At 33.6% G+C, this 251,523-nt stretch overlaps 16 protein-coding genes across 32 annotated transcripts; 10 read left to right on the top strand and 6 right to left on the bottom strand.

Moving 5' to 3' along the window:
• Positions 1-15,201: 15,201 nt before the first annotated feature.
• LOC106664900 (5-aminolevulinate synthase, erythroid-specific, mitochondrial-like) lies at positions 15,202-19,826 on the top strand. Its single transcript, XM_014390970.2, is given in 3 exon segments — positions 15,202-15,324; positions 17,716-19,167; positions 19,169-19,826. Coding segments are annotated over 2 exon segments (1,242 nt in total). The 5' UTR covers positions 15,202-15,324; positions 17,716-18,037; the 3' UTR covers positions 19,281-19,826.
• Positions 19,827-32,084: 12,258 nt separating this feature from the next.
• LOC106664891 (RUS1 family protein C16orf58 homolog) lies at positions 32,085-39,200 on the bottom strand. Its single transcript, XM_014390954.2, has 11 exons — positions 39,135-39,200; positions 37,281-37,402; positions 37,096-37,199; positions 34,175-34,329; positions 33,955-34,115; positions 33,701-33,896; positions 33,531-33,646; positions 33,245-33,444; positions 32,757-33,013; positions 32,481-32,691; positions 32,085-32,211 (listed from the first exon to the last, which is right to left on the bottom strand). Exons 3-11 carry the CDS (start codon positions 37,172-37,174, stop codon positions 32,117-32,119), a joined length of 1,470 nt encoding a protein of 489 aa, XP_014246440.1. The 5' UTR covers positions 37,175-37,199; positions 37,281-37,402; positions 39,135-39,200; the 3' UTR covers positions 32,085-32,116.
• LOC106664893 lies at positions 37,493-38,823 on the top strand. The gene is made up of 2 exons (XM_014390958.2): positions 37,493-37,756; positions 38,230-38,823. Exons 1-2 carry the CDS (start codon positions 37,665-37,667, stop codon positions 38,690-38,692), a joined length of 555 nt encoding a protein of 184 aa, XP_014246444.1. The 5' UTR covers positions 37,493-37,664; the 3' UTR covers positions 38,693-38,823.
• Positions 39,201-39,240: 40 nt separating the features above from the next.
• On the top strand, positions 39,241-44,567 carry LOC106664892 (COP9 signalosome complex subunit 5). 3 transcript variants are annotated; one of them, XM_014390955.2, is made up of 6 exons: positions 39,241-39,416; positions 41,922-42,091; positions 42,157-42,391; positions 42,727-42,921; positions 44,030-44,300; positions 44,380-44,567. In XM_014390955.2, the coding sequence occupies exons 1-6, from the start codon at positions 39,336-39,338 to the stop codon at positions 44,556-44,558; spliced, it is 1,131 nt and encodes a 376-aa protein (XP_014246441.1). In that variant the 5' UTR covers positions 39,241-39,335; the 3' UTR covers positions 44,559-44,567. The 3 variants fall into 3 exon arrangements, with proteins under 3 accessions (XP_014246441.1, XP_014246442.1, XP_014246443.1); XM_014390956.2 differs by having other exon boundaries at positions 39,243-39,416; positions 44,030-44,297; XM_014390957.2 differs by lacking the exon at positions 39,241-39,416 and adding an exon at positions 41,831-41,848.
• Positions 44,568-45,946: 1,379 nt separating this feature from the next.
• Positions 45,947-64,657, top strand: LOC106664866 (AP-1 complex subunit gamma-1). Of its 9 annotated transcripts, XM_014390902.2 has the most exons (20): positions 46,433-46,694; positions 46,756-46,815; positions 52,784-52,845; positions 54,383-54,444; positions 54,509-54,692; positions 54,756-54,902; positions 54,963-55,201; positions 55,866-55,942; positions 58,632-58,727; positions 58,792-58,971; positions 59,033-59,179; positions 59,239-59,457; positions 59,522-59,725; positions 61,484-61,614; positions 61,688-61,919; positions 61,989-62,088; positions 62,171-62,344; positions 62,405-62,559; positions 62,627-62,719; positions 62,778-64,657. In XM_014390902.2, exons 3-20 carry the CDS (start codon positions 52,826-52,828, stop codon positions 62,877-62,879), a joined length of 2,562 nt encoding a protein of 853 aa, XP_014246388.1. In that variant the 5' UTR covers positions 46,433-46,694; positions 46,756-46,815; positions 52,784-52,825; the 3' UTR covers positions 62,880-64,657. The 9 variants fall into 9 exon arrangements, with proteins under 9 accessions (XP_014246387.1, XP_014246390.1, XP_014246388.1 ...); XM_014390904.2 differs by lacking the exons at positions 46,433-46,694; positions 46,756-46,815 and adding an exon at positions 45,948-46,121; XM_014390903.2 differs by lacking the exon at positions 46,756-46,815.
• LOC106664869 (ADP-ribosylation factor-related protein 1) lies at positions 63,971-68,941 on the bottom strand. The gene is made up of 5 exons (XM_014390912.2): positions 68,643-68,941; positions 68,401-68,571; positions 67,930-68,011; positions 65,071-65,242; positions 63,971-65,005 (listed from the first exon to the last, which is right to left on the bottom strand). Exons 1-5 carry the CDS (start codon positions 68,733-68,735, stop codon positions 64,915-64,917), a joined length of 609 nt encoding a protein of 202 aa, XP_014246398.1. The 5' UTR covers positions 68,736-68,941; the 3' UTR covers positions 63,971-64,914.
• LOC106664868 (DNA repair protein RAD51 homolog 4) lies at positions 68,934-74,508 on the top strand. Of its 3 annotated transcripts, none has more exons than XM_014390911.2 (5): positions 68,934-69,008; positions 73,097-73,322; positions 73,526-73,849; positions 73,904-74,081; positions 74,159-74,508. In XM_014390911.2, the coding sequence occupies exons 2-5, from the start codon at positions 73,191-73,193 to the stop codon at positions 74,449-74,451; spliced, it is 927 nt and encodes a 308-aa protein (XP_014246397.1). In that variant the 5' UTR covers positions 68,934-69,008; positions 73,097-73,190; the 3' UTR covers positions 74,452-74,508. The 3 variants fall into 3 exon arrangements, with proteins under 3 accessions (XP_014246397.1, XP_014246396.1, XP_024081564.1); XM_014390910.2 differs by having other exon boundaries at positions 68,965-69,048; XM_024225796.1 differs by lacking the exon at positions 68,934-69,008 and adding an exon at positions 71,874-72,732.
• A 3,517-nt stretch (positions 74,509-78,025) lies between these two features.
• LOC106664898 (ovarian-specific serine/threonine-protein kinase Lok) lies at positions 78,026-89,464 on the bottom strand. Its single transcript, XM_014390965.2, has 8 exons — positions 89,056-89,464; positions 83,501-83,770; positions 83,310-83,437; positions 83,148-83,246; positions 82,877-83,080; positions 78,480-78,712; positions 78,235-78,424; positions 78,026-78,177 (listed from the first exon to the last, which is right to left on the bottom strand). Exons 1-8 carry the CDS (start codon positions 89,198-89,200, stop codon positions 78,046-78,048), a joined length of 1,401 nt encoding a protein of 466 aa, XP_014246451.1. The 5' UTR covers positions 89,201-89,464; the 3' UTR covers positions 78,026-78,045.
• Positions 79,797-102,764, top strand: LOC106664899 (calcium release-activated calcium channel protein 1). 3 transcript variants are annotated; one of them, XM_014390966.2, is made up of 4 exons: positions 79,797-79,980; positions 96,176-96,324; positions 99,427-99,552; positions 100,994-102,764. In XM_014390966.2, exons 1-4 carry the CDS (start codon positions 79,929-79,931, stop codon positions 101,519-101,521), a joined length of 855 nt encoding a protein of 284 aa, XP_014246452.1. In that variant the 5' UTR covers positions 79,797-79,928; the 3' UTR covers positions 101,522-102,764. The 3 variants fall into 3 exon arrangements, with proteins under 3 accessions (XP_014246452.1, XP_014246453.1, XP_014246454.1); XM_014390967.2 differs by lacking the exon at positions 79,797-79,980 and adding an exon at positions 92,075-92,202; XM_014390968.2 differs by lacking the exon at positions 79,797-79,980 and adding an exon at positions 95,838-96,035.
• Positions 102,765-110,820: 8,056 nt separating this feature from the next.
• LOC106664881 (acyl-CoA synthetase family member 2, mitochondrial) lies at positions 110,821-119,348 on the top strand. The gene is made up of 13 exons (XM_014390936.2): positions 110,821-110,963; positions 114,253-114,409; positions 114,575-114,703; positions 114,838-115,061; positions 116,009-116,120; positions 116,178-116,273; positions 116,359-116,507; positions 116,574-116,763; positions 116,823-116,930; positions 118,236-118,384; positions 118,446-118,587; positions 118,646-118,756; positions 118,836-119,348. Exons 1-13 carry the CDS (start codon positions 110,836-110,838, stop codon positions 118,968-118,970), a joined length of 1,830 nt encoding a protein of 609 aa, XP_014246422.2. The 5' UTR covers positions 110,821-110,835; the 3' UTR covers positions 118,971-119,348.
• A 162-nt stretch (positions 119,349-119,510) lies between these two features.
• On the bottom strand, positions 119,511-136,525 carry LOC106664880 (ubiquitin conjugation factor E4 A). The gene is made up of 15 exons (XM_014390935.2): positions 135,790-136,525; positions 131,071-131,509; positions 130,612-130,842; positions 130,404-130,547; positions 130,018-130,338; positions 129,631-129,944; positions 129,207-129,398; positions 128,775-129,069; positions 128,570-128,715; positions 125,620-125,769; positions 125,429-125,512; positions 125,211-125,370; positions 122,523-122,685; positions 122,252-122,456; positions 119,511-119,751 (listed from the first exon to the last, which is right to left on the bottom strand). Exons 1-15 carry the CDS (start codon positions 135,918-135,920, stop codon positions 119,583-119,585), a joined length of 3,144 nt encoding a protein of 1,047 aa, XP_014246421.1. The 5' UTR covers positions 135,921-136,525; the 3' UTR covers positions 119,511-119,582.
• Positions 136,526-140,200: 3,675 nt separating this feature from the next.
• Positions 140,201-152,825, bottom strand: LOC106664914 (LMBR1 domain-containing protein 2 homolog). Its single transcript, XM_014390996.2, has 12 exons — positions 152,749-152,825; positions 148,055-148,535; positions 147,845-147,993; positions 145,215-145,382; positions 144,767-145,157; positions 144,460-144,622; positions 144,221-144,402; positions 144,034-144,167; positions 141,395-141,500; positions 141,136-141,337; positions 140,940-141,044; positions 140,201-140,875 (listed from the first exon to the last, which is right to left on the bottom strand). The coding sequence occupies exons 2-12, from the start codon at positions 148,226-148,228 to the stop codon at positions 140,727-140,729; spliced, it is 1,923 nt and encodes a 640-aa protein (XP_014246482.1). The 5' UTR covers positions 148,229-148,535; positions 152,749-152,825; the 3' UTR covers positions 140,201-140,726.
• A 489-nt stretch (positions 152,826-153,314) lies between these two features.
• On the top strand, positions 153,315-160,620 carry LOC106664942 (nucleoporin GLE1). The gene is made up of 13 exons (XM_014391048.2): positions 153,315-153,505; positions 156,034-156,366; positions 156,443-156,691; positions 156,969-157,108; positions 157,175-157,265; positions 157,323-157,413; positions 157,645-157,758; positions 157,831-157,940; positions 157,997-158,182; positions 158,241-158,431; positions 159,309-159,496; positions 159,563-159,702; positions 160,462-160,620. Exons 1-13 carry the CDS (start codon positions 153,485-153,487, stop codon positions 160,576-160,578), a joined length of 1,971 nt encoding a protein of 656 aa, XP_014246534.1. The 5' UTR covers positions 153,315-153,484; the 3' UTR covers positions 160,579-160,620.
• Positions 160,621-160,960: 340 nt separating this feature from the next.
• On the top strand, positions 160,961-169,111 carry LOC106664935 (mitochondrial inner membrane protease ATP23 homolog). Of its 2 annotated transcripts, XM_024225790.1 has the most exons (8): positions 160,968-161,131; positions 162,157-162,260; positions 162,401-162,427; positions 162,523-162,720; positions 162,787-162,832; positions 164,984-165,065; positions 168,570-168,794; positions 168,855-169,111. In XM_024225790.1, exons 4-8 carry the CDS (start codon positions 162,528-162,530, stop codon positions 169,047-169,049), a joined length of 741 nt encoding a protein of 246 aa, XP_024081558.1. In that variant the 5' UTR covers positions 160,968-161,131; positions 162,157-162,260; positions 162,401-162,427; positions 162,523-162,527; the 3' UTR covers positions 169,050-169,111. The 2 variants fall into 2 exon arrangements, with proteins under 2 accessions (XP_014246513.1, XP_024081558.1); XM_014391027.2 differs by lacking the exons at positions 162,157-162,260; positions 162,401-162,427 and having other exon boundaries at positions 160,961-161,131.
• Positions 169,112-173,732: 4,621 nt separating this feature from the next.
• LOC106664961 (glycine receptor subunit alpha-2-like) lies at positions 173,733-250,857 on the bottom strand. Of its 2 annotated transcripts, XM_014391073.2 has the most exons (10): positions 250,820-250,855; positions 233,316-233,402; positions 230,517-230,587; positions 188,005-188,072; positions 180,006-180,235; positions 177,126-177,208; positions 176,905-177,060; positions 176,592-176,790; positions 175,018-175,306; positions 173,733-174,543 (listed from the first exon to the last, which is right to left on the bottom strand). In XM_014391073.2, exons 1-10 carry the CDS (start codon positions 250,852-250,854, stop codon positions 174,316-174,318), a joined length of 1,446 nt encoding a protein of 481 aa, XP_014246559.1. In that variant the 5' UTR covers position 250,855; the 3' UTR covers positions 173,733-174,315. The 2 variants fall into 2 exon arrangements, with proteins under 2 accessions (XP_014246559.1, XP_024081563.1); XM_024225795.1 differs by lacking the exon at positions 233,316-233,402 and having other exon boundaries at positions 176,896-177,060; positions 250,820-250,857.
• LOC106664962 lies at positions 208,149-209,260 on the top strand. Its single transcript, XM_014391074.2, has one exon. The coding sequence runs from the start codon at positions 208,247-208,249 to the stop codon at positions 209,204-209,206; it is 960 nt and encodes a 319-aa protein (XP_014246560.1). The 5' UTR covers positions 208,149-208,246; the 3' UTR covers positions 209,207-209,260.
• Positions 250,858-251,523: the final 666 nt, after the last annotated feature.

The following is a 251,523-nucleotide window of genomic DNA, read 5'->3' as shown; positions in this document are numbered from 1 at the left end:
CGGACCATGGACAATATGAACTTTTTTGTTCATTTTAGGGTGAAGAATCTACTGGAGAAGTTTGTAGCACGAGTAGCAATTCACCCTGTATATATATGCATATTTTGTTTTAAACTGCAGCCATTTGGACGTCTCGATCTGGTTACTGACTCTCTGATTTCCGATATATACTACGTTGATATTCTAAAATGCTAGTCTCTCGTTTGTACCTCAGGTTGTCAAACACAGCATTTCCGGAGATATATTCATTCAAAAATTGGGGAGTATTTTGTACTTTCAACGTTGCAAACAATATTAAAATTGAGGAAGTTAATTGATTATGTTAGAAGGAAAATTAATACCTAAAATGCTTACTGTTCATTATAATTATAATAACGTTATACAAATTCCAATTTATCATTTTCCTTTATCTGCCTTTTTCTTTATTATATTAAAGACGCTTTTAAGAAATTGTGTAATATAAGTCATTGGTAATATTTTTTATCAAATTATTAGTAAATCTATTTATTGAAAATGTATCGAAACTTTGTAGGTCTTGAAATAACGTCGCATTGAAATAGGGACATCCTATGTACTAAAATACATAGTTCAAATATGGTACATAGTTGAAGGAGAACATAGGTTAAGTGGTTAATTCGACATGATCGAAAAGTAAGGCATTTAATTTAGTTAGAAAAGGGTAGAATAAGCAATAATTCTATAATTATGTTCTATGTATATGGAAAAATTATTTAAACTAAAATTCGAAGATAACAGTTTTTAAGAAAGATATCAACCAAGAAGTGTTGGGAATACCTTCAATGTTAATTTACAGATTTTACAGAGATGTATTTTATAACCGCATTTAATTATAAACCGGGAAATTTTTTAAATGAATATTGTTCTACAAACCAACATAATTTTCTATATATCACTATTGTTGGACAATTAACGTAAAAGGAATATGATTTATATTTGCATTTTGACAGTAAACAGCAAGCTAAATGAGGTAGAAATCTGGTCGAATTATCCGTCGGAGGTGGATTAAAATGACATCACAAAAAAACTTTGCTAATGAAAAATTACGGAGCAAATATTAACAACATTAGATTACTGAGCTAAGTTTATTTTCCAGGATTTTCAAATTTATACAATCCGTCGTGAGCGAGTTGAATATATAAAATCGAAAAACGTTGTAAGAGTTCAATTGGCGGTAATAAAATAGACATTTTATATACGGTAATAAAAAAAATTATCGTAAATTCGGACAAAGGATGATCTATCGAATGATATTATCTTTCCATTCGACCCATTAATTGTGATTGGTCAAAGAAGTAAGGCTTTCAATATCAGACCCATCAGGCCTCTATCATTTTATGTGCTCTCAGTTATCGGGTTTGTGGTCACGATTAACAGCAAGGTTTTGTTTTATTTCCAATCTTTCCACAGTATATTAAGTCGTTCTCACAAAAACTATTAACAATACAGTGATTCAAGAAGAAATAGACATTTTTCGTTTCAGTTTTACAAAAATTATGTCTTAAGTTTAAAATATTTCCGAACATACGAAAATCACTCTACAAGTAACAAAACAAACATCAATCTTATTCTTATGAATAATACCAATAATAAAACCTTTAGAAAATATATGTTCACCCATATTGTGATATCCGGTCTAGTTAATGATATTTTAGCATTAGGTCCTACTTTCCTTGTGATAAAAATGATACACCCATAATGGATATAATTACGGATGTAGAAGTGATAAGAGGTTTTATAGCTAATGAATCTAGAAAAAATAAGTTGAGAGCAGAAGAATACCTCATACATTTCAAATTGCAGGGTTGGAGATATTGAAAAATTGAAAAACATCCATTCCGAAATGATCCTAGATATTCTTCAGGAAACAGCATATGCTGGCTATAAAAAATAAGGGTGATATTTATGAACAACTATTAACCAAAATCATACAGTCAACCATCTAGCAATAAAAATTAAATTTTTGAAACAAATAAATTTGATAAAAAATAACCCGATATTGAAATTTCTAAAGAGGACAAAGGCAGCATGATTATATCACGTCATGAACAAATTTTTTTTTTTTGACTTTGCCTTAAGGCATTAGCCATGCTGTTTTTATTGATGGAGAGAGGACCGAGTAAATAAGGGGCCGAGATCCGACGTTTCCCCCCCGGCCCCTACACCACCGTTTATTGGTAAGTTACAACAAAAGTTGATCCTGTGTATCTAGGGTTATATTTTCACCTTAGTTGCCTTCAGAAACCAAAATAGCAGCGCATACACTCCCTTGTTCCCTGAGGCAACGAGCGTCTCAAGAGAATAAGGTCTGTCCGGATCGGTTAGGGCATCAATACCGTTTAGCAATTTACCTCTTGCGTTTTCAAACCTTGGACATTCTATTACTATATGGTTTAAATCTTCCCGGCAGCCGCATGTTACACAATTGGGGGACTCCTTAAGCCCGATTCTACACATATGTGCTCCCCACAGACCATGGTTGCTTCGTATTCTAGAGATTACGGTGAAATAATGTCGAGGTGCCCTGACCCCTTGAAACCACGGTTCTTTCGGTACCAAAGGAAATCGGCTTCTATATAGTGAGCCTCCATCAGCGGAATTATGGTACTCTTGCCAATCTGAAATCCACCTATCGTTCAGTACACCCTGGCAGTCCCTTTTAGTCATTGCGTAGTCGCACCGCTCACCGTCAATGACCGCTTCCTTTGCAAATCGATCAACTTTCTCGTTTTCCTTTATTCCAGAGTGAACTTTGATCCAGCCTAGGGTAACATTTATGCCCCTGGTGAGTAAATTATTAGTTATCACTAAAATGCTGGCCGTTATGTGATCGCATTTAGAATTTGCTTTTATTCTCTCTATTTTAGAGATCACACCCTTTGAGTCTGTCAAAACAGCGACTTTTTGAACCCATATATTTTTTCTTGGACGTACTGTAATGCCTTTAACACTGCCAAGGATTCGGCCGAAAATATGGAGCATTTTTCCAGAAGGGCCAATTTCTTGTTTACCCCGAGCATCGGGTCGTACAATGCAAAGCCGCCCCTACCGTTTATTAGGGAGCCGTCCGTAAAAATCAGGTGATGGCCTTCCAGGAGACTCCTGGAATCAGCAAGAAACATTTGATTTGCAACTTGGTGAGAGAAGCCCGAATAGTCCCGTAGGTAGATACACCGAGGCGCCCTAAATTCCGAAGGAGAGGGCAAACGGAATATTGGATCGGGTCTGCTCTTATATGCTGAGTGAATTCTGGGAACCCTTGTTAGTAACGCTGTGACAATCGGTGGAGGTTTTTTATGAAGCCAGAACTTGCTTACTTGGACCTGAGCTGTGAGAGAGACTACTTTTGAGAAACTAGGACTGTCCGTTTGATAAAGACTAATAATTTTGTTATCGGCCAACTTTATAATTCTAGAATTTAAGGGGGGTTCCGCGGCTTCCGCATAAATTGCAATGGTTGGTGTGGTCTGAAGGCAACCTAGGATACGCCGGAGACACCTGTTTATGAATGTTTGGACCTTTTTTAGATGTGTATCCGCTGATTGTCCGTAAAATATTAGTCCGAAATCCACTACTGATCTGATGGTTGATCTATAGAAGAGTAGTCCAGTCGAGGGGTCTGCTCCCCACCGAGTATTTGAGAGGCTACGAAGGACATTACTTAATCTTTCCCCTTTCGCTAATACCTCCTTAATATGGCGCGTCCATGACAGTTTAGAGTTGAGATGCATACCCAGAAATTTAACCTCGGACTTGACTGGGAAATTAAAATCACCTAATTCGGCAATATCCGCTAGCTCAGGGTTCCGCCTGCGCGTGAATGGGCATAATACTGACTTTGCCTCCGAAATCTCTAGGCCATTGCTATCCATCCAAGCTTTGAGTGTCGGCATGAACTGAGCTAATTTACTTCTACAATCGGTAATATTTTTGCCTTTTGCGTAAAAGCAAATATCGTCAGCTTATTGCGCAATCTTGATACCTTTGGGAACAATGGACGCTAGGTCTGCGACGTACACAGCAAACAATAGAGGGCTTAAAATGCCTCCTTGGGGCAGTCCTTGAAAGGTGCTAAAAGGGCCTCTGAGGTCACCATTAATGTTCACAAATAGCCTCCTATCCGATATTACGGTCATAATATTTTGTACAAACGCCTCAGGGAGCCCTAATCTCATAATCTTTTTCCCTAAGGTGTACAAATCAACATTATCGTAAGCTCCGGTTATGTCCAAAAACAGGGCTAAAACACATTCGTCAACCGAAAAACTCAGATAGATATCGGCAATGAGTGCCATCTGGGCATCAGTCACAGAATTGTTTCGTCTAAATCCGAACTGTGTCTCTGGCAAGTTCCCGTTGGTTTCTAGCCACCATTCGAAACGTGTTTTAATTAGGCGTTCGTATGTTTTGAGCATACACGACATTAAAGAGATGGGTCGGTAACCTTTGGGGTCGCCGGGGTCCTTATTTTGTTTTTTAATCAAAATGATCACGGTATCCTTCCAAGAGACAGGGATGGATTTCCGGCCCCAGTCGCTATTGAATACGTCCAACAGCATCTGTTTAGCCGAGAGGGGCAAATTTGAAATCATGCTGTACTGAATTTGGTCTAACCCTGGCGCCGAATTATTGGTTTTCATAAGCGCACCTAGCATTTCCGTCATATTGAAGCCGTCAGTCAGCTCTGGGATTTGGATTTGTTCCGAGCTACAGAAAGACATACAATTAATTGGGCCAGCTGGGCAGAGGTTACGCATGAACTCTTCAGTCCACTGACCATACACGAGTGGAGCCTGAGGATAGCATGGGACATTCCTGATAGCCTTCAGCCTATTCCAGATATACTTTATTGGAGAATTTTTATTTAATGTGGAGCAGAACGTCTTCCAAGAGTTTGCCTTAGCCTCCCTAATGACATCGTTGGCTTCCTTCTGGGCGGTTAGGAGAGCGACATAATTTCCAAATGTAGAATTTAGTCTGTATTGCTTATAGGCTTTCTTACGTTCCTTAACGGCATCCCCACACCCCGAGGTCCACCAGACCTTACTAAAGGATGTTCTAGAATGATTCCCGGGTTTGCGCTGAGGTATAGTTTGTTCACTTACACCAGTCATGACTCTAACAAACGATTCATAATCCCTAGGTCTCACTGTTTCTTTTTGCCACATGTCTTTGTAAGATTTCCAGTCTGCTTTTTCGGTATTCCATTTACGAGCAAACACTTTAGGAGGATCGGGAATCCACGGTCCCCCAAGTGAGAAAACAATAGGTAGGTGATCTGAACCCATCGGGTCCTCTAACACTTCCCACTCAGCCAGCGGCGAGATATCCGCCGATGCCAGTTTGATGTCTACTGCGGAATTTCTTTAGGTGTTAGACCTGTCATTAGCAACTATAAGGCTGTTATTTTCGACGGCATCCAAAAGGATTTTTCCTTTCGTATCAGTCCATTCTGATCCGAAAGCCGCATGATGAACATTGAAGTCCCCTGCGACCAGGAATGGTTGTGGGAGAGCCTTAAAAAGGTTATCCCATTCTACGAAATCGATTTTTTCGGAAGGGGGGATATAAACCGAAACAGTGGTAATCCGGGACGAGTTTCCCTTTGCTATTATCTGGATGCCGATCATGAACCGTTTTAGTTTGGGTTGGTTGATGGTATATTTCACAAATTGAAGATTATTTTTAATAAGAATTCCGACTACTCCATACCCATTTTCCCTATCATTCCTGAGAATGTGGAATGAGCGGAATTTGCAATGGGTAAAGGGACTGAGCCATGTTTCGGATAATAACGCTAGATTTATCTTCTTTTCATCCAGTAAGATTTAAAGGCTTCCTTTTTTGGACATGATTGACCTAAGTTCCATTGTACGCACTTTATTTTGACAGGAGGATTTACCATTTAGATTGAGATTACTTCTGATGCTTAGTTATTCTTGTTTTTCAAACAGGGACAGACTCAGGACGCTATTTTGTATAATACTCTGTAAATTGGGAGACTTGAGAAGCTCGTCATTTGGACCCTCTCTTAGTTTCTCAATAACTCGAAATACCGATTCACAGATATAGTTAAAATGTAAGCTTTTCTCATCTTTGGTTAAATTTGGGCGGTATGGATTGATGGGGATTAATCCTCCGGGAACATTTTTGGGGGTGGGGGTGACTGGGCTATAGAGTCGTTTTTGTGTTTGGACAATGTCTTCCCCTGAAGGAGATATATTTCTTCTTTTTTGAGAAGTCTTGGGGGCCATCCTGTGCGATGACACAGATGAGGGGGTTAAGGCAGGGAATGTAGCAGAATTCTTCCGAGGAGCCGCCGTAACCGTTGAGGAGGATTTGTTTTCTGCTGTTCGTATTGCGTCATTGTACGATATATTTTCTACTGCCATCAACTTTTTAATATTTTTTTGTTTGTCGTATTCCGGGCATTCTTTCTGGGAAAAGACTGAGTGCGGGCCCTTGCAATGTAAGCATTTTACAGTCGATAGCTGATCGCAGTCTTTCCTCTCATGGCCGTCTAAGCAGTGAGCGCATCTTAAGGCACCTTTGCAGTGTTCTTTTACGTGGCCATACCTCAAACATTTAAAGCAGAGTACCACATTTTTAACAAAAGGTTCGACCTGGCATCGTACGTAATGGATTGTGACATATTCCGGCAAACTTTGTCCTTTGAAAGTAATTAGAACTGTCCCGGTTGGTACTAAATTGCCGGGTTCCGTCGCAGGCTTTTGTTTATCGACTTTCCTTTTGAATCTTTTCTCTGATAAGATTTTCATACTGGGACTATTTAATTGTATACTTTGTATTAATTCCGAATCAGTGAGTTCTGGGTCCACTCCTCTAATTACCCCTTCCCTGGCCAGCAAGAAGGATGGAATGTACGCTTTGATATTTTTACTCTTAAGATAATCTGAACTTGCCAAAAGATTCGCACCCTGAGGTGTCTTGAAGATTACTCGAACTCTATTACGGGCAGATTTTTCAATGCTTATAACATCGTTTCTTATTTTTGGGTGATTTTGATATATTAATTTGCCTAGGGTCATTGCGTGAAGCCTAGCTAGCCCTCCTAAGTCACTACTGGGTTGAACACTTTCCAGATAAACGTGAAATGGGCCCTTGTCGGTCATTGAGAACCGATTGTTCTGATTCTCTAAAACACTCTTGAGATTGAAAATCACATTATTTTTTTTTCCAACCGGTTTGATCATTGCCCGGATATTCCTCTTCCATATTCTCGTTACTCTCGGTTTCCCCTTTTAAGAGGAACCGGGCGGTCATTTTTTTGGTTGCCCAAAGGACAACCAAAATTTAGAAGGAAGCCAGACAGAAGAAAAAAACAGAAACCTTTGCGGGAAAGAAATAATATAATATAGATTTTGAAAAGAAACTCTTCTACTTGTTTGCTAACGTAGAACAGGATTAACGTCGGGTCTCTTCGATAAGCGATGTGTGCCGTTTGAAGGTCGCGGAATTTCTATTATATAAACAAATACTTTGATTGAATCTAAAATTTCTAGCATTGTATAAATTCATTTTTTTCTTTCACATCCTACATATATTTGAAAAATTTAAACAATGTTTATAAATCCCAGGCCCTGAAGATGATCTCAATATCACACTATATCACACATGATCACTCCTTTATACCGCCAATTCATACTAAACAGTAATTCAAAGTCAATTACAAAAACGTTGTAGTTTCACTTCTTTACGTCCTTAATCCTGGCACTAGTAGATGAAATTTAATTCCAAGCCTTCTTAATTATTGTTTCCTCTCCTGGCGCCCCATGTTGAGGTATGGCGGCGCCCATCTGGGTCCTTGTTGGCTGGATTAAGGGATGTCTGAATGAAAGTATCTCCAGTGAGCTTCGGGCTGTCGATGGTGACTAGACACCGACTTGACTAGATAACGCCCTGCATTGTAATATTTCAAAATCGCATAATCCCCGATTTTTTTATTAGAAAATTACAATATTAAAGGCTGATATCAATATATAAAGCATAAGGTGTAATGACAAAACGAATTAGTTCTACTTACCATATCATTATGCTCATTTGCATTACTTACATACATACTTACATACAATTATGTATTATATAATAGAGCCCAATGCTTATGAAAGAAAACGTGACTATAAATACTAGTATAATTTTTATTCTTACAAAACTGATTAAAGCCACTTTAATTGTGGTTAATTATATAACAAAAAACCAATAAAAAATATGTGTGTATGTTCTATCGTAGGATCGTTTCTTTTTCAATGAAAAAAGTTGTTCTAAAAGTATATTTAAAAAAGTTGAAAGGTCATAGTCCGGGTAATTCTTGACATTTCTCGGTTTTCCCAAAAATCCTACAAAGGCCTAGGCCAGAAAACTAATTGTTAAAAATACCTAAAGCGTGCCCTTTTCAATGTCTGAGCCGGAATTAACGTCACTAAACGCTCAAATTGTTATTTTGACACTAATCTAATACTAAGCCCATTTTTATATGATTTCTCTTGAGCTGTATCCACCTGCACTTGCCATTTTCGTCTGCTCCTAAATCAGTCCAATACAAATTTTAATTAAGTTATATATTATTCTGTCTGTCTAGAAGCTTTTTGTCGTGGTCTGTTTTTATTTTCCCAGTGCTTGTTTGTGTTTCTTTTTTTATATTTTTATGATTTTGTTAAAATTACAGATATAAATTTATTAGGTTTTGTTAGTATGCTACAAATGCTCACCCTCTCTAGCTCGCGGGAAGTTGAGAAATTTAGGGAAGGAAATACCGTTGTTAATTAGTAAGTGCAGCAAGTACAAACGGAGACTAGAGATGTGAGATCATTGATTTCAACTAAGCTTTTTTCTGATACTTCACTGTGAGGTAAAACCAAAATGGCCATCAGAGAAGTTTGTTTTCTATTTTTTTTTTTTTTACTTGTACCATTTTTAAGTTTCAAATTTGTTTGAGAGATAGTTTGAAGTGAAACAGATTTGGCTAAAATCATATCATTGTTTTATAGATATTCTGTAGTTCTATTTACAGGTAATATACACAGCCATTATTGTCAGGTCGATAACTAGACTTGTAACGTTTGACTTTTTCTAGGGGGGCCGGAACCTCATGCCTAGACCAAAATTATGCTGTATTATACTAAAAAAAAATTAAAGGAAGGACGGCACAGCCGTGGCTCCAATTGGAGCAAAGACCCTATAAACTACGTGTCAGACATAGGCCACAGGCCAGGACAGAAAATAACGCACTTGCCATTTTCGTCTGCTCCTAAATCAGTCCAATACAAATTTTAATTAAGTTATATATTATTCTGTCTGTCTAGAAGCTTTTTGTCGTGGTCTGTTTTTATTTTCCCAGTGCTTGTTTGTGTTTCTTTTTTTATATTTTTATGAAGATATAAATTTATTAGTTTTTGTTAGTATGCTACAAATGCTCACCCTCTCTAGCTCGCGGGAAGTTGAGAAATTTAGGGAAGGAAATACCGTTGCTAATTAGTAAGTGCAGCAAGTACAAACGGAGATCATTGATTTCAACTAAGCTTTTTTCTGATACTTCACTGTGAGGCAAAACCAAAATGGCCATCAAAGTAGTTTGTTTTCTATATATATATTTTTTTTTACTTGTACCATTTTTAAGTTTCAAATTTGTTTGAGAGATAGTTTGAAGTGAAACAGATTTGGCTAAAATCATATCATTGTTTTATAGATATTCTGTAGTTCTATCTACAGATAATATACACAGCCATTATTGTCAGGTCGATAACTAGTCTTGGTAACGTTTGACTTCTTTTTCTAGGGGGGCTGGAACTTCATGCCTAGACCAAAATTATGCTGTACTATACTAAAAAAAATTTAAAGGAAGAACGGCACATCCGTGGCTCCCATTGGAGCAAAGACCCCATAAACGTGTCAGAGATAGGCCACAGGCCAGGACAGAAAATAACGCACTTGCCATTTTCGTCTGCTCCTAAATCAGTCCAATACAAATTTTAATTAAGTTATATATTATTCTGTCTGTCTAGAAGCTTTTTGTCGTGGTCTGTTTTTATTTTCCCAGTGCTTGTTTGTGTTTCTTTTTTATATTTGTATGATTTTGTTAAAATTACAGATATAAATTTATTGGGTAATTATTTGTTAGTATGCTACAAAAGCTCACGGAAAGTTTAGGAATTTAGGAAGGGAAATACCGTTACTAGTTAGTAAGTGCAGGAAGTACAAACGGAGGATAGACATGTGGGTTTGTTGTTTGAGGCAAAAACAAATGGCCACCCAAGTTGTTTGTGTACACAATTTTTTCAGCTGTACTATTTTTACGTTTCAAATTTGTTTAAGTGATAGTTTGAAGTGAAACAGATTTCGCTAGAATCAAAGGTTGCTCCATATTGTTATCATAATTTAAACCATTCCTATAGAGAGCGAATAGTCCCGTATTCCGAATTGTAGAAAAAACTGGAGGATTTCTGTATATATAGAATTTTTAGTAAGATTTATCTTATAATTATATATAGAAAAGTTTGGTTTTTTATTATATCTGTTTTATCTGTTTCATGAGAATGTATTTGTATTTGCATTTCTATAGTGATCCGCTCCAGGACGATTTCCTGGCTCAACAGCTCAATTTGAAGTTTTCGTAGGACGTGCAAAGATCACGGGTACCCGAGTTTTTGAATTTTTTGAATTTAGTTGATAGAGGAATACAGATGGCCTCAAGAGAGCAACCGCAGATGAAAGATGAACGATACGCGCTGATACATGGACATCAAATTTTGTGCCAAAGCATGCAGAGAAAGGTTGCTCCATATTGCTATCATAATTTAAACCATTCCTATAGAGAGCGAATAGGAATCCATCCGATATGAGAATTGTGCTGAACTGAAGGATTTCTGTATATATGGAATTTTTAGTAATATTTATCTTATAATTATAAAATATAATATATAAAAATTTGTTTTTTATTATTTATTTTATTATTTATTTTATTTATTATTCTGTTTTATCTATTTAACGAGATTGTATTTGTAAGCGTAAAATATCAACTTCTTCAATTAAATTAGATAGTGTGCGTGTAGTTGTTTATAAATTATGAGTGTAAAGTGGAACTAAGCACACAATATACTTTTCCCTTCACTCACATTATATTTAATCGAGAGTACAAGGTGTACTTAATATTCCATCTTCGTAAAAGTATTGAAAATTTCTTTTATTTCTGCTTAAAAAAAACTTACGCTAAACGACTTTTCTACGTCACTCGGTCACAAATTAATTAAATGTTGTATCCTGCATATTATTTTTATATATTAAGTTTAAAAAAAATCGATTGTATATAATGACCATGCTCGAACACGAGGCTAGCATTTGTCGACCTGGTATCGCCAAAAGGAATTTCCTACAATTGATTGTTTCGCCTCCTCATCCTCTATTTTTTAGTACAATTAAGCCGATGATGGTCCCCAAGATTTAGATAATTACGTTTTGCCATGTCAGCACAGTTTTTATTTGTTATTCAAGTTATGGAATAACCAAACGCCCCTCAGACCAACATGTCAGCAAAGTCTTATGGGTCCAGACGGACGCCCATCATCTTAATCAGCATTCCTTTAAACTAGTATAAAAACCCTAATCCCCAAATATCCTTGCCTTACTCTTCCGATAGCCTTCGGCCCGTCACTCTGTCGGTTTAAAATTAAACATTGTACAGTTTTGACAATAAAGTTTCTTCTTTTTTAAAAAGTCTTCTTTGAGCGATTACTTACCTTCCATATGGTTTCCAATTGGTCCTAGTTAACTAAACTAATGGTTCATTTATTTTTTTTATGTATGAAAAATTTGTGTTACTAGGACTCGAACTGCTGCTCTAATCACATGAGCTATCGCGGCGCGTGGCACTAATTTTTTGAACTCGCCGAGAATCAAATTGATTACACGACATTTGAAAAATGGCAAAAAGGAGGGAAAACTCANTCGCAGAAATATTACATATCATTACCTAGTCAGGAAAGTAGAAGTTATGACTTGCTATTATTTTCGTCTTTGCTACCTCTCTAAGCCTACTATGAGACGGTGTTAAACATTCAGTAGGAAAGTAAAACATTACTTCATGGCAAAAGTAGCCTTTTCGTTTTCATTAAAAAATAATAATAATAATTTTTTTGGCGGACATTTCTTTACAGGAAGTTAGAGAATCCTCTTTTATCTCAAAGGTCAAACACTATTCGTATAATCCCTTTCTAATTTATAATTTAAACGAAACTGCTGACAACCTATTACGGACAGTTCATCGGACCTTAAGGTGCAAACGTCTGCAGCAGGTAGCCGGACTGGGGAAAACCCAGGACGCACCGAATACCTGCTTGTCTTAGGGGGAAGAAAAATGGTGGCTCTTATTTGGGTTAGATAACGGGTTAATTCAGCCTAACTGTCCCCGTCAATGTGAACCGTTTTCATTGTTATGTATTACTTCTGTATCTGTAAATCTGACCTCCGTAAATTAATTAGAAAACGTAATATAAAATATTATGGGTAGAGGTTTTTTGTTGTCGATTTCGTCAAGATTTTTCTCACTTTCTCACTCATTCTCTATAATACAACCACCTAAATATTGTTAGTAAGGGATCAATGATTAGAAATGCAGCTTTCCAACCGTTGTGATATCGTGAAAATTGAATAAAATCTAAATGATATTATGATTTTATAAGAGGACAGGCATATCACTGAGTGTAGATCGTTCTAAAAATGTGCAAAGTATCTAGATACTGAAACAATCACTGGTATAGTTTCATAGATATAATCATTCCTTCGTGACATTTAAGATATTTGGAATGCAAAAAATCGATGATTCTACGTCCATAGCCACGAATTGTGAATTTCATCAAGCTAATTTTTTTTATTAAACATTTCTCTATTGTTATAATTGTTTATATTTTTAAAAAGCTACATGTACCATCTTGTTTTCGCAAACCACTAAATCAACATTTGTTTAAAAGTATTTGTGATAAAAATTCTATTGTCCGGTGCTTTAGATATGTACTAATCTAAACGTCCTAAATCAAAATATTTTTTTTTCTATTGAACACTTAATCTACCTGCGGACTTATCTTATTTCCACCTTTTCAGATAACTTTGTTTTTCTCGACTTTGACCCTATTTTATTGCCTTATTTATTGTAAAATGTAAGTTCAAAACAAGGGTTGTGGATGATTCAGAAAGGAAATCTACTTTTTCTACAATTTTCTATTTCATAAAAATTCATAAAATTATGCTTTCTATCTTAAAAAAATTTTGAAACCTGGAAAATGTCGTTTTGTATAATTTTCACATTTTTCTGTTTTAATCATGAAATCTCCTTCTGTCGTCTGTGCGTTAATTCTATCAACAACATCCAAAATTCACTTTTGTGTTTGGTTTTGAGATTATTTTTACCACAATATGTGAAACTTCATTGAAGTGGTAATGTAAAAATCCAATCAGCGTTTTTTATATTTTTTATAAATTTTACTAAAATGAACTTGTAAATATTAATTACTAATTAACAAGGTTTAATATTTTCTGTTTGAGGTTTAGGTTTGTTTTGAACAAAATACATAAATGAAAACTGTCCTGAAATGGAAAAATATGTTAAAATCTAGCCCTTATTTCTAATTTCTATTAACAATCAGACAAGCATTTAGCAGAAATCCTGTCATTTTTGGTTTTATTTTTAAATTCATTTAGCTAATTAATCACGGAAATGGCAAATCTAATGTTCAAAACTAGCCAAAGCTTTTTGTACTTTATAAATTTTACTAAATCTAATTTTAATTTTACTTTTGGCGCTTTCCTGTTTTAATCGATAGATTACTCTTTTGCTATCCGGATGATGAACCTGAAATGTTGTTACGTCTGAATTCTACTTTTCCCTTTGATTTGAAGATTAGCTTTACCAACATATGTAAAACTGCCATGAAATTTGATAGTTAAAGTCCAGTCAGGGCCTAATCTATTTTCACATATTGTACTAAAATTAATCTTGTAATTATTATTAAATAATCTTTTCGGAGGTACATATATTTGACCAATTCGGAAACTGTAAAAACGTTAAAATCTAGGCCTTGCTTTTCTTTTTCATACACATTATAATGAATTATCAGATAAAGAATAAATTAAAACACTAATAAAGCACACTGGGGACGCCATTGACATTATTTTTGCTTGACTATACCTGAATTATATACTCAAAATTAAAAATAAACTAAAAACTATATAACTAATGTAACTAAAAAATATATATTACATCATTTTTATAGCTAACATTGGAAAATAATATAATCGTGTTAAGTGAAATTAGTCCTGCTTTTCTCTCTAAAAAACCTGGAATTAATTTTTGAACATTATGATTGATTGATTTTGATTGATAATTTTTCAAAAATAATATTTTTCTCGAATTTTTCAAATGTCTCGGATTTTGTTTTAAAAAAATTGCAAGAATAGTGATCATATTAACCAACTCCACTGATCTACAGGAAACTTTACGATGATTTACAACCCCATAAGATAGGACCGGGATCTTCAATTGAAGAAAAATCTTTGTCTACTTTACTGGAATATTTTTCATTTTTGTAACTTTTTGTATATCTAATTTTACTTAATACGGCCTTTCATGTGATTTTGACATGTACTCTTTAAAAAAATATCGAGAAATATTATGATAATACTAGTATTTATGGTATTATATTAAAACATTAAATTTAAGTGAGTAATTTTATTTTTCTTCAAATTTGTTTCATTATTTCTTATATTTTTGTGAATTCAATTTACGAAATAGCTAATTTCAATTAAAAAAATATGCGTTTTAATAATATCTATTGTTATTATTTTTAATTTTTTTTTTTTTGTTTATTGGTTTCAGTTTGACAAAAATATCTCCTGCATTACGATGCACCTTCGATGACTTTTCGTTTTCAAAAACGCACATTTGGAGACTTTTTTTAAATTATTTCATTTCCCCTAAAAAATCATCCTAGATGGGAGGAAATTCTGGACATATTTCAGAAACTTCCCGTTGAACACTTGAGAAACCAGGGCTTTTCTCGTTAAGGGGGGAAAAATCCCCTCCATGGCATTTCCAATGGTTTTAAAGGAGTTGAGGGATTTATGACGAAGGGTAGGAGAAAACCCAACCGGCCCCGTATAAAAGCACCCCCCGGGGGATGAGACCCTTCAGTCTAATCTTTTCTTTTCTAGTCACCAGTAGTCAAGTGCTACTAAGCATTCCTCGTCTATATTGCAATTAAGAAGGTTTTTGCAATTTTCCATCACAGATATGTTGAGGTACGTTTATAAAATTTTATTTCATATTTAACTTCTTTTTTTTCTCGTTTAAAAAATAAAACGCTAAATTTGAATTTCTCCATAACATAGAGATATTTTCGTTTTCAATTTTTTTAATAAATTTAGTTTAGAGAAGAAACAATAAATAATGTTCAATTATTAAATTTTAATAATTTTTAAGATTTTCAGGGAAAGATGATTTGACAAATATCACTATCTTCATTGTAAAGCTTTGTAGCGTTTTTCCAAAACTTTTTAAAATTAAATTTGGTGATTCCACGTGCTCAGCGTCAATCAAGCCAAATTATTTGATCACAATTTATTCTTTCTTATTTAAGGGTTTTAAAAGAGTAAAAGGTTAAATAGTTTCTATAATTGAATAAAAATATTTGTCTACTTTACAGGAATATTTTTCATTTTTGTAACTTTTTGTACATCTAATTTTACTTAATACGACCTTTCATATGATTTTACTACATGTACTATTTAAAAAAATATCGAGAAATTTTATGATAATACTAGTATTTATGGTATTATATCATAACTTTAAATTTAAGTCGGTAATTTTATTTTTCTTCTAATTTGTATCAATATTTCTTATAGTTTACTATATTTCGTGGTCCGATTGACCAAATAACTTCCTTCAATTAATTAATCTTTATGTAAGGTATTGGTTGAGATAAAAAGTCAATGTCACGAGGGGGATTCGAACCCACGATGTTCGGCTAAATTCGCCGTTGTTCTATCACCAACCTTACATGAAGATTAATAATTGGAAAGAAGTTATTTGGTTAATTAGACCCGTAAATATAATGGATTTAATAAGTGAAACGAAGTATACCTTCACTAAAGCTCTCCGTGACCATTTCATTTGTCGCCGAGAATCAAATAGATTAAACGACATTTGATAAATGGCAAAAAGGAGGGAAAATTCAAAAAGTAAGGTTGAGATGGGAAGTTGGTGTTCGAGTGGGTCAAAGTCACGATAGCTCAAGTGGTTAAAAGAGCGGCGTATTTAGCCGAAGTTCATAGGTTCGAATCGCGCTCGTGGCATTGACTATTTTATCTCAACTAATACCTTATATAGAAATTTCTTATAGTTTTCTGAATTCAATGTAATAGATAGTTAAGTTCAATTAAAAAATATGCGTTTTAATAATGTCTATTGTTATTATTTTTGATTTTTTTTTGTTTATTCGTTTAAGTTTGACGAAAATATCTCCTGCATTACGATGCACCTTCGATGACTTTTCGTTTTCAAAAACGCACATTTGGAGACTTTTTTTAAATTATTTCATTTCCCCTAAAAAATCATCCTAGATGGGAGGAAATTCTGGACATATTTCAGAAACTTCCCGTTGAACCCTTGAGAAACCAGGGCTTTTCTCGTTAAGGGGGGAAAAATCCCCTCCATGGCATTTCCAATGGTTTTAAAGGAGTTGAGGGATTTATGACGAAGGGTAGGGGAAAACCAAACCGGTCCCGTATAAAAGCACCCCCCGGGGATGAGAGTTGAGACCCTTCAGTCTAATATTTTCTTTTCTAGTCACCAGTAATCAAGTGCTACTAAGCATTCCTAGTCTATATTGCAAGTAAGAAGATTTTTGCAATTTTCCATCACAGATATGTTGAGGTATGTTTTTACAATTTTATTTAATATCTAACCCCTTTTTTAATCTTCTAAAAAATAAAACGATAAATTTGAATTTCTCCATAATATAGTGACATTTCCGTTTTCAATTTTTTTAATAAATTTAGTTTAGAATTTGTCTAAATTATTTATTTTGCAATAGAAGAAACAATAAATAATGTTCAATTATTAAATTTTAATAATTTTTAACATTTTAAGTGAAAGATTAAACAAATATCACTATCTTCATTGTGAAGCTTTGTACAATTGAGCAATCTCTCTCCACTATCGACATAAGATCGATTTTATGATTTTAAGATTTTTTTTTTTTTTTGTAGTAGTAGTAAGTAAATATTGCATGAAAATTGAGAAAAATGTTAAGAGGAATATTATGGCTTTGTTAAATTCACTAGTATTCGTGATCAGCTTGACCATTTAATATCTTTCAAATAATTAAGGGTTTTAGTCATTGTCATACGCCGCTGCCCTACCTCTTCAGGTATCAAGACTACGATCCGCTTGGACACTAACTTCACATCTCATCGATGTTACGAATTTATACTTTACACGATTTTTTTTTAATCTTATTTATTTTATTTTAACTTTACACGATATTTTAATCGCCAGAACTATGTGATAAACATAAAGTTAATAGATTGTATTTGTTCGTTTCCACAAAATCCTTACATAAAAAGATTTATTAATTGAAAAAACTAGTTTGGTCAATAGACCACTACATATAATGTATTTTTATGTTTCAGAAGAGAATAAGCAGGATTTTCTACATCGACATTAGCGATGTTAGACGACGATTATCTGGGTCAAGATTTATAGTCATGTGACCCAACAACAACCACTTGCGATGTGCAACTTCGGGAACGAGTAGCAATCTGCGAGAGGGACGTTTTTGGAGAGATCAACTATTGGAAACAAGATGCCATCCCCGAACCGAAGTCGACTGCGGAAAATTCTGTTTACACTTATTCGAACTACGGAGCGGAAGATCCAAGTACGCGGCAGAGGCAGGAAACACAAGAAAGCTCGAGTTACAGAACCAACACGGCTGGAGATTTAGACGATCTGATGAACGTGGTGCCGTCCAATTTCTCCAACGATTACGTTGTACATGTTGAAAATGAGGAATCGCCCAACCTCCTTAAAATTAAGAACTCGACGACACACGCTCCTGATGCCATGACTCTCCTTGAAGAAATCGCGTACCCTCAGAACATCCACGGGTTCGTGGACTTGACATCCCACCTAGCAGAACCGCCAGAACAGGATCGCCCGAACGGTTCCTACCCATTTTGCTTACAGGTCAGCCCGTTACCGGTTCCGGCCGACGGTTGGACTGGTGGGACGAGGAACATCTCTGGCAATTCTGTCCTACATGAGACCTTGGAGAATAATCTTGCCGTTCTTCATAAAAAGGAACGAGCTCTTCTTTTCACTTCTTGTTTTGTCGCGAATGATTCCACATTATTCACATTAGGGAAAACTATCCCAAATCTGCATTTCTTTAACGACGAAGGCAACCATGCATCTATGATTCAAGGCATAAGAAACAGCAGGTCTTCTAAATTCATATTCCGCCACAACGATTTATCTCATTTGAACGAACAACTGCAGAAAGTAGATAAATCCGGGCCCAAAATCGTTGCGTTTGAGACAGTTCATTCCATGACTGGCGCGATCTGCCCTTTGAAAGAATTATGCAATATCACTCACGATCATGATGGTTTGACTTTTATCGATGAAGTTCATGCAGTTGACTTGTATGGAGAGAACGGGGCTGGTATAGGAGAAAGGGACAACCTCCTTGATGAAATGGATATTATTTCAGGCACTCTTGGAAAAGCGTTTGGAAATATTGGAGGCTATGTTGCCTCTTCGGAAAAACTAATAGACATGATTAGAAGCTATGCCGCTGGATTTATCTTTACTACTTCTTTACCTCCTACAGTTTTGGCAGGGGCAATAGCCTCGATTTCAATTTTGTTTTCAGATGAAGGAAGGCAGCTGAGAGCGAAGCACAAGGAAAATGTTGACTACCTGAGAAATAGGCTGGTAGAGCAGGGCTTTCCAGTTGAAATGACAAGCTCTCATATTATCCCGATCCACATCGGAGACCCCTACATCTGCTCAATGCTCTCCGACACGTTGCTCAGACAGAAACGTCACTATGTCCAAGCGATAAATTATCCCACCGTGCCGAAAGAAACTCAGGCTCTCTCCTACACCATTCCATTCCCAAAACATGATAGACAATTTTGTCAAAGATCTAGCTGAAATATGGCACCAGCTGGGGCTGTTTCATGTGTCATGAGATCAATGCAATAGGAGCAATACACCCGCATCACAAAACAAACAAAAAATTACCACAAACGATCCAAAAACGGAGCATCGACGTCCGGCACTCGGCGGGAAAGATCTCTCCACTACTGCCACATCTGCAGCAAAGGGTCTAATGATAAATACTCTGTCAACGTCCACATAAGGACCCACACCGTGAGAAACCCTTCTATTGTTCCTACTGCGACAAATGCTTCCGGCGGAAAGCTCATTTGGCCAAACATTACTAGACACACTTGAACAGGACAAAATCCAACTGAGTATCATTTTATAAATAGACAAGTGTACATACATGCTGGGCCAAGATTTACAGTAATGGGATCTACTTTTGGAGCTCTGGAGCCGAAAGAACCCAAAAACAACCACTTGCCGCTCGAACGCATATGAAATAAAGTGAATCTATACGCTAAATGTATATAGTTCTGTGATAAAAGTGTTTTTATTTTTGGTTTTCTTTAGATTCGACATTGTATTGATACATACTTTCATAAGTTTTTATATAATCAAGTTCTGTTGTAATTTTGAACAATTTTTGTCATTTTATTTTGGTTAATAATTCAAAGTCTGTACAAATTATATTATATAAATCGTTTTGTATTGTTTTATCTTACGATTTATTTTGTTGATTTTCTATTTAAGCAAGTTCACAGAAAACAGTATTGTGTAGTTATGAAACATGGGTAAATGCAATAAAAGGCAAATTGACGAGCATCCCAGATGTTTAAAGTATTCATGTTGAATTGTACAACTTTAAAATAAAATATATATTGATAAAAATAAAATAAAATATATTGTATACGGATAGTTTTCTCATATTTTTCATTTAAACCCCATTATATTATTGTTTATGTGTATTTCATACGATTTTGCATAGACGGCCTTCCAATGAAAGTCAATACACTAACACAAACATACGGAAATCTTATGATTTTCTGAAACTTTTATAAATAAAAATATCTCTTTAATTAAATTGTTTTCTGACAGAAGAAAGATAATTCAGTACTATTTAATTATGTTAAATAATTTTATGTGGAAATTGGCCCTACTATTTAGTGTCTATCTCTAAGTTCCAGGTTTTTACATGTCTTAATTTTAGTAAACAAATCATTCCAGTTTAAGTATTAGTAACACAATTCAAGGGTGAATTTAAGGTCCGTTAAGTTTCACAGACAGAACGTTGGCACGATAAAGAAAATGTTTTTCTGAAACCTACATCACACCAGACCGCATCTCACGATTTCTGAATAATTATTGTTTAAAATAATTTACCGAACCCAAAAATGAAGCTAATTTTTTAATGTTGTGGGTTGCTCTAATTCTAAAATACTTTTTACAAGGTCAGGGTGAATTTTAATTCTATTTTTTGAAGTTACATGACCCATAAAGTTTAACTCTGTTTTTTCCAGCTGAACTTTTTCGAGGTTCTCTGTTAAACCATTTTGTTTTAATTTATCATATACATTTTTTATGTGATTCATATGTTCATTGTAAGTTTGGAAATATTATTAGATCATGGATATATGACCTAAACAAAATTTAAAACTTTTAACATTTTGCCGACTACTATACTTATACTTTGTTCCCTCTTTTTAGTCGAAAAGGAACTCTATTCTCCAATTCACTAGTTTTCGTGGTCCGCTTGACCAATTAATATCTTTCAATTAATTAAGGTTTTTTAGTTGAGATAAAAAAATGATTGAAAAATTGCAAAAAGGAGGGATAATGCAAAAGGTAGGGTTGAGAAGGGAAGTTAGTGTCCGAGGGGATCGAAGTCACGATAGCTCAAGTGGTAGAGCAGCGTATCTAGCCGAAGGTCGTGGGTTCGAATGGGATGTGGGTTAATATATAGTTTAACAAATGTGTTTTTTTATGTTGCAGGTAACAAAGTCGATATGAAAAAAATGCAGAATCTGGCTGAAGATTTTTTACCACAGATTGAAGTAAACGAAAACGACTTCCTTTACGATAATTCTCAAGAGACGGGCCAGGTAGCTGAGGTGCATAACAGCGCGTACACATGCCACGCCTGATTAGTACCAAATTGTGTCGGTATGTGCACCTTCCGACCATCACCGTCTGACGGATTGGACGGAATTGCAATCCATTTCCTCCACATCCTTTTCCACATGGAAGAGAGGGTATTACAGAAGATAGATGCTGGTTTTGAGGAAAACTACAACAGGTACATGAAAGCCCCACGGAGACGCAAGAGTGTATACTCGTAAATAAAGATAAGTATATGCACTTCTGTGCAATATCCGAAAAGGTTTTAAAGACCGGTATGACCTGAAAGTTCATTTCCGGATTCATGCCGGTGAGAAACCTTTCGTGTGTGATATTGCGAGCGTGGATTTTCACAGAAAGCTCATCTTTTGAAGCATAAGGAAATTCACGTGCGACGATGAATATGTATATTTTTTTTATATGACTAATATATATATCATATTTTGATCGAAGTATTTTTAAAAATAAATTGTTAAGCATATATAAAGTTGTATTCATATTTGTATCCTTCCTTTGAGTAGTACTTCATACATTTTCGTATTCAGACCGGTGAGAAATTATTTCTTTGTGATATATGAGATCGTTGATTAACGCAAAAATCCCACTTTTAATACACAAGAAATTCTTTTGCTTGAGCATACAGGTTCAAAACCCTTCCTGCGCCGTATTGCCAGCAACTGGCAAGAGACTAAAGAAATCTGTTGAATCACGATAAGATTCTTACCCGACCCTGTACTTATAATTCCAAATAGATTCCAAATATTTACATGACGTGTCGCAGGCCAATGATTTAAACGATATATTTTACTTTGTCTAATATATGATATTTATATTTATTTAATAAATTATTATAGAATTATAAAATTTTTTGTTTATTTTATTATTATTACCTTACAAAATGAATTATTATTCAATTAAAATTTCAATTTGACCCTTGGTCCAATATTCAGTATTTTCTTTATCATCCTTTTCTAAATCTTTTAAACAAACTTTACAAGGGCAAATGGGGATTTACAAACTATTATTAAACAAGATTTCGAACATTTCGTCAATTGAAATATAATGGAAATTAAAATACAATTTCTTAGATATTTTTTTCTACATGTTTGAATAGTTTAAAGCATTTAATTAAAGGCGTAATTAATTAAACGTATGATTAAATCTTGTTCCTTTCGGACACATTTTCCGATTTGATTAGATGAACTACCTCCAATAGCAATTATGCAAAATGTCAATTTACTAATTTTTCCATAGTTTTCACAAAAACTATTCAAGCTATAACTAATTTGTAACATTTATTTTTTTAATCATAATCACTACTTTCAAACATTACACTAAATATGCATTCTCCGCAATAACTTTCTTTTATCAAATTCAAAAACATGTAATTTCATGCACATATTCATCATTAATTTAAAAACATGTTTCAATTAATTGGTCAAGAGGACCACGAAAACTAGTGAATTGAATAATGCATAATGCTCAGTTCTATGTTATATTAATAAATTGGATATTTGTTGCATTAAAATTTCAACATTTTGATAAACACCTTTATCGATTTGCTGGAAAAACCGTTGAAATGGAACTAAAACTAATCATAATACTTTATAAAAAGTACGTAATGAATTAGGAAAAAGATATAGGTTATATATATCAGACATTAATTCGATAATTACTCAGAAATCGTGAGATGCGGTCTGGTGTGATGTAGGTTTCAGAAAAACATTTTCTTTATCGTGCCAACGTTTCGATCATTATTGAGATCATCTTCAGGGCCTTGTGTTGTCTGCATTTCAGCAAAAAAGTTCCAGGTTTGTACTGACCGTATTTAATTGTACATAATTGACCGTATTAATTATTTTAATTAATTATAATTTTAATTTATGCCTTTTTTTCTTATAAGCAATAACAAATTTCATTAATAATTCGCACAACAACGAGCAAACTTAACGTTTAAAAAAATAATACTGTAAAAATTTTATTTTTGCATTAGATTTTTCGATCCATACACAAAACTTGTAGTAATGGAAGTTTTCCTTTTCAAGTATGACCAAGCTCATCACTTTAAATTATGAGATTTCATCCTGTGGAGCGGTCTGCTAACTGAATGAAGTTGTAGTTTTGACGTTTCAAACCATTTTTGTCCGGCTATATTTTTTTTTTGTCAGACTCACCGCTAAGATGGCCAGATTTCGGTATACATGAAATTGTTTGGAAGACGTTATTTTCTATTAGAAGACAAACCTCCCTTTCATGTATTTAGTTTCAGAAAATGGTTCAAACCACATTATACAACGGCTAAGGAAAAACAATTACGAATTTTCCCATAAAAACAAAATGGGAGGATCTGTTTTTTAAGGGGCGTGGAAGACCGAACGTGGGCAAAAGCTGACAGAACGGTGGGAGGAGCATGAAACGATGACAACGTACGAATCAGCGAGGGTAAGAGTTTTCCGTCCAACAATTACAGTTTCTTATTTTAAATTTTAAACTCTATTAATTTTCTCGAATCTTGTTCGTTTTTAATACTATTTGGGACAGAAAATCCACTCACAAACATAGCGCAGCCCTAATTTATGGTCAATTTTATTTTGCAATTGTGCCGTTGAGAATTGTTGCTGCTTTAAGTATACACAATCTGTCCCGGGGAAATGCAAAAGAGACGAGCAAGAGTCTATCCGGTTGATCGCGTCTCCCGAGTGGATTAACATTAAACACCTTTCGTCCAGGTCTACCGATAGAACTTGTTTGCAAAAGTCTATGAGCACTTGATCATGATTATCAACCGACTTGAATTGTAGACCTTTGAAAATAAGATTACAGCGCCGAATTGTAATAAGGTCGGCGCGGTACGAAAAATCATTTTTGAGGCGTCACTTAAACTAAAACAGGTTAGAAATCAAAATTTGTCTATTAGGGAAATCCCAAATCGGCGGGTGAACTTTTTTTAATTACTCAATTTTTAATCAGATTCTATGATTTTTTTTCATATAGGCCTTTTTTCAATCAATTAATTAGGAAACTGAGAAAATCAAGAAAATTAGGGCTGCGCTATGTTTGTGAGTAGATTTTCTGTCCCAAATAGTATTAAAAACGAACAAAATTCGAGAAAATTAATAGAGTTTAAAATTAAAAATAAGAAACTGTATTTATTGGACGGAAAACTCTTACCCTCGCTGATTCGTACGTTGTCATCGTTTCATGCTCCTCCCACCGTTCTGTCAGCTTTTGCCCACGTTCGGTCTTCCACGCCCCTTAAAAAAAGATCGCCCCATTTTGTTTTTATGGGAGAATTCGTAATTGTTTTTCCTTAACCGTTGTATAATGTGGTTTGAAGCATTTTCTGAAACTAAACACATCAAAGGGAGGTTTGTCTTCTAATAGAAAATAACATCTTCCAAACAATTTCACGTATATTGGATTAATCATGTATCATCATAATTTTCTGAGTGAAATAATTACTAAATGTTCGTATTATTGGTCAAAGGAGGAACAGTTTTAAATTGGTGGCGGATCTACACTCGATCAGCTTTGTCCAAACTTAATCATTTTGAAACACGTTTGACACCATCAACAAAAAACATAAAAATACATTATTTATTGGAAACATGAAAATATATTTTATAAAGATATATAAAATCTATATTGTAATTACTTATATAAAAATCGACGGCGTTATGTACAAAACGTCGATGAAATCTTGACGAGGTCGGTTTAGTAGTGCGAGTGTAGCTGTTTTCTAACGTGTCCTTTTTGCTTGAAGGTCTGCCGCAGATTCCGCACGAAAAGGGCCGCTCTCCTGTAATCGTTCTTCGGTGGGCGGCGAGTGCGTACTTGTCCCGGAAAGGTCTGCAGCACTTGTCGCAGCAATGATTGTCACAGCAACCCCACCGACGGAAAATCTAGACTATCAATCCACATTTCAGTAAACCGTGGGCTGACAAAATACAAATAACATCTAAAGCATGACACCGACAGATAAAACAAGAATTTTAACTAATAATTGTTAATCATTGTTATTATCCTTTCTCTATTAGCAGACATCCCAGACAGAAGATAATTAAAACGATCCACTAGTCGAAGAACACGATTTTGTAACCGACTAGGAAAAAAAAACACGGGTGGGCGATGTTATGATAAAATCCTGCAAAACAAAACATAGTTGTCACTACATGTATATGTATTTCTACACGTACACACCTCGATTAAAAAATAAATAAATACGAAGTTTGTAATTTCAAGGGCGTGTCTTTTCAATGTGTGCCAATGTGCATAATTAATTACTCAAGCCTCGAGGAACTAAAAGGTGCAGTCACGGCTGTAAAATTGATTGACATTTAAGAGATAGCTATTACCCTGTCAGCCTTCGCCCTTGAACAAACGATCTGGAGCCCAAAACGAATGATATATAATTACGATAATATTTCACCCAACCTAGTGATACCCGATTCTATTGGCGAAATCAGCTGAGGCAAATTACTTCCGTACTTACGATGACGAGTTAATGAATGATATTCAAAACGTTTCTGGCTTTTATGTACTTCTAAACTTACTCACTTCTTTTTTTAAAGTCTACTTAATGATTTTTCGTAAAATAAATAGCTAGACGTTAAATAAGCCTCAGTGAAAATTGTAATGTTAATAATTATTTGGAGATGCGGTCTGGTGTGACGTAAAGAAAAAAATGAATTTATACAATGCTAGAAATTTTATATTCAATCAAAGTATTTGTACTCATTCGAAGTTCGCTGAAGAAGGTCGTCCAGATAACACAAGGTAATACATATGAATACATAACTTTATTTATTTTGTACAAATATTGACTTACCTTAATTTCACACAAATGGACTCTATGAAACTCGTACGAGCTCTCGAGCAAATCACTGCTCGAAAAAGAATTGGAAAAATTTCCGATTTAAATATAGGATTCGCTTACGAATTGAAGGGTTTGGTCAAAATCCCAACGAACTATGGCGATGTCATTGTCGCCGACATTGAATACTTCGGACCTAAGTACATTGGAGACTCTTCTTCAACGAGAGTATTCCTCCCCAACGTTTCAACGAGATAATCACCGCTGACATGTTAACTTTTTTTTGCGTTATGAACTATGCATATTAGCCATGTGACAATTCGTATATGTGTGTTCAAAATTGGGGGGGGGGGGTTATTGTGAAAAAAGGGCCAGAGGCGACGGTGGGAATCGAACCAACGACCGCGGCGTGAGAGTCTCTCATGCTAACCACTCGGCTACCGCGGTCCCCGACATGTTAACTTCGTACGGCGAAACAACGAAAAATTTCACTAGTATACAAAGGCGACCATGAAAATGAATTAATTTAATTCTAACACTTTATAAATAATATAAATAAATAATATATATATATATATATATATATATATATATTCTTCAATCTCTCTATATATATACTCTTTATATTATCACCAATTTATACATCTCTCTTTATTTTTATTCGCATATATATATTCTTCAAACTTGCAGTTTTTCTTAACCCCTGACACATATGGTGAGAACAAAGGTAGCTACAACCCTCATCAAATAGCATAATGGTGAGAAAAAATCAGTGACGTCACTTGGCAAACCCCATTGAAAAAAATCAGTGACGTCACTCGTCAAACACCATTGAAAAGTGACGTCACTCCTAGGCCCCATCAGACCCGTCGACTAGTGTGTAGTAAAGAGGGGGTAAAAACTGTCTCGCCAGACGCCATGACAGGATAGGTGGAGGGGGTAAAACCTGGCAGCCCCAGGTGTCACCTATGCTACTAACATGGTTTGAATTTTACAAATACATGTAGGATGTGGAAAAAAATTATAAATTTATACAACGCTAGAAAATTTTAGATTTTAAAAAAAGAATGAACTTAAACAATGCTAGAAAATTTTAGATTCAATCAAAATATTTGTACTCACTCAAAGTGTTTGTTTTCCGTGTGTTATTCTTGTCTGTCGTGTTGAGAGTGCCAGTGAGGAATTGTTGTTTTATGTCTATATGCATTGGATTTTGAAGGGGTGGGGAAGGAAGTCAGGATAGAAAGACATTTTTATATGAGTAGTCGGCTTCTTTGAGGTGAATGGTTGTTTGCGTTTTTCTTGGAAAAAAAAAAAAAAAAAAAAAAAAAAAATTTTAAACGAAAAAAAAAATAAACATTTTTTTCGATTTTTATGGATTTTTTGCGTTTTTCTTGGGAAAAAAACGTCTTACGAGCCTTTTACACTGAAAAAGACAATAAACAATTTTACGATTTTTTTTTCGTTTTTCTTGAAAAAAAACCGTAAAAAAACGTGCCAACGAGCCTTTTACATCGAAAAAGAATAATTTTTTCCGATTTTTTGGAGTTCTTTGCGTTTTTCTCAAAAAAAAGTGTCATACGAGCCTTTTACATCGAAAGACAATTTTTTTCTCGATTTTCTGGGGTTTTTTGCGTTTTTCTTGAAAACAAAACGTAAAAGACGTGTCCTATTTATACAACGGAATTTGTATAGGAGGGCCTAAAAATTTCGATTACAGGGTTAAAAGTACAAAAAATGGTGAATTATTTACAGCATGTAAAGTCAAAAATGTGCACTCATTTTTGAGCATACGCCTTGTCTAATTGGATTTTCTTGGAGGAAAAAAAACCGTAAATAACGTGTCCTACGAGCCTTTTACATCGAAAAATAAAATAAATTTTTTTTCGATTTTTTTCCGTTTTTCTTGAAAAATACGCTAAAAACCGTGCCTATGAGCCTTTTACATCGAAAAAGACAATAAACAATTTTCCGATTTTTTGGTGTTTTTTGCGTTTTTCTTACATTCTGGTTGGTAGTGGGAAGGAAGATGTCATAGAATCTATATTTATACAATTCACTAGTTTCGTGGCCTAAAACGCCGCCACGATAGCTCAAGAGGTAGAGCAGCGGCATATCTAGCCGAAGATCGTGGGTTCGAATCCTGCTCATGCCATTGACTTTTTTATCTCAACTGAAAACCTCAATTAATTGTAATCTATATTTATAAATTAATTCCTCTCTGTTGAGGAAAATTTTTGTTTGTAGAAATTTTCCAAGACTCTCGTAATTCTTATTGTTAATTTCATCAGTGATGGACATTATATTACAAGGTTTTATCCGGAGGTAAACTTTGATTTTATCATCTACCACCTCTTCGATAGTAGAACCTCTTCATCGCTCCCTGTAGAAAATTCTAATCTTCCAAAGACCTTCTTATCCATGAAATTCTTCAAAACCTTGTTGGTGCAAGGTCTAGGTACCAGAAATGAAGGTTCACCCATTTTGGAAACACTTTTGTCAAATGCGGATGCTCAGTGTAGGGCTTAAAAAACAATTTTTCATAATAGAAAATTAATTCCAGTTGGATTTTTGTTGTTAAAGATTTTTCCGTTAAAACCAAAACTAGAATAGACATCGACGTAATTAATCTTTTTACCTGAAGGCCCTGTAATACAATTTGGTGTTCCCTGTTCTACCACCGTGAAATGCATGTCTGGGGTTCAAGGGTTCAAAATCAAAAATGAATCATTTTAAAAAAATTTGGGACACACACTTCATGAGTTGTTAGTATTTTATTGAATTCGCATTCCCAAACGTGCACTAAATTGTAGCCCCTCATCCTCAATAATGTTTCCCTATTGACTATATCTTCATTTCTGCTGTTCATTGTGTCATTAGATTTACGATAAAGCTTTTGATATCTCTTTGTAGGGTAGTAAGTGGGATGACCATGGAAAAAACACCCGTAAAATTCAAAAATGGTATTGCGTATAGTAGGCAAAGAACACCAAAAAATCGGAAAAAAATGTATTGTCTTTTTCGATGTAACAGGCTCGTAGGCTCGTTTTTTAACGTATTTTTCAAAAAATAAAATAAATTAATTAAAAAAAATTTATTGTTTTTTTCGATGTAAAAGGCTCGTAGGACAGTTTTTTTTTTTTTTTTTACTCAGGACCATCTTCTGATCTTCCAAATTCCTATCGACCCGTTAGTCTCCTTTCTACCCTTGCCAAAATACTAGAAAAACTACTTCTCCGACAATTACTGCCAGGAGGAACATCCTCCCTCATACGTACTATCTTATACTGAAATCTTATCTGACGGATCGATTTTGTCGAGTCTGTCAGGGAACTGAATTCTCACCTTATATACGCATAAGGGTGGGTGTTCCTCTGGGAAGCATACTTGGCCCTTTTCTATTTTCCATATACACTGCAGATATTCCTACACACGTTAACATTTCGACACACACATTCGCTGATGATACAGCGATTCTTACACGCAATTCGGACCCCTCAATTAACACTCAACACTTAAAAAACACCTGATTGAATTAACAATATGGTTCACAAAGTGGAGAATAAAGGTAAACCTAACAAAAAGCACACAGATCAATTTTACCTTATGTAAAAATGTCAGTCCTGCGGTGAGTATAAATGGAATTCCATTGCCTACCACTGACCTTGTGCGTTATCTTGGACTTTTTATGGATAAGCGACTGACTTGGAATCCCCATACAAGACTGAAAAGACAGCAAACAAACCGATGTTATAAATTGTTAAAAAGACTACTAGACTCACGATCAAAATTAGACCTTGAAAATAAACTTTTAATTTACAAGACAACCTCTCTGGGCATACAGTTGTGAAGTGTGGGGCTCAACCAAGGATTCCAATTCCCAGCGTCTCCAATCAATCCAATCTAAAATTCTCCGTCAAATTATAAATGCTCCTTTTTACGTTTCAAATTACACTATCCATAAAGACCTACACATCTCGTTTGTACATGAACTCATCAAAACCCGATATAAAAAATTTCATCAATCACTGAACACACACAGTAATCTATTCGTACGAAATTTATCACTTCCAACCCTACCTGAAAATCCTCCAAGACGATTGAAGCGAAAATGGCCCCGAGACCTTCTCATGTGTGAAGACTGAACAAGATATCAGTGTGAAGGAGTGTTACCACTGGGCAACTTCTCCTACAAGAGTCTCAAATGATAATTCAACATATACGAACATATTTACTTAATACATCACTTGTAGTTGTAAATACCAAATAAATGTTATTTTTTTAAAAAAGTTGTTTTTTTTTTTTTCAAGAAAAACGCAAAAAACAACTAGACAAAAACAAATAGAAATTTTTTTTGTCTTTTTCGATGTAAAACTACTAGTTATGTAATGGATAATTGGCGGAATATTGAGTACTACACCGCCTTGAGTGAATGGTATGTAAATAAGAATGAATGAGAGAGTTGGGCTTGGATTTAGGAACTGACAAAGCGTCAATCACATTCAGTTCTGAAAATCAATTTCACATAGAAAATTTTGTTTTAACAAGACTTGTTTGATAAGAATGGTTCTATTCAAACTGTTAGCAGTGATCCTGATTTTGAGCTCATCAGACTAAGCGTTATCTAGATAACTTGACAGACATCTTCACAACCTTAAAACCAAATATTCAGTATATTCCTTTTAACTGTTATAATCTGAGAGCGTACACCCATCCTCGAGTTGTTTTCCAACAAAAATCAACATATATTGGTCTGGAAGATTTCTTTTTTCTTGTATTTTTAGTACTGACATTTTCAATTGTGTCAGATGGCTTGACTTCTAGTTTTAACAAAAAATTTCAGTTTTACTTACTCCATAGCAATACAGCCCTTAATGACCTTGGCCTCAATGTTTTCTGTCAATCCTCCTTGGCTGTCGTGTGGTTAGCTGTGGTCCTCTATATTTTTCAACCACTGCTACCTTGCTTGATCTCCAGGATGCCCTTCCCCTGTTATATAAGGAGCTCTTACGTGTTTCATCAGGTGGCAAACCAGTGAAGTTTACCGTTTTTTTATAGTTGTTACTAAATCATTCCTGTATAATTCCTATTCTGTGTTCTTAAGAGCCTGTAAACGTAATTTTCCATCACGGACACAAAAATTACCTGTAGAACCTTTTTCTCTGAGTAGTTTACTATTTATTTATTTTTATTTTTTTGCTACAATACGTCCGTGTCCAGCTCTACAAAAGTTTCTATCAGTGCAGTGGCCTACTGAGCCACAATGGCTAAATCATCGGTACAAGCTAAGTGCTTTGTCATCCTGGTGTATATTCTTTCTCCCTGGGTCACAGATCTATTCCTTGTTGCTAACTTTAGCACTAAATTGAAGAGGAAGGGAGGGATATTCATGTCTTAAGCCAATGTTAGCATATTATGCCAATTAGCAACACCAAAGAGACCTCCATCTGAACAAATATTGGTCACCATATTCTTAAGGATCATTTTAACCAGTCTGATCACCTTCGCATGGATCCCAATCAGCTTCAGTCCACTGTGACATATGCCATATTGAACTAGCTGGTGAAGGTCCAGGTCATTTTCATAAAATCGTCATAGTAATTACCATCGTCATAATAAAAATATGATCTCTTGTTGATCTTCCTTTGTGGAATCTACATTGACGGTTTGTCCATAAAAATTTTCACACAGATCTGTATTTTTATCTAGTTAACTTAAATAATCTGACAGCGCTTTCAACATTACACCTGACCTTGCTTATATACATTTGAAGATGATAAAACCTGGAGAATATTTTTCAATCGAATTCAAGATTTGATACCGCTTGTGAGTAAGGAGATCGTTTCAGATGGCAAGTAACCACTGTGTACAATCAGCAATGTATCCACAATTTGAAATGCTCATCTGTTTTGACTGCCCTTCATAAGATAAATGATTTCAAATAAATTCAAACAGCATGAATCAAAAAATGGTAAAAAAAATTTATTCAAAAATTACAAGTCTTTTGGATTTTCATTTGCTGATCTCTGATCTCCCCAGTAAGCTCTCCAGTTGTCGACTTTGAGTAAATTTTTCTCAATGTCCCATCCTTAAAAAAAATTTAAAAATTACAAAATATGTAGTTGTATAATGTTTATTAAAATTAAAGTAAAGTAATTCCTGTCATACAGGAGGACTTATCGTCCACATTGGATGGACAAGGGATCAAACCACTTTATTCATTTTTCATACTATAATCCATTTAAAAAAACCATGGGCTATGGCGGGATTCGAAACCAGAATCACAAGCATGGCAAATATGAGTCACACACTTGGCCACAACAGTCCCCTTTATATTTATTACATCACCGTACTTACCCATCATAGCAGCGTTTTGAAAACAGTCAGTCGCATGTTGTGTAGCGAAATTATCAATTGTCATCAGTACAGAAATATCGATGCCTTGTTTGTCCATCAGGTACTGGATCTGTTTCGAACTCAGCGATTCGTACAAGCTGTTCAGCATTTTCGACTGGGAAGGAAATTGTTTGAATTTGTCACCTTTCACAAATTTCTTTGTTGGCAGGAACTAAAAAAAAAATTGATAAAAAATAGAGATTTGAAAGAATCGTAAGGAAAACTGTTAAAACTTACAGTACTGTTTTTTATATACGATACACCAATCCCAAGGATAACGGCGTGGAAATATGCCTCTAGAACGTCCTTAGATGTTATGGTAGTATCAAGAAATACATAGATGGTGTTCTGGTTTTCACATAGGACAATCATGTACTTTCTTTTCTTGTACAAATGGGCAAGGAACTGGATTTGTAAAGGCAGCAAGAGTTTCTTGCTTGTTATTTTATCCAATGAACACCCTATTTTGATTTTATGGCCACAAATGCTACTATCTAAAATAATAATAAAAATAATATGTAAATACAATAAGGAAAAGTATAAATACCCTAAAGACTGAGGAGAACCACCCAGAGTCATCATATTCAACCAAATTAGTTCCATTATGGGAGAGTTTAAGTGTGTTGAGAGTGAGTGAGTGAGTGAGTGAGAGAGAGAGAGAGAGAGAGAGAGAGAGAGAGAGAGAGAGAGAGAGAGATGAGAGATTAATGAAAGAGTGAGAGTACCTGATTCTCCGGCTCCAAGTAAAACAGATTCCCTTTCATTGACTTCTTGCGGAGGAAGAGCAATATCAGACAAGAAATAGTTCTTCAAGAAAATAACAAGACGTTCATTGTTGAAAAAATTGAAGTTCAGTGCTTTCACAGCCTTATAATTGCAATACAGGTGGAAATATGTCAAAATGACAAACAGATACCACAGTGCACTAAAACAACATATTAAGATATATATATATATATATTTTTTTTTTTTTTTTATTAAATCTAATTTATTTGAATTTTTTTCAAGTACCTATTATCACCAAAATATGATAGCAGCCCGACTCCCATTAGGGAAGTCAAAAGATTGACACAAGTTTCTTGGCTACCATCTTTCGCAGAAACGTCGGCCATATTTTCTTTCACTGCCTGAAACGTACATTAACAATAAAAACTCGCTTATGAACATTTCTCGAAACCGACCTGATGCTGCGTTATAGCTGCACGGGTTGCCCCACCTGCTACGCCGACCAGACCTTTCAGGGATGTTGAAAAGCACAAAATGTAAAACGCATATTCTGTGTAAAGCGTCATGAAAATCAACTCTGTGAAAATGGCCGTGTCGTTTAAAATATCTGCAAACATCCTCCATTTTTTGCACTCTCCATCAAGCCCTGAGCTAACATCAGTTTTCAATCAATTGTTTCTTGACGTCTTATTGATATATAAAATATTACCCTATGCCCCATGCAAAGGCGATCTTCGCCAACAGACCGATACCATCTTTCAACACCCATGTTACCGCAGCACTTGTCGAATTTGCCGTGCTGTCACCAACACCGATTCCCTGCAATACAGCTTTTGTTGCTAAAGTCCCTGTTATTGTACTGCAGCACGCCTGACAAAATAAACAATAGTTAACAACTTTTTCTTTATGTTGTACATTATGTTAAGTACCTGGAGTGTATCCCATATCTGATAATTTACGTAGTCTTTGCTAACACTATCTGGATAGCCCCGAGGGAGGAAAATGTCTTTAAAAATGCTTACTACCCTTGAAAAACTTTTCTTAGCCTTGAGGGATGCATTTAATTTAAGTAATTCATTTTTTCCTAAAACATAAAATCCCAATAAATGAACATATAGTATAGTTTACTGAAATACAAAATGCCAAAATTCTGGGATTCTATGCGTAATAATTTAATAATTAATTTTTATTTAAGGTAAAGAATTAATTGAAAAATGTTATTAAAACAGGATGAAAAAAATATTATATTAGCCTATATAATGTCATTCAATAAACATACCAGAGTCTAAAAATTTAATATTAAAGTGCTTTATCATAAATATTTTTTCACAGCTGCGATAAAATTGCTGATAGCTCAAATTAAAATGGGTAATCATTCTTTACTAAGCTGAGCAATACAAATTGGAATTGATAATAAAATCTAGGTTTATAAATAGCCAATACCAAGGTAGTTCTCGATTTGGAGAAATGAATTTAATGTTCTTATCGCAAGCGATGACAAATTGTGTTATTAGTCAGGAAATAAGACCTTTGGTATGCATGGTTTGTCCTGCCCACTGAAATTAAGCTCTGGTGATATCGATACCTATGCTGTGCTACTGCCACTTATTCTTAAATCAAACTTTCTTATTTACATACAATTCACACAAGTGGTAATGGAGTATTTAATGTTTCGCCATCACCCTAAACAACTCGAATGCCAAAAGTAGTTTTTTTAAATTAATCTTGTTTATTTGGAGATCGTGAAATACAGTCCGATGTGATGTAGTTTTAGTAAAACATTTTCTTTATTGTGCCAACATTTCGATCATTATTGATATCATCTTCAGGGCTCAAAGTGTTTGTTTTGTTTGTAGATGTGTCATTATTGTGTGTAGTGTTGGGCTCTCTCAACAATTGAAATTGAGGAAGGAGATGCAGGCATGCCAACCAATGTCACTACTCCAAAATACAATTTTACTAAACAGTACAAGGTACTGATACCAGAACAGGAAGAATAGGCTAAAGGGAAACTTTGACAGGGAAATAGAAAAGCTAGGAATACTTTCCCAGAAGATGGCCATCTTCTCTGACAGGCAACACTAAAGGCCCTAGCCTGATGAGAGGTGAAGGCAAAGGAGTTTTTGGACCTGAATGAAGGCATCGACACCCTGGGCTTTTAGGAGAGAGAGACAATGAAAATTTGACATGACGGCCAAAGAAGGAGCCAACATGGACTCTCTAGGTCCTGAACCCCTACTATGGCCTAACACCTAGTCTCAAAAGAGGATACATCTCAAAATGGATCCTTAATGAGTCCAAAACCTGGTGGAAGAATACCACAGGTATGAGGCATGCGAAGAGGTTCATAGATGGGCCATCCACAAAACGTACAAAGGAATTACTGTAAGGCAGTGTTGGGCAAAAATTAGTCATGTCTAATGATTAATGATTGATCACTCAGACTGTTAGTCATGACTAGTAATTAAATACGAGGCATGACTAATTTAGTCGCCATATGTGATTGATGGCTAAATTAGTCATGACTAGTAATTAAATACGAGGCATGACTAATTTAGTCACAATATAGTTAGTCATGACTAAATTTCGATAAATCATGTTCAAATGGGTGCTCAAAAAATGAATAATACACTTCATCACTTTTAAAAAATTTTCTAACAGAAATTTATTTCATCAAAACGAAAATCCTTCAACACCTTATTTAACAAAAATCAATCTTCCAATTATAAGTAAAACTCCGTCGTTATGAAAAGTCAAAAAATAATGATAATGATAATAATAATATAATAAAATAAAAAAATCCTATAACAAGCTACGCTTTGAAAAGTAAATATGTTTACATAACCGATCAATGGAAAAAATATTTCTTTGAATTAAAATTTATTCCACTTAAAACGAGAGATTTCTACATTATTTGGAAAATACACCATCTAGGGGTCTTGATTGTAATAAAATAGACAAGTAGAATAATTATGTAAATTTGGTTTTCGTTTATGATAACAATTTTTGAAGGTTGGCCCTGAGCACGACTCTCATCTCAAAATTTTTATCCGGAGTCGGTTGGATTTTGGTAAGTTGGTCATTGTAGCCAGAGTTGGGCAAAATCAAACTAATTCAATCATGATTAAGAATTAGTTAGTTTTTGCCCAACTCTGCTGTAAGGCAACTGCAACCAAACCACGATTTTGGTTGTACTCCTGACGGGGTACTGCCATTATGAAAGCCCATGCACCGACAGAAGAAACATGTGTAGTTAGTGCCAAGAAGACGAGGAGACCGCAGAATTTTATGTTTTTGTGAACGTCTATGTAGGTGCAGATTCTTTCAAATAGGACAAAATAAAGCCACAAGATCCTGCCCTAAGAAGCCGCTAGCAAGGTTATGGCAGTTGATTAACAACCTGAAGCTTGCCAATGAGTTATAAAAAACAGGAGAGTTAAAATACATCTACTCAGGTCGAAGTGTAGAAGGCCTTGTGGCTACCTTTTATTCCTATCCCCTTTGCAGTGATCATGACCGTAAAATAGGTCAAAAGCTTGATAGTAACAACTGAATTTGCTTTTTCATCAAGACTGTACCATGAGTAAAAAATTGGTCGAACACTTAAAACCTTTCTCTTTCTAATTAAACGACGTACAGGAAACACAGTGAAGATGGTTCATGCGTCTGAAAGACCAACTCAGCCATAGGCAGACCAAGATAATTGATAAAGATCAAAATACACGTTTATATGATGTTAATAGCCTGAAGGATCAGGAATATTTGATAATAAGTAGGACAGCATAGCCAGAGAAAAAAATGTTAGGAACTATTAAATCAGGTTTATAATTATTTAAAAATGTGAAAGCACCTTGAGATTGGACGTAGACGAATTCACCTTCAGAGCCTTGTTCAGTTTCTGTTATCAATATTGGATAATTTAATTTCATGTTTGTGTCTATCTACGTGGCCTACCTGTGGAGAAGAAAAACGGTATATTTAACGAGTTAATTTGTTTTATGACTTGTTTAAAGAATTTTATTTTAATGTACTTACGATTGTCACTACTGATCATTACTCTTCGCCGACTGTGGTAGAATTTAAGTTCACTGGGTAGAACGGCTTGCCACACGGGACTAGAGATGGATGGAACTTGAATGAATGTGTCAAACTGTCAACTAAAATTTCAATTCTGATAAGGGCTTTGATTAGAGTTGGAGGGGGGAACCAATGGCGGATGTGGGAGGTTGTAATGTCGCTTTGAGGTTATCCTCCCCCGCTTGTCCAAGCCCTTCCTGTTGTTTTTATTTTTGTTTTCTCCCGGGGAAAAGAAACTCCGCAGCGAAATTTCTACCGGATCCGCCGAGTTTCGCCTGTGCAGAATTATAGTCCAGGGGTTTTTTGGTTTTTTTGAAGAAAATGCCGACCGGGTTGTAAAGGATGGCGTCTTTGGTGGCTGATTATGGAGAATCCAGTCAAGAGTCGAGCCACAGCGATGATTCCGACACTGAGACGGAAAATTTCAAAGAATGGTATACACATTTCTTTTCCATATTTACTTTATCATAAATCTTTATTGGACGTCCAATAAAGAAAATTGGTCCCAATTGCTTCATTTGTGAATTAAAGAAAATCATTGATACCAACATCAACCAACCTAAAAGTTCACCATCATCCATCATGGGATTACATATTTCAATTCTATTTAAAAATGAAAGGTTGTTTTATCAATCAATCTTGTCATCCAGTTATCCAAAAGCTAGTTTAAATTTTAGCACTCTGTCACAATGACAGGCAATTTTACAAGTATAAAAGAGAAAGGCTGGACTGTCAGTGCTCAGACACTCACTAATAGAAAGTTCCAGGTTGAGGAGATTGCTTAAATAAATCTTGGCCTTTTTTATAGAAGCAACAGCGAAAATCAAGTCATCTGTGACATAAACATACCTAAACAAAAGTCCAATAATAATAAATAATTAATTTGTTTTTTATTGTGCCATTACAGCGCTGATTCCGAAGAATCGACAGCCCGGCTGCCCCCACCAGCTTTTTCTGACAAAATAAAGAACTCCGTATTTGTCAACCCTTTCCTAGAAGCCGAAATAGCGCAGTATGCCGTCCTGGAAAAGCATGTCAAAATGGTGCCCCAAAAAGATGAAAAGATGACGAAAAAGGTCTGCTACATGTTCAAGAAAGGGAACTGCCGATTCGGGAAGAAATGCAAATTTGCTCATAATGTTGATAACGGTCAGGCAGCTGTTACGCAGGAGCATAAAGACAACAGTAACCACAACAACCACAACCAAGGGTTCATAGATGAAAACCAAGACCTGAGTAGGTCCAAGGACAGCGACGATGAGGACGAGCCTCAGAAAAAGAAAAAACGCCTTGGCCTCACTAGAGGACTTATACCAAGCAAAAAAGTTATGAATTTGTACAAACAGCAAAAAGAAAAATGTGGGAAATGAATTTATTGTGATAAATGTGAACTGTATCATATTCAAATTTTATCAAATTAACTTATTTCATTTTATACTAAGCTATTACAACTATGTAAAATCAGAAACAAATTTTTATCGTGGTTTATATTTAAATACGTTTTAATAAATATATTGTAAATCTTTTAATAATGTAAATAAAATTTTCTTGTCATTTTACAGTTGCCTTCTTATTATATTATAGTTTTATCAATGTATAGCTCGCATGGAAAAAAACTAAAAATAATGAATTTTACATTTCCAGACCGTATTTACACAAAGATTCTACACAACAGATATTTATAAACATATAAAATTTTACTTAAAATAAGATTTAAAAACAAATCCAATATAGAGACAATTTGCTCATACTTTTAAAAAGACAAAATGCAATTAATCTCGATATAATTATATTAGAAATAATTAAACTCACCTGGAATCTGAAAAGGTCCTCATGCCGAATCACGAATTAACTGTTTTGCCTGATAGTAAACAAAAACAGATTTTAACGGTCAAAGTACAACACAATGTTTATTCGATGTACTAAACAGTTCTCTTGCTTGTGAAAAATCCTGTTTGTACTTTCTTCATAACGATCTCAATACATTTATTTGCCTTAATTAAAAATTGAACAATGAATATCTTTATGTACGATTTTGACGAAGAATTTCCATGCGACCTGTACTTGAATCCTCAGCCCAGTACCAGTTATGCAGTAATTATTATTTTTTTAATGTTTTATATTTTTTTTTACTTTGTTATAACCCTTGTGACTACTGAAAAATACTATTTACAGTTATGAAAATTTGTCTTCTAATAATGTTTATAATAAATTTAAATCCCACGATTAATTTTGGTATTATTCTTATTCTCGAATTAATAATTCATGTTGTTAACATGTAAAAGTTTAAATTGAATTTGTAATGGGGAAAAGCCATTTACGTTAATCTTACACTTTAGTGTATATAAATTGCTTCATCATCACCGATCATCCTTTTTGCCTGTCAGACCTATTACAGAATTTCACCTTGTTTCAACAAATTAACAGCAATGCCAAAATAAATAAAAAAGTGTGTAGAGATTAGTGACCGTTAATCTATAATTATTCAGATATCTTGAGATGCGGTCTGGTGTGATGTAGGTTTCAGAAAAACCTACATCACACCAGACCATCTCACGATATCTGAATAATTATAAATAAAAAAGTCTGGCAGGCAAGATCAGGATGACAGAGCAGAACATTTATTACCTCGCAGACATCATTCCTTTTTTTATGTAGTTTTCAAATATTTTGGTCAAATTAATTGACTTTATTAAGGGTTTGTGTGGGGTTGATGCAGAATACAATTCTTTCCTCCACTGCTACCTAAACAGGCCTATTGTGGAACCCGTATAACTTATAAACCCCTGTACATTGGAAAGTATGTTATTCCTTATAAAACTGAGCTCTTTTGTTGGTGCTTCTTAGTGGATCTTGGGTGTGAGAAATATCCTTCTGAATTGGCTATTTTTACATTCGCAAGGATATGCACCAATGGTTCTGATTCCTCCTAGCAGAGTAGACATGTTTCCGTCTCAGCCTTGCCCATCTTCTTAAGGTGATAGTTAAGAGAGCAGTGGCTAGTGTAGAAGCCTCCAATTTTTCCCAAATCCTGCCTGCTGAGGGAGAGGAGTTCTTTCAGCTTCCATTTTGAGATGTTTATAAATGTCTTAGCTTGCCTCATATCTGGGGTATTTGTCGAGTGTTGTTTTTCTTTCTTAATCCATTTTTCCAACTTAAGCCCCCTCAGAGTACTTAGTTGTAGTTCTGGTCCCATGGTTGAGAGGGTTGCTCCTCTTTTATCTAGTTGGTCAGCCTGTCCATTTCCTTCTAAAGCCTTCAAGTCGAGGAACCCACTTTAAGGTAATCTTGTTTTACTTTCCCCAAGTCATTAGGTAGACAAGTTTGGAGTTGAAATCACATGCACTTAGTTCCTTTATGGGCTGCCTGGTTGTCTGGGAGTAGGTATATCTGTGCACCTTTCATATTTTTTGTATTAACTCATGTGCACATAGTTATACTGCATGGACTTCTTTCCCAGAGTCATTAGGCAGTTTAGGCATTCCAGACAAGTTTGATGTTGAAAGCATACGCACTTAGTGCTTTTATGTATGTCTGATTGTCCGAGAGTAGGAATATCTGTGCACCTTTCATATATTTCTGTTGTGCACATGGTTCTATTGCATGGACTTCTTTTTCAGAGTCATTAGGCAGTTTAGGCATTCCCAGACAAGTCTGATGTTGAAAGCATATGCATTTAGTGCCTTTATGACTGCCTAGTTGTCTGAGAGTATATATATATATATATATATATATATATATATATATATATACATATGCACCTTTCATATTTTTCTGTATTATCTCATGTACACATAGTGTACTGCATGGACTTCTTTCCCAGAGTCATTAGGAGTTTAGGCATTCCCAGACATGTTTGGAGCTGAAAGCATTCATTTATTGCCTTTATGACTGCCTGGTTGTCTGAGAGTAGGTATATCTGTACATGTTTTACATTTTTTTCTATTAACTCATGTGCACATAGTTGTATTGGACTTCAGCTTGGACAAAAGGTTGGGGTGAGTCCAAGGGGCTTCGCTAGGGCCTTTTTATCCCTACACCTACTCCCTGTTCCATCTTCCATCCATCTGTGTACCATATTAGGGCCCCTTTTTGAAACTTGGGGTCACCTTTTTTCCAAATGTCTCTATTGTCTATGTCCACTTGTGATCTGTCAAAGTTGAGCTTTTTAATTGATGCTAAATTTTTAGTAACGTTTTCTTTGACGTTGACCCTAAGAAAAAATTTTATTAACAAATTATCTATCATAAATTTTAAAAAATAGACATGAAATAAATATGGTGTTTTTTTCTTTAATTTAGATATTTTTTAAAACTAGGTAAAGTATTTTTTAATTTTTCAAATATTTTCACTTTACATTATTAATAGTTTTGCGTTTAATTAATTTTTTTAAAAATAAAATTGCTTTATCGTGATTTAATTGGCTCACCAATTGGTCGTTTTGGTTGTAAGGGTAGTACATGAATGTTCCATAGGCTGCGGCATACAAGTCAAACCTCGAAGGGGAGGTTTAAAGGAGGACGAAAGAAAGTACACTTCCCATTTGACTGGGAAATTAGAGAATTCAAGTTCCTCCGACTGATGAAATTGTTATTTTAGGCCGAACAATCTATCATGGCATCGAGTTCGAACGAGAACCAATATTCCATGGCCCAGAAGACTTGGGAAATGTCCAACAACATAGAAACCATAAGCACAGTGGACGAGATATACCGATATGACAGAAAGCAGCAGCAGGACATCCTCAACGCGAAACCTTGGGAAAAGGAGTGAGTCGAATCCATCCGTATCTCTGTCATTCCCGTTCTAACTTTTACGTTTGTTTTGTTTCAAGTCCGCATTTTTTCACCGATATAAAAATCTCAGCACTGGCTCTATTGAAGATGGTGATGCACGCCAGATCTGGAGGAACGTTGGAGGTCATGGGCCTTCTACTTGGGAAAGTCGATGCCAACACGATGCTTGTAATGGATTCTTTTGCTCTCCCGGTCGAGGGTACCGAAACGAGAGTCAACGCTCAAGCTCAAGCCTACGAATATATGACAGCTTACATAGAATCAGCTAAGCAAGTATGTTCTGTTTTTTCTTTTCTGGCATGACATAACGATTATTCAAATCTGTACAAGATATCCAACTACTTTCACTCATGAGATTTCTTCCTATGGTCCGATGGGTAATAAACATGAATCTTAACAGTTTCTGATCATATTAGTCAGCCTTTCCTTGCAGCTTTTGGATTAAAAAAATAATAAATTTTGCTAATATTTGACTGTGATACTTTTATTTTTATAATACCGAACTGTTAGAGAAATTTGGTCAATAAGTAGATTAGTTTAATTGGGACATATTAAAGACTGATTCTTCACATTGAAGACCTCACAAAATTTTATAATTTTAATTTTAGGTTGGACGTTTAGAGAATGCGATCGGCTGGTACCACAGTCATCCTGGCTACGGCTGTTGGTTGAGTGGGATTGACGTTTCCACTCAGATGCTGAATCAAAATTTCCAAGAACCTTTTGTAGCTATCGTAATTGACCCAGTGAGGACCATTTCAGCTGGAAAAGTATGCCTGGGCGCATTCAGAACGTACCCTAAGGTAAAAACTAAAGTTTTTAACATATGTTCATTAAACGATGTATTGAAATGGGAGGCTGTAGTGGCCGAGTGGTCAGTACGATGGATTCTCGGCTCGTAGAATGTTCAGTTCCCACTATCGTCCCTGGCTCTTTTTTTCACACAACCCTTCCCCCCTCAAAAAAAAAAAAAAAAAACACGTTACATATTTATATATCATTTTCCTTGGCTAATGTGCAGTGTGCATGATGGACAGACCGGCTCAAACCACCCGACGGGCAGACAGGCAAGCACCTTGGCTTTTAACGCAATCATCCCCCCTTGCATTTATTGATGTTTTGTTTTGTAATGGATGTGGATAAAAACCATTTACACCGCATGTAGTGCGCTATGGAACTACTCCCTTCCAACTACCCGGGGGAAAACGTGCCCTAGATGCTCACCCATCAGACACTGCCCCACTTCAGCCACCCCAGTCCCTCTCACATCAAGGCCAACTCTACATGGCCACAATTTTTTTTAAAAGTTTTGTATGTTCGACAAACTGGAAAAAGGAGTCATTTAGAACATCATACAGGGATTCAGGCAGCTTGTAGTACCTTCTTTCCTGGTTGTATCATTCACAGGTGGTCAATATACGTTTTATTGTAAGCTCCTCATTACATACTGTGTGTATTCCCTAGTGATTAGGTAGCCGTGTGTTAGTCTTGTATGCCTGATTCGGAGTCTGCATAGCTGTTTCTTATCTCCATTGTTTTGGTTTGATGAGAGCCATTTCCAAGCGGCATTTTTTTATTTCTCTTAAATTGTACCTTGTTGCCTCCCAATTATTTTTTTTATGAGGGTTTGCAACAGCAGAGCTTATATCAACCCTCAGGGTGTTTTAAAAAAAAAGCCCATTTGTAAGTATGTTGAGTTCGAATGCAGGGCCGCTGGATTTGAACCCAGGACCTTTACCTTACAGCGATGAGTGCCGAGTCAATGCCAATCTGTTGTGGCCACCGACGCCCCAATTCCTTCCATTTGCATTGCCAGTAGTATTTTTACTTTTTCAGGAGGGAAATGTAATCATTTATGGGAATATGTAAATTTCATAAAGCCATAATAAAAAAACTTTTAAAAATATTTAGGGATACAAGCCGCCGAATGAAGAACCTTCTGAATATCAGACAATCCCTTTGAACAAGATAGAAGATTTCGGAGTGCACTGCAAACAGTATTACTCTTTGGAAGTGTCTTATTTCAAGAGCTCTCTCGACCGCCGTCTCCTCGACTCGCTTTGGAACAAGTACTGGGTTAACACGCTGAGCTCCGCCAGTCTCCTCACGAATGCCGACTACACGACAGGGCAGATATTGGATCTCTCTGAAAAACTAGAACAGTCCGAAGCGGCTTTAGGTAATGTGTATCTATTACAAAACTGCGAAGAACCTTCTCAATCGGAATTCAACGTATTCTGACTGTGATTTAATTTTTATAGGGCTAGGAGGCTTCGTGCTCGGTGGAACAGATCCTCATGAAAAGAGAACAGAAGACAAACTTCTTAAAGCTACCAAAGACAGTTGCAAAACCACAATCGAAATAATTCACGGACTAATGGCTCAGATGATCAAAGACAGGCTTTTTAATCAAATCAAACCTAATAAATGTGAACCTTAATTTTTTTTTAATTACCATTTCATCTATATTCAAAAACTATTAAATGTACTTTCTAAAAATTAAAGTGTTGTTTTCTTTCCTCTGTGTATCTGTATTTTGTTAAAATAAATCAATTTTTTTAATTATGTTGTCTGCTTAATCTTTTAAACTGAGGTTAACATTTTCTCCTGGTATGGACCTCTGCCTGGTCAGAAATTTATATCATCTACCATAGGCTTCTATTTTTTTTTAAACTGAGATTTCTTATTGAGGTCTTTGTGGATGAACAGTGAAAGAGTCTCACAGACCAAAAAAACCAGAAAGGGTATACTAAAATTACAGGAAATGGTTAGTTTGATGTTTGATTCTTTTGATCTTTTTATAATTGCTATTTTCGTCTGACAGACACATTTAAACTTGTTTTCACCTTCAGTTGTGTTTGTGTGTACTTTCTTTTTATATGTAATACTGATCTTGAAGGCCAAGAATGTCTAAATAACACAAAATTACCGAATGTAGATGAATAATGGTTGAAATGTCAGTCAGACCAAGATAATAAGGAAAAGCATACAAAGATTACAGGAAATGAGTCATGAAAATTGTCTGTTTTTCTGATCATTTTTGTCTTTTTATCTTTCCATTTTGTCTTTCAGACACATCTTCAGTGTTTGTTGGTATGTTATTATTGGCGTTTCAACTTTTTGCCATATTCAGTGGTTGGTTTTTGTGTTATTTTTTGTCCATTGAGTTCTCTTTATATGTCTCTTGAAGCCTGGCGCATCTAAATAACACAAAACCATAAAATAAAGCTGACGAAAGGCTGAAAGTGTCTGACAAGCCAAAATTACAAGTAAAGGGATACAAAAATTACAGGGAACGTGCCAAATAAATGTAGTTTTTTCTGATAATTTCGGTCTCTTTATCTTTCCATTTTGTCTTTCAGACATTTCTTGCCATCTTCAGTTCATTGGTATGCTATTATTGGCAGATGAATCTCTCTTATCTTGTATCTCTTAAATTCAGGCATGGCAAAAAAAATCAATGCAGTGGTCTTTTCATAGACATACCAAAATGGAAAATTTAATTTATAACTGTAAATTTGCTGATATGACAGATGGTGTTTTTTCTTTTTTTTCTTAAATGAACATCTGATTTGGTTAAAACTAAACATTTTTATTTTTTTTTTTAATGAAGGCCTGGGTAGTTTTATCAAATTTTCTATCGATTTATATTTTAATTTTGTAGGTATAAAAGTTCAAAGTTCCAGTGGTCAAGAAATTTCAGTAGGTTTTTTCCAAACCAAGCAATCTTATGTTTGCTCAACAACAGGCACATCCATAATAAACTCTTATCTTTTGTATTTTACTCTTATCTCAGATAAGAAACAGGAGAAAAATTGAAGGTGGAAATAAAATTTTAAAAAACAAACAAAAAAGACATCAATTCTATACGGAAAAGATGTCATTTTTGGTATTTCCACATGGATTTTTCCAGTTTTTCAAATAAAATCAACGTGATACAAAACATGTGGCCCTTCCTGGAAGTCGAAGAATTTTCCGTTCTTCCCCCAGATCAAAACAGAAGGTAAATCTTCATAGTAACGCTTGAAAAAAGTGGAAAATAGTGATGTAAATTTAAATTTTTGTAATTTTTTTGGTTTTTTAAATTTGTGCTTTTTGTTGTTGTTTCGATCGGGTTGAATTTTGATCTTGCGACCTAGACGATTCAGATTGTTACAATAATGATGTAATTTTGTGGCGATTTTAAGTTAAATTTTTAATTTTGTACGTTTTTTTGTTTAAATGATTGATGTTGTGGATTTAATTTGTTTATGTGTAATTTTTATAGTTATTCCCCTCGTCATCGGCGGGTTGGGTTTTCTAACCTGGGGATGTGATTAGAATTACACACCTGAGATTCCACCTGACTCTGGTGTATTAATGTTTTCCGATAGTGTAGTAATACAGAATTTTCCAGTAAGAATTTTCTTTTTTTTCCGGGCCGAAAACTAGCCATTTTTTCTTAGTGAAAGTGGGCCGAGCTTTTCCCGAGGAGGCGCGATTCGATTTCGGCCCCGGGTCGTGCGTGTATGTGGCAGGTATTTCGAATCGCCAGTTCACCTTCGGCCGACTCTTAAACGTTTCGAGGGACCATGGAGTAATTCTTTTTTTTTCCAATTTATTTTTCTTATTTTGATTTTTTTAAATTGACAATATAGAAACAAAAACAAAGCCTATTTCGCGTGAGAGGACGAGGGGATTTTGGATAAGATCGACAGGTAAATTTGCCTCGCCCGGCCAGTTTTGTTTTTATATCAGTTAAGGCCAAAATTTTAAGGTTATTGGGTGACAATCTGATTGGCATTTTCCACGCCCGTTTTTTCATTACATTTAATTGGAAAACCCGATCGTCCACAAAAGACCGGAATTTCCATCAAATTTTCATTTGTAGGCTAATTTTTTTTCGATAAAAAGGCCGATCAGTGTCGCCTGCGTAGCACAAACGTGTCAACTTGAGTGTCGCGAAACTCGGAGAGAAAACATTTCCTTTGCTAGGTAATTTGTAATATTGGCCGTTTATCCGTCGACTTTGGATTAACTTTGGTGAAATTCCACTTTCTGTAAATCGCCTGAGCAATTTTCGCCTTTTATTCAAGTGTGATCCAACAGTTTGATGAATTCGTAAAATATTTGTTATTTTCCTCATCGCTTGTGCTCGCTTTAAACTTTCATAATAGCGAAAATACTAAAAAACCTGAGATTATTTTTGTCTAAATCCTGGTTAAAAATTGTACTTAATTTTTCTTTGATTTTCTTTGAATCTTAACTGGTATGGTACTTTGGTTACTGTCATTAACCATAGAAAAAGCAACTTTTTCTTTTCCTGTGCTATAATTAGATGGTCTGTAAAGAGCTTGTTTTGTATTCGTCAATTTAATTAGACAACACAAATTATAATTAATTTTCCCAAATGTCATTTACTTTGGTTCATGCCTTGGTTTCTTGATTACTATGAGTCATCATCCATGTTCAATTTTAGGCAATTTTTAATATTACCTGTTTATCTATAAACTGGAATTTCTTAGATTAAATTTCCTTTTCTATAACATGCCTGGTCAATTTTGGCCTTTTACTTATGTGCCAATGGTTGATCCAACAGTTTGATTTCTCATCGCTTGTCCTCACTTCAAACGCTTTCAGTTGCCACAATTACTTACCACAAAAACCTGAGATTCTTTTAATTTAAGCCCCTGCTTTAAATTGAGCTGAATTTTATCAGGTTTGGTTTTTTGGTTACTGTCATTTATCATATAGAAAGGCAACTTTTTCTTTTCCACTGCTATAATTAGATTGTCTGTACAGGGCTTTTTTGACACTTTCATTTAATTATATTTAATACAAGTTCCAATTAATTTTCCCAAATGCCAATTTACTTTGGTTCATGCTTTGGTTTCTTAATTACTGTTGAGTCATCATCCATGTACATTTTTAGGCAATTTGTAACATTATGTTTTTCCATAAACTTTGGAATTTCTTGGATTAAATGACCATTTCTATGACTTTCCTGGTGAATTTTGGCCTTTTATTTATGTGTCAATGATGGATCCAACAGTTATATCTCTCATCGCTTTTCCTCACGTCAAACCCTTATAATTGCCAAAATTTCTATTTAAAAAAACCCTGAGATTCTTTTAATTTAAACCCCTGCTTTAAATTGTGCTGAAGTTTATCAAGCTTGATTTTTGGTTACTGTCATTTACCATATAGAAAGGCAACTTTTTCTTTTCCACTGCTATAATCAGATTGTCTGAACAGAGCTTTTTTGGTATATTTCAATTTAACTAGACTTAATGCAAGTAATAATTAATTTTCCAAATGCCAATTTACTTTGGTTTCTTGATTACTGTAACTTATCATCCATGTTCATTTTTAGACAATTTCTAATATTACCTATATATATATCCATAAACCTTGGAATTTCTTAATTAAATTCTTATTTCTATAACTCATCTGGTCAATTTTGGCCTTTTATTTATGTATGATCCAACAGTTTGATAATTATTGTCATAAAATATTTGCCGTTTTCTTGATCACATGTGCTAACTTTCCTAATTGCCAAAATATCAAAAAATTTGAGATTATTTTTGTCTATTTCCCTGCTTAGAAATTGTCCTTTATTACCTTTGAAGCAAATCTGTTTTGGTATTTTGGTTACTGTGGAGAAGTTTTTTAAATTCAATTACGATTTCTAAAACTCAGCTGGTCAATTTTCTTCTTTTATTTATGAAAAAAAAAAATTACAATGATGGATCCAACACTTCAATTTTTATCGCTCGTACTCCATGTATTTGGAGTTTCTTCTGTAAAAATTCTCCTTTTTGTAACTCGCCTGGTTAAATTTTACCTTTGATTTATATATGATAAAATAATGACAATGATGGATCCAAAAGTTTGATGGATTCATTAAATATTGACCATTTTCACTTCGCTTGTGCTCATTTTAAATATTTATAAATGTCAAAATATTAAAAAACCTGAAATTCTTTTAGTTTCAATCGCTGCTTTAAAATGTACTACAGTTTATCTGTTTTTGTTAAAGAAAGACCATTTTTCTTTTGCTAAGTTGTAAATATATTGTCTGTACAGGTTTTTTTTCTATATTTCAATTTATCTAGGTAAACTTCTAGGCAATTTGCAGTATTATCTGTTTATGCGTAAACTGGAATTTGTTAGATTAAATTCCCATTTCTGTATTGTATATGTCCGCTCCTTCAAAGATTTCAAATCTGGACCTAGCATACCTATCACACTCTGTGAGGTAGTCCCTTACCGTTTCTTCTTTTGTTTCGCAAAAACGGCAAAAGGGATCTGGTAGAATACCCATTACGGAGAAGTCTTTTCAGTGGGCAGTGTCCTGTCAGAATACCTGTCAGCCGTCTAATTCCCTTCCTTGAGATAGAGAATAGTCATTTCGATTCTGCTGGTTTGGTCGCCATAACAAACTCCTTCAATTGCCTGTCTCTGGGGGTTAAATTCCACTCCTTAAGGAATTGTTTCATGCCCCAGTTATTAATACTCTCCTTTGCTGTGCTCATAGAGTGAGGTAATACCTTTTGTGGCCCGATGAACGCAGTATTAGAGCTTTCTTTGGCCAGGCTGCCTTTTCATTACCAAATAAGGGTTAACTTGTTCTCAAACCTGGAAGAGATCCTATTGATAAGATCTACGGTTTACTCCACCATTCTTGAGGTTGACAAATCTTTTTGTAATGACCTAAGACTAGCCTGACTGTCAGAAAAATTCTAATATCCTTTCCTTTAATTTTATTTTCCATATGTGTTCTACAACGCACATTAATGGCTCAGATTTCCACCTGAAATTTCTGTAACTTACCTGGACAATTGTTGCCTTCTATTTATATAAAGAATGGCAACGATGGATCTAACAGTTCAATTTCACATCACTTGTGCTCGCTTCAAACATTTATAATTGCAAAAATTACTTAAAAAAAACCTGAGATTCGTTTTGTTTAAACCCCTGCTTTAAATTGTGCTGAAGTTTATCTGGTTTGGTTTTTTGGCCATATAAAAAGGCAACTTTTTCCTTTCCGCTGCTACAATTTGATTGTGCAGAGCTTTTTTTTTTTTTTGTATACTTCAATACTTCAATTTAATTAGATTAAACACAAGTTATAATTAATTTTCCAATAAGTGCCAGCTTACTTTGGTTCATGTTTTGGCTTCTTAATTACTATGATTCATCATCCATGCCCATTTTTAGGCAATTTGTAATATTAGGTTTTTTCATAAACTTTGGAATTTCTTGGATTAAATGACCATTTCTATGACTTACCTGGTCAGTTTTTGCCTTCTATTTATATATAATGAAAGAATGACAATAATGGTTCAACAATTAAATTTTACTTGCACTGAATAATTTTACTGAAATTTATCTTTGGTTTGTTGGCTGGTGTCATATAGAAAGGCCATTTTTCTTTTGCTAAGTTGTAAATACATTGCCTGTACAGAGCTTATATTGTATATTTTATTATAATTGTATATAACTCAAGTTATTCATTTGCCCAGATGTCAACTTTTCTTTGGTAAATGCTTTTTTGTCTATCAATGTCCACTGTCATTTTTCATGTAAAAAAAGTCTTTATTTTATTTTCATACATTGTGAGCTGAATGACTCAAAGAATTTAATCAGAATTTTTTTGAAGTTAATTAATCATATGTAATTTTCTTTAGTCTTGTTTGCTTTTATGCATTTGCTGCAACACCAATAGTTATATAAAAAAATGAAATGTCACCATTTGATATTTCTTGTTGAAAAGCGATTGTATATTTTAAGTGAACATTAATTATATTTAATTATAATTTATTTTTATTACTACTATCTGGATATATAATTGAATTTTTGGTTGAGGTCACAGATCACTCGTCATATAGATATTCTATAAGCTATTCCTTTCATTATATCACTATTGGATTATCAGTATACTCATCAGTTTTATTTTGACTGATTGATTGATTAAAAGTTCAGGGTTAATTTTATACTGCACTCTTCAACCACCTTTGTATCATTGTTCTGTACTTTACACCAGTGTCCTAATGTCCTAATGCATTAAAAACTCTTTTTTCTTCTTCTTTTTTTACTTGCCTCGGTTGCAACAGTTGCATTATTTTTCGAGAATGCTTATTTCAAATCATTTCCTCCTATAGAGAATTGTAGCTCAATACAGCTTAGATTGCCACCGATCTTTCTCAGATGTTACTTGAGTCAATAAGTAATGATTAAATTGCCTTCTACAGACCCATCAAAAAACACTTGTCTGATTGTATTTATCATTAATTACATTTAAAGGAAGTTATCATTAATTGTCAACTACGTCATTTTGTTTTTATTCGGGTTTAGAATTTCCGTCACACTTGTCAGTCGTTAAAAAAATGCTAAACATAAAAGTAACATTTGCTTTTGTTATGTTGTGATTGGATTGTTTCAACATTTCCCAGAAATTGCATGTACAGTTATTCCAAATTTGTTTTGTATTTAATACGTACCTTACCTACCTACATAGAATTTTGGCCCCTACCAATTGTCATGTTTAGAAAATTCACTTTTATTAAATTTTAAATTAAGCTTGGGACTGTCTCAACAGTGATTGTTTATTTATAGTTATAATTATTTTTAAAGAAAGTTATGATTAGTATTGTCCTATTTTAGACATTGACACAGTTGTTGAATAGAAAATCAATTTTTTCTTTCAGTAACACGCGATTTGGTGTTTCATACTCAACAGAATGTGCACGATTAGTTGATCCGCCAGTTTTTTCATCATCTTCATCAGCCAATTATTTTTTTGTCGTTTAAAGTTTCTAATTTTATTATCTGGAATCCTGGTTTTGCGATTATCAAATAAAAGGACTTGATTTCTGCCGATAATGGATACAACTTATCTTTTAAATTTAACTAAACTTAAATTAACTTGTCACTGCTATAAAACGAATGCCTGTTTTTAAAGTGGCTTGACTCATAAACAAAAGGCTGATAAAGGAAAGTAATTGTTCTCCTGCAACTGATAAGCTTTTAAAACACTACATACATTGCAAACTTTATTTTTCAACTTCACTTTTATACAATTTTTGTTTTCTTTTTTTTTAGTTAACATTTTTTTTTTATATAGGCTTGATTTTAATTCATAATAGTTCTTTTTAGGCCTCTCAAATATATTGTATTAATAAAAAAAATCTATCATCACAATGATTTTTATTTTCAAAAACTAATGTATTATTATAGTTATTATAGCGAATACAATACATTTCTGGCTATTAATAAAAAAAGACATCATTCATCATTTTTTAATGTTGAAACAGTTTAACAGAGGATAAGCTTAAGTACTAGGAATAATTAATTATTATTAATGATTAATTAAAAATAGTTTTTATTTTTATTAATGAGTAAACAAGAGGGTTTTTTCCGTATATAAACCATCAGATTTTTAGTAAAGTAACTGAAAACTTTATCAATGTTCACCCAAAGCCCAAGGTAAAGTTAGCATATTAAACTTTAACAGAGATGGATTAAAATTTTTGTCACATACTTTTACTTGCGGTTTTTTAATAGATTTCCTAATTACTACCGATAATTTTTTTCAAAGATTTAAATAACACTGTGTTAAGCATTAAATATGATTGTCTACTGTGCATTTTTTTATATTTTTTTACGTCGTTTGTTGTGTTTCAGCTATAAATTATATTGAATAGCTTCATTAGAAGGACATAAACAATGAATCCCTCCGATCATGGGTATGAATCGTTTTTCCAAATTTACTGGCGCAAAATTTATAACTTTTTAACATATATTTTTAACATTAAACGTTCTAATTAACATTTTGTTTTATATTTGGCTTTTTCAAACATCCACTGGGATTTATAACATGGTTGTTTTTAGCATGACAAGCCAAGCATAGTAATAGAAGTTGTATGTTTTAACATTTTAGAAATATGATTGTGACTGGTAAAAATTATTTTAAAAAAGCACTTGGTTTAGTTGAAAGGAAGCCTTGAAATCCATTGAATGCAGTCAAAATTTATTAAATATTGTAAACTGATGTTGATTGAAAGTTTTTGTTGAATGTTGAATTATGTCATAGTATAGTTAACTGTAAAAAATTCTTAATAATTTATTTAATCTGTAAAAAATTCTTAATAATTTATTTAATGTGATTTATTTCTGCAATTAAACCTCATACTTAAAAAAATATTACTTTTGAAAATAAACTCTTCAATCCAAATTGAGGATTATTAAATTATTTATTTTTCAGTGTCGGTTTTCGTGTAAATTTAGACTGTTTTTAAATTTAGACAAACAGTGTGTAATTTACGAGTTCATTCATGATTAATATTCATATGGATAAAATTAATTTTAAATAAAGAAAGTATTTTCTTTTGTTTAAAAAACAAAACGAGCTTACGCATTGTTTTGTATGTACTGGCACATATCCAAACTCCTCGCCCTCCCAACGCAATTATTTTTATTTATTAAGTTTAATTTAATTAGAAAGTCTTGAGTTGTATCGTTTCAAATTCAGTACAAAAAAAGCCTAATATGTAATTATAAAAATTAAGAAAAAATCAAAGAAGTGTTTTGTGTTAAATCATAAACGCATGAAATCAAAATAGTATGGAATTGGGAAATATCTAAACTAAACCTAAAATGTTAACCTTGGGTAGGAACTAAAACACTAATTCTGATGATTTTAGATGATCAGATTGAATATATTATAGAATATAAGTAGTAAGCATTGGGGGGGGGGATTGTGAATTTCGTCCAGTCGGACCAGCGTCCGTCAGCAAACACAAAAACCAAAAAGATGCATTAGAATAATCACCAAAGAATAAATTAAGAAAAAATGAATTTAAAATTTTGTTTTCAGGCAAAAGTAATAGGGAAATTATAAGAATTTTATAATTTATTCACCGTTAGACTATACAATTATCAGTCAAATGTATTTAAGTCAGCATAACTTGCTTTATTTCTTTTTTAAATTTCTATGAAAAAATAACCTTTTAATTTAGAAAATAAAATATTATATTATAAATATATTTTATGATGAGAATGACTACTAAAAATAAAATTTAAAAAAAATTAAATAAATGTACATTCTTTAATATTTTGATAGTTCCTTTAATTTTTTTAGTATAGGGAGATGGTGGATGCCTTTTTTTAACAATTATTTTCACATTAATTTTCGAATATAAATCTTACTGTCTAAAACTAAATTATAATTATGACGACAAATTTATGTATAGTTAAGGCAATTTTAATTGTTGTTTTTTATAGGTTTAACCCAGCCTTCAACATGGCTGCTATAAAAGAAGTTTTCAATGAAGCCCTTGAAAGGGGTAAGTTATAAAAAAAATCCTTTAACAATTTTTTTTTCATGGGTTTATTTTATTTTTGCTTCAGTGAGGACACCGACACCTATGAGGCTTAGAGATCTAATAAGGCAAATCCGCGCTGCCAGGACTGCTGCCGAAGAAAGGGCAGTTATAAACAAAGAATGTGCGTACATAAGATCTACATTTAGGGAAGAAGACAGTGTTTGGAGATGTCGAAATATCGCCAAGCTTCTGTATATACATATGCTAGGGTTAGAAAGAAAAAAATTAAATGTTTAAAATTGGAATTTCGCTCAGTTTCACACCTTTTACAGATACCCAGCGCACTTTGGCCAGCTTGAATGTCTTAAGTTAATCGCCTCTTCAAGATTTACGGATAAACGAATAGGATATTTAGGCGCTATGTTGTTACTTGATGAGAGACAGGATGTACACTTGTTAATAACAAATTGTTTAAAAAAGTAACATTCTATAATTTTGTTTAATGAATTTTTCACCAATTAAATTTTTATTGTTTTTAGTGATTTAAATAGTTCTACCCAATTTATAGTGGGATTAGCACTTTGCACTCTTGGTGCGATTGCATCCCCCGAAATGTCAAGGGATCTGGCAGGAGAGGTCGAAAGATTAATGAAATCCCCCAATGCGTATGTAAGGAAAAAAGCAGCTCTTTGTGCCTACAGGATAATACTTAAAGTTCCTGAGCTTATGGAAATATTTTTACCAGCAACGAGGTCGTTACTATCTGAAAAGAACCACGGTAAGAAATTTGGTTTTACATTAGTTTATTTAACTCGTTGACTGCGTCCTAATCTCGTCCATTTCATTTTCTCAAGGCAGAACCCAATTTATCTCGTAAAATAGCTCTCTGGTGCTTAAAAATAATGTGAATGATTTTTTTTTTTTTTCATTGACAAAAATGATAAAAATTATATAATGCAAGTTTGCTGCAGCATTAAGTAAATTAACGTTAGGAAATGGAAATGTTTGTGTTATTTGGATGTGAAGTCGAATGAAAGTCGTTTCTCCATTTCTACAATAAATTTGCTTTTATTTTTACGAAATCACACAAAATGGTAAATATAACACAATACATATACTGAAAAACAAATTATGCAGTTTACACAGAATTTAAAAAAAAATTCCTGTTGGAAAAATTTGGAATGGATGCACATGCACTTGCCTTTCTGAGGTGGTTCTAGGTATTTCAAATGAAATTGTGTAGTGTGTGAAGACTGATAACTGCCAAATCCAGAAACAGTCGGGAGGCACATGTTGGATCTCACATAGTCAAGTGTTAAAAAAGTTTTGCATTATTTTCCAAAGAAATACTAGTTCGTTAAATTTGCCTTTTCTGGAAATTTTCAAGTTTGGGTTGTATTGGTTATGTATAAATTTAACAATCAAATTATTTTTTTATTCAGGTGTTCTTATTACTGGAGTCTCTTTGATCACAGAAATGTGTGAAAACAGTATTGATACACTGCAACATTTTAAGAAGGTTAGTTAAATATAAATTAATATTTAAAAAAAATAATTAGTTTTAAGGAAAACAATGCGCAACATTATATATTTACCAGTTTATATTTTTGAGAAGGCTTTTTTTTTTCTTTTAAATTTTTTATAAATTTCCTTAGTCAAAGGAACACAACAATTCCCAAATTGATAAACCAATGTGAATGTTTTTGGACCTTTGTTTCAGTTAGGTTCACTGAAAATTTGTAAATATAATAATTTTAATAGGACTTTGAACGACGCAGCAATATTTTCTTTTTTTGTTTATTAAACTATTTATTTCTGTGTGTGTGCGTACAATTTAGGATCCTGGGCACAGCGAGGTAATCCCCACTTTATATGCGCTGTTTCACATTGCATGCGCATGTACCACTTCATTCTTCTGTCTATATACAATACAAAGAGCGTACATTTAAAAGCATATAAAAAAAATCATCTCTTTTATCTCACTACTTGACACATTTAATTATTTTAAGGAATATTAAGCTTTGCTTAATATTATTATGTAACAATTGTTGGTAGCCTCAGAGTGCATGAGATGGTAACAGATGATATTTGTAAGATAGCTTGACTTAATATTTGCTTAAACAACTATATTTGGTTATTTTGAAATAAAGTTTCTTATTAAAAATTAATAAAACAAAGTTATTATTTATTTACCTAAACTGTTTGTAAAATAAGTCCGTAGCATTTTATTGATAATTCAATTAATTAATCCCCTTGTGTTTTACTAAGGTACTTTTATTCGTCAGTTTTGTATGAGATCTCGTATTTTTAAGTTTTGTTAATTTAAAATGGTGGAAAAACCTAGTGCATTTTTGCCATTTAACAGTTTTAAAAAGCAAAGAGAAAAACACCGTCCAGACTGCTAGGCAAATGTACAATATACGTGGTGATGGCACTTTAGGAAAACATTTATAATTCAGAAGTAGAAATTTTGCCCAAACTCAACGACACGGGACATCGCATAGACACTTAACATATCTTGTATAAGAGTTTAAACACACCTGAGAGAGCTGGTTGTTTGTTGGAGCAATGGGTTCCTGAGATGTTGACTGAGAAGAATTTATCGGATCGCATCATCATCTGCGTTTCCCTCCTAAAACTTAATGTAAACAAACCATTTTTAAAAAGGTTGATACATGGGTATTTTACAACAATGTTTACCGAGGAAAATCCTGGAGAAAACAGCGATTCGCAGATAACAATTTCAAAATTCGGGCTGCATCCAAAGAAAGTTGTTCATTTGATGGGATTGTAATAGGGTACTTTATTAAGGCATGTGTACACTAAGCAATTCTCGGCCAATGAAAGACAGCCAACTGCTTGTTGGCCATGATTTGCTTAATGTATACGGGAGGTGAAACAGAGCCAACAACTAAAGGGTTGACATTGTTGACTTTGATTCCACATGGCCAAATTCCTTGACTTCAACCCCTTGGTTTGATGAGGATGGCTCATGTGTTGGGCGACCAATGTTCAGCTTGATATATTCGTCGTCTTTCATTGGCCAAGATTTATGCCTTTCTGAGCTTCTTCTGCCGAACCAAACCGTTAATTCTAGTGTATACTGAACACAGGATTAAAATCAGCAATGACCAAAAATAACCAAAATTGGCTAATCGCTTGTTGTTTTCTACCATGATAGTGCCTCACCTCCATCTTGCCAGTCAAAATCCAAAAATTTTTGGATCCTGGCTAGCATGTGCTACCACACCTGCCGTATTTTTTTGACTTATAAGTTTTTGAAAGATAGAATTTCAAAATTACATGGATATCAACATCCTGCAGAACAAAATTGTTTAAAAAAATGTTCGTTAAATTTGTTTACCTCAAATTTGTACCTCAAATTTTCATTGAATTTACCATTGAAACTCTACGGACTAATTTTACTACTCAATTGTTTAAAATCTTGACAGATTCATCGTCATATCATTTTTTAATTGTTGTACGTTGAGTACAAAGTATTTCAATTTAATTAAAAATTTTGTTGTAAAATAATTGAATAGTCTTTAGAAGGATGCAAAATTTAAGCATCATGTTCGTTTATAAAAACTAATACTTTTAGTGCTATATTTCAATAATACTTTTGGTTAAATGAAGAACTCTTCACAGTCTGCTCTTATTTTTCATGTAGTATAAACTATAGCCTTCATATTTTTAAGCTTTGAAAATTTTGAATTTGTAAATTTTTGACCTTTGTACAACATGAGATGTAAATATAAAAATTAATTGATGTATATACTTAAATATGAATAATTAAGGAAAGTTTGCCTAAAAAATATATTGTTTTTACTCATTAAATAGAACCGCATGATCCTTCATTTTGTCATTTTGTCTTATCATGAAATAATTGAAACTCAGTGATCATTGGGTATTGCTCGGAGGCACAGTTGTATTTTAATTTGAGCTAATGCTACACTCTAGTGTATTATCTTCTAGTAGATAATAACAAATTAGAACAAAATATTAAAGTTGAATTTATTTGCATAATTGAGGACCGACTGAAGTTTTTTCGTTCTCTCTGAAATTTACAAAGGTCCAAAACAGTTTGTGTAATTTTTGTTCTAATTGAACCCCAGTTATTTTCTTTCTTAGTTTTTATCCATATATTTGAAGCGTTTCGGGCTTTGCTGTCTAATTGTCATTGACTATCTTTCCATTGTCATTTGCAGATCGTGCCCAACCTAGTGAGGATTCTGAAAAATCTCATAATGGCCGGCTATTCTCCTGAACACGACGTGTCTGGAGTTAGCGATCCATTTTTACAAGTAAGAAAGAGATTATTTTTCTCAATTTGTTATAAATTTTGGGTAAATATATATTTTTTTTAAGGTAAAAATTCTAAGGCTTTTAAGAATCCTTGGAAAAAACGATGTAGAAGCATCTGAAGCAATGAATGACATCCTAGCGCAAGTTGCAACAAACACAGAGACAAATAAAAACGTTGGGAATACTATTTTATATGAAACTGTTCTTTCAATAATGGATATTCGCTCAGAGAGTGGTCTCAGAGTAAGATAAATTAAAATTAAAAGAATTTAAAAAACCTTAATGTAACTTTCTGTTATTTTAGGTGTTGGCAATAAATATACTTGGTAGATTTCTTTTAAATAATGATAAGAATATAAGATACGTAGCGCTAAATACACTTCTGAAGACTGTTTATGTTGATACCAGTGCTGTACAAAGACATAGGGCAACAATTCTTGAATGCTTGAAGGTTTGCTTTATATTATCTTTTCATAAGTTGTGACTATCTTTTAAATTCTTTTTAATTAGGATCCAGATGTTTCAATAAGAAGACGGGCCTTGGAGTTGAGTTTTGCCCTTGTTGATCACAGCAACATTAAAATGATGATGAAAGAACTTCTGTCATTCTTAGAAAAGACCGACCCTGAATTTAAAGAAATGGCTTCTTCAAGAATAGTCCTAGCTGCTGAAAAATACGCGCCAACTATTAAATGGCATTTAGACACACTTTTAAGTGTCTTAGTTGCTGTATGTAAAACAGATTTTAAAAAAGTAATATGTGCTAATTTCTTTTTCTTTGTTTTTTTTAAAGGCTGGAAATTATGTGCGGGATGATGTAGTAGCATGTGTAATACAGTTGATGGTGGTCAATCCTGCTCAACAGGGCTACATGGTTGGTCAGCTCTGGGGCGCTTTGGAAAATGACAATTCCAACAGGCAGCCGTTGGCACAAGTGGCGACATGGTGTATCGGCGAATTCGGAGATTTACTCCTATCGCCCGATTCAGTCGTCAAGGTATGTATAAACTTTTTCTCACATTTTACTATTATTTGCTGAAAAAATTAGTGAAGTTTATTATCGTTCTTGTTTTGCAATGAGCAACGAATAATTTTGCATTTAAAACATGGCTAACAAGTTTGTACTGTTAGACCGTGACTGACGAGGTCATAAGCTGTGTAAATTTTTCCACTCCTGATTCCTGCCGAAAACAAACTTGCCCTAGACTAAATTCAGATTTTTTTAAACACCTTTTTAAGCCATTCATTCTGTTTACAATTATTAAGGTACAAATTGCTCTAGAATATTAATTGGGCTTAATTATATTGACAAATATAAAATTTTATATAAGAGAAAAGAGAGGTTATTGACAGAAATTATGATGTTTAGGTCTATATGCTCATGTATTCATGTGTTATTATAAATTGCAAAAAATGAATATAATGTGGAATCTTTTTTTCTTCATATGTTTGTCTTTCCTGTTTATTTTTTTTGTATTCTATTTTTTTAATATTTTTTCCCCCAAGTGGTCAAAGTCATACAAATTCCTGAGAAGGAGAAAATTAGTATCTGTACATTCGTTTCAGTTTAATTTATTTTTTACTTTCACTTAATGTACTTAATATTTTCTACAAGTGGACCTTTCTAGTAATTGGACAAAATCCCATTCCCGAGCGGTGTCTGATTTTGGGATGTTTGACTGTATATTTATTCTAAAATTCTATCCTATTGTTTGTACCTCAAGTAGTTTGTACCTTTTAATTATTTTTATCAACTTCGTGATCAGTCATGTTCAGTAAATCAATAAAAACAAAATGAGTGATGGTTAGTTCCTGAAAAGAAATCCAAGAAATATATTAAGGACTTAAAATTTGAAACCTTACTGCACCTGATCTCTCATCTACAAACTTCCACTTTTTTATGCATTTTGATCACTTCTTGAGGGATAAATTTTTTTAATTATTGTAAGTCAAAATAAAGATTTTTATGTCAGCGGAATAAAAGCGCTTATTACACATTGGCAAGGATGTATAGCTTGTGATGGAAAATTTTCGAATAAATTTTCTATATTTTATAAAAATTAAAAATAGTTTGGACTGCCTTTTCAAAACCGGCTTTATTTTTCCACCAGCCCAATATATTCCTGTGATTCTGTTATCCCATCATAGTCTGGTCACAATCATTCACCCAGAGCACTCGATATTCCTCAGGGCTGGCTTAAATTTCTTCCCTTTTTTTTCGCTGATAAATTACATTCATTCCAATAAATTAACATAAACACAGAACAAGCACTTTATATGCATTTAAAAATTCCAATGGTTTAATACATGTAAGTTGTTGACACGCGATTCTTCACTGTGCGATTCACAAAAACTGTGGTTTCTTCTAATTTTCCACTTCAACATATGTTTTGTAATTCACCCAGGCCCTGAAGATGAGCTGAATAAAGATCAAAACATCGGCAAAAAAATGTAAAAGGTGTTTTTCTATACTACCTCATTCTTGACTGCTCCTCACGAATTGAACAAAAAAAAAAATTAAATAAATAAAAAAATAAGCCAATACGAATAAAAATTAATATAATTAACAATATTTTCCATAAAAAAATTAATACAACTAATGAAACGAATAAAAAAAAATATCAATGAATTTTTTAAAATATATCTGCACATTAATATTCATTCATGTCATTTATTATTTACCTCTTTATTAGATATTTATTGGGATAAATAGTGAAGTTTTCTCTTTAATTTTTTATTAATTTTTCTATTTAAGATAACTGAACCTGAAGTAATATCTGTATACCACAGAATTTTAACATCACCTCAGAATACGGCAATAACAAAGCAGTACGCTTTAACATCGTTGACCAAGCTGAGCACTCGATTCAATCATACAGACACTTCGTGAGTAAAATAATCATTATTTCAAAAAATCGAAATATCATGTTCCGCTTAAATGGTTTTCGTTTTGTTTTAGTAAAATCCGGGAGTTGATTGAAAGTTTTGGTTCCCACGTTCAAATGGAGTTGCAGCAGAGAGGCGTTGAGTACACCCAGCTTTTTGGTAAGTACTCGTATCTGAGGAGTGGCCTTCTTGAACGCATGCCGCCTCTCGAACTGCAAAAGTCAAACGCGACGACTCAAAATGGAAATTACTCTCAAGAAATCGAAGAAGAAGAGTCGTTGTCGCCCCAAGACAATCAAAACTCGGTAATTTAAACTTTCATTTTGCCACGATTCAAACATATTTGTTTAACATTTTATTTTACGTTTTTGTAGAATGCATTGCTGGTTCTTCTGGGAGGTGAATCAGACACCATCGTCCAGCCTATTACGAAACCAAGCATAGATACAAATCAGGAACTTCTAGACCTTTTAGGTTTTTTTTTTTTAATCCTTGTAACTTTATTTGTTTTTTGTTAAATATATTTATATTCTTATATATTACAAATTATTTTTAGGAGGGCTTGATTCAGGAATGGACATAATCTCAGAAAACAAGTCCGGACTCAAAATGAATAACGAGTCTACCATTTCTCTACAGAATAATAACAATAATATAATGAACGCGTTGAACTCCACGCCTGATTTTCTAGCGGATTCACTAGCTGTTGGAATACCAAATAAATCGCCAGGTATTAATTTTAAACCGTTAAAATTCGATCTGTATGACTCTGATGAAATTTATTTGACAGTCGAAACGACCGTTTATAACAAGGGAGGGTTGAAAATAGATTTCACACTTCAAAAAGTCGCCGACTCGCCGAACACGACGGTTGTGAATGTTTCAGCATTAAACACGACTTCAGCAGCATTCACCGAGTTTGTATTTCAAGCTGCTGTGCCAAAGGTGAGGAGAGTCTTTTCAAATTATCAATTGTTTTTATTTTTTATTTATTTATTTTTTTTTATTTTAGACATTTCAGTTACAACTTCTACCTCCGTCCGGGACAGTCATCACTGAAGGTGGCGTCGTCACGCAAGTCTTACGAGTGACAACTCCGAATAAGGTAAAAAAACTATTTAAAAATTTAGCGATACAAAATTTACATTTGACCTGTGACCTAGGTGGCTTTGAGGATGAGAATTAGAGTATCTTACAATTGCAACGGGGCCACGATCACCGATCAAGCCGAAGTCAACAATTTTCCAGCGGAATGTTGGCAATGACATGAAACCACAAGATGCAAGTAGGCCGGGGCGGATCCTCTTGATTTTTTCCACTAGAATTATATAAATTATTTGAAACCAAAGGTTTTAGCCGTTAATTTGTACGAATTGAGCCGCTTGGAAATTGGTTAAATTCTCCGCTCAGAAATTTGAGTATTTAAATTGATATATTTAGAGAGAGAGTGAGAGAGAGAGAAGAAAAAAGGGGTTACAATTCATGAAGAAAAGACTATGATTACAGAACAAAGTTAAAATTTTATAGAAAATTTCTGCAAATATTTTTAATTTTCATTTGATCCCATTGAAATAATTTGTCATCAACATAAGAATAAAAATTTTAAAAAAATTAACATTATCTTTGTAAAAATGTTGTATATATAAAATCTAATCTTCAAACATTCGGTTATTGTTTGTTTTGAGTTATAAATTAATTAAATATATAAATATTTATTTTTTAGAATTTCAAACCATATTAATTGTTGTTATTATTATTTTTATTATATATTCACATCAGTCTTTCTTATTTCCAATTTTATATCTTATCATTACATCAAATATTTGTATTTTATTTTATTATTTCAAACTTGTAATTGTGGTTGGATGTTTAAAAATGTGGTGTAAATACACATTATTTTAATGTGATAAATATCTTTTAAAGAAAATGTAAGCATTCAGAGTTTAAAGAAAGAAAGAAAGAGAAATGTTTAAAATGTAAATTTTTAGAGATGATTCATTATTATTATTATTATAATCTGGTGAGATTACGTGTACATATCTTACTATTATTGTTTCTAGAAAAATATGTAAATAACATGTTTGTAAAGACTACTTAAATATTCGCTGTGCCTAGTTTCGGAAAAATGCTTTCGTTGTTATAATACTGGACAATGTGCTTTGGATGGTAATAAAATATGATATATTTAAAAAAAAATTCTGATAATGACAAGGTAATACTGATGCTTCCGTTTTCAAAAAAGATCTTCGGTGTAGTAATTACAGAGAAAACCTTTTTTTTTAGTTTTGACTAATTTGCATTATTTATAATTACAACACTACATGTTAAATTTTACCTTCACGAATGCAAAGATCAATTTTTTTTTTTAGTTTCAACTAATTTGCACTACTTCTAATTAAAACACGTGTAAAACCTACAAATATAATGCAAAGATAAAATTTTTGATTTGTGTAAATTTTAGTTGTTTTTTCAGTATTTAAAAAACTTTTAATTTTTTAGTTTTATTTTAACAAGGCTTTTTTGTTTTGACTAATTTGCATTATTTATAATTTTAACACTACATTTTCTACACAAATGCAAATCAAAAAAATAATTTTTTTGTTTTGACTAACTTTAATTTTTTTTAATTTAGAAAACGGCTTAGTACTTAATCATGATTTATGCATTTTTGATCACTGATCAACCTAGGAATAAACAAGTCTTTGTTTTAAAACCTACACTGTTAATTCGTTCAAACACCATATTTAATTTGTCTCGCACGTATCATTTAATTCTAAATGTTATTGACTTTTTGAATAATTTCCATCCATAACGTAGATTACAATATGATGTACATAACTTGGATAGAAGAGGTTCTAAATAATATTATCAGTCATCAAGATTTTATACTGTTAAATATCATTTTAATTTATCGCAACAAAGATTTAAGCGAACCTCATGTTAAAAGTCTACAGAAGATTGACTGAATGCAGGCAAGCAAATACAATAGTACTTGGAACATATTTGTACATAAATTTATGCTCTAATGAAAATTTGAAGACTATTTTTAATGCAGATCAATTTTTTTTTACCTTATTTGAAATGTTACATTCCAAAAAAAAAGAAAATTAATTAAATTAATATATTATTGTACAATGCGGACTGTATGCATGTATGGAATGTATATAGATAAAAGAGAATATACAAATACACAACAAAAATATATTTAAAAAAGAATTATTTACATTAAAAAAATATATATAATGATTTTATTTTTTCCCTTTCTCCCAAAAGTGAAAATGTACAATATAAAAAGTATTTTCACATTTCATTCTCATTTCTTGGAGGTCTTTTATGGCCGTTCCTTTTTATACAATCGACAAGCCATGTAATGCCTTCATTCACTCCTTCCCTGAAATTTTACACAAGAAAATTGTTTGAAAATTTTTTTTTTTTCTAATTTTTAAATCAACTTACCCATTAAGTGCAGAAACGGCCATTACCATAATTTCCCTACTCCCTATGAGATTGGTATTTTTCTTAAATATAGGCTTCACCTCACGTACACCCATGCAATCAGGAATGTCTTGTTTGTTCGCGAGGACGAGCAACGGAACCCCGATTAAGTTTTCGCATGAGATCATTTTTTCTGAAATCAAATAAAATATAAATTTAATGAAATGAACGAATGGCAGAACTGCCGGAACACCATGACAAACTACATAAAATAAAACCGTTGGTCAAATCATGGAACATGGAGAAAATAGGAAAGTGAGAATCCTTTTGACACACCTGTCGATAGGCCACACAAGCCACCTGGGCTAATTGACAAAAGAAGACCATGGCCCCCTGTTAAGCATATTAAGAGTGCGAGGAATTAACATGTTAACTAAAGCAGAAAAACATGGTCGCATATAGGGATCCCTTTCATACATAGTTTGTAATATCCTTAATTTGAATGAATGTATTTATTAGCATGAATGTTGTAGTATGTTTGGGCATGTAAGCTAGTGATGAAATATCGAGTACCCACAAACACACCAAGGTAGTATAGGTTAATTACAGTTATATTTGCAGTATGGTAATAATTGCTGGTGTTATATAAAAAGTCCGTGGGAATATCTAGTACACACAGGCCTATCAAATCAATTAACTAAGTACAGTGAATGATATGTTTACTGTTTGTGAAAGTATTTACTGGTGTGAAGGAAGGCGTCAAGGTGAAAATCGCCTTGCTGGCTCCCGATAGTAGGTTTAGGCTGTATATAATTTTAACATAGTTGTACAGGTAGTGACTCAGCAATATACTGAGAACTCTTGAGACATGGCAAACTTAGGTTAATCTTTTAAACAGCATGACTGTGTATTTTAACTTCCTTAAGACATTTTAATCATGTGTGGAAGGGTTAAACACCAAAAATAGAGGTACAAACAAAATATGTTGGGTATTCCTCTGAAAAATGGCGTTGCATGAATAAGCTTCACAATCGACTCGCTTTACCAATTATTTTAAAAATGTAGGAGTTATATTGTTTTTCATTATAAAATACACGCAATGGCACAAATTATGCCTCCTTAAATAAATAAAACTAGATATAAAATAAAATGTTTGAGAGGTTTTTTTATTGATTTCATCCTTATTTTTCTTATTTGGGGTGGTGGAGTTCTAGATACTTGTACATAACCCTTTACACTTATTATAACAAAGGGTACAAAAACAAGAATATAGCTATCATGTCAGATTGCTAAGCAGCCATCAAAGCACTAAGTTCAAATATCATTAGTTCAAGGATGGTGCTGAACTGCAAAACCAAACTAAATATATTAAGTATGCAGAATAAAGTCAGCCTCTGCTGGGTCCCAGGACACATGGGAGTAGAAGGCAACGAGAAAAGCGGACACCCTTGCAAGGAAAGGGGCTGCTACACCGCTGATAGGACCCGAACCCTTCTGTGGCATAGGAATCCACACTATTAACAAATATCTCAGACAGAAGAACAAGAAGAAAATGAGGGAACTTTGGAATTCTCTCATTGGACATAGACAACCCAAGAATCTTCTAACCAACTTTGGTAGGAAAGAAATTACAGAATGTGTCAAAGGAAGCAGGAACAGACTGCGAATCCTAACAGGATTCCTAACAGGACACTGCAGATTAAATGGACACTTAAAGAAAATTGGAATAATCCAAGATGGCACATGCAGATTCTGCAAGGAGGCAGAAGAGACACCAACATATTTACTAACTGCGGAGCTACACTAGCCCGCAGGAGGAAATGTTTTGGGATGTATAATGTGACCATAGAAGAGCTTCAACCACTGAAACCGGGCCTGTTAATCAAGTTTCTTTTTGAAATAGGACTCAACGATGTGCTTTAGGCAGAGCACGGGGATACAATAGCTCTTAAAGGGCGCAGTATACTACACCCTGAAATTACATTCTACATCTATTATAACTAAACTAATTGAGGATCAATGTGTACACAATATTCTACCATCGGCCCTCTCACACAATACATTCACCCAAATAAATACATTCACTCAACACATGCCAGGGAGCCAAAATATTAGTATTGTATACAACCCTATTTCCTCCAAGAATCAGAACAGGACACCCAAATACTCGCTGCCAAGCTCAAGCACAATTATATCAAGTGGCATTCCTATATGGAGACAAGGAATTCCACTCTTCAATTAGATGGGACACATCAAGCAACTTTTTTCCGCATGCCAAACACATATGGGGGTTTTGGACCAAAAGTAAGGGTCTGTTGTCAACCTTGCATAGTCTATCCTTAATCAGGTGAGGATTACCCTTCTTCTATGTATTAGGTCCTCTGAGGGCCACCAATCGATATGTGAGAGCTTCTCTGCCAATCCAGCCCACCAACACTACCACTTTTTATCAAGTTCTTGTGTTTTTATCGTCAGGGGGCTGGACCGCCTGGAGTTAGGTCATTTTGGCCTTAGCTACCTCGTATGCCTTTTTGTAACTGAAGATGGCAAAATGACGCAACGCCTCTGACAAACAGCAAGGAACTTTAGATTAAAATGACCCAACAAAACTACAGCATTGCCACACCAAAAAAAGTCATTGTTTACTCATTTCTGATAATCCTGGATAACCTCAGTTTTAATCCGGCAGGCGCATTTCAGCCTAGTGGATCGAGGTTATAAGCAGGGTAAGGCACCAACTCAAGCCCACCAATAACAACAGCCAGCAGATAAAAATGAACAACATTCTTTATATGCAACCTAGTATATAAAACACAATAATTCATGCTATGTCAAATCTATTTATTAAAATAAAAAAACAGAATATTAATAAATACTTACCAAATGTTTCTCTGGACTCATTAATTCTTTCTCTATCATTAGAGTCTACGATGTAAATAATAGCATGGGATTCAGCGTAGTACTACAACAAAAAAGACCAAATTAAATCTGATGAAATCTAACGAAGGAATCAATACAGAGATAAGAAGCGGGTATAATTCAAATATGATAGGAGTTGATGCTGGGTATTGGTCTGCGGGTCGATGAACTCATGCTGAACCAGCATCCGTCTTCACCCAATGCTGGTATAGCATAAATTATTTTGAAAATAAGGCAAAAAGAGGGAAAATTCAAAAGGTTGCAGGTCGAGATGAGGAGTGTCCGAGAGGATCGAATACCAGATAGCTCAAGTGGTTAGAATCGTAGGTTCGAATCCTGCTGGTAACACTAGCTTTTTCATCTCAACCAACGCTTTGGATAAAGAGTATAATTAATAAAAATTATAGTGAGGTTGAAAAATTGAATATTTACCTTATCCCAGAGTGACTGGAGTTCTTCCTGTCCACCCAGATCCCAGAAATTCAATCTAATCCCTCCAATGTCTATTTTGCCAATATTCAAGCCGACAGTGGTTGTTATTTTGCTAGGGTTCATGCCCTTGTAATTTTTCGTTATCTTTGTTTTTGCAGCCTCGAGATAAGTCTAAGGGCATTTTTTTTTAATAATGAAAATTTTGTTTTGTTAATTTTAAAAAGTGGAAAATAACACCTTACCGTTTTTCCGGCATTGTCGAGGCCAAGAATAAGTACACAATATTCATCTTTTTGTACGAGGTATTTGTAAAAGCCAGAAAGGAGGGTATACATTATATACCGGTTAAAGCCAGCCTTAAATTATGTGTTTTCCAATCAGAAAAAACATTTCCGAGACGAAAAACTGGCCCGAATTCGCCTCGTGTCGATTTATAATTTTAAGAACGGTCATTCAAATGACAAATCTGTCGTACAAGGTACCTTCTAGCTTCTGGGAAGAGGTTTCACCAAATCTAGACAACAGTCACAAGACTGGTGTCAGTACTGGTACTTACTAGTTAGAGAGGTACTATACACGGTTAAACTCGGAACGTCACAGAAGCCACTGTGAGCCTTAATTCAAAGTTGTATTATCTTTAAACGATGAGTAAATAATCAATTTTTATTATATTAGTATATTGAAGTCAAAAATTACACTTTAAAGTTAAAAGTTAAAGGCTTTCGAATAACTGAATATAAGTTTGTATCACAAGCTAACAAAACTTAGCCTCTTAATTTTTTAATTACTACTTTTATCGCTATGTACATAATATGATATACTACCAATTATGCACACTATGATTTGTCAATTGTCGTTGTAATGTATATTTTAGCACTGATTTTTCTTGTGCCCGAGGCTATATTCCTAAAGAGTTAGGCTCTTTTACAGGAAGGAGGGCTAAATTGAATAAATGCTTCAGTATAAGGTTTATAATCAGTTTTATTACTCAGTGTACAGTCTTCTTGCAGGGGAGGTTTGGAAGTCCTGAAAGTGGTGGATCGCTGAAGACTCTCTTCTGCTGATGTACTCCTTAATAAGACTTAACCTCCGACTCAGGTGATGGGTGTCACGGTATGCGACGTTCCATCTGTCTGACACTGATTCACGTTCTGTACTGTAACTCAAATTCCACTATAATCCAAAGCCATTGGCGAGGCTGTATCCAGCATAAGAAATACAAAAAAATGAAAGAGGCCGCCATAATGGTCGAGGAGGTACCTCGCTCAGAGGAAGGCGAGCAGGAGAAGACATGCAGTGAAAATAATTAGAAATTTTATCGAAGGATTTATAACAAGATACAGTCCAGTTTCAGGCCTTAACAAAAGGTTCATCCAGACGACAAAATTCCATTATCTCCTGAGGCTTTCGAAGTCCCTTCCTAAAATCGTATTAGACGACTCTTGGCCCAAAGCTCCTAGAGTCTGCCAAGCGGCTTCGGATTTTCTAAGACCAATGCATAAAAGATGGCTGGCAATGAAATACAGATTATCGTTGACTCCAGAGAGAAAACTGCAGTTGGACCTCAAAGTCCTTGCTGAGGCATTATTCAAAGACCAGAAGAAAAGTTACGAATATAGTTTTCCAATTCCTTTTGTCGACAACAGGCTCACCGATATGCAGAATTCGATCAAAAAACCATTTTTTGCATCAGAAAGCATACTTGGAGACACGATCCAGTATGGTTGCAATGTGGTTAAATTTGACAAACATGGTGATAGAAGAAGAAACCGATTGCTTTTTGTTTCAGATAAGCATATTTATTATTATTATATAGTTACGGAGGGCGAAAAGTAGTTTAAGATCAAGCACAAAATTCCACTGCAGTCAATAAGTAAGCTTGAAGTCACTTCTGAACTCAAATTCTGACGCTTGACTCTTAATTTTGTGTTTTATCTCTGACTGATGGTCTTCAGTCCAAGTCTGTCTTTATACCCTCGTTCAGGCAGGAGCGGCCTCAGGTTACGAACCTTGGAGGGCATGGACCTTGAATCCTTGCTGATGACGCTGTTTACATGACCTGGGATGGTGGTGGATCCTTGGTTCTTGCTGACGAGGCTGAGTATGTGACCTAGGATGGTGGTAGATTCCTGGTCCTAGCTTCAAAGCTGTGTCTGGGATGTCGGCTGTCAAGTTCTTGCCTGTGAGCCTTGGAGGAGAAGCTATTTATGAACCGATGGACAAGGACTTAGCAGACCCCCAACTAGACAAGGCTGTGTACCTATTTTGTGAGGCCTCTGATGGTGAGACCTTGTTTATGAAGCCACTGAGTGAATATCACTCTGAAACTCAGGTATGAGCCAAGTACAAACCTTGGATGGCATGGACCTCGAGACCTTACTGACAAAGCTATGTATGTGACCTCGCCTTGTGAGCCTTGGATGGAGCGAGTGTTTAAAAAACCATGGATGAAGGTGTAGACCTTAGTCCCAATCTAACTGATCTTCCTATTATTTTTTTTTATATATCCATAAAGTATTTAATTTCCACACCTTGCTTTTATTTCTCTAGGTTATGAAGTACATTGATGTAAAATTGACATTAAAATACAAATTCTGCACCAAATACTAGGAAATAAAGTAAAGCTTAGACATTTGATACAAATTCAATTTTTTAATCTTTTTTTTTTTTCACACTTCATCAACTCCTATATAGTTATTTCAGTAAATAGGTTTATTAATTGTTCTAGTTTACCAAAACACAAGTAAAATTATCTGAATATTGGCATAATTTCTCAATATCTCTAAAAAGGCACATTGTGTTTAAATGGAAATAGTTTCCTTCTAGACTTTATCAATTATACACAGGCATAAAAACATGCTAGAATATGTACGTTCTTATTTTGCCAAAATTGTACTTATCCAGTTTTTCACCAAGGGTGAAGAAATAAAATAAACTTAATTAGATATAATGAATCATATTTTTTACGAACATATTTTCTCTTCAATGCATTTTACAAATGCATCGGTTGCCAATTCCAGAACTTATCTAAGTAAGATAAGATAAGCCATCATTGCTAAAGTAATATTTCAGAAAGAAAAAAAACAGAATGATCAGCATGTCTATTTTGACTTTCTGGTGCCAATATAAAACCAATTAATTCACTCCACTTTCAATTTTGATTGTCATCAAATCAACGAAATGTTTGTTGAGGAATAGAAATGTTAACTCCTAAAAAAGCCTATTTTATTCCTCACATACCTGTACAATTTTGTATTTTGCACTACTTCCATTATTCTCATTATATTCCAACACCATTATCTTCCCAAAACCTGGCAAATCAGTTCAAATAGCCTTGTTCTTTCGCCCAATTAGTTTACTTATCATCATCTCTATAGTAATTTTAAAAGATTCTTTTTAAAAGAATATTAAACAAAATTAAACTCCTCTAACCTACTCCCAGATCATCAGTTTGGCTTTTGCTCTCACCATTCCACAATCAAGTGTTTCCGTTGTAAACAGCAATAGTTACAGCTTTATCGGGAACAAGTTAACATCTACCTCAAGTGAAAAGAATATTAAAATACTTTCCTTCATGTGGCATAAGCATTTGGCAACAGTCTCTTGTACTAATTAAATTGTGTCCTTCCAGGTATCTTGTACTGGATCCTCTGCTCTTATCCATCAGGTTATTTCACATTTGACAATGATCAGATTACACCAAACTACTCTCTAGATATGGGAGAAACTCAGGAATTTGGACTCTATATCTTTTAAACCACAGATGTCCCATCTACCTACACAGTCTTTAGAACCTTTGCCGATCTGATAGAAGTCTTATACTTTTAATCCTAATCCTTCAGTTGCTTCAAAAGAGATCCACACCATCCCTGATCACATACACAACTTCACCAACAAGAACCAGAAATCTACCATCATCCTAGGTCGCATACACAGCCTTGTCAGCAAAGACCAGAGATTTACCATCATCCCAGGTCACATATGCAGCCTCTTCAGCACTAGGGATCCACCACTAACCAAGTTACATCCACAGCTTCATCAATAAGGACCAAGGATTTACCACCAGCCCAAGTCACATATGCCTCATCAGCAGAAAGTCAATGAGGTCCATGCCTTCCAAGTGCCATAAACTGAGTCATCACCTGGCTGGACCACCAGAGGCAGTCAGTGAGAGAATATGACCCAGAGGTAAGGCAGATTCAGAAGTCATCTAACCTGTCCAAAGTCTGAGCTCAAAGGTTAACTATTCCTGAGGAGTTCATCAGCAGAAGAGTGCATCCAGCAATCCACCGGCTTCAAGACAACCAGCTCAACAACAGTCCTCCCCTGCATGTACGTTGAGAAATAAAACTGCTTGTAAGCTAGTGGCACTACCTCGTAAACTAGAGCATTTATTCAATGAAGCCTCAAAGCCTCAAGGAGTCCCAAATTAATAACTGTTATACTGTACAAGACTTTTATAAAAAGGAAACAATTATAAATGAATATTTCTAATGCAAATAAAACTACAGTTTTTTTTAAACTTAAAATGCTAAAGAAACATGAAAATTTGAGTTTCTTTGAAAAAGGAAGTAAAACTTTTGAAACGTATTGAGTAAAAACTGGAAGTTCTGACTGAATTCTCACAACAACCAGCAATAATTAAAATTCATCACCTTAAATAAAGTTTTTATAAGGTTATCATTATTATTTTTAGACGAATATGAGGACTTCTTTCTAACCAAAGGACACCTGGCTTGAAATGAAGTCAGTGCTGACACTTCACAGGAAAAAATTACCAACCATCAGAAATGCCAAGACTTTGTCATTTCATCTCGACTGAGAGTATTTTAAAGCTCAACCAGAACAACGTGTTCACCGTTAATGAATTCTTACAAATTGACTCTGATACGTTGTCCGTTTATGCCTCTTTGCCTGTGGAGGTTTGTACTTTTTAACTCAAAAGTTAAGATATGAGATGCAGAATCATTAGTAATGATTGATGAATTTTTAAACAATCAAAATGAAAATTGATTTTTGTATAGGATAATTTATTAGGATGTAAAGTAACTAGAAAAACTTGTCATTTTTAATATTTTTATTACTGAAATATTATTATTAGCAAGGATTTTTTTTTTTTTTTAAGGATATTATTTCAGTTAAGCAACAATTGCTTGAAGCTTATTCCGGTGATGTCAAAAGTGGTTTTGATCTGCTGCATTTTGAGGATAGAGGTCTGTGCAAGACGGGAATCGAAGAATTGGACAGCCTGACAAAAGGCGGCTTGAGACCCGGCTCAATTCTCGAACTGTCCGGACTGTCCGGGTCGGGGAAGACTCAACTTGCTTTAAACATATTGGTGAATTTGTCGCTGAAGGACGACATCGATGCTGTATACATCGACACAAAAAATGACTTTCGCCCAGAACATTTCTCTTCTCTGCTGAAGGCAAAATTAAAAGAGGATGAGGTAAAAATTGGCTTAATAAATCTCATAAATTTTTTTAAAAAATTTTAATTGTAGAAACTGGAAGGGATTATTAAAAAAATATTTTTACAAAAAATAATGGATATACACGAGTTAATTTCAGCTCTGCACAATTTGAAAATTAAATATTCTGAATCAAAAAGAAACAGTATTAGACTGATTATAGTTGATTCAATTTCTGTTGTTAGCTTTCCTTTTTTAGGAAATAACGAGGGTATGTTTTTTAAATTAAAATAATAGTTTATTTATAAGAATAGAATTATTTGGTAAAAAAAAATCATGAAATTCCAGGTCTGCCGCTGTTGAACCATATTGCCTGTGTCGCCAAATTTCTTGCAGCTGAGTTCAACGCAATAATTATATTTATCAATCTTGCCATACGACATTTTAATGATAAAGAAGCGACTGAGGAATTGAGACCATTCCTTGGTAAATATTGGTTATACGTGCCGAATACAAGGTTAATGATTAGTAGACCAGATCCTTCTCATATCTCAAGGAAAATTCAAGTGGCAAAAAGTGACACATTAAAAAATGGCGATTTCTGTATGATCGATATACTTGAAAACGGGTTAATAGTTTAAACTAAATTAACTGTTATAATTTTGTATTTTGTACAAATAAAATGAATGTATAATCAATCTAGGTTAATTATTAATTATTAGGCTTATTTAGGCTGCACAATTTTAAAGGAAAATTTCATGCCAGGCTAAGGCTGAAGTGGCCACTTCAGCAGGTTATCACGCCAACTTTAATAGTGAATAAAAGAAGATAGCTATGAAGCATGTGTTCAAAGAATATGTAAAACAGGGCCACCCAGATGAAAGCACAACCTATGTCAACTGTCGTAGATTTCAATGATGGTAATGATGAATATGGATATTAGGAAGTTGGGGTTTTTTGTTCCCACAAGTACTGCAGCCTTCTAGCTTATTGTACTTTCCTAGTCCTTAGTTTGGTCCAATCAACCGATCCTTTAACTAAGGAGGTCATTGGCTGTAGTTGCTACAATTCCTTTCTCTGGGTTTTCTTTGTATCCCAGATTATGTCTCCATTGAGCAGTTGTTTAGCATTAAAACATAGGTAGCAGTTTCTACCTCCTCATTGCATAACCTATAAAGGGCATCATCATTGAATATACCATGTAGTGTAGCTGTTTTCTCAGATGCCAGTATGTAGTCCTAGCAGTCGAGTTTAGTCCTCTCTAACTGTAGCAGTGAGTTTGCCAATCTTGGTGAGGGTTGTTTTAACATAATCTTACTGTGCCTAACACCTCTAGAGGTTATCCATATCCCCTTTTGTCTTTTTTGGATCCATTCTGTCATGAAGGATTCTGTGTTTGTTGTCCTAAGAATAGGGGGCCTACAACGTCTTACATATCCTCCTCTGATCAATGTGTCTGCCTGATAGGTTTACCAGCCTTTGCATGCTGCCAAATGTTTGTGTAGCTTGTTTCGTTGAACTTTGGCCATAAGATTAATGAATGGGATGGATTGGGCATCTGGAGGACAGTTGCTTATACCACTCTGAATTCTTGGGTCACCACAGGGACCCCTGATTTGTAAGGCTGTGGATGTTAGCAGCGACTCTCTCAGAAGATCTGCGTAGAAGTAGAAGTTAGACATTTCTGAAATAAAGGGGAGTACCGGGAGGTGTTTTTGCGTTGTTGAGGGATCTCCTGTCAGTTCTCAGAGCTGCCCTAGAGGTTGATTGCATTTAATTAAAAGACAAAAAACAGGACAAAAGAACATTTTTGTGTTCTCCCTTGGCTTATAGTTGAAGTATAACTATGAAAATTGCCTATATACAAATATATGCGGGTAGAAGACTACTTTTTGGGTATCTAATTTGTTGTAAAACAAATTAATAATCAACTGTGTAAAGATTTTAAATACAGGGGCATCAGTGGTCGTTATGGTTTAGACATTAACACAGTGCTGTAATGTAAAAGCGCCGGGTTGAATCCAGTGGCCCTGCATTTGAACATGTCAAAAACACCGGCACCCCGAGGATTCATATAACCTAATAGTTGAAATACCCTCGCAAAAAAAAAAAAAAGAAAGCAGTGTGAGGTACCAACACATAACTCCTACTGAACATGCCAAAAACCATTGCCTGTATTCACAGATATACAGGGTAAGTCATTTTTTGACGCACCATTGGAAAATAAACGTGGGTGTATTTAAATCTGACTCGAGGATTATTTCCTTTGATTAATACGTTAATAAAAGTAAGTGAGTCAATTTTCGGTGCACCATAGGAAAATCAACGTTGGTGCGTCTAATTATGACTCGGCACATTTTATTTTGTCTCGTACCAAAAAATAGGCGAGTCACTTTTCAACGCACCATTCATTACAAATTAGTTTTAGTAGGTTGGAAGGAAAATAAACAAAACCAATATTATTAAAACATTATTCAAACACATTATAAAAAAAAAAATTCTTCACAAAATAATTTGATTAAGGTTTAAGTTTTTTTGTCCGATCATCATTTTACGATAGACTAGGCTACTGTGTTGCAGCAAATGGAGGTTGGATCGAACAATTATTATGATGATTTTGAACATTGCTTTGCTAACAAAGGAGATTGTTACATTTATTTAATTTTGTTAATTTACCAGAAAAAAATACTCTTAAACCTTAATCAAATTAATTTGTGAAGAATTTTTTTAAAATTTTTATATTGTGTTTGAATAATGTTTTAATAATATTGGTTTTGTTTATTTTCCTTCCAACCTACTAAAACTAATTTGTAACGAATGGTGCGTTGAAAAGTGACTCGCCTATTTTTTGGTACAAGACAAAATAAAATGTGCCGAGTCATAATTAGACGCACCAACGTTGATTTTCCTACGGTGCACTGAAAATTGACTCACTTCCTTTTCTTAATGTTAAAACCAAAAGAAATAGGCCTTGAGTCAGATTTAAACGCACCCACGTTGATTTTCCAATGGTCAAAAAATTACTCACCCTGTATGTATGTAGAAGACTATTTTTTTGTATAGCTAATTATATAAATTAATGTAAAGTACTATGTAAAGATTACATATCTTAATTCATACCTTACAGGAAGGCTGTACTAGTCCGTATCAGTCAGTAGTTAGTTGAGTTGAGTTGATACTGGTTCGTTGGTCAAGAATCAGTTTCAGTTTAGAGTTTGTAGTTAGTCACTAGTCAGTGTGCAGGGTTTTGAATGCTATGAATGGTCGAGCGAGCTTTGGAGAAGTGTCTGGCTTTAGCTTAGATAATGATTACTATTTTATCGCCCCAATGACGCCCGGAATCGAGGCAAATTTTGACGATTGATGATGTATGATGTAATAGATAAAATACAACCTTTTGTTTTAGTTTTCTCTGTTTCCCTGAATTGTTGATCTGGAGTGAAAGCATTTTTCTGATCATAAAATTAATAAACTTCTGGATGAAAAGGAGAGCTTTTACATCAGTGTTTACATAGAAATGATGAAGTTTTCACCATCCATGTTTGCTTTTTATTTTCAAAATAATAAGGGAATTTCAAAGATTAAATAATAAAATACAAAAATCACAGGTTTTATTTGAACCTTTGTTATACATGGTATAGATACTTATTTTAATCCACAAAAAAAGAAATGCAGAATGGAACAAATAAATAAATTATTAAATCAAAATATTTAAACAATTTAACATAGAATTAACTTTTTCACTATGGTCGTTGTTCCATAAGAGAGGAAAAAAAAGGTTTTAATATTAAATATATAATTTTATTTTTACAAACTGGAAAAGTATTGTAGATAATAAATGCAATATATAAAAAAATTTAATTTGTTATAATTAAAGTATAATATAATAAGTAACAAGGCTACGTAACATTACAAATCTTTGATACTAAATAGTTATACAAGTATAAAAGTTTATTAGCTTAATTTAACTGAGCAAATCAGAGATATCCGACTTATTAACAAAACATACAAAAATACACATGCAGGTAAAAAATGAACAGAAATGCCAAGTCCATAAAAATATAACTAGCCGATAATAAATCACAGTGACACTTTCAGAAAGAGACAAAGATAATTTAACACTAACATAATACGTTTAAAGGAACTTTTTTTAATGTAATGTATTTGTAAAGTTAAATACCTAATCCTTCTATAAAGTAGTTAATTTTTTTTAAAAAAACATATCACAGCTTTGTTTAAGAACTGGTAACTTTTTCTTTCTTTGTTGTTAGAAACAAATCAAAATCGGTCTCTCTTTTTTTAACATTGTTACCTTTTACTCTCTGGACATTTAAGACTGAATTTACTTTCTCAATCATCTGTCTATCCTAAAAAGACAAATTTGAAAATGAATATTAAAAAAAAAGTAAATAAATTCAACAGACCTGCAACCAGGGGTGGTTGAAAATTTCAGGAGTGTTGATCCTTAGGCTAGCTTTCACTTTGATCATTTTAGAGATGATATCCTTGGCGCATAGAGAATTGTGCAGGTTTTCGTTGATTTTGCGACTTACTTGCAACGGGTCGTATAATCCCCTTATATCTTCCTCATCGAACAGCAGCATACCAGTTAAACTAAAAGGTTGGAAACATTAGTTTCATGTTGCATTAAAATTAATCTGTAACTCACCAGACATAAAGAATAACTCCGAGGCTCCAGATATCGACTTTCTTGCTATAAGGCCCGATGTATTTGGCAAAAACGACCTCGGGCGCAGCGTATTGCAAAGTCCCACATGCCGTTTTCATTTTCGTCTGGGAATTGATGACCTTTGATAATCCAAAATCTGTCACTTTGATCAGTGAAATCGGTTCAGATTCGGTACAGAGAGAGACGCAAGAAGATAACAGAATATTTTCAGGCTGAAATATTATCAATTGTCATTTATTCTAGCAGTCTTAGCAATAAATTATTAATAAATAATAATAAATGTGTTCATATAAAATATTATTTAGAAAAATAAAATCAATGTGTTTTGAAAATTGCATGCACAAAGTAAGACGATGATTTTTGATTGTGAGTCAGGGATGTAAGCAGGTAGAGGCATAGACACAAAACCCCTTCAAATATGACAAAAACCATTGATTGCAAAAATCAATGATAGACTATTGTCTGAAAATCAATAAAAATATTGATTTAGAAAATCTTAGGCTGCAGTGTGTTAGGGTTATAAGCAGGGTGAAACACCAACATAAAACTCCTATTGAACATGCCGAAAACCAAGCAAAATTATTGCCGAAAAATTGAAAAAATTGACTATTTAGCAAATCTTCGGTTGTACTGGGTTAAAGATGTAAGCAGGGTGAAGCACCTACATAAAACCTTTACTGAAGATGGCGAAAATCATTAATTATTGAAAAGTGAAATTATTAATATACTAATGTCCAAAAATTGATAAAAATGATGAATTTTGGATGTTGAGGCTATAACCTATTACTTGGGACCAGTCCCATAAATTAACACTAAATCAGGCGCACCTCATATTTTGACAAGCAAAGTTGGTGAAGCCTTTAGTTTTTCTTCTTTATTCAGCTTGGTTTCCTCTGGTCAATATATTTACTTTCTGCCAGAGAACAGAATTAAAATTAAAAAAGCTCTCAAGGGAGCATTCATGATCCACTCATTTTCGTCATATACACTAGTGGTTATTCCCACTGTATCATCATCATTCACTCAACAAGATTTCCTACTTCTACATCTAACCTTACAATACTAGTAGAAATTTTTTTTGTTTTTGTTTTAAAGGGACGTTCTAGGATATTGAAGAAACATACAGCATTAATAGCTGTTGAATTGAAAGAACTATTAAGCTTGCCTTTGATAGATCAGAAATGTTAAAAAGTAATTGTTGATCTTGCTTATCTAGACCTTGAAGGTATCACTATTGCAATCTAAAGCGCTGAGAAACAATTACATTAAGATAGCTTTCAGTTTTAAAACAACAGCAGAACTGTTACATATAGACTCTCGTGTTGATTGGCTGTAAAAATAATAAACCGAGAAAAGTTTTGTTACTTTGGTAATAATCTGGACAAAGTTCAGATTTCAAAATAGAAAGCGAGTGATATTTCAAGAATAATGGAACTTTCAGACAATTTTGCCTTGGGTGGCCAGGAATCTTTGAAATTCGGTGAGTTATTTAAGAGAAAACAAAGTTAAACAGTATTACTTTAACTATTAAATTTCAGATTTATAACTTGCCTTGGTATATAAATTTTGTTTTATTTATTGAATAACATTATGCTTTGAGAAAAGACTAAAATTGACAGAATTGAATTGAACTACAAATACAATACAAGTAAAAGACCAAATAATCAAAACAAAACAAAAATACTTTAGACAGCTCTTCTAGCTCCAGACGGAAATGTACAGAACAGATAAAAAAAAGTTTTAACTGGATTCATTAACTCCAGTGAAAATTGCTCTACACGACCATACTCTCGATTTAGATCTTCCAATTCCTGGGTGCCCGTTCGGGGGGGTTTAAAATTGATTTTTTTTTTTTTTTTTTTTTTTTTTTTTTTTTTTTAATCAAGATAAATATTCAAGGTAAGTGACTTCGAGGAAGTCTCAAAGTTGGTGTCTGAGTGGATCGAAGCCTGATGGCTCAAGTTGTTAGGGCTACGTCTTAAATTTAAATTAATTATATTTTTTATGTAAGGTCTTGGTTGAGCTCAAAGGTCGTGAGTTTGATTCCCGCTCACGACATCAACTTTTTTATCTTAACCAAAAAATAACTAATATGGTCAATTATGACCGCTAAATATGTATGGATTAATATTATTTTCGATATAAAAAAAAAAAAATAACAAAGCGATCTTAGTGTTTTTTAAAATATTTAAATAAGACATTTCATGATGCCATTTTTGATGCATTTCTTATTTGTTCACCATGGTCATTTATTTTTTTCAAACTTATATTTCTAATACTCAAACATCCAAAATAGCTCTTTTAATTTCAATTCATGTGATTTCATATAAATCACACGAAATACTGTTGAGATTTGGGAGTAAGATTTGCGCATTTTATCAATAACAGTCCAAATAAATAGTGAGGCAATCGTAATTTCTACCACTCAGAGTCAACTTGCTAGTGGTAAGCAGTGAGAATTTCTGGCCCCTCCGCAAAGTAGAAACTTTTGAGGAAGAAACAGAAAATAAAAAGACAAATTGATTTCTAGAATGAATATAAAAAAAGCCGACAAATGCTTGAAAGAGAAATTTTCAAAAATGTACCTATGTAATTCCCAAAAAATGTTCAAGTTTATCAAACCATCTCTTAGGAAAGCACACAGATCTTCCTATCAGCTGTGCCAAAACACAAAATTTAAACAAAACAGTTTTTATCACTTTTCAGTAAAATATTACACCATATCTAGCATACCTTCCAAAAACTTTTGGTTTTAATTTTTTTTTAATAAATCATCGTAACAAATATTTTTACTGTTTATGTAATGTTCTAGAATTTCTAGTCTAGTTCTATATATCTGCAACCAGTATAGGGAGATTTAATATGCACAGAAATCCTTTTTTGCCAGGGGATGCAAAGATTGTCCGTTAAGAGAGGTGATCGCTAGAGAGGGGCTTCTTTGTATCTTCAATTCCAACTCCATAATCCATGACCTTCGTACCCCTAGGAGGTTGAAGCATTGCTGGCTTGTCACGTAGACTACCTAATTTTGATCATTAATAAGTGGGCTCAAATTCACTTACATTTTTTTTTTTTCATGGAACCTATCTGCTTATTGCTTAAATTGATCTAGTTGTAGATTAATAATATAAATAAAATTAATTATTCAGAAATCATGAGATGCGGTCTGGTGTGATGTAGGTTTCAGAAAAACATTTTCTTTATTGTGCCAACATTTCGATCTTTATTGAAAAACATTGTTTAAATTTAACAAAAACATGTAGGATGTGGAAAAAATGAATTTATACATTGCAAAAAAATATGCATTTTATATTCAATCAAAGTATTTCTACTCACTCAAAGTTATATCTCACTGGCACTCTCAGCACGCGACACGCAAGAATGGCACACTTATGCAAAAAACAAACACTTTGAGTGAGTAGAAATACTTTGATTGAATACAAAAAATATATTTTTTTGCATTGTATGAATTCACTTTTTTCCACATCCTACATTTATTTGTTAAATTTAAACTATATTTGTAAATCCCAGGCCCTGAAGATGATCTCAATAAAGATCAAAACATTGACACGATAAAGAAAATGTTTTTCTGAAACCTACATCACACCAGATCGCATCTCACGATTTCTGAATAATTATCAACTAACAGTCACTAATCACCACACATAAAGTTTGGTAAAGTTACTATTTGAAAATGTACAAATAAAATGAAAAAATACTCTGAGCAAATTATGGAACAAGAAGTAAGCTAATGTGGTCAACGAATCATCATTATATCATATCAGAGCTGACATGATCCATTTGTACTAGTCATCAACTGATGCCGTTTTGTCTTAGGTTGTGTTTGAAGTATTAGTAGACTTAAATTATTTAATATTTCTCTATTCATTTTTTGTTGCAAGAAAACTCAGGCTTTTGGTAAAATTTGTACAGAAATCATTTTTTCATCTCAACCAAGACCTTACATAAAAAAATAATTAATTGAAATAAGTAATTTGATCAATTAGACCACTAAAACATAAATGGATTAATATTTGTACAGAAACGTTTCAGTACGGTTTAGATTTATCTTAATTTCTATTTGTGTAAAACAAATAATCATTCAAACAATAAGGATAGAAAAGGAATTAACATAATTTTCATGTTTACCTGCTCCCTGGTTAATTAAAAAATCAAAATTAAATTTATCTTATACATTATTATCCTATAAATACATATAATCTATTGCATATTCTATAAATATTATCTTTGTCTAATTAGATAAATAAAAAAAAATTTCAGTGGTAGAAGTATCGACCATTTTTTCACTCACGAATATGATCCAGAGTCTTCATGAAAAATAACTTTTACCTCTTTTTTTTGTTTTGAGGTTTTACCTTTAAATCTCTATGTGTGATTCCCTCCTCGTGTAGGTACTCGACGGCAAGCATCAACTGGTAAAATATCACTTTGGTCTGTGTTTCTGAAAGTTTCTTTTTGGAGACGATCTTCTTCAAAAGATTCCCGTTTGGCATGTACTCTAAAAATATGCAGACGGATTCTTGTGTTTCGACCACGTCTTCAAGCCTGACAACGCAAGGCTGGAAAAAAAAATCGGTTGGTTTTTCTATTTTCGTTATTTATACAATCTTGGGCATTTTAATTTACATGATTTATCCTCTTTAGGATGTTGATTTCGTTGAAAATTTTAGTATTATCGTCAAGCTCTTTTGGTAGTTTCTTTATTGCACAGTGTTGAAAACTTTTCTGAAAAGTAAACAATAAAAAAATATAAGTATATAATAAATTCATTATTTATTAGATTATTACCTTGTTCATTACTAGTTTTACGTCACCAAACCCACCAGTCCCGAGATGTTTTAGTACAATAAAATTATTTCCTATTGTTGTAGGCAGCCATCTATCTTTATCGATTGACATATTTACGAAGAAGTACACTATAATAAATTTTTAAAAAAAATTGAAATTTACTTAAATCAACCTGATTGTAAAAGCATTACCCTTATTTTTTGGATGAGCGAGTGAAATTTCATCAGCAGATGTTAGAATGATTTTTTTATTCTTTCCAACTTTCTTGTCATTGATGAAAGTCCCATTTGAGCTGACGTCTTCAAGGTAGATCAGGCCCGTATGTTCGCCCAAGTCGCCCCGGTACAGCTTGAAGTGTACTTTGCTAATCTGGGAAAAATAATTATCCCCGATGTTTCCTTTGTTCAATATCACATCGCACGTCGGCGCCCTTCCCACAGAATAGCAGTCATCGGTTAATTCTGTAAATATTTCAATATTAATCAGACTCAGCTTTTTTAGAATGTAAGCACAATGCTTTGTCAAGTTTCAATTACAGCACACACAACAGCTGAATAAAAGACATAATTAATGATTAAATGAGTGAGATTTTTCCTTGTGGTATGCTACATGATTAACCTTTAATTTAACTGTCTAATGATAAAAGATTGACACAAATGCAAAATCAGTTAAGGTTAAAAGTATTCAATCTCTTTACAACCATGTGCACCACAACCGATATTGGTCTAATGTGCAATATCCATTAGATTTTTTTTTTTTTTTTTTTTCAGAAAGAAAACTTTTTTATGGGCTTCTGTGTGTATTCTTTAGGTTTTTCCTCTCCAAAATTAGGAATCTCAGCCTGCATAGGCCTTCACACCAACTGAGAACGTGTTCCGCTGTTTGTTATTCTTTCTGGCAATATCTGCACAGGCCTGTTTGTATTTTCTTATTTCTAATCCATTAGCTGAAGGATCTACATTTTTGGCAATTCAGCATGCCATAAAAGCGTTCAGGGCAGATAGGTGTGCTCATCAAACTTTTCTAGGCTAATTGGCCCTAAGTGCCCTAGTACACAATCAAATCCCAAAGCTTTATTATCTTTCAGGCTTTCCCTTTCCCAGGATTAGGAATGCCTACATAGGCCTTCATACCAACAGAGCACATGTCCCGCTATTTCTTCTCTTTCCTGGCAATATCTGCACAGGCTTGTTTCTGCACCTCTGCAAGTCTATACATCTTCGGAGTCAGCAGGCCAACTATCATTCTAGTTTTAACACATCCTAGGTTTAGTAGTTCTGTCGTTAGTTTCTGCAATAGTTCTTCAATGAACTTTTTAGCATGCCTATCCTGGACTAAATTCTCACTGAACCAAGGACCTATTTTTAACCCATTGTTTGAAGGACCTACAGTTTTGGTGTGTTTGGTATGCTGCAAAAGATCAGGGCCGTTAGGTGTCCTCATCGAACCTTCCACGGCCAATTTATCAGGTCCCTCATTGCCCCTTTACCCTGGTTCCTAGACAAGGGTAATTTTGTTGTCCCCACTGCCAACAAAAACAAATATAGAATCCTCCACAGAATGGATCCAAACAAACAAAAGGAGAAGTGGATAAACTCTAGCAGTGCTAGACATAGTAAACTTATGCTGAAACAACCCTCACCAAATTGGCAAAAACACTGCTGCAATTGGAGAGGGCCAAACTCAGAGGAGTGGTAGGACTACTAACCGGTCACTGGTATCTGAGAAAACGTCTGCACGACATGGGTATTTACAGCGATGATCCCATTTGCAGATTATGTAATGAGGAGGAGGAAACAGCTACTCATATCATCTTCGAATGCGAAGCAACTGCTCAATGGAGGTTCAACGTAACGTATGGAAAAAACTTAGGGGATTAAATTGCAGCAGCAACAGTCAATGACCTGATACTTCAAAGAAGGATTGAGTCTATTGACTGAACTAAGGAGCTAGGAAGGCACAAAAGCCAGAAGGCTGCAGTGCCTGGGGAATACAAATCCCACTTCCTAGTATCCTTTTCTACTATACCATACCCCATTGCCTGCTAAGTTCTTGATGCAGCCCTAACCGGATTTGGGTGGAGGAAACTGTAGATCTTATCAATAGGATCTCTTCCAGGTTTGAGAACAAGGTAACCCTTATTTGGATACCAGCACATAAAGGACACCATGGCAATGAAAAGGCGGATGGCCTAGCCAAAGAAGGTTCTAATATAGCGTTTGTTGTGCCACAACCAGTATTACTTCACTCTATGAGCACAGCGAAAGAGAGTATTAATAACTGGAGCATGAAATCCTTAGGGAGTGGAATTTAACCCCCAGACACAGGCAATCGAAGGAGTTTGTTAAGGTGATCAAACCAGCAGAATCGAAATGGCTATTCTCTATCAAGGAAGGGAATTAGGCGGCTGATAGGTATTCTGACGGGCCACTGCCCACTGAGAAGACACCTCTTCGTAATGAGTATCATACCAGATCCCTTTTTCCGCTTCTGCAAAATAAAAGAAGAAACGGCAAGGCACTACCTCACAGAGTGTGATAGGTACGCTAGGTCCAGATTTGAAATCTCTGAAGGAGCGGACATTACCAAATCACTCCCCAAGATAAAACGGTCCAAAATCTTGGGGTTTGTGAACAAGACCAAGAGATTTATGCAGGACACGTGAGCCGACCAAGTCCCGGACCTTTTAGGGATGGGGTACGAGTCTACCCAGGAATTTAAGCCCTCGAGTCTTGGTCTTGGTTTTCTATATTATAAAAATAAAAATATATGAAAATTCACTAAGCAATTATAACGGGTCAACTATAAACAGTTATTTTTTCCATTACCAATCTAAGGACGGACTGTATTACCTATCCTCGTTAAAATATTACACAAAATAAATAATTAAGCTAAATTATGATCATGATTTGAATTAAAATTGACAATGAGATACATTTCAAGGTTGATTTCTGTAAAACCGCAGCATTTATCACTCAATAAATAGTTCTACCTTGAAAAAGGTTTTTCATCGTTATCAGAAGTGATTGGAGCATACTTGTAGGCACTTACAATAACTTGATAGTTGTATAAGAACGTTATTTTTTCTATTTATGATTTCATTCATTTCCCCCAATTCAGTCATATAGTATTTTTGTCAAGAATGTTTTTTTTTTAATTTTTCTTATAATTCCTGCCCGGCTGGGGATTTTACTATTTTGCTTTGCATCGAAAGAAAAAAATCCAACCTTCTATTTTAGAAGAAGTTGGAAGTTCCTACTTTCGGTTGAAAATATGGAAAAATATTGAGACATTATTTTTGTGTTTCAAATGAGGCCCCTATTTCCTTCCACTACCTGACAACTTCAGGAAAAGTAATTATTCAGGAATGGCAAAAAAATACACCAAGAAGTTTTGGAAATGAATTTAATGCCAATTATTTCAAGAGAATTTTAGTATGTTAGTTTGTTTATCTTTTTTCCTTGAAAATTAACTGATTTTGAATCAAATTTTAGGCTCTTACTTTTTCTCTTACGTTCTTATTTTCCCAATTTATTTGTATCTTTTTAAAGTAAACAAAACTGTTTCAAATTTACGTTATTGTTCAAATATGCAATTCAGTCTTAACCATTATACTCCATAGATAAATATCTGATCACCATGGTCGTAAATATCTGAAAAAGTAATATACAATCGCATACAAATCTGGACTCTATTTATCATGTTGTCAATTTGATTCTGCAATATTGTAATGATTCATGAAAACAGCTCTTTGAAGTAATTTACGTTCTTTCTTAACAGCATTAGCTCCTGCTAATACATTTAAAAAATATAAAATTCAATGTGTGGTGATTAGTGACAGTTAACCGACAATTATTCAGAAATCGTGAGATGTGGTAGTGTGATGTAGGTTTCAGAAAATGTTTTTCTGAAACCTACATCATACCAGACCGCATCTCACGATTTCTGAATAATTATAAAATTCAGTATTTGCATATACATTTTAAGTGTAAGTTTAACGTACCAAGGATTGAAATGAACTCAACTATATTTATCACGTTGTCAGTTGATTCTGCAATATGATAAAGATCGTACCAAGTGTTCGTGCTCGTGATAAAGATTTATTGAAGCAGATGCCATTTGAATAGTGGTGCTTCTTAACAAGCTCAGTTTCAGCTAGTATATTTAAAAATATATTATCCAAAAATATTCATTCAAAGTGATGCAGTATGGTAAAGATCGTACCAAGTGTTCGTGCTCGTGATAAAGATTTATTGAAGCAGATGCCATTTGAATAGTGGTGCTTCTTAACAAGCTCAGTTTCAGCTAGTGTATTTAAAAATATATTATCCAAAAATATTCATTCAAAGTGATGCAGTATGGTAAAGATCGGACCAAGTGTTCTTGGTCATGATAAAGGTTTATTGAAGCAGATACCATTTGAATAGAGTTTTTTTTACAAACTTAGTTCCAGCTAGTATATTTAAAAACAGTTACCTAAAAATATTTGTATATGTATTCAAAGCGATTATTTTACCTACGATGCAACGAAATCAGTTAAAACTATATACCAATTATTCTTTTTATCTAAGGTCTTGGTCGAATGTAATTGAAATGATTGATATGGTTATAAATTGATTCTGTAGTATGGTAAAGATCATACCAAGTGTTCGTGCTCGTGATAAAGTTTTATTGAAGCAGATGCCATTTGAATTGTGGTGCTTTTAAATGCGCTCAGTTTCAGCTAGCACATATAAAAATATATTGTCCAAAAATATTTGTATATTCATTCAAAGTGATGCAGTATGGTAAAGATCTTACCAAGTGTTCTCGCTCATGATAAAGGTTTATTGGAGCAAGATACCATTTGAAGTTTTTTATTTTTTATTTATTTTAAGAGCTTAGTTAAGAGCTACTAGCATTTTAAGAGCTAGTACATTTAAAAATATAATATCCAAAAATATTCGTATATTCATCAATACATGTTTAGTAGTCGTAATTGGCCATATTAATTATTTTAATTAATTATACTTTTCTCAACCAAGACCTCAGATAAAAGTATAATTTATTACAATTTGTACATTCATTCAACTCACCTACCATGCATTGAAATTACTTTAGAACTATGTTTATCATGTTGTAAATTGATTCTGCAATATGGTAAAGATTGTACCATGTGTTCTTGCTCATAATAAAGATTTGTTGAAGCAAATACCATTTGAATAGTAATGCTTTTTAACGAGCTTTGTTCCAGCTAGTACATTTAAAAATATATTATCCAAAAATATTTATATTTCTTTCAATTCACCTACCATGCAATGAAATGAACTAAAACTATATCCATTTATGTTTTCGTAGTCAATTGACCAAGTGACTTTTTTAAATCAATTATTCTTTCTAATGTCTTGGTTGAGAAGGTTGATTTCACGAAGTCATGATAGCTCAAATGGTAGAGTAGCGACATATTTAACAGAAGGTCGTGGGTTCAAATCCCGCTCGTAACACTGAGTTTTTTTCTCAACCAAGACCTTAGAAAGAATAATTAATTGATTAAAACTATATGTTTATCATATTGTCAATTGATTCTGCAGTATGGTCAAGATTGTATCATGTGTTCTTACTCATGACAATGGTTTTTTGAAGCAAGATACCATTTGATTAGATTTTTTTTTTTTTTTTGTACAATCTTTCATTCTTTAACCATTCTATATATTGTCTATTTCACCTTCTTTTCACTGAATAAATAAGAAAACTGTGGTCATTATACCTTTTGACTCTAGGGTGCTTTTTATAGATATTAATTTGCCCCAGCAGTTGTTTTTCTCGAGTGGCTGAGATTCTTCTTTTTCAGCATCACCGTTTCCGGATGCTGTGTCAGGAAGTACGGGGGTGCAATCTTGAACATCCTCCATCCCAAAGGATTTTGTCCTTGCTGCAACTTTGGCTATGACCCCAAGCAGTTCTCAATTCAATTATGTTGTCATTTAGGGTTACACGGTTGAAAACAAATCAGTTCCAAGTCGAATTTACCACTTTCGGATAGTAGGCGATCTACAACATATTCGGCAGGATTCAATTCTACCGGCAAATGTCATTGTGATCATGGTGATAAGGCTTTTGGACGTCACGGGACGTACCATGTGTACTTGGCGACTCACCAATTGCGAAACAAATTTCAATTAGACACTGCCAAAAAGCCATGGCAAAACATATTAATTTTTTAACTATTCAAAAAACTATTTCTGTATAATTTTGGGAGACGTTACTGCGTAAACAAATTATAAATTCAGGTTAGAGTGGTTTTCTGCCATTCCAAGAATTTCGTCAATTATTCAACTTTTATCCTTTATCTCACAAATTATTTGCTGTAGTCCAATAATAACGTATCTAAAAGTCCACCATCTTGTAAAAAATATATGAACGGTTAACTATTAATGATTTCTGAATAATTATTATGTAAAGAAGCAAAAATTCGTTTGGGAATACAATTTTTATGACACGATAACAATTTTAGAACAGTTGTCCAATGTTTATCTCATTTCTCTTAGATTTCTTGTAGTCCAATGGTGATTTACTTGAAAGTCCACCATTTTGTACAGACCTTATAGAAAATGAAATTAATGAACCTCCTGTGTCTAATTATTGTGTAAACAATCACAAATGTGGTTGGAAATACAATTTCTGTGCTAGAAGGACATTTTTAAACAGTCGTCCATTGTTTTACCTTATTTCTCTTGTTTCCTGTAATCCCAATGGTGATATACTTGAGTCCACCATTTTGAACAGACTTTACGGAAGATGAAATTAATGAACAATTTTTGTCTAATTATTGTGTATGCATGAAAAAATTGGGATGGAATACAATTTTTAAGCCAGTACAACAATTTTTGAATAGTTATCCAAAGTTTTACTTTATTATTTAATAATCTAGACTGCTAATGCTATAAATTATAATGCTATTATAATTTATAGCACAGCTGTAAAATAAATAAATTAATTAACTTAACAAAATGTTTAAGTAACATTTACTTTACATATAAGAATAAGTATTTATTTATTTACGGATCGAAATCCACTATAAAAAAAAAACATTTTACAATAACAAAAAATATAAATAATATATGTAAAAATACAAATAATATATGTAAAAAGAATAAGGACGTATATACATAGTAATAATATAAATGGTAAATATAAATGATAAATATAAAAATACAATTAAAGAGTAAAAACTGAACAACAAAAATGAAAGANGAGCAAGATGGATATCATTAATAAATAAGAGAAACAAAACTGGTCCAAGATGAGACCCTTGCGGGACTCCCGAGGAAGCCGCAAAGGGACATCATTTAAATGATTTTTTTAAAATATTAACTATTTTATACCTAGTTTCTATTATGAACAAGCTGAATTAACTACACTGATAATAAATAAAACATAAAACTTCAAAATAAAGGAACCATCATAATTTATCTTCATTATATTAATATTAGAAAATCAAACTATTATAATCTTTAAAGAGCAGAGATTTTTTCCACAAACATTCACAATTATTATAATTTCTACATTATTACGTTATTATCCAAGCATAGAATAATAATTAATCAGTTTTGGCATTTTAATAATAGTATTTTTTGTACTATGCACAAAGTATCACAAGCTGCTATGTCAAGCAGTAAAACAAGGATACTATACAAAAAATAATTTTAAACTGAAAATATTTTTTTTTTTTTAAGTGTTTAAGGAACTTCGGATGATGAATTAAAAAGCCGATTTTCCTAATCTTCTTTGATCGCGTATTTCTGTCACCCGAATAAGATTTAGTATTGGATGCGCCAAGCATATTAAATCATTTTTATGAACCCTTGCAGATAGTGATTTTATTGTTTATCTCTCATCACTTTTTGATATAAGTATCTATATAAAATAAATCTTATCTCAATGCTAGTAAATTTGTTGGATGCAATTCTTAAGAAACTCTTCCAAATAATAAATAAATGATCTATTTATCTATCTATGTATAACCACATTTCTTTTTCTCACCTTCTCTCTCTCTCTCTCTCTCTCTCTCTCTCTCTCTCTCACACACACACACACACACACACACACACAAACACAAACACTCTTTCTTTAACTATATATCAGCAGATCTCTTTCCCTCTCTCTCTCTCTCTCTCTCTCTCTCTCTCGTTCTATCTATGTACCTACCTCTATATAAATATCTTTTTCTTTCTCTATGTGTGTAAGGTAGTTTGTTTATTTGTTTAAATGCCATTTTTTCATGATAGAACTGTCCTTCAAACTGAAAAATCCAAACCAAAACAAAGATACTTAATATGCAAACTTACAAACGTATGCAAATATTTACTCGACCTTTGAGTTCCATTTTGTAATTATTATTACGCGAACAGGATAACGTTCCGAATAATAGTTTTAAAAAAAACCATTCTGCAAATAAAGAATTTTCAAATTAAACAAAGATTTATTGAATGGGCTTTTTGTTTAATAATTCGTTGTTTTGTTTTCACTAGTTTATAGAAAATATAAATATAAAAGTATATTATCAAAGAAATAAAACAATCTTGAGGATATTTCTGAAATATGTTTTTTTTTTGTTTTTTAGTCTTCAAAATTCTCTTTGTACACTAAGCACCTTGCGATTATTTTAACTCTTACTGTGCCGGTGTATTTATAATTTCCTTCATCGGATCGATAAAAAGCGGTGTCATTGACCTTGATTTTGAAAGGAGAACGGAAAATGCCTTGTCAAACGGCATTTGGCCGTCTCCAGAGACTGGGGAGCTAGTCGGAACCCAAGGCAAAACGGAGGCGAACGAGTGTCCTGTGCTCCTGTGGAATTTTCTTTCATAGGATCTACATTTTTGGATGCACGAGATGAAAGAAAACGGTGAAAGTAAGTCCGAAATTGTGCAACGTTTAAGCTTTAGAAAGCGTACTTCACGCCCTATATTTATTGATTTGGCAACAATCCTCGCATTTTTTTTTTTTTTAATTCAAAAGCGTTTTGGTTAATACTTTTGGTCTCGTTTGATTAATAGGTCCAATCAATAATTATTTATAGGGTTTTTGGTCTGGCTTGTTGAGCTAATTTGCATGGCATGGCTTTCGTTTCATTAAGAAGAGCGTTACATTTTAAAAAAATAGGTAACTGTAGGCAAATTAGGCACAATCAAAATGTCACGAACAAAAAAATCTAAAGACAAAGTTATAATATAAGATTTTTATTTTCAACCTTATTGTTAGACATTTTACACAATTCCTCAAAGTACAGCTTTTAAATCAATAATTTGTCGATCCTCCGCCCCCGGTTGTATTTTTCTCAATGTTCTCCTAATTCTGTTTAATTTGAAATGATAATTTATACAAGAGGACCCTCTTAATGCGTTGGACCTTTAAAACGTTCGGCGGAAAAACTTTCACCACGGAAACAAAACGCTAAGAGCATTAACAACTTACCAGACGTATCAATCGTAAAATAATCAAACTTTGGTATTTAAAGATCACTGGTTCGTCATGAGATGTCTTATTAAACATTTAAGATGGAACAGAATCATAAAAAGTAAGTTAACATCCAAACGAGTAAAACATACAAACATACATCTTCGAAATATTTTCCCGAATAAAAGAAGTAAGCTTTGTAATTAGTAAAAAAAACTATTAAATTTTAAATTACTATATTCTATTTGAAATTGTCTAATAAAAAAAACATGCGAGAATCCAAGACGATCAAAGGGGAAGAAGGAATTTAAGCAAAAGCAGGACCTTCCGGCTTAAATAAGATTTTTTCCAGCTCCAGTGCCTGTTTAAGGAAAGGTATTTTTACGTATAATCCACACTATTTTGGTCTGTCAGACGCATTTCGACTTTTCGCCATCTCGGGTGTTGTGTTTGTGTCGGTGCTTCGCCCTGCTTATAACCCTGACAATCATTGAACACGGCAACTCCCATACTTCTTGAATGTACTACTAATTTCTACTTTTTAAATGGAATTATATTTTGTTTAATTAACAGAACGATATGCGAGAATCCAGGACGATCATGGAGCCGGAAGTAATGGTTAATAAATCGCAGGACCTTTTGACTTTACAAGTTTTATCCAGCATTTAAAATTACATTTAAAAACCTTAAGTGATTTATCTTTAAAGTCTTCGAGTGATCTTAACTGTTTGGTCCTGTCGGACGAATTTCGGCTATACGCTATCGTCAATGGTGCCTCGCCCTGCTTAAATCCCTGACAATCATTTAACATGCTTGAAAGTAGAGCTATTTCATCTTTAAATGGTTTTGTTTAATAACAAGGCAATTTGCGAAAATCCAGGACGATTGTGCCCGAAGTAATGGCTAATAAATCGCAGGTTTAAACATATTTTTCCAGCTTCAGTCCAGTTAAAAAAAGGGTTTTTTTTGCCTATAATCCTCACTATATTAGTCTGTCAGACGCATTTCGAGTTTTCGCCATCTAGGGTGGTGCGTTTGTGTCGGTGCTTCGCCCTGCTTATCTCCTGACAATCATTGGACATTGCAATTTCTAGACTTCTTGAATGTACAGCTAATTCAGCAATAGAGTTCTTTTTTGTCAAATTGCAAATCAATTTGCTAGAATCCATGACGATCAAGGTGCTCGAAGCAATGTTTAATAAACCGGATCCTCTTCTTTACAAGACTTTTCCAACTCCAGTTAAAAACCTTTAGTAAAACTGTGATTTCTCCTTAAAGTCTTCGAGTTATCCTCACTTTTTGGTCTGACAGACGAATTTGGGTTTATTGCCATTTTGGGTGGTGGGTTTATGTGCCTCGCCCTGCTTATAAACTTGACATCATATTTCTTCAACGTTTAAAAATCAAAATTGTTGTCATATATAACATCTTCAGTCAATGAAAACTAGTTTGGTCATTTCTGATAAATTTGGTCATCATCAATTGTGTGTTTGTGCCGGTGCCTCGTCCTGCTTATACCACTGACAATCATTCCATTTGGTAAACTCTTGACAAAAGAGCTTGAATGAGCTGGCTAAAATGATCAAATATTCAAATAAATATGTCAAATCATTTCGAAATATCCTCTTTCGGTTTATTAATAGAACTCTTTGTTCGGCGTCATTGTATGCGAACAAAAAAAAAAAAAAAAAAAAAAAAAAAAAAACGATCAAAAGAGCGTGGATAAGCCGGCCAAAGATGGGTTTTTAATCATTGTTATTTTCATATTCTTTTTCTACAATGTTTAATATTCAAACGTGAAATTTCAACTTTCTGATGTAATAGACAGATAGATTTATTAATTGTGCTTGTGTTCGGTGGTATGCATAGTTGAATTTATTATGTAGCGATGTCCAGGAAAGGGTGATTCAACCTGCTTATACCCTGACAATCATTGAACATGGCAAACTCTATTTTTCTCCCTGTAGTACTGGCCAATTTAAAAACCAATGGACATTACTTCTAAATGTTTAAGAAAACGAAAAAATCTGATGAAAGAACGTGGATAAACAGGCTAAATGATATTTCAATTGTTTTTTCTTATTTTCACGCTGAATGTATCCAGTTTTGAACAATCAAAGATTCAATCTCCAAATGTGAAATTCTAACTTTTTGATACATTTTCAAATATATAAACGATTCAAATAAATAGACAAACTTTTACAAAAAGCCGTCTTTTAGTTTATTAATGGCGCATTTGTTCGGTGGTGTGGATAGCTGAATTTATTATGTAGCGATTTCCAGGAAAGGGTGACTCGACCTGCTTGTAACCCTGACAATCATTGAATATGGCAAACTCTATTTTTCTGCCTGTAATACTGGCCAATTCCAAAACCGATGGACATTACTTTTAAATCTTTAAGAAAACGAAAAAATCTGATAAAAGAAGAATAAGCAGGCTAAATGATATTTTCATTGTTTTTTTTTTTGGTTTTTTTTCAGGCTGAATTTGTCCAATTTTGAACAATCAAATATTCAATCTTCAAATGTGAAATTCTAGCTATTTGATACATCATTGTAAATATGTAAAGGATTAAATTAAATAGGCAAACTTTTACCTAATGGATACTTTTAGTATATTAATTATGCTTGTGCTCGAGGCTGTGGATGTTTGAATGTATTATGCACTGATTTCCAGGAAAGGGTACATCGACCTGCTTATAACCCTGACAATCATTGAACATGGCAAACTATATTTTTCTTCCTGTAGTACTGGCCAATTTAAAAACCAATGTACATTAGGTTCAAAATCTTTAAAAAAACAAACAATAAAAAGGGCGTGGAAAAGCAGGCTAAAATGATATTGTTATTTTCATGTTGAATTTCTCCAATGGTTAACAATCAAAGATGCTATATTCAAATGTGAAATTCTAGCTTTTTGATACATTATTGCAAATATGTAAACGATTCAAATAAATAGGCAAAAATTTACATAATTTACACTTTTAGTTTATTAATTGTGCATGTGTTGGATGCTGTGGATATTTGAATGTGGTGATTGGTCAGCATGTGTCCTCTGTGGAAGGAGCAGGAACTATTGGACGTTTAGTGTTGGCACTTGCCAAGCTAGTACAACGCTGTCGTTGACCAGAAATGTAGAGGTTTTAACACAGTATCACTGATTTATCACTAAAGTCATATTTGACTTTTTTAAATCATGATTGTGAATTATTTGCCGTGTGAATAGAATTAAAACAAAAACCTTTATCGAATTTTAAAAAGGGGACCTTCAATACATATTCGGATGAGGTAAAAACCCCTATGCACATTTTGGTTAAATTATCCTGGAATGCTAATGTTTAATTTTACTCACAGCAACAGATTTTTTTTTATTATTTTTTTTTAATATATAATAAGTTTTTGACTTGTTTTTTTTCTTGACCTGCTAGAGCGTTCCATGAAATCAGATAAACGAGGGATCTCTAATCATTCCATGTCCTCATCTTCCATTAGTACAGGAAGAATAACATTTGAGAATTTTGGAGGGAGTGTGCATTTCTTACCATCCAGAAATTGGTTCCCCTACCAGCCGAATAGGGTAAGGGCTTTTTCCTTATTATTAAATATATATTAAAAAAAAAGGTGCTCAACTCAATAATAATCTTATCAATAACAATTTCCTGGAACGAAGGGAAACATATTTCTTAACGAACTATATTTACTGCGATATGCAAATCAGTAAACAATAGAATACAAAGATGAATATTTATTTTCACGGTTTAGCCAGGTTTTATGCCGTATATATTTCAGTTTAAAGTAAACAACTGTCAGGTTTATTTGACAACGCAAATCATAAGGTTTATTTTAATATAAACAGCACTTATTGTGTATTATAGCCTATGTAAATTAATAATTAAGTGTTAAATAACATTTATTTTCAAGGTTTCACTATATTTCAAGCTCTACGGATGGAATACAAGGTATCATATTTATTAAACAGCGTAACAACGAAAATCATTTAGTGTGTACAACTTGATTTATAATATACAGTTTACATATATGTAATGTACAGAAATTAATAAAAAAGTAAATATGAATTAATATTTTTTTCATGCTTTGAAATTTTTTTATGCACCGTACGAGGAAATCATGTCAATGTTGTAAAACGACAGCGTAAATTGTAAATTCTTATAAAGTATACATCAATAACCATTTTCAACGTTTGATCCTATTTTATGTATATTAAAGGCTGTTTAAAAAATACAAGAGCATAAGTAAAACATAAATCATACATTTTTATACATGGGTTATCTTTATAAAGTCTCAACGATGGAAAAAGTAGACATTTAGGGTTCCGCCAAGCAGGAGGATCCTGAGGATGGCGAATCATCAAATCACAGGAAGTTTGGTAGGACCGTAAATGTCTACTTTTTCATCAGACCTTACGAAGGTAGCCCAAGTATAACAATGTAATTACTCCAATTTTAATAAATCATAAAGTCTTGTATTATTATTATTAATTTTTAAGGGCGTTTAAACAGTTAAGGTCATTTCATGCCCTCACTGATATATTTAAAACTTCTGTCTTAAGTCAGCTGTTTCCCTTCTGAGTGCTATAAAGCTCTGACTCCAAACATTCACTCATAATCTACATTACACTACTTACAGTTCACCAACAATCTAATTTTTTTGTAATTTACAATAAATACCTGTAGGATGAGCTGGGTTATCGACCTGCTGGAAACATGAAGTTTTTCCGAAAAACTTCATTACCAGTAGGCTTCGAGAATCCCCCACCTTGGTTGTCGGTCAGATCTCAGTCTTATCTGTCCAGGGGCTATGAACATCTAGATCGTTTAAGCCCCCAATGTAATTCCACTGTTAAATATATTCACTCGTACATACCATTCATTCAGTTAGGGTAGTGGAGTACTTGATATTCTTATATCACCCTTTACACTTATTATATAACTAATTTAATTGAGGGCCAATGGGGTACTCAATATTACACACTACATATTCACTCTAATAAATACATTCAGTCTCAAAGTACACAAAGAAAGGCAAGACAAGATATCTATAAAGTACAATTTACATAAAACAGTAATATTTCATGTAAATTTTGGAACAGGGGACTTAAATACTCTCTGCGGGCTCAAGCAGATGACATTCCTACCCGCTCTCTATATAGAGCTAAGGAGTGACACTAAGTGGGACATATCAATCAATCATTACAAAAGTGTTGGTGTCAACCTCGCCTATCCTAATTGGGTGAGGATGGCCCTTGTTCTATTAGTCAGATCCTCTGAGGACCACTTATTAAAAATGCTTCTAATACGATAGAGCTTCTCTGCTGATTGCTGCTTCTACTTTTTTAAATCATGTTTTTAATGCATTTTTAACATCAAAGGGCCAGAATATTGAGTTTGTTGGTATCCTCCAGACCTAGATATTATAGATATTATAATGTAAAAGAGTGATAAATCTAGTGACATTTTCCCTGATCATACTGTCATTATGGAACATTTTATTGTGCGTATACTTGCTTGGTCGGTCTGTCAGAACATTTCACCATTTCTGTGTTCAACAGCATACAGAACAAACGCTGAAGATAGTCGAAAAACCCAGCAAGAATAGGCAGACTAAAATGTTTGGCAACAACCAAATTATTGTTTCATCATCAGATAAACAAAAAATTTCACTTTCTATTATTTGTGTTTTTTAAGTCTGCTAGATGCTTTTCAGCATTTCAGTGAAGAAGCTTTTTTTTTCAATCAGTCCTGAAGCAATGAAAAGCATCTGTCAGACGAAATCAATAAGAAAAGGCTGATCAGGAGGATCAGGGTACGGACAAACTATGTGTTCACAATGAATTATAATGTTAGGTTTTTTAACGTATACATACAATATATTTTATATTCAAACCTCTCAGTCTTGGACCACGAGGAAAGTCTATTAATTTTTTAAATATTAAATAAATAAATGTTCAAGTGAATTGTATGTTCCTTTTCAAGCTTTGATCATTCTTTATATGCTATTCAGTTCAAAGTACAAGGGTTTGTTTATCCAGCGTCATAACATAAATCAATGATTTTGATTTTAAGATAAGCAAATAATTTTCATTCAGTTCTTCTTTTATATCTCTGATAGACGTTTTTTCTCATTTGACTATTGACTATTTATTTATCTTATCATCACAGGATATCTGAGTGAATTTGTATCAGTTCTTCAAGACAGGTTGTTAAATTACTTTAATTAATAAAATTAAAACTTTTTTTTAAAAGTTAATAAATTTCAAGATTATAATTTTTATACACGTGTACATTCACAAAAGGACGTTGAGTGCTTTGACCTCCTTTGCTAGGGACATCCTGTATTTAAAGGTAGATTCAATTAAATCTGAATGTGTGGCGGCATACATTCTGAGTTTGAATCAATAAGACAGATAATGGTTTAAAAAAGATGTTTGTATTGGATTTTTTATTTAAAAAAAAAATCAAATAAAAGAACTTATCGCATGTATTTACCATATCGTTTGGATTTGCATGAAAGATTATGGGAAAAAAAGAACGACTTTTAACAATTTAAAACATAACAAGCTGGTTGAGCATCCTTTTTTTAAATATTTTAAATCAATTTTATTTTTAAACTTGCACCACCCTCACTTTTCTCAAATAGATCTGTTTTTGTTGATTAGTAGAAGATGTCAACAAACGGTGATGGACCTAACTCTCCTAGCTACCTGTCTTGGAGAAAACTTCAACTGAGTAGGGCCAAGCTAAAGGCCTCGAGTAAAACCTCCGCCCTCCTCTCTGGGTTCGCAATGGTAAGTATAAAAATAAAATTTTGTTTTGGGTAAATGTCTCTTTCATAAAGTTTAGGATTTTTTTTTATTAAGCTTTTCCAATGATTACCTTAGTTCTTTGGAGGCTACTTAATAAATTGTACTGAGGAGGAGGCTAAAAAAATCCCAGCAGCTCTAAGGATTTCACAGTACGTTATTGTGATGTTGTGTAATTAGCCTGTGCCTCTGTCAATTTTTATTTGTCACTGAATATCTTGCTATCCATTCCTAGATTATTTTTTACTTATTTGTTTCAATGGATGCCATTCTTGTTAGTTAACCAGGAGGTCCAAGTCCGGTTGTATTTTCGTGCTTTAGTTTATATTTTTTAATATCTTCTGTTATTTCAAGCTCTATTGGAATTTATCTTGCCAGGATGGCTCATATGAGAACGTTTTGTATTTTTTTAATAATCTTTTTTTACCATCCTGGCACTACATAAGTAAGAATTGGAAGGGTAGCTTTTCCTTAACCTCCAGTATATCGTAGCAGCTCAAGATAAATTGTGAACTGATTGATTAGTCTTTTGTCACATATCTTGTAAAAGGTAATGTAATTTCTGTCATATAGGATTTGGAGTTCTGCCGGGATTCGAACCCATAACCGCAAGCATGGCAAATACTAGTTGAATGCCCTAACCACTCAGCCACCGCGGCTCACACGTTGTACGTGTTCTTTCCACGTTAATGTCAAAGACTCGAGGTATTTTAACTGAACGATTTCCAAGCATTTACCTATAATTTATACCTTAATCTCTTTTAGCCTTCTGAAGATGGCATGACCTTGCTTTTTTTCCTACTGCAATAGTCCTTTATTATCTGAAGTACAAATGTGAAAGTCATTTCTTGTAACCAGTATAGTCATCAGCAAAAGCTGTGAGGTTTCATGATATTCCAGTACCGTGGGCCTCCAAAGGGGACTTGAAGGTTTCCGATGACTTGTTCTTGTGTCACAAGTGCTTAACAAAGCTTCTATTTCAGAAAATTATGATAATCTCGAGTAGTAGAGATTTAGTGGACTATATTTCCTTAATTGTTTTAGATTTTTTAAAATATTCAATGATCTGTTCAAACAAGTTACAAACTGTAGGTTTATCTGAATGAATTTGTTATTAGGTTTTCCAGTATTTTTACTGGAACTGTTATAGGTATTTTGCCAGGTAGAGGGCCACTTTACTCCTGCCGATGTGATGGCTCAGGGGTTTCCAAGATTCTGATTTGTTGAATTACTCTCTTACCTCAGTGGAATGAATAATATTAAAGTAAATAATTAGAGTAATATATTAGAGTAAATAATATTTTTTTGTTGTTGTAAAAGCTTAATAAAAAACATAAAATTGATTAAAAATAGTCATAATTTCATGTTGAGCCTGGATTTTACGTTTTATGCAATTTTGACCACAATTTTTTTCTCTGTATTTTAGGTGGCTATGGTGGAGGTTCAGCTAAATCCAGATTCGAAAGTGCCAAAAGAGATGTACGTTGTGTTTGCCATTTGTACCACTTTGTTGGTAGCAGTCCATATGCTCGCTTTAATGATAAGTACTTGCATTTTACCTAACATTGAAGCGGTTTGCAATCTGCATGCCATCAACTTGGTACATGAGTCGCCGCACGAACGTCTCCACTGGTACATCGAAACGGCCTGGGCCTTCTCGACCCTTTTGGGACTCTTGCTCTTCCTCTGCGAAATCGCTATACTCTGCTATGTAAAATTCTACGATTTTTCGGCATATGCTGCATGGTCGGCGGCGATAATCGTCATACCGGTCTTTATTATTTTTGTCGCATTCGCCGTCCACTTTTACCGGTCGCTCGTCTCGCACAAGTACGAAGTGACCGTCTCGGGGATCAGGGAGCTGGAGTTGCTGAAGGAACAGATCGAAGCGACGGATTTTGAGGGACGGGGGAATGGCGTGAATCTTTTAAACTCAGGCGCGCACATCGTATAATTAGGATTGAATCTGTAACATTATTTTTAACTGTGAGTATACTAGTCTGTAACCATTAGAAAACTGGGAAAGTTATTCGTTTATCTTTATTTTGTTGGTCTTTTTTCTGTGATGATTGTCAGAAAATATTGTATAAGACATTAAATATGTCATGCTAATTAAAATTATAAAAAACAAAGGTGCTGTAAAGTTAGAAAATAGCATGATATTAATTTTTTTTCGTTAAAAAAAAACTACCTGTTTACCATATTGAATTACTTAACTTGCAGAGGTAAATAATAAATGCTGCCTTACAAGTAAATTATTGAATAAATTTTAACAGAAAAATCACATGTAAATATCTACATTTTATACTGTATTTTGAATATCGAAAATCAATATATTTTTAAATGACAATAAAGTAGGTTTTAAAAATTACTAAGTATGTGATACCTGTCAATTTGTAGTGTATTTATAAACATTTATAATTATTTATTACTATTTAGAAATATCGTGCTTGAATTTTTATAGGAGTATTATTTTTATTGTATCACAAATAAATTTATTATAATTTAATTTCATTTTTTAAAATAAGTTTCAACCATTATTGTACTTATCTTGTACTGCGACAGATGGTAAAGCGTTGTCGTAAATCTGTCCGAAATGTTATTTAATTCTTCATATATTAATTAATTTGTAATAAAATGCAAATAGACGAACAGATAGTTTAAACAAATTTTAAGCCAATAAAATGAACAAATCATCACCAGAGCCGGATTATCACTAAACATAAATGTCTTGTATAGACAATTAATAAAAGGCTTTTATGTAATGTATAAGAGAAAAGTTATAAACCAAATTATTTTATGTAAAACTAACTAAAAAAACTAATAGTTATGTGCATTTTATTTATAATGTGACCAATTTACTTATATAAGTACTTAATACTCTTTTTATTAAGTTTATACCCTTTTTTGAGTATTTGTTCTCTTTAACAAGGTAATAGTTTTGATTGTTAATTGAATTAATAGCATAGTACATCTATATTATTAATAATTTCATTGTACTTTTTTTTTAAATCAAGATGTTACCGACTGGGAGCGTTCTAAAAAGACAGCTTTTGAGGCCTTTTATTCATTTTTTTAAAGAAAAATTTAAATAATAAAGGGAGTGCTGGAAAGATGAATCTCTTTGGACTCGTTTCCCTTCATTTATTCACACAGTGTGAAATAAAGGCGAATAATAAATATTTAAAAGACTGAAATTGTTTTGTGTTTTTTTCCCGTAATTTATTTAACCCGAACCTTGCGGTGACAGATGGACGAATGAATAAATTTAGAATACGAATGTAAATCGGACACGATTTGGAAGTCAACAACAGAATCCAAGGTAAAGCGGTCTTACAGATGCAGTAGAAAGCTCGATTGATCCAGATGATTAAACAGCGATTAAAGCAAAATGTTTCCATTTTTGGATTTTCAATACTCATTATTGCTTATCAAAAAGAAGAAAAAAATAAGGCCAGTTATTGAAACAATATTAACAAGATTATTATAATAAAATGCATGTAAAGGAACATGTTAAGAGTCAATTTGAAAATTTGTATTTTATTTTTTAGAAAAGTATTATTGCCAATTTTCTAGGCCTGGAATTCTCACTTATATAGGTTTTGAAAAACTGAAAAATAAAACCAACTCACGATATGGCAGTATTGAATTTAATCAGTAGTTCTCTTATTCTTCCAAGTGAACAGATTTCTAAAAAAAAAAAAAAAGATGTAATGTTGATTTGTTAGTAATTTGGATGCTGAATATGTATACTAGCAGTAAGGATTGAATAAGTGAGTGGATAGACTGAGTGAAGCGATGAATAGAGTGGAACAAGTGAGCGAATACGCTATTCATTGCTTGGATTGTATTGTTGCATAAAACTGAATAAAGTGATCAATGAGGGAGTAACATAAATTACTGAAAGAGCAAATGGATAGACTAAGTGCAATGAAAGGAGTTGGAAAGATTGAAGAAAGTGGAATCAATGTAATGCTTAAGACAGAATGAAATTAATGAATGAAGTAGGTGGGATGAATCATTATTTGTTGTTTTAAAAAAAAGTGGAATGAATGAGATTGAAGAGTGGTGAATAAATTGAGTGGAGAGACAGAATGAATATGTAAGAATGAAGAGAGTAGATGAGAAAAGTTGAATGAAATTAGTGGATACAGGACTGGTTAATAGAATGAAGTTAGTGGATAAGGGAATGGTTGAATGAATGAAATTAGAGGATAAGGGAATGAGTGAATGAATGAAATTAGTGGATACGGGACTGGCTAATAGAATGAAATTAGTGGATACGGGAATGATTGACTGAATGAAATTAGTGGATAAGGGAATAGTTGAAGGAATGAAACTGATAAGGGAACTACTGGATGATTGAAATGAGTGGGTAAGGTAATTGTTGAATGATTGAAATGAGTGGGTAAGGGAATGGGTGAATAAACGAAATAAGCAAGGGACTTGTTGAATGAATGAAATTAGTGGATATGCGGCTGGTTAAAAAAAAAGAATGAAGTTAATGGATAAAAGAATGGTTGAAATTAGTGGATAAGAGTATAGTTGAATGAATGTTATTAGTGGATAAGGGAGTGGGTGAATAAATTAAATAAGTAAGTAAGGGAATTGTTGAATGAATGAAATTAGTGGATATGGGGCTGGTTAAAAAACAAGTATGAAGTTAATGGATAAGAGAATGGTTGAAATTAGTGGGAAAGAGTATAGTTGAATGAATGATATTAGTGGATAAGCGAACTGTTGGATGATTGAAATGAGTGGGTAAAGTAATTGTTGAATGAATGAATGAAGTTAGTGGATAAGGGAATGGTTGAATGAGTGAAATTAGTGGATAAGGGAATGAGTGAATGAATGAAATTAGTGGATACGGGACTGGTTAATAGAATGAAGTTAATGGTTAAGGGAATGGTTGAATGAGTGAAATTGTGGGTAAGGGAACTGTTGGATGATTGAAATTAGTGGATAAGGGAATGATTGATTGAATGGAATTAGTGGATAAGGGAATGGTTGAATGATTGAAATGAGTGGGTAAGGGAATGGGTGAATAAACGAAATAAGTAAAGGACTTGTTGAATGAATGAAATTAGTGGATAAGGGAGTGGGTGAATAAATTAAATAAGTAAGTAAGGGAATTGTTGAATGAATGAAATTAGTGGATATGGGGCTGGTTAAAAAAAAAGAATGAAGTTAATGGATAAGAGAATGGTTGAAATTAGTGGATAAGAGTATAGTTGAATGAATGATATTAGTGGATAAGGGAACTGTTGGATAATTGAAATGAGTGGATAAAGTGATTGTTGAATGAATGAAATTAGTGGATAAGAGATGATAATGGTTAATCAACAGAATGGAGTTAGTGGGTGGATAACAGAGTGAAATGATGAACAAGTAGTTTGATGCTGAATAAGGATAATTTAAGATCACTTTTATTGAATGCAGTGATTAAAATAAGTTACACTAGAGCATGTTAAAAAATATGAACAATACTTAACTAATGATCTTTAGAAAATTGGCCCACTTTGACTTCTTGCTACTTAACCCGGCATAGAAAAGTCTTAATAAAAAATCTTAAATTTTATTTCTCATGGACATCACATACAGAATGTTTTCGAACTTTACAGTGAATACATTTTTCACACTTCTCATTGAATAATGCATTTGGTCATTTTTAATAGTACAAAAATTTTATGTTTTAAAAAATCTACAGTTGATTTGAAATGTTCAATGTTTGGGGATTGTGATTAGTTATCGTGTCAATAAGAAAAATCAAGAGGACTTTTGCGTTTCACCAGAGAATTGTATGTGATACCAATTTTAATTTCAAATTTTAATATCTATTGTTTTTATGTAGGCCTGTAAGGCTGTAGAAGAATACTTAGCCATGTTCAGTGATTGTCAGGTGTATAAGCAGGTTGAGGCACTTAATCCACCACTAATGAAGTTGAAAGGCCAAGATATGCCTGACAAATCAAAACAAGGTTGACAAAAGGTTGACCAAAAGATAAAAAGATGACAGCACATAATTAATCATTTTTTTATTTAAAATACATTAATCAAACCATCTGCCAACTAGTGAGGTTAAATATTTTCAGAGACATCATAAAAAATGAGTATATTACAAAACTAAAAAAAAATAAATATATTTATTTTAAAGGCACAAATAGGACTAAGCCCATTACATGTACATATAGTAGAAATAATCGTAGCTTTACAAACATAGTAAAATAATGATAATAGCAATAATAATAAAACATTTAATAAAATATACAAAACAATAATGGCAATAATATATCCTTTAAAATATTAATTAGTTATAGTTGAATGATGAAACCACATTACGAAAGAAAAGCAGAAAGAGAAAAACGATAAAAAGGAACAGGAAAAAGAAAAAGAAGAGGAAAGAAAAGGTGATGCTTCATGTCGTTTATAAAATCTAATGTCTGGATCTAAAAAAGCCAGCTAGGAAGCAGAACATACTTCCCAGAGAAGCAAATTCCATAGTCGACCCTGAAACTCTGAAGGATAAGACTGAAGTCTTAGAGGAGCATAGAAGGCTTGGGATATGATTGGAGCATTTGGATAAGGAATTTGGGAATAAACTATATATTATAAATAGTTAATATTTGGCTCCATTACTTTTAAATTTATACCAAAAGTGTATTTATGTTTTTCTTTCTGTACTTTTGTCTCTCTTTTACAGGGCGTCTTTGAAAGCTTGTTTAGATAAAGTTGCCATTTTAATCTAGGTGTGAAACAGAGTTTTTGAGAAATTATTATTTGGAGATCGTGACATGCGGTCTGGTTTGACGTAGGTTTAAAAAAACATTTTCTTTATCGTGCCAACGTTTCGATCTTTACTGAGATCATCTTCAGGGCCTGGGATTTATAAACATTGTTTAAATTTTACAAATACATGTTTTGAAAAAAAATGAATTTATACAATGCTAAAAATTTTAGATTCAATCAAAGTATTTGTACTCACTTTTTGAATAATAATTATACAAAGAGTGAGATCTTTCAGATTTTAGAAAAAAAAAGCAAGTTGATTGATGAAATACAGAAACTTTTTCTAATCAGTTTATGTACTTTTATGAGTTGTAGGTAAGGATTTCTATAATAAAAGACTTAAATATTTTTACAAAAAGTTAAATTTGACCGGGTAAAACTGGTTTGGGTGCCCGGTCACAGATGGCAGTCCATCTGTGACTGGAATGTGGTAGCTCCTTGCTTTTCCAGCGGTCCTGTTCCTCAGGATCCCGGCAAAGCGAGTTGTTGGAATCTTTCGAATACCACGGATCCCCCCCCCCCGGAGAGCGCCTTTTTTCACCGACAGACATTATTGACCCAATTGCAGAGAAAAATAAATTCCTTTGGATTTTTAAAAAAACATTTTAAAACCCTGGATAACTTTTTTTTTAAATTTCAGCATAAATAAATTTATAATTTTTTAATATAATTAACATCGAACACATACAATTATAAACTTTAGGTAAATGTTTGCCTATTTATTTGAATCATTTACATATCAACAATGATGTAACAAAAAGCTAAAATTTCACATTTGAACATTGTATCTTTGACTATTAAACATTAGAAAAATTCAACAAGAAAAATAACAAAACAAAATTTCATTTTAGTCTGCTTATCCACTTTTTTTTAATCAGGAGATTTTTTCGTTTTCTTAAAGTTCCTAACGTCCATTGGTTTTTAAATTGGCCAGTTTACAGGCGGAAAAATAGAGTTAGTCATGTTCAATGATTGTCAGGGTTATAAGCAGGTCGAGTCACCCTTTCCCGGACATCGCCACATTCAGCTGTTTTGACAATTTTGCCTATTAATTTGAATCTTAAAGGATAAATTTTAATGTAAGAAATGGAACAAAATTCTCAGGAATTTTCTTTTCTGCCTATAAGAACTAAAAAGGAAATGATGTTTGTAGATCGACCTGCAGATAATCAATGTAGAGTTCAAATCTTCTTTAAGGTCTTTACTAGGTGAAAGAAAGACAAAAGTGTTGGGATCACCAAGCTTTCGGCAACATTATGTTGCCATCATCAGGGCCTATTTATTAAGAAAACATATACATAATTATTATAAATTTAACAATCAACAATTAAAACAATAATTTATATTATTTATGTATATTTTTTCTTAGTAAATAGGCCCTGATGATGGCAACATAATGTTGCCGAAAGCTTGGAGATCCCAACACTTTTGTCTTTCTTTCACCTAGTAAAGACCTTAAAGAAGATTTGAACTCTACATTGAACTAAAAAGGATTCGCAATGAAATAGAAGAAAACTGCCGAATAATTCTTTATATAATAAAAATTATCGCATAAAGATGTATACATTTTTTAATAGTTCAAAAAAATAGTTCAAACGATTGTATTATCTTAAATCAGGTCAATTCAGCAAGTCGCCGAAGATTGCCAATTGGCGGGGTGTTAGATTGAGAAATACAGCAAAAACCTACAGAAAAAAAATTAAAATAAAAATAAAAAACATACGATATAAATAGGTTTACAAAAATACTGGAAAGCCGGCAGATAAAGTATATAAACGAAAAAGTCATGTTTTGAAACTTTTACAAGTTCTCTTCTGGGAGTTAAATTTTATATTAAATATATTTGTTTACGTGGAACAACCTGCGTATATCTTCTACTCGTCCTTATTTAATTTTGCATTGTAAATTTTCCCCCAAGGAAACGAATAGTTTATTGTCCTTGGTGGATCAAACCTTGTAAACATCCTGCAGGCTTGTTTGACTTGACCCTTTTTTTGTATTTAATTTCCTTCCAAGATGATATATAATTATAGAGTATTATATAATTAAAAAAAAAAAAAACGCAACTTTTAGAAATATCCTCGCATCGAATATAAAATTTCGCAAAGAAATCCTCATGGAAAAATGTTTGTGTTTAGGAGAAAGGTAAAAATTGTATAAATATGTATTAATAATTTTTTTAGTTTTAGAGCCGGCAAACTGCCATTAATCATCGCCAGCCCTCTCTTTCTCAGATTTGCATCTCTTTTCTTATTTTTATCGCGTTTTAAATCAACTGATTTCTTTTACTTTTCTCCAGCCAACTTATGATGTTTTCAGATGTAACGGTAACCATCTCTCTCATTCTCTCTCTCTCTCTCACTCTCTCTCTCTCTCTCTCTCTCTCTCTCTCTCTCTCTCTCTCGGTTTGTCTGATAATTTTTCCCTTTTTGTGCCTTTTTCTTTTCTCTTTACCTTCATTTTACAGTGTATTTTCTTTATATCATACTGTATTCACTGTTTTCCCATCTCTTTCTCACTCAGTAAGTCTTTCCTCCCTTTCCCTCCCCTTCTGTTTCACTCAGTTTAACGCTCCCTCTCTCTTCCACCCTTTTTTTTGTACTTTTGCTACTACTTACTTTTGTACTTGTCTGCCTCTCTCTCTCACTCCCTCTCTCTCTCTTTCTCTTTCTCTCTCTCTTTCTCATGCTCACTCATTCTTTTACTTTTGCTAGCCCTCCTCTTTCAATCACACTCACTTTATCTACTTATATACAGGGTGAATTGCTACTCGTGCTACAAACTTCTCCAGTAGATTCTTCACCCTAAAATGAACAAAAAAGTTCATATTGTCCATGGTCNGAGAATCGGACCATGGACAATATGAACTTTTTTGTTCATTTTAGGGTGAAGAATCTACTGGAGAAGTTTGTAGCACGAGTAGCAATTCACCCTGTATTTCACTCATTCAGCTTTGGGCTTAATTCCATTTTTTCAACTTTTTCTTATTTCTTACGATTATTTTTTTTCATCTGTGGTAATTGGGGATAAGCTCATTCATTCACACTAACAAATTAGATTCATACTACCACAGAGTACTCGATATTCCTCGGGCTAATTGGAGATAAGCGTCTATATTCACGCTAATAAATTGCATCACACATTCCGTCACTCACTCTTGGGTAGCCAAGAGAAATCGATATTTAGGGAGAAATGAAGATAAGCCCCTTCATTCACACTAACAAATTACATTCATACTACCCCAGAGTACTCGATATTCCTCGGCGTAATTGGAGATAAGCCTCTATATTCACGCTAATAAATTGCATCACACATTCCAACACACACTCTTGGGTAGCCAAGAGAAGTCGATATTCAGGGAGAAAGTGAAGATAAGCCCCATTCATTGACACTAATGAATTACATTCACACGTTTATTCAACTCCCCCAGAATATTCGATTTTTCTCTGGGTAATTGGAGATACGCTCCCCATTCACGCTAATAAATTACAATCACATACCCAACTTCGTTCATATTACCCCTGAGTACTCGATATTATTGGAGTCTCGAGCTGATTGGAGACAAATCTCTATAGTCACGCTAATAAATTGCATCACACTACCCATGAGAAGTTGATATTCCAAGGAGAAAATGAAGATAAGACCCTTTATTCACAGAAATAAATTACATTCACACATTTGTTCAAACTCGATATTCCTCGGCGAAATTGGAGATAAGCCTAATATTCACGCTAATACATTGCATCACACATTCGATCACACTATCCAAGAAAAGACGATATTCCATGGTAGCAAATGAGAGCGTCCATTCACGCTAATAAATTTCATTCACACGTCTTCATTCATACTACCCCAGAGTACTCGATATCCATCGGGCTAATTGGGGGATAAGTCTCCCATCTCTAACATTCTCGCTAATACAGTGCAACACAATCAATCACATTACACGGGAAAAGTCGATATTCCAAGGGAGAAATCGTTCACATAAATAGGGTGCATTCACACGTGTTTTCAAACTCTGCTAGAGTACTCGATATTCCTCCGGGTAATTGGAGATATGCCACTCCATTCACGCTAATAAATCACATTCACCCACCAGACTTCGTTTATGCTACGACAGAGTGCTCGATATTTCCGATATTACAAATGAATGTTTATTGCTTAGTTGATTATAAAATGGAATCGAATAAATTGTCTGATTATATTAAGAAGAAAATAACGATTATGCCCATCCTGGGCCATATTTCATCTTTTATTTTAGTAATGAATCGCCAAGAATCAACGAGCAAGAAGACATTTTCATTTAAGAAAAAAAAAAGTTCCATGGATTTTAAGCCTTTTTTATTAATTGTAGGCCAACGAGATTCTTTATCCTTCTGGCAAATCCGTGCACTCTTTTTTTCTTCTACTTCGTTTTCTTCTCGTACTGCGATATCACATGAATTTTAATTCATGAATTAGCAGTCATTATTTGTGGAGGGGATGAATGCAGTCATTCGGTCTCGCAGGCCAGAAAGAATCCGATTCACAGCGAGACTGGACGAGGCGATGGTCAAGCAAATTCGAAGCTCTTTCACGGCCATCGTCACCTTTACAAGAAGGTGCTTCAGGTGCGTCTAAAAAAATTTTTTAGTGCCGATTTTTCTTTTAAAAATTAACAAGAAAACAGTTAAAAACATTAAGGATTAAAAACAATTGTTTATTATTAATTTTGAACGTTTGAAAACTGCAATTTATCCGATTTTAAAACATATCCGAAACCAAATTTGATACATAGATTTTATTGGGTTTCTACGTGTATAGATGGTTCCTGCAGATTATTTATTATCAATAACGTTTATTTTAGTAATTTTGCATAATAAAAATAGGCCCTTTGATTGAAAATATCTATAATTTTTAAACAGTAAAGTAAAGAAAAACTTTCGTCGAGAATTTACTCTTTTCTATTTATGTACATAGTAAATAACTATAGGTAAAAATAACGTTTTAATAGTAAAGAACCCAACTGAAATAGTCAATTTTTCAACTGTCAAACGAGAGGAACAATAAATGATTGAAATAGGTTAAAAATAAGGGCAAAAAAGATCACAAGGTCTGTTAATACTTTAAGGAAAATCTATAAATGTTCAGATTATACATGGATACATTCGGAAATAAATTTATTTTTCCGAAAACAACTCATTTTTTGATACAACAACACGTGAAGCCCTAGAACTTTACACTTTTCATCACTTTGACCAAATATCAAAAGCTGTGCATTGATTGTAAAAATAAAAAAAAATACGCTAAAACAAATATAAGTATAAATATTATACAAATATAATAAATAGAAAACCTATCTATAAAATCTATATAAATAGAAAACCTTGTTCAGCTTGAATCTCAATAAAAATTAAATTTCCGTTTTTGATTAAAAAATGACGTTTTAAGCCAGTAAAAAATATTTATTTTTAATTAATTTATTTGCAATAAAAATGGAATGACCAAATTGCAATTTTTAAATAATTAAGTAACTTAGTTATTGTTACAAAATTAGCTTTAGAAAAAGTTTAAAATTAGTAGTGAGTAACTTTTCTCTAAATAAAAATCAATTTGTCACTAAATTAATCTTTATTGCAAAAAGAATTAAAAAATAAATGAAATAAAATAATAATCCATACATGTTTAGAGGTCCTAATTGACAATATTAATTATCGGCCTAAGATAAAAAGGAATAATTAATTGAAATAAAATAATAATAATATTCTAATTTAACAGTCTGTAACTGATCTTCTATGTTTCTGGATAGGAAGCAGGTCAGATCTTCAAAATTGCTTCCAAAAATTGTGAAAGAAAAAAAATGTTAATTGTGACCATCTAGATTGGACTTATCTCCCATAAATCATAGCAGATGTTTTCCACAGGGCAAACGTTTTATCTAATCAGACCGAATCAGGCGCATTAGAAAATTTCAAATATATAAAATAAAAAAAGATATTTAAAATATAAATTCGACGCTTTTGACAAAACGAGTGAACGACAAAAGTGAATTGTTAGAAATTAAGCTTGTACAATTAGATTACGCAATGAAGCCCCTTATCATTTATCGCTTAAGATAATTTCTTCATTATTCCATATTTCTGGCTTAAAAGAGCTGTGGCAAATACAAAACATCTGAATCCTGCCATAAAATGAAAATTGAATAAGTTGTTAAATTACTTGTGCTAATTGGCCCTTTACGCTGACGATGTTTTATTATATGTCCTGGAGACTAAGCTCTATTGTAAAGCAATTAAACCTTGTACTAAAAAAAATTGAATTCTGTAATAGGTGGAAATTAACAATGAAAATCAAGGCTATCCTTTTACAAAAGAATGCCACTCCTCAATAAACAGATAACTATATGGGATACTACCATTCCATGAACCAATAAGCTAAAATACCTTGGTGTTCTGCTAGATAGCAAACTTAATTTTACAGATCTCTTTAAAAAACTAAAAATTAAAAAGGTAAACTAGCGATTAAAACTCTCTTTTCACTAGGGGATCAAAGTTAAGTGTAAATAATAAAATCTCTGAAACAGTCTGACCAATGCTCTATGCGTGCCCACCTTGGAATCTCACTTGTGCAATAGACATTAAAAAGACTACAGGGTATCCATAATAATTTGTAAGGCTTGTAAGGCTACCTCTCTTGATGGCGCACAAACCTTCTGACTGTCCTCCAAGTATCTACTGGAATTCCATGGCTCAAAGAAGTAATCCTGCAAGGCACACTTAAGTTCTTTAAAGTTCCAAAAAGCCCTAATTCCATATGAAGAGCTATAGGTACACAGGAGTAAACTGTAAGCACAGAAGGGTGAACAACCGTTAATATCTCAATAGCAACATTTTTCACAACCTCTCTCATTCTATATTGTGAGATTTCCTCCCGTGGTCTGTGGGATGATAAACCTACTGTTTGATAGTTAACTATCTTGGTCTGCCTATTTTGCTGATTTTTGTTGAACCAGACACATTCAAGCATTTCGCCTTCTTCAGTGTTTTGGCGATATTTTTCCCCCATCCATCCGTCCAATTTTTGTATATAATTTATTATTTAATAAATACAAATAGTTACACAAAGGTATTTATTTATTGTGTAATTACATTAAGAATTAATTCAGAAATTCAGAGCTTTGTGGATTTTTTTGCATGATAATTTTTCCAACAAATTATAAACACTGCAATAAATCAAAAATTTAATTTATGTGAAATTAAATTTTCATATGCACTGCTTACATCTGACAGATCAAGGATAGGCCTAATAAAATGATCGATAAAGACCAAATTACAGGTTCATCACCTAACATTTCACAAGGAGAAATCACATTATTGTGTTGTTTTATCAATTACAAATTAAATTATTTATTTCTATAGAAAAATATAAAGTAATTTGATTAAAAATTGTACACATAGTACTTTAATTTAAAAACACAGAAGGAAAAGTTCAGTAAATGACAATAGAATTGTTTTATTATTTACGCTTGCTTGGTGGTATATTTTAAAATTGATCACTCGATGATTTAATTTATTGCATTCTGAATTGAACTAAGTTATTATAATCTAAAATTTACAATTCATTAAAAAAAAAAACCTGTTGAATGAAGACAACACGATTATGAACCTAAAATTTTTAACATTAACAATCGACCAAATTTGGTATTTAAATAAAAAGTATCAAGTTATTTTAATTAAATTATTAATCATTGTCTCAGAACAATTGGCCATTGTTTTAAAATATGCCAATTGGAAATGACAATAATTTTTTTTCCAGCTGTGTTTCTTTTACCACAAGCCAAATATAGTATTCTAGAAGATGGTTGATCACCGTAGTGTACATAGATACATATATAAAAAAATGAATTTTTTTAACTTTCAGTTCTCTGTCATATTACCATTATGAGGGAAGTGAGCCGTTGAGGCCGTTAACAATTGGCCAATTATTGGACAATGCTGCTGAAAAATGGCCGGACCGGATAGCTGTGTCGTCCAAACATGAAAATGTCACTTTAACGTATTCTCAGCTGCGAGACAAGGTTCTGCTGAATTACGGTGGTAACTGTGAAATTATGAAATATGCATTCCAAATCGGAACAATATAAAACTAATTTCGACTTCAAATATTCTAATTTAGTTATTAGATGTAATTTAAAAAAATATTTTATAGATTAAAAAAAAATGTTTTACATTTAAACGCACAGGCTAATCAACTAGCAGCAAGCTTTCTGAAGCTGGGATTAAAGCCGGGAGACAGGATCGGAGCATTGGGGACGAATTCAATCAATTGGTTTCTCACACTTCATGCAGCAGCAAAAGCTGGACTCATTTTGGTAAAAATTATACTTCAATAACTAATTTTTAAAAAATCAAAAAACAAATTTAATTACACTGAAATAAATTTTTAAAGAATAACATTTCTTTACCAATATGTTGTTTGTTAAATAATAACAGTGGGCAATTTTAGGCTGGCATAAATCCTCTCTACAGGCCGAATGAACTGAAGTATACTTTTAATAAAGCAGGCCTGCGTGCTGTCGTTACCGATGTGTCTTTCAAATCACAAAACTTCTACAAGATGCTTTCTGAAATTTCGCCTTCTATCGCACAGACGCCACCGGCCTGCCAGTTGAAAACAGCTCAACTGCCCGAACTCGAATTTTTGATTGTCAATTCGGATGAACAACTTCCGTAAGTTCGACTAATGGTTAAATTACTAAAAATTTTAATATTTAATGATGTTAAAATTATTAAATATTTGTCCATCTAGTCAAAATAGATCATTTTTAATATATATACAGCTTAATAAAAAATAATTGTAAGATGTAAAAGTTTATGATACCTGACATTTCTAAAAGTGATGCTGACATCACAACTGTAGCTTACATCCAAGAGGATGACATAAAAAGTGCGTACAGACTCTTAGTACAAATGAAATAAAATCTGACCTAAAATAGTCATAATAAAATCCTAAAAAGGATAAAGTTAAATAAGATGGTTAAAAAAAGTTTGATAAAATAATTGAAAGAAATCTTGACAAACTCTTTCAAATAAAAATAACAAGAAATGTTTGAAAGGATGTAAAAGCTTTTTATAGTATGTAGATGTATGCAAGAGCCAACAGCATAAATTTTAACATAATGGAACCCTAGGTCTAGGCCCCACACCATCAAGTTTCCAAGCTAGGATCCATGTAATAGAATTCTGTGCATAAGAAATATGTAAAAAGCCGTGAAAAGGTGCACAAATTTGACATACAGATTTGCACAGCCTCTTCGGAAAAGTGATACTAACACCTAGAGAAATTAGCAACAAAGGAACCTTGGAAAATGCTCAACTACATCAAAAGGTAATGCACTTTCCAGTTGAAGTGCATACTATTGTGATGATTTAAATAGAAATATTCAAAATTTTGGTTAAACAACAGGTTTGATGGTAGGAAAAATTTGCCCATTGTTCTTGTGTTTATTATTATTACATCTAGCTTTGTTCTCAGATAAGAGATGACTGTTTTGCAAGACTAAACATTGCATTTGTTAAATTTACAATCCAGAAGAGAAAAAACTGAAATTCTTTTTTCTATAAAAAAAAGTTTGAAAATGCACTGTAACAAAATTTTCTTGATTTCCTTTTTACAGCGGAACTTACAGATTTAAAGATGTGGAAGGATTGGCGGATAATTTAGACCAATTTTACCAAGTCAGTAGAAACATTCAGCCAGACGAAGCTGGAAATATTCAGTACACATCGGTAATGATGTAACATTAATGATTGACCGAAATAACGAATAAAATATTATTTTTTTAGGGCACAACAGGCTATCCGAAGGCTGCAACTCTTACCCATTTCGGTATGGTAAACAATGCTCATTTCTTTGGTAAACGATGCGGACTTCATGAACAGGTTTTTTTTTGTTTTTTTTTTTTTAATTAAAGATCTTTGATTGTTTAAATAAAATTGTAAGTGAATTTTGAATGACAACTTTTAGCATCATATAGTGTGCCTTCAAGTTCCTCTTTTCCATGTTTTTGGATCTGTACTTGGGGTAGTCACAGCAACTGATTTTGGTTCAACGTTAATATTCCCTGGTCCACATTTCTCAGCGAATTACACAATACAGACTCTTAAAACAGAAAGGTAAAACCCATCTTTCTCTGAGAAATTTTTTTTATAAAAAAACAATAATAATAATAAATCCAACAGGTGTACTGCAATATACGGAACACCAACAATGTACACTGATGTGTGCAGAAGCATTAAAGAAATGTTGGAAGGCAGCGCCGATTTGCAGAAAGGCTTAAAAAACTTTTCAGTCGCCGTGAGTGGCGGAGCTCTCTGTACTCCGCAGCTTTTCAAGGATATATCATATTGTTTCAATACAAAAAACATCCAGGTGGATAGATAAAAAAATAATTAAATAAATAAAAAAATAATTTTTTTTTTAATTTTTAGTCAGCTTATGGCATGTCAGAAATGAGCCCGATAACGTTCACCAATACTTACAATGACACATTCGAACAAAGAACGGAAACGGTCGGCAAAGTGGCAGAACACACTGAGGTATTCAAAATATGTTTATAGTATTCTGGTAAACATTTTGATATTTTGCCTTTTTTTTTTTTTTTCAATGCCTCATCTTGCTTATTTCTCTGACAAAAGATGATTTATTTAAACCAACAGTTTATCTCCCTTTTTATTGATTGCAAGTTGATTATCTATCAGCTAAGGTTTATCGCCCCACAGACCTCAAGGAGAAATCTTAAAATATACATTTTATTGTCTTTTAATCTTTTTTATTGCATGAAATTAAATAATTTATAAAAAGGCTAAATTAGAAATATGATTTTTTTTTTTTACATTGTTACATAAGGATATTTTCGTTGAGGTTAATTTTACATTGAACTAGTGCTCTCTCCCTAATCCACAAACTTTTGAACTCCAAACATTCTAGTAATGTCAACTGGAAAAAAAATTCAAGAGTGAGGTTTTACAAGAAATACTGGGAGAGAATGAGTGAATGAGAGAGAGAAAGAGAGAGAGAAGAAAGGTGGAGGTAGATAGATAGAAAAAGGAAAGAAAGAATGTGGGAGAGAAAAAAGAGAGTGAGTGAAAAGAATGAATAGAGAGTGAGAGAGAGAGTGAGAGGGGGAGAGAGAGAGTGAGAGGGGGAGAGAGAGAGTGAGAGGGAGAGAGAGAGTGAGAGAGAAGAAAGGTGGAGGTAGATAGATAGAAAAAGGAAAGAAAGAGTGTGGGAGAGAAAAAAGAGAGTGAGTGAAAAGAATGAATGAGAGAGAATGAGAGAGCACAAGAGGGGGAGGGCGGGGGAGAGAGAGAGCGCGAGAGGGGGAGGGCGGGAGAGAGTGAGAGGGGAAGACAGTGGAGAAGAGAGAGCGAGTGAAAGGGGAGAGGGGGAAGAGAGAGAGCACGAGAGGGGGTGGGCAGGAGAGAGAGAGCGTGAGAAAGGGGAGAGAGCACGAGAGGGGGTGGACGGGAGTGAGGGAGAGGGGAAGAGAGAGAAAGAGAGTGGAGAAGAGAGAGAGAGAGAGCGCGAAGGAGAAATAGGAAGATAGTGGATCTCTCATAACCTTTCTCTATCTCTCTCTCTATGTAACTCTAGAAAGATTAACAGTTTATATGTATTCTAATAGGTTTAAAGTTGTTGTAAGCAATAATAATGAAGTTTTATGTTGAAATTATGCTTTTGTATATATATATATGCACGTATTTTTTAACACCTTCTGTAATCCTAATAGTCCCCTACAGCGATTTGGTCCTCAAACACTGAGCATTTACAGTAGTGAATGATGACACAATGACATCAACATTCTGTTAAAAGCTCATTTAATTCAATCTCTACTTGTGTAGGTCAAGGTTGTGGACTCAAATGGTAAGATGGTACCGTTTGGAACCCCAGGCGAAGTTTGGTTCCGTAGCTATTCCTTGATGCTCGGATACTGGAGGGACGAGGAGAAAACCAAAGAAAACATCACACCTTGTCGATGGATGAAATCAGGGTAATTTACATCAAGGAGAAGATCTAAATATTTTGTATAAACAATACTGGATTTTTTTTAGAGACCTCATGATATTGACCGAAAACGGATACGGGAGAGTAGTCGGCCGGATTAAAGATATCATAATCAAAAGCGGAGAAAATATAGTGCCTCTTGAAATAGAGCAGTACCTTCAGAAACACCCTAAAATTCTAGAAGCGCAGGTAAATTCTTATTGTAGATGCAATATTTTTTTTTGTATGTATATATATTTTCCATTAGGTGTACGGCTGTTACGATGAGCGTCTCGGAGAAGATGTCTGTGCAAGTATTCAGCTTCATCGTGGCAGCACGATGACAGTGCAGGAGGTGAAAGACTTCTGTAAAGACAAGGTAAAATATTAAATTAATTCAATATAAATAATAAATATGATTTTTCTATTACTTTTTTTTTCTTTTGCAATTTGTTTAGATTGCAAAATACAAGATTCCAACGCACATTCGATTCGTCGACAATTTCCCAAAAACGGCCTCGGGGAAAATTAAGAAAAACGAACTCAAAGATATGATAAATAAGGAATTATCAGAGAAAAAAGTGAGAAGATAAGGGATAATTAAACATCCTAATTAATCAATTATATATTTTTTGACCAATGTAACCAATTTAGCGTGTTCAAATTCCAGATTTTTCTTTCTAAAAAATATAATTTCATAAGATTATATATTTATTAAAAGTTTGGTCAGATAATAACGTTTTTATAAGTGAGATCATAAAACAATAAAATATATGATCCTATGTGATAATGTTTACAAAGTGGATAATCCATTCAAATTACTCCAGGCAATCAGTATTTGTTTTTATTTACATATTATATTGAATGTATTAAAAATTGAAAAAGATATATCACATGTGTATAATATAACAAATTTAATTCATAATTGAAATCAATTGTATTTTATTAAAACTTAATAAATTATGTGACATCATTTGTTTTTTAATTTAATTGACATACTGTTTTTTAAAAATAATTTTTATTATTATTATAAATAAGAAAAATAAAAAGGAAGATCTCAGAAATTTATAAATTTATGGGACAAACCAGGAAACAATATTTACTTTTAACAGATAAAAATAAAATTAAAAAAATACAACTGATTTAAGCAAAAAATCACTTCGACTTTTGCTTTGATTTATTTCTGTAAACATAAAACTAATAATTTATTCCATTTTTGTACTGGTCGAAGCACCAGGGTTGCTATCCTGCCTGTTGTTCCTCTTATCCGATATCCACTTGTCAATACGCCCTTTTAAATCTGTATTCGATTTGACCATATTCATCGTCAGGGGCGACCTGTTGAAAGGGTCTGTCTGATCGCTAAGTAAATGCCTGGAAATAGAATAAAAAAACCGTTACATTTCAATGATTCGGTCATATCTTAAAAAAGTTTGTTTTTATTTTATTACTCTAATTTATCATTTGTCATTGGTTATTTCCTGAACGTAGGGTTGTAATTACAGTAGAGTCACGACATTGATCTATTTGGATTAGCGGAATAAATTCAATACCTTTAAAGAAAAAGCAGTAAAACAGGTGTGGTAGACACAACATAACACGTTTGTGTTGAAAATAAGCAAAGAGTTGGGGGATCGAAATGGCCAAGTATTTAGGGCGTCCAACTCAAATTCTGCTAAAGGTTATGGGTTTGAATCTTAGCAGAGCTTTTTAACACCTAAAGTGCCATGGGACCCCCTGTACTCACCCACAGGCCAACAAGAGTTTTTATTTAGTATTTATAGGGTTTAAATGAACAAAAGCATTGATCTTTTCTTGTATCCTCAATGAAAGGTATGCCAACATTTCAAAAAACCTATGGATGATGGGCTGGTATTTTAAAAGTTCCTTCCCATGGGCCCAACAATCCCACCTTGGCAAAAAAGTTGTAGGGTTTATGGTCACATGACTTAGAATTTCTAGTTGATATTGTCTACGAGCTTAATTCTTGTTCCAATCGACCCAGCAGGTTATTTTGCATTGAATAAGACAATAACAATTTTTTTTTTTGTGTTTTTCTCGAAAACTATGTGGTCTATGGGCATAATTCTTGTCCCAAACAACCCAGCAGGTCATTTTACATTGATTAAGACATAATATTGTGGTCACTCGACTTAGAATTCCAAGTTGATATTGTCTACAAGCTTAATTCTTGTTCCAATTGACCCAGCAGGTCATTTTACATCGAATAAGACAACAAAATTTTTTTTGGTTTTTTGACATTTTTGTCTAAAAGTATGATTTTATTGTTTTATTCTATGTAAAATGATCTGCTGGCTCAAATGGAAAAGAATTAAGCTCGTAAACCACATAGTTTTTACAAAAACGCCACAAAAAAAAAAAAAAAAAAATAAAATAAAAAATAAAATAAAAAAAATAAAAACAAATCAAATCAAATAAATAAATAAAATGTTATTGCAAAAAAAAAAGAATCTGAGATTAAAAAAAAAAATTATATTGGATAACAATTGGGGTTTTGTTCCAGGAAAGCAGAATCCAATATATTGAACTCATACCACATGTACATTTATTTTTATTTTAGAGCTTCCAAAACACTGACTGACTGAAGAAGACAGCAGATTTTTTATTTTTTATTTTACTACTGTAATTTAACTCTTCTTATTGGTTATATAAGAGTAGCGTTTAATTATAGTAAAGTCCTTCAGGTCCAAACTGATCATTCATTGTCATCAGTCATTATCCTTTTCAATTCAATAATGCAAAACCAAGCAGTAAAACAGGTCTGGAAGACACCTATGTGCATGTATATGTGTATTATGCAGGTAGGTGACATACACATATGCATTGAAAAATAAGTAGAGAGTTTAGGGACTCCAGTAGCAAAAGTGGTTAGGACGTCTGTCTCGTATTTGTGCTTTGGTTCTGGGTTCGAATCCATGGCTTTTCAATTGATAACAGTATGAAAAATGTATTGTAAATGTACATGTAAGAAAAATGTATGGTTTGACCCCTAGTATGCAACACCCAAGGGTAGTTGAACGTTAAGTCCTCCTTTATTAAAGGAATTACTTTTTATTTTTAAGTCAAAAATTTTGAAAAAAAAAACAGGGCAAGTGTGATAGTGAAATCTTTTTGAATCATTCTCATCTGTCTAACCTAGCAGTTTTGCCTTGTCGGATCTGTTTTAGCTTCTCGTCATTTTCAGTTTTTGCTAATAATTTTAGTTCAAACCGACCACTGAAGAGATGAGAAGCCAAAACACATCCGACAGACCGAAATGATGACTGGCAGAATGAAACTTTCGGAAAGGATCTAACTACGCGTCATTCACCTGACCTCTCTATTTCAGCATTCAAAATGAAGCCAAATTAGCAGGAGAGTTTGAAGTGAGCAAAGCCACAATAATTGACCATTAATACTGTTTATATCTGACTGGAAATTACAACAAAACTTTATTTTTGAAAGAATTCGAAAAAAATTCCCCACCGAATGTGTTTGGATTAATAGTGTACTGAACTCGTGCTACATACACATTTATTTTCATTTTAGAGCTTCCAAAACTCTATTTTTGTATATATATATATTTTTTTTATTGTACCCATTTCAAAGCTCTGACCTGCTTCACTATCATGTGGGAGGTCAGTTACAGTCAAGAGTTTCAAAAGCTCTATAATGAAAATAAATAAATATAAATAAATAAATAAATAAATAAATAAATATATATATATATATATATATATATATATGTGTGTGTGTGTGTGTGTGTGTGTGTGTGTGTGTGTGTGTGTGTTATAAACATATAAGTCATTGCATGTTGCTTGCATGATTTTTTTTCACAAATATGCTTTCTTTAAAAATCTACCATACAGTTTACCTTGCTATTGTGGATCTATCAATATTTATTCTAGAAGAAGGCAATGTAACAGGATCTGTCATTAGTGTTGACATTATCGGATCCAAAAACTCATCGGGTGCTTCTGCAAGCAGTTCTTCGTCGGTCTGCTGCAACGCTGCAAGCCTAGCGACTTCTTGGGAAACCGCATGAAGTTCGGTTAATAAGTCTGTTCCGCCTATTCTTACTGTAAACAAAAATTTTTTTTTTCAAATAGAAAAACTACAATGTAAATAATTCTCATACACCTTACCTAGAACGTCACTAGCCAATACGAATAACTGGGGGCTATACGAGCGCCCGTCCCTAGATACAGCAGCACAAAATTCTTCACTGTTGCCTAGATGAACGTATATTCTACAAATGTCTTTGACTATGGATCCTGGATCGAATTTGAATTCCGTCTGGTCTTTAACCTATATTTTAAAGTGTATAATTATTAATACAGTAAGTTTTTAAACATTACACTTTATAATAATTTTGGCCATTACAAATCATTTTGATCTGCCTATCTTCGTTGGTTTGATCACGTTTTGGCATGGGTTATATGCGAGACAACAACAACAAACTGAAACCAAATGATCAGAAACGACCGAGCTATAGGTTCAGTTTTCCACAGAACTCATGGAGAAATCACACAATTTAGTAGATATGGTGTAGATTGGCTTTTCCCCTCTGATGATAGCAAAAAGTCGAAACACATATGACAGACCAAACAGTGAGAATACGCAAACCAAAATGACCGGACAATCAAAGTACAGGTCAGCACCCCTCAGATCCTGTAGGGAAATTTCACATCAGAATATAAACTTTTTTTTTTTAATCAACTTATTTTCCGGTATAAGAGAGAAAAATGGAAAATGATGGATTAATTATATTCTTGGTGGAAAGGGAGCGTGAAAAAAGGCTATAATGGGAATTGAACCCACAACCGTGGGGTTTATGAGGCGAGAGTCTAACATGCTACCACGGTCCCCTTTGTTATAATTTTTATATCCTTGTCATTTTTCTAAGACCTTATTGGCTTACAATTAATAATTTAAAACATAACAACTTTATAGGGAGAAAGCCTCGAGAAGAATAATACCTCTTGCAAAAATACAGCAGAACGGGTTTTTCATGAAACTTTCAGGTGAAGATAGTCAATGAACTAATTAACAAAGTTGTGAGGATAAACAAAAAGAAAAAAAAATACAAAAGCTAAGCAGAGAATAAAAATTGTATGATTTTGGACCAAAATTAATCAAAGATTATGGCAAAAAGTTGAATTACAAGTAAAATTTTTTATGTAGTATAAATAATAACTATGTAGATAAACATAAGTTATGCAAAAAATTGATGTTAAAATAAATGCAAATGTATTGATTTGTGTGAAATGATACTAATCTCATTAATTTTTATTTAGAAATCGTGAGATGCGGTCTGGTGTGATGTACGTTCCAGAAAAACATTTTCTTTATCGTGCCAACGTTCCGATCTTTATTGAGATCATCTTCAGGGCCTGGGATTTACAAACATTGTTTACATATAACAATTACATTTTGGATGTGGAAAAGTGAATTTATACAATGCAAAATATATTTTTTTATATATTCAATCAAAGTATTTCTACTCACTCAAAATGTTTGTCTTCTGTGTAATTGTGCCATTCTTGCGTGTCGTGTCGCGAGTGCCAGTGAGATTTTGCTATTTTGTGTTTATATATGTTGGATTTTGAAGGGGTGGGGAAGGATGTCGGTACAGAAAAGACATTTTTGTATAAGGCGTTGGCTTCTTTGGGGTGAAAAGAGCAGACGAAGGGAAACAATGTGTTGGTAATGGTTAGGCCAGATTATACTTTCAGGATTAAATAGAAAGGGATAAATAAGAAAAGGAAAGCTAAATTGTTGGGAAATTAGACTATGTGAAAAATATTTGATGTGTGGAATGTAATGTGATGATATAGGTATGTTATCTATATTGAATTTGATTAATGATATTAACGTAGCTGCGACTGAGTTTACATGTATCTGTTCTGTAATTGATGCTGTGTTTATCTCTGTTGATATAAACCACCTCTAAGAAATTATGTTTATGTTTGTTTTGTTCTGTGTGTAATACTTTGGATTTTTGAAGTCGAAATTGTGTTGGTGTTCCAGATGGTAGGTAGCGAGTGCTGTAGGATTTTGCTTAAGTTTTTTGCAATCGTAGATATGTTGCTTTACTCTCTTGTCCAGATATTGGGATGATTTCTAAATAAATATCGATTAACGGTCACTAATCACCACACAAATCTCATTAATATTTATGACGTGAAAGTAATTCATGTAGTAACATGAAGGAGGGTTTAAATCCACCTCGAGGAATATCAAGCACTCTGGGGGAGTGATTTTTGACTAGACTTGTCTTGTTTTGAGAGGTGACAGGTATCGATGTCATCAGAATATCCAGTAGCATGACGCAGGACATGCGCTCTGGCTTTCTCTCTGGGGGGCCGTGGCGTGTTTTTTGAGGACGTTGTCTGCTGGCTCTTTGCCGTGGCATTGCGGGGGTTCCTCTAGGCATTATCCAGATCTTTTAGCTGGGGAGGGCTCTCGCCACCAGCAGTGTTTACGTGGGAGAAGGGAAGAATGAAAATCTTTATGTGTTATGTATGTGTGGTTTTTCTAACTCTTTTAATAGTTGACATCCAGACATACTGAGAGGTTAGCATGCTAAGAAAACAGGAAAGAAAATATGACAAGAGTCAGTGACCAAGATGCACAGAAAAAAAATTGTTTTAAAGCTCAGAGGGCCGGCGATGACCACTTGATGTTTGTCGATAAATAATATATACATACATATTTCTGAGCATATAATAAAATAATAAGTGGATAAAATGTTTTTCCCCTACTGTTCATTGTCAATATAAAATCTCTGATTGCTGCATAGCCCTGATAATTAATTAACAAGGATTACTCACCTTAAAATTTTTTTTCTTCGGGCCAACCAAATGATACAGGAAATAATTCAGCATCGCCGCTATCCTGTCGACCATCATGCGGTGGCACAGAATTGATTTGATTTCCGAGCTCATGTATTCTATTGTGTGAATAGTCTCCTTTCCGAGAATATTATCAAACCTGGACAATTAACTGAATTGCAATAAACATAAAACAGTAATTGATAATAGGACCATACTTTGCTGTCATTCCTATTTGTCGGAAGAACTGTTCGTTCCGGCTTCTCTCCTCGTCCGGCAGGTTTTCCCACTCTCCGCTGTCCCTTTATAAAAACAAAAACAAAAAACTTTAAAATGTCAACCCTGGTTGATATTTAAAGAGTGTAACAAGGAAATGTCAACATAATGTCATTTTAAATAAATCATTTACCTGGCTGTCTGTAATGTCCTGAGCTGTGCCATGTTTGACAAAGCTTCATCAAGTAAAAAAATAGCGTCATTCATTAACAAGTTGAGAAACCTTAGAAACAATGGTGGGATGACTTCTTCCATATTTCTCTCTGCTTCATCAGCAAGCTCTCTTAAAAATAAACCAGCAAAATAAATTCATCGTCCATTGCTGTTGATGAACATTATTGTACATCGTTCAATAAATTCTGTGAATATGCTGCTCACTGTCAACATTTAAAGCTCATAAATAATGTAAAATACAGTGCGAATAGGGTAGGAGGGCTTAAAAATCCATTTACCGTTTCATGTACAACAAATGGCAGGGCAGACCCATTTATAAATATTTCTCAAATTATCAAAGAAAGTTTCCATTCTAATTTGAACACAGACTTTTACTCTTGAAGTATGCAGGGTTATAACCCAGCAACAAAGATGGGAGAAGTTGAGACTTTTCTAAACACCGAAACAGCGAGTGACCAACATGATCAGAAACGATCAAGCTACATTTATTTTCTGGTGAACATATGCAATTTCTGCTGAGAGAAGTAATTTGAATATGACAAATCATCTCTCCTTTGAAATATTTTCTTAAGTTAACCTCAAGCCAACCCTTTATTCACAGGGGAGGAAATATTGTTACTTAACAACACTATAAACAACATACCGGATTAAACCTTATCACTTCTCAAATGAAAAAAGTGTGATTTTTAGATTCGATTTTTTCCACAAAAGCCAAATTTTGGGCTGGATTGGGCAATTCGTTTTTATTCATTCTAAATTGTTTTGCAGTGACCCAACGAACCATTTATTTTTTCTACTATTATTACAAGTCAAATTAATTTTTTTAAAGAAAGAACATTAAATCTAAAAATAAATTAGTTAATTTAAAAAATTAATAACAAAATTTAAAAAAAGATAACTTACATTTTGTTTACATGTACGTGTAAATAATAAATATTATATATATTTAAAAAAAGACTATAGAATGGAACAAGCCAGGACCAAAATTGGTTAAATATAGAGCAAAGCTTGGCTTTGTACAAAAAAAATTTAATTTAAAAAATAAATAAATAAAATAAGGGAAATAAAGCAGAGGCTAGTAGAGATGAGAACGAGAAGAGGAAGAGAGGAGAAATAAGCCATTTAAAAATTATTTTATTCTTTAAATAAAGGTGTTAAATTTGTAATTCATTAATTTTGTTATTGTGTTAAATTCGAGATTTATATAATTTTAGAGTATTTTATTTATTTATTTTTAAAATTAATTAAGGTTTTTAGTTGAGATAAAAAAGTCAATGGCACGAGCGGGATTCGAACCCACGATCTTCGGCTTGATACGCCGCTGCTCTTCCACTTGAGCTATCGTGACCTCGATCCACTCGGACACCAACTTCCCATCTCAACCGCACCTTTTGAATTTTCTCTCCTTTTTGCCATTTTGTCGTCGAGAATCCACAACCCGATTACACGACATTTGAAAAATGGCAAAAAGGAGGGAAAATTCAAAAGGTGCGGTTGAGATGGGAAGTTGGTGTCCGAGTGGATCGAGGTCACGATAGCTCAAGTGGTAGAGCAGCGGCGTATCTAGCTGAAGATCGTGGGTTCGAACCCCGCTCGTGACACTGACTTTTTTATTTCAACTAAAAACCTTAATTAATTGAAAGATATCAATTGGTCAAGCGGACCACGAAAACTAGTGATTTCAATAAGTTAAAATGAAGTATACCTTCACTAAAGCTCTCCGTGGTCATTTCATTTGTCGCCGAGAATCAAATAGATTGCACATTTGAAAAATGGCAAAAAGGAGGGAAAATTCAAAAGGTGGGATTGAGATGGGAAGTTAGTGTCCGAGTGGGTCGAGGTCACGATAGCTCAAGTGGTAGAGCAGCGGCATATCAAGCCGAAGATCGTGGGTTCGAATCCCGCTCGTGCCATTGACTTCTTTATCTCAACTAAAAACCTTAACTAACTGTAATATATTAATTGGTCAAACGGACCACGAAATTAGTGAATTTATTTTTAAAATTGAATACAAAACCAATTCTCCAAGTGGTGGCCAAAGGTTCAGGGTGAGTGGGAATTTCTAAGCATTGGTTTTCCTCTCTTCTCCAGAGCTATGGACTGACAGAAATCCTACCGACAACGAGATCGCGGTAGCCGAGAAAGCAGAGGCATCTATAAGGGATTTGTTGCAGACTCGAGATTTGGTACCAGTGTAGGTACTAGCCTTTTTTTAAAATATTTTCTTTGTCAGTTTGGTTATTACATTTATTTTATTTACTCTTCTTTTTTTAAATTTTACTTATTTATTTTTAATTTGTCTTTGTTTTCCTTCTTTATGTTTATGGTCATTTTAACCAATTAAATGACTGGTGCTCGACTTCTTTTTTTTATTATTTCTTATTTTATGTCCTCTTGGTATTTAATTTTTTTTCCCCACTCCTGTCTCAACTGAGCGGTTGATACCGTAGACACTCCCTGGGTGAATTTTGGGCCACAAAACCGAGTACTCAAATTAAAAATAATTTAAAAAAATATTGTAAGCCATTCAATACAAACCAAGAAATGTAAACAACCCCACCATTAATTTCACCTATATTTTCCTTGTGTGATCTCTCAAATAAGAGACACTACTGTCTACCTTTTTTTTTGGGGGGGGGGGTTAAAGAGCAAGGGCAATTCTCATAAAATATCAAGTCCTTTTAAAGGAATAACAACAAAATTAAGTTTGGTCGTTCAGATCACTTTGAAACCTCCTTTTGGGCTGTCAGCCTTGTACAATTTTGCTGTCTTCAACGCTGAGTCTAACAAGTGAGAAGCCGAAACACACACATAGACCAAAATCATTTTAAACAAGAAATCAAGCAGCAGGAAATCTTATAAAAATACTTGCTATTTTAATGTATCATTGAATAAATAAACAGACTCACCTAAATATTGCACGGTGCCCTTCGATTCCCCAAAGGTAGTCCATTACAGTATACATCGGCCTTCTGTAATTGAACTTCTGCTCGAAAGCCACACTCTCTCCAGTCATTTCTATCGACACGAAGACGTGCAGCAGACAACCGACAATCTACAATAAATCACCGTAAAAATAAACATTATTAAAAAATAAATAAAATCTATAACTACCTGATCCCTATGGGGGTGTTCTAAAAATAATTTCTCCCTATAAAATACACCGAGTGGGTTCGGATTAAGGCTGGGTTCGTCTTGATCCCTTGGTAGGAGGCATTCCAGGCATTGGGCCAGATGTGCCCTCAGATGAGGATTCCTCGCTCTGTTTTTTGAGCCCATTAAAACAAGCAGGAGCGACATGAGCGGCTCCATTAAACTGGGGCCCCCTTCTTCCAAAGTCTGAGGGCTGTACGTTTTTGCCAGTTTCATAAACCTCCCCACACTTTCTACAACCAACTCTGGTATACACCTGAAATATCATTATTAATAAATTATAACTCTTAATAAGTAGAAACAATAAAATAAAATAAATATAATTAAAAAAAAGGACAATGTTATGCCACAATGGAATTTGGTGTAAATAACGACTTCAATTCTTTTTATTACCTCAGAGTTGAAGGGCCGCTTTCAGGAAGGGGAAACTTCAAGGGTCTCATGACCATTGGCGCGTACTGCTGCCGTTTTTCAGTTATAGGGTCTAAGACCACCTGGATGAGCCATGTGGCCGTGGCAACTTCAAATTGCCCGAGGAGCTTTAACATGACTGGCTCGAGCAATGCACATCTCATACACAGGTACCTACAAAATAAAAACATTTATAACAAAAAAAGATTCAAGTTATATGTAGTTAGTTGAATATTTTATAAATTGTTATTAATTATATATGACAATATTTAAAAAAACCCTTGTCCTTTGATTGAGGTTTATTAATTTTAAGTATTTGTCTTTCTAAATGTTCAAGGTGTTCATGAACCCTGATGAACCGATAAGGTTTGTTTTTGAAGATGATGCCAAGTTTTGTTATATTTACCTTGACATTTCCAATTCCATTGTTTCCCTAAATGAGTCAATTATGTCTAGCCTGGGTTGGACATGAGATTGAGCATCATTAAGGGATTGTTGTAGTCTTCCTATTTCTTGGTAAAGTTGTTGCGTCCGTTCTAATAATATTCTTACACTCAGATCCAGGGCTCTGTGTGTCATAAAGAAACATTCGGTGATGAAACTGTATGGTTGAGAAGAGAATGGACGGACCTCACCTTCTTCTAAAGGTAGAAGACAGGTTTCTTTATTTAAAGATTTACAGTGTACACCGAATTTGGCCATGTCTTCATTTAATTCTACCTGATAATTGAAAAATAAGAAAAGCGTTAGCATGTGTTAAAATAGACGAGTGAATATTTTAATGCGGATTTACCCTAAATGCTGGATACGTTGGGTCAATTTTGAGCAATTTTCTTTGGTCAGTGATAAAAGGTTGAGAGAGTCGTAACATAACTGATGTTAAATTGATTACAAATCCATCAGAAATGTAGCCCAGGGCACCAGGGAGTCCTAGGCTTGTAGTCGCCCAGAGCCTTCCACGTGGAAGATTTGCGTCTAAACATCCTCCGATCCATTTTAATACCCTACCCCTTAATTCTGGGGATAAACGAAGAATATGATCTAACATCGCATGTATCCTTTCACACAGTTCGTTCATAGCCGTCCAGAGGTTTCCTTCGAGAGCGCTTAATGCCTGTTCACAAAAATGACAAAATCTTGAAACGTACTGCTCCAATGTGTGCCGATTCTGTCACTTACACCATCAAGAGGCTTTTCGAAATATTCCACGGGCGCCTCGACAGATTTCGGAAGGCATGACAAATTCAACATACTCCCGAATAGCGTATCGGTATAAGCCAGGCCGACTCTGTAATTTCTTGGCGCTGTGTAATCCAACAAAAGCTGAAAACCCAAAAACCATTTCAATAAACAATTAGTCTAATAAAACAAATATGAAAAACCTTACATCTGCCAGAGGCACTATAGTGACAAACGTGTTCAAAACGTTAAAATGCGATCTTTGAAATGACATTAACGTCGCGTTTGCGAAGCTTTTATGTATATGAACTAAAATGGGTTGGAATGCTTCTGCTAAAACTGCTTTACCCTCTTCTGCTATGATCAAATTCACTATGTCGCTAATAAAACTCTGAAGGAATTCATCGTAAAGCACCTCTATTTCATACAATGTCAAAACCTGCAACAACGCATGAACAATTGTTTTCATTAGTAGTTCAGGTATAATTGACAGGCCAGCAGGATCGTGTATGGAGCCCTTAAGCTACAGTTCTCTTTCTGAGTAAGTTAGAAAATTTTTAATTCATAAAGTATATACAATTGTATCTTAATTATTATTTTAAATTATTCCATTAATTTTCAATTCATTTTCAAGTTTATTGGATAAATTTTTATAATAAATAAATACCTGTCTATGGACATCCTGCATTTCAAAAATGGCAGGCTGCCTGAGTGCAGTGGAAGCATTTTCGATTACGTAAGTGATAATGTTCGAGATGATTTTCTCAGGGAAGTCGGTTGTTTTTTTTGTAATTTTCTTAAGCCGCTTGTAGCTTTCAAAAAGGTAGAGCATGCACTCCGTCTGGACGACATGGTAGTTTGAAGTTAGTTTGGTCTTCGACTTAGCGCAGATCAGGTGCTGAGCTGGATTATTGAGCAGCAGCCTTTCAAAAAGGGCTATCTTGAGCAATTCCAGATCAACGTACGCTTTGCTGGCAGCGGTCGTTGCAAGCTCTTCCATGAAAACCAACTGTGGATTCCGCCCTGTCTTGACCGAATTTTCATCCTTTGTGAATGTGATATTAAACACATCCTCAGCCAACTTTTGCACCTCTTCAGATATAAACCTGAAAACGACATATTTATTGTATTTACAAGTAAAAAATAAAGTATTTTATTTGTTATTAAAAATGTTTTATGGTACAGATAACAATGTATATTTCAATAACTGAGTGTTGAAATTTTATATTTTTGGATATTAATTACTAGAAGTGATTGTGCAAAAAATAAAACAATACATATAAACATTACTTTTACATCTTTCAATTAATTAATCTATTTATGTAAGGTTTTGGTTGAAATTAAAAAGTTAGTGTCTCGAGCGAGATTTGAACCCACGACTTTTTCATTTCAACCAAAACCTTACATAGAAAGATTAATTAATTGAAAGAAGTAATTTGGTCAATAGACCACTAAATATAATGTATTATTTTTACAGTTCTAGCAAAATAATAAATTCCATTTGGCGAACTAAGCTAAAATTGGAAATCGTAATCATCGTTACTGCTATAATGCTGAATCCAAGCACATATTTATTTCCTTATCTGATTCTCAGGCAATGAATTTTACATACTGCTCATCTGTCATCATTTTCCTCCGCCTATCTTGCTATTTGTGTGCCATACTTTCCTTTTGCCATCTTCAGTGCTGGGTCGCCTTTGACAGACCCAATCAGTGATGATAGGCAGACCAAAAGAAGACTTCGCTGTCCATTGGATAGACAACTTTTGAAAATTGTAAGCACTATTGAAACTAATGAGTCAGGAAATTGTTTTATAACCATTCAAATTTGTTGTTTCTAATATGCTCAAATTGCTGGATATTCTGAAGCGTCTAATATCAAATTATATTGATTTTAGGTGAGAAAATTATTTCTTGTTTTCAATAACAAAATTTCCGTTAGGCTGTGACCCTACTCATGCAGGGATACTCAAGTCTCTGAGTGACTGTGATACTCGGCGACGAAAAGACCCTGTCAGGATTAAGTGGCATTACTCTCTCTCTCTCTCTCACTCTATCTGTCTCTTCATCTCCATCCATCTCTCTGTCTCTTTATCACTCTCTCCCTTTCTTCATCTCTCATCTCTTTCTTTCTCTCTCTCTCTCTCTCTCTCTCTCTCTCTCTTTCTTCACTTTCTCACTGTCTCTCTATCTTTCTGTCGAATTTTGTCAAATCAAATCAATTCCAATTTTATTGCTTTAACATTTTACAATTATGTAATGTTTGTAATTTAAGATTACAACAAGCAACGGTTGCATATTATATAATAAGCATATAACAATAAACACACGTATTACACTGTATTATTAATACAATTTATTACATAAATACTCAATTAATTATACACAATTTTTTTCGAAATGAAAAATTTGTGTCACAGGCAGTACTCGAACCCCCGAAAATCGGGTAGTCGAAATGAGAAGTTTGTGGCATGGGCAATCGAAGTCACGGTAGCTCAAGTGGTAGAGCAGCGGCGTATTGAGCCGAAAATCGTGGGTTCGAATCCCGCCTGTGACACAAATTTTTCATTTCGAAAAAAATTGTGTATAATTAATTGAGTATTTATATATTTAATAGAAGCTGATAAAATTTAGTAACAATTTATTACATATTCATAAATTAAAAATAGAAAGTAAATCAATGTAATTTAAATAAAACAAAGAAAAATGATATTTGAACATACAAAAAATACATACGTATTTTACTGAAATGTAATTTTGTAAAGAAGCATCATACAAAATATTACGAAAAATAGGCTCACATCATATTGTATTTTTTTATCAAGAAATTCATTAAATGTATAACGGTGGTAAGGTAATCCTTAATTTTCCTCTTAAATATTTTTGAGAATAAAAAAATTAACATGTCGGGCAATTTATTGAAAAATTTAAACGCCTAATAATTAACACTATTACTTGAATTAATCAAACTCATCCCTGGGAGCTTTTCCTTCACTTTAGGTAATTTGTTATAATTATAATAAACATATTTAATATAATTAAAGTAATATGAGTATTTTTAGACTTATAAATGCAATTTTGCAATCGGCATCTTAGCCTGCACCACAAATGGGTATTACTGCCTTTCTTTGGATGGAGAAAATCAATTTACTTGAAGATGAGCGACCCCATATTACTATTGCATAACTAATATGTGCATGAATACAGCCATAGTATGCATTAATTAATGTCTTACTTGATACTTGATCGTATAAACATCGTACTAAATATAAATTAGAATTTAATTTTTTTACATTGATAGTGCAATGAGTGTGATAGTTTAATTTGTAATCAATCAAAACATTGAAATCGCTTTCTTTCTCATCATCTTTATCACTCTCTTTTTCTACCTATCTCGATCTCTATCTTTCTCATTGTCTATATATCTATCAATCAATATATCTATCTTTTTCTCCCCTTTCGCTTTTGTAGTTGTTGGATGTAATGGTAGTCAAATTTGACCAAATCACTGTGACTATAAAGAGAAATCACCAACATTTTTTTGTGTTGTGCTCTCTCTTTCACTATATCTCTTTCTATCTATCTAACTATGTATAACTATCTTCCTCTCCTCTTTCACTCTCTCTTTTACTATATCTCTTTCCATCTATTCTCCTATCTCTATGTATATCTCTCTTCCTTTCCTTCTCCCTCACCCTCTCTATCTTGTAATTGTTGGATATAAAAAATATAAAAGCTGTAATCAGTGGTTTAGCAGCTCAATCCTATCTGCCAATTATCAATTTTATTTTTGTTGCATTTATCTTTGATCTACAACAGATAAGCTTAAAGTTTGAGCCTGATTCATCGAATTCCTGAACTTTTGACATTTAAGGAAACACTCTAAAGAAAGCTTTTTTGTTTTCTTTGGACATTTCCGGAGAAATTCTTACTCTCTTTATTGTAGTTGATTTAGGCGAGGAGAATAACTGTTCCTTCGATGAAATAGAGCAAGAATCCCAGTTTTATTAACTGAAAATAATTCGTGACCAAATAACGAATTGCGATATTAACAGAAATATTAAGATAGTGTTGTAGTGCACTGCTAGGCTCTCTCTTTCACTATTTCTCTTTCTATCTTTCTAAGGTTTGTAATCAATCACTGTTGTAATCGCAAGTAATCCCTTCTTCATCAGCAAAACTCACGACTCAGATGTACTCAATTTGATCATGAGAAACACTTTTAATGTAGGGAAAATTCCTCGATCAAAAATAAAAATAAAACACTTCGCAATTAAACGAAAACGAAATTAAACCACTGGTTAGATTAAGATTCACCAAAAAATTGATTTAAAATACAAGAAAATTGCAGCGTTACGATTGACTTGTGTCTCGTACTGTGTTCAAACATCGACTCCCCGAAACACTCTAAATAATTTCTTACTTGTTTGGACAAGGAAGAAACAGGATCCTCCGATGAAGGATTGTCTCTATTTGTCGCTCTATCTATATACATCTACCTATCCCTCTCTCTCACTCTGTCTCCTCCTCTTTCCCTATCCATCAATCAGTCAATATTTATCTTCCTCTTTCCTCTCTCTCCCTATCCATCTATCCCTATCAATCTATGTATGAATATCCATCTTCTTCTCTCTCTTTTACTATATCTCTTTCTATCTATCTAACTATGTATAACTATCTTCCTTTCCCCTCTCACTCTCTCTTTCACTATTTCTCTTTCTATATATCTAACCATGTATAACTATCTTCATCTCCCCTCTCACTCTCTCTTTCACTATTTCTCTTTCTATCTAACCATGTATAACTACTATCTTCATCTCCCCTCTCACTCTCTCTTTCACTATTTCTCTTTCTATCTATCTAACCATGTATAACTATCTTCATCTCCCCTCTCACTCTCTCTTTCACTATTTCTCTTTCTATCTATCTAACCATGTATAACTATCTTCATCTCCCCTCTCACTCTCTCTTTCACTATTTCTCTTTCTATCTATCTAACTATGTATAACTATCTTCCTCTCCCCTCTCACTCTCTCTCTTTCACTATCTCTTTCTATCTATCTAACTATGTATAACTATCTTCCTCTCCCCTCTCACTCTCTGTCTCTATATCTTTTTCATCTATACCAATCTATGAATATCTATCTTCCTTTCCCCTTTCTCCCTCAAACTCTCTCTCTCTCTCTCTCTCTCTCTCTTGTAGTTGTTGTATATGAAAAATGTAAAAGCTGTGATCAGTAGTTTAGCAGCTCAATGTTATCTGCCAATTTTCAATATGATTTTTGTGATATTTATCGTTTATATACTACACATAAGGTTAAAGTTTGTGATTGATGGAATTCCTGAGCCTTCGAAATTTAAGGAAACCCTCTAAATAATTTCTTACTTGTAGTTGGACGAAGAAGAAACAGGATCCTCCGATGAAGAAGCTTGTTCTTGTGCGGATGTTGTAGGGGCTTCCGCCGGCTCAGAAAAAAGATTCAGAAAAGGATTTTTCTCAGATTCTTTTCCAGACATTTTCAGGTTCGAAGTCCGACTTTTAAAGCATCATTCGACAAGGAACAAGGACGACAAACGTGTGAACTGCGATGTTTAAGGTTAATGTCAGCTTTGTTTTCCAGCCTCGTCTCAACTTCCACAACTCGTTCTGTGAGATTATTAACGTCTTCGCCTTTGGCCGTTTGTTTTTTCTCGACGATGGAAACTGTGAAACTTAGAACGATTTTACTCTCGGCAAATACAAGCGGATCCCGGATGATTTACAGATCAACACATGACGTTTGAAAATGACGTTCCATCGACTGACGGACTCACGGCCCCAACTTCGCGGCCGGAAGCACTTCTGGCACCCAACGACGCTAATTTAGAGACAGGAAAACAAATCGAATCCGTTTTGTTGAATGTTTAAATCGAAAATTTGTTTCAACCTGTCATCCGACAGAGAAACGTATTTGGAAAATTATCAGGAAACTTATGATTACGAGTGCAACTTTGAAAGTTTGAAGTGTGACCGTGCGACCCTGGTGGAAGCCTCTTGCTCAAGGGACAACACAATGATGAGTTTATACAAACATCGGTTAACTCAAGAATTTAAAATTCTCCAGTTAAACTTCTAGAAGAATCAATCTATCTGTTAAAAATACAAAACAAATTCTACACTGACCCCGCCCTTAAATTTTAATGTATTTAGGTATATTCATATTTTACATACCAAAAATAGGTTTGGTTATAAAAATAAGACATTTAAAAAGAAAATGTTTATTATCTATTTCTACAAAAACAATAATTGAGTAAAGAATAAAAGAACAGAAAATTCAACAGAAAATATTTACTTTTCTGTCATTGTTTAATCTTTTAAACTCTTTTGTGAGAGAATACTAATAATATCGCACCTAATGGTATCCCTGACACCACACAACTATCATATAAATCCATTATATTTAGTGGTCTATTGACTAAATTACTTTTTTCGATTAATTATTATTTTTATTTAAGGTTTTGGTTGAAATGAAAAAATTAATACAATAATATCCCATCTTATGGTATCCCTAACGTGACACACACCACACAACTATGGTACAAATCCATTATATTTAGTGGTCTATTGATCAAATTACTTCTTTCAATTAATTAATTTTTTATTTAAGGTTTTCGGTTGAAATGAAAAAATTAGTCTCACAAGCGGGATTTGAAACCACGACCTTCAAATCCAGCTTGTGACACTAACTTTTCCATTTCAACCAAATCCTTAAATAAATAAAAAATAATATCCCATCTTATGGTATCTGTGACATGACCCTGACACGGCACAATAATCTATAAATCCATTGTATTTAGTGATCTATTGACTAAATTACTTCTTTCAATTAATTAATTTTTTATTTAAGGTTTTCGGTTGAAATGAAAAAGTTAGTGTCACAAGCGGGATTCGAAACCACGACCTTCAAATCCAGCTTGTGACACTAACTTTTCCATTTCAACCAAATCGTTAAATTAAAAAAAAAAAAAATCCCATCTTATGGTATCTGTGACGTGACACTGACACCGCACAATTATCATATAAATTCATTATATTTTGTGATCTATTGACTAAATTCTTTCAATTAATTAACTTTTTAAATTTAAGGTTTTGTTTGAAATGAAAGTTAGTGTCACGAGCTGGATTTGAAGGTCATGGGTTCGAATCCCGCTCGTGACACTAACTCTTTCATTTCTGCCAAAACCCTACATAAAAAGATTAATTAATTGAAATATGGTATAAATGTAGAAATAAGTAAGCTATTTTTAGCTCAGTCCATAACAAAACGTTTTGTAAATGATCTACTCTCAGATTTAAAAATAAGTATATCTAATATAAAATAAGTAAATAGGTGAGAAGAAAGATTGTTTACAAAATATGAATCTTCATGCTCATTTCTTTAAACAAAACTGTTGGTATGAGTCTTGAAGTCATGAGAGCTTAAATTAACATATACTAATTTCTGACTTATTACTCAACTCTGCATACGCATGTACATTAACGCTTCCAGGTTTTGTAATCTACAATATATTAACAACAGAACTTGCAAGTCACCCTCCAGGGTGTTGGCAGACAGGGTACTGGGGGCTATCAACAACTGGGGCTCAATTCAAAAACAAATATGGGACTGATCATATGATCTCAGAAACTGTTCAAAACATCCTATAAAGTCTTAACAGATTATAAAGGGGAAGAATGAACTCAGGAGAGTATCAGATACAATGATACAGATGGCTCCAAAACACATGAAGCAACTGGATCGGGTGTTTTTTGTACAAGCTCAAGACATGAGCAAAAAACTCATTATGGAATTACACTTACGTCTTTCAAGCAGAAATATATGCCAACGCTTGTGCCCCAGAAAATCTTAAGAGGTGGCGAAAAAAATCTTTTTTTTTTTTTAATTGGCCTTATGATCTTGCATATTAGCCATAGTACGAATTCTGGTGTGTTCAATTTGGGGGTTATCGGGAAAAAAGGGCCAGAGGCGACGGTGGGAATCGAACCCACGACCGCGGCGTGAGAGTCTCTAATGCTAACCACTCGGCTACCGCGGTCTCCGGAAAAAAATCTTTATAATATCTGATAGCCATGCAGCTATTAAAGCATTAGCATGTAAAAAAAATCACATCAAAATTAGCCAGTGAATGCATCCAAAATATCCAAATCCTGGGGAAACACAACAGATTGTTTTCTGATGATATCTGGGGTGCCTGGGCACAGAGGAATTTTGGGTAATGAGAAAACAGACACACTGGCCAGAGGAGGATCTGCAAGACGTGCATAGGCCCCAAACCTATACTTTGAATAAATATAAAACAAATACAGAATCATCCATCGCATAATGGATACAAATAAAACAAAAGGAGAAGTGGATAAACTGTAAGATACTCTGTAAGATACTTTTACAACAAGTACATATATCTAATTCTATATAAACAAAAGATGAGGTTAAAAGGTCAATGTTGGACAGGATTTAAACCCTTGACTACTCAAATTTTTTGCTCCTGGTTCCTTTTATAGTTATATAAATATGAATTTCTCGGTATCTTGGGTCTTTAGACACCAATTCTTTTGTAAAGGTACGTGTAAAGTGCAGATTCTTGCAACTGGGAGGAAAAGCCGTGAGATACTTAGGGAGAGACTGGCAAGGCTGAGGTTTTAACAACCCAAAGTTGACCAGTGAGTTATAAAAAAACCAGAGGAGCACAATAGATCTACTCAGGTCGAAGTGCAGGTCTTTGTGTTCGCCTCTTTTATCCATATCCCTATGTGAGTGCACTTTTATTGGCCAGTACATATTCAATGAGAGAGAGTATCCCAGCGGTCCCAAACTTTTCCTGTTACCGGCACCCTTAAAATATCAGAAATTTTCCGTGGCGCACCAAGTCCAAACAATTGTCTATCACAGCGTGAACTTAATATGTAATTCATTTCCAATTCAGAAAAGCATTGATATATCTAAACCACTTGTTTCATCTCCAATTTTATTTAAGAAATTATCAAAATTCCTTACTTTCTTATGAAATTATGCACTTAATAGCAAAAAGATAAAAGGAATACTTTTTTTTTGGGCAATAATATAAAATACACAATTGCAGCTGTCTTGTTAAAATCCATATTGAGATTGGATGGCCACCAGGGTCTTAGTTTTAAGGGTTATATAATGAGGGGAGTATAGATTTTAGGTTTTTTAAATAAATATAAAAAGGGGAGCCGCAGCGCACAGTTTGGGAATCACTGGGGTACCCGATTCGTTTCACAGTGTTCACACACTTGCTGACTGCCCAATTGGTGACAGCCGTCTAAATTGTTAAGATTTTTCACCCAAATTATACAGGCTTTTTGTTTACATAAATGTATTTCCAAAAGGTGAACGGTTATCAAATTGTACAGATAAAGATAAAAGAGAAACATACATTTTATATTTATTTAAACTAAGAACATAAATAAACAATCAAATAAAAATATTTACTGTGTACTAACAAAATAAATATTGCGATAATTCTGGTAACCATTACTACATTTTTAATCTCATTATGTGCATTTATTATGTTACAGCTTTTAATTTGATAAAACAATTTAAAAAATAAATAAATAAAAGCAATTTGTTATTAAACAATGATCAATTATTTAAATAAACTAATTGTTAAATAGAAATAAATTAAATAACATATAACATTGACTTACTGCTAGTAAATATAATTTGCATCACAATTCTGGAATGTTTACAAATGATTTTTTTTTTTTTTAAATAAGTTAAAAATTACTTTTTTTTATACATATTACAATAATACAAAATGCTACAGTTTATATTTTTTTTAATGACACACAACATAAAAAGTACCTAAATGGTTTTATGCCAAAAATGTCAACTATAACTAGTTAAATTAATTTATGATTTTACATGAACTGAAGTGTTATTTTTACCCTTCAAATTAAAATTCTTTAGAAAAGAGTCATCAATTTCAAGAAAAAAAAAAAATCAAGAAACATTCTTAATTGATAATATTAATTTTTAATTATACTAAACATAGTATAATTGAAATGGCCTTTAACATTATAATGCTAACGTCTGGATTCTGCCAGTTTGTACGATAATACACTCAGATTATCTCTTATGTATTTGAATATAGTGTTTAGAATATCTAGTTTTCAAATTTACTACGTTTCAATTGTGTCGACTAAATCCATTAATTTAACATGCATTTTATGTAAAAACAATTATACAAGCCAAACAGGACAGATTCGTATTACACTTTGAAATAATTGTCTACCTAACTGACATTTTTATTAGATTGTGCTCAATTGTCGAAATATTTCCAGAGGTCCCCTCGGCCATTCGAGTCCCCGACGCCAAAATCAGCCCTGGACTCAGTCTGGTAATAAGCGATGGGCTCAGCCGCAGTTAATAAGTTTGAACGAGATGAACTGTCCGTCAGAAGGCCCGTATCTTAAAACAGAAATGTGTTAAATGCATGAATATTATTAAAAAATAAAATAAAATAAAAACATACTTATGACAGTATCGTCAGCTACAACAGGACACGAAATTCCAAATCTTTCATTATATTCTCGCCTCCTTTCTTCTGTCTCTTTCTTCCTTTGCCTCTTCCGCTTTTCTGAAAATATAATTAAATTGTTAAAATACAAAAGAATAGCTTTAATTGCTATGACTGGGTAGAATTTTTATTCATAATTACAGAAAAATACCTCTATTGACTAGATCTCTGCCTTCTTCCATAAGTTCAGTTGTGAGCTCGCTGTCTTCCAGGAATTGCTGAAAGCCGATTAACGATAAAAGGCGCGATCCAAGGCTAAAGTAGGTAGCAAGGCAGAATGCTAGAACCATCATAGGAAAGTAAATGTTAAAGCCGTCGGATATTATCGAAACAACCACCATATGGCCCATAACCTGGAAAAGAAAAGTGAAGATTAAAACAAGAAAGGTCGAGATGAAAAAGTGATCTACCTGGGTGTACTGGGTTTCCATCAACTGCTCTTGGATAATATGACTGTCCAAGTGGATTAGGCCAAGGAAATTAAGACACATTGGCGGTGTCAAACGACACAGCATCCTATAAAAAAAATTTTTTCTTACATAAATGAACTACAGAAATATTTAAATTTATATGAGGCTATTTCAACTACGAGGTTATATGAACCCTTGGGGTGCCAGTGTTTTTGAAAAAAGAAAAAAAAACATTTGCAAGTATGTCAGGTTTGAATGCAGGGCCACTGGATTCGAACCTAGGACCTTTACCTTACAGTGATGAGCACCTAAACCGTTGTGGCCACCAACCACCTTATTTTCACTATTAAATCAGATATGCCATTAAGTATATTTATTAATATGCAATATACAATGACAGGCAAAAAATTCAGCCCGTTTGATAGTGTCGACCATACAAAAATTCTGCTCTTAATTTTTCTCATTTTTTTAAACTGTTTACACTGATGAAGACCTACAGACCAGATGGACAAAAGGCGTGTTAGCCTCTGCTGCCTTGAGGTCTTGGTCTTTTCTATATTAGGTATCTAGATGTACATGATGAGGATAAGGCCAAATAATAACAATAAAAAATAAATTCATAAAAAAAAATCCCCAGATCCTGTTATTCTTTATAAATCCTGTGCACTGAGTTTGATTGCAAAGACTTCAGATGAAACTAGTCCAAGGGGTTTTGCCTACATACTCCATGTTTTTAATCAATGGTTTTCACTATTTCAGTAGTTAGAGTTAATAATTTTGATAGTTTCACTTCATCTCCTAACATAATAACAGGACATTATTTACGTAAACACTGTAACCAAAGCGAGCATAAATAACCATTACCTATTTTAATGCATTTTACAACATTTGGGATGGTTTGCAATTATCAAATTCAAGCTCAACTAATAACGTTTTGTAAGTTTAACTGATATTTTAATTGTTTCATGCTAAATTATTACAGGTAGCTTGACAACCTGGCATTAATTTCTTCTAAGATATCCCAATCTTTATTGCTTATTAGTGAAATTTTGTATCATCAACACTTATTTTAAATACAAAAAAAGAAAAGGTCAAAAGTAGATTTTTCTTGTTTAAACCGCAAACTACACTGATGGAAAAATTTAATGCACCACTCAATTTATTTAGTTTACATTTAAATCTATTATTTATAGCTAATGAGGAGCTATCAGAGACAAAATAAACAGTAATTAATGCTTTGTTTACTTTTGTACTGTTTAATGCTATTTACACAAAAAGTAGCATTATGTCCTTCCATTCTGCTATGCCTAAAGATCCTTTTAAGTTAACCTTTTTCTTTTGTCGATTCATTTGATATTATTCTTATTTTTAAACCGTGGCTTGTCAGGCATTTGAGTGAGTAAGACAGCATCAGGGTTGTAGCTTTATTAGAGGAAGGGTACAGCCAATGCCAAGTTGCCAGGAGACTGAGCGTAAATCTCTCTACAATAAGAAGGGTTCTTCAGTGCTTCAGAGATACCATGCTTCACACTAAAAAGCTAGGACAGAGTTGACTTAGTCTACAGAAAAGAGAGGCGATAGATTCATCATCAGGCTCAACAAATCTATAGCATTACAGGAAATGAGGTAAGAAATCTGATAAGACAAGTCCAAAATTTTTCGATTTCCTCCAGGACTGTAAGAAGCCTCAATGAAAATAACCTCAGGGTCCGGCACCTGGCTCATGGGCCTTTTCTTACCACAGCTCGGAAAATGGCCAGGCTTCAATTCGCACGGGACCATTAGAAGATTGGGGACAAGTTCTTTTTACAGATGAGGTGAGAGTTGGCCTCAAATCTTCAGATAGGCATAATTTCATATGGAAATGCTCAGGAGAAAGGTACACCCACCCCCATGGTTTCTAAGGTGGCATTCCACTTCATTGATGTTCTTGGGTGGACGCATGCACCAAATTGGTATTGTGTGAGGAAGATTTCTAACTTTACAGAGGTACAATTAAAGAACATGTAGTGCCATTTGCCCCCCACATCGGTGAGAGATTCTTGCTAATGCAGGCCCCAAAGAGCATGTATTGTGCATGACTACCTGAATGAGGTTGGAATTGAGTGCTTGGTGTGACTGGCTCGAAGTCCAGATTTGAACACATTTTCGACCAACTTAAGCAACGAGTACAACAACAAAACCCAAGTCCTAACACCCTATAGGAGATGGAAATGGCTGTTCTTCATGAACTGGAAAGAATTCCTCAGAATTATATCAGAAATATTTTCCAAGGAATGCAAAGGCTTTTAACAGAAGTGATTCCTGCCAGAGTGTAAATACTCAGTATTAAAGGGGACAAGAAACATTTTTATTTGTTTTTTAATTTTTTTGTTCTTTACTTAATATTTCCTTTTTAAATTACTTATTTTTATAATTTAAAAAAAAAAAAAATATATATATATATTGAGGGCAAAATATATATTTTTTTATCACGCTTTAATATACTGTTACACTAACCAACAATTATACTGTTAAGTTGTTTTTACAAGTTTCATTCTAGCACAAAAATTATATAACAAGACACTTACACCAATGTTTATCAGTTCAGATAAGCGGAATATTATTGGGTTTATTCAAAAAATAAAATATGTACTTACATTCCAGAGAAAATAAGGCTATGCTCGTCTGTCTGATGATGAGGTGCTAAATAATAATAGTTCAATACTCTAATTTTCAATACAGTTGAGTAAGCGCAGAAGCATAGGTAGGCAATTATCACGGTAGACAGGATCTAAAATAATATATATAATAAATACACTTCTACTAGTAAACTAATCAACATACTTCTATAGAGAAGTAGTCGTAACTGTTCCTCGCTAAATTAAGGAAAACTGCAAACAGGGAAAGGACAGGGGATTTGTTGAAAAACGTCACTTCTGACCATACAACCATGGCTGAAAGTATTGCGCATACAACTGCTGCGACTTTGAAAACGTAATCTTGAATCAAACACCTCCAGTACCACTCTAAAATAAATTAAATTATTTTATATTTTCTAAACGAGCTGTGTTTAATTTAAATACCAAAAGCTGGTGAAATTAGAGCTGGCGTGTTGTCAAAAGTGTGCTTGAAGGTTTTATCATTGCTCATTTTGTTTCTCTGAACATCCTCAAGAAGGATGACTTTTTCAACAGCAAGTTTCCACTGTGTTTCACAACGTTTACTCGTATGGAGGCTTTTAATCAACTAAAGTAAAAAAAAGTACTAATTATTACATAATTTTAATTAATGATTTAATTGATTAAAATATTATATAATAAAAAGTTATTTAATTTATTAAAAAATTAAATAATTTAAAATGGATTCAATTTCTGGCTTGAAGGCACACACCTGTTTATGGATGCGTACAAGTGATTTAAGGGTTGGTGCGACCATTGAATCAGCATGGGCAGCCGCAGACTGGAGTTTTGTCTGCCGTAAGAGATGGGGTGGAATTTTTCTAAGTACTGTTTCCAACTCGGAATATAGAGGGTCTCTCGACTGCACACTGGATGCCATCGACTGTATGGATTCCAGTATGTCATCGAGGGTCTCATCTGCTTCGCATTTATCCGCTGATATTTTTGCCACTTTGAAATAAGCCCTTTGCAAGCAGTAGCCGGGAGTCGTAGACAACCAGAGGCTCCTTGGAATTTCAACTAAAGCATAGCCAAGAAGGCCGACGAGGAGTAGCAGTCCCCACGTGTTACTAGCTGATGAAGCAATTGCTTTTATCTTTTGCCTAAAATAACATATTTGTAAAATTCCTAATAATCAAAGAAAATAATTTCTTCTTTACCCATCAAGTTGGAGATCAGGTTTGACAGCTATATATATAAGTAGTATGCCGCATATAAATAAATAAGAACCGTAATAAATTGCATTGTCGACCAAAGCAGATTTCAGTTTCCCTCTTATGGTGAACTCCCCTGCTTTGGCGTACGATTGCATGAGAGGCAACACCAACCTGAAATATATTATGTCAAATTAAGTTTCAAAAAGCCTTAAAAATGAAATTGAAAATATAGTCATATCTGTACACCCTGACAGGCAAACAATTCCGCCCACTTGAATTTTAATATTTTTTTTTCAATGATATATATGATATTCTGCTCTTAAATTTTTTTCCATTGTATGAGGGGGTAGTGTACAAGGCTATATGAACCCTAACCCCCTATGCTGATGTTTTTTTGGGGGGGGGGGAAACCTATTTGTATGTTTAGCCAAATGCTGGACCGCTGTATTCGAACACGGGACCTTTACCTTACAGGTCAGCACCTAAACTGTTGCAGCAGCCAACGCTCCAAAGAGTCATTTTACAAAACTAAACAATCGATTTCTCACATGTTCAAGATCACTTGAATAGGTGACGCTCAGAAGACCTGACTCATAGAAGAGCTATCCTCACCCGATAGGCCATGCTTGGTTGACATACAGTAGTTTACTTTTGAACCAAATTGTGTGTGTGGCATGTAGAGAAATGTTGCTTGATGTGTCCCATCAAATTACTGGGTGCAACTCCTTGGCTCTACATAGAGGGTGTAGGAATGCCACCCAATATGAGAATTGTGCTTGAGCATGGCAGCAAGTGCCCCATTTTTTTTTTTTTTTTTGTGTGTGGAAGAAACAGGGCTGTTTTACAGTATTGGGGGGCGTGGAAAATAATGTCATTTCTGCCTATGTCAATATCCATTTGTTGTTTATTAACTCATTGTGTACTTCAAAGTCGTCCCAAAAGTATGAAGAATGATTTGTTTACTCGTAAATAATTAATTCTGAATTTTTTTTGCAATTTATGGTGAAATGGTGAGCCAAATACCGGAAGAGGAAGTGCATTAGACGTTTGTAAATGCAAAAGGTGGTTTTCTAAGTTCAAATCCAGTAATTTTGATATTTTCGACTCATACTGATCAGGAAGACCAACAACTTTAAACAATGAAATGTTAAGGGTGGAGGTGGAAGCAAATCCTTATCAGGCAATTGAGGAACTATTAACCAATGTTAGTCAACCATCCAAGAACATTTCAGCATGGTAAAGTAAGCAGACCAGGTGTGTGCTTCAGCAGCACAATACAGAAGTGTTTTTCGATTTCTTGATCATGGAGATGAAAAATTGGTATATTAAATTGCCCATGAAGTACACCCAGCCAAAAAGGGCTTTTGTGTGTTTGGTGGAGTATTCGCGGAGTTGTTCATTTTAAAGTGCTGAAACTGAATGGAGAACTTTGCTGTGAACAAACAGATCTAGTAAATCAATCGTTAATCGTTAATTGACAAAGTGTCCAGCGATTGTCAGCAGAAAAGGCTTATTCTGCAACAAGATAATGCAAGACTGCACTGCACAAGACGAACCCTGCAAAAGATTAATGAATTGGGTAGGCAGTATTGCCTCACCCTCTATACTCGCCCAATATTGCACCATATGATTTCCATTTATTCTGATTGCTACGACATTTTCTAAGTGGTAAAAAATTTGAAAAATTGGATGATGTCCAAAATGCCATCTCTAGATATTTCCTCAAAAACCAATTGATTTTTATCGATCAAGTATTGAAAATTGGTACAATAGATCGCAGAAGGTTGTTGATAGCAATGGTGAATGTATTTATTAGTGTGAATGTGTAGTGTAAGAGGGGATATGGCAGAATATTGAGTACCCCATTGACTTTCAATTAGGTATCAAATCGAGTACTCCATCTTCCTAATTGAGTGAATGTATGTACATAAAAAAAATGAATTTAAGAATGAACGAGAGTGTGAATGGGTTTAGACCTGGAACTGATGCATTGGGTGTTAAATTGATCTAGCAGTTGATAGCACTCGTGCAGCCTAACCTCGGTAAACAATCGATTTGATCAGAACTCAAATGAGACTGAATAAAATTTTTAAATTATATCAAAAGTTAATATAAACAAATAAAAGTATACAGTACAGATTGAATGTATTCACCTCTGCATTTATAATCCAAATTCAGAACAATGTGAACAAGGTTAAGAAAATGAAAAAAAATTAAGAACAGAATTTTTTTATGAATGGAAAAATCAAAAAGCAAATAAGAGGAATTTTTGCCTATCAGTGTATATATACAGTGAAGCAATCAAATAATGAACAAATAATAAAAAATAGGATAAGGCTGTCAACAATTATAACTAGATGAGAATTTACAACCCAATGACATTATATATTTTTGAAACAACTACTATTTGATCAAACTACTGTTGTTAAAAAAAAAAAAAAAAATCCATGAACAATGCCTAGAATGAAACATATATGCATGCATAATTATGCAAGCATACCCACTAGTGAGCAGCTTGATTTTTTTATAACACTTTTGCCACTTTTATTTAAAAATAAAATGACTAATTAAAGTACACTGTTGGCTTGTTATTTGTAAAAACCACTTTTATTAATTGAACTTGTGTATATTACCATGTTAAAACCTCGGATGACCAATACACAACTCTCCATAAATTAGGTAGTACATAGTCAGGAACATAACTCCATGGTACCTTGCATACCGTTTTGTTAGTTGAATTCCCAGTTGTGTTTAGGTTGTTAAGACATTGCCTATAAACCGTCTGTAAAAATTATATTATAATTAGATTGTTCATTCAATTTCATTCAACAAAGTATACAAACCGAAGACACATCCAAGGGAAGCACAAAAATGATCAAAAATGAAAAGTACCAAGCGATAAGTACGGCAAATGTAACAAACGCATTTTGCTTTTTCAAATTTCCGTATTTGTACAAAATCCCCACAGCGAGGCAGAATACAAAGACGACTTCGGCTATCAGAGGGCCGGCCGTCATTTTGTCGAGTTTGTCTTTTTTTTTTTTTACTGAGACGAATTCAATTGTTGCTCTTTCAACTTTTCTTCGGCTTCCTTTTGCATTTTTTCCAACTTTTCAAGTGTCACCGATTTCAGCGGCATTAATTTTGGCTTGCAGAGTATAAGCCTGTGGTCATCTTGACGATGCAAGAGACCCGTATCTGGTATGAGAGTGGGGATATTTAAAATACCACCTCCGTTTCCTAGTTCGTTCATTTGAATTGCGATATTTATATCTGCAAATCTTCGCAAACTTGTCTGCCATCCATTGTTATTCCATGCATTACCTGAAAAATAAACAAATCATAAACTAAATTAATCAAAACTATTATTATAAAAATAAACATTTAATGTGAACTTCTTTCCTGGTGCAGAAGCTCAAAGTATATCATAGTAAAATCAACAAAATAATTTCAAAAAAGAACCCAACAATCAGACTAGAATGAACCAACCCTTTTTATATAGAAATACGTTAACTTTCTGAAAATTAAAATTAGCTTATAAAACTTTTCTACATTAAGCTTTCAGCATCAATATTATTATCATATGACCTGATATTTAATAATTTATGATTCAAGTCTACACAATAATATATAACAAGCTTAAATCCAAAGAAGAGAGAATTTTCCGCCTACACTGAAATCCTATCTTTTCAGACAATTTGTATGATTATTTAATATTAAAAAAAAGGCGTATCTGATCTTTTGGCTATTTTAGTTGGCATAGTTTTGTTTTTTACAAACCATATACAGAAAGGGTTCCCAACCTCATTGGGTTTCTGAGTCATATTGGAAAAATAACTGAACTAGGAAGAATACACACTGTTGAGGGTAGAAAAAGTAAAAAATAAATAAATAAAATCACTCAATTAAACAATGTGCCTTGGCTTTATGTAGAGAGTGAGTAGGCACACTCGATATTAGAATAGAACAGCAAGTTTCTGGGTTTCCTGTCCTGACCTGGAAAGAATAAGTACATATTGGTTGGTTAATGTAATAAATTTTTGTTTGTTTGTTAAGTGCCTTGTGAAATTGACTATTTATTAGCATGAGTGTATTGTGTGAGAGGGCTAGTGGACCTTCACTTAAAATAATTGCATAGTCCGTAGAAATGGTAAACGAGGAATATAAAGTACGTGGGTTTAGTGAAACATTATATGTTTATGATTAAAACTTGCATGAGTTAGTGGCTGAAATTGTTGAATATTAAGCAGATTGATTAAGTAGCTTTGATGTAACAGGTCTGATGACAACACCAGATGATTCAGTTTGCTATGAGACATATAATTTCTAATAAAAAGCAAGGCTTTTTGAAAAGCATAAAATTAGTTGTTATTTCATTTGGAATGCTGTTATGTCATCAAAAATGAACCGATATGCTGAATTTTACCTTGAAGACATGAATGATTAATGATTAATCTGAATAATTAATTACAACCACTTAAAAAAGAAAAGAAAAAAGAAGCCAGTTGTCATCACTAAACTGGCATAATTTCAGCTTTTAATTTATAAACTTCATAGAGCACAAACATACATTTATTTTAATTATTAGGTTTGACTGATAGCCTCTAAATTCCAAGAGCTATTTTATTCACCATTAATTTAATTACGGTACAATCGTAATCCATGTAAGAATTTTATTACTCGTCCTGGTTGCAACTTATTAAAATACACAGTTTGTTAAAGGTCTTAACAGAGGAATGTCACACCACAATCCATTTACAACTTTTTTCTAAATTATTAGTACAAGTTAGATCAACTATTAATTTTGTTGTGAGATTTCCTCTGGGCCTGGGGGATGAAACTGCAGTTTAATCAGAAATGACCTAACTATATATTAATTTTAAATTAGCTACATTACAGGGAAGAGACTGTCTTTCTGCCTTCTACATTAGTGTAATCTTTTAGTCGAGATTAGTTTTTTCATATTATGTATTTATTTGTTCAATTAAATTTCTTCTGACATATTTGGGACTTTGCCCACTATTATATATGTATATTGTAAATCCAAACAGATTTTAATATCTAGTTGTAGATTATTATGGTAATAATTAAATGGGGACTGCGTTGGCTTTGTTAGGATGTTATAACATTTATCCATCATATATTATATACTAGAAAGATTATTCAAAGATAAATGTTGATTACTCTGGTATGTTCTAAACAGCAGCACACAAATTGGAAAAATTGTTTGCTTCTGCCAAATATGAAAATTAAAATCAACTCTGAGCCAAAACAGAAGCAATCCTCTTCACCAAAAGACCTGCAGTAATCAACCATGTCGTGGCAGCAGGAAATAGCATTGCCTGGGCTTAACAATGGATAGCAGCCTGACGTCCACTAGGAATGTGGCAGATAGAAAAGACCTCGGAAAAACTGATATTAGGCTGCTGTTTCCTCTATTATCACGGGACTCCATGATGAGTGCTTTTAACAAAAAGCTCCTCTACAGCAGCATTGCTCAACACGTGCTTCCCGATTGAAGCATCACTTGCTGGACAAACCTCAACATGTTACAAGTGATCGAAAACAAGTTTTTGAGGTTTGTCACCTCCTGCTCAAGATGGACTAGGATTGAGTGCCTCCACGAAATGTCAAGAATGCTACGCTTCTTCAGCAATGTGCTGCCAGTAGGAATGCCCTATGCAGAGAAATAGGTATGACCTTAATAAGCACTGGAAGCACCGGTGTTTAAAGAACATTCTGCTTTGAGACTGAGCTGTGATTTTTATGACATTTGTGATACTCCAGTAAGTGTTGCGATATTACAATAATTTCTGGACTGTAAATGTACATAACCTTTTTTTAAATTTATTTATTAACTCATTTGGGCCCTAAAACGTATTTTTTGAATTCTTCTGGCTAAATGAATGGTTTTTTAAAACTTTTTCCCACTTCTCAAAAACCTTGCTGTAGCTATTTACAATTTAAACAATTTAAAGAATTTTGGGTTGTACTTAAATCCCTGCTACTGCCACTCAAATTTGTAATTATGTACTAAATGAAATGTATTGTTTAATAAAAATGTATGTTCTAGACCCAATCAGCCCAAGAATGGTAGATATATCTTTAGAGTATACAAGATCAGGATCTGGCACCCACCTAGCCACCCTAGAAGTTTTTATTATATCTCTGTAGGGGCCTACTCAAATGTTTTTCTCTTCAAATGAGTGGGTGTACGGTATTTTTTCGTGTGCCATTCTTTGGCACTTTGGGTTTTCACATGTTATTAGGACAGCTCCCATTTTAATGTATCCATTTCTGAACTGAGGCCGTTTGGAGTTTTCACACCTCTTTACCTCAGCCACGATGGCCTACTATTCAGTAGACATATTGATCCTCTGATAGTTCCTGGTCTGGATATCCTTCCAATTTTATTGCTTATATGTTTTGCTGCCCTCCCCATGAACTAGGTTGGAGGGACGGTTGCTTCACATTGCTTCCTTCTATTTTGTTTTTCTCGAGACTCAACCTGGGACCACTTCCACTTAATCATGGGTGACCTGTCCCTTTTACAACCTTTGGTTGGTATTGGCCCTGGTTTTGTGGTAGGTGATTCTAGTGGTTAGCCTTGGTGCTGTAGTTTGGAAGTTTGCACTCATTTTTTTGTTTTCCTTTTCTGATTCTTTTCTTTGGCTCCTTTTGTTTTGCATACTCTATAAACATTTTACACCTCTGAGCCTGTGAAATCTTCTTCAGTTTGAGACGTAGTTTGTTAATTTTCTCCATTAGCTCCATTTATGTGGTTTTGTCTTCAATTTTGGTATTCTATCTTCTTGACGATACCCCACATCTGCAGGTGACACAAGATTATCTTCTAGGTCTTCATTTGTTTGTGATGATGTTGGTTCAGAGCGACGAGATACTCAAGAACTATTCCCCGAAGATTTAATAATGAAGCCAATGTGAAATTAATATGTAGTTAGCTTTTGATTAGTTCAACAAACCCGCAAGTGAAGACCGACTGAATGCTTGTTCAGCACTATTTCATCTTTTTTGATGCTGGGTGTAGGTATGCGAGTCGGCATTCATACTGAACATTGGGCCACTTATTGGGTCCATCTTTACTCGTGGGTTTGTTGAATTACTCAAGAAACCGGAGTTATTCACTGAATATGCGATGCTGAAACGCGAGGACCAAACCAATGCCGGTTCAGCATTATTTCGTCTGACTTATTTTTAAAATCTTAACATTGTTTTTAATGTATAAAACAGGATTTTTTCAGACGGATTTGGCCCGGACATTTTTCTAGTTGGATAATATTCATGTGTTTAGACTTTATTTTATGTGTAAAGTTTAGATAATACAGAGGGAGATTAAACTATCCCATATTGACCAATTTCGAAATGGATCGAAAAAACAACAACTAGGTTTTCAACAGATACCCCGAACGAGCTTTGCGGCTTAGAAACTTTTTTGTTAAAATGTTACAATTTGACGATCTTACGTTGACATTTTCTTAATTAACAAAAATAACATTGACCTGAAAGTAGAACTTACGTGAAATTTGGCAAGAGGAATTCAGGACGCAAAGATAACCCTGACGGAACCTCCGATAAGTGTCAAGTGACAGTTGACGTTTACTTGAAGTTAAGGTTATAACATTTAAGGGTGCACTAAGGAAAATTGCTCCTTTCTACACAAATCGTAGTTATTTTATATTAAATTTTCTATTTTTTTAATTTAAAATCAATTCGAAATGACATTGTGAATGTAGGGTTCTGTTGGTCGAGATTTCAAACTTTCATCCCCAATTATCTTCCCCTCGATTTACATAATTTTGAGCCTATTCAAAATTCTTCATAGAGAAACAAAGGATATTTCCAGATATAAAAAGAAAGAAGCCTTTCTTTTTTTCAAAGATGTACAATTTCTATTGCTAAGATAATAAAACGATTTTCTTGATCCGGAATGTTGTTTATATATTTAATTTCCTATAAATATATTTGATATTAAAATTTTATTGTGTTTCCTTATACTTAAGTATATATTGTCCAATTCATCGATAGAGAAAATCGATTATCAATTGATTAAAGATACTTGTAAGTGATTAATATCCATTTTTAGAAGGTTATAGAGAGGTTTCAATCGTAGCGGGAATAACAACATAAATGAACTTGATTTTAAGACAAAATAACACAAAATATTAATGAGCAAGTTCAAATTATGCTATAATATATTGCTGAATTTGTTATTGTACAATTTTTAAATTTAAACCGGTATTGCGCTATTCAAAATGCCGTTCGCCGCTGATATGGTGAGTTGGCCTATACTATGTTTAAATTGGACATTTTCTCTAAGCGGCTTGGATTTTTTTTTTACTTAAAAATCTCATCTACACTTTTCTTTGTCTTCATATCACAATTTATTTACAAAATCAAGTTTGTCAGAAGTAGGGTACGAATTTTTAAATTTAAATTTTGGTTTTTGTACCCTATAGATACATATTACAAATGTGATCTCAGTATGTTTTTTTCGTACGGTTACATCATTAACACTAATATATTATGCATGGTGGGCGACCAAGACCCGAGGGGTTAAATGCCTGGGTAGACTCGTACCCCATTAACACTAATGCCAGCACTGTCACCCGAAGGACACACCATGAGCGGCAGCCTAGGTACGCAGTGTGATGGATTAAGGGTCAAGGAGGTCTTGAGGCCATTGTCGATTAAAGTGACAGTTTCTCAAGATGGGAATGTGTATGGAGGGCCTGAGCTGTAGGAGACGGATCAATTCATTGATAAAATTAGTGTTGAGGTCATTGTGGATGGTGTGGTTAGTAATGTAGTAAGGAACTTTGACAATTTAGCGATATCTCACTGATATTTAAGAAGGGTGACTGGACTAAATAGAAAACTATAGGGCAATCTTCAAGTTATCGGCGAATCCTAAGGTTTTGGATGCCTTTGTTGCTCATCATCTCTCTTTTACATTCAAGATTGTAATTCTTGGTGAGCAGCGCGGTTTCGTTAAAGGTCGATCCACAATGATCTGAGTGATTTTCAGATTGCTATAACCGCTAGTACTCTGGGAGAGTGAATGTGACTAGACTTCTATGTTTCTGTCGAGTGTTTGTTTGTGTTAATTTGTTGGAATGAATGTAATTTATTAGCGTGAAAGGAAGAGGTTGCTTATAAACCCGCAATACCGGAGTACTCTGGGGTGAGTTTGTGACGTCTGGAGAGTAAAAGTAAGTTATTAGTGGAGAGGATTCAACCCCGCCCTGGGGAATATCGAGTACTCTAGGGAAGTGAATGTGACCAGACATCTATGTTTGTGGCGATGTATTGTATGTTTTGTTTCTATTCTGTATTTGACAACCTGAGATAAAAACGAGAGGCTAGCATTTTAGATCGGCATGGTATACATTTAAAAGTAGTGACGCTCAAATGGCTGCAGCTTAAACAAAAATACGCACAAAAGAAGAGAAAAAGAAGGAAAACACGCAGAGGGCCGGCGATGACCTTAGCTGTTTGCCGGCCCATAAACTTCCCACTTTATTATTATTATTATTATTATTATAGATTGCTATGGCAGAAAAGAGAAAATTACAAATTTTTTTTCCTGTGGGGTCATTTCAATTTTAGCTTGTCTACTATGGCTCAAAGTCAGTAAAACGTGTTTAAAAGATTCTTCAAATTGAATGTAATATTTAAAAGTGATGAGAATTTTTCTAGAGGTCTACGTGAAACTGAACCTACTGTTTAGTCATTTGTTTGTTTTGTTCAGCCTATCCCAAATTGATTTGGTCTGTCAGATGTGTTTGGTTCTCGCCATCTTCAGTAATGGGCTGGTGTCAGTTGTTCATCCTACTAAACCCATTAATAAAGATGACGAGAAGTTGAAATGTGTCTGACACACCAAAACAGGGGGAAAAGCAGAGCAAAATGATTGGCAACGACCAAAAACAAACTTGTCAGTATTAAATTGAATGTAACAATGCTCAAGTTATGAGATTTTTCTAGAGGTCTATGTAAAAATGAACCTGTTTTTTGGTCATTTCTGTTCATTTTGTTCAACCTATCCCAAATTGTTTTGGTCTGTCAGATGCGTTTTGGCTTCTTGCCATCTTCAGTAATGGGTTTGCACCAGTCCCTCATCCTGCTAAACCCATAACTAAAGATGGTGAGAAATTCAAATGTAACTGACTGACCCAAACAGGGAAAAAGCTGATTAAAATTATCAGAAATGACCAAAACTTATAATTTAAAAAATAAAAAAAATAAATAAAATACCAATGAACCTGTAGTTGAGTTCTGATCATCATAGTCTTGCTATCCAAACTGTACTCAACAGTGATGGGGGGGGGCATCGGTGGCTGGAATGGTTTAGGTGTTGACACGGAGCTCGTCACTGTAAGGTAAAGGTCCCGGGTTCGAATCCACCAACTCTGCTTTCAAACCCGAGATACTTACAAACAAGCTTTTTTTCAAAAACATTGGCACGTCATATAATATGAACCCGGGGGGGGGGGATGAATGGGTTTCTTTCATTGCCTCACTCTACTTATAGACCTGATAACTGATGAGAAGAACAAAACAATGTGGGATGTTTTTGAAGATCTTGAACTTGTTATCCAAACTGTTTTTAAGTGTGACTTGGTGCTTTGATGCTTTACCCTATTGAGGTAACTTATTTAGAATTAAATTAAACTTCAGTAAAATGGATTATTTAGTCTTTTATAATATTGGTTGGTTGTTCTTCAATTTTATGAAATATGATATTTATGTCTTTATGTCTAGTTTGCATTAGTACAGTTTGTTATTAAATGTTTCATTATAGGATACTGAGATTGACAAGACTGGATTCAAACATATGAAAACGAAAGCGTTGACAAAGGCCGTATGGCTCAAGTGGCATGTCAACGATTGCACATTGGGCCCGAATGCTCCTGATCCGTCAGGAGGCATTACCTCCAAAGAAACCCTGACGATGCCTGACAATTCCATCTTCCATTCAACGCCGAAAAAGAATGATGCGATTGCAAAACATTTGAGAAATGTGAGCAAAAATGAAAAAGAACAGACCGTCATAAACGCTGCTACTCAAGAAGATTTGTTTTGTTCGAAGAATATATTCACTCAACTAGACCGCCTTTCGGTTAACGAAGCGCAAGTATGTTTTGAATTTTTTTGTTTTTATTAAATTCATGAATTCAGGTTTTTTAAAATTATTTGTTTATTTATTTTAGCAAGCAAAATTTGCATTTCTCAGAAGAATCGAAGAATACAAGAAAAAGAGGGATGAAGAGGTGGCACAGTTTATTGCCAAGGAGGAAGCCAAATGGCTCAAAATTGAGCAGCAGAGGATGGAACAACTGGCTGCTGAAAAAATTAAAATGAAAGAGACTTTGACTACCAACAAGAATCAAGAAAGCGATAAAGAGAATACCAGTGATCAAACCTATTTAAATAGTAAACAAGATCCAATAAATACACAGGTAAGGAATTATTTTAAATATTTATTTTAGATAAACAAGATCTAGATATTCTTAAAAACACTATGTATATATAATAAGATGATTTCTTTTTGATAAGTTTTATACACTAGTTTTTTGTTAGATGTGGCATTAGTCATCCTATTCATTTTTATTTATTGTATTATTATTATTATTATTTATTAATTATCTTAAGTATACAGTTGTTTTTATTGTTAAAATATTATTTAAAATTTAATAAAATCAGAAATTTTTAATATAAAGTCATTTTATTTTCAAGGCAAACCCAGACACTGCGAAACTAATAGAAGAGCAACGAAGGTTAGAGGAAATTAGACAGCGCAATTCAAGATTTGAAGTTATATTTAAAAACCGAGAAAAATTTATGATTTTGTACAATTTGTTTTTAGAAAAGATAAGGTGTGTTTGTCTGATTTTTGCTTTATTTCAAAATTTTTAAGTCATATCAGTTTTTAATCTTTTCAGCCACGAAGACCTGAAATCATTTCGAGCCGGTGAAATGTCAAATGCAAAAACTGCTAACGAAACGTTCAGCAATCTTATGACAAAATGCAAGGTTTGTTGGTATATTATTATTATTTTTTTTTTTTTTACAATTTGATTTGTTTTTTAGGGAGACACAATTACTGACGAGGATGTTGAAAAATCTGATAGCTTTGTTAAAATACTTGAAAATTTATGCCAGAAAGCGGAGGAAGTCCTTGGTAAATATGTATTTGTATTGCTTTCAGTATTTTTTTTTAATCAGATTTTATTTATTTATATTTTTTACTATTTAAAAAAATATGGTAATTAGATTTATATGGGGTCCATGGTAGCCTAGTGGTTAGTATGATTAAACTCTTGGCTCGTAGATTCCACAGTCCTAAGTTCGTTTGAACCCCCCCCCCAAAAAAAAATATATATATATATATTATGTTTTACTATGTGTCTAGAGAAACAGATAGAGTTGCGTCAAAAGAAGATGGTGGAAGAAGAGGAAGAAAAACTGATAAAAGCCGAGAAAGAAAAACAAGATAAAGAGAATACAGCCAAAAAACAAACGCTAAGTAATGCAAAGTTTCAATCAACAATAAATTCTTCCTGAAATTAAATCTACAGCTTAATTAAATTAATTACAGATTGTTATGATCTATACGATTCCGTTCAAAAATTCACAAATGAGGTTGAAGTTAAGCTGAAAGATTTTTTACTGGATGATTCGTTAAAAAAATTTCGGAATGATTGTCAGGTATGTATGTAAAGTATAGTGTTGAGGTTTATAATATATATTTTTTTTAAATTTAGAAAGCCGTGAATATACCAGTTAATGCAATTTCACCATTGGATGCCAATCATTTGAATGACAAATTGAAAAGACTCGTTACGCTGTTACAAGGGCAGACGGTCACAGTTTCAGAGAAGCGGATCTCGGCTGGAACACACCCCCTGGGCGTTTTGTACTCTATGTATTTCTTAGCGAACAAGATAGTGGTTAGTAAGCCTTTACAATGAGCTGTGGAGACTTCTTTATCGCTGGAATACTTTTTAGAAACAAGGCGAGCATGTGGTTTCAAGTAAACCAGAATCCTCGTTTGCCATCGCATCAGTCACGATCGCAATTTGGCTCGAGTTCCCTGAATTCGGCAAACTCCTCTTGGCGCAATTTTACAAAGTTTGCCCTTATTTGATACCCAAGTACTGGGACAAGATGCCAGATCAAACTGAAGAAGAGTATTTCAAGTAAGTCCTTGAAAAAATTAGAGTCTAAAAGCTATGATATTTTGTAAATAGGTGGAAAAAAATTCTATCAAAGATAATTGGAAGCCAGGGAAAAAAAAATAAACAAAGAGAAAATTCTGCTCATAAAAATATTTATATTACTAACAGTTAGAAACAAGTTGTAAGTCTGCATATTATTAAAAATTAACTCGCCCGGTTTAAAAAAATATACATCAAGAATTTAAAAAATTTATTTACTCTGGAAAACACAAAAGAGCAATAATGAAAAAGGAATCAAGGAATGCTGGTACAGGATGACTGATTCTTTCCAGGCTGGAAATCCCTTTGAACTTGAACTACTGAAACTACGACTGTTGAGTCAAAATTCAGTCAAACTTCATTTGTGTCCCTACGTTTGCTTCCTTTCCATTGAGGCATTCATAGGTCCAGATCCATTCAGCAACCAGTACTACTTGTCTCCTGAGTTTTGTCGAAATCCGATTCGGTGACGATAATAGTATATTGTTTTCTAAGAAATAAGACGAAGATCTCTAAAAAAAATTGGTCCCTGGACAATACCGTTGATCAATGTGATAAAGAGTAGAAAACTCATGACCTACACAACCTCACAGCCCATCATTTTCGACCTTTGGCTGAAAAGCCAAGAGGATGGATGAAAAATAAGACAGCAGAGAAAAATTGACCTAGTACTGAAAATGGGGAAAAGCCTAAAAATGATTAGTGCATTTTTAAAATAATGAAAAAATCTTATATCAAAGACTAATATAAATTTAAATAATTTACATTCTATTTTCATTTAACAGTCAGGATTTTAATTTTAATTTAATTAAGATATTTTATTTGAAATAATCAATAATAATTTATATATTTTTTCAAGAAAATTAGGTTTCCTTTATTCAGGCGGGGAAAAAGAAGACATAGATAAATTCCTTAAGCGCCAAGGTGGTGTTGTGAGACTGTACGCTGCAATCATCTTATCACCTTTAAAGAAATCTCTTAGTAATAAGCCACATCCGCTTCCTTTGAGTGAGGCTTGGAGGTGGACGGCAGCTTTCATTTCTCTGAGTAAGCCTTTTTTTTTTTTAAATTGATGTGCATCTTTCTTAATGTTTTTTTGGTTGTTTTTATTAGAGCCGAGAGCGTTTATAAGTGCTACGCTGCTTTTGGACATGTTGGACGTGACAGGAAACGCGATGTTGGCCGCTTACGGCAATCAATATCGTAAAATGTTGCACTTCATATGTAAAATGTACCTGCCTGAAATTGAAAAGGTAAAGTTATCCCTTATGGAATATCACACTAAAAAGGGGAAAGATTATTTTCTTCGTAAGGCATTAAGCATTAAGAGCAAAACCAGGTAATTAAATTTTTAAAATTTAATTACCTGGTTTTGCTCTTATATATATATAACCTCGTAGTATACCCCTCGTTAAAAAAAAAGAAGAAGAAAAAAAAGGTTATTCCCACAAAACTTTCTTATGACTTAAAGCTCACCCTTTCATTAGAGAACGTTAGAAGATAAATACCTATCAAGGAAGCAATTTAAATGAAGGTTCTGTAGTGCGGTAAGGACAATAAAACCGACTGTGTCTAGCTGTCGTACATCGCAGTTGTATTACTACCTTTTCTTCGATTGAGACGTCCAGTGGCCCTAAACCACTGTTGAACATCGTGGATAGTAGAGCGTTGCTCACCCAGGACTTGAGCTATGTAATGGACACTACATCTGTTGTTGCCCAGGCAAAATATTCGCCATTTAAAACTATGCTTTAAAAAAAGAAAAAAATTAACTCACTCAAAAGGATGAAATTGAACTGATTTCCTTTATTTTTAATTTAAAGAGTGTAAAAGGACATTCTTTAATGGTAAACAACAAATTATTAATGTTGTATTTGTTAACAAATGTTGTATTTGTGTTTTAAGTCAACTATTAATCTTTATTACCTAGTTATTGTGGAAAATTAACAAATAAATACAAGTTTCTGGATTTTTTTGACCTTGGGTATTTTTATTTTTTAATATTTTTACAGGTAACACCCAAAGGCAATGGAGGGCCTGTGATGAGATTGAAAAGTTTCCTCGAAGGGATAGTCCAAGGGAAAAATATCGCCCCGCCAAAAGGATTGCTCGCTTCAAATTTTTGGTGAAACATTTTAACGATTTTGTAAATAAATAATTATAAACTGTTGTGAATAATTCTCTAAATGATATTCTCCTTAGACCAATCTATATTTTTTAAATATGAAATACTGTACTAAACTATAAATTGTACATTTTAAATTATTTTTGTTTGTTATTTGAATGTGTTAATTTTTTTTTTACATTTATGCCTATTCATCTTCACATGTTCCTATCCTACATGCTTTCCCAAAATATTAAATTTGAGTTATTTTTTGTCATTATGCCATTATGATCAAAATACAAGTTCACCAGGCTGAGGCGTTTAAAATTTAAATTTCAAGCAGTCAAGCAGATGCTTAGGTAGAATATGTGATTAGCTTATATTTGGTTGGCAGTAGAGTTGCTTTTTCTTATAACCGTTATCAGCAACGTTACCTACTTCTAAATAGATACACATGCTGATAATTGTCTGAGTTAATCTATGAAAAGTTGCATTTTAAAGTACATTTGTATAATAAATACATTTAATTCTCACTCAAATTTCTGCAGTATAGGAAGTGGTGAATAACGAGGTTCAAGGTGAGCGAGCGTTTGAATAAATGGGCTGTTTTTTTTGTTTTGTTTAACTGGAAGGTTGATTTGACGATAATAAAATAAATTCCAATTGTTTTGGTTTTTCCTGTTTGTATTTATGCTTTAACAATGTAAAAATTATCTCAGCGGTTTAGATGGGAGCAAATATTTGAGGTCTGTTGTCGCTACTTTGAGAAATTTTTTAAAGGAATTTGATATGAAATTAAGCAACTTGTTGAAGATATCATGATCAAGCACTGGTTCACTTATTGGGTCGGTCTTTGCTCACGGGTTTGTTGAACTATTCGGACTTCTATGAGTGAAGATGGAATTCACCGACTCGCAGACTGGTGGCCGGCATCAACTCATGTTAAACATATATTGGGTTGTCCGGAAAATAATGCAGGATTTTAAGTTTTCATTAAAAAAAATCTATATAAAATATTCTGTTTACGTTTACAGGATNAGAAAGTAACTAGTTTCTTTTTTTTTGTTTAATACCAAAATCCTGCATTATTTTCCGGACAACCCAATATTTGTTTCAAGCTAAGATTTTTTGCTACAAGACGTGAGGTTTTGTATCTGCGAGGTAATCGTTTTTGACCTGACTATCCTTGCTGTTTTGTTTTGCCAGATTTTGGCAATTTAACATTTTGGGTGGTTGTGAGGCACAGAGAAATCGTCCACTGAAGATGGTAAGAAGCTGGAACACCTCAGACTGACCAGAAATGACCAAAATAAAATTTTATAGACGTGCAATTTCAGCTTTTTCATGATAAAGCTGGCAGGGTCAATCATATTTTTAAGCTTGTGAAGTAGGCAGACCACAGGTAATCAGAAATAACCCGAATCACACTTCATAACTGTTTGACTTGCTCACCATTGCTCCTTTAATCCTTGAGGGACTTAATATTTTAGTTCTTTGACCTCCTACTTCAGCCATCTTCATTGGAAAATGGACACTTTTTATATTGTAAATATAAAGAAGTAGAGATTATTGTGAGAATAAGTTGTATTTTCTTATTTTTTAGCCTCCTTTTTTTTAAGGAGACTGCCGTGGCTGGATGTTTAGGGCACCAGACACATAATTGACTTTCTATCTTGGGTTCGAATCCTGGCATAATCCATGGAAATTTATTGGGTTGTCCGGAAAATAATGCAGGATTTTAAGTTTTCATTTAAAAAAATCTATATAAAATATTCTGTTTACGTTTACAGGATTACTCNTTTTTTTGTTTAATACCAAAATCCTGCATTATTTTCCGGACAACCCAATAATTGAGCATAATAAGAAAAAATATCGTAAAGTGGTTTGACCTCTCATCTTGTTGTACTTTAAGCCCTCCTGCACGACAGGAATGATTTTAATTTAAAATTTTTATTTATTTTTTGTAAAGGAAATATGACTGAGGAGGCGAGTGCGAGCGAGAAGCCGAAATTTTCAGGCAACGCTCAAGAATGGGGATATGATCTATATCCAGAGAGAAAAGGCAGTTTCACTCCGTCAGTCATCGGGATGATGGCCGGCACTGAAGGGCTCGAAGATTATGAACGGTTAAAATGCGAAAAGCGGGTCTACAAATGCTACAAGACGAGTGAGAAAATTAAATTAAATTTTTTTTTTCTTTTTAAATTGCTAAGTGACATATTTTGTTGAACAGGCAAACTGGTTCAACTCATGCTCGGAGCGCTCAAGGCTTCAGGATGGTGAGCAAATTGAAATGTATTATTGTGTTGGGTATTTTTGAAAATATTAAATTATTAGAATAGAGGAAAACTCCTGAATAAATGAACCATATGACCTTAGGATCAATAAGATCCACACAAATTGTTTTCAAATGCATAATTTTATGAAAAAAAAAAATAAAAAAATAAAATAAAACATGCAAACCATTCAGAACTATATCCTCCAGTTAATAATAAATACTTCGTGGTATGTTTGGAACGAAAATATCCACAAAGTTTTGGACATCTCCTATTGTTAATACAGTGATCAAAGGGCACCTACAGTCGACACCACTGGTCCTTCACACACACCCAAGATAGATAGATACTTTTATTTACAACAAAAGAAAAAGTACTGTAACAAAGAAATACATAAAAAAATATAGAAAGAAAAGAAAAAAAAATAATTAAAAAAACAAAAATAAAGAAAGTAATACAAAGTAGACAATAGTAAATAAATAAAATAAAAAAACCAAAAAATACAAAGGAGAGACTGACTTAGGAGAGCAAACCAGAGATGTAGTGTGTCATATCAGTATTGATAATTAAATTGCTGGACCAATTCAAATCTGTATCTCCATGCATGGTGTGCGTATACAATTAATTGGTATGGGTCAAATACACCATCAAGATTTAATTAAGAGATCCTTACTTAAAACAAAATTCTCCAAATAAAATTGCCTTAACTCCCCTAGTATTGTGCATTTTGCTAGAAAGTGAAAAACGGTTTCCAAGGAGCGGGAATTACAAAGGGAGCAAAGCCCAGACTCCCCCCAACCATGTAATATGCAAAGCCCAAATGTAATACCCCACATTTCACTTTAATCAGCCAACGGATTTCTCTTGAATGGTAACTTTTAAAATTACCTTTGTTAAAATGAAATAATGATGAAGAATGATTAATTTATTTGCACAGGGATAGAAGGTTAGAAGATTGAATGCGAAGAAGGCATTTGTTTCTATTATATTGACATATTTTTTACAGCAACTTATGAAAATTGTCTTTCCACTCTGAGGAATTTTCCCATGAAGGTGAAAAATCAAAATCATAATCCTTCAAAATGTTCTGCTACTAGAGAACCATGAAAGCTTACTCTCGATAATTGCTATGGCCTTATCCCTAGAGAGATGTGCCACACTAGAACGAAGAGATCTTAAAACAAAATCAATGTGAAGTTTAAGGGTATGAACAAAAAGAAGATCACAAGAGGTTTCCAAGTACAATAAATAGTTAGGAGTTGCTGAAGGTAGAGAAAATAGTTTGCAGATAAAAAAAACGCTGAACTTTTTGTATTGACTCAAACTGCTGCCATCCCCAAACCTGGCAGCCATAAAAAAGAATGGAACAGCAAACAGCATCAAATAACCTGAATTTAACTTGGATTGAACGACATAAGTGAAACCAAGTTCTGTTTATAGCCACTTTTGCATTGAATGCTTTCAGGGCAAGGTGTTTAGTCCAACTAAGTTTCGGTTAAGAGTCACCCTCAAATGACCAACACTCTCAAGAACTCAATTTTCTTCTTTCTTGAATACCATAATCTTTGATTTATCTAGATTGACGGTCAAATTCCATTGTTGGCAGTAAGACAATTTGACATTTCTTTGAAGGCCCACAGGATTATCCGCCATAATAACATTGTCTGCATGTAGTAGTACTTTAATCAGCCTTTTTTGAATTCTAATACCACATTCTAAGACTGAGTTGAGGTTGTCAGTGAAAAGAACGAATAAAAGAGGACTTAGGAAGCAGCCCTGTCTGACCCTGTTTTGGACCATCCTAAACTTGTATCTATTACTGCTAAATAATTAATTATTCCAAGGTATTGCTATCAAATTGATTAATAATCTGATTAAGAAAGGAACACCGCTGGGCGTTTGTCTTCACTACTTTTTCAATGCATATTTTATATTTAGTTAACATATCACAACTGCAATGTGCATTATCTCAATAAAGTTTAAAAAGACAATGAAAAAAAAATTGTATTAAAACGATGAATTTAATTTGAAAAAAAAAAAAAAAAAGTCAGGCATATTTTTGCTTTGATAAGTCTTAAATTATTCGTTTGATTATTGTTGCTTGTTTTTTCAGAATGAGAATTATTGAAAAATTTACAATATTTATTTTTTTAGCGAAATTGATTTGGCTAGGCATGTGGTTTGTGAAGTCTGCGACCCTTCTGTCAGTGGAGGATATGATCCTGAGACAAACCAGGTAAGTTGACATTTTATTTTAATCGTCGTCCTGCAGTCATTTATTTGCACATTTTTCATTTCATCCATTTAATTTTTTTTTAAAAGTTATACAACTGTTGGCAGCTTACAAGATTTTTTAAATTTATACACTCAAAAAAAAGAAAAAAAGGACAATTGTATTTATTTGTTTATTAATAGTTGACTTAAACAGCATTAATAACTTGATTACAGAGTTGGGCGTAATCGGTTAATTTTTTTAATCACAAAAAGTTAAAGTTTAAAAGTAAATCGTTAATCGAAGTTTTGATTAATGATTAATCTGATTAATCATTATTTTAACATGCGATTAATGATTAAATTGTCATTCAACATAATTATTTACATAACGACGCTGCACCGCGCTTTTACTCATACAATTTTTGACAACAAAAAAGTACAACATTCGCACATAAAGGCTAGATACATTTGTTAAATATTTACGATCTGTACAGTTAAAGTCGTTTTTCTAGATAAACCATTAATAATTTGGTATTGTAATAATAATAATAATAATAATAATAATAATATTAAGGAATAATGTTTAGCAGAGAGTAAGGATTCTGATTTGACTTATGTTTTGATTATAATCATAGAATAATACTTTATTTGTCATACAATGCACGACTAAATATTATTCATATTACAATACGAGCCTTCTTCGGATTTCAAGCCAATCGTTGATCTTCTAATTTGGCATATTCAGTCAAAGAACAAAAACAGACCATAGCTAATACAAAAGGATCTGAAAAAATCCTAATGCAGTAATGATTAATGATTAAATGTTAATGATTCATCATTAGTTAAATCAATCTCAAATTTGCCCATCTCTACTTGTTTACCTTCATAGTAAACTACATTGGGTGTTACTAATACTTGTATACTCTTATGATTAAAAAAGAAAATAATTAAATTTCATCCTTTACAAAGACTACTTGTCGAGTAGTTAATTGGTTTTTTAAATGGTTTTCGTGATTGAATCAATAAATTTGAGTAAAAAAAAAAATTATTTTTTCATAAGCATGATTTTAAGTCGAGATCTTGCCCGGGCAGTTGCTTTGAACAACAAGAGATGTTAGATAGCTCAATTCCTGGATGTGCCACACTCTACCATCCATGATGGTCTTCATAGGTTTAGAGCAATCGGAAGTCTTGATTGAAGAGAAAGTAGTTGCCATGTATGATGGCTAGAACCAATTGTTACATTGCTCTTACTGCACTAAGGTCTTTTAATGGCTTCCTTGATAGGTAGTCAACCCCAAACGGTCTGTAAAGTGAACTTTTCAGAAGGCTTTGTGAGAATAGCCTAGTCTCTAGTCATCCCGTTTCAGATTCTTTACTACTGGAGAGGCATCGCAAAGCAGCATCTCTCTTGAGATACTTGAACAATGGGGGCTGTTCTCTTCATATACGAGTGACAATTTAGTTTGTGGTAGTTGTATAGCAGGTGTGTAGAGAATAGCTTTACTTCATGTACCATGCAGGAGTCACAACCTTTTCAAAGACAATCAGTTATGGCATGGGGTAGAATCAACATCTGTACTCATACCGAAGTGATTATCACACAGAATGGATCTTTGAGAGCACTGAAGTACATTGAGATAGTTCTTCTGGAAGCAGTGGTGCCATTGAGTTGTCACCCATTACTTAGAGGATGTATGGATTACCACAATGAATTTGCCAGCATGTTCTGAATCCTAGAAAACTAGAAAACAACAGAAGAATGGGATTTTGTTTCACAAGGAGAAATCCAGTTGCTTATTTACTCAATGCTTAGAAGAATAAATGCCCTCTGCAAGGCTAGAGGATGTAATATGTGTTATTAAGAGCAAAACCCAGTAATAAATTGTTATTCTTTAATTTATCACTGCTAAAGGGGTGTCGGTGGCCGCAACAGTTTAGGCATTGACACGGAGCTCAACTGTAAGGTAAAGGTCCTGGGTTCGAATCCAGCGACCCTGCATTTGAACCCAACATGCTTACAATTGAAAAGGTAAAGTTATCCCTTACAGAATATTACACTAAAAAAGTGGTAGAGATTATTTTCTTCTTTCTAAGGCATTATGTATTAAGAGCAAAACCAGGTAATTAAAATTTTAATCATTCACTAAATGGTTTTCTGATGTTTTGGTGAATTTTCTTTCAAACCAAATAATTTTTACTAAAACTCATGTATTTTCTCGCTTAATTTGGTTTACATTAAAATAAATATGCTGTAATTAATATAACAATGGTTTTGCTCTTAATAATGCCTCTTAGTAGACCTCAAATCTCCTAGGTCAGTACCTGACATACTTAGACATGGGCTTTTTTCGAAAACACCGGCACCCTGAGGCTTGAAATAACCTCGTAGTTGAAATGCCCTTGTTTAAAAAGAAAAAAGAAAAAAAGATGTTCAATTATTACTCAGAAATCTGAGATGCGGTCTGGTGTGATGTACGTTTCAGAAAAACATTTTCTTTATCGTGCCAACGTTTCGATCTTTATTGAGATCATCTTCAGGGCCTGGAATTTACAAACATTGTTTACATTTAACAAATACATGTAGGATGTGGAAAAAAGTGAATTTATACAATGCAAAATATATTTTTTATATTCAAATCAAAGTATTTCTATTGATGATTTATCGATTGAATATAAAAAATACATTTTGCATTGTATAAATTCACTTTTTTCCACATCCTACATGTATTTGTTAAATGTAAACAATGTTTGTAAATCCCAGGCCCTGAAGATGATCTCAATAAAGATCGAAACGTTGGCACGATAAAGAAAATGTTTTTCTGAAACGTACATCACACCAGACCGCATCCCATGATTTCTGAATAATTATCGATTAACAGTCACTAACCACCACACAAGATGTTCAATGCTTGCTGGAGGTTGTTGTCTCTTTATCATGTCCTATAAATGTTTTCATGATTCATGATTTAATTCATGATTCATCTAATGATTCCTCAATGTATCGTAGTGTAGACAAAGATCCATTCTGTATGATAATCTGTTCGGTACAGGCTTGGATGTTGATTCCAGACCATGCCATAACTGTTTCGAATCCTGCATGATCCATGAAGCAAAGCATTCTCCACTTTTCAACACACAGTACCAGGCATCTGATTGCCACAAACCAAACTGCTCTCATCTATGAAGAGCACAGCTATGCCCTCCCCCCTCCAAAAAATCTAAACTAATAAAAATTAAAAGTAATTAATTTTTGATTTTTTTAATTTGGCTTATATAAATTGGCTTATAAATATGTTGTAATTAATATGATTTTAAAAATACATATTACATATAGTTTGAAATAAACAAAATAAGAGTGTCTGGGTTTTTTGTCATTGAGTGTATTTTAACTTAGATTTAAGATATATTTTTTATTACTCACCACTTTTATCTTTCTAGTATTGTAGTAGTTATTGTTTCTATCATATAGTTAAGATTATAATTAAGCCTTCTATCTAATTTTCCAAGAATTTGGTCATTTCAGATTGTTATTTGTCAGAACACATCAAATAAGGAAAGTATTATCCAAGGGATCCTCACACATGAAATGATTCACATGTTCGATTATTGTAATAATAAACTCGACTTCCGTAACATTGACCATCTTGCATGTACCGAGGTGAGAGCCGCCAACTTGACTCACTGCAGTTTTACAAGTTCTATGATCCAGGGGAACGCTACGCCCATCAACTTCAAAAACAGGCATCAGGTATACAACTCACAACGGTCACTTTAGCTGTTGAAAAACTGACGAAATGCTTTTTTTTAGGAGTGCGTCAAATTGAAGGCCCTCCAGTCTATCCTTGCTGTGAGAAAGGTATCAATCGAGGAAGCCAAGGCCGCTATTGAAAGAGTATTTCCAAAATGCTACAACGATTTGGAGCCGATCGGAAGAAGGATCAAAGCGGCATCCAATGATGCAAGCAAAGCTCACGCTGAAGGTTTTTTGTACGGATATGTTTAAAATATTAGTATTCACAAGGTAGACTCATTAATTATTGTAAATAAATTAATAATTTACCTTTTTCTCTGTTTATTTACATTTATTTTAGCTGGAAATACATAAATATTATTATAAATTGATTGTTCATATGAAAAACCATTGGGATTTTTGATGAAAATTTAAATTTATACCTCTTTTCAATTTTGTCTTGACCATAATATCTTAGCATTCCACCGCTTCAATTGTTGGGTTTGATCATGTTTATAATTCCAGCATGGTAAGACAATCCTTTGAAGTTTGAATGACATGAAGATGTGGACAGGCTCAAATTAATCAGGTGTGTTTATTTATAAAGTTATTTATAGGCCTGTCTAAAAATTTCATGCATAGATTAAAAGGGACGAAAAGTTTACAAAACTCTTTTGTATACTAGCTGAAATGCTACGACTAATATTTATCGGAACCCCGCTAACTAATACAAAAACCATCAATCAAATTGTCCACCTGATCTGAACATTCTTGAGAAATATAAATTTAAGTATTTTCCTGTTGAATTTTTAATTTTTTTAAATACTTGTAATTAATTTTTTTCTTTTACAACTACTATTACTTGGTGATACAGCCCTTGAAGGGCCCTGGCATCCTCTGCAATGCTAGCCCAGTATCTTCTGCCCAGGCATCTCCTCCATTGATCAATCTGCATCTTTCAGAATCCCCTGGATGCGTTAAAATTCATCCAAAACATCTCTTTCTAGGCCATCCTTGCAGCTATCTACCAACTGGCTTACCTGAGTAAACTTTTACAGTCCTTTAATCTCACATTTTTCCCATGTGGCCAACCTGAGGCTAGCTTTTATTTCAGCATCTGGTTTCTAGTACTTTCGACTTCCCATTTGTACGAATTCGCCAGATCTTCCGGAGGACTTTTCTTGTGAAACGCCTTAAAAAATATTCAGCACACGTCATGGTCCACGTTTCAGAGCAATAAAGTAACACTGGCCTCACTATAGTTCGATAGACTTTCAATTTCAAATTTCTCTGAGAGATAAGGACCTGAAGATATTCCCCAAGGAAAAGTAGCACCTGTTTCCTGTGGCAATTCTCACCCAGATTTCTTATTTCATACTGTTATCCATGATAAGCAGGAATATTTAAAGGCCTTACAGTGCTCATAAGCCTCGCCATTGATGCCTCGCCATGGAAGCGGAATTAACTTGCCCTTGACCTCTTTTGGAAAGCATGTACATTGTCTTCGTGTAGTTAATGACCAAACACAAACTTCCTGCTTCAACCTTGACAAACCGTCAAGCACTCTCAAATTCCTGGCAACCATGTCAGTATTATGTAGAAAGGTGCCCAGTCACTCCACACAGGGATAGTACAATTGCCAAAACAAAAATGAAAAAAAAAAAACTTCAATATTAGGTACATATTAATGAATAGTGAAATACGAGTGTTAACATAATCATAACATGGGACTGCGGAGGTCGAGTGGTTAGGTGTCCAGCTTGTATTTGCCAGACTAGCAGTCCTGGGTTCAATCCTGGCATAGCCCAAGGTTTAAAAAAAAAAAAAATTATTGCCTTACCATTATGTTCTTTCTCATAGGAGTGAATCTTTTCCTTGTTTGAATAAATTTGAAAGGTTAGAAAAGTGGTGAGTACTGAATAAATCAAAATAATATTAAAAAACAGAAACAATTCTTGAATTGAAATATTAAACAATGTTTGAAATTAATATTGTCAATTTGAAATTAACAATTTGAAAAGAAAACTGATTAATTTTTGTTTTTACTTTAATGAGATTAAACAAACAAATTACAAAACAACGTTGTGTTAATTAAAACAGATGAAATATTTAACTCTAATGTTGTAACTGATAATAATAAGAAAATCCTTTAAAAAAACAAATTAAAATTGAAAAACCTTATGCGATGATTCCCACTAGATGAAAGTGGGCTGATGTCTTTGATGATGGACACCTTTTTTTCTTTTAGCCAAGGAAAACGTGCCAGTCCACAAAAAAAACAAAACAAAATCCCTAACCCAACAGGCCTTTTGGCTTTGGTGGCTTGTGGAAGGGCTTTGGGCGGCCCTTATAAATTTCACTGTGATAAAACAGTATGAAAAAACGTATTGTAAAGTGATTTGACACCAAATGTGCTACACCCAGTGGTTAATTGAACATTATTATTGTATGACAGGAATTACTTTACCAATTTTACTTTCTACTCTGTAGCAAAGGTAGGAGACCGCAGTAGCCAAGTGGTTGGGGTGTGCAACTCTTATTTGCTATGCTAGGGGTATTGGGTTTGAATCCCAGTAGAGCCCATGGTTTTTTTTTTATGGATTATTGTATGTATTGTAAAGTGGTTTGATTTCTTGTCCCTGACACCCAACAGGTAGTTAGATGATAAGCCTTCCTGTAAGAACTACAAACAACATTTAAGTAAATATAAACAAAATTTATGGGGGTGTCGGTGTCTGCAATTGTTTAGGTTTTGACTCGCCACTCATCACTCTGATTCGAACCCATTCTTACAAATAAAACACTAAAACACTGGCATCCCAAGGGTTGATATTACCTCATACTTGAAATTGCAAAAAAAATAAAACCTGTCAGCAGTCTAACCAGAATCCTGATTCTGTTGTGGTTACCCTAATAACTATTCCTTTGTAAGTCTTGCAGATGGCCCTTCTATGAGTCTGCATGACTCATGTTTGACTCATTAAGGATCCATTTTTCGATATGTCCTTTTTTATGGCAATATGCTAGGCCATGGCTAGGCTTCTGGGGGGGGGGGTAGAGAATTCATAGAGAAATGATGAATGGTTGAGTGAGTGCAGTGTTCAATCCTTTTAAAAAGATAGTTCCTACTCATAGTAAGTTGTTTTCCAACGATCCGAGCTAAAAGCTCAAAATCTGGATCGTTGGAAAACAACTTACTGTGAGTAGGAACTATCTTTTTGAAAGGAGAATTCATATAGAATCCTTTTTTTGGTCATGTACACTTTCTCATTGCCTCTATGCTCCGAATGCCCAGCGATCCATACCATGGTCATTGGTGTCACTGACTTCTCCCAGGCATTCCATACAATTCCGTAAGCTTTTTGTGTTTACCTCGCATGAGGCTAAGGCCTTAAGTGCTGCCTGACTGTTAGAGAAAATGGCTATCTTCCTGGAATGTGTTCCTAGCCTTTTTATTCCTCTGGCTCGGTTTCAAATTGCTATGATTTCAGACTGGAAAACTGTTGTGTACATGGCTCCCTATATGGATCCAAAGAATGACATCCATCAGTTAAGAGACACATAATTAAGCTAAGAAAAAAATGTTTTGTAAGCACCAAAATATTTATTGTTCTCAAAGTAATAAATATTACTAAGTCTGATTAGATTTAGAATTAAGTAATAACTATAAAAAAGTTAACTAAAACTTGGCTTGTATGGACATTGGTACAGTATGGAAAAAACTTTCATTTTTACTTGGAACTTTATTTAAATAAATAATTTTTGACGATATTTGCCTAATAACCAAAGTAATTAAATTTTTTTATTTCAACAGTAAATACAAATATAAAACTATATAACATATGTACAGACGGGAAGATTTTCTTTTTACATTATAAATTTCTAATAATTGCTAGAAATTTTGCACTACATAAGAAACCATAAATGCATGGATAAAATTATAAAAATTTGAAATAGGAAATAGCATTTTAACATTTTAAAATTATCACAGAACATTGTGTATGTTTCTTGACAGGTAAAATACATAGTATTTCTCATGATGTCTCAGGCACCTTGCTATGTTAAACTGTTTTTTTCCTCTGTAATTTTCATTTTGGCGAATGTATAGATTTTCGGTTGGAAATTGTTTTTATTAAGAAACACTTTGTCAGTAGAAGCACTAGTAAAAAAGTGGACGGCTAAGTCATCACAATTGGACTACATGTAAAAACAAACAGGCAAAAATAATAATTATTATTGATAGAATACTTATAACTGTATCCTTTTGATGTCGACATTAATAAAACAATGCTGAATAGTAAATTACTTTTAAGTATAATTATTTTCTAACACCGAGAATCTCTTATTAATGATTTTGTTTATTTAAATTTCACCTATCACAAAATTTGGCATAATCAAATCTAAACTTTTGCAAAGTGCGTCACAGTTTTGTTTGACGTTTTAAAATTAAAACAGATTATAAATGGCTCATTTCATTTAACAGAGCACAAGTAAATTATGAAAATCGAAAGTGAAATTTTATGAAAACTGATGTTTATTGATGCGGTAGTAAATACTGTGACCAAATGTTTAACAGTCATTTATTTTTTATTCTGACGAACATTTTCTATAAAAAATTCATAATACTTTTAGTATTTTCTCAATGGTAATTTTAGATCAAACAAAATAAATAAATAATAATAATAATAATTTTTTTAATGTAAAGTCTTGGTTGAGATTAAAAAGTGAGTGTAATAAGCGGGATTCGAACTCACGACCTTTGGCACAGGCCGAAGGTCATGGGTTCGAATCCCACTCGTTACACTAACTTTTTCATCTTAACCAAGACCTTACACAAAAAAAAAAGAATAATTAATTGAAATAATTAATATGGTCAATTAAGACCACCAAACATAATGTGATTAATAAAATAAATCAAGCTAAACATTTAAAATACATTTTCAATTAATTTTGTTTCATATTGGCTTAGTTGGAGTATTTGTATTTTTTATGGTAATCCTCAAACTTTTAATGTTTTGCACATTTGAACCTAAACACAACTTTGAGAAAAATTTAAACCTTACGTTTGTACTTTTTAAAATTTGGCACATAGGGTCAGAAACCCCTTCCTCATTCTAAATACAATATCTACAATCTATAATTTATTCGAATTAAAAGAAAAGTTTTGTAGCAAAAGAATTGTAACATTTTTAAGATCGCTTAGTGTGACATTTATTACAATATGTGTCGATATGTGCGCGTTAAAATCTTTAAGTGTTTCTATTGAAAACAATATGTGAAAATATTAAACTTGATAGATTTATGTACAAAAAAGTCTAAAATATAAAATCTGTAATGAAAATCCTGGAGATCTTCTTTAGCATTTGTACAAATTGCCAGAAATCAAGACCACAGAAAATGGTCTTTACAAAACCACTGTAACAATATGAACAGCGCTTTGATAATTTCTTGCTTAGTTCCCTGTTCTCTTGGTCAATTCTATACCAATACAAATTCATATTGGATAAATTACTGAGAGGTGAGAGTTAATTGGCCTGGGTCATGCTCCTGCTCTTTTTCTTGATTCGCTAATATAAGATATCCAGTAGGTTACTGCAAAAAGAGTGAAACAGAGTGGGAAGAGGGCTAGCGACACCTGGTCAATAGTACCACGCTGTGAGCCAACGTAAAGTATCACGTGTTGTGTGAGCAATTGAAATTTCTGTTTCCCGGTGATTCCCCGGCCATCTGGTCCAGTGCCGGCTTCAGGATTACCGTCCACTTCCAGCTGAAATAAATAAATAAAATTAGAAAAAAATATGCTAGGTGATGATTGTTGATGATTATAGTGACGATGAAGTGGAGATAGTGGATACTTATGGTAGATATTTCATTGAGGTGACATTTTGGAAGACATATTTCCTTTCTCAAGGCTATGCCTAGGAACACAACACACATTTATGATGAAATAAAAAAAAAAAAAATCATCAAACTAAAACTATACTATAACAAATATTTTAATTTCTACATTAATACAAGTTTAAAATGAATAGCTTTTTTAGTTTGTATTAATTTAGAAATTTGAATACCTATTCTAATTTATAGTTTTAGTTTGATATATATATTTTTTTTTAATTTCATCATGAATTTGTATTGTGTTCCTAGGTGTAGCTGTGAAAAAGGAAATACATTTTCTGAAACGTCGGCTCAATGAAATAGAGGTTTCTTTGTAAATTTAAAAAAACAAAAAAAATATTGTTACCCCAGGCGCATTGTTCTGTGATGGTGAATTGCCTTTTGAGAGGGAGTTTGTGTGACCGTCCTGCGGTGAGACTTTTGGATGTGTGAAAAGCCTGTTCATCCTTTCCTTGTTCAAATGGCTGTTTAAGTCAAACTGCTCCACCTCCTGTTTTTTGTGCCTCCAATGCTTGTCGTACCTGATGCCGAACAGCACGATGAAGTACTCGAGGAGGGCGAAAAAGACGAACAGAGTGCATGAAATGAGCCATACTTCGATGCACTTCAGCTCCAAGGCACTTGGTGAATTATTTCTGGAATTGATTATACAACAGATGAATAAATTTGGTCTATTCACATTTTTGAATTTCTTTGGATGAATTTTGACCTAGTGGGACTCAAAAAGTTAAATTTTCAATTTTGTCCATATACGTTTAGCGGTCATAGTTGACCATATTAATTATTTAAATTAATTATTCTTTTTATCTAAGGTCTTGATTGAGATAAAAAAGTTAGTGTCACGAGTGGAAATCGAACCCACGACCTTTGGCTTTGCTGAAACAAAAGTGTGTGAAGGGGTAAATATTTTTGATCACTACACCAAAAATTAAAATTTATATTAATAGTAATTAAAATGTTAATAAAGCTTTTAATTAAAGAACAAGACTGGTTAGGGATGGTTAGGGATTATTAGGTTAAATTAAATTGTATTTGTATAATATTTTAATATTATTAAAGTACTGTTTATAAGCTTTGCAATATTTTGGTATTTTCGTCAGAAAAGTTTTTAAGACTGCATACTTAAGCCCACTTTTACTCTCTCTTCTAAATGACCTTTTAGCATAAAAGAATCCGGTTTAGTGGCTTGTAATGTGCTTCTAGCATCAGTTGCTGTATCAATAAATTTATGCCAAAAATATACCGAAACATAGAGCTTTAAAAATCAACTTGCAGAAATCTTAACATAATGGCTTTTAGTGAGGGTGGGACATGATTGGGGAGAGAGAAATGTCATAATTTAAATATTGTCATTGAGATGGTAGGCAACATAACATCATAAACAGCTACAGATTTTAAACCACTTTTATGCCATAAAAAAATTGTTTCTGGTTTGGGAAAATACAGGGTGCTAATCCAGAAATCGTGGGTTCAAATCTCACCCCTGATTCTAATTTTTTTCATCTCAACCTCACTTTGCATACAATTAATTAATTAATTAATTAATTAAAAATCAATTTTTTGTTCTAAATAATTGCATAAATTTAACTTAATAAGCCAGCCAGTATTGGGGCATAATCTTTTAGGTCACAATCCAGTGCTCAGAAAAAAAAACAACTGCAAACTAATGAATTTAATAAAACTTGATTTTATATTTGTTTTTTCTTAATCAAGTCAGATGTGGTTGTCTAAATTACAAAAAGAATTTACACTGCATATTTAAAGCGAAATGATACTTGTGTTTACTCTGAAAGCCAAAATGATACAAAAGTTTAAAAATGTTTCAAATATGGTATAAAACTATTTGAATTTGGATGAGTAACTGCCCCGTAGTTAATAACGCTGATATTCTAGAGATTTGTAGTTTTTAGTTAGCCTTACCTAATCGTATCAAACATGGTAACAAGCGAGAGCAGCGTGGTGACAAGGAGGACCATCCTTCCAGGGACAACCTCCGGCATTACGACGAAGCTACCCCAGGACATGATTACGAAGAGGGTGCTTGGGAGATAGCTCTCAAGTAGGTGGCTGCGTATCTCTCTGCTCATCGTAATCAACATCCGGGCTGTCGAATGATTCCCTTAAAGGGCAAACAGCATTAATTTGATTAAACTCTTTTAAATTATTTTTTAAACATATTTTATTAAGTGCAAGGTGAAAGAATTTAATGTTTAATGGTAATTACCAGGCTCACCTTCACCGTAGTAGATGATGTGCATTTTGTCTTGTATCGGCTGGAATGAGACGACATATTTCGGCAGTCTGTAACCGTCTTTGCCGAAGTCGCTTGGAAAGCTCAGAGGTGGATCATCTCTCCATTTAAAAGTCATGTCCGGAACTGTGTATTTATCTATGAAAATGGAAAATAGCATGTTGTCAGTATCAGCGGTACAAAAAACTTTGTGAGCAACTTACAACTGCTAAAGTCAACTGCACATTTTTGTACATCTAACGGGTACAGAACAAAGTCCATGTCGCATTTTATTAAAACTGTAGCCCTGAAAATAGATATATTGTAAACATAACTATGTAAGAATCTGTTTTTAATATATGTATGTATATTTTTTATAAAGTTTAAATGTAGCTTATGATTGATGTAAAAACTGGCCTTTCTTTTTTTATGTAACATTTATAACTCGCGCAACCTTTAAAGATGTATTGAAAAAGGTCAACATTATAAGAAAATATTTTAACAATAAACTTTCTCAGAACTCGCTTCATACAACGGTGTAATTAGTCAATAGGCTTCTAAATAATTTAAACATGTTCACAAAGAATTTGGCACTTAATGTAAACGTTTTAGAGCTAATAGTTTTTCCTTTACAATTATTAATTAGATTAAAAGTTTTTTTACAACTTTGAGGCAATATATATTTTCAAAAGTTACCACGATCTTGATGAAAATTCTGTTGTCTCAGCTTGAAGTTTTAAGATTAAATATAATTATTATATATTTTACTATTATTAAATGGTATATTTTTTATTTGTCGGTTATTCCCGCATTTGTGTGGAATATTGCAAACAGTTAAATAATAAGCACAACATAAGCTCATAGGAAGCATTCAAGTAGGTGTGCCCGAGGGCCTCAAGCTGGGTCTTACATTATTTAACATGACTGATATAAAGACATCAAATCATCTTTGGACCTCTTACCATAGTATTTTTTATTAATAATTATTCAGAATGGTTTTGAATAAAACACAATAGTTTTCATCTTATTAAAATTTAACAACTTTTAGTGTGGTCTTTGAGTGGTTCAGATTAATTTGAATCCTAACTGAAGTGGTAGGGGAAAATTTTTAGTCATTCTTAGAATGCATTGGAGCAGGAGTTACGCAAGGTTCCTTGCTAGGTCCTACATTAATTAACATTCTTAATAAACAACATTAAAGACATCAAACCACCTTCAAACTTAGCACTGCTTGAATTGTTACCAGAAAGAACTAAATGCTATCCGTAGAAAAAAATGTTTCAAATTCTTCAAAAAGTCGAAAATTAGGTTAAATAGCATCAGAACTGAAGCTATTTTGTTTTCTAGGCATAGGCCCATACAAGATTATGTGATGTTAATAACTGTCATCCCATGGCCGATCGTAGTTAAATTTCACTTGGACAATAAATTTTGTCTTCAAAGTCAATAAAAAATGCTCAGCCAGTCTAGCAGCAATAAACTACCTTTTTCCCATCCACAACAAAAGATCCCACTCAAGTACGAAAATTTTTTATGAATTATGTGTTAATTCTGTAATTATGTATTCATCTTCTGCTCAAATACATGGGTGTTTAAATACAATAAGCTTCAATTTGTCCAAAACAAGTTTTTAAGTATTCTCAGAAATTTTCTAAGCTGGATTATGATTGGCTACATGCATCATGCTTTAAATTATCAATTCCAAACTTTCTTTCCAATAAAATTACACAAACTACGAAAATTACCATTGGCAGATGTAAATGTCTTTGTCGGAAAAACTTGAGAGTAAATCCAAAGCTATCCATATGATTATACTCAGCGGTTTGTTAGACCCATGATAACCTATGAGTCGGCAGTTTGGTGGACAAAGACATTAAAAAAAAATCAAATAAAGGAGAACTGATATTTGATATTTTAATAATTTTTTTAAAATTTTTTAAACAACTTTTAATTAAGTTGAAAATATGTTAATTAAAAAACCTAGTTTTAAACTAAACAGTTTCATCATCTAGCCTTTGTAAATAGCCTTTATTGAAAATATAATCTATTTAGACATTTTAATTTAATGATTTTTCTATTAAAGTAATGCTCACAGTGACATTTAAATTCCACTATAATGTCATCGGTGTCTGGTTGGGGGCTATCCACAACTCCGACCTCAACTTTCACAGGGTAATCGATAAACCTTAATCTTAATATCAAACAATTTTACCAAAAAAACAAAACCAAATTAAAACGTAATTTTAATATTGAACTAAAGGCGACAAAATCAATCCAAACGAATTCTTCATTTGACCGCTTATGAGAATACAATTCCTACATTTGTAAATAGCAAGGTAGTTTTTAATTATAAAAATTGCAACAATGTATAGGAAAGTTTTTGAAGAGTACATTGTTTTGTCAAGATTTTAGGAATTTTTCTTAAATCCAAATCAAAGAGAATCAGATGCAATCAGTTAAAACTGCTGACAGCCATTCATTAACACCATAATGGCTTACAATGAAATAGTGAAATTCCTCACACAGCAAAACAAATAATTATTGATTAACAATTACCCCATACTTATAATTATTGCTAAAGCAAAGATTCTATAATTTTTTTTAAAGTAGTAAATCTCAATTGTTGGTTTATGTAGGAAAATGTTTACAAAATTTCTTTGTTTATATTTTATTATTTTTATTTTTTAAATGACGAATTTGTCCATTGAGTTTTGTTAAACAGGTTTTTTGGTTGAATTTGTATTTGGTTAGAGGCAAATCATATAAAAGATAAATTGAAATTGCATTTCTTGTTATTCAGTCGTTTGTAGGTGTGCTAAGGTCTTTTCAGCCGTGTATAAGAATGGAAAACATTATGGATATTTTTCTTACCTTGAAACTGTACAAATTAGAAAAAAATCTCTCTAAAGTCATAATTTTCAAGGAAGCATCGATTTTGTCTCTATCAACTGTTTCTTCGCGATTTAGGCGTTTCTTAACTTTAAGACGTGAGATTGGATGGCGTGACGACACGTTATACCGATCCGGGAAAATCGTTAAACATTTTCCAGTGGGATCACGCGATTCGCATAAATTGCAAAAAGAGCCATCTGTGGGGTTCTCACCCTATGCTGACTCTCATGGTGTGGTTCCGGTACAGCCTGACGGACGTCATTTCTTGGAAGAGCGATAGGACCTTCATGTCCCTCAATTGGCGTATGTAGAGGTCCGGGACCCAGAACTTCTGCTCCTTTTCCCATGTCAGCTCCAGGTGGTCCAGATCGAGGAGGTCCTCGGTTATGTTGATCCTATGATCTTCCCAATAAACTTGGAGAAACACTTCCAGCGATATTTCCTGCAACAAATCAAACTAATTTTGCATCATGTTCAATCGCAAATCTTCACAGCTAAAAAAATTCAAAAATACGTCCGAAGAAAAAAAAATTCTTTTTAATTCTACATTTTAAACAAATACCCATCGTATTGGAGTGCATCAAGAAAGTGATAAAATAAGTATTAAAAAACAAACAAAAAAACTTGGCTTTGTTTCTCACATAATCTAAAATTTTGACTATCGTGCTTAAAAGTCGTTGTAATTAAAAAAATTAAACCCGTTGGCAGAATTCATTTACATCAAAAAATGCTGATAAAGTGTATTTGAAGGTTTTTTTGCAAGGATATTGTGTTTTCATATTAATACTAATAAAATGTAAAATTGATTCTGGCATGTGTATTTTGAGGGGCATCTTTCACGGGGCCCCATGTATACTGAGCCCGCAAGACCGTTGAGTGGTGCGGAAGTGTTGGTCTTGAGCGCCGTTTGGGCCTACTTACAAACAACGTTACATTAATTAAACAATCAAATAGGCGATAAATTAATTGTTTATACTAAAAGCTATACTGTTTTTAATAAGATCAAGGAAAAATCTAAAATTAAGGATCAATGCTAAATCAGGTCATCTGTTATAAACTGGACTTACTGACAATAAAATATTTCTTGGTGAACTCTTAATTTTTTAAGTAAACTATTTCTATGTTTTTGTATACACCGATTGTAGGTTATAAAAAAAATTTTAAAATGGATTCTGGCATTTGTATTTGATTTCTCTGTGAAGGGATATTTAAGATGGAGGGGGGCGTCTTTCACGGGGCTCCCTGTATACTAAGCCTGCAAGACCGGTGAGTCGTGCGGAAGTGTTGGTCTTGAGCGCCATTTGAGCCTACTTACAAGCTATGTTACACTAATTAAACAATCAACCAGTCGATAAATTGTTGCCTACATTAAAAATCATATTTTTTTTATAAGATAAAGAAAACTTAAAATTAACGATTAATGCTAAATCAGGCCAAATGTTATAAACTAGACTTACTGACAATAAATCATTTCTTGGCCAACTCTTAATTTTTTAAGTAAACTATTTCTATGAATTTTAGTATTCGCAGATTGTTAGTTATACAAAGAAAATTTTTAAAATGGATGCGCAATTTTATTTGATCTCTCTGTGAAGGGATACTTTCGATTGGGGGGCGTCTTTCAGGGGCTCCCTGTATGCTAAGCCCGCAAGGCCGGTGAGTGGTGCGGAAGTGTTGATCTTGCGCGCCGTTACGGCTTAAGTACAAGTAACGTGACACTAATATTATTGATCAATCAACTAGCTCATAAATCACTAGATATATTAAAAGTGACCAAAAAATTTTAAATAACATGAAGAAAATGTGAATTAAAGAAATAATATTAAATCAAGCCACATGGTCATAAATTGGACATACTAACAAGGGATCACATTTCTCAATTGTTTTTCGTAATATTATATAAAAAATATTAAACACGTATCCAAGCATTCTTACCAATAGGCCCTAGGAGAAGAGAAAAATATATTAAGTAATTTACTCAATTTTTGTTTAATATGATTTTCTGATTTTAAATAATCTGTCAATTATTTAAGACTATAAGATAAGAAAATGATATGCAGAAATGCATTAGATGAGATTATATTTAAAAAAATACCAGAACTAAAAGATACTTTAAATAAACTAGGTCAAAAATGTGAAAAAACAAGTTGTAAGCCTCATTTAAAGCTCTTTAATACGAAATTGTTCATAAGTTTGCCGTCGTGTTGTACATCTCTTTTTTTATTTGGAAGGGAAGACTACGGGTGGATTTGAATGAAACTTGTTTTGGCAATACTGTAATATTAGACACGTTTTGGGGGTTCAATGGGCTTTAGTAACCAAACACTTTTCAAGGCCAATTCACAATTTATTCAGTAAACAATCTCTACTTAGATAATTAAACAAAGAAAACAGTTTAAAAATGAAAAACAGTTTAAAAATGATTTTCCGTCTAATTTAATTCACAGTAATTTCGAAGGACCACACCGTAAATTTATCGACCACTGATGTTGATGGTCAATCTGACAGCATCAGTTTAGATTAAAGATTATTTAATCCATCACTATTAAAAGTAGCTTTGTCGGAGATTAAAACGTTTTCGAAGAAACCCCGATTTGACTCTTGCATGACCGTGAACTTTTTGCGTTTATTTTCAGAAGACAATGCTTGGTAGAGATATACGAAAAGGATGAATTTAGAACAGCTGATGTGGCAAAATGGTAGTCGGACGCCCTGACTACACGACAGCCATAAATCCTTATTTTATTTAAGATTAATTTGGAAAAGATACTGTAAAGTGGTTCTGATCCCATGTCAGAAATACCCAACGGGCATATGGCAGTTAAAGACAGGAATTACTTTATTTTGCAAGATAGGGATGAAAATGAGATCACTTCAGAAGTCTTTGTCTTCTCGACCTCGATATACCGCTCGTCCTGGATATTTATCAAATGCCAATATCAGGATCATTGTTCACTTCATGTCACGCAAAAATCTTTCCAATGCCTTCGTTTCCCCGTAAAATTTCAAGCCCTAGTTTAGACCGAACTTCTTCAATTCTGACAGGTCTTGCGGGTTTAGTATACAGGACGTTACATTAAAAACCCCCCTATCGCAAAAATCTCTTCACATAGACAAAATACAAATACCCAAAACGATTTTTAATTGTTTTCTTTGTTTTACTAGCTGTAGATATTAAAAACGTAGAGATTTTTTACCGAATAAGTTGAGAGTCGGTCATAAAAAGGGTGCAAAAAACTTTCAAATACACAAATCACTTCTGACAACTGGTTAAATGATTTTATCCTCATTCAGGGTTTGCTTTTAAATTCACCAGTTCTGTCGTTAATAATTTATTTTTGAGATGTCATTTCAAGGAGAGCATTACGATACGAAAAATGGGACATTTGAAGATGAAATGTGCTTCATTTGGTTTTGATGTAAAAGTTCGATAGTATTTTAGTTAATTATTTAAAATTATTATTCTTTTTATCTAAGGTTTTGGTCGAGATGAAAAAGTCAGTGCGTCGAGAGGGTATCGAACCCACGATATTCCGCTCAATACGCCGCAGCTCTAACCATTTCAGCTATTGAGACTTCGATCCAAATTGATGAAAAATGGTAAATAAGGTTGTAGATTGAGATGAGGTATTGGTGCCCGATGGATCGAAGTCACGATAGCTCAGGTGGTTAGAGCAGCTGGCAAGCGGCGTATTGAGCTGAAAGGTCGTAGGTTCGAATCCTTCTCGTCACGCTGACTTTTTTATCTCAACCAAGACCTTAGATAAAAAGAATAAATAATTGAATTAATAATAATTTTAAAGACGGAAATTGGACATCTAGGATGATGAAGTTCGCTGTGGACCTTCTGAAGTTGATGACTTATTAAAGCAGAGATTTTAAACAAATCAAATTTTTAAATTTTTAGCAACTAGGTAATAAGAATATGAATATTATCCATGTTATGTTAATAAAAAAAGGAGAAAAATTGAATTAAATTAATAGCTAAATATTCTTCCCCCTTTGTATTCTTCGTTTATTATATTATTTGTTTCGGTCATTACACCAATTTCTAAAAGGTAAAAATCCTTTTTACATATCAAATTGATTTTTTTAAATATCACGGATTGAAAAGAAGACAATTTTCATTCTCAAACAGATTAAAAAATGGCGAAAAGTCGTTTCAAACAACAGAAAATCCATTGTAGATTATTTATTTTTAAATAAACCGTTTTACCCGTTAACACCATTACTGATTGAAGACATCCTCACTATATCGTGGAACATCACAGACATACAAGAAACTTTCACGTTGTATTAAATCCCAGACTTATCGGACTCGATGCCGTTTTATTAATAAGACCAGAGTGAAAGTTCATTTAGAAACTTCGACCTTAAATTGGTGAAGTATCACTGCTTCGCTACTTTGCGACTAGCAAGTTTTACGAGAGTTGGCAACAAAACATCCTTGAAAACATCCAAAACATATTTAAAATTGTTTCTATGAAAATGTCCAAAAGGTCATTTTAAAATGTTTGGACAGAAATTTATGAAGAGTCTATTTCTTCTTAATGGCCAGTGCGCAATGTTAGCAATCTTTCAGGCATAAGAAATATATTTTATTTTATTCTTATGGGTTTGCTTATATTTTAAAATATTTTGCTTATTATTAAATATTACCTTTATTTTTAGACCAATTTAATTATATCGATACAAATTTAACATTGACTTTGGTATTTTATTGTGTGTAATTTATTATAATTTAAACAATAATTGTTTTATCGTTTTATTGGTTGAGTAATTAAATCTGTTCCTGTCAGAAGCACATGCCTAATTTTGTAGGTGATTGGCATTACGGTTGATTTGATTGGTTCATAAAACGTGATCTAACTATTTGGATATGTGTATGACCCATGGCAATATGCTAATACTTATTAATCTGTCAGATCAATAAAGTTTGATGTAATAATTAGATTGATTATGTCATAATTTGTTTTCCGATTTTAAGCAAATTTTTTGGTTGCAAAACAAATGAATGAAAAATGCACGTGACTCATGGTATTTCCTCTTGGTCATTTGAATTTAAAAGGAGTCTTGTTTAAAAAAAATTAATCAGAATGATTATCCCATTCGAAAGCTGTTTTTCCGGTGCAGTCGAGTTGTAGAAATAAATTTATATCTCGTTGCATGGCCAGCAGTCGGAATGTTTTATGCAAATCGGACCCCCTCTATAAAATACACAAGCCTCTTCAGACACGCCATGGTTTTCAAGATTTAAAAAAAATAGCTACAAGTTATTTATCGTTAAACCTACGCCTCTGCTAAAAAGATTCAGAACATGCATGTTTTTTTTCTTAGAGTCTTAAATATTTTGATACAAGTTATATATTGGGAAAAAAGCAGATAATTCACAAATTTTAGACTTAAATTAAAAAAATAAAAAACATAAAAATTGCTTCCTATTCCATGATAAATTTAATATTTAGTTTTTTAAACATTAAGAAGTAAACAACCAGTAGTTAAATTTAGTAAATTAGTTCGTGAATTACAATGTAGTGAAAGTTGTTTTAAGATAATTTTCGGGGTAAACCACCGCAAATTATGTTAAAAACCCTTCCACCCTTTTCCCTAAGATTTATTTATTTATATGAAATAATGTTGAAATTTGGTTTTTACCGATCATTTTGGTTTGATTATTTTCGTTGAATTGGTCTCTCAGACACGTTTCGGCACTTCGCCATTTTCATGTATCTTAATGAAATTCACTTATCATATTTTGGTTTTCGGACAGTTGCATGTTTATTCATATATTTCAATGTATAAATTATACAACGAAATAAATCTGTAAATACTAAAATTCATAGAAATTGTTCACTTAAAAAAGTAAGAGTTGTCTAAGAAATCATTTTTTGTCGCTAAGTCCAGTTTATGACATTTGACTTGTTTTACCACTAATCCTTAATTTTAGGTTTTTCCTGGTGCTTATTAAAAATTTTTATAGCTTTTAATATAAACAATTAATTTATCGGCTAGTTTAATTAGTGTAACGTTGTTTGTAAATATGTCCAAACGGCGCTCAACACCAACACTTCCGCACGAGTCACCGGTCTTGCGGGCTCAGTCTACAGGGAGCCCCGTGAATGACGCCCCCCAATCGAAAATATCAGTTCACAGAGAAATCAAATACAATTGCCAATCCATTTTAAATTTTTTCTTTGTATAACTAACTATCTGCGAATACTAAAAACATAGAAATAGTTTACTTAATAAATTGAGAGTTGGCCAAGAAATGTTTTGTTGTCAGTAAGTCCTGTTTATGACGTTTGACCTGATTTAGCATTAATACTTTAGGTTTTTCTTTTTCTTATAAAAAAATATGACTTTTAATATAAACAACAATTTATCGGCTGGTTGATTGTTTAATTAGTGTAACGATGCTTGTACGTAGGCCTAACGGCGCGCAAGACCAACACTTCGGCATGACTCACCGGTCTTGCGGGCTTAGTATACAGGGAGCCCCGTGAACGACGCCCCCCAAAAAATATCCCTTCCCAGGGTGATCAAATACAAATGTCAGAATCCATTTTAAAATTTTTATTTGTATAACTAACTATCTGTGAATGCTAAAAACACAAAAATGGTTTACTTAATAAATTGATAGTTGGCCATGAAATGTTTAATTGTCAGTAAGTTTAGTTTATGACATTTGACCTGATTTACCACTAATCCTTAATTTTAGGTTTTTCCTGGTGCTTATTAAAAAAATTTATAGCTTTTAATATAAAGAATTAATTTATCGGCTAGTTTAATTAGTGTAACGTTGTTTGTAAATATGTCCAAACGGCGCTCAACACCAACACTTCCGCACGACTCACCGGTCTTGCGGGCTCAGTATACAGGGAGCTCCTGAAAGACGCCCCTCAATCGAAAGTGTCCCTTCACAGAGAGATCAAATACAATTGCCAATTCATTTTGATTTTTTTCTTTGTATAACTAACTATATGTGAATACTAAAAACAGTTTACTTAATAAATTGAGAGTTGGCCAAGAAATGTTTTTTGTCAGTATAGACTTTATGACATTTGACTTGATTTAGCATTAATCCTTAATTTTAAGTTTTTACTTGTTCTTATTTAAAAAAAATTCTGGCTTTTAATATATAACTAAATTATCGGCTATTTGATTGTTTAATTAATGTAACGTTGTTTGTAAGTAGGCCCAAACGGCGCAAGACCAACACTTCCAAACCACTCACCGGTCTATCGGGCTTAGTATACAGAGGGTTCCGTGAAAGACCCCCCCCCAATCGGAAATATCCTTTCTCAGAAAAATCAAATACAAATGCCAGAATCTATTGTAAAAATTTTCTTTTTATGGATATTACAATTCATAGAAATAGTTTACTTAAAAAATTAAGAGTTGGGCAAGAAATGATTTATTGTCAGTAAGTCTTGTTTATAATATTTGGCCTGATTTAGCATTAATCTTTGATTTTACGTTTTTGTTTTTCTTATAAAAAAATTACGGCTTTTAATATAAACAACAATTTATCGGCTGGTTGATTGTTCAATTAGTGTAACGATGCTTGTACTTAAGCCGTAACGGCGCCCAAGATCAACACTTCCGCACGACTCACCGGTCTTGCGGGCTTAGTATACAGGGAGCCCCGTGAAAGACGCCCCCCCCATACTTTGACCTTTTGGGATGCGGGTTGCTTCTGCTGTTGATAACCACTTGTTTACCTCATTACGAAAGTACGAATTTTCCTTCCCATTTTACAGGTGTTGTGGTTGTTTGGCTTCGAATAACGTATTGAAACTAAAGGTCTATGTGTGGTAAAATGGGGAGGGAGAATGATCGGTTTTTTTTCATGAGCACGAAAAAACTACGTTTTGGCCCAAAATTCGAGAATAACTCGAATATGGTATAGAAATCGGGCAAAGTGGAAGGTGACCAATTAAAAGCTTATTACAATTTCCTATTAATTGCTATAGGGCGCCGATGTAGGACAATTTCTTTTCTCCATAGTTTAATTTCAAATTTTCTTAAAAAGTGCAAAAATTAACATGTTTCCGAATTTACTGATGAATGAGTGAAGTTAGGAAAACATTTTAAAAAAGCGTTCTTGTTCGGCGTAACATTTTCTAAAAAATGAGACCAAGCGCAGGTCTGTGTTGAAAGGCTGAGAAAATATGCATTTCCAAAATCATTTGAATAATAATTAGCACGTACCTCTTTGTTTTCGTCTACAGCTGATACTCTGTTTATAAAAAGCGAAATTTCCACCACCATATTTTTTGCTGGAACAACCAAATTTGCATTAGATAAAATTATAATAGTATTTAGAAAAAAACATTTTTAGTCAGATCGAACGATAATGCTGTAAATTTCAGTATTTTCGTTTCATATTAAATTTATAATTGCAAAATTACCAAAAATAAAGGTTTTTCTAATCTCCAAGTATGACCTTTAATGAATTTAAAATAAAATTATGTAAAATTTATCTTATTTAATAAATATGTGTGTGACACACGTAGTGTACAGTTAGTTTAACATGTTTGTTACATGTTCTTTTTAATAAAGAAACAATATCTAGGTAACTTTTTTTAAAGCTCAAGTCGACTTAACAGAATCAATCAGACCCACAGAAGGTGTTAAAATACGAAAACGCTTAGACAGACCGAGAAATCAAATTGCAATAATTATAGAACTTAAATTAGTTAAAAACAAATAAGCTATAAAGGTGTTTTATTATTATTATTATTAAGGAATGGAATTAGACAAAATATTGGATCAAATTTCGGCATATCAGGTACTAATAATGCATGTATAAATTTGTTTATAAAATTCTTTTTAAACTCTTAATCACATTTCCTTCCACAGACTCATGCGTCTTCTTCCTACAATGTCTAAAATCCTAGAAAGACTCCATATCCTAGATACTCATAAAATAATTGTCTCTGACCAATTCCGCTTCCATCCCCATCATTCTACGATTCAACAAGTTTTCCGAGTTTTCGACACCATTTCCTCTCTTCTAGAAAACAAAGGGTATTGCTTGGGTGCATTTCTAGATCTAGCACGAGGTTTTGATCTGGCATCGAAGCATGCTTTATAAACTTAAATGCATACCACCCACTCTTTAATATCTTTAATATCTAATAATCTGCTTCAGGGAGAGGTGCAGTAAAGATTTCTCGAAAATCAGACCGATTCAAGTCGGTGTCCTACAAGGGAGCATTTTGGGTCCTATCTTCTATATCAACGGTACTGCTGCCTTACCTGCACACTCCAGTACCATCATCACCCTTTGTCTAACTCGATTCCTATCCAAGCTAACTACAATGTCCTGCAACACCTTGAACATGTCGACTACTGCAAAACGTGGAAGACAAGACGGAATGGACAAAAATGTACTTAGTTCACTTTCACATTGAAAAAACAGTCTTGCCTTCCACTGCACATCTACAGAAAAGAAATACCTATTCAAGTTAAATACTTAGGACTATATCCAAGCTGGAAAATGAGATGGAAATCTTAGATTTAAAAAGACAAACATAACAGAAGACTTGAACAACTACAAAGACATGTAGGACCGAAATCCGTTTCGACCGTCAAACTAAACTAACTTTTTGCATGACCCATTACAGTTCGTGGTCCGATTGACCAATTAACACATTTTAATTAATTAATATTTATGAAAGGTATTGGTCGAGATAAAAAAGTCAGTGTCACGAGCGGGATTCGAACATTTGTCGCCGAGAATCAAATAGATTACACGGCATTTAAAAAATGGAAAAAAAGGAGGGAAAATCCGAGAGGTGAGGAAGAGATGGGAAGTTGGTGCCGAGCGGATCGAAGTCACGATAGCTCAAGTGGTAGAGCAGCGGCGTATCTAGCCGAAGATCGTGGGTTCGAATCCCGCTCGTGACCTAGACTTTTTATTTCGACCAATACCTTTCTTAAATATTTATACAAGACGTTGGACATACGGAGTGGAACGCTGGGGTTCTGCCATGCCATCCAACATCCAACACATCCGATCCTTCAAATCGAAAATCCTCAGACAATTTGTCAAAGCTCCTTACTGTCACTTAGGTAATTATACACAACGACTTTGACATTTCTTTTGTCAACGAACTAATCCGTTTCCGATTCTAAAAGTTTAACATCAACCTAATCCTACTGCACAAGCCCTCTCCACATATTTCGATACAAAACAACCTATTTTACACTCTGAATGAATTTTTTAACGCAAAGGTTGAAACAATGTTAAATAATAAAATGGAGACACTTAAAGATGTAAAATATATCGTATTCAAACAAGATATAAATCTTGTTCACGAATAAAAAATATTCATTCATTCAAGCGAACCCGTCACGTCGCTTAATCAACAAAGGCTGGTTTCTCTAATCACAGTGAAATTTATAACTGCCGCCACAAGTCTCACTAAAGGTAGGTGGAAGGAGATTCCCAATAGAAGAGGCATATTGGGTTAGCTGGAAGATACACGTTTTTTTAGTGGACTCACATTTTTTTGGCAAGAAAAAAAAGGTGTTGATCTGCAGACATTCAGCCTATTTCATCAAACAGCGATCATCGCACAAGGTTTTGATTTTTTTTAAACGAATATTATAATTATTTTATTATTATTTATTTTTTATTTACTATTTATTTTTATTATCATTTTCATTTATAATATTCGAGTTGAATATTTCATTTGTTTAAATTAGCACAAAGTTTGTTTTGCAATTCGTTTGTTTAATTGTTTATTAATGTAATCATACCTTAATTTTAATAACTTATTACCCACAATACAGGGTCAACTTTGTTTCTTCTTTTTTGTACTGTTAACATTTTTTTTGTTCCAATTAATTAAGTTTTTTTGATGGGATAAAAAGATAATTGAAAGATATTAATTGGTCAAGCGGACCACGAAAACTAGTGAATGTATATAATAATAATAATTAGTCAGTTCCCTTTTTCAACCACAAAATTGTTAATTTCAAATTGATAACATTAATTCAAAGTTTGTCTGATATTACATTACAAGAAATATTTTTGTTTTATAAATGTTCTTTTGATTTATTCATGCACACACTACTTTTCTGACAGATCAAATTTGTTCAAATTAGGAAAAGATTCACTCCTACTGGAAAGGATATAATATCAAGCCAATACTCTAAGGCATTTGTCCTCTGGGTGTATCGCTGACATTGAAGTTAGTGCTGTGATCATGTGAAATCACATTTGAAAAATGTAAAATTTCTATTCACTACAATTGAAAAAAATAATTGTTTGTTGTTTTAAGTATATTATTTATTCTAGTACTATTTTTACATCAACAGGTGTGTGTTTCTACATAAAAACATAGCAGTAAATTTAAATTAATAATAAAATGATTGTTGAAATTAATATACTTCTACGCTGTATCATTATTTATGGGGATTAGGGGATGAAAATAAAATTGGTTTCTACCATATATTTGGTGTTATTATCACATTTTGGAAGAAAAGTAAATCGTTTCTCCGTCCTTTTAAATGGCCGGAACTTTTAATGAGGTTCTGTTGACGAACAGACGAACGCTTTTGGATAAAATTTGTTTGTCTTGTTCTCAAGACCTGTCAAGACGGTAAGGCGAACAATTTTCACCCGTCACTCGTGAGAAGTGCGCACCGATATGGTCGTCCTCCAAAACAAGCCCCGGATCGATCCACGGCGCTAATTGTTCTCAAAATTTGAAGTGGCTTTGTTTAAAATTGCCTCGGAACGATGTTAAAAGAAAGCCTGAAAGGGCGGACCTCCAGAGTCAATTCCGACGTTGCAAATACCCTTTGACCTACTTAAATTTCTTTGTGAGCCTAATTGTAATTTCATTTCCCCTACTAAAAAGTTGCGAGTATCCGTAGAAGAATATTGAGTTACTTAACGGAATTATAAATTAAGTTTTTGAAGCCTGTCCTGGTGACGGTTGGGAAGAAGTATCAAAGTAAAAGTTCGAAGCGAGTCACAATTAAAATTAACTTTGGTGATTTTTTCCCACAAGCTTTCGAAGCGATTAAGGCAACAGATAGTTTGAGGAATAAAACCTTGATTTACAACCAATCAGAAATGTTTTGTATAAAACGCTAAAGTTTTCATCTACCTAACATCTAACAACTAGATTTCCGTTTTGGGCCAAAGTCCGCGCAGGTGCCCCTTACGCAGAGAAAGGTTGCTCGATGTGTCCCACATAATAGAGGCGTGTCATGCCTTGGCTCCATACAGAGAGCGTATAGGCATGCCGCCGGACTTAAGAAGAGTTCTCGAACACGGTAGCGAATTTCAGTCCCCTGTTCCGCTTTTTAGGGGAAATTAGGGTTTTTTATTGTATATAATATGTCTTATGTGTTGTAGCTTTATGTTTTATCTGAGTGCATGTATTTATTAGCGTGAATGGCGAGGGGTGAGGGTGAAATATAACGTCATCATCGCCCCTAGAACGTTGAGAGCGTAAGAGTGTGTGTTCGGGGTCGATGAGGGAATATTTATAAAAGTACTCCATCGACCCCAATCTAGAACAGTTTGAGTATAGGTCGGTGGAGGAATATGAAGTACTCCACCGACAAAACGGAATGAGTGTACAGTATGGATGTATTTATGTGTATGAATGTATTTATTTGTATGAATGTAGTGTTTGAAAAAGGTAAATAGAATATAGACTTAGTTGGAAGCTGAAATGACCTAGATGTCGGAAGTCCCAGTCAAAAAAAAAGTATAGATTTCTTAGAATGGTCAGTGTACCCTAAATTGATTTAGACTGAGTTGAAAGTAAATAATTCCTAATCAACCACATGTTGAACTGATCGAAAATGATCACTTTTCTTCTCTCGTGGTTTCTTACGGAAGTTGGTTCCAAAACAAAAATGCGTATGAGTGAAAAGAAAACCAGCGAGAATAGACGGACCCAAAGTGAATAATATGTACGCATATACTGGCTCTATTTGAAGCAATTTGTCGAAGCGCGAATAGGCAAGGATGCTATCAAAACTAACAAGATACAAAAAAAGAAAAAACTGCATACATCAAATTACTAAAAATGGGGGAAGAAAAGCAGAAAATCGTCTGAGAGAACCAAACAGCGAGAATAGGCGCACCAGGATGATCGGAAACGACAAAAATTCTTTTAAAAAATTGGAAAAAGCCAAAACCCTCCTTTCAGACCAAAACAGTGAAAATGAAAAAAAATGTGTCGAAAACGTATCAACTACTTAACAAAATCAGTCTGAATATGGTGAAATGTAGAAAACATTATGAGAGAGGAAAACATCGAGGATAACAGGACTAGGATGATCGGAAACGTTTAAAATAAATAAAAATCATACTGAAGATGTTGAACTTGGAAACTGTATGAACGAGCAAAACAGCGAGCATAGGCGGACCAGGAAGATGGGAAATGGCGAAACTACAAAACAAAAATGACGCCAAAGATGGTGAAATGCAGACATTTGATTGTGGGACCATAACAGCGAGATTAGACGCACTAGGGCAATCGGAAATGTTAAAAAAGTAATACTGAAGAGGATGAATGCAGTAAACTGTATGAACGAGCAAAACAGCGAGTACGAGCCGACCAGGATGATTGGCGATTTTCAAAATACAAAACAAAATTGCTCGGAAGATGGAGAAATGCAGAAAAGCATCTGGCAAAGTTATACAGAGACAAGGGGCGTACCACGGTGATCGGAAATGGCATAAATATATTAAAAAGTTCATGTTATGTTTAGTGATTTGATTGACCTTATTATTTCAATTAATTATGCTTTTTATGTAGGTCTTGGTTGAGATGAAAAAGTCAGTGTTACGAGCGGGAAAACTATTAGCAGAAGGTCGTGGGTTCGAATCCCGCTAGGGACACTGACTTTTTCATCTCACCGAAGACCTTACATAAAAAGAATAATTAATTGAAATTTATTAAGAAGGTGGAAAAAAAACCAAACACGTCAAAGTAAGTGAACCAGGGTAATAGGAAAATTTAAAACTACAAAAAACGAAAAAAAAAGATAATAAATAAATAAAAATAAATGGAATATGGAGAAATTCAGAAAACTGTATGACCGAGCAAAACAGCAAGAATAGGCAAATCAGGACGATTTGAAACGACTGAACTTAATCACACTGAAGATGATGAACGCAGAAAACTGTATGACAAAGCAAAACAGCAAAGATCGGTGGACTAGGTAGATCAGAAAAATTAATAATATTTACTAAATAATAATATTTATATAAGAAAAGACAAATATAAACAGTACAATTCGAAGCATAAGATAAATATAATCCCTCTTTGTTTTACTTATATATTTTTTAAATCAATTCTTGCTCCTATCAATATTAAATAATTATTAAATAGTATCAAAATAAACTATTGTAATTCTACTCCCTTTGCTTATTAGGCTTTAAAGAACATGGAACATCCGACAAAAAAAAGTTTTAAGGGGTTTTCTTTGAGAGGTCTTGTTAGAACGAACCCTTCAATTATGGGCGTTTTTACATGAAAATATCTTTTAATAATTTAAAAATTGACGACGAGAAAATCAACTTCCACTGATTGCAAACGTAAAATTTCTATTGAGCCTTGAGTTTAACTTTAAAAATTGATTGTAGTTTCTTCTGGTTGACAATTCTCTGCACTGTTATCATCAAATGAAAGGAAATAACTTCTAATTATCCAGTCTGGTACTATGTGCGGAAGGCCCGCACTCACAAAAATTGTTAGTAATGAAAAATAACAACGGGTAATTTGTATTTTGTCCTGTATTCAACTTTCTGTATTAGACAGGGCAATTTAGATGGCCGATAAAACCTTGGAGAGGAGTTTTATGCCGCTTCGAACCGTTTTTATTTCTTCCTCTGCACATCGGGCATAAAAGTTCCAAGGTGCGTGGGCGGCTCGGCTTGCACGTCAATAAAATAAAAATGAATGAATTTAATAAGCGTTATAGAAAATATAATCCGAGCATGGTTGAAACTGCTAATAATAAAACCACGTCGTAATTCGTTTTATTGCATGATAATCTTTTAAACAATTTGTAAATTAAAACGTTTGTATGATTCGTCTGTTTTTTGATCAGCTTATAGAAAATGGTTTTGTTGATTGTTTCAGGATTGTAAATCTTTTGGGAGTGTGATGGTTGACCAATGAGTGTAGATACGATCACATTCATTTTGGCGATGGAATGCCCTCTTCACCTGCTCAAATAACCATCTACTAATCACTGCTGACGATGAACATTCATAATGATATCAACGTTTCAAATCCTTTTGGAAAAATTTTTTTTCGCTGTTCGAGTGAATTTTACCGGAAATGTTGAAAAGGAGGTAAATTCAAAGTTTAAATCTTGTATTTACATAATTTCTGATATTTCTGATAAAAGTAAATCGAACAACCCAAAAGGCGTTTAGCATTTGGATTTATAAACGCTTAAATCTGCACATGTATGTACATATATAAACATGTACTGTCCACAGGCAATTCCAGATTTTGTAATTTACAGTAAATTACCGGCCTCGAGAATCATCCACCTCCGTGTTGGCAGTCCGGGATCAGACCACGGTCTTATCCATCAAGCCATAGGTTGGGTTTCAGGGGAATCAACAGCTAGGTCAATATAATCAATCAAGATCCAAACCCATTCACATCCTCATTCATTATTAAACACATTCTCTCATATTTAATATACATACCATTCACTCAATTATGGTGATGGAGTACTCGAAATTCATCCATCACCCTTTACACGTATTATATAACCTAATTAAGGATCAGGTGTACTCAATGTTCTGCCAACAAGAGCCTCTCACACTACTCATTCACACCAATAAATACATTTACTCTCAACACAAGCTAGGGACATAAAATTATCATTAACGTGTACAATAAAACAATACTGTTCCGTACAAAAATCCGAACCGAGAACTCAGATACTTGCTGACTTGCTCAACGATTCTCATATCTGGTCGCATTCCTACCCGCTCTTGATATTGCACCCTTGGACATGTACGAGGGCTTTGGACAAAAAGTAAGTCTCAAATAATCTGGATCTTGTTATACGGGGTGTTCGTCTACTCGTGTTACAAACTTTGCCCGTAGATTTTACATTCAAAATGGATCAGAAAGTCCTAATTAACTATGATCCGAATCTCAGCAGTTTCGGAATTATTCCACTTTTTCTGATTTTTTAAGATTTCACGACCTTGCTTCAAACAAACAATAATAACTCTAAAACTGAAAGGTTTTCGATAAATACGTTGATACCATTAAAAGCAACGTTAAATTTCCAATTAGATGTGATCAATACTAAACTTGTAAATTTTTGTGAAATAAGCGTTTTAGTAGCGAGAACTTGAAAAATTTTTTTTTTCATAGTTGAAAAATTCACTATGGTAATTCTAAACTACTATTTCCAAACTTAGAGACCAGCAAATTTCAGAAAACGTACTCCGTTTAATATCATTTTCAGTGGCACAATTGCTTTTTTAATTACTTTTTCAAAGATGAAGAAATTGATGAAGGAAAAGAATAAACCGTTTTTGGAGGATTGGTAAGGTGGAAAGATTAATAATAATAAAAAATAAAAAACTTAAGGAAATTTTGAATAAATTTATTAAACGTTTTTTACTTTTGATTCGAGATGCTTTCCACCCTTCGCTATGTATTTTCGATGCGCTACCCTCCCATAAAACCCGCAAATCCCGCACATAAGATATATATCAGCGTATTCTTCATTAGAAAAAGTAGCTATAGTATTAACAAGATATCACATTGATAACTAAAAACATTTTGAAGTTTTTATCCCGGAGAATAATAATACAATAATTATTTAATCAAAGTTGTAGTCGTGTTGGTAAATAAGTAAACACTTGCACTATTTCGGTTTCGAACTCAAATTAAAAAACAAGTTTAATAAATGCATTCAAAATTTCCTTATGTTTTTTTTAAATTTTCCACCTTACCAATCCGTCAGCCACGATTTTTTCTCTCCCATCCATTTCTTCATCTTTGAAAAATGTATTCACCACTAAAAAGAATATTAAATGGTGTACGCTGAAATTTGCTGGGCTCTAGGTTTGGAAATTATGGTTTAAAAACAACATCGTAAGTTTTTCAACTTTGAATTTTTTTTTTAAAGTTCTCGCTACTAAAACACTTATTTCAAAAACGTGTACAAGTTTAGTATTAATCACATCTTATTGGAAATTTAACGTAGTTTTCAATGGTATTGACCGACTTGTCCAAAACCTTTTAGGTTTGACGTTATCATTGTTTATTCGAAAAAAGGTCGTAAAATCTTAAAAAAATCCGAAAAATGGAATAACTCCGAAACTGCTGAGATTCGGACTATAGTTAATTAGGACTTTTTGGTTCCATTTTGAATGGAGAACCTACAGGCAAAGTTTGTAATACGAGGCCGAACACCCTTTATAGTCCGGATGAAGAAGCAAATTCTATATTTACTGCCAAGCTTTAGAACTATTTTAAGGTAACCAAAAGTAAGAGAAATGATAAATGGTGGAGTGAGTGTGCTGTTTAGTCTTTTTAAAAAGATAGTTCCTGTTTAGTGCAAGTTGTTTTCTCGATCCGGATTTCGAGCTTATAGCTCTTCATCAGTTGAAGGAATTCTACAACCATAAAAAAATAAAAAATAAATAAATAATAATAAATAAATAAAAATATATAAACAAATAAATAAAAACAAATAAAATAAATATATAATAAAAATATAGAATAAATGGTGTTATATTTCCCGCTTTTCGCAGGTTGATAATTGAGCGACATTAAAACCCAGCTTCTCAGCGGAATGAAATCTCTTTGGTCGTGGGATCGGGGGGTTGTTACTAAAAAAGAAAACTTGTCTAAATCGAACAAATTTTCGGAATTTAAGGATCATCTGAAAGAAAAAAAATTCAATTTAAATTTAAATACAACTTCCCTAGTTTTCGTGATCCGCTTGACCAATTAATATCTTTTAATTAATTAAGGTTTTTAGTTGAGATAAAAAAGTCAGTGTCACGAACGGGATTCAATTCAAATTCAAAAAGGTGGGTTGAGATGGGAAGTTAGTGTCCGAGTGGATCGAAGTCACGATAGCTCAAGTGGTATCACTCCACGATAGATCGTGGGTTCGAATCCCGCTCGTAACACTGACTTTTTATCTCAACTAAAAACCTTAATTAATTTGAATACAACAGTGTTACATAGTTCCAACAAAGGGAAGGAGCTAATGTGGTTTGAAAAATTTGAAATAAAAAAAATGTAAAATTGAACATGGAGATAAATGCATTAATAATATAACAGATTTTGATCTACCATCTATTTTAAATATGCACCTAAATAATATTAGACGTACAAAATAATCAAATTAATTAATTAAATTTTGATTAATTTTATCATTAATTCACTAATCTATTATGAACGTATCATTCATTTTTTATCTTTTATTAATTAATAAAAAAAATGAATAAAATAAAAAAAAGAGTACATAAAATGAAATAAATAAGTAAAAAATAAATAAATATTTATAATAAAAAATATCAAATAAATTGTGTTATAATTCCTGCTTTTTGCATGTTGTTAATTGAGTGGCATTCAAAATCAGTTTCAACCAGTGGAATGTCGCGTTGGCCGGGGGGGTTCAGCCTTAGAATTCATGTCGAGAGACGTGGTTGTAGAACTTCTTCAACCTGATGATGAGCTGTAAGCTTAGAATCCGTTTCGTTGAAAACTACTAACTGTGAGTAGGAACTATCTTTTTAAAAATGACCAAACGTAACCGTGGGTTAGGATGACGCTTCGTCCACGAGTCAGGTCCTCCGAAGGCCACGGGGGGGGGAGCACGTTTGCATATTTTATTTGTCGTTACAATATATAAAATCAACTAATCGCTTAATAAGCGCATTTATTCTCGGAAGATTTAACTCAAAGTAATAAATCACAGACCAATTACTGTGAGTAAAAAAAAAGAATTAAGAATTATAGTTTAGTTGTTAATTGCCGAGGCCGTTCCAGATCTGAAGAAATGGCACGCAATATCGAGCGGTTTTGCTAGAATGAAACCAGGAGAAGAGGAAAAATAACTCGAGGCCTCTGCCGAGTCAATGATTATTCATTGAGTTTGCCGGGTTCCGAGCAGGTGCACGATATCGCCTGGTACCGTGTCCAGAACAACAGCTGCTCCTCAATCGGATCAACGCAACACTTGGAAGACAATAGAGATCTTCCTTTGGACAAAATAAAACACAAAAATACGGAATCCTTTAAGAATATAGTGTCGCGTTTTTTATTTTAAAAATAAATAAATATATTTTTGGAAAATGTTACACCTGGACCATCCAATATCAATAAGTTATATTGAAAAACTAGCTATTTGATATGCCCGTCCAAGGTCTTCATGTTTCCATACGAATCCAGATTACTTATGTGATCAAAATTCTCTAGAAATTCAATTCCAAAATCATTTTCAAAAATAGCAAACAATACATTAAAAACGAGCTAATTAAGCTCAACAAGAAAAACATCCTGATTCGGTTAACTGCAATAAAATTATGTTGTAATGAGACAAGGCTCGATGGTTTGCTCTTGATAAAGGATAAAGGATCAATTGTTTTTTTTGAAAAAGGATGAGAATTATTTTGTAAAATTTGAAAATTATTAAGTGGTACTGGTACGGACTTTTCTTGTTTGAAAAAAGATGCACATTGAAAACAACGACAATTATTATTATTTTTTTTATAAACGAAGAAGTTGTACGGTTATCCATTTCAAAAGGCTATCTTAAAGAGATGTAAACTCAGAGGAATATAATGGAATTTTTTAGAAATAAATTGTACATTTGGTTTATTGAATATTAATATTCTTCATTAAACTGCTTGATGATTCATTAAGTTTAAAAAATAAAACACTCTTCGAGCAATCTGAACTGGGTAATGTGAAGTTGGATTCAGCATTTTGCCTTTCCCTGCTTATATCCCTGTTTTTGCGACACCTGACTAGGATCTTTTCTAGTCTTGAAAGTTATATTTGTCTACCTTATACATCATTTATAAATACTACATGATGTAATTTTTCATATTAAGCTTTAATTTTTTTCTTCTAAAGTGCTCTTTAATGCAGTATTTTTTATGTATTTTTTCATATAACGTATTTTTTAGATGAATTTAACAACTATGGCTTTTAGTCGCAATAGGCAAATGAGATTACGCAATAAAAATCTAGCTCCAGAAGTGTCAGCGTCTCGTCTCTCCCTGCTTATTACCCATCTTTTGCTACATTTGTGTAGGTTCTTCCCAGGAATATTGGTACAAGAAAGATGTTGGAGATGTAAGTGGGGGTAAAGATTGTCGATGCTTTACCCCAGGATTTACTAACGTCAACTGTTGTACAAATTTTGTATGGAGGCCTTTGGTTTGAAATGTAAAAAAGGAGTTTAAAATTTTTTATACTACGATTGACAAGATGAATTGGTTTTTATAAGAATTGGATTTTTTCGTATGTCCATATCGACATTAAGAATACTACAAATAAAGAATTTGTTAGCGAGGTGTAAGTCCAGCTGTGCAATAAAAACAAAAGAGCATAACATATTTTTAAGGAAAACAAAAATATCGACTGTGTATATTATGAGTAGGAATGGCCCCAGGATGCTGCCATGAAGGACGCCCGATTTAATGAAACTATAAAAATAAAAGGGAGTCCTTTGTGAGATATGGCATCTGTCAGAGTTAAGTATTAAAAGGATTGGAAAAGTAAGCAAGCTTTTGAGCTTCAACGGCAAATCAGTGACATACTCGACCAATACACACCGAAAAATACACCCGAGCAATTCGGTTTCTACTCAAGAGAGGCCCTGAGGTACAGGGCTGAAATTAACGAAAAATAAACTGGTGAGGATATTAGCATTTCAGCTATTTATATCAATTATTTAGGAAGAGATTCTCTAGGGTTTTACCTCAAGTAAAAAGTAATAAGTCTAACAGAACGATAGGAGCTTAAATGTTGGGTTTTGGAATGATTATGTAATGCAAAATTTTATACTAATGTTGTAAAATTCTTGTACTGTAAAACTTTTCATGATAGGCGGACTTTTTTAAATAATATTAATTAATGGAATGCAATACTGTAGATTAATTTGTAAGGAATTAGTATATAATAGCATCATTGTAATTGCAGAAGTGGATGATAATAAATAACTCCAAATAGCTCTCCAAAAATATCAAAAAGGAGGAAAAATTCGAAAGTTGGGAAGTTAGTGACCGAGTGGATTGAAGTCACGATAGCTCAAGTGGTAGAGCAGCGGCGTATTTCGCCAAGAGTCGTGGGTTCGAATCCCGCTCGTGACGCTTTCTTTTTTCTCTCAACCAATACCTTACATAAATATTAAGTAATTGAGATAATAAACAACGTTTGAGTGTTTCAAGTTGGAACTTTTTGGTAGTCAACGGTAATCTCGGGCGTCGAATGACCTCAGCCCTTTAATAATAATAATAATTATAAAATATATATGGCACGGAATTGATCTTGTGCTTTTTAGGTTCGCCGCATTCAAAGTAATTTTATTTTTGGCATCCGTTCTTTAAATTCCGAATTAATCTAAATATCGATTTAAAAAATTGTGTGACTGTGATTCTATGGTGTGATCCGCGTTGGACAGAGGTGGCCTGGTTGTTCAAGATAAGAAAGTTTTGCATTTGAACCCGTTTGGATCTTGAAAAGTGTCACCTTCACAAGTCAAAGAGGCCTCTGAAGATATATATCATTTCCTCCGAGCCGTTTCTTATGTGAAGTTATTCTATTTCAATAAACCAGCTCTCTGAGGAATAAGATAATGTCGTTGTTATCTGAACGGCCCCTCCTTCCATTTTACATGAGAAATGTACTCCAGGATATATAATTTTAATACCATTTTTTGTTATTTACGCTTTTTTTATGTACTTGTTCCCTCCTTCTTAGGAGTTCCTAATAAATTAATAATTGTTTTCAATTATTTGGAGTATTGGGCCAAATTAAAAAAATAGTCCGTTTGAAAACAGATTCCTGCTCAATTTCTTAATGAACTAGTACGTTTAAAAAGCAAAACCGCTTCCATCAATCGGAATTGTGTACTGTAACGAGGTACACCATGAAGAAGGTTCAGAAGAGACGGCGTCTGCGTCTTGCCTCTCCCTGCTTATATCCCTGTCGCAGCACAGTCTAAGGTAACACTCCTATCCCTATCATTTGGTCTTGTCATTATTCTGCCGACATCTGACAATGGTCTTCTGAACAACGGAAAATAATGGAATTTTGTAGAAATAAACTTTCCATTTGATCCATTGGATACTAAGATAATCAATTCAATTTAGAAAGCAAATGGCCTGCTACGGTCAGTTGGAATTGAGTAATGTTAACTAGACTTCGTTCCAGAACATCTTGAGGAAGCTCCAGAAGAGACTGCGTCTTGCCTCTCCCTGCTTATAACCCTGTTGTCGCAGCACCAGACTAAGGTCTTTTGAATCATTGACATAATGAAATCTACGAAAATTATTTTGTAGAATTTCAAATGGTTATGTAAATGTAGGGGAAAAAATCGAATATGTTACATACGATTATAATTAATTGGTTTTACATTAATTTTGGAATAATAGTTTTTAATGAGTTAGGGCTTCTGTAACAACTTAGTAACACTCCTATCCTTATCATTTAGTCTTGCCTCTTACAGCCTTCTCACCTTGCTTATATCCCTGTCGTGGGGACTCTTATATTTTCTGGTTTTGAAATAATCGGCATAGTGAAACCTACGAAAATTATTCTTTACAATTTTTCAAACAATTATGATGTGATTGTGTGACGTCACTAAATTGAAACACTAGCTTAAAAAGTACAGTGCAAAAATAATGGGATTATGTTAAATAAAGTTCAATTTTGGTGGTTGTATATTAATTTAATTAAAAAACTTTTTATGCCGTAGAGTTTCTGTAACACCCAGTTTTACATAGAGACGCCACAATGAAAATATAGCTTCAGATGAGATAAATTCAGCGCCTTCCTTTTCCCTGATTATATCCCTGTTTTCCCGACATGTGGCTAGGGGTCTTTTCTAGTCCTGAAGGAGGCAGCACACTGAACACTACGTAAAGTAATTTTTAAGCTTTAAAAAATAAATACTGTTTTGTATCTGCTCTTTACTGCTCTCTACTATGAATTTTTAGTCGCACCAGGCAAATAAGATGTCAAATGAAAATCTAGCTCTCCCTGGTTATTTCCTTTTTTTACTATGAAAATCTAGCTCTATAAAAAATAAAGGAAGCGTCTTGCCTCTCCCTGCTTAATTCCCTTTTCTTCGCGACATCTTGCTAGGGTTCTTTGCTAGTCTTGAAATTGGCGAATCACTACGCGAGGAAATTTTTCAAATTAAGCATTAAAAAAGGAATAATATTTTTTCCGAACGAATGTGCTAAAAAAGGATGAAATAAAGGGAAAATTATCATTATAAAACTTTTCATCCATCTTATTTTAACAAAATCATACAAATAAAAAATGTATATAGAAATAAAATTCTGTCTTTAGATAAAACAATTATTGTTTGGTATGCGAATTGTGTGACCGTTGTTAGGCCTTCTCCAGGTCCGTCTGGCTTCGCTGCGTGCTTTTTTAAATTTGACTTTCACCACAAAAGCGAATGAAATATGGGGAGAGGATTTACTGGCGTAGTTACAATACTAAAATAGCGCATGACAGAAGTATACAGCGAGTGCAGGCGGACCCAGTTCAGGAACAATACTCTACAACTATTGTACTTGACACAGTTGGATTGGGAATTTAGTTAAATTTATTTAACCATTACTTGTATTTCAGTTTTTATTTAAAACTTTAACGTCCAAGATATATACCTAGAGGTTTTATAAAAATTCTCCCATCATTTATCAGAATGGGCAAGGTATCTTCAGGTTAGCAAAATCTGGATTATCCATCAGTTCTCGTGATTAATAATGTTTAAGATGGTATTATCTGAATCAATCGTATTCCAATTTTATCTGAAACGTAATATTAATGATTCCCCATAGTTTCGTTTAATTAAAAAAATGGTTGTGCAATCCATTAATAAGTTTGTAGTCTATTTAAAGTTCTATTCTAATTACAATTCACTCGTTTAATAAAAGTTTGTGTTATGGCAACGGCTTTACCATTTTTAAACAGAAATATCGACACCGAATCTATATAGACTCTAATTAACAATTTTTAGGTTTTGAATCATTGCTTCTGATGAAAAAAAAGAATAGTTATATTTTTATTTTAGTTAATATTCTTGGTAAGCATCCTTGAGAAAAAATGGGCTTATCAAAACATAATTCACAGGAAAAATTGCAAGCAAAATTTTAAAATGAGCTTTGGTTAATTATCAACGCATTTTTTACTCTATTCCTAATCTTTTATATTTCTTTTCTTATATTTCTCGCGTTTTAAACCTACTAAATTTCTTTTATTGTTTCTCCAGCGAAGTTATGATGTTTTACGATATAACGGTAACGAACTCTCTTTTTTAAATCTTCTTGTTACCTCAAGGCCTCGACAATTTTGAACAATAATACCAATACCAATAACAAACACAAATATATAAAAATACAAAAACAAGATAACAACATGATAGTCTGGTTAGCATTTACCAAGAAGATATAACTCGGAGTAATTGGGGCTACTCCACTGTCATGTAATATGATAATTAATAAACAAACAATTCATTAAAAATTACCAAGTGAAGTTGAACAGAGTTTTATAATAAATCAACTGCAAAATATTTAATATTTAAAAAGGAATTAATTGAATGAATTAATAATAAAAAATGGATAGATCTTAAATGGCTTTCCATTGTAGTACGGAGTGTTGACACGAAATAATAACCCGAAGAAAATAAAAATAACAAGATACACAACGGATAGGTGAGAGCGGATCCTACCGAGGTTTCCCAGAGGTTTACGCATTAATAATACCTCCAACAGGCATAATTTACAGGAAAAAGTAGACACCGAGGGAAGGATTGGATAAAAAGGATTTGAATGATGATGGTTTATGACCGAATAAACAAACACAAATTCAAATATTGTAAAAATTTAAAATTAACGAGATCAAATCGAAATTTTATATAAAATTGTAATATGTGATTTTATATTGAATTATAAATAATGAAAAATCATTGATATCAAAATGAAATAATGGATTGCTTTTTTACCCTTTCTGTTTGTCTAAAATTGACTTTCTTTTTAATAGATCTTCGAAAATTTGTCAGAAACTAAAAAATGATGATAGCTCGAAGTAGTCCTAATTTACATGAAACAGTAATTTTCTTTTTCTTTATTGCCTAGTTTTCCAAAATATGTTTTTTTCTTTTATTTTTATTTTAAGAAACAAATACAATTCTATGCAGCCCCAGGACGATACCTTTATTCACCACGCAATTTATTGGCAACTTTGTTGTAATTGGGAGTCATATATATATATATATATATATATATATATACAATTCATTATGGTAATCACTTCATCATCCATGTAATGGGTGAAAATGGAGATTCTAGTAGTCGGGCATTATCATGCATTAACACTTATTTATTGCCAATAAAAGGAGCGGATAGGACACCAGATTCCAGAACAACTTCCTCCACGTACCTCAATGCAGTCAAAGATTCATTCTGTATGATAATCAATTCTGTACGACATGGATCTAGCATAACTGACTGAATCCTCAGAATCTCATTCTTCACCAGGTGCGGTTTGAAGCTGTTCGACACTTCTTGAAGACAGCGAACGATGTCTAACCCGTCTCTTTATCATGTCCCATATGTGTTGGGATTCATGTCTGAATAACGTGTCGACCAACTCATTGTGGTAATCCCTACATCATTCCTGTAATGTGTGATAACTCTAGATACAGCTCAAAGTGACGAGTGACTTTCAGACGAATGCCCTCAGTGTGCCTTAGTGCGGTTCCATCCCATACCATAACTGACTTTCTTTGAAAAGGCTGTTGCTCATGCATGGCATATGGAGCAAAGCGTTCTACACGTCTTTTCTTAACATGCGGTCCTGGTCATCTGATTGTCACAAACAGCCCTCATTGTTCAAGTCTCAAGAGAGATGCTGATTTGTGAATAGTCGCCCTTTATGCCAGTAATAAAGAACCTGATCCGGGACGTCGAATAGCCTATTACCACAAAGCCTGCTGATTACTTTTCTCATTTAGAGCTCACCCTTACACTACGGATAATTTGGAGTTGACTATCAAGGAAGACGTTAAATGACCGCACCGTACTGCGAAAAGAGCAATTAGAACGATCCTTTCTAGCCGTCCTACATCGTCACCATCTACCCTTCGATCAAGACTTCCAATTGTCCTAAATTACTTTAGACAGAATCGTAGATGGTAGAGCACGGCACACCCAGGAATTGAAGTATGTAACGCTACGTCTGCCATTGTTCAAAGCAACCACCCAGGGCAGAGCTTCTCGACTTAAAAACCACGCTTCTAAGAATTAATTTTTACAATCAAATTTGTCATTTCACCAAAGAAAAGGATTTTGAAAACCAACTAATTGACTCCACATATTGGCTTTGAAAAGTATGAAATTGATCGGTTTTTCTTTATTTTTAATCTAAAGAGTGTTCTCATTTAGAACACAAATTCAAAAATGTAAAAGGATTAGTAACATTCTATAAAGGTAAACAATAAGTTAATAATGAATAGTGTTTTTACGTATTAGGCCAAATATTAATCTTTATACCTAGTTATTATGGAGAATAAAGTGTCCAGTTTTTGTCTTTGAGTGAATAAATAATTTTGGTAATATTAATTTATTAATTATTTCATATTCTTAATGAAAAATGTAAAAAAATAAAATATGTACGTATTGAGTTTAGTTTTGAACTTTAGTTTTGTAGTAGGAAAATGTGAGGAAGGGCGATCGATCAATCCCAATGGCAAGAATTTAATTTCTGATGGTATAAACCATAATTTCATGTGCAAGCATTGTCGCGACGTGGAAGTTTTGTTATTCCCTCATTTAATTACAATTGAGAATGATTAAAGAAATTTCCCGTTCTTAGACGTTGATTAATCTTGACGGGGAGAGGCCAAGGTATAACTTTCGATCCGAAATACACGCAACCAAGATCAGAATCAACAATAAAGTAATGAAAGCCAACATTGATACCAAGGCACGGAAAGGTCTTTGTCGATATTTCTTGCATCGTCCTCCGAAACGTATAACATAATATCATTCACGGATTTTGCGTGACAGCCGGTTTATGGGTCTGTAGAGGGAGTGAGAGAGAGAAAAATACATTTTCTTCTCTTCGCTGAGCGATTGCTGTTGGTATCTGCAAAATAACGATATCCGAGAAAGTATTTTTATCCCAATGTTTCTTCGCGAAGGTCGCGTAGTATAATAGACATCATAGATCATAAATAAATTATAGACTTTTTAGAGTATAATAAATTATAAAAACACTTCATCAAATAATATATAAACAATGATTTTTATGGAAAACAACGGGAGTGCATTGTATAGTTTATTATCAAAATTGATTTTAACCTTACATACATTAAATGTTATGAATATATATCTTTTTGATTTTTTTTTTTTACGACGGTTCGCAGTAGAGGTTATATCAACCCTCAGGGTGCCGGTGTTTTTGAAAAAAAGCCCATTTGTAAGTATGTCGGGTTCGAATGCAGGGCCTCTGGATTCGAACCCGGACCTTTACCTTACAGTGATGAGCGCCGTGTCAAAGACTAAACCTTGCGGCCACCGACGCCCCTCTAAATTAATAGTTAGATATCAAATTAATAAATAAATAAAAATACGAATAAATAAGAATCAACAATACGAATCTGGGAGAAAAAAAATTAAAAATTAAATTGAGTTAATNATGTGGAATTTATAAGGTAAGAACCAACTTTATATTCCTTTAAAATACAAACTAAAAGAAGAATTATTTGTATTTTAATTGTATATATTTTTTTGATTTTTTTTTACGACGATTCGCAGTAGAGGTTATATCAACTCTCAGGTTGCCGGTGTTTTTGAAAAATGCCCATTTGTAGTATACCGGGTTCGATTGCAGGGGCGCTGGATTCGAACCCGGGACCTTTACCTTACAGTGATGAGCGCCGTGTCAACGCCTAAACCGTTGCGGCCACCGACGCCCCTTTTGTTTACTTAGTTATTATTAAGGAAAAAAATTTCCTAGACTAATCTACTTTTTGTTGATAACCGGTCAAAATTTCAATGAAAATGAAGATCCTTATCTAACCAGTTGAGAATACGTTTTAGAAACGAAACAACTGGGAAGACCACATGTTTTTATTGAATTAACACACACTGTTAGGAGGTGGTGAAGCCTTACGATTTTAAATCCAATAAGCCGTTCGACTGTAAACCCCCTGTGGTCAGTTTTGCTTAAGCATGGATGAAATACTGGATTGTTTTTTCGACCAAGTGTTTTCCGAGATGGAGAGGGACTCCTTATTGGCCAAATATAAAAGAAGGCAGCTGGTGGAATACTTGTCGACTGTGATCCAGGGTTGCACCAGGGTCGAGGGAGATTCGAACGCAGCTTGTCGGAAGTGCGTCGTCAGCGCGCTCGACTTTCACGACGCGACAAAAGGGAAAAACGGCCAAATCTGCCTCATGGGCAAGTACCACAACGTTCTTTACGTAGCCGCGAAACTTGCGTTCGACTGGAACTTGCAAGACTCCGAGGTCGTTGCACGTCTCTTGGAAGCGTTGTACCTCTGCGAACGAGCTTTCGACAGGCTCATGAGCGGTGCGATATTCGGCCCGAAAGCTTCAGGAGTGATATCAGGTTGGAAGAGCGATTTCGACACGATAGAGGAGAACGTAAACGCCGTCGGGTATTTTTTAGAGCACGCTTGCAGAGAAAAAGCAGAATACAAGACGAAAAACGGCCGTGTCCGTTTAGTCGACGTACCGATGGAAACGTACGGACGCACAACGCCCGCGACCGTGGCCGTTCAAGTCACTAGGCCGGATTTTCTTCTCCTTCTCCTACAACACGGGGCGCAAGTGTTCATCGAGAACTCGCCCTCCCCGTTGGAAGTTCTGCTGAAAAGACTGAGCGACTCCCCAGACCGGATTCCGAGCGGACTTCGCCAGTGTCTCTTCGTTATAATGAGAGTTGTGACTTTTCTACCGTGGAGGGGGGAGGAAGAATTTTTGGAACCCTATTTTCCAGGTTTGAAATTCATACCTGAAACAAGGATGGCGTCACCTCCCGAATTGAAACATTTCTGCAGGATCGCGATAAGGACGAGACTACACGAAAACTTTCAATTGCCAATTGGCATTTGGAGTCTACCTGTACCAGAATCTTTACAACATTATATTAATATCGAGGAAGACTGATATATTGTAATATAACATTTTACACCAATTTTTATTAAAATAATAATCTTTAAACCAGTTTTTATTTTACGATCATCAGCAGTTTCTAAGTCAGTTTTTTAAAATATGTTTTTAAATGCTGTTTTTCTTTTTTCTGCTTCTTGTTTTACTTACTTGCTACATATTGAGTGGACTTATTTGTCTCGTTATTTTACGTAAATTTTACATTTAAAAAAAGGAAGTGAAATTCATTTCGCGTCTTTATCTCCCCTCACCATATCAAACACTTATTCAAATTATTTCCATCTTCGAGAGTTTCAGTGCATTATAAGTCAAAGAAGTAATGTCTAGAAGGTAGATAAATATTTTTGCAATGATATTTTCATAAATAGGACAATTAAACAATGAAATGCCGCAATGTTTTAACTCTTTCAAATTAAAAATTGAGCATAGCGCATTGGGATCTGTTGTATTTGAAACTTCTGGTGGAGGTTACTACACTTACAGGCAAAACATTCCGCATAGTTGATTTTTTATTTTTTCGAACATAAAAAAGTTTAATTTTAAATTTTCTCATTTTTTTAACTGCTTATACTGTGTTAGGGGGCGTCGGTGGCAGCAACGGTTTAGACGTTGACACGGCGCTCATCCCTGTAAGGTAAAGGTCCCGGGTTCGAATCCAGCGGGCTTCATTCGAACCCGACATCCTTACATATGGGCTTTTTTTCAAAAACACCGGCACCCTGTGGGTTTATATGACCTCTGTTGTTGCAAACCCTCGTAGAAAAACAAAAACCAAAAACTGTTGTAAATTAGAATTATCATTGCAGAAGCGAATACATTTAATCTTTCATTTTTACTTTACTTTTGTTTGTTTTTGTTTAGTTTTGCTTGAATTTAAACATTTTATTCAGTCAAATTGAGTTTTTACCAAATCCAATTGGGCATCCGTGTTTAATTTGAATTTAAAAATACCTCTTAGTGCTGATTAGGTTTTCTTTGTTACATTTTCCTTAGCAATTTACATTTATGTTTTTACTTGTTAAAGCAAAATAGCGCAGAGTAAACTGTTAAAAAATTAAAAAATAAAGAACTGATTACTGATTTGTTTATAGTAGAAAAATTAAAACAATCAAATGGGTATATATAAACTGCTTGATTAAACTCAATTCATCAATGCTCGTTCGAAAATACAAATAGTGCTCGCCAAGACCCAAAATGGTAATTATTGTAAATTGGGGATTATAAAATTTCTCGCCAATAGAAGAGAGAACCAGATCAAAAGTAAGTTAGATTATTCTTGCAATCAAATTTGGACTGAAGATTTTCCCCTGTCTCCGAGTAATCCATAATTTGCAGCCAAAATTTTACAGCTCTTTTAAATACGTATGTTATTTAAGTTTGACTCTAATTTTACAAAATAATCTGACTAGGATCGGATCCGATATTGCTCCTTGCATCCTTTACTCATAGCAATACTATTCCCCTACCCCGATACTTCGCTTCATATGACTTAACGTATAGAAGACTGGTGTATAGAAGACAATGGCAAATTAAGATCAATGAAAGCAAGTCCAAATCTCTCGCAATGTTCGTATCTCAAATCTATGTTCGTTTCCTTGGGTTACACCTATATATTTATATATTATGCAGGGTGGGCGACCAAGACGAGAAGGGTTAAATGCCTGGGTAGACTCGTAACCCATCCCTAAAAGGTCCGGGACTTGGTCGGCTCACGGGTTCTGCATAAATCTCTTAGACCTGTTCACAAACCTCAAGATTTTGGACTATTTAATCTCGGAGAGTGATTTGGTGATGTCCTCTTCTTCAAAAGTTTCATTATTTCACTTTTCAAACTATCACACTCGCGAGGTAGTGCCTTGCCGCTTCTTCTTTTATTTCGCAAAAACGGCAAAAGGAATCTGGTAGAATACCCATTACGGAGTGGTGTCTTCTCGGTGGGCAGTGGCCCGTCAGGATACCTGTCAGCCGTCTAATTCCCTTCCTTGAGCTAGAGAACAGCCATTTCGATTCTGCTGGTTTGATCGCCTTAACAAACTCTTTCGATTGCCTGTGTCCGGGGGATAAATTCCACTCCCTAAGGAATTGTTTCATGCCCCAGTTGTTGATACTCTCTTTCGCTGTGCTCATAGAGTGAGGTAATACTGGTTGTGGCCCGACAAACGCAATATTAGAACCTTCTTTGGCCAGGACATCCGCCTTTTCCTAGCCATGGTGTCCTTTACGTGCTGGTATCCAAATAAGGGTTACCCTGTTCTCAAACCTGGAAGTGATCCTATTGATTAAATCTACAGTTTCCTCCACCAGTCGTGAGGTTGACAAACCTTTTTGTAATGACCTAAGACTAGCCTGATTGTCAGAAAAAATTCTAATATCTTTTCCCTTAATTTTATTTTCCATAAGTGTTCTACACCACTTATTGACGGCTCAGATTTCCGCCTGAAAAACTGAGGTATTATTACCAAGAGGGGAGGAGATGCTGATTCCTAATTTTGGTATGTAGATTCCTGCACCACTCCCTCTACCTTTGATAAGTGATCCATCTGTGTAGCAGTCTATGTTACAATGGTCATCATCCAAAGTATAATTATAATCAAAAGGGGTGACTACCTGAAAATGCTTTTTCCCCGAAAGGGTTTTAATCTTTTTATCACTAACGCTTAATAATTGTCCGTTAACCTTACTCAATGGTTGTGAGATTTTCGAGTGACCTATGTTATTGCACTTATGATTCCAGCTGCCCTCGCTAATTAATCTGTAGCAGCTGATTAGTGCTCTGACCTTCACCTCAATGTGAACCCTAGGTGTGGATAGGGTTACACCTAGACTCATGCTTAACATGAAAATTGCATACCCGACTAAAAGGGCAAGACGCTACGGTCTGCTCACGGAACGACAATCCATGGTATCGACGAAAATTTTACAATCTACAAAATGTTTCTACAACCGATTCGGATGGAGCTGTGGAAAACTGCCAAACCTTCCAATATCCAATGTTTCCAATATAAAGTCCTTAGATCTATTGTAAAACCTCCGTATTACCTCTCCAATACTAGTGTCACACTTGTTACATTAACTTTGTAAATTACGTTGGACAAATTAAAAGCAGGGTTGTTTGGTTTAGGTTCGGGCAACAATTGTTTTTACAAGTTGAGTCTGGGGTAAGCCTGGAATATAAACAAGAATCTTAAATATAGATGTTAACGTACAACCAGAACGGCTGTATCCAATCCTTGAAATCGAGAGTACTTAGATCCATTGTAAACACTCCAATACTATCCTCCACAACCACCCTAAAATATCATTTACACCAAAATTAATTCTTTAACAATTTACCAAGTTCCACAGTAAACTCTCCCATAATCTCCCAATAGTCTTGTCCAACAGATCCCGTCCCTACAGTCCTATAACCTCGGGTTTCATTCTACATTCTAAGAAGTAGGAAGCGAAGTGCAATGAGAGAAACATTGATTATTTGCTCTTCTCAATTCGAGTATTAAGTATGTAAATAGTTTTTTAATTAAGGCTTTGGTTGAGACAAAAAAGTCAGTGTCACGAGCGGCATTCGAACACACGATCTTCGGTCAAATACGCTGCTGCTCTACCACTTGGCCTGTCGACCCACCCGGACACCAACTTCCCATCTCAACCCCAACTTTTTTGAATTTTTCCTCCTTTTTGCCATTTTTTGAATCCCGCTCGTGACACTGACTTTTTTATCTCAACCAAAGCCTTAATTAATTGAAAAGAATTCCATATATTTGNATATATATATGAAAATAGTTGTAAAATATATTTATGTAAATTAAAAATATTGATAAAAAAACAAGATATCAAAACAAATAAATAATAGGTCATACCTACAATTCATTATTGACGACCTAACAGTAAAAAGGTGCCTGTAAGGTCGGTTTTGTCGAAGAAAAGTAGTTGATATAATTCAATTAATCATAAGTAGGACCTTGAAAATGAAAAAAGTCCTATCCCATAAACCATCCTATTGCCCCTAGACAAATTATTCTTTTTTATACATAATTTATTGGGCATGCCCAAGAGAACGATTAGTTATTGATAGAGAGATTTAAATTTTTCATCTTTCAACAGAAAATAAAAACGAGCAGTTGTATAAAAATAAATCGTCGACAACATTATCTTACAGAGGAACGCTTGGATAAATGAATCTGTGGTCCTTCCTTTTACACTTTCAATCATGACAACCATGATGAACTATGACAATTTGGCAAGTCGTCAAATATGATATTCAATCATTAATTTTAAATTATAGAGATTTTATTTGCTGAATAAATTGAAAAAAAAGAAAGAAAAAAAAGAAAGCGCCTTGTAGGCAATCCATCATAACTTGTAAGTATTGCTGGTTTAGTAGAAATGTCTGTTTTCAAGGCGCTGAGAGTATTTTTATGAAAATTTCATCTTAAGACAGACAATTTTATCCAAAATGTAATTGTTACATTTTAGAGTTGATAAAAGTTAATATAAGTTAACTTAATAAGTATAAGAAAATGATCTCGGTAGTTAAGAAAATTTAAAATTTTCCTCACAAAACTTAAACAATAAAATTAAACTGGTTTGACCAAATCCCAAAATTTTCCATCTTGCCTTCGGTCCTAAACTAGTTAGAATTGAGAAAAAATTCAGTAAAAAACCCGAGGGCGAAGGTCTTTTTCAAATTTAATAGAAGTGCTCTATGAAACTGCATTACCGTCAGATATTATCAGAGGTGAGCGTATTAGTCTGGAGTGTTCGGAAACCTCGTTACTCGATCTAAACCATGTTTGATCCACTCACTTAATCCGTGTACCTACATAGGCAAAACTTGTTAAAGGTATTTGATGAAAAGATTTAATTTCCCCCGGCTTCGACGTCTTCTCCTCTCCGACCCATTTAACTCACTCAGCCGTGCGAACATTAAAGGCAAATCCGAATTTATCAATGGCTTGTTTTTAACTCTGTTGCTTGAAGGAATATATAAGAAAATATTGAAAAAAAAGATAAGAAAAATTCGTAGGCTCGTACATATGGGTTGTGTTTTGAATCGCCCCAGTTGTGGATGCAAGCCCTTATAAATAGCTATTGCGTGCAGAACCCTTTGCAAGAGTTAGGTCGATAAATATACCTACCTGGTCTAATCAGCTCAATTTATACAACGCCATTTTGTTTTTGCTCAAACGGCCAAGACACTAAAAATTTACATCAGGTGAAACATTATCCGTCCTAGAACGGGAAAAAATCCTCCTTCGGGAGAATCCACTACACAGCTGAAATATGCTTGTAGTTAGAAATGCATAAAAAGAAATGGTTATGATTATTAACATAAAGTTTTGTTAAATTTACTCAAACTAGCTTTCAAACTTTCTTAAAGTTTTTGGTAAATAAAAATAATTAACTATAATTAACCTATGAAAAATTCAAAAGTATACAGTTAAATCTCCATAGATCGTATCTTCAAAAGAACCAAGGATAAGTACGAAATAATGCCATGTTCACTATATCGAGAATATGGTATATCGAAGGTAAGAATTGAAAAATATATTATATTGAAAGTTTTAATTTTGTTGGGGTATTGTAGATATGTATGTAAATAAAGATTTATTTTTTTGATATGTACATATATGTTATTTTTTTAAACATTATATGTACTAAATCCTTTATATTTCGTGGTCCGATTGACCAAAGAACTTCTTTCAATTAATTAATTATTTTATGTAAGGTGTTGGTTGAAATGAAGCCGAAGGTCGTAGGTTTGAATCCCGCTCGTGACACTGACTTTTTCATTTCAACCAATACCTTGCATAAAATAATTAATTAATTGAAAGAGATTATATGTATTAATCCATTTACGTTTTAGTGGTCAATTGACCAAGTTTTCTTTCTATTAATTATTCTTTCTATGTAAGGTCTTGGTTGAGATAAAAAAGTCAGTGTCACAAGCGGGATTCGAACCCACGTCCTTCTGCCAAATACGTCGCTGCTGTAACCACTTGAGCTATCGTAACTTCGATCCTTTTGGCCATCAACTTTCCATCTCAACCTATAACCGTTCGAATTTTTCCTCTTTTTGCCATTTTCAAATGCCGTGTAATCAGGATTGGATTCTCAGCGACTTATGAAGTGGCCACGGGGAGCTGTTTAGTGAAGTGATACTTCTTTTACTTATTGAATATTAATCCATTTACGTTTTAGTGGTCATTTGACTAAGTTACTTCTTTCAATCAATCCTGATTCCGAGAGGATCAAAGTTACGATAGCTCAAGTGGTAAAGTAGTGGCGTATTTAGGTGAAGGTCGTGGGTTCGAATCCAGCTCGTGACCCTGACGTTTTTATCTCAACCAAGACCTTACATAAAAAGGATAATTAATTGAAATTCTATGTATTTTTGAAAATATTGATCAATTTTTCTTTGCAATAAAAAACTATTTAAACGTGTGCTAACTATTGTTATTTCAGTAGTGCGAATTGTCCCGAACGCGTTTTAATCCACGGAAAAATTACGTACGCGATTAATGATTTTTCGGTTTCTTTAGGACTGAACTCGGAACCTCTTCTTCTGGTTCTTCGTCTTCTTCGGCCAGAAGGTTATGATACAATGAGTTATTCTTGTATGACCTATGCGACTTGTCAGTATGGCCTTATTTCTTTTCGACCTGTTCTCCTTAGACCAGGAAAAGACTTTCTTAACTTGCCCCAGTTTAGCTCTCACAATACAATCATTGGTTCATATTAGAAATATAAAATAAATAATTAGCTAATAAAATATATATAATAAAGAGATAAACAGAGATTTGACTAATTATTATTTAAAATAGAAAAAAACATGTATAAATAAAAAATTCAGAGTAAATAGACTTGTTTACATTATCTCCTTAATTATCCTAAATTAAGAAACAAGTTAACATTAATGTTCTAATATTACTAAAATTGATTGAAAACACAATTTAATGTAAATTAAATTAAACCAACGAGAAAAAACTAAAAAAAAAAAAGAAAGTGAGTAAGGCTCTGTTTTGCTTTTCCGCCCTTTTCGTGGCATTTGGCTTTTTTTATGACAATCAATAGTCATAACCGTTAAGTAACGTTAATATGTCGATAATTTATTCTCATCTTTTCCATAATTTTTCCAATATTTTATCTAATTATTTTTGATGGGAACTGATCAGAAGGCTTTGACTGTTTACGTCGAGTACAATATACCATCCAGAAATCGTCGCTTGTATAAAAAAATGTCCCTAAGAAAAAATAAACTCTTTTCCATTGATAAATGCAGATTGAATGGCCCTTGATGGCTGCAGTTGATAGGTCGATTTAAGAAACAGTATTTGATCGATAACCGAATCGTTTTTAGGAAGCGGTTTATTATCAGAAGATTTTCTCTCAATCCTATACAATCTTTTGTGTGAAAAAAAAATCGGTAAATGTATGAGGCTATACCTTTATATTCTTATACAGAGGGATTTTCACTCTTCATGACTAATTTATATCAGAAATAGATATGAAGAACGGAGAAAATTATTTATGAAGAGTTGCAAATATTAGTAATATTTTATAGTGTGAATGATTTATTATTGTCATTATAACACTTTAACTTTAAAAATAAGGCTTTTGCTTCTACAGATATATAAACAATTAGATAAATTTGGTTGCTATTATCTAGCTATAGTGAAAATATAGTTTTTAAATAATGAATCTTTGTGGTATGAAGATGTGTTTTAATTTTTAAAAGCTTTAAATGTCAACTTTAACATGTTATCTTTTAATAAGTACAGCATCACAGAAAAAATTATGGATGCAGCAGCTGTGGTCGTCGTTTATAGTTGCTGCCAATTGTCAGAAGAAAACGATTAAAAAAATAACGAGCTTGCATGGGGGGCATGAATCTCATTATATAAAATCCGCTTACACGAAAGATTTACTTTATTTTCAATTTTCCCCGGGCTGACGACACATCAACATTAACGGCGTGCCGAGGAACAAAGGGTTACCAAGTTAATTTTCACCACTGCAACCGGTTAATTGTTATGCGAGTTTGATGAAACTTTCATTAATTTCGACCTTTCGTGTATGCTTTATGATTGCACAAATTGAAAATACATGAGCTGTTAAATTTGAACGATATAGATGGGTGATTTCGGGTGGTGTTGCATCCTACGAGAAATTGATCGTTCTACTTGGGTTTAGCCCGCGATAGTTCAATCTGCAATTACGGCCCTAAACATACAAATGATTTTACAGATTCTATACCCCCTTTTTCAACCACCTAATGTTTATTTTATTGATATTTTTCTGAAATTATGATTTTAGTTTCGATTCAGATCCTCCGAGAACTCCATAAAAGAGCTATCATATACTCACTTATCATTCTGCACCACGCACTTCCGATCGCTCAGGAACTACTCCAATATTATCCTGTTTCCAAAACCGGGTAAACCCGTGCATAATGCTTCTTCTTACCGTTCAATCTGTCCACACTTACTGTTCTCAAAAGTATTCCAGAAAATTCTCCCCAAACGATTACTCTTCCCTCAACTTTTCGACCTTCTCCCAGACTATCAGGTTGGCAATCCTTTTTAAAAAGATGGTTCCTACTCACATTAAGTGTGAGTGTCTTAATGTGAGTAGGAACCATCTTTTTAAAAAGGACTGAACTCCACACTCACCCCATCATTTATAATTTCTATCAGGGTGGCTTCTGTCCTCAACATTGCTCTACCGTTACAATTACAATTATTAGAAATGTTTAGCGTTTTGGACCTCATATCCTCATCCCCTGAGCGTAAATAATATTGTCTGAGGGCCTTTTTATAACGTAAGTATTTGACCATGTGGGGCGTGAAGAACCACCTGCACCAAACTGAAGTTCATCCGTCTAAATAATCTCTACTTAATCCTTCGTTCGAACCAATCTGGATGTACAGACTAGAACTCTGGAACACTTTCGACCATATCAAGAATATAGTACTACAAATCCAAAATCCTTAGTACCATAGTCAATGTTCATTACTACTCCAACATTACCCTTAAGTTAATTAAGGTTTTTAGTTGAGATAAAAAAGTCAGTGTCACGAGCGGGATTCGAACTTGACTTCCCGTGACTTCGATCCACTCGGAAACTTCCCATCTCAACCACACCTTCTGAATTTGAGATGGGAAGTTAGTATCCGAGTGGATCGAAGACACGATAGCTCAAGTGGTAGAGTAGCGGCGTATCGAGCCGAAGGTCGTGGGTTCGAATCCCGCTCGTGATACTGACTTTTTTATCTCAACTAAAAACCTTAATTAATTGAAAGATATTAATTGGTCAAGCGGACCACGAAAACTAGTGAATTACCCTTAAATACCTCTTCAGATTCCACTAAAAAAAATCACCCAATTATTTTTTATCAAGTTTAAAAATAGAATTTTCGTGTAAAGTGTCATGTCGTATTAAGAAACTATTTTTTTACACACGCACAATGGTATGGTAATGAGGGTATGAAGAAACGGGTTTGTGCTCCCCAGGCACTGCAGCCTTCTGCTTATTGTATTTTTCTAGTTCCCTAGTCAGTGCAATAGATTCAATCCTTATTCTTAGAAGTATCAGGTCATTGACTGTCGCTGCTACAATTTCATTCTCTAGGTTTTTTCTAGGTTAGGTTAAATCTCCTTGGAGCTGTTGCTTCGGATTCTAAGATGATATGGGTGGCTGTTTCCTCCTCCTCATTACATAATCAGCAGATTGGATCATCGTTGTATGTGCCCTTGTCGTGAAGATATTTTCTCAGATGCCAGTGGCCGGTTAATAGTCCTATCTCTCCTCTGAGTCTAGCCCTCTCCAACTGCAGCAGTGAGTTTACCGGCCTTGATAAGGGTTGTTTGATCTGTGTCTAGCGCCGTTAGAGTTTATACACGTATCCTTTTGTTTTATTTGGATCCATTCCATGGAGGATTCCGTATTTATTTTTGTTATCCTAAGTATAAGTTCGGGGCCAATATATGGTCTTACTGATCCTCCTCTGGCCAGTGTGTCTGCTTTCTCGCCACCCAAAATTCCTCTGTACCCTGGCACCCAAGATATCAACAGGTTGATGTGTTTCCCCGGGTTTTGGAGATTTTGGATGCATTCACTGGCTACTATTTAATTGATACTTGTGTCATTGTCACTTTCACTATCATCACAAATTATTTAGTTGTATTTCTGCTTGAAAGACCGAAGTGTTTTTTGTGATATTTGTTCGCGTAATGAACGGGGTCATGAGCTTGTAGTTTCGCAGTTCTTGGCCGTTTTGGTTTACATATCTTCATTTTTATATATTTTTTATAATATTGTATAATTTACATTGTGCAATGAGCTCGATTTGTAACACCATTGTTGTTCTCACAACTATATGCGAGGAATAATCCTCGTTTAGTAGGTTGTGAGGCCATCTCCTCTTCAGAAGTCTGGTGTCTTTCACTTGAATGGTGGCTTACAACATAGATTTGTTTCAACTTAAAACAATGTTGTCAAACAATTATGCCTTTCTCTGTTCCACGTACTTTCTTGAAACTATTTTTTTTACACACGCATAAACTATACAATACTGAGATATGATGGGTTATCAAACCCTTAGTTTGTTATAATGGTTTTGTATTATTTTGTGTTACAGCAGTTTAATTTTTTCAGTTGTTTTTTTATATAAAGTATAAATTGTTGAATAAAAAGAAAAGAAAGGACGGATTGAAAGAGTTGGTAGTAAAAGGGCAAAATTTGTGTTGAAAGTTGCGCTATTCCAAATCGAAGGCATATGTTCTCAGTTTGCCATCGGATCCGACTCTTTTATATTTTATCGACCATTGGAATATTAAATCAGCTTATGCTTCCTCGGGCCGGAGATTTAGTCCGTGTTACTTTTATTATTGAGGCAATGTAGGGACGAAGCCGGGGGTGTGAAAGTGGCCCAAAACGGACGTGACTACACTATCAGCGTGTACATTATTTACATAGATTAAAGATCCGGCCAAGGCCTGGAATTACAATGGGACGTCCATTCGTCCTAATTTCCCTACAGTCGTCTTTTCTCGTTTCGCCTGGTCACACCCGAGACGCCGGGAAAAGGTAGGCACGGGGTCAAACGGGGTTGCGAACTTCAACCTTTAGCTTTACGCCCTTCCGAAGGTTAAACGTGATTCAAGTTAGGAACATCCTTGCGTTTTTGTTTAAAATATTAAATTATCTAATGGCACGATATTGTGACTACGCAGTGTGTTTAACGAATTCTTGACATCCCAGTCATGAACCGATTTGTAAAATGCTGTACCAGGCAGACTTTGTAATAGTAATTTCCGTAACACATATAAAATTTCTATTTCTACGCAGAAAAGAAATTTGACAAAAATTAGTAGTAACTTAGAATAGCAATAAAATAAGATTATTAGACGAAATTCAGCTAACCAAACATCAGACCTCGATTGAAATAAAAATATCAGTGTTATTAAAAATGAGGGTCATGTAAAAAAAATGAAATATTTTATTTTGAGAAATCAACCGAAAACAATCAATTTAATTAACTTTTATGATTAATTAACCACATTTGACAGAAATTTACGTTTTGTTATAATTCACCTCACAATTGGGAAGTAAATCGATATGCTATGTAAAAAAGTTCTGTTTAATCGAATATCCTTTGTTAGTAATGTAATGAATATCCCACCTATAAAAAAGTCCAATGTTAACAGTTTATATTCCAATAAACATTGTAAGACCTTCTTGACAAAAAATTGCCCTTTCGGTAATTAAATGATCATTGATTTTTAATAGTAATTAGCATGTATCATAAACTGGAAATCTTAAAAATTTAGTAATCTTGTAGAAAAATTACATAGCAATCTATAATAGTTTAGTTTTTTAGGTAGTTTTAATAATAGTTAATACTAAAAGTTACGTATTGACCTATTAACTCCACTTACTAACTCAAATTGACATATTTTCTGTTTTTCCAACTGGTAAATTGATATACTCACTCCACCTTAAATAATTCTACCGTCTGTTTTACTCACTGTTTAAATTAAACAATTAAACTCAAAAACGAACAAAACTCAATCCCGTCCTTAAACTGACATACTCACTCGTTACCTATTTAATCACCAAATAAACAAAAATTTTAACTGCCTAAATCATTAAATTACTAACTTAAACTGTCTTAATTATTTATTTATTCATTATATAAGTATTACTGAATCACTAACCCCACTTATTAACTCATATTGACATACTGACTTATTGACTGACTAGTTAGATTAAACACTAACCTCACTGACCCACAAAACTCACTTACCAGCTTATACGGACATCGCCTGATTTGGTTAGGTATTCTTTACTAACTAAATTGTACAATAACCTAAATTTCCAATATCCTCACTTACTAACTTAAATTGACATATTGATGATTTACTGGCAAACCAGAACATTAACCTTACTAACCTACGGCTGATTTGCTCATATACTTATTAACTAAATTACTAAATTAACTTTTTTTACACATTAGCCTCATTTATTAACTTAAATTGACACACTGCCTGATTTTTCGAATTATTCACTAACTCAGTGAAATAAGCTCATGGAATCACTTTACCTAATAACTGAGACCGACATACTGATTGAAATAACCTCACGGAAATCAAAATAGTGATTGCTTTAATAATAATATTAACTTAACTCACATAATGAGTGATTTACTTACTTACTTACTTCTTAACTAAGTAAACAAATAAGCTGTCTAACCCACTAACTAAATAAACAAATAACCTCACGGACTCATTACCCTTACTTTCAAATTGTAAGTCCAATTGATAGTGACTGATTTATTCACTTACTAAAGAACACAATTAACCTCAATGACTATCTAACCTCACTCGCCGAACTAAACAATTAACCTTCTAACACATTAACGTACTTATACTCCTTTAACTGACACGTTTACTGATTTCCTTATTTACTTGATAACTACATTTACATAATAAATGAAACAAATAATCTAAATCAATCAATCAAAACAAATAATCTCAAGGACCCTCTCACTAACTTCACTCCTCAACGCCCACAAAATGACGGAATTACATATTATGCTCTTTCTAAATAAATCACACAATAACCTTCACCTACCTACTAACCTCACTTAACATTTAACACACTGACCCCATTAACCTCACTTACTTTATAAAATTAACATAAAGTCTGATTTACTCACTATCTACATTAGACACTTAACCTCACTGGCCCAGTAACCTAAACCCCTTACAGACATTCCGACTGATTTACTCATTAATTAAATAAATAATCATCCTTTCTAACTCATTTAAGCATTTTAAACTGACATACTTATTGATTTATTTATTTACTAATTAAGTCATCACATAATCTCACTCCCCAACTTATACTGACAGTACTGTATTACTATTATCATTTACTACCTAAAAAAGCAAGGATAAACATGCTTAATTCATTAATTTAGCCAGTAAGCTAAATATACTAAACTATTCTCATTTATTCAATAACTAAATTAAACAATAAAACTCACTGTTTAACTAACCTTGCCCTTTCAACTAAACGATCTATCTGTCTAAATCAATAATTCATTTACTAAATTAAATTGACCACTTACTGGTTTCCTTTCGAACAAAATAAATAAATAATCTCACTCATACGCTAACCTCAAACCTCAACCTATACTGACTGATTTATTTATTTCCTAATAATCAACACAACCTCACTCCCCAACTTATACTAACATTACTGTATTACTATTTCATTTACTCACTAAAAAACTGGGACACACATTCTTAATTCATTAATTAAGTCAGTAACCTAAATATACTAAACTAATCTCATTTACTCACTAATTAAATTAAACAATAAACTGTTTAACTAGCCTTGCCTTTTCAACTAAACGATCTATCTGCCTAAATCTTTAATTCATTTACTAATTTAAATTGCCCACATACTGATTTCCTTCCTAACAAAATAAACAAATAAACTCACTGATACGCTAACCTTAAACCTCAACTTATACCGTCTGATTTTTTTAGTCATTAATTAAATTAAACAATTAACCTGACTACCCACTAACTTCAATAACATAACAATTAATCTGTCTGACTCATTAAGTACTTTCTAAGTTTTTTTTTTTTTTTGGCGTTATGAACTATGCATATTAGCCATGTGACAATTCATATATGTGTGATCAAATTTGGTGGGGGTTATTGTGAAAAAAGGGCCAGAGGCGACGGTGGGAATCGAACCCACGACCGCGGCGTGAGAGTCTCTCATGCTAACCACTCGGCTACCGCGGTCCTCCACTTTCTAAGTTAAACGACATACTTATTGATTTATTTACTGGCTAATTAAATAAACAAATAATCTCAACGACCCCTAACTTCACTCACAACTGACATACTTACCGATTCACTAACTCATTTACTAACTTAAACTGACATAATTGACATAGGACATAAATTGCCTCATTTTTCCCATTAATAAAACAATAAATTTATGTGGCTCATGGTTGGAATTATTGTAAAAGATTCTCTAGGTGAATATGTTTTGTTGAAAGTTAATTTATTCTACATTGACACATTTCCGAAACGTTCATTCTTATTCTTATTGTCATTTTTCATTTCTGATTTTGTGTGAACCCTTCATTATAAGCAACGTGGCAAGTGAGCCATTTATAAAGTCTAAGATCAAGAAATGTGTAATTAATTTTAGCAAATCGAGCGTCGATTTAGTTCAGAAAGTAAGCTCTAAAAAATTGGAAAAGTTTTGTATAAACATGTTAGATGTTCAGATATTTTTTATTTATAAAATCGATATACAAGGGTGATTTACGTGAAAGCAATTATTTAGGAAATTTTCATCGTGTTGATACAGTTTTCCAATCCAACCCCTGAGGCCATGTGAGGAGAGGTGAGAGTAGGGAGCTCGGCTCCCCAGGTCAATAATTAGAGCATAATAATAACACAATTACAAAGTTTGGTGTGTGGCATTGGCAGGGAAGGATCGAGAAAGGTCAGGCAGAATGGTTTCGGCTCACGCTAGCTGACGTGGCCGTGAACGGAAGTTTTGCCGCCTCGGACGACTCGCTCCAACCCGATCACAACCACAAGGTTGTGCTCGGACACGTTACGACTTATTTGCTTACTTTCGTTCTTTTCAATGAAGCCGCGTCCGACTCGAGAGCTCCGAGGGAATTTCCTTTTCCGGGGTTTTAAACAAGTTTATACCCCCTGAAAGTAGATATTTTCTTTTTTCCTAGAAATCCTCTTTAAGAGAATAATGTGTTTTTATTTTCAAGCATGAAAAACGAAGTTTACTTCCGGAGTTTTGCTCAACTTTGTTAATGGCGTCGGGGATGGACACGAAACGTTCAAAATAACGAGCACGTTTCGAAAGGAAACAAGAAAAATAACCGTAATAGGATTACAGCGCAGGTCTCAAACTTAATCTGCCCATTTTCTATTAGACGTTGGGGCTTTTTTTTTCACAAAAAACCAATCGGAGGCCTATTTTTGGAAAGAAAAATGAATTTATTTTTTGGTCTACAAAAAGGGAAAAAAGAAAAGTACACATTCGAGCCGAAATGCAATGAAAACATTACCAACAAAATGACTATTTTCCTCTTAATAAATAATAAATTAATAAGCCTGTAGACATTTAAAACACTTCGCAATCTTAAAAGATAAACAAATCGTCAAATACAATAAATTTTATGAAAAGAGACTCTAATATGTAAAAACCCAGGAATGAATGACAATTTTTCTCTTAGGTACGTAGATTAATGAATCTGTAGACATTTAAAACACTTTACAATCTTAAAAGATGAACAAACCGTCAAATACAATAAATTTCACGAAAAGAGACTCTAATATGAAAAAAAAACAAAACAGGGATGAATGATAAATTTTCTCTTAGGTATGCAGATTAATGAACTTGTAGACATTTAAAACACTTCACAATCTTAAAAGATAAACAAACCGTCATATACAAAAAATTTCATGAAAAGAGACTCTAATATGAAAAAACAACAAAAACACAGGGATGAATGACAATTTTTCTCTTAGGTACGCAGAGTAATAAAGGTGTAAACATTTAAAACACTTCACATTATTGATAGATAAATAAACCGTCAAATACAATAAATTTAATGAAATGAGATTCTAATATGAAAAAACCCAGGAATGAATGAGAATTTTTCTCTCAGGTACGCGGATTAATGAACTTGTAGACATTTAAAACACTTCACATTCTTAAAAGATAAACAAACCGTCAAACATAATAAATTTCATGAAAAGAAACTCTAATAACAAACAATCATGGAGGCAAAAACACTCCTGACAGGCCAAAAATTGAGAGGCGCAGGCCAGAAAATAGTAGTTTCTTAGCAAATTTAGTTTTACAGTTGTACCTTATTTCATATAGTTAACATTTTTCCAAATTTTTAAACTAAGTCTATAAGCACCCACTGTAAACGACGAAACCTTAATTTTCTCCAAAGAAACAAACTTTCTAGGTATAACTATTACCAAAGGCTCAAATGGATAAAACATAGGCAACAATCTGCATAAAACCAATGTACTAAACATCGGCCAGAGATTATACAACAAAATCCGTGGAATAAACCCAAAGATAACGAATTGTTTATACACAAGAAGGGTCAGACCTCTGGCCACATATGTAGGTCTAGTATGGCTGATAAAAACATTGAACAAAGTGGCCTACCTCAGTCTTAACCGTCACTGGCAAAAGCTTGGTGGCTTCAGCCATACTACGTAATCAGTTCCTAAATACAAATCCATTCACACTCTCACTCACTTAAATATGTTATTTCTTACTTACACACCATTCAGTTAGGGTGATGGAGTAGTCAATATTCCATCACGATTTTCATCTGTTATATAACTAACCTGATAGAGGGTTGATGGGATACTTAATAAACAAAAAAACGAGATATCTGTAAAGTATTGTCTACAGCAAAACAGTCCTGTTTCATCTAAAAATTATAACCCAAATACTCGCTGCTCTGCTCAAACAAAATTCTTAGATTGGGTGGCAATCTGAAACGCTGTTTTATGGAGCCAAGGAGTGGGAACCAGCCACTTTTTTCTACATGATTCGGAAAATTTGGTTTATATACTATTATTTTTGTATTCTGTTTGTTCTCAGCAAACGAAACATTCCCCATTATTATTTTGAATTTTTGAAAATTACAATAAATTTAATCACCGTCGACGTAAAGAGTGTTTATTTTTATTTATTTGATCTATGTGCGTTTGAAGAAGAATAAAGTTAGATGGAGGATAATTGATAACGAGCAGAAATACTCGTGTACAAAAGAATTTAACCTACATTTCTTACAGCTAGTATTTTCCTGTGTTTTGCGTGCACCCCTGAAACGGGGCGAGTCATTACAGCCGATTTTCGCTGAACTATGAAAAGTGCATGACCTTAAGCTATCCATTTCGTTTCAAGGCCTTTTCTCCTCTCTAAAACTCTTTTTCAAAAACCAATCGGGCCTATTTTAAGACAAACGTTACATTAAAATTATTGAAAAGGCCGGCCTCAAAGAACAGGGCTTTTTAAAGGGTGAAGTACTTTTAAGATTCATTTATCCGGGGGAGGCCGGTTTTCCGTCATTTTCTTGCCAAGCCCCGGGCGCATTGTGAACGCTAAACAAAGCACGTTAACTAGTAATTGCTTTCCGGCACAAGGCTGAAAGATCAAAACGATTTAGAAATTTCATCTCATGGCTTTACAATGAGGAATTTTCACCCGTACAAAAATATACCATCTGAAATTATAAAAAAATATTTGGTCCAGATCGACAGATAGGTCCTCATTAAAATAAAAACAAAAGAACGTACAATAAACGAACTGATTTTAATGATAATTGAACCGTGTAAAATATTCAAGGCTAAGAAAAATAACAGACAAATCACTAAGATGGCGAAAACCTGTAACGCTTCTCAAATAGCGACGATAGGCGGACCAGCTGTTCATATCTGTGTTTTACTCTGTCAGAAGCATTTTAGCATTTCATTCATTGCTTAGCCAGAACAAACTGAACGGTAATGATCAAATTATAATAGCATCCTGTTAAAATATTTGCTTGATCACTTTACTTGGCCCGTCTACTTTTGTGGTTTACGGCTCAATCAAATGAGTTTCGGCTTCACGCCATTTTCAGTGAGGAACCGTGAAGATTCCCAGCGATTGTCAGACCGACAACCATCACCAAATTTACTTCTTGGTCCGCCTATCTCCGTTCGTTTGGTATGTCAGAAGAATTTTTGGCTATTTTCACTGGATATCAAAGACATAAGATGGGTGGGGTACTGAGACGAGTCATATGAGTTCAGGTCATATTAGACGCCATCTTCAGAGAGTACATCCAAGAAACTTTCAGACCAATAAATAATCCCAAATTTACGTCTTGGTTCGCGTACCTTTACTCGTTCGGTCTGTCAGATGTATTCCGTGTTCCCCATTTTCACTAGTTTTCAGGGTCATAAGTTGGGTGGGGTGCTTAGACGGGTATAATATATATATATTTGACTGAGTCGTCTATTTCCATTGGTTAACGTTTCACGTGAGTTCCGACTTCTCGTCATATTCAGTGAGCATCTCTGAAGATTTCAACGGTTAGGCTAACCACGTCACCAAAATGTACATATTGGCCTGCGTATCTTGGCGCGTTTGGTCTGTCAGACGGATTTTTCCGTTTACAATTTTCACTGATTGTCAGGATCATAAGCTGGGTGAGGTAACAAACTCGCCAAATCAGTGAGGATAAACATACCAGAATCGTCGGATACTAGAAATGTCACAATTTAAATTTATTTAGAACATTAAATCTATAATAATGTAAAAAATATGGCCTGCAACAGCGAATATCGTAATTATTCCTATTGTAATTATTATGAAAAATTTATTATTGTTTTATTTATTAATTAATTATTGTAAATTAAGTTTAAGTTTAGAAATAACAACAAGTTTGTCAGAATATATAGATTATCCGTAGATGGACACAGAAGGATACAGATAGTAGGACAAAGGGTAAGAGCTAAACTTCTTAATCTCCAAACTTCTAGGAACAACATTCCAAGTAGAAATACATGTGGAAAAGCTAAATATAACCTAAGACCATCAAAATAAATATTTATTTCATAAAAATTCTTTTCTTGCTTTGGTTGAAAAGTTTGTTTTGGTATTTCGAATTGAAAAATACTTTTTAATGAGATCAAAAGTGCTTTTATTCTTGGAAAACCATTCGTTTATGCCATTTGGGCTTCATTGTTCTGAAAAGTCTAAAAATAAACGGATTTAGTTTTTTTTATTGAAACGGAGTTTAAGGCTTTTATTGTAGCCTGTTGGGCCCCATTTGCATCTTATTTAAAATCTTTGGCTCTGGGTCTTCACTTCGTCTCTGAATAACGCCTCCTCACGGTTTCACTTTTATTCAGATTCTGCAGTTCGAGGAAAAAAAACAGAAATTTGACGCTAATTGGAATTGTAATAAATTAGAGCTCGAGGATTCTTTTATTTATGGCAAAATAACTCGGTCTGTTGAAACAAAAACTAAAAGTGAAAGATGGTTTATTCTCGGGTTCGAATCTAGCATACTTACATACATATTTACAAATGCGCTTTTTATCAAAAACACCGGGACCCTGAGGGTTCATCTGTGAATCCTTGTAAAAATTGATTGTACATTTTGGAAGACTTTATTTGGTATTTTTGAAAAAAAGACCATTTGTATTATGTCGGGTTCGAATGCAGAGCCGCTGGATTTGAACCCGGGACTTTCATGTTACAGTGACGAACGCCGTCTCGAAGCCTAAGCCGTTGCGACCAAACGCATTATAGTTTTTTTCAGTTCAATTTAGCCTTTTTAAACTTAAAATTAACCTTTTTCTATTTCAATTTAACCCTTTAATTTGAAATTAACCTTTTAATTTCAAATTAAACTTTTAATTTCAAATGAACCTTTCTTCATTTCAAAATAACCTTTTTAACTTTAAATTAACCTTTTCCATTTCAATTTAACCCTTTAACTTCAAATTAACAATTTTTTCATGTACTCCTTTTTAACTTCAAATTAATCTTTTTCAAATGAAAATTTGCCTTTTTTCACTTCAAATCCACTAATTCTAATAAATTATAGCTCAAGGAATCTGTTATTTTTGGCAAAATATTATGATCATCATTAAAAAAAAACTAAATTTGAAATACTGTATATTTTGGAAATATTTTATTGACTTTATCAGAAAAATAGCGACACCTTTATAATGGATTTTGCAGTTTTATCTATTCATGTTATTTAATAGTAATAAAAATATTATAAATTTATATTAGGATTTTTTGTAAAGTCAGTTTAAATGTGTTCAACCTTAGACTAATATATAGGCGCGATTTTGTAAAAAATATTTACATGACAGATTGCAGATTAATGTTTACTCGTAATATAATTAATATTATATATATTTAATTACGTAAATATAATTAGATTTATTATAGTCTTATTTCGCTTCGCGCGCCTAGGTAGGTTGGCCCGCGTCTGAGATGACAAACATATCTGACTAATGGCTCTACCAAAGCAAAAAAGCCTGCTTATAACCCTGACAAGTGCAGAATATGGCGACGGTCGACAAGACGACCGACTGAAACAGCGGCAATATGCAAACCAGCTGTTTATATCTGTTCCATTCTAACAGAGGCGTTTCGAAATTCTTACCGGTCGTCAGGGGTATAAGCAGGTCGAGATACGATCACAAATTCCGCACTACAGAACGTCAATGATATGATGATCAAGAAAGGCCTGTTACATGACCACGCTGACTTTATGAAAAATCTTACAATTTCTAAACTTTGTTCTACTCAATTTGAATACTTATTATACTAATTGTAAGTGTAACTGAGTTAATACCAGTAAAAATTAGAACGACCCAATAGGGGTCAAATTATTTGTACTTTTCGGCATTTCCAATCATCTTGGTTTGTCTAGCCTTGCTGTCAGAAGGGTTCTTTCAGTTGGCCTTATTTAGAGCTAGTCAGGGTTATAAGCAGGGCGAGGCACCTTTAAAAACCTATCATTGATGATGGCAAAGTATCTGGCAGATCCAAGACAGTCCAAATAATAGAAAATGACCAAAGCTACAAATATACAATCTGATTGTGTTAAAAAATCCGACCTACTAACAAGATCTTCTGTCAATTGTAAATCCAACATTGTTATCTACATATTTACCTTATATAAATATATTATAAAAATGTTTTGCTACTTACATGGAGGAATGTTTTTGTTGTAGTCTGGCCCAAGTGAATAGAGTTCCTTGCAGGATGCCGCGTACAGGAAACTAAGGGAGACAAAACACTTAGAACAAAGAGCAAACATTTGCCATCATTTTGCTGTGATTTTTTAAGAGTGGGACAACATGACATCTCGTTGAATCATTTATTGGCAAGGGGGTCAGGATAATCATTCCTGGTAATCCCCATCCTTGCTGGCCGGTATATTTTCAACGTTAGTCTTGTCCAATACGGAGTGTGGATATTTTATGGAAATTTCTTTTATGAAAGAAGTTCGGCTCGTTTGCGATTTAGGGACAGGCGGGCACAGAAATTTTTTTCCAAAATGAGATTAGATTAATATTTCTTGAAAAAAAAGTGACTGTTTTTTAGTTTGGGTTCAACGTTGTTAAATTTTACGTTTTCTTTTAAGTTTTATTGATTTAAATTTTATATTTCACATAAAATTGGATTGACAAAAATGCCAGTTTTTTGCTAAAATCTACGGGCATACACAATCTTTCTTTTTTTATACTTTATCTCCATTTTTCTTTCACCCTCTCTATTCATTCATATTGCCATGTACAATTAACTATAGTAATTAATCCAGGCACCTAACAAACCGTAAGTATGTGTAAGTGGAAAATCCTTTCCCTCTTAAAGCTGGGATTTTCTCCCTCTTGAAAAAGGTAGGTAATTTTCAATTAAAGCTTAAACTTGAACCTGTGAGCGTCCTAAGACGAAATTAGCTCGCTTTAAACTTGACAAATCACCCCCGGCCAACCCGCTCATTAGCTTAAGTAACGCTTTATCGTCGAACGATTCGATTTTTCCGTGTTTCATCGGTGTTTTACTTTCTCGTAAAGAGCAAATTTACGCTTCGTACCATATCGCCGACGAGGTTTGCACTGTTGATGATTGCATAATAATTGCAGCTAAAAAGATAAAAGTTAAATAAAATTTATAATCAAGCAAGATTATAAAATAGTAAGGGAAAACTTAAAACCGACACTTTATTTCGAACAATCCAATACGTTTTTATTTACTGGCCCATCCTAACTTTTTGATGCTCTCTTAGAAATATTTAAGTACTTAAAATGACTACTAAGTGAAAATGATTACAACATCGAACATTTTTATAAGTTTTTAACAAGCTTAATTTAATACAAACAATCATCATCATTTTGTACACTTTTCTTAAAAATAAATTAGTTAACTCTGAAACGATATTGTTTGATCCACTCTTAATTTACTCAGTTCGTATTAATTTATGACAAAATTTTCATTTTCATGTATTTTAAGAGTGAAGTTTCTAATTTATTTTTGTCAACTAAACATGAGTTGCAATTATGTTCACACTTTTTTAGGGCATTTTTCTGTCAAATTAACACTTTTTAACTTCAAATTATCCTTTTTTCATATCACATTAACCCTTTTTAAGGGGGGCGTCGGTGGCCGCAATGGTTTAGGCGTTGACGCGGCGCTCATCGCTGTAAGATAAAGGTCCCGGGGTCGAATCCAACGGCCCTGCATTCGAGCCCGACATACTTACAAATGGGCTTTTTTTTAAAAAACACCGGCACCTTTTTTGGGGGGGTTTATTTGAAACCTGCTGTTGCGAACCCTTGTAAAAAAAACCTTTTTAATTTCAAATTACCTTTTTTTGTTTCAAACTAATTGTTTTAACTTCAAATCTTCAAATTAACCTTTTTTATTTCAAACTAACTTTTTAAACTTAAAATTAACCTTTTTTCGTTTCAAATGAAACATTTTTAACTTTAAATTAACCTTCTTTAGCTTCAAATTAACCATTTTTCATTTCACATTAACTCTTTTTAACTTCAAATTACCTTTTTTCAAACTAATTCTTTTAACTTTAAATTTACCTTTTTCATTTCAAATTAACCTTTTTAACTTCAAAATCAACCTTTTTCGTTTCAAATTAACCATTTTTAACTTCAAAGTGATCTTTTATTGTTAAAAAATTAACTGTATTTAAAGACAAATTAACTTTTTATTCATTGCAAATTGATCTTTCTAACTTCAAATTAATCTTTTTTTAGTTTCAAATGAACTCTTTTTAACTTTAATTTATTCGTTTTTTATTTTAAATTAACATATTTTCACTTGAAATTACCATTTTTTAATTTTAAGTTAACCATTTTTCAATTTAAATTACCCTTTTTTCATTTCATATTAATGCGGTAGAAGGAAACAAAATGCTATAAAATTCGAACAACTTGCCTCGCAGATTAATAATTTTGAAGAAGGTTAAACTGATTATTTATTATCTTATACCTTTCAATTGTATGAATGTAACAGGTCAATAAAAACATGTATTTTCATGGGTGTTTTTAATTTACGAGTTTATATTTAACCTCAGTGTTTATGTGTTTTTGAAAGAAAAGTCTATTACTGTAAGTACTTTGGGCTAGGGACTGTCTCGAATTCAGGGACGCTGAGATTCGAACCCGGGGCCTTTACAGTGTTGAGTCGCCGTTTGAACGCTACAAACGTTACGAACAGCGAGGCATCCTTAGTAGAAAATTTATGAAATGATTTATTATTATTTGGTTAAAAATTGTCAAGAAAAGGTGCAAAAAACGGACATTTCTGTTCTTAAATCGCAAACGATACCGACATGAAGAATAAAGAAAGCAATATTGTCAAATAACAAAAAGTACAATAAAACAAAATCTTCAAAAAAATTGTTTACATGGTAAATCAAAACGCATGCCTTCACAACATTAGCACAGATATAATTTTTTAAAACAAATTTCAAAAAATCTGACTAACCTGGATTGTGACATGCCTGTAGGTAGGTGCAGAGATATAATAGATAATATAGAGATATAATGCACATACAAGGCGAGCCTCCGAGTCCTGATAACAGAAAGTTACCCCAAATGTACAAAAAAACACTGAAATACAAGTAATTATGTAACACAGTGATGTATGTGACCGGGATTTCTACACCACGTGTATGTTTTCATCCTCCTGGTGAGGCTACTTTCACGGTTTCTACTTGTGCGGACTCGTGGACCAACTGCTGCCATGCAAGCAGTGTTTCTAAAACGCATTCTTTTTATTGTTTTGTCTTTTGTGGTTTGTTCGTTTCAATGAAAAGCGTGCTGTCTTATGTTTGTTAAAACTTTTTGACAAAGTTAATTTGTTATACGAAAGTAGTTTTCTATGGCAAAAAATTGTACTGCCTTTGTTACAGTATATTTTTCGAAAAGAAATTTCATTATGATTACTCAGGAATATTTAGTATTAGTTAACGCCTATACGGCAAACTTGTATAAATCAGAGCTTTTAAACTCATTACAGAGGATTTGCATATATAAACCATAAGGGATGTTCATAATTGAGATTATGAAAGGCCATCCGACATGCATAGTAGCGTTCAAGCGAAACGGAGCGTGCTAAACTTTGCTGATGTTGTCGAGTGCTTAACTATTGGTATCGTCCCTGAAATATTTAAACAGCCTTCGAAAAACATATTTTTTCTTTATTTTTATGGATGTTTGAAATTATTAAATAATTTGTTATGTTTGATAGTTTTCGGTTATTTTGATTTGCCTATCCTAGTTGTTTTGGTTTGTAGGGTTACCTTTTGATATTTCCAATTGTTATACAGCGGGCTTAACGCTTTCTTTTCTATATTTTTTTTCTTAATTAAAATTCATTGGATGTGCAGTGTTTCCAACACAAAACCTTTAGTGTAGCAAATACGAGTCGGTCTATTTTATGTTAATAATTTTTAAGATAGCGAAAATCTGCAGTGATGGGCTTATGTCGATGCCTCACCCTGTTTATAGTCCTGACTATCTGAGCGTGGCGTAATGCCACAAGGCGTATAAATAAGCAAAGTTAGACAAATCAGTTTGAACGAAACAAAACAAAAAATAACTGGACTTAAAGACAATTAAACTTATTAGTGCAAACAAATTCAATATAACGTTGTTATAACGTAAAAATTGTAAGATGTGATCATTCAACTTCACGACATCTTCAGTAAGGAAGTGCGAATACTTCCAGCGACCCTCGGATCAACAACTATCACCAACTTTGAGTAAATTTTATAGTTTAGTCGATTTCCGTTGTCCTGGTTTAGTCTGTCGGTTGTATTTCATTTTGCCATTATAAGTTATAGGTTTGTGAATATTCCTCGAACTGCCCCTGACAACCAAAATGCGGATGAATATTTGACAAAGAAAACAAATGAAAAAAGGTCAAGGGCAAAGGGTTGCACTCAAAATAGTAGAAACGAATTTAAAATAGTTCTAACTAATTCATCAACCTTTCAGTCGGACATGCAAACCTAACCTATATAGACAACGGCACGATCCAAATCTTATTTTTTTAAGATCATGTAAACAAGAGGTTTTTGAAGAACTACTAGTAAACAAATTATGTAATAGTTTTAAACTAAGAAAAAAGGCTTATGTAATCGAATAAATAATATAAATTGGTTTGTATAGGCGATCTAAATATGCAAATCTAACCTGTACGGGCACCCCACAGCCTGAAATCTATTTTTCATATCCAGGCAAAAAGTAACAATTGTAAAGTAAGTTTAAAACAAATGAGAATCTTAGAATCTTAGACAGAAGAAAATTAAACTTGTTCGACAATTAATTCAATTTCATTTACACAATCAAAGCAAAACTAACCTGTACAGGCAACAGCACAAAAAATAGAAATGTTTCCAAACGTTTGCTTGAAGAGCAATCAGGTAAAAGTAAACAATCGTAAAGCAGTTTTACGCTTAGTGCAAGACTTATTTAGAAACAAATTAACCTAATTTCAAAATTAATTCAATTTCGTTTGAACAAACAAACAAACAACATTTCAGCAAACAATCTAATTAAAAAAATTAAAATGTTGACCAGGCATTTTTTAAAGGACAGTCAGGCAAAACAATTATAAAGTAGTTTTAACAAAATTGAGTGTTTTATAAAAGAAAATTAAATTAATTCGAGAAATAATTTAATTTTATTTCTTCATTTGTCGCAAACATAACCTGTACATATATCACAACTGCAAATCTCAGGTTTTAATAAAAACGTTAACAATAAGTTTCCTGACGAACCACTAGAAATAAAAAAGAGCGATTATAATGTATTTTTCAACCAAGTGTGAGCATTATTTAGAAGAAAATGAATCTAATTCGAGAAATAATGCAGTTTCGATTCCATAATTGTTGCAAACCTAACCTGTACAGACCATTTTAGTTGAAATGTTAATGAACTTTCTTGAAGGACAACAGGCAAAAATAAACAGTTGTAAAGTAGTTACAGCTACAGTCGCTAGAACTTAACCTGAACAGACAGTACATGCTTAAGTCACAGCTATTACATAAAAGGTACAAAAGGTTTCTTGAAAAACAACCCGTAAAATAAGCAATTATGAAGAATTTTTCAACCAAGTGAGACCCTTACTTAGAAACAAATTAACCTAATTCCAAAATTAATTAAATTTCGTTTGAACAAACAAAAAACACCTTAGCTTTAGTTAAAAAGTTAATGAACTTTCTTGAAGGACAACAGGCAAAAATAAACAGTTGTAAAGTAGTTACAGCTACAGTCGCTAGAAGTTAACCTGAACAGACAGTACATGCTTAGGTCACAGCTACTACATAAAAGGTACAAAAGGTTTCTTGAAAAACAACCCGTAAAAATAAGCAATTATAAACTAACGACAAACCACTAGAAATAAAAAAGAACAATTATAATGTATTTTTCAACCAAGTGAGACCCTTATTTTGAAATAAATTCACTAATTTCGTGATCAGCTTGACAATTCGAATCCCGCTCGTGCCATTGACGTTTTTACCTCAACTAAAAACCTTAATTAATTTTGAAATAAGTTAATCCAATTCAAGAATTAATTCAATTTCGTTTTTATAATTATTCAGAAATCGTGAGATGCTGTCTGGTGTGATGTAGGTTTCAGAAAAACATTTTCTTTATCGTGCCAACGTTTCGATCTTTATTGAGATCGTCTTCAGGGCTCAAAGTGTTTGTCTTCTGTGTAATTGTGCCATTCTTGCGTGTCGTGTTGAGCCCTGAAGATGATCTCAATAAAGATCTAAATATTGGCACGATAATGAAAAAGTTTTTCTGAAACGTACATCACATCAGACCGCATCTCACGATTTCTGAATAATTATCGATTAACGGTCACTAATCACCACACATTTCGTTTTTATAGTCGATGTTAACCTAACCTTTATAACAACACAACTTTAAATTTGTTTAATAATTAAAAAAAGTTTACAAAAGGTTTTAAGACAGATTAGGCAAAAAGTAACAGTTATAAAGTATTTTAAACTCACTGAGTCTTATTTACAAAAAAATTAATAAGTACGACAATTAAATTCGTTTCAAACGTCCTAGAAAACTAGAATAACTTGTACAATATAGCCAGAATCAGATTTTGAAACAAATCAGAATTTTTCAGGAATTGGCTAAAAAAAGTAGCCTTAAATAAAGTGTGGGCTTATTAAACAACCAGAATTTATTGAACTAGTTCATTTATTATAATTTCATTTCTATAGGCAATCTGAACATGTAAAAATAACCTATACAGACAACATCACAACCTTCATTCTCAATTTTTTAAAATAAACTTTTACAAAAGGTTTCTCGACGAAACAAGAAGTAAAAAACGGCAATTTTAAATTACTTTTACACCAAGCGAATGTCATATTTGCTATAAAAGTAGACTAGTTTGACAATTAATTAATTTTCGTTTCTACAGTCGATGCAAGCCTGACCTATACAGACTGTATAATAACCTTTTATCTCAGTTTTTTGAAATAAAAACGTTACTAACATCACTACCTATAAAGACAATGTACAATTTTATTTATTTATTTGAATTTTGATAAAAACGAGGGCCAATTAAAAACATTCTTTAATCTGAGCATGTAAACATGACCTGTATTGACTACAGCAGACATAAATCTCTAAACTGGTTTCTTGAAAGATGGATAGGAAAAAAATTATAAAGTAATTTTAAATCAATTCAAAGTATTGAAGAAAAATTAAACTATGTAGTTGAAATATTAATTAATTCAATAACGTTTCTACAGTCAATACAAACCTAACCTGTACAAACAAATCCGAAGCTATACATCTGATGAAAAAAGTCACAATATTCCATAAGGGATTTCTTGGTGAACAACCACGCAAAAAGTAATAAGTAGTTTTAAACGAAATGAGGGAAAGAACAGAAAATACGAATATAAATGAAAAGAAGGGGCAGAAAAAATAAAGTATTACATCGTTCTTAACATGCAAACATAACCTCATATTAATTTTCTAACTGCACACTTCAGTCATAAAAATTATCAGCTTTAACACCTTTTGAGGCTGGAGCTATGTGATTTTTTTATATTTTTCTTATAACAATTGTAAGACAAAAGTCTGTTAATTTAATCGTTATATTGCGTAAGTCCAAGGCACGTGCAAATTATAGCATCTTAGTCATTATGATGTAATCAAGACTAAACGGAGAATAATCTTTATTCCGACATCGTCTATAAGTAGATTGTCACCAGTCTACTCGGGAAATTGCTTTGTCAGTCGTTATTTGAATTAACCTGCCTCTCAGTGACAAATTGGGACGTATTTCCGGCTGCGGTGGCCCAAATAAGCCCGAAGCGAGTCTTCATTCCGCCTACTGAAAGGATCTGAGGAAGCGCCAGTCACGGAAATACACAAACGAGGTTATACGCGACACGTGCGTGCGGTTTTATTGGTTTACCGATTTTGAAACAATTTACGATAAACAAAAAGGGCTACGAAACGTGTGATGTACATTGATGGTTGCTATTATGACAATTTGTGCAATAAATTTGAATTTGTGTTTCAAATTTTTTCATTAGGAATAGCGAAAAGAATAACACATGCTAAATATATTTGTTGGTGACGAAATGTACGGTAATGAAACCCCTCCAAAAATGACCATTTTTCAAGAAACAACTCATTTAATAAAATCATTACAATGCTAACACTTAGTAACATTTTTTCAAGCCAAGCTCGCATTGTACAAAATAAGAGTAATTTTATATCAAAAATATTATACATATTTAGCATATAAAAAATATCTTCCTAAGTTTACAAAAATCCTAATTTTTTAAAATTTTCACAAATAAGAGCCGTTTGAATTGTGATTTCCACTTACGAATTGAAGAAAACTTTCCGCCATTTTCCTTGACAAGGACAATTTGTAGTTTGGTAGTTTCCGACAATTTTCGTCTGTCTATCGTCGCTGTATTAGTTTGTCAGGCGACTTTTCGATATTTTCAATTGTCATACAGCCGGGTTTAACGTCGAATTACCCGTTGGGAGTCTAAACCACATATTTTTCTATATTTTTTCCTATTTAAAATTTCTTGGTTATGCTGGGATTCTAACCTAAAACTGTTAATGTGGCAAATGCGAGTCGGACTGTTTTATGTAATAATGTTAAGGATAGCGAAAATGTCCAGCGATGCGTTTGAGACGATGGCTCACCCTGTTTATTATCCTGACTGACCACTGGAGAAATGTCAGAACGCGCCCAAAAAAGCAAAGCTAGGCGCCCTGACTTGCTTATACCCCGACAACCGAAGAGCGTTGGACACATCAAAATCATCAAAAAGGTCGAAACTGTCTGCTTATTACTCTTGATTACTTTTTGAGGTAAGTCGGGTGATGAACTTGATTTTCCAGTGTTAGCCACCCTGCTTATATTCCTGACGGTCTCATAAGATGGGGAAAAGCCGAAATTAGTGTGAGAGACAAGACGTGAATATAGGTAGACAAATTATTACTCTAAAAAGTACGATTAACGGATTTAAACTTTAAACTTTGAAATATAGAACTAGAGGTTGAAAAAAACTATTTTGTCAAACTTTGATACTTAACGGAATTTGTGATTGGAGTTATTGTAGTCTCCAAACCAGAGAGGATTAAAGAACCAATGATCGGTCATGACCATACCACAGGGTCATCGGACCCGTGGAGAAATGTCACAACTTAAATGTAATGCTTGTTTAATAAATAGGTGCTTTTTTTACCTATATGAAGGAAAAAGTACATTAAATGTTTTGGCCAGAGTAAAATAGGCCCTGCACTTTGATCCTAGTTCTCTCCTAAACCTCCCCCTTTGTCATTTTTCAAGCAGTTCTGATTTCTCTGTCTCCCAGTATTAATGTATTGTAGACAAAAAACCTCTTCTTGGCTCTCCTCTTTCCGCTCTTTAAAAACCTCTCCCGTTAGCACATCTCATATTCCCCTTCAATTTTCCTTTAGCATTTCCAAAATCTCCCAAACCATTCTTCACTTTTTGAACTGTAGGTAGTTCTACGGCGTTGCAACGGGGCCCCAACTTCCCTATGTACTTCAGTGAGTGATTATTTTTTTATACAGAGCACGACAAATCGTACATTTTTTAAAATTTCCTTTATTTAAATTTGATTTTAGTATTTAGCCAAAACATTAGACAAATGACCATGTTCTAAATCAAGAAGAATTACAAGTCCAAAACAAGAGTTTTGAGTAGAACGTTCTGTAGTCAAAGATGGTGCTGAATTAATTAAGATTGTAAGCAAGGGGATTTCTGACATACCACGCGCGGATTATCTGCCACAATTGGATTCTCAAAACCCACAGTAAGCCATTAACCGGAATAAACCATGATTGTCTTCCACGAGTGTCGGAAGCCTAAGGAAAGTGCATAAACTTCCCCCAAAATAAAGAGAAAATTTCAAGTGCTTTCATAATTTAGCAAATAGTTACATGCATATGGTTTAAAATAAGTTGTTTACCCAAGTACGAATTTCTTCTTATTGAGTTTGTAGGAATCACGGTAGCCAGTATTATTCTACTCTGAGCATTAGATTCAAAAAACTGTGGAACCATTTTACCCCTCTTTGTTTCAAAGGGATAAATCAATTATCCAACCACCAATTGTCAAATAAGCAGGCTTATTTACACAAAGAAAAACCTTTATACAAAATTAAACTTCTTGTAAGGTATTGGTCGAGACAAAAAAAGTCAGTGTCACGAGCGGGATTCGAACCCACGACCTTCGGCTAAATACGCCGCTGCTCTACCACTTGACCTATCGTGAATTCGATCCACTCCGACACCAACTTCCCATCTCAACCCTACCTTTTGAATTTTCCCTCTTTTTGCCATTTTTCAAATGTCGTGTTATTTCAAGTGGTAGAGCAGCGGCGTATTTAGCCGAACGTCGTGGGTTCGAATCCCGCTCGTGACACTGACTTATTTATCTCAATTAAAACTTTAATTAATTGAGCAATATTTTAAGTAACGTAAGACAACGGGCAGGGGAGAGGAAAGAGGATTATCTGGGTTAAGGACTATTTCCGAGCGGGTTGAGAGGAAAGAATGAAACAATCAAAGAACACTGTAGAAAAAGAAAAAACCTAGAGTTTACAAAGAAGAAGATGTGATTGTCGAGTTTTTTCATAGTTATGCCAAAAATTGGCAATAAACTGACACATGTATGCTATGCTTATGGATTGGACGAAAATATAAAACTTCAATTCCACCATAAAATAACTGGGTACCGTGTTGCGTTATAAAAAGTGATTAACAATACTATTTCCGTTTTTTAGTACTTTAAGAATTGAGGGGTAATCAGGTCAAACCGAAACGCTTTATTGAGGGGTAGATTTTCAATGGTGTACCTAAGATCTGAAGAAGTAGGTATTAAAAATAATCAAGAGAAAAAAATGCGTTGCGCCACAATGCTCAATCTATTGAACGAAACCTTTGTTTTTTTCAATCACGATATGATATCTCATTTTGAGAAAAAGCCGGTCGGGAAACGGTTCAAAGTCCATTTCCCTTTTGTCCAATCCCAAGCTCGAGCATTTTATCAGAAACCAAATTTTCCGAGAGTGTTGTTTGTCATTTTTTCTTTCTTTCTCTCTCTCTCTCTCTCTTTCTAGTCTAGATGGACAAAGGAGGGCGGATGCAAATGCATGCACCGCCGACCGCTCAGTGGTCAAGGTGTGACGAAAGTAGTGGTCGAAGGCGATAATGCCCAAGGCCGCACGCCATCGCGCCAAACCACTTGACCTAGGTATTTAAGCTCAACAAAACACGGAGAAACATTTTATGAAGTCTTAAGTCTTACTTGCTGAAGAGATTTTGCACTAATTCTCTTTAAAGATAAAAAAAACTATAAAACTTTCTTTTTTTTGAATTGTTAAAATTAGTGTAGGATTCAGTTTGGTTTCCTTACTCTTATGATATATATTTAAAATTTGCCAATAATAAGTATTGAAATAATTTTAGTATAGAGAGGACACCATCTGCAGATATTGCAGTAAAAACAAAAATTGATTCTTTTATATTTCGAACGAGCAGAAATGTAACCTAAGTGAAGACTTGATTTTCATACATAATCTATAAAAGGTTGACTCAAACGAAAAAAGGTACTATGTGGGGTTGTAGGAAATTTCATGCTGAACAAAAAAGTTCCTATAAACCTGAGTCCTCAAATGAAGCCTTCAATGAAAAAATGCAAAAACCGTTTTTTATAGCTTTTTACAAGAATTACTCCCAAATGTCTCCGTCTACATACCAAAAACTATCTATTCGAACATTAAATTTTGAGTAGAATGAGACCAGCCGCGCGTTTTTATCTTAATATGTTGCCGAGATATGATTTCTTTTAAAATATAATAACCACGTTTTTCGAGAAAAAAACAACATTTTTTACCGTTTTTTAGGTTAACACATCCAATTTTCGTCTTTCTTCTTTCAAGCGTTTGAAAATTAACAAGTCAAAACTTTGAAACTTAGCCAAAAATCGTGAAACCAATGCCTATGAAGTGGCGTTTGTCTCATTTTACGTAGAATTTAATTTCCTTTAACGCTAATTTTGGAGTGTTAAGACTGAAAAAACATTAAAGAAATGTTGTTTTTCTCTCGAAAAAAATGGTTATTACATAAAAAAATCATATCTCGGCAACGAATTAACATAACAACGTGTGGTTGAACTCATTATATTCAAAATAAATAGAATGCTCGAACAGATTTTTTTCGATACGTATTTTGAGACATGGAACCATTTAGGAGTAACTCTTGAAAAAAGCTAAAAAAAACAGGGTTTATTAGAGGTTTTTGCATTATTCTCATTGATTGGTTTCATGTTTTTAGGAACGTTTTGTTTAGCATAAAATTTCCTATAAATCCTCAAAATTGTTTCGTTTGACCCCACCCTGTATATATTGAATATATTTCAATGAAGTTCACTTTTCCTAGGTCTATTTGAAACATTTGAAGAATGTTAAATTTTTGTAATATAAGATTTAGTAAGTTTTTTGGAATAAAGATTATTATATTCCAGACCGAAATGGTTGGAATTGGAAATACATATCTTTAACTTAGGAAATACGTAATAAAAATACCCTTAAATCAAATATCCATGGAGAAAAAGTTTCCGTTTTCAGAAATAAGAGTCGTTCGAATTGTGATTGTCACCCTTGAAAAACACCTTGTCAAATCATCCGTGTCAAAAACAAACCGTTATTCAAAAACTTTTGTCTTTTGTTCGGGGTGAGTATTTGACAAAACGCGATCAAGAGCAGTGTGATTATCCTTGAAAAGCGGTTAATGTATTTTAAACTGGTTTAATTAATTCAATTTCGTTTCCGCGGTCAATCTAAACACGCAAGCCTAACATGTACAGATAGGACATAGTCTTAAATTTCATTTTTTTAAAAGAATAAATGCGAATAAAGGATTACTTGAAGGATAACAAGACAAAAACAACAGTTATAAAGTCGTTTTTAAACAAAGAAAGGTTCGTTCAGATTACGACTGATTAAACGAAAGAATAATATAGCAGTTGGCGAGCAAAGATACTATCCCCAGATATTTAAAAAAATAAAAGTTTTATAAAATTATGTATGGATGGAAATTTCCACCAAATGTAGGACTGTTTGACGAATATACTTGGTCATGCCGATAAACGAATCTAAACTGCACAAAAATGAATAGGGATATTGTTACTTCTTTTGCAGTATCCCTATCACTACTTATTTAATAGGTCTACGTAAGTTAAAAATCAACGAACAGCTGGTTTTTTGGCTGTAGATTCGTGTGTTCAAATTTCTTATTCTAGATAATACCAGTAATTGTCTGGGGGTGTAGGGTCTTGGGGTAGGTAGTATTAGTCTTTACTGTGGTTTTGACCACCAGTTGAAGATTGAACTGTCATTTCTTCTTTTTCCCATAGACACATTTCTGCAGATCCCTGACATGTCCATGCGTCTCTTCAGAGTCCTGCTGGCAGACTGACGATGCTCATGACATTTAAGTTAAAGATTTTCTTTTGTAAATGTTTTTGGAATTAAAAACAAAAAAACAAACAACGTGTGTTTAAAATCTCTGTAAATTGAAAATGTCATCAGTTTAATTCTACCCGGGGGATATTAGAACGGCTGGGGTTTTAATTGAAAACAAAAAAACATGGTTTCTCTTTTAACATTTACCACCGCGAAATTATACCCAAAGGCAAACACAAATTGCGTCGGAGTTACGATGTCGAGGGTTTAATGAGTAAAACATAATTAACCTGGAGGGGATAAAAACATTTTAAAGGTCAATGCCAGCCTAACCCGAAGGAAGTTTTGCCGTCGAGAAACAGTCCTGGATTGGAGAAAAAATATGTTTATTTTTAATAAATGAATTAAATTAGCACATTTTTGTTCCCTGTTGTTCTTTTGTAAGAACATTAAAAATCAGAGTTTCTTTTTTTAGAATCTTTCTAAATTCACTTTAGTTACTGAGCCCAAAAGAAAAACTATTATCCTCATAACCTACCAATTCAACCTCCATGGATATTTTATTCCATCAAGACGAATCGAAAACCTAAAAAAAATCTTAATAGTTCTTTAGCCTTTCCTCATTATTAACAAAATACTGGAAACGCTTCTATTGATCAAAGAAAATTCCTACAAACACAGTTTCCATCGCCATTTCGGCTTTCGGAGTTGCCACTCTTCTGTCCAACAAGCACATCACATAGTAGACGTTATTTCCACATCCCTTAAGGTAAAGAAATATTGGACTGGCGTGTTCTTGGATATACACCAAGCCTTTGATCCAGTATAGCACTTTGGACTATTGTGGAAGCTCAAGAACATCCTACCAGCAACCTTATCCCAAGATCCTATTTTAACTTGAGTACCCAACAAAACTTCATTATCTCCCATCCATTCCATTGTAGCAGGTGTCCCACAAGGCAGGATCTTCCACATCCAAGCCTTTGATCCAGTATTGCACTTTGGACTATTGTGGAAGCTCAAGAACATCCTACCAGCAACCTTACCCCAAGATCCTATTTTAACTTAAGTATCCAACAAAACTTCATTATCTCCTATCCATTCTACTGTAGCAGGTGTCCCACAGGGTAGAATGTTCGCTTCTGATGTTTACTCATTTATACCTCCGACCTACCTTCGCACAGATTATAACATGCGGTTTATCATACTAAAACGACTTCTCGTCAGACGATCTAAACTCGAACTGACAAATAGAAGACAACTTTACATTGCCCTGCTGACCCCTATTTGAAATTGATTTTTACGCGGCTGAAAAGCGTTTCAACCTTGTTTCTGATAAGGAAAGTTTAAAATGGTTGGAAAAAAACGACCTGTTAGCTAATTTACATTTAACTCCAGAAGAAATACGATAATTAACGAGGCCAGGTAACATTGTAACAGTTTTTTTTGTTTGGCCTACACAAAAGAACAATGCCATCACATCAATAATACCAGCTGTGACCTACTAGGCGAACAGTGCCAAAGGAACACAATAGGGTTTTGAGAGATAAAAACTATTCTGTATGAGTTAAATAGGAAAGAAATGCTATTGCCGGTGCTGAAATGTTTTTAAAATTCTTGTCATTTTACTAGTAATATATAAGTTTTGGAATTCAAGAGCTTAAAAAGAGAAAGGTAAACGTAAATAAAATAGAATTTTTTTTGAAAGACGGAAAAAGGCTTTAAATCAACCCAACACAAAAACTGTCCTAATTGTAAAATGTTATGATTCCGGCTAGTATTTCTTCAAGAATTTTAATGGCGAAGCTTTTTCTCGTTGGAAGAAATAGCTATTTGCATAAAAAAAGGGATATAAAGCCGCTGGCGTCATCAATCAAATTAGGCTTTAAAAACAGACCTGTTCGATCCCTTGGAGCAAAATGTATTTTGCCATTTCTTTCTCAACACCCCCTCCGCCCCGTGGAAGAAGAAATAACAAATTTCCGTTCTATAACCGAAAGCGGAAGGGCCTAACGGTTGCGACGGGTCCTCCCTTCCAAACCGAGACGAAGACGATTATTATTTCCCATTTATAAATATCTACGGAAGTTGGAAAGGTTTTTTTTCCATCTCTCTCTCTCTCTTTTCGGGATCAACACTGGCCCAATATTTAAACTTTCCAACCGGCAGGAGATTTCGACAACACAATTTTAAATTATAAACAATTAATTTCATCAAACCCAAACCCTGACAATTTTTATAGAAAATCCTTGAAGAGAAACTGCTTCTGCTCAAAGCCATGAAAACGTCCAAATCCAAAATATATCTTCTCTACTTGCTCAAATATCCACAAATATATATTATTTTTATATAACATTATAATTTAAAAAAATAATAATTGTAAATTCTCGCCGAAACTTAAAACGAATAATCCACAGAAAGTTGTAGTCCAAATAAAAATACTATCATAAAAACCAAAGCTAGAAGTGTCTAAGTTAAGAGGCTCTAACATTCGGCATTCCAATAAAAATATTATTGTTAACTTACATATTAAGTTTTTTTTTGTAAACTTAGAAATAATAGTTATTATTATTAATAACTAATCCATTTACGTTTTAGTGGTCGATTGACCAGGTTACTTCTTTCAATTAACTATTCATTTTAGGGAAGGTTTTGTTTGAGTTAAAAAAAGTCAGTACCACGAGCGGGATTCGAACCCACGACCTTCGGCTAAATACGCCGCTGCTCTATCACTTGAGCTATTGCGACTTCGATCCTCTCGGACACCAACTCTCCATCTCAACGTACAACCGTTCGAATTTTTCCTCTTGCCATTTTCAAATGTCGTGTAATCCAGGATTGGATTCTCAGCGACTTATGAAGTAGCCTCGGGGAGCTGTACAGTGAAATGATACTTCATTTACTTATTAAATATTAATCCATTTACGTTTTAGTGGTCAATTGACCAAGTTACTTCTTTCAATTAATTATTATTTTTACAAAAGGTATCGGTTGAGATAAAAAAGCCAGTGTCACGAGCGGGATTCGAACACACTAACAGATAGCCGCTGCTGTACCACTTGATGGAAGTCACGATAGTTGAAGTGGTAGAGCAGCGGCGTATTTAGCCGAAGGTCGTGGGTTCGAATCCTGTTCGTGATACTGATTTTTTTATCTCAACCAAGACTTTTCATAAAAAGAATAATTAATTGAAATTATTATTAATAATAATATAATTTATTTTTTAATAATAAATATTTCAAACGTTCAAGTTTCATGATAGAGTTTATTTTTAGGTGGTATATCATGGTTTGAAAGTTGCGACATAACGTTAAGAAATTTCATTTTAACGTTCATTCTAAAGACTGCATAATTAGGCTATTCACTGTTGAAAAACAATGTTCATGCCCCCCGCAATACTTTTTTTGTGTCTTTGAATCCCGGAAATTGGAACGAGTTTAATTCCTAATTCTCTTGTTCCAGATCAAAGAGTTCAAAAGAGTTCGTCTTCCTGTATTGAAATTTCCGTCTGAAATGAGGTAAGTTTAAAAGTTTTCCAATTCCCGAAGAGGGCCACGCCGGGCGGTACCCATACGTTTCCGGGGCGAATTTCATTTGGGGATTTGATATTAGCCCTTTACCCGGTGAAATTTAACATGTAACTAGGTATAAACTTGTCGAAATTCTATTCCTCTTCAACCGTGCGGAACCCTTTGTACGACGAGAAATTGCGCCTTCTCCATTACCGTCTCTAGAGGTACAGACTTTACACTGAAAAGTACTATTCAACAACGGCATACATCCATTAACCAAGTACGTCCCAAATTTTTCAAAAAAAAAAAAGCTTCATTCTGTCATTATTTAAGTGTTACGTGTTTTATTTTTAACGAGACAAAGCTCATTACCAATTTTCATCTTGAACCGAATTTTCTAAAATTTTATTAATTTTTGTAAAGAAATATTTCTAAAATAGTCTTCTGCCCTAAATAATTTTTTTGTACATAAAATATTAATCTCACAATACTTAAAGCTTGACGATTTCATTTAAAATTTATTAGCCTACGTAAAACTGTTACTTTTGTTAACACTGTTTTTTAAAATGTTTTCCAATAGTAGGATTGTTTACATGAATCAAAATATGTTACAAAAAGGAAGAAAGTTTTTCAGAAATTTAAGCTTGAACAAACTTAAACTTTGATGAATTAATTAACGAAAAAATCGAATGCCATATGATTGTATTTTAAATTCATTGCTTTTTTATAATTTATATTCGTTTTTAAAGGGACATTTTATTCCATTCGCCTTATTTAATCTCAAACATATTTGCTATTAAATAATACATATAAATTTGGTTATTCTTCCGTTCATGGTTTTGAAAAAAAGCCGGAATTTTTTTTAAATTGAAAGTTTTCTGATCAGGATATATTTTGTTTTTAATAAAGTAGTTTATTGATATGTATGCTATATGTTACCTTTAAAAGGATGATAATTTTTTTAAATATATACTTGTTGTCTACAAATTGACTTAGCACTGGTAAAACAGAAATTTTTGTCAAATAGAAGGGTTTCTGGTAGAAAAAGTTTATATTAGTTTTTAACATTGCTTTTTATTATTTATTTCTTATATTTAAGATAATCATGTATTATCTAAACAAAACATGTAATAGTATTACAAATCGATTAAGCCCTGACGATATATGTGAAATTATGCTGAAATATTTGTAAAATCGAAGAGTTTCTCGTGCTTTTTTTCAATGCTAGTTATTGATACATAAGTTTTACATAACCTTGGCTACATTTGATATTTAATACATTTAAATTTAGTTGCTCTTCATACTCATTTATCTCTGATGATGTACATGAAGTTATTTAACCGAGAGCTCGAAGGTTTTTGATTAGGGTATGTTAGCACATCGCGGTTTATTAATAAATAAGCCTTTTGTTATATTTGCAAAGAACCAATATATTTTTTGCACATACACTAGTAGTTGTACTTCAAATTGACTTGGCCCGTCTTCATATGAGGGTCTGTTGAACTACTTAAACGCGTTTCGGCATTGCGCCATCTTCAGTGAGGAACGAATCATTTCTTCTTGGATATCCTCACTGAAAAAAAATACCGAAACGCGTTTGAGTAGTTCAATAAATCCGCGCGTGAAGACGGACCCAATAAGTAACCCTATAGTTTAGCATGAGTTCACCCACCCAGGATCATCTTTTATGATTCATTGAAAATTAAACCGAAAGCTTTGTAAAATTGAATTTTTTCAAAACTATATTAATTATTAATAGTAAGATTAGTTAAGGAGATCTTAAAGTTATCTGATTTTTTCTAACGCATCTAAATTTGGTTGTTCATTATATTTACTTAACCTTGAGGATGTATTTGAAATTAAAACGAGTATTTAGTAAACTTTTATGGTTTCTGAATAAAAAAATGTTGTCATTGCAGTTTATTAATATATAATACTTGGTCTTATCGTTAAAAAATTTAATTTTCAGGCTTCAGACTAAAAAAAACTACATGTATGTGTTTTAATTGCTATTTATTATTTTGCATTTTATTCATTTTTTTTATATTTGAAAGGGTTTAGACAAAAAAGGTTTGGTCATTGGTGGTTGTTAGGATAATACCTTCACCTGTTTTTATGTCTGACAAGATGTAAAAAATTTTAATACAAATACATGCAATTGTTCTTCAGATTGGCTTAGCTCAAATGATTTATTTTATAGTAATCCGAGAGTTTGGTAAAATAAAAGGGTCAATAATTTTTTTATCAGTTTCTAACTTAATAAGCACACTTTTATATGATTTTAAAAATATTAGATACTTTTTAATACAGTACGTTCGAAATGGATTACCCTGATGATAAATTAAACCGACAGTATTGTATAAAATTAAAGGGTTGAAAAAATATATTAGTTATAATATTACAGACTGTTAATACAAATGCCTGTTCTTATTTTTAATAATTATTATTTTAAATAGAAATATATAAGTTGTTCTAGAAATTTACTTTGCTCAGATGATGTTTTTTAAATTAAATTGAGAGTTCGGAAATTTAACGTCTGAGATTTTTTATTAATGGTTTACAAATTAGCTTTTCGCTGATAATAAATTAACTGGAAAGTTTTGTACAATTGAAAATGTAAAATTGTTTTAGTTAAAAAATTATAATTACCATTGCAGTTTATTAATACATATGTATTTTCTTAGTTTCAACCAGTTTTTAACATTTTTAATAGATATATTTTTAGTTGTTCCACAAATTGACTTCACATGATGTATTTAAAATTAAACTCGAAATGTTTCCTATTTAAATTAAATTAAATAATAATTTTTTCGTAATTTGTTTTTAGTTTTTAACCCTGCCGATGTTTGATCTTTAAAAAGATTTTAATCAAAATATAAATACTGAAGGTAAAAATGGCCATAATAGTTGCCCTGATTTTTGTTTCTGTTTTGACCTCATTTCTTAAAATATGTTTGTTAGGGCAAAGAACGATGCTTAAGAGGACGAAAATTTAATTGCATTATTCAATAAACCATTTCAAAATAATTTTAGTAATCAATAGTCCCATATATTTTTATTCTCTGGATCATTCAATTGTTTCTTTGGCTTAGTTCTGACTGTATTTTTTGGCCTTGATTTGTGCTTTGATGATGTGCGCTGGAAGCAGTGATTCTTCATTAGAGAAGAAAAATGGAAGCATTCATATTTACAAAAAAAAAATTTATACAAGCCTGAAGCTTTGAATGTTAGTCGAATCATGTATAACCGTACAGAAATATTGAATAAAATGCTAAAAACATTAGAGCCGGTGCTTGAATTTCTAAAAAAAAAAGATATGAATTAAATATATTTTGAAGATGCAGTTCTTGTCCGAAGACTCGGTGCGCCGAGGCAAAGTTTTCGATATATATTTTTTCCAACATTTTTTCTTTCTGTTTTGGTTTGATTGGCAGTGCTTTGAAGCCGAGTTTTGTGTTGTTTGTGTGTACCTGATGAGACTTAGTGTGAGAGGAGAGAACCTCATATCCCCGGGCTACTGTTCACACTGCCGCCCCTTTCTCGGTCCCTCGGTTTCCCATCAGTGCGCATGACTTTCCACCCTGCCTCTTATTTTTAAACCGGATTTTTTTTGCCCTCCTCCTCCGGGGTAACTAGACCGTGATGAGGGCGTATTTCCTATTTGATAAAGACGAAGGTCTCCCCGGGCGATCAACCACCGACGAAAATGCACCCATAACTCACCGGTCGAATCTTTTCACTTTTCACTCAATTTTTATTCCAAGAAATAACGTTGGATCCATCTTTCGTGATCATTATTCAAGCAAATACGCTGTAATCAAAACGCAAATTTATTTTCTACATTTTTTAAATATTTGTTATTCCCCAATTCTTTGCAAAGATCTATGTAAAACAAATCTCGCTGTTCCAAATACTTAAACTTAATCCTCTGCGCCTATTTAAAAGGCGAAAAACTGAAACACGTCTGACTTACCAAACCAGCAAGTACAGGCAGACAAATATGGACCAAACAGCTCAATCCACAGACCCCATGGAGAAATTTCGCAAATAATGTTGTGGGAGGATTTGGCAACAGAGGTTATTTCTCAAAGATATCTTTATCTTTACATAACTTTTAAATTCTCTGATCGCCTTTTTCTTTTTATTACCTTAAAGGTGTTCCAAGGGTAACATC

This window comes from Cimex lectularius, unplaced genomic scaffold (assembly GCF_000648675.2).
Source record: "Cimex lectularius strain Harlan isolate CLEC.00 unplaced genomic scaffold, Clec_2.1 scaffold137, whole genome shotgun sequence".
Lineage (NCBI taxonomy): Eukaryota > Metazoa > Arthropoda > Insecta > Hemiptera > Cimicidae > Cimex > Cimex lectularius.
This window is presented reverse-complemented; position numbering and strand designations above follow the sequence as displayed.

What these genes read in the sequence shown, in the direction of transcription:
- LOC106664961 (XM_014391073.2), bottom strand. Translation starts at nt 250,854, where the DNA reads ATGAGGTTCTCTCCTCTCACACTAAGTCTCATCAG. An exon ending in CTCACACTAAGTCTCATCAG is followed by an intron (nt 233,403 to 250,819) that starts GTACACACAAAC and finishes TTCTGTTATCAG; the next exon opens with GACTCGGAGGCTCGCCTTGT. An exon ending in TGCAGTTGACTTTAGCAGTT is followed by an intron (nt 177,061 to 177,125) that starts GTAAGTTGCTCA and finishes CCATTTTCATAG; the next exon opens with ATAAATACACAGTTCCGGAC.
- LOC106664880 (XM_014390935.2), bottom strand. Translation starts at nt 135,920, where the DNA reads ATGTCTGGAAAAGAATCTGAGAAAAATCCTTTTCTGAATCTTTTTTCT. An exon ending in CTATAGTGCCTCTGGCAGAT is followed by an intron (nt 130,548 to 130,611) that starts GTAAGGTTTTTC and finishes TTGGGTTTTCAG; the next exon opens with CTTTTGTTGGATTACACAGC. An exon ending in GATAGATCCACAATAGCAAG is followed by an intron (nt 119,752 to 122,251) that starts GTAAACTGTATG and finishes TTCTATTTCCAG; the next exon opens with GCATTTACTTAGCGATCAGA.
- LOC106664881 (XM_014390936.2), top strand. Translation starts at nt 110,836, where the DNA reads ATGAATGCAGTCATTCGGTCTCGCAGGCCAGAAAGAATCCGATTCACA. An exon ending in GATGCGGACTTCATGAACAG is followed by an intron (nt 116,274 to 116,358) that starts GTTTTTTTTTGT and finishes GACAACTTTTAG; the next exon opens with CATCATATAGTGTGCCTTCA. An exon ending in TCAATACAAAAAACATCCAG is followed by an intron (nt 116,764 to 116,822) that starts GTGGATAGATAA and finishes TTTAATTTTTAG; the next exon opens with TCAGCTTATGGCATGTCAGA.
- LOC106664869 (XM_014390912.2), bottom strand. Translation starts at nt 68,735, where the DNA reads ATGTATACCCTCCTTTCTGGCTTTTACAAATACCTCGTACAAAAAGAT. An exon ending in TCCAGTCACTCTGGGATAAG is followed by an intron (nt 68,012 to 68,400) that starts GTAAATATTCAA and finishes TTTTTGTTGTAG; the next exon opens with TACTACGCTGAATCCCATGC. An exon ending in TGAGTCCAGAGAAACATTTG is followed by an intron (nt 65,243 to 67,929) that starts GTAAGTATTTAT and finishes ATTTGATTTCAG; the next exon opens with AAAAAATGATCTCATGCGAA.
- LOC106664935 (XM_014391027.2), top strand. Translation starts at nt 162,528, where the DNA reads ATGACTGAGGAGGCGAGTGCGAGCGAGAAGCCGAAATTTTCAGGCAAC. An exon ending in CTACAAATGCTACAAGACGA is followed by an intron (nt 162,721 to 162,786) that starts GTGAGAAAATTA and finishes TTTGTTGAACAG; the next exon opens with GCAAACTGGTTCAACTCATG. An exon ending in ATGATCCTGAGACAAACCAG is followed by an intron (nt 165,066 to 168,569) that starts GTAAGTTGACAT and finishes TGGTCATTTCAG; the next exon opens with ATTGTTATTTGTCAGAACAC.
- LOC106664893 (XM_014390958.2), top strand. Translation starts at nt 37,665, where the DNA reads ATGGCGTCTTTGGTGGCTGATTATGGAGAATCCAGTCAAGAGTCGAGC. An exon ending in ACGGAAAATTTCAAAGAATG is followed by an intron (nt 37,757 to 38,229) that starts GTATACACATTT and finishes GTGCCATTACAG; the next exon opens with CGCTGATTCCGAAGAATCGA.
- LOC106664914 (XM_014390996.2), bottom strand. Translation starts at nt 148,228, where the DNA reads ATGACGGCCGGCCCTCTGATAGCCGAAGTCGTCTTTGTATTCTGCCTC. An exon ending in CCTGATCTCCAACTTGATGG is followed by an intron (nt 145,158 to 145,214) that starts GTAAAGAAGAAA and finishes ATGTTATTTTAG; the next exon opens with GCAAAAGATAAAAGCAATTG. An exon ending in CAGAGATCTAGTCAATAGAG is followed by an intron (nt 141,045 to 141,135) that starts GTATTTTTCTGT and finishes TTATATTTTCAG; the next exon opens with AAAAGCGGAAGAGGCAAAGG.
- LOC106664899 (XM_014390966.2), top strand. Translation starts at nt 79,929, where the DNA reads ATGGAACTTTCAGACAATTTTGCCTTGGGTGGCCAGGAATCTTTGAAA. An exon ending in CCAGGAATCTTTGAAATTCG is followed by an intron (nt 79,981 to 96,175) that starts GTGAGTTATTTA and finishes TTGACCTGCTAG; the next exon opens with AGCGTTCCATGAAATCAGAT. An exon ending in TCCCCTACCAGCCGAATAGG is followed by an intron (nt 96,325 to 99,426) that starts GTAAGGGCTTTT and finishes GTTGATTAGTAG; the next exon opens with AAGATGTCAACAAACGGTGA.
- LOC106664942 (XM_014391048.2), top strand. Translation starts at nt 153,485, where the DNA reads ATGCCGTTCGCCGCTGATATG. An exon ending in TTTCGGTTAACGAAGCGCAA is followed by an intron (nt 156,367 to 156,442) that starts GTATGTTTTGAA and finishes TATTTATTTTAG; the next exon opens with CAAGCAAAATTTGCATTTCT. An exon ending in TTGTTTTTAGAAAAGATAAG is followed by an intron (nt 157,109 to 157,174) that starts GTGTGTTTGTCT and finishes TAATCTTTTCAG; the next exon opens with CCACGAAGACCTGAAATCAT.
- LOC106664892 (XM_014390955.2), top strand. Translation starts at nt 39,336, where the DNA reads ATGAATATCTTTATGTACGATTTTGACGAAGAATTTCCATGCGACCTG. An exon ending in ACATAGAATCAGCTAAGCAA is followed by an intron (nt 42,392 to 42,726) that starts GTATGTTCTGTT and finishes TTTTAATTTTAG; the next exon opens with GTTGGACGTTTAGAGAATGC. An exon ending in GTCCGAAGCGGCTTTAGGTA is followed by an intron (nt 44,301 to 44,379) that starts ATGTGTATCTAT and finishes TAATTTTTATAG; the next exon opens with GGCTAGGAGGCTTCGTGCTC.
- LOC106664866 (XM_014390901.2), top strand. Translation starts at nt 46,018, where the DNA reads ATGGATTTTTCCAGTTTTTCAAATAAAATCAACGTGATACAAAACATG. An exon ending in TTAGCGATCCATTTTTACAA is followed by an intron (nt 58,728 to 58,791) that starts GTAAGAAAGAGA and finishes ATTTTTTTTAAG; the next exon opens with GTAAAAATTCTAAGGCTTTT. An exon ending in GCTCAGAGAGTGGTCTCAGA is followed by an intron (nt 58,972 to 59,032) that starts GTAAGATAAATT and finishes CTGTTATTTTAG; the next exon opens with GTGTTGGCAATAAATATACT.
- LOC106664898 (XM_014390965.2), bottom strand. Translation starts at nt 89,200, where the DNA reads ATGGAGGATGTTCAAGATTGCACCCCCGTACTTCCTGACACAGCATCC. An exon ending in TCCTAAAGAGGATAAATCAT is followed by an intron (nt 83,081 to 83,147) that starts GTAAATTAAAAT and finishes TTTTTTTTCCAG; the next exon opens with CCTTGCGTTGTCAGGCTTGA. An exon ending in TCAACCACCCCTGGTTGCAG is followed by an intron (nt 78,178 to 78,234) that starts GTCTGTTGAATT and finishes TTGTCTTTTTAG; the next exon opens with GATAGACAGATGATTGAGAA.
- LOC106664962 (XM_014391074.2), top strand. Translation starts at nt 208,247, where the DNA reads ATGGATGAAATACTGGATTGTTTTTTCGACCAAGTGTTTTCCGAGATG.
- LOC106664868 (XM_014390911.2), top strand. Translation starts at nt 73,191, where the DNA reads ATGCCAAGACTTTGTCATTTCATCTCGACTGAGAGTATTTTAAAGCTC. An exon ending in ATGCCTCTTTGCCTGTGGAG is followed by an intron (nt 73,323 to 73,525) that starts GTTTGTACTTTT and finishes TTTTTTTTTAAG; the next exon opens with GATATTATTTCAGTTAAGCA. An exon ending in CAAAATTAAAAGAGGATGAG is followed by an intron (nt 73,850 to 73,903) that starts GTAAAAATTGGC and finishes TTTTAATTGTAG; the next exon opens with AAACTGGAAGGGATTATTAA.
- LOC106664891 (XM_014390954.2), bottom strand. Translation starts at nt 37,174, where the DNA reads ATGAAATTAAATTATCCAATATTGATAACAGAAACTGAACAAGGCTCT. An exon ending in GCCTTTGCATGGGGCATAGG is followed by an intron (nt 33,897 to 33,954) that starts GTAATATTTTAT and finishes AACTGATGTTAG; the next exon opens with CTCAGGGCTTGATGGAGAGT. An exon ending in CGTATATAAAAAACAGTACT is followed by an intron (nt 32,692 to 32,756) that starts GTAAGTTTTAAC and finishes TTTTTTTTTTAG; the next exon opens with TTCCTGCCAACAAAGAAATT.